General features: G+C 44.5%; 4 protein-coding genes and 1 pseudogene across 7 annotated transcripts; 3 read left to right on the top strand and 2 right to left on the bottom strand.

Moving 5' to 3' along the window:
• Nucleotides 1-19,831: 19,831 nt before the first annotated feature.
• CCDC177 (coiled-coil domain containing 177) lies at nucleotides 19,832-21,784 on the bottom strand. The gene has a single exon (XM_065402344.1). The coding sequence runs from the start codon at nucleotides 21,782-21,784 to the stop codon at nucleotides 19,832-19,834; it is 1,953 nt and encodes a 650-aa protein (XP_065258416.1).
• A 32,314-nt stretch (nucleotides 21,785-54,098) lies between these two features.
• On the top strand, nucleotides 54,099-172,595 carry SUSD6 (sushi domain containing 6). Its single transcript, XM_065402449.1, has 6 exons — nucleotides 54,099-54,135; nucleotides 99,392-99,566; nucleotides 160,284-160,481; nucleotides 163,015-163,153; nucleotides 164,978-165,399; nucleotides 166,912-172,595. Exons 2-6 carry the CDS (start codon nucleotides 99,446-99,448, stop codon nucleotides 166,935-166,937), a joined length of 906 nt encoding a protein of 301 aa, XP_065258521.1. The 5' UTR covers nucleotides 54,099-54,135; nucleotides 99,392-99,445; the 3' UTR covers nucleotides 166,938-172,595.
• LOC135878799 (U5 spliceosomal RNA) lies at nucleotides 88,472-88,539 on the top strand (annotated as a pseudogene).
• A 31,712-nt stretch (nucleotides 172,596-204,307) lies between the features above and the next one.
• On the top strand, nucleotides 204,308-209,404 carry SRSF5 (serine and arginine rich splicing factor 5). Of its 4 annotated transcripts, none has more exons than XM_065402602.1 (8): nucleotides 204,308-204,366; nucleotides 205,112-205,263; nucleotides 206,055-206,125; nucleotides 206,341-206,439; nucleotides 206,751-206,820; nucleotides 208,019-208,092; nucleotides 208,400-208,510; nucleotides 208,678-209,404. In XM_065402602.1, exons 2-8 carry the CDS (start codon nucleotides 205,138-205,140, stop codon nucleotides 208,925-208,927), a joined length of 801 nt encoding a protein of 266 aa, XP_065258674.1. In that variant the 5' UTR covers nucleotides 204,308-204,366; nucleotides 205,112-205,137; the 3' UTR covers nucleotides 208,928-209,404. The 4 variants fall into 4 exon arrangements, with proteins under 4 accessions (XP_065258674.1, XP_065258672.1, XP_065258675.1 ...); XM_065402600.1 differs by having other exon boundaries at nucleotides 204,308-204,421; XM_065402601.1 differs by lacking the exon at nucleotides 204,308-204,366 and adding an exon at nucleotides 204,985-205,028.
• A 4,577-nt stretch (nucleotides 209,405-213,981) lies between these two features.
• Nucleotides 213,982-223,196, bottom strand: SLC10A1 (solute carrier family 10 member 1). Its single transcript, XM_065403311.1, has 5 exons — nucleotides 222,796-223,196; nucleotides 219,073-219,283; nucleotides 218,254-218,432; nucleotides 215,903-216,099; nucleotides 213,982-214,049 (listed from the first exon to the last, which is right to left on the bottom strand). Exons 1-5 carry the CDS (start codon nucleotides 223,194-223,196, stop codon nucleotides 213,982-213,984), a joined length of 1,056 nt encoding a protein of 351 aa, XP_065259383.1.
• Nucleotides 223,197-288,358: the final 65,162 nt, after the last annotated feature.

Raw genomic sequence — 288,358 nt, 5'->3', positions numbered from 1 at the left:
AGCCTCATGGAAGAGCAGAGGGTGGGGCTGGGGGCGGGCTCCTCTTCTGGCTTTCCAGTACACCGTACTGGATAGAAATACCTTACTGGTACAGAGCAACAGAGGGTCCTGTGGCACCTTTAAGACTAACAGAAGTATTGGGAGCATAAGCTTTCGTGGGTAAGAACCTCACTTCTTCAGATGCAAGACTTGCATCTGAAGAAGTGAGGTTCTTACCCACGAAAGCTTATGCTCCCAATACTTCTGTTAGTCTTAAAGGTGCCACAGGACCCTCTGTTGCTTTTTACAGATTCAGACTAACACGGCTACCCCTCTGATACTTACTGGTACAGTGTACCGGACTATACCACCGTACTTGCACCATTGCTTTACTGTGATTAGGCCGTCCACAGCCTCAGGATGATGGGATGCTGTAGGAGTTGGGGCAAGAATGGTTCAGTAGCAGTTGTCATTTCAAAATATTGCCAGTCTACTAAAATAGACAGATACGTCTGCAAAATAAGAGAATGGTGCTCAGGATGGATCTGTCTTTCATAAAACTGATTCCCACTTAGCAGGTGTTACATAAAGGGGATCACTTGAAAGTTTGACCATCCCATAGGGTCTTTATCTTGGAAATGCAAAGTAGGCAATGCAGATCTATCAGTGGTGATGCTGTACCTTACTCCTGGGATGGTCATGGTTTTGGGTGACCTCCCCATCCTTCACTCTCTATCTTTGTTTAAAAGTAATTTCCCCCTTCTCTGCACTCTGGTGTTCCTTTCCTCTTCAGTTTCTTGGCATCCATGGAAAGCATGCCACCTGAAGGAGTCCAGCTAGCCCTGGCACCCCCTCAGGTTTTACACAGAGCAGCAGGACGCTTCTCACCATGGGCTTCTCTCCTTGCATCTTTGTATTCATGACCCCACATGTGATAAACTCAGACCTAGGCAAATAGTTTGCTCACTGAATCTGAATTACTGTATGTACCGTGTCTAGGGGCCATGCTAAACTAGAAATTGGCTTAATGGAGAGACACACTCTGCCCCCACTCCAAAACACAAATAAATTAATCCTGTATAGGCTCCAGTTCGCCACCCCTGGGTTACAGTTCAGTGTTAATAACAGCAGGGAAAACAGCAGTGACATGAATCCCCAAACTCACAATTTCCATAATTGTTTTATCAAAACTGACTTTTCTAAACAAATGTGTATAAGCTGGCCCTGCACGTACTGGTTAAAATTTCAACCCCACATTATATGCCTTATGCACAGCATTTGACACCCAGGAGACAGGCACCTTAGAAGTAAGATGGCTAAAGCACCAGAATCTGCAGTAGCCCCATAGGCCTCGTTGTTGTCACTCACGGAATGGGAGTTTGGCCCCTTGCTCCCTACTCTAGCAGAGGCTGGAAGTAGCGCAGAGACCTAACGTGCACAGCCCCTGTCAGGGCTAGGGAACACCTGGTGTCACTCTCTTTTGCCCCTGCTGGCTAATGCTGGAAGTCAGCTCTTGCTGGCAGAAGGAAGGGCGGGATGTTTGGGGGTGAGAGCGGCACCGTAGCAGAGGAGAGGTAGAGAGAAGAGTAAAGGAACAGGGGGGAGCCCCAAAGGACCTTCCAAGAAAGACACAGTGGAGTTAGTTTCCATTTGGAAAAGCTGAAGCCCTTTCCTGTGGTCCAGGTTTGATTTTGTGCCGTGGCCTTGCAAAAATATCCTGAGGTGAGGAGCAGTGCTGGTCGCGTCCACCTCATAAAGGAAAGCCATCAGTGTACAGACAGTGTCTGAGCAGTTCCCACCTGACCTACATCCCGCTCTTTTTGGAGGAGGCTGGATTAGAATTGAACCTTTGGTATCCGAAGGAGCGGGGCTCCTACGCTTGCCCACCTCAGCCAATATGAATTTCCTTGATATGTAAATATTTTCTTCTTCCTTTTTTCAGCCCCTGACAGGGCAGTTCTCAGCAACCCTGCTGGAAGAGTGGCCACATGGCTGCCCAAAGACTGTTGCCTGCCAAGTGGTATTTGATAAATACTAGAAAGAGATCTTGGCTGCCCCCCAAAACTGAGCCTAGAGCAAGCCTTGGAAGAAACATGCCTCCACATCCTCTTGCACTTGAGCTGGCCGCCTCACCCAAGGGCTCGTCCCACTGACCGTAGTGCTGACATTCGGAAATCAGGGTAGTGCTGACTTGCATTCAGACATGAAAAAAGAGAAACATTCGCTGTGTGTGCTGTCAGTTCTGCATTCATGGGCTGAAGCGAACCCTTTGTGTTCTCACTGTCCTGGAACCCTTACAGGCCTGCAAAATAACACCTGCAAGCTCATAATATGATACTACTCGGCACTTCTATAGCAACTTCCAACCAAGGGTCTTGGTGCGCTTACCACACACTTCAGCTTCACAACACTTCTGAGAGGTAGAGAAGTATTATCATCAACCCCACTTTATAGGTGGAGAAACTGGGTCACACCAATGTTAAATGATTTGCCCTAGATAACCTAGGAATCTTGTATCAGAGCTGTGAACAAAACCGAGAATGTCCCACTTTAACCACTAGGCCATCTTCCCTCCTGCAGGTGCTTTTTTTCATATTCACACCAAAGGCTCTGATGGAGGTAATTCAAATATAGCTGTTCATTGTCCAGCTACTCCGTGTTTCACACACATATCCAGGTATTTGAGAGCAACAAAACATAGAAATAGACAAAAATTATATGCTAATTTGTGCATGTGCAAAATTGCAAGTCCAAGATTAGTGGCCACTGAAATGCTGGCCCTAAAGGCCCCTTTCTGAATTCTTTTGCCATATCAATGTCCTGAAAATGGCCACTAAAAGAGATTATAAATCATTGTTCTTATCCAAGACTTCTAAGTAAAGATATGTATGCTGTAAGCCTTTGATTCATGATCCTTAACCTCCTTTCTGTAGTGCAGGGCTCTTACCCTGGTGGCTGATGACTAGAGATGGGCCCAACACAAAGCTCCAGCTCTGAGCCCTGCAAATTCAGATCCAAAGCTTGCAGCTGGCTCTTATCTCTGTAATGGGCCAGGATACCAACACCCCTGAACTTTGGGGAAATTGCAATCCAAACTTTTATGGGCTGGACCCACTCTCTTAACAGTTGTCTTAGGTTGCACATGACCCTTACCCTTCTCTCTTCAAATGCCAGAGGCTCCACATAAACCATAGGTTCAGTTCCCATGGAGTTCCCTATGAAACAGCACAAGCGCTGGTACAAAGAATTCTAGAGCACGTCATGAATATGGCACTGGGACTGCACTGTTTAGTGAGGTGAACAAAAAAAACTGGATGTGTGTGGGGGTGTACAATGGGAGAAGGAGGGAGTAATGAGGGAAGGGGAAGCAGATCAAAGGGAGGTTGGACTTTATTTTAAAAATAAAATCCTAAATCAGCTGAACAAGCAGAACTAACGAGGCAAGCCTAGCAACAGCAGGGTGTGCTGCACACGTGAGGGCTCGGCGGTGTGGTGGAAGTCCTCTGATCACAGAGCTGGGAGGTTCCAAAGAGAATTCTGTGAACTCTCACCTCTTCCAAACAAAGCCCCAAGGAAACAATCACGATCCTGTAATAATTAAATAGAATTCCAGTCTAATATTTGTCAAATGCGGAAAGGGCAGGGAGTTAACTGCAAGGTTCAACATTCTCCTTCTTTTATTCCAGCAACCCTATGCACCTTGCTTCCCTGTATTCCCCCTTCCCATTCCCATCACTCCCCTAGATTTTCTTCTTCGCAGGGTTAGTGTGAGAGCTGCCTTCTCTGCAGCTGTCTGGAATAGCTTTTCTGTATCTCTTCACTCCATTCCATCTAGTCACAAATCCCATCAGAAAACCTCTCTTCTCCATCACCCGCCGTGCTTCTTAATTTCTCCCTTAACTTCTTATTTATTAATTCTGTTAAGTGTTCTGGGATGGAAATTGTATCAAAGACACTGTGGGGAGAGCTCATTCTGACCCTGCTTACAACACCTCGGAGCTGCTGTGTATTGGATAGCTCTGGTATTTGGCTAAAACACGCAACTTCCATTCGCTGTAATTTCAAGCCTATTTAAATCTCCCACTTTATGGCTTCTCATTCTTCTCCCAGATGCTCAGCAATTCTTTTTCTTTTTCTGAGACTGCATTTCTTCACTTTGCACTTTCTGCCTCCGGCTCCCTAGTGGAAAAAAGGGTTGAGCTAAAACCATGCCCTGTATGTTCGACAGAGTGTTTTCCCAACAAAGCTTCCCTGCACACAGCATGCCACGAGGCATCCTACACCTGGGGCATCACAATGTGTTGCCATGGAGAGGAAGATTCAGAAACATAGTGATGGGTCACAGTGTATTTTACACAGCAGGGACTGAGCAGCTTTCCATGAACTCTTATCAAAATGATCTGAAAAGAAGCAGTGGGGTTTGCAGATACCATGAGACGCTGCAGGAATCCCTTGGTAGCTGTATTACAGGCCAATGTCCTTGCAGATGTGGATTTGTGATTCCTGCAGGATCTGACAGAATCTGCATTGCAATGCAATGTTCATACCGAGAGCGGTTTACAGATTTGATGAGATCCTGCAGGAACTATCTGCATTACAAATGGAGTGTCCCCAGCAGGGAGAGTTTTTTAATATCATGAGACTGTGGGCACTACAAGAAATCTGTGGTACAGTACATTGTCCCTTAAAGAGAGGAGCTTTCAAATTCCATCATATCTGTAGGAAAGTGTCTGCGTTACAGCGCAGTGTCCCTGCACACAGACAGCTGCAGATTCTAGGAGATTCTAGTGGAATCAGAGCAAATCAGTGTTACGATGCTGTACTGAGCAAAGAGGAATGCACAGATTCTGGGAGCTTCTGCAGGGGTCACAGAGAGTCCCTATTACAAGATGGTGTCTCTCCTGCACAGAAAGTGTCCCATACCTTGCAGCATCTAGCAGACACTGTGAATCACAGAGTGTCAGCCACTGTGCATTCTCATGTTGAATGCATCCTTTTATTTAACACAAAGGCAAGAAAATACCAGCAGCTCCCATTAGTATTGCATAAAATTCTGAATTAATTTCAGAACTTCATGTGCCCAGTCTCTTTATGGGTGGAAAGGTCGCCTCTATCTCACTTCCATGCAAGAATCGTCTCTGGCCTCAATCCCAGATGCCCATGTCTCATAGAAAAAAGATCCTTTCCCTAATGAAGCATTCAGACCTTGTTCCATTGGGTCAGCATACAATCCAATCCTCAGGAATCCTGCTACTCTGAAACCTGTCCCTGAACTGGAGCTCTTAGACAGGCCTCCCCACCCCCAAGGCATGACAGCCACAAAAAGGGAACGAGGAAGCTCCCACATCCATGCCAGAGGAGGTAGCCTTTACATATGGCTAAAAACACGGTTTTCTTTATAAATATGAAAGTGTGTGTGTGTGTGTGTGGAGAAAGTTGGATCTCTGAGGCTTCAAACATCGTGTGACTTCATGATCAGAAGACTTTCACTTCACAATGGTCATAACTGCACTGTGATCTGAACACCACTTATGCTGCAGAGAAGAGGGCCAGGTCCTTCCCTGTGGCTGGACCAGAAGAACCCCTGCTGTGGGAGCCCATTCTTGAGGCACACGGAAGAGGTGACATGTTGGGTACAAGTTTGCCTAGTGGTGTGAGCAGTATTTGAACCTGTGCTTCTTTGGTTACACCCTCCTGTTGTAGGTCTGATCTACACACAACAAAACTCACCATTTTGAGTTTATAAGAGCTGCTGCACACTCCAGGGATTTGTGCAGGGGCACTTGTGTATTTCTCCTGTGCTGGAGGCACCAGGACCACACTCTTAAGCATGTTTCAGAGTAGCAGCCGTGTTAGTCTGTATCCGCAAAAATAACAGGAGTACTTGTGGCACCTTAGAGACTAACAAATTTATTAGAGCATAAGCTTTTGTGGGTTGTAGCCCACGAAAGCTTATGCTCTAATAAATTTGTTAGTCTCTAAGGTGCCACAAGTACTCCTGTTACTCTTAAGCATGTGCACATGACCCACTCCACACACACCCTGGGTGAAATCCTGGCTCCACTGAGTCAATGGGGCCTGGGGTTTCACCTTGTGTTTTGTATTCTGCCTTACATCAACATTAAATCTTGGCCTAAATGCAGACCAGAGACGGTTCTGCACAGTGAACTTTAACGGGGCAGAGCATGAGCTCCCCCTGAACTAGCTCAATTCTGCTGGTTGCTGAGGACAGGCTGTTTACCCATGCTCACCCTACACTACTGGTAAGTCTAGTGCCACTGGTTGTGCTAGATCCCCAGTTCTTGTGCTCTGGGAGCACAAAAACTGTGACTGTGGCTGGCCCCTAACCAGACACACAGTAAGTGGAGCTCCTTTTGCACGCTCACCTCCCATCCTCTGGGCGCCTAGGGCCTAATCCACAGCCCTCTGAAGTCAGTGGAAAGGCTCCCATTGACGTCAGTGGTCTTTTGTCAGTCCCCTACTCAGGGCCAAGGTGTTGTAAAAAGTTCCAAATTGTGGGGCTCGCATTGTTTAGCACCACAAGGCAGATCTTTGTATTGGAATTCTTGAGGGGCAGTTTTTGGTGCTATAGAGTGGAAGACCTTCATTGTGCATTGGGAATTCAGTTAATGTGGGTAATAAAACTAACAGCTTGCTACTATTTAAAAGCAAACCCGAAGGACAGCATTGCTTTTCTACTCTATTCTGATTCTAACTAAGGTGCTGACTTGTGCATAGATCCCACCAGATCTTTCCCAGTAGGACTCCACTGTAACAGCAGGGGGTAGATGAGGACAAACTGGCCGTCACAGGGTGAGCTGGTTGGGGCTCAGCCCACCCTAGACTGGGCTTGGCCCCAATTCCTGGGGCCATATGATGGGATTTTGTGACTGAGAAGCAGGCCTGCAGGACATAAAGAGCAGCCTGAGCGCAGGGAGACATAAAGGAGCAGAGAGACTCTCCTTAGCTCCCAGGCAGTGCACCTGGATATGGGAAAGGATGTGGTTTATATGGTGCACTGTTCTAAGATGGAGAAACAAATCTCACCCTGAAGCAAGGGACTGGAATCCTGACACTGCTGGGAGTAGTTGGTTGATGCACAGGCCAGTCTGTTAGCCTACCAGTTCCCATTGACTTTCACATTGCCACGGCAAATGGCAGGCTCAGGTTGGGAATAATACGTTTTTAAGGGACTTTTTTCCACACAAAAATTGTTCCTTTTTTTTGTTTTGGGTGATCTTGCTCGTGCCTCATCCAGTTCACTTTTTGCCTCAAGCTGCAAGGAAATGTCTGGTTTTTGAATTGTGAACATGCGAGAATTCACATTTTGCAGCTGCTTGCTTTCAGAATGGGCATTTTTGAGCAGGAAACTTGCAAATCATAGTAAAGTTTTTCTGTTAAGTGGATAGCAAAATGCAATCATCCAACCCCCGCTACTCAAAATAACATGGTTGGGATTTCTTTTGAGGGGAAAGAGGAGAGTGTCTTCTGGCCAAAGCCAGGTGTCAAAAATTCAAGCCCCTGGCCTCCCCCCCCCCCAGAAATAAATCATAAAATAGAAATTTAAAAATCATGAGATTGACTTGATGTTGATTAAGGATGTGGAGAAACAAATCCCCCATCCTTCCCCCTCCAAAAACCCCAGAACATTCCCACCATTTCTACTAGCATCTGACAGAGTCTAAACTCTTATCCCCCAGTGTTTGTCTCTCTGCTGTATAAGCACCTGTATACTGGTCCATCCTCCCCAGCTCTGTGGTGCTGCAACTGTTCAGGCAAAAATGTCTGCCTTCCACAAACAGCTCAGAAAGCAGCGTGGAGCACATAGTATTGACAAACCCACCACTGTGCCTAAAAATAAAAAGGCAGATACGTGACTCTCCCATCCTACTCCGTGGATACAGCGCAGAGATTTGAGAATGATGCCCCCTGGGGCTCCTGGAAATTCTATCAAATGAGAACTGAATCAATGATTCATAGCAATAATCACAAACGCGTCAGAGGTTAGCCTGTGTGAGTCACATTCATCCGTGGTGGAACTCCACTGATGCCAGTGTGGTTACTTCTGGGATGAATTGGGTCCTGCACATTTAACAATTTAAACCCCACAAGGAGTGTTACTGTCTATGTTCATGAAAGTGGTGGCCTAGTCAGACTCAGACAGGTGTTGTGCAATTGTCCTCCCCTTCTCCCTCCAAGGACTGCCAATGGACCTCAGTCCTGATTTGCTGCACCATTTCAGTCCAAGCCCCCACCCCCCTGCTAATGCATCTCACTCCTGATGTGCAGTGGCCCTGCTCTTCTAGTCCAGGGCTCCCCACAGGGCTTTGCCCATGCAACTACATCTTATGGTCTTCCATATAAGTCTAGGGAAATCTTATACGCCCCACAGGTGTTGCTGGACTTTGGCACAATGCAGGAGAGCGAACGATGGGAGCTTGACTCTAAATCCTTGATTCTCCAAGACAGTGCCACCTGGAAAGCAGGGTTCAGAACTGCCGCTATCATGTGGAGCCGGGCCTCCCTTAACAATTAGGAAAGGCACCAGTTAGAGCACGGGTTGGGGGGTCAGGAACTTCACAGTGATAATCTCAGCTGTACCACTAACTTCTAATATGGCCTTAGGCAAGTGCAGTAATTTAACTCTCTCTGCTTCAGTTTCCCCATCTGTAAAATGGGGACAATAACCCTCCTGTGAGGTAGATAAGTATTATGAGATTTGCTCTAGGACAGTCCGTAAAGTGCTATAAGAATACTATGCATGGTATTAGTGGTATTATATCATACTACAGTGGTATTTCCCTTCCAGATCTGTGTTCAGTGGCAGACAGGAGATGTATGCAAAATTACATGGCAACTGGTATGGATTCTTTTGGGCCAGAAGCTGGCACAAACACAATCGTGTTGCACAGAAAAGCTGCTATCATCTAAAGGGATAACAGTTTACATGGGAATGGATTCAAGATGCAAAATTCAGATCCAGACCTGGCTTTTTAACACCTTTCAAGGTTTAGGGGAATTTGGCATTTTAGGCTATCCTATTATAAATGTTGAGACCCAGAGTCCTTACCTAGGCAAAAATCCCATTAATGTCAATGGGAGTTTTGCTGGAGCAAGATCTTAGTAGTTTGACCCAAAGAGGCTAACTGTGAATTTCACATCTGGATTTGTGTTTTGAACACACCCCTAGGTTAGGTGTATTTGGATCTGGGGTGTTGGTTGAGGCCTATTTTGACACTACACCTCTACCCCGATATAACGTGACCCGCTATAACACGAATTTGGGGATATAATGCGGTAAAGCAGTGCTATGGGGGGGCGGGGCTGCGCACTCTGGCGGATCAAAGCAAGTTCGATATAATGCAATTTCACCTATAACACAGTATGATTTTTGGGTTCCCGAGGATAGCGTTATATCGGGGTAGAGGTGTATTTTAAATAGGGCTGTGTGAACTGCTCTGGGTAAAATATGAACTGCATATGCACACACACTCTCACATACCCGCTTTGGACCTGATTCACCGCCCACTTACATCAGTTTGACATTGGTATCCCTTTGGCCCTGAACCTTAATCCAAACTCAAACCAAACCCTGAACCTTTTTGGAAGGGGAAACCAGTTCTGTTACCTTTTTATCTGGTATTCATTTCTCTTTCTGATGTGCCACCTTCACACTCGCAGGTTCTGGCCAGGTCCAGAAGGACTGGAGTAGCTCGATGGCTATTTTCTTGACACTTCCACTCTGAACAAAAGCAGGATGTGCTGGAAATGTCAAGAGCAAGCCTGTTCGGGTATGATTTGCTGCCCAGTTTTCCAGATTCCAGAGGTTGGGCTAAACAGCCAGCCCTTTGGGTATTACGTGAACTAGCCTTGCTGAGATTCCCCCTCAGTGATTGTATGGCACACTAAGCCACATCCTGCTTCCACTGAAATCGGTGGGCGTTTGGCCAGTTATTTCAGTGGGAGCAGGTTTAGGCCTTGGCTACACTGGCAATTCACAGCGCTGCACTTGCTGCGCTCAGGGGTGTGAAAAAACACCCCCCCTGAGCGCAGCGAGTGCAGCGCTGTAAAGCGCCAGTGTAATCAGCGCCTGCAGCGCTGCACGCTCCCTCGCAGCACTGCAAGCTATTCCCCTCGGAGAGGTGGAGTACTTGCAGCGCTGCGAGACAGCTCTCGCAGCGCTGGCGGCGCGACTACACTCGCGCTTCACAGCGCTGCCGCGGCAACGCTGCCGCGGCAGCGCTGTGAATCTGCGAGTGTAGCCAAGGCCTAAGACTCTGTTCTTCCTTTATCTGGTTGTCTAAAACATTTGAAAAATGGGTTGCAATAGATAAGCAGTAACTTTTTATTTCCTAAGTGTTTTGGGGACTATCCACTACCAAGGATCCTCCCTTTTCTTGCCTCCCCACTGTGTTTTCCCTTGGCCGCCCCTCCCCTTCAAAACCGCATGCCAGGGTAATCTGCTTTCAATCAAGGGAGGTGCACCGTTGCTGCAGGCCTCAGGAATTGCAGAATCCTTGGGTGAAAGTGATCATGAAATCATAGAATTTGCAATTCTAAGGAAGGGTAGAAGGGAGTACAGCAAAATAGAGACAATGGATTTCAGGAAGGCGGATTTTGGTAAGCTCAGAGAGCTGATAGGTAAGGTCCCATGGGAATCAAGACTGACGGGAAAAACAACTGAGGAGAGTTGGCATTTTTTTAAAGGGACACTATTAAGGGCCCAAAAGCAAGCTATTCCGCTGGGTAGGAAAGATTAAAAAACATGGCAAAAGACCACCTTGGCTTAACCACGAGATCTTGCATGATCTAAAAAATAAAAAGGAGTCATATAAAAAATGGAAACTAGGACAGATTACAAAGGATGAATATAGACAAACAACACAAGAATGCAGGGGCAAGATTAGAAAGGCAAAGGCACAAAATGAGCTCAAACTAGCTACAGGAATAAAGGGAAACAAGAAGACTTTTTATCAATACATTAGAAGCAAGAGGAAGACCAAGGACAGGGTAGGCCCACTGCTCAGTGAGGAGGGAGAAACAGTAACAGGAAACTTGGAAATGGCAGAGATGCTTAATGACTTCTTTGTTTCGGTCTTCACCGAGAAGTCTGAAGGAATGCCTAACATAGTGAATGCTAATGGGAAGGGGGTAGGTTTAGAAGATAAAATAAAAAAAGAACAAGTTAAAAATCGCTTAGAAAAGTTAGATGCCTGCAAGTCACTAGGGCCTGATGAAATGCATCCTAGAATACTCAAGGAGCTAATAGAGGAGGTATCTGAGCCTCTAGCTATTATCTTTGGAAAATCATGGGAGACGGAAGAGATTCCAGAAGGCTGGAAAAGGGCAAATATAGTACCCATCTATAAAAAGGGAAATAAAAACAACCCAGGAAACTACAGACCAGTTAGTTTAACTTCTGTGCCAGGGAAAATAATGGAGCAAGTAATTAAGGAAATCATCTGCAAACACTTGGAAGGTGGTAAGGTGATAGGGAATAGCCAGCATGGATTTGTAAAGAACAAATCGTGTCAAACCAATCTGATAGCTTTCTTTGATAGGATAGGTTTCAGAGTAGCAGCCGTGTTAGTCTGTATCCGCAAAAATAACAGGAGTACTTGTGGCACCTTAGAGACTAACAAATTTATTAGAGCATAAGCTTTCGTGGGCTACAACCCACTTCTTCGGATGCATATAGAGTGAAACATATATTGAGGAGATATATATACACACATACAGAGAGCATGAACAGGTGTAAAGCAAATACTCACCAGCAACCACACATCACTGAACAAAAACACTGACCCAGGAACCTATCCTTGTAACAAAGCCCGATGCCAACTCTGTCCACATATCTATTCAAGTGACACCATCATAGGGCCTAATCACATCAGCCATACCATCAGGGGCTCGTTCACCTGCACATCTACCAATGTGATATATGCCATCATGTGCCAGCAATGCCCCTCTGCCATGTACATTGGCCAAACCGGACAGTCTCTACGCAAAAGAATTAATGGACACAAATCTGACATCAGGAATCATAATACTCAAAAACCAGTGGGAGAACACTTTAACCTGTCTGGCCATTCTTTGACAGACCTGCGGGTGGCTATCTTAAAACAGAAAAACTTCAAAAACAGACTCCAAGGAGAGACTGCTGAGCTGGAATTGATATGCAAACTAGACACAATCAACTCAGGGCTAAATAGGGATTGGGAATGGCTGAGCCATTACAAACATTGAATCTATCTCCCCTTGTAAGTATTCTCACACTTGCTTCTTATCAAACTGTCTGTACTGGGCTATCTTGATTATCACTTCAAAAGTTTTTTTTCTCTTACTTAATTGGCCTCTCAGACTTGGTAAGACAACTCCCACCTGTTCATGCTCTCTGTATGTGTGTATATATATCTCCTCAATATATGTTTCACTCTATATGCATCCGAAGAAGTGGGTTGTAGCCCACGAAAGCTTATGCTCTAATAAATTTGTTAGTCTCTAAGGTGCCACAAGTACTCCTGTTATTTTTGATAGGATAACGAGTCTTGTGGATAAGGGAGAAGCGGTGGATGTGGTATACCCAGACTTTAGTAAGGCATTTGATACGGTCTCGCATGATATTCTTATCGATGAACTAGGCAAATACAATTTAGATGGGGCTACTATAAGGTGGGTGCATAACTGGCTGGATAACCATACTCAGAGAGTAGTTATTAATGGTTCCCAATCCTGCTGGAAAGGCATAACAAGTGGGGTTCCGCAGGGGTCTGTTTTGGGACCGGCTCTGTTCAATATCTTCATCAACGACTTAGATATTGGCATAGAAAGTACTCTTATTAAATTTGCAGATGATACCAAACTGGGAGGGATTGCAACTGCTTTGGAGGACAGGGTCATAATTCAAAATGATTTGGACAAATTGGAGAAATGGTCTGAGGTAAACAGGATGAAGTTTAACAAAGACAAATGCAAAGTGCTCCACTTAGGAAGGAAAAATCAGTTTCATACATACAGAATGGGAAGAGACTGTCTAGGAAGGAGTACGGCAGAAAGGGATCTAGGGGTTATAGTGGACCACAAGCTAAATATGAGTCAACAGTGTGATGCTGTTGCAAAAAAAGCAAACGTGATTCTGGAATGCATTAACAGGTGTGTTGTGAGCAAGACACGAGAAGTCATTCTTCCGCTCTACTCTGCGCTCGTTATGCCTCAACTGGAGTATTGTGTCCAGTTCTGGGCACCGCATTTCAAGAAAGATGTGGAGAAATTGGAGAGGGTCCAGAGAAGAGCAACAAGAATGATTAAAGGTCTTGAGAACATGACCTATGAAGGAAGGCTGAAAGAATTGGGTTTGTTTAGTTTGGAAAAGAGAAGACTGAGAGGGGACATGATAGCAGTTTTCAGGTATCTAAAAGGGTGTCATAAGGAGGAGGGAGAAAACTTGTTCACCTTAGCCTCTAAGGATAGTACAAGAAGCAATGGGCTTAAACTGCAGCAAGGAAGGTTTAGGTTGGACATTAGGAAAAAGTTCCTAACTGTCAGGGTGGTTAAACACTGGAATAAATTGCCTAGGGAGGTTGTGGAATCTCCATCTCTGGAGATATTTAAGAGTAGGTTAGATAAATGTCTATCAGGGATGGTCTAGACAGTATTTGGTCCTGCCATGAGGGCAGGGGACTGGACTCGATGACCTCTTGAGGTCCCTTCCAGTCCTAGAATCTATGAATCATTCTAATTTTTTCATGATGACTCAACATGTGGCGTGTCTACTTGTAAGGGGTTCGAGCGTCCTGCAGTGACTTTCATAGTCTATAAATGCAGCAGGCCGTGAGGCTGCATTGCAACACAATGACATTTGCATGAAAGGTAATGATGTTGCACTAAAACATCATCAGGTAACATGCCCATGCAATGTAAATATCACGGGGCAATTTTCAAAGGAACCACACGGGAGCTGGACACCTATCTGCCCTTTGTGCTTATGAAAATCTTCCCCCACAAAACTGTGACAGCTGAATTTCTTTCCCGTAGACTAGCTCCCAAAGGCCTTGATTCAGCAAGTCACTTAAACATATGCTTAAAGTTACATACTTTGTTGAGTTGGGGCCAAAGCTCGCAACAGTTTGCAGTCCCCTTCAGAGCTCATCTATATGTCTCCTAGGTGGGGAAGCTCTGCCAGCCATGTGACATGCTGCTAGTGCCCCACCAGGGGAGCACTGCCTGCTGCCTCCCTCCACAGCATTTCCAGCCTGCGCAAACTCCTGAAACCAGTGACTGAAGGCGTGCAGGAGAGTCTGCCATACTAGAGAGAAGAGAACTAGCCACAGGGCTGCAAAGCTGTATTCTGTATGAAAACTGGCATGGTTATTGGCTCTATAGCTTATCACTCCCAGGTAGTTACAGCTCTCCGCACCGCAAAGATGGATATTTTATTGCAGTGGTTCTCAAACTTTTGTACTGGTGACCCATTTCATATAGCAAGCTTCTGAGTGCGACCCCCCTTATAAATTAAAAACACATTTTTATATATTTAACACCATTATAAAATGCTGGAGGAAAAGCGAGGTTTGGGCTGGAGGTTGACAGCTCGCGATCTCCCATGTAATAACCTCATGACCCCCTGAGGGGTCCCGACCCCCAGTTTGAGAACCCCTGTTTTATTGTTTTACTTTATTGTTTCCCCCTTCTCTCCTGCTTTTTTTTAAGGCTATTAAACACAGCATCACAAAATAATGTTATAACACTTACTTTCTGACAACCAACACAAGCAAGAAAATTCACAGACAAGTGGAAACTACCAAAATCAAATCTCCTGGCTGAGGGTGCAATCACTGACAGCAGGGGTCAGGGAAGATGGTCTTTCCCTATGTTCAACACTGCACAATCAGCTAGGGTTAGGGGGAGAGGAAATGTTATTTCTCTTAAGCAGTAAGTAGTGACTCTAGTAGAGGCGCAGACTGAACTTGATGGGCCAATGGTCTGTTCCAGGATAGCAAATCTATGTCTCCAAAATTTCCCAATCCAGTCTAGGTCTTGTAGCACATAAAGGGAAAATTTCTCCTCTTGGATCTACCATATTCTGCCTTCATTGTGTGTCTGGAATGTCCAACTTAGGTCAATAGGAATTTTACCATGTAATGAGTGCAGATATGCATTGTGGACAACAGAGCCACACCATAGATTCAAGAAGAGAATTCTGGCCATCGTGTATCTTTTTCATATCCATGCAGTAAAAAAGCACACAAGAATGAGAACCTTCATATTATTAAAAGGTCTTTTTCTATCATGTTGTTAGGTATACAGTGATGTGGGAGTATCTCTTCTTGCAGCAATACTGGCTTGATCATGTTGTCTTAATCAGGCAACAGTCCAGTTTATGTCAATGGGAGAGTTTCTCCAGATAGCATTTGTATCTAAAGTCCAGAACACTCTGTGTATATTCACAGTCTGCAAATTCTAGCCAGATCAAGAATGATCACTAATAATCAGTCCAGCGGTCATCAACTGGACGTTAGAGAGGGGTCCAAGTCTCAGAGTTTGATTCTGGATTTGAACCTAGGGGTATTTAGGTCTGGGTTTTGGTTTGACACAGTAGAGATAGGGGTCAGTTGTGAAATTTGGCTCTGGCTTGAGATGCGGATCTGGATCTGAGTTTTCCTAATGTTTGGAAATTCAGAGGTGAGATTTGGTTCCAGCATATCTGTAAGGAAGATAACCACCCAGTACTTCTGGCCACAGAGACCTCCTGACAATGGTAATTGTTTTTTATTTTTTTTAAATTCAGATATTTAAATTGTGCAGGGATCATTAGAATATGCAAGAAAACATAGTCTAATGGCAAAATTTTAGGATTATAATAAAAGAATAGCTCATGATATGGTTGCGTTTTATAGTCCTAGTGAAGGACTAGCAAAGGTCATCCTCCTTTTTTTGGCTTGGCCATTAGGGGCACAAAAACCATTTTCCACCATGGGCGGCAGAAGGGCTAGGGCCACTTCTGACTTTGAACATCTCAATACTGAAGATAGAATTGGCTTCATTTTACCTGTATTTGGAGACCTAATTCTGCTCCCACTGAACTCAACAAGAAGCAGGAGCAGGCTCTAGGAGCCTCTCTCAGGCCTCTGCCCAGCTTGCTGACATGCCCTTCGATGCCACAAGTTCGAGCACTTCTGAATTTGAGCTACTTGGGGCCTTGATTAAAGCCCATTGAAATCAATGGAAAGACTCCCACTGACTCCAATGGGCTTTGGATCAGGGCCACTACATTTAGAAAGTATATACATTCAGAACAGAATGACACCTTTATGGACTGATTACACTTTCAGCTACTACAGACGCTCCCCAACTTACGCAAGCGTTCCGTTCCGGAACGCCTTGCGTAACTCGAATTTTGCGTAAGTCAGAAAAGTATACCCAACAATTATGCAAAAAAACCCACCCCTCCTATTTCTAGCTTACTGATCTTTTTCCGTAAGTGCGGATTTGCGTAAGTCGGGTATGTGTAACCTGGGAGGCGTCTTGTATTATGTATTGATTTTACTGTCACATTCAGCATTGCTTACTTCCCCCATTATATCTGCTAAAATGATCAGCAACAGACTTTAAAAGTGACCCTCCAGTGAGCTGAATAGGGGTACCTACCTCTCTGTCATTGTTTCAGGCCTTCTGTAGTCCCAGAAAAAAACAACACTGCATTCGATAACCTTCCAAATGTGATGTGAGTCTTTCTCCTCAGCCAAAAGGGCTAGAAACAAGGTTGAAATCCTGGCCCCATTGAAATCAATGGGCATTTTGTCATTGACTTCAACGGGGCCAGGATTTCACCATGACTCTTTTTTGTAATGAAAGCTTAGATTGTGCCCAATTTGTATATGTCACTATGTTCATATCAGCACATCATGTGGGCTGCATCTGGCTCATATGTTTGAAACCCCTGCTTTAGACCTTTGCAGCTACTAGGGCATTAGTGGTGAACTTAAGGACAAAAAATAGGGTGCCTCGCTTGGCTTTATACTCTCGCACAGGAGAAATTTGGCCTATTTTAATGTTCAAATTGACAAATGTACCAAGCAGTGGGGGTGGGGGGGGAGGGGAGAGAATCCTTTCTGGGCATAGCAATCCAGCAGTGTCCTCCCTACGTTTTTGAATATTCTTGCCATTTGGTATAAACTGGTGTTTTCCAAAGGCAAAAGTAATTCCTGGCAAGTATATTTTTACTTTACTTACTAACTAAAACAAAGACATTAAATAAATACATATAATTATAAATAAACATTAGTAATACTTTGCACTTCTTTAGCACCTTTCATCTAAACATCTCAAAGTGATTTACAAAGTTTGCTGTTATCCCCATTTTACAGATGGATAAACTAAGGTATAGCAAGGCTATGAGCCTGATTCTGCTTCCTTTTAAATCAGTGCCATTCATTTCCATGGGAGCGGGATCAGGCTCTAAGGATACATCTACACAGCAAAAAAAACCAACAAAAAAACAAAACCAAAAAACCCACATCAGTGAGTCTCAGAGCCCAGGCCAACTGACTTGGGGTCACGCTGCAGGGCTACAAATAGCAGTGTAGACTTAGGGCTTGGGATCTGAAACCCAATGGGGGAGGGAGGGACTTGGACCCTGGGCTTCAGTGCAAACCTGAATGTCTACACTTGTATTTTTAGCCCCGCACCATGAGCCCTGCAAGCCCAAGTCAGCTGATCCAGGCCAGCCTCGGGGTTTTTACTGAAATGTAGATGTACCATAAGCAACTTGCCCAGTGTTACACAGCAAGTCAGTGGCAGAGCTGGGAATAAAATCCACGTCTCCTGACTCCTAATCCCCTTCTGTTTATACTAGACAATACTGTCTTTCTTCCCAGTGATCCAGAGGGAGCAAATACCATAAGACTCGGTACAAACCACCCACCCTCTTCACTTCCAACACTGTTTTTTATACTATTTCCATGGTTCGTACCCTGGTAACATTGGTCTAACATTATCGTTGCCATTAACATAACATCCTCTTTAAAATCTTTTCAGATCTGCTGCCATCTCAAGAAAAACTTTGAAGAGCATTCTATTTAGAAATGAATCTGTGAAATGTAACACATATTTTGTCTTTCTGTTCCCCTGTATTTTGTATTATTAGAGCCATTTGTATGAACACAGGAGCTTTGCCATTCCTGCTGCTTCTCTCCCATCTGAAGTGATCATGTTCTGTTTGTGACATCATCACCATTTCCACAGCAACCTGATATGATGTCACAGTCGAGGATACCTCCCATTTGTGAACAAACTACTGGTGCACCATGAACTTGTAAGAAACATGGCAAAGCTTTCTGTATTCGAGCAGCTATGTTTTCACAACAATAACTAAGGAGAAAATAAATGCAGAAAATCTGAGCAGAATGATCTCTCTATATAGAATGTTTTCCATGAGGTGTGAGCAGGCTTTTCACAGTCCCAGTTCCTTAACAGCAGGGCTCATTCCACTGTACATGATATCTAGTTAGAGTTGTGAAAATGTCACATTCCTCTGCTGAGTGAATCCACAACAAAACATAATTTGTCCCCGAATGTGCATTTTTTTGTTTTACATGCCATAAAGAACAGAACGTAATCATTAGCACCAATGGACAACTAAATGTTGTAATGTTTAGTAAGTCATGATTAGAGCTGGATGAACTATTCACTTCAAATAATTTACTTGACAAATTTAATCCCCTTTTCTTTTGACAAATGATTGTAAACAGGCAGGTTTTCAGAAGTTTGTTCATTTTCTGACCTTATTCAATGAATGGTTTGTGCAAACATATTTCAATCTATGGATTGCTCATGAACCTTTCACCATAACTATCATATCAAGTAATAGTTATTCATAATTTGCTATTAAAGCTGTGTGATTGGTCACCTAAGTCACATGGTATTATTTCTGCTCCCTGATTGGATAACTCCATAACACATACAGAGCTTTCAAGAAGGCCACACAATCACTTCCTGTGCAAATACCCCAGGAATGCATATTTGCAATAGTATTTGTGATAATTTCCCTTTCTGCAAACATTCTTGCAAACAAAAATTCCTTTGTGCGATCATCTGCGGAAAGTGAATAAAAGGGGTTGTGAATACCATCATCAAAGGGAACTCTGGGGGGTTATTTGAGTAAATGTTGATTTGCGGCATCTGCCCAGCTATGGTTATGATATCATCTTGCATGGTGTTAAAAAATCTTGTAATAGGCACCTCTCTTTCCACATTTTACATCAGTAGTGGATAAAGTGCAAACCATGGGCCAAATGCACCTCAGGGAGTTCTATAATGGGGCCATCCTCATCTTTAGTATGTAAGCATGACACAACGAGAAGACAGTTCCCAGCCTCTTGATCCAAGCTGAAAGTCACTCAAATTGAAATGAAATGTTACATGATGAGATATGTACTCTCTACTGTCTGCCCTTGTCATAATAAAGATGAGGGTGACTGCAATTTGCTCCATTTTAGGCAAATTTGAGGTGGCCCACAGGTTTCTGGGAAGTTGCCTTTGCAATCCTCAGTTGAGTAAATTTGTGTGCTTCTGCTTTAATCCTTGAACATATCTTTGTGTAGAGTGCAGATGGGGGAACTTCTCTTCTGGAAGGGATAACAAAGGTCAGTCTCGTAAAATAACCCCCAAAACAAAAGCATTTTTAAAAAGGTATGTGAAATAGCTGCCACAGGGTTTGTGCTGAACCCTACTCCCCAAAAATAATAAATCAGGGTTAAAAACTGAAATTTTCTAATATGAAAGAGCTTTCTAATGTGTTCTGATGGGCACCAACTGATGTATTCCCCATTTATCCACAGAAAGAAAAGACCTTTCATTTTTTATCCAGGCTGGCGTGCAATTCTGCCTCAGAGACCATCTTGTCAAAGGTGCGCATGTTTGTTTCCTCACGCACCTTTTCCCGGACGTGGAAGGATGCCCGGGCGACCAACCTGGCATTTTCCAGGACAGTCTTCTTCTCCTTGAAGATCTGCTCACTCCTCTCCAGCTTCCTCTCAATGGACAGGAGGATCTCCCTGCGTCGGAAGTCCTCGTACTGCTCCACCTTCTGCTTGTTTACCTTCTGCATCTTCTCCTTCTCCAGGCGGCTGAGGACCACCTTGCGCGCTTTCTGTTGGACCACCTCCTCAGCCACCTGGGCAGCATGGTGGAGTTTCCTCTCTGTCGCTTTGGCCAGGGCCTCCAAGTGCTCCTTCTGCTCCCTCTCCTTCTTCTCGGCTGCCAGCTTGGCTCTCTGGATTTGCATCTCCTCCCGCTTAGCTTTCTCCCTTAGCTCTTGGGTCCTCTTCTCAATTAGGTGCTCATAGTTCTCCTGGGCCTTGTGCAGGTTAACCTCCAGGGAGGCCTTTAGCATCTCTTTCTCCTCTGCCTCTTGCCTGACCAGTTCCTTGAACAGGGCCTCATGCTTCAGCTTCTCAGCTTGGTTGAGCAACTTCTTTTCCTTCTGCAGCTGCAGCTCCTTCTTCAGCTTCTTCTGTGAAGCAGTGGACAGCTTCTCCTGCAAAAGCTGTTCTTCTCGTTCCAGGAATTCTTTCTTGTCTTCTTCCTTTACCTTCAGGTTGTGCTCTTGATGGAGCTTCTTCTGCTTGTCTTCCAGAATGGTCCTCTCTAGCTTATCCCTTTTCATTCTGTCTTGCTTCTCCGCCTGCTCCCTCCACCTCTCTTCGTACATCAGGCACTGCCTCTGCTTCATCATGGTAGCCTCCTTCTGTCCTTGGGTCAGCTTCCCACGGCGCTTCTCGACCTGGGACTCCCACATCTTTTGGCACTGCAGTAGAGCCCTCTGTTTCTCTTTCTCTTCCTGCTCCTTCTGCTGCTCGGCCCGTCGCCGCTGGCTGTCCCACTGGAGGTGGGCGGCATACCTCTGCTCATTCAGGATGTTCTCCTCCTGGTGCTTGGCTATCATCAGGGCGGCTATCTTCCTGTCCCTCTTGGGCACCTCCTTGAGACCTTTCTTCTTCTTCACCTCCTTGACGATCTTCTCCACTTTTTTTGTGGTCTGTGGGGAGTGGCTCAGATCCCCCAGGCTGAAGCTTCTGCCCACCAGAGAGTTCATGGCAGCCACTGTCCTAGTCTGAGGGGTCCCTTTGGGCCACCTGTCCCTAAAGCTTTCTCCGCTGTAGGACGAGGATGCCCCTGATTCAGAGGAGGTTTTGGTGGAGAACCCCTCCCTCCGTTTCTGCAGCGAGTCCAGGGAGTGGCTCTTGGTCTTGGTCCCAGTAGGAGCCCCTGCCCTTGGGGCTAGGGCGCAGCTCCCATTGGGGGTGGTTTTGAAGGAGATCCTGGCAGCTGGGGAGGAAGGGAGGCTGCTTAGCATGAGGGGAGTGAAAATCCTTCTCTTCTCCTCTCGGATAATCCTTTCTCTTTCCTCCCGGCACTGCTGCAGCTTCCTCTGCCGGTCCATCTCGTAGACCTCGTACAGGCCGGCCGCCACCCGCATGGACCTGCCCGGGGCCTCCTTCACCAGCTCACTCAGGGCCCTGGGCAGCAGCTCCACCGGCTTGACCGCACACCGAGCGCACGCTTCCAGGGAGCGGGGGCTGGTGAGCACGTAGCGGCTGCCCTCGGCCTCCGGACAGTCGAAGTTGAAGAGGTCCAAGTGCAGCAGCGGGGACTGCTCGCGGCGTCTCCCCGGCTCCCCCGCGGGCGTTGGCGGCGGCGGACGCGGGGCCCCTTCGCCAGCTGCTGCCGGGGACGCCCCATCTCCAGCTGCGCCGCCTGGGTCTGTGCATTTCTCCTCGCCCGGCTCCGCCGCCGGATCCACCATGCCTGACCCGCCGGAGACTCTGCAATGAAAAACAAAAACCCCACCAGGGGGATAAATCATACAATACCCCGGCCAGCCGATTTAATCCACGCGAGGATTAACCGGGCGCTGCTCTCACGCACACAAAACTGATGCAACCCTGAGCAAAGAGGCAAAGCGGGGAGGAAAACAGCCCGCGGTCACTGGAGGCACAGTACAGCCTGTGTGTGTGTTAATTTCATGCAGTAACATTTCTGCTGGAAGTTGCAAAGTCATAACTAGACGCACATGAAAGGACCAGCTGCCCAGGCAGCATTTGGGATGCAGGCTTCTCAGACTGGGCGGGTTTATTTGTGCAGGGACCAAAGGCACTGGCTTTTAAGTGTCATGTCCCCTCTCAGACATTAACCTTGGGCAGAGGGGCAGTGAGAAGGAGGGTGACAAGCCAAGCTGCAGTTCGATTCTTATTCCTAAAGGAGGGGACGGCTGGCAAAGGCATTGTTGCACACCGGATCAAACAAACAGCGATAGCCAAGCAAACACCCTTTCGCTTTCTCAATGCAACATTTCCGCTCTCCTTATTCTGTGGCTGGAATGCAGCGCGAGGATACTGACCATGCAGAGCCTCTGCTAACAGACTGCCTGGCAAAAAGTCCCTGCTCTTTCTCCGCCGAGCACAGAAGCATCATCCTGCGACACGGAGAACATCCCTCCCCATGCATGTGAGCCTGTGACTCCAGGCTAATGCCCCTGGCTCCCCCCGCCCTAAAAAAAACCCCAAACAAACGTGCATCAGCCTACGTCTGCAGACAACATGCTAAGGCTTAAACGTCTTTCCTGGATCATTCAGGATAGAGCGGAATTGTGGATGTCATTCACTTACTGCACTTTGCTTTGGCTCTTTCAGCGGCAGGCGGAACCGTGGGCTTTTGTCCCCTTGCCTCCTCCTCCTCTTCAGTAGATGTAACAAGCTGTTTAGTGCTGGATCAGGTTACTGGTGGTAACAGCGGCAGCTGCCCCTCCATGGCTCCCAGCAAACCCTGCGCAGACACTTCACCTAAACACAGGAGGAGGGTGCAATCTCAGGCATTCTATTAAGGAGACAGATAGATATAGTTACACCTCTGACCTCTCTTCTCTGCAGCCTCCAAAATCTTGCAATTTACCTCGGTCTCCTTCCCCAGCTATCCTTGGTAGAGGCTGGGATTTGATGAGAGCAAGGGTTGGCTGAAGAAGGGGAGGGAGGAACAAACCACCCACAACCCCAAACTGCTTCTCTTTTCATGGCGGGGGACAAAAAGAAGGGACTATGAATAAATGATGAGCAGTTCTCCAAGTAGCACTAGGATCATCCTGTCTGGCAGTTGTAGTATGGGGTGGTTTAGGTGAAGGAGGTGACTAATTTCACGAGCAAATTTATTAGCTTCCCAGGGTTTCCCCTCCCTCTTTTTTTTTTAACTCTTTAGAATGCTCTGAAATAAAAGGGCCAGGTGAATTCTTACTGGAGAGAGTCATTGTGGTGTAAAGCAACAGCTGCTATCCTGCCAGTTCCATAAAGTGTATGTGTGTATGTTTACCTATGAATGTTATTTTTTTAATCATATTACTGTAGTGCATACAGGCCCTAGTGGAGGTCTGGGCCCCATTATGCCAAGCTCTGTATATATACTTAAAAAGAGACAGTCCCCACCCCCAAGATTTTATAGACTATATAGAAAAGACAGAAGAAAGTGTGGAGGAAAGGCAGGACTATTAACCTCATTTTACAGATGGGGAACTGAGACACATGGAGATTAAGTGACTTGCCCAAGGTCCCAAAGGGAATATGTGGCAAAGCTGGAAATTAAACCAACATCTTCTGAGTCCCAGTCCAGTGCCTTGACCACAAGACCTTACTTCCCCTACTAAGAATGTTATCTACTGTTACTTTTATTCCATTTTTGCTTACTGGGGAGAGAATTGAGGGGAAATAGCTCACTATGTAAATATATTGTAATAAATCTGAAGCCTCCTTGGACTTAATGGTTATCACTATTCAACTTGTCTTGGCTTCACTGTCACCTCTGAGATAAAGAGCTTCCTGCTATAAAAGCACAGTTGAATGTATGGGGAATCTCTGCTAGCTGTCAGCAGTATACTGTCTGACACAGCTAAGCAGTTCTGATTCTATCCAATAGAGGGCAGTAGTAAACATACTAGCCAGTTCATTACAACCATTAATGCTGTTAATCAACTTGCCATTTAATTGATACATTTACAGTTTAGGGTTACTTGAAGAACATGTGACCAGTCAAATGACCTCTAGGACAGCCCCAATTTAAGGATAAAGTGTAGCTTAAGGGTCAAATATGGCCCACAAAGGCCTAAAATGCAGTCTGGGACTGCCCTCTCCTTGTAACAGCAAGGTAAGGACTAGTGACCAACTGCAGGTTGTTATTGCTGGTGCACTCAGATAACAAACACTTTTGACCTGTCTGCTTAGGGATTTCTAGCACACCCACACCAGTATACCAAGTAGGTAGGTGGCAAACTCTACCAACAAACAATACTGATTTATCAAATCTAATGGATTTATCATCATAGTATCTAGGTGACAATTGTAAAGATCAGCAACCAGTTTCACACGTAAATTGTGAATTCTTCAGGACACGACAGTGTGCTCAATGCCTCGCACAGTGAGGGTTGGGCCTGTAGGTGCTACCATAATGCAAATAACTAGTAAAACTAATAATAATAGATGCATTGTTACTGCCTAACTAGGACTATATTCTCTGCCTCATGAAAAATATTAGAGTCGCATGTGTTTGTGTTTTGATATAAATCTTATGTACATTGATATGCAAATTTATACGTGGCTCTTTGAAAGTTGCTATTGCAGCCTTCACTGTTGCCTAATTTGGGCCTGGTTTACTTATGGACCTGCTTTACACAAGAAATACTAAAAGCAGCCTTCTGTGTCTTCATGAGGTATTAGTATGCACAGTCTGCTCACAGGGCCATATTAATATCTCTCTAGAGGACTAATGGAGACCAGAGGCTGAATGTCCAAGGGCACTCTGGAGGGATTGAAGAGACACATTTCTGTCACTGATCCGTTTTATTTACAGTATTTATTTATGTATTTACAGAATCATGGGGCCTATTTCTCTTTTGCCCTGCACCTTTTGTAGTCATTTATACACTAATCCAAAGTGGAGATAAAATGCTACTAATCTGCTTTGGTAGCATTTTACAGCACTTTTGCACTGGGGTAAATCACAGCTCAAGGTGCTGGGAAATGCAGAATCAGGCCCATAGAAACTAGCGCTGGAAAAAGATGTATTAACACAGCTAGTCCATCTTCCTGCCAGTGTACAGCTGGTCTGCATTGCACATTTATTAGCATTTTGTCCAGTCTAATTTTACATTTGCCAGTGCATGGGGCTTCAACCATTTCCCTTAGGAAACCATTCCACAGAGATCTCATTGGCAGGAGGTTTTCCATTATATTCAGCTTAAATTTTCCCTTTCTTAATTTGTGGTCACTCGTCTTAAATAAGTGCCCCTGTCCCTTTTTATTATGCTCAAATCAGTCCTCCCTTCTTTTGTGTTTACACCTTTCCAATGTTTGTAAATTGTTTTCATGTTCCCTTTTAGTTGGCCCTTAGCCAAGCTAACCATGTTATCCTCATAAATCAATCCCTAAAGCCTAGGATGACCAGACAGCAAGTGTGAAAAATCGGGACAGGGGGTAATGGGGGGGGGGGGGGGTAATAGGAGCCTATATAAGAAAAAGACCCAAAAATTGGGACTGTCCCTATAAAATTGGGACATCTGGTCACCTTACCCCAGCCCCACAATCGTTTATCAGCTTTTTCTCTGAACTCTCTCTAATTTGTCAATATCTTTCTGATAATTAGATGCCCAGAACTGAACATGGTATCCCATGTGCTGTCACACCACAGCTACCTGGAGAAGGACTGTTACCTCCCTGCTTTGTGGCATGGTGCCTCTGAATGTACAACCCGCGGTTGCATTGGCCTTTTTCTCTCCAACATCACCCTGCAACTCAGATCTCATTTGCTATGACTCCTACATTTTCTTTCAACGTTACTGCCTCTCAGGTTTCTCCCTTCCAGTGAATATTTGGTTTATGGTTATTTCCCCATCAATGTAATTCCTTACATTTTCCAAGCTGAATCACGTCTCAGTATTGTCTGGATTTTCTACTCTCCCTGGGTCTCTCTGGGTACTGACTGGGGTTCACAAATCCTCCCATCTTATGCCCAGACTATTCCTGTCCCTTTCATGGGTATGTGGGGAAGGTAGAAGGAGCCCCCTTGCCTCCTTATGCAGGGTGTAATATGATTGCACTCCCTGCAGTCTTCTTATACCCCCACAGGGACCAGCCACCACAATGGGGGAAGGCAGTACACAGAGTCATTCCCCCATCCCTGCCTAGGCCAGGAGAACATCCTGCATCTTCCTAAGGGGTAGTAGAATGTGCACAATCCAGCATAATCCTTCCTAGAGCTTCCCACGGGGTGATACAGCTGCACCCCACTCCAAGATGGCCTATCAAACACAATCAAGCGCTGTGTATCATAGGCAAGTTTGATTAAAATGGTGCTTGCTCCCTTTTCTAGATCTTTAATGAAGATATTAAATAAGACAGGACCTCAGGCCTATCCCTGTGATACCCCTGCGCACACACAGGGTATGTCTACACTACGGGATTAATCCGAATTTATATAATTCGAATTTTGGAAACAGATTGTATAAAGTCGAATGTATGCGGCCACACTAAGCACATTAATTCGGTAGTGTGCGTCCATGTACCGGGGCTAGCGTCAATTTCTGGAGCATTGCACTGTGGGTAGCTATCCCATAGCTATCCCATAATTCCCGCAGTCTCCTCCGCCCATTGGAATTCTGGGTTGAGATCCCAATGCCTGATGGGGCCAAAAACATTGTCGCGGGTGGTTCTGGGTATATCCTCCCCCCTCTCCAGGGAAGCAACGGCAGACAACCGTTTCACGCCTTTTTCCTTGGTGAACAGTGCAGACGCCATACCACGGCAAGCATGGAACCCGCTCAGCTCAAGACAGCAGTCATGAACATTGTAAACACCTCGCGCGTTATCGTGCAGTTTATGCTGAACCAGAACCTGCAAAACCAGGCGGCGAGGAGTAGGCTACGGCAGCGCAGCGGCGAGAGTGATGAGGATATGGACATGGAATTCAATCAAACCGCGGGACCCGGTGCTTTGGAGATCATGCTGTTAATGGGGCAGGTTATAGCCGTGGAACGCCGATTCTGGGCCCGGGAAACAAGCACAGACTGGTGGGACCGCATAGTGTTGCAGGTGTGGGACGATTCCCAGTGGCTGCAAAACTTTCGCATGAGTAAGGGCACTTTCTTGGAACTTTGTGACTTGCTTTCCCCTGCCCTGAAGCGCCAGAATACCAAGATGAGAGCAGCCCTCACAGTTGAGAAGCGAGTGGCGATAGCCCTGTGGAAGCTTGCAATGCCAGACAGCTACCGGTCAGTCGGGAATCAATTTGGAGTGGGCAAATCTACTGTGGGGGCTGCTGTGATGCAAGTAGCCAAAGCAATCACTGAGCTGCTGCTACGAAAGGTAGTGACTCTGGGAAATGTGCAGGTCATAGTGGATGGCTTTGCTGCAATGGGATTCCCTAACTGTGGTGGGGCGATAGATGGAACCCATATCCCTATCTTGGCACCGGAGCACCAGGGTACCCAGTACATAAACCGTAAGGGGTACTTTTCAATGGTGCTTCAAGCACTTGTGGATCACAAGGGACGTTTCACAAACATCAACGTGGGCTGGCCGGGAAGGGTTCATGACGCTCGCGTCTTCAGGAACACTAATCTGTTTAAACGGCTGCAGCAAGGGACTTACTTCCCGGACCAGAAAATAACCGTTGGGGATGTTGAAATGCCTATAGTTATCCTTGGGAACCCAGCCTACCCCTTAATGCCATGGCTCATGAAGCCATACACAGGCAGCCTGGACAGGAGTCAGGAGCTGTTCAACTACAGGCTGAGCAAGTGCAGAATGGTGGTAGAATGTGCATTTGGCCGTTTAAAAGGTCGCTGGCGCTCGTTACTGACTCGCTCAGACCTCAGCCAAACCAATATCCCCATTGTTATTGCTGCTTGCTGTGTGCTCCACAATCTCTGTGAGAGTAAGGGGGAGACCTTTATGGCGGGGTGGGAGGCTGAGGCAAATCGCCTGGCTGCTGATTATGCGCAGCCAGACCCCAGGGCGATTGGAAGATCACACCAGGAAGCGCTGCGCATCAGAGAAGCTTTGAAAACCAGTTTCATGACTGGCCAGGCTACGGTGTGAAAGTTCTGTTTGTTGAAAACCCGCCCCCTTGATTGACTCATTCCCTGTAAGCAAACCACCCTCCCCCCTTAAATCACAGCTTGCTTTTAAAGGAAATAAAGTCACTATTGTTTAAAAATCATGTATTCTTTATTAATTGATTATAAACATAGGGAGAGAACCGACAAGGTAATCTGGGTGAGGTTTGGGAGGAGGATAGGAGGGAAGTAAAAGGCCACTGAAAAAATTCAATATAATGACAGCCTTTTGGTTGGGCTGTCCACTGGGGTGGAGTGGGAGGGTGCACGGAGCCTCCCCCACCGGCGTTCTTACATGTCTGGGTGAGGAGGATATGGAACATGGTGAGGGGGGAGGGAGGTTATACAGCAGCTGCAGCGGCACTCTGTGATCCTGCTGCTGTTCCTGAAGCTCCACCAGACGCCGGAGCATGTCCGTTTGATCACGCAGCAGCCCCAGCGTTGCAGCCTGCCACCTCTCATCTCGAGCGTCCCTCATGACCTCACGTTCACTGGCATCTTTCCTATATTTAGATACCGTGTCCTTCCACTCATTCAAATGAGCTCTTTCATTGCGGGTGCATTCCATTATTTCCGAGAACATCTCGTCTCGCGTCCTCTTTCTCCGCCGCCTTATCTGAGATAGCCTTCGGGATGGAGGAGGGAGGCTTGAAAAATTTGCAGCTGCTGGAGGGAGGGTTGAAAAAAAGAAGAGAAGTTTTTAAAATGATACATTTTACAGAACATTGCTTATACTCTTTCATGGTGAACAACACTATTCACATTACATAGCACATGTGATTTCAGTACAAGGTCGCATTTTCCATCTTAATATTGAGTGCCTGTGGCTTTGGTGTTAGAGATCACAGACGCAGGTCCGGGCAACAGAATTCAGCTTGCATGCGGCCATGGTAAGCCATTGTCTTTCGGCTTCTGCGCCCTCCTTTCCCACATACCAAGCAAAGCCTGTTGACTGCTGCGGTTTTCCTGTTAACCTTCAGCAGCAGAAAACAAACTAACCCCCCCCCCCCCCATCCAATTCTCTGGGATGATCGCTTTATCCCTCCCCCCACTGCGTGGCTGGTATCAGGGAAGATCCCTGCAGAAACCAAACTAACCCCCCGCTCCCCCCCCCGCCATGAATTATCTGGGATGATCGCTGTACCCCTCCCTCCACCGCATGGCTGGTAACAGGGAAGATCCCTGCTAGTCAAACGCGAAAAGCTCAGGGCCAATTCCCCCCCCCCCCCCCTTGCGCTTGGCTAATTGCAGGGAAGGATTTCTTTTCAGCCACAGGCAAACAGCCCAGTAGGAACGGCCACCTCTGTCCCCTTAATTAAATTCCCGTATTTCAATCAGGTTATCATGAGCGATATCACTCTCCTGAGGATTACACAGCGAGATAAAGAACGGATGTTGCTTGAATGCCAGCAAACACCGGGACCATACGCTGCCAGGCTTTGTCATGCAATGATACCAGATTACTTGCTACTAGCATGGCGTGGTCAAGTGTCCTACCATGGAGGACGGAATAAGGCTGCACTGCCCAGAAACCTTGTGGCAAGGCTTTTGGAGTACCTCCAGGAGAGCTTCATGGAGATGTCCCTGGAGGGTTTCTGCTCCATCCCCAGACACGTTAACAGACTTTTCCAGTAGCTGTACTGGCCGCGATTGCATCCCAAGTCCTCAGGGCAACGTAATCATTAAAAAACGCTTGCTTTTAAAACAAGTTTTATATTTTAAAAGGTAAACTCACCTGAGGTCCCTTCCATTGGGTCATGGTCTTGGATACTGGCTTGGGAGGGTTGGGAGGGTACTTCAGTCAGGCTGAGAAAAAGATCCTGGCTGTTGGGGAGAACGCAAGCTCCTCCTCCTCCTCCTCCTCCTCCTCTTCCCCGTCCGCAGAATCCTCAGGTGTAGCTGATGAGATTACCCCCTCCTCAGAATCCACAGTCAGAGGTGGGGTAGTGGTGGCGGCCCCCCGCTAGAACTGCATGCAGCTCGGCGTAGAAGCGGTATGTCCGCGGCTCTGACCCAGAGCGACCGTTTGCCTCCTTTGTTTTTTGATAGGCTTGTCTGAGCTCCTTGACTTTCACGCGGCACTGATCTGAGTCCCTATTGTGGCCTCTCTCCATCATGCCCTTGGAGATTTTTTCAAAAGTTTTGGCATTTTGTCTTTTCGAACGAAGTTCTGCTAGCACTGAATCCTCTCCCCATATAGCGATCAGATCCAGTACCTCCCGTACGGTCCATGCTGGTGCTCTTTTTCGATTATCGGCCTGCATGGTTACCTGTGCTGATGAGCTATCTGTGGTCACCTGTGCTCTCCACGCTGGGCAAACAGGAAATGAAATTCAAATGTTCGCGGAGCTTTTCCTGTCTACCTGGCCAGTGCATCCGAGTTCAGATTGCTGTCCAGAGCGGTCACAATGGTGCACTGTGGGATAGCTCCCGGAGGCCAATACCATCGAATTGCGGCCACACTAACCCTAATTCGAAATGACAATATCGATTTTGGCGCTACTCCGCTCGTCGGGGTGGAGTACAGAAATCGATTTTAAGAGCCCTTTATTTCTAAATAAATGGCTTCGTTGTGTGGACGGGTGCAGGGTTAATTCGATTTAACGCTGCTAAATCCGAATTAAAGTCATAGTGTAGACCAGGCCACAGACACACACACACCTTCTTCCAGTTCAATCAGTTACTGCATCTCATAACCCTTTGTTTACTGTTGTGCTGTCAGTTTTCAGTCCACGTAATGGTGATCGTAGCCAAGCTGCTTTGAGCTAAGGTTGAGAGTGAGATTCAGTCAGACACCGTATATAATGCTTTTTCAGTCACAGAGGAGGGAAACTCCGCACACGAGAACATTGGTGTAGCCAGACTTCACAAAGGACAGGGATGAGCTGCCAGGTTCCAGTTGGAGAGAATTTGGCTATTGTGTCTCCTTTTATTTACTCCTTTGGTTTGCCCTTTGTTTTTCTCTCTTACCACTTTACATTCTGTCTCCAGTCCTGGCCATCTTTTGCGTCCTCAGTCAATGCTGGCAGTCTTGTGGCTGCTCACTACCAGTATACACTTCTCCCTCAGAAAGACATGCACCGAGCTGGTTGGTCCCTTTTCCCTCCTCCCCCATGTTCCTTCCCTTTTGTCTGTTTCTCAATCCCCGGGGCCTATTTTCCCTATTCAGAAAGAGTCCATGTTATTGTGTCTGCAGGCCATGCCTGACTTCAAAGGGAAATTGACCAGCTGTGGTAACTGCTCTGTTCCCCTGTACTCACAGCAGAGCGACTCCACATAGCAAGCATAAGCTGCGTGTGACTAGGGCTCGAGGGGGCTGACATCATAGGTGCTGGAACTAGGGGTGCTGCTGCATCCCCTGGCTTGAAGTGGTTTCCATTATATACAGAGGTTACAGTTTGCTTCAATGGCTCTCAGCCCCCCATTATAAAAATACGTCCAGCACCCCGGCTGACGTGTTACTGGAAAATGTTGTTTTAAACAAATGACCGCTCCTCCACAGTGCTTGCAGCTGTAACACTGCAGTATTGTATTACTGCTTGAGAACCTGAATGTGAAATGAATAAGATACAGTGAAAATGACCAGTCTGGTTGTACTGCCCAAAGTGAGTGAAATGCAAAATGTAACCAAGCAGAATAAATAGTGCGATGGAGATTAGAGTTGAAGATAATTTTAGTTGTCAGTAATCTAAAGTGTTATTTATAAAACAAGAGAAGAGAATTTTTTTTCTATATGATTTTAACTTGATTGTTCCATTGATTTTTCCCATTAAAGGGACACCAAGAACCTATGGAGCTTTTGAAATTTTGAGAGGCCACAACCTCCCTGCCTTCCTCCTCTGCATCATAGTTGTGAGGAACAGTACTAAAACTGCATTTTGAGGAGGAGTCCCCAGATAACAAGCCAGAATCCTTAGCCAGCGTCTTCGAATATTAACCTGCTCCTGAACAAGCAATGTATGATGTAGTATGTTAACATGTAGTGTAACTTTGCCTTATTAAAAATAAATCATCCCCCCCACCACACACATTTTCCAGGAATGTAATCTACGGTTTCAGCCTAACTCAGAGTTCTTTCATTTATGGATTCTAATTGCTCTGTCCTAGAAATCCCCACCCCATTCGGCTGCGTGCAGTTCCTCAGGTGTGCGGGGAAGAGGGCAGATACACACCTCTGTTCTCATGTTGGAGTGAGGTGTAGCAGTGGGAGAGGGGGCTGATGACAATATAGGGCCTGCTATATTTGTGTGCGGTGAGTATAAAATGCATGTAAACATGACCGTATCACACGGGTAGCATTTTGCATAGCTGTAGATTACTGCATAATGTGAAAGGCACTGAAGAATCAGGACCATGGTGCTTGCCTCAGGGATTCATGGGAATTTGAAGAAAAAAATGTAAAACCACACTCCCATGGGAGGAGTGATCCCCAGCAGGTATACTCACATCACACATGTTCACCTCGCACCGACACAAAAGGCCCATCTGCACTGCTTAATCAACTTGCTGCTGGAGACGGGGGTGTCACTTTTTCCAGTCCTGTCTAGCATGCATATTGATTGGAGAAGAATTGTGATGATTGGTTGAGTTACCCCTGCTGTCACAATGACACTGTTTAACAATGACCTGACCTACTGACTTGGCCCTGACTACAGGCATAATAACCAGGGCCGGCTCCAGGCACCAGCTGAGCAAGCTGGTGCTTGGGGTGGCAGATTGTTGGAGGCGGCATTCTGCCCAATCCTAGGGCGGCACGGCCGCTTTTTTTTTTTTTTTTGTGTTCTTGTTCCGCTCTGGCCGCCCTGTAGGGGGCGGCAGCGCGGAGAACCAGAGCGCCCTGCATGGCAGTCCTCTTCCTTCCCTCCCCGCCGACCGGAGCGGAGCCCTCGCGGTAGGCGGCAGGAGGCGGCGCAGCGGGAGGGGCCGCGCCCCTGCTGTAGCCCTGGCCGCCCCCTTCTCTCTCTCTCCCGCCCGCTCCCTCTCCCTCCCCCCCCCAGCCGGTTCCCCTGCACCCACGCCGCAGTTTTTTTTGTTTTTGTTTTTGTTTTTGTTTTGCTTTGCGTTCTGGCCGCCCCGTTTTGTTTGGTTGGTTGGTTGGTTGGTTGGTTGGTTTTTTTGCTTGGGGCGGCCAAAAAGCCAGAGCCGGCCCTGATAATACATTCTTAATAACTTTGCTTAAGCACAATATGTGTCTTCAAATGTAACCTGTGAGTAGTAATGATAGTAGTAAATATTTTCATTATGATAGCACCCAGAGAACTGAATTGGGATTGGAGCTCCAGTCCACTCGTGCTGTACAAACACAGAAAATGACTGAGTTTCAAATGAGTTTTAACTATATGTAAAGTTTGAAGGGCGAGCACCAAATCCATCTACTAGCTAGAAGAAAAGAAAAAAGAGATGAGACTCTCAGAAAAAAATGTTAAATGGATCATTTTACATTAATTTTAACTATAATTAGTGGATTTACTTGTTAATTCCCAGAAAATTCATTCTGTCTCCAAGTGCCCTGAGCTTGTCAAGAATACGCTATGTTATTCATGCAAAACTAAGAGGTAGAATTCCTGTTTTAATTATAAGTCAGTGAATCCTAAACTATGGAGGTGCTACAAGAATAAATTCCGCTTTCATGCCACCATTTCCCCCCAACCTTTGAAGAACAGTGGAGCAATTCTACTTGAGCAATGGAAGACTATGGCTGGAGGAGATGCCAAATAGATGTTACTTCTCCTTTAAACTGACATCTGGGAATACTGCCAAACTGAAGATTGTCGGAGGGAAATCTTCCTAACTCTGATAATATTTGGAATAAAACTCTATGCCAGATGTTGCCTCAGAAAACATGAAAGCCACTGGACAGGGGTTTTAATATGCTGCCCTTGCAATTAGCTTGTGTTCTTATTGCAAAACTGACAATTTACTAATTCCTTGAGGCTCATGGAGTCATTGCATGTAGCAGCTCAGTGCCAAAGAATCCAGCATCACATATATAGAACAGACTAGGTACCAAAGGGTTAACTGATGTAACCTAAAGAAAAACTGCTGTGTAATATAAAAGATTCTAATAGCTACATTTAATTACAAAGCAGAGTAAATCTATACATAAATGTCTTTCTTAAATATAATTTTAAAACATAACCATCAAATAGGAAGCTGAAAGTTTGTCAATTTATTGATGTAATGTAGGACAGAGGGAATACAACTCATGTGTGAGAGGAAGGATAGTTCAATGGGGCTTGAGAGACTCAGGTATAATTCCTAGCTTTCTGGCAGCCTTGCTGTGCAACCCTGGATGAGTCACTTATGCCCAGATGGCAAAAGGTATTTAGGTACCTAGTTCCCATTACCTTCAACAGGAGCTTGGTCCCTAAATACTTTGAGGGTTGGACCATGGGCCTTGGTTGCTCTGTGCCTCAGGTCCCCATCTCTAAAATGGGGACTATAGCACTTCCCTGTAATGAGGAGTACCTTAAAGATTGTGAGATGCTCAGATACAATGGTGATGGGACCTATATAAGTATAGTAGATAAATTTGAATGCAGGAGACTCTCAAAGTGGTTGGAATTTCTGTTATTTATAGGTATTTAAAGAGAACTAGAACTTGCCTTCCAACCACTTTGAGAGCTCACCTCGTAGAAGCAGGAGCCGCATAATGTGTACACCTCCATTCTAAAGTACATGCTGTGAAATATCAGTAAAATAGCAGCTTCCATTGCAGAATACCCCAGCACTATTCATAGTTATGTAGAGCAGGGAAGAGTGACAGGGATTTCTAAAAACAGTTTTGTAGAATTCCATTTTAATATATATGCTTATATATGACACAGTTCAGCAACCCTGACTTGCTTACACAAGTAGTCTCATTGGACTCAGTGGCCCTGCCTCTGTGTTCTGTTGCAGCCCTTTTCTACCAGCTCTACTGTCTGTTGAGACACCTATGGGTCTTAAAATGGCCAACTGAAAACTGGAGCACTAAAATTAGGGGATGCTTTTGAAAATGTAGGTCCAAGTGACTTGCTCAGAGTAACACTATCCGACTGAAGCAGAGCTGAGGCTACACCCCAGATCTCCTGACTCAAAGGTCCAAGTTTTCACCACTAGAATACACTGTCTTAGACTGACAAATGAACCAGACAGGACCATAGATAAAATGTTGCCATTATTTACACCTGTGAAACCCATCTGGAGCAAGTTCTTTTTTTCAGAACTTCTTAACTCCATTGACTGTTCAGATCAGTGTGGCTGAGATCAGAGTGTGGCTACTGTGTGTAACTGGGTAGGTGGCTGTTTTATTGTTAGAAATCAAGTTACTAGAAATTTCTCTTTTGCAATTCCAGGATTCAGGCCTGGATCCTGCATGGTGACGATGAGCATTCCAGGAGTTGCTCAACACCTTGCATAATCAAGCTATTATTGTGCATGTGACAGGTGAACAAACCCTTTGGGACCCAAAAAGGGGGGCCTCAGGGTCCCGGTTCCCCCATGTCCTGGTTTTCCTTATAAAATCAGGCAATGACTCTTTGTGTGGGTGGAACCTAGGACCCAGAGGAATAGTTCCCAGTAGGAATGAAAGCCATAGGAAGCTGGAGCACCAGACCCAATTACTAGGTGGCAAAGGGGCCAGGTGTGGAGGCAGTGATTGCTACTCTAGAGGGAAATAACTCTCTGCAGCTTGGGTGGGTTTCTCACTGTGGGTATTTTATCTGGCGAGTTTGTTTTCTGTTGTGAGTCTTATCTTTTGAGTAAGCTGCCCAAGAGGCTAAGGATCTTTTTTGTAAAGTGTTTCCTGGCTATTGGCTTTCTGAGGTTAAACTGGCCTTTTTGCAGAAGAGGGCTTTTCCCCAAGTACGGTGTTTCTTGCTGGGGTTCTGGAATTCGGCCCTACTGTAGAACAAGGGTGCCTGTTTGATGTTTAAGTGGGTGCCCTATAGCTAAGGGCTATGTTTTCTTCCTTTCCCATGGAGGAACCTGTGGATGGGGCTAGACAGGCAGGAGGGTCCTTGTGGCTAGCCTTGGAATTTCCAAGTAATTATCTCCTCATGTGGGGGTTGAGGGTGGAGTGGGGATAGCAGAACCTAGTTTTCTAGAGGCAAAAATATCTTTGAAAGGTGGGTTCCCCTCCACATTTTCCTTCCCTCCGCTTGAAGCAACATTAATTCCTGCTTAGCCTTCTGACTGGAATACGGTGCGCTCAGCATGGAACTATTCCACAGAGAGTAGCTGGTACCTTGGGGTGCCCCTCCTGCCATCTGTTTTGCCCCCAGACCCTCATGGAACCCTGATCCTGTAGAGTTCCACTGGAGAGGGGGCTTCTGTGGGGCCCCATTGTGGGAGAGAAGAGGGATGGAGGAGCCACCCCTTCCTGCTCCCTAAGAGAGGCTCATTCTCTTCTGCTTACAGAAACAGATGGAAGGAGCTAGCCCTAAATTAGTCTCATTATTATTACATACTGAGTCAAATTCTCCTGGTTTCTATTCAGGTGCTCAGACAGCTCTCATCACCATAGTACCTGGGTGCCGGGATGACAATGGAGTTGCACCCGTGTCACTGAACGGGGAATTTGGCCCTTGGAGTAAGTTATGCAGTTTCACATGTGATATCTTTAATTCCTGTTTGTTTGCTGTATATAGCACTTGCTGAGATGCTGCCTATAAGTTGGGGCCCCATTTGGCTGTATTAACCTTGTGATGTGCAGCACCATTTAGTATTATAGACTTACACAGTACTTTATAAATACAGGCTGTGAAGAAACTTGCTCCCATTAGAGCCAATGGTAGTTTTGTCATTGATTTAAATAGGAGGAAGGCCTGTGGGTAAGTTCATATTTTCTGCCCTGAACAGCTTAGTAGGGGTAGTCAACTATTTTTTGTCTAGGTCCAGATTTCTTGGTCAAGGTATAGTTAAGGTCCAGATTGTGATGATAATAAGTAAATACAAATATTTTGGGGTCCATTCAAAAGCATGTGGCAGTCCAGATTTTGCCCACGGTCTGCCTATTGACTACCCTGGCTTACAGTCTAGGTGAAGGTGTAAGGTGAAGCATAATTCATGCTGTTGTAGTATGGGGCTCGAATCCTGGCTTACTGGGGTAAAAATCAAATTGCTTTAATTATGGAAAAAATAATTAAGGCCTACATTGCTCCCAGGTAGGAGTGACTCATGTAGCTGATAGGAGACTGCAAGATTTTTCTGAGCTCCTTTGGATTATTCCTGCAGGGAATTTTGCCTACTTGTTCAGAGCAAATGGCGTTTGGTCCCCCACCTGTAAATCTGTGAGTTTCAGTGCTGTCAGCAGGGTCCCTTGGTTCCCTTGGTATTTGTGGTAGCACAGTTCCTGCAGTGGCTGCTCTAGAGCACAGCAGGGGACTTCGTATCATGGAAGAGGAAATTGACTATTCATTTAGGTAATGTGTCAGTATTAATCTAGGAAGCAAATGTTCATGGACGTGGTGATCCACACAGCCTTATGCTTCTTCCCACCTGACGATAGGTGCTGGGGGTCCTGCCACATCCCCTGGCTTGAAGTAGTAGCAATAACCCAAATACATAGTTTTTTGCCTTCAGCACCCCCACTATAAAAACTGTTCCAGCACCCCTGCACCTCACCTCCATCAGCAGATCCCCAGCTCTGTAGAGAGAGGGGAGGGAAGAGGAGGAGGATGCAGAGGAAAGGCTCTCCCCTTTGGTGTTCCCTGGTTAGGACTCCATGGGAGGTTCATCCTCTCTGCCTGTGGAGCTATCCAGATAATCTAGGCCTCACAAATTACAATTCAGAAGGTGGTGCCAATTTTTCCCGAGTTACTTTATTTTGGGGCCCTTTGGGGGATGAGTCTTCATATTTACATCTTCCCTGAATAATCGTTAATTAATTATTTATCCTGCCCTAGTAAACACGTAACAACTCCCCATGTGTAAATTAATAACTCAGGAAGCACAACAGCAAGTACTCAGGCTGAAAAGGATGTGTTGGGAGAACAGTTTGTGCACAGAAGAGAACTGGAAAGATTAGAGTGGAGTGAAGAGAGCCTAAGTGTAGAAAGGGAGATGGCACAAGAAGCTAACAGGAACAAGAAGACTTTGTTCAAGCATGAAAGGAACAGGAAGGAAGTCATGAACTGAAGCCCCAGGGCCTATAAAAGATGGCTGGGATACAAAAATATTGGCAAAAAGATTGTAATCATTTGACTACTTCTCAGTGTTCTGTGTACATGCAGGTAGTATTTACTTGATGCATTGTTAGGCATAGTTAGGCCTCAGTCCTGCTGTAATTCAAACACAAGTCCAATGGACTTCCATGGGCAAGGACTGCAGGATCAGGCCATTGCTGTGCTACTAAATCTACAAAGTATTGGCCTTGTACTACGACATGGTGAATGACTTCGACCCCTATTAGAAATGAATGGCAGCTGCAGTGTCCGGTGTAACTGAGGTTGAAAACAACTGGCCATAAAGCACACCACACAAAAAGACCCAGAACATGTGGGAGAACTAAACCCGGGAATGTCCTAGTGATAAGCCCTAGTGACAGGGATCCAAGTGCTGTACAAACAATGTCCTGCAACACCCGGGGCAGATAGGCAAGTACTGTGCTGTGGGTAAAGAATGTCAGTCGCTAGGGCTGCTGTCCCGAATAGCCTGAGTGGTCTCTTGCTGCGTTTGGTTCAAGGTCAACGGGCCACTTTGGCTCTCTTGAGCCTCTCAAGAGCTTTTGATAACACTGGCCATGGATTGGTGCTGCAGTGACGGCCATGTCTACAAATAAACCAGTGCTGACAACAGGGGCAACCAAACTGCTATGTGAATGAGGCTGCTGTGGTCGTGGGCTCAGAGGTTGGGAGACCTGGATCCTTCTCTCAGTTCTGTCACTGACTGTGTGACCATGGGGAAGTTGTTAACTTCTGTCTCAGTTTCCCCATCTAGGATAATGTTTGCCGTACTTCATAAAAGATTTGGAGAACCTCCAGTGAAAGGTGCTAAGTAAGATAAGGCTATGGGGACTCCAGGGTCTGTGCCACTTGTGGTAGGTTAGTTAAGCCAGGCCCTTATTTCTAGTTTAGAAAAATTCAAGTGGGGACCTTTGGAATTTTGAGGGTCCTTAAAAAGCTGTCTTGCAGGAGCATGTTCTGGGCCTGAGCTGCAGCTCATGAAGTGTCATGAATCTCACTTCAAAAAGGCTGAGGACTGATGCTTCACATAAGTACTATCTGCAAGAGGACAGTGGAGAGAGATGGGGCACAGGTGTCATGTACACACAAGATAAGAGATGCTGGTGCCCAGATAAACTACAGTCCCAAGAATGAGTAGCAGAAAGCATCTCCGGTGCTGCCCTGTGTATGTCCCCACTGAAGTGCTGGCTAGAACGATCCATTGGGGAGCCAAAGGGAACTGATGGGGGGCCAGCATACGGGGGGGCTTCAGGCTGTATGAGCGAGGCGCTTAGTTGTGAGAGGGAGCCCTGTGAGGTTGTAGGTTCCTCATTGTCAGCTCAGTGCTGAAGGATTTCTGTGTACGCTTGTGACTAGAGTAAAGTTGTTTCCCTCTTTTGCCTTAAACACCTTGTCAGGCTGACTGTTTTGTGGGGGAGGGAGTGTAGCAGGGTGGTCACCCTGTTCCTGCCCTGAAGGGCTTAAAGCAGCCCTGGGAGAGGGCTGCGGCCGGGACCGGCTCCAGGCACCAGAGAAGGAAGCAGGTGCTTGGGGTGGCATGTCCGAGTCTTCGGCGGCAATTCAGCGGCGGGTCCCTCAGTTCCTCTCGGAGCAAAGGACCCGCTGCCAAATTGCCGCCAAAGAATGAAGCGGCACGGTTGAGCTGCCGCCTAAGTGCCGCCGATTGTGGCTTTATTTTTATTTTTATTTTTTTTCCCTTCGCCGCTTGGGGCAGCAAAAAAGCTGGAGCCGGCCCTGGCTGCGGCAGGGGAAAAGCTGGGCTGTTTGGGAAAGCAGCCACAGCTGTGGCCAGCTCAATCAGGGCCCAGTTGGCCCTTATAAGAGGACTGTGGGCCAGAAGCTAGGAGACTCTCTCTCGCCCGCCTTTGAGAGAGAAGGACCTGGCTGCCTGGGAGCTGAGCAGGGTACCTGAGGTGGAGCAGTGCTGGGGAAGGGCAGAGGGAGCTGAGGAGCTCCAGCCTAGCAAAACCCCAGGCTGCAGGCCTAGTTAAGGGCCCACAAAGGGTACTGGGGCTGCAGAGAGGCAGCCCAGAGGTAGGCAAAGGCAACTGGTCCAACCCCCCTTGCTGCTGATGAGTGGTTTATAGACTGCAGTCTGCCCCAGGGAGCGGGGGCTAGATGGTGACTGGCAGTAGCCACTGAGACAAGGTGGGGATAGAGGGTTGGGGGTTCCCCTTGGTGGGGAGACCCAGATTGTGGGTTGCTGCTGGGGGCAGAACCCTGATGTAGAGGGGCACCAGAGTCCGGGGGATACACGGGGGCCAGTGGCAGGCAAGACACCAGCCTGCAGAGCGTGCTCTGCACTGAAAGAGCTGATTCCCTAGACAACCAGCAGGAGGTTCCACACCGGTGAGTCGCCCCACCACAGGGAGTAAATGTAATAATGGCATATAAAGAACTCCATCCCCACTCATAGGAGCACACACTACACTAGCTACCAGAACCTAGAGACTAAAATCAGTGGGTTGGGAGGGGGAAGATGATGGGTCACAGACCAGTGACGTTGCAGACTCCAAGGGCAGGAATACATTTCCATCTGCAGAGTGAGGTAACATTACTTCTGATGTTGTTTTTGCTCTCTGCCAGCGGTTAGACTGCTGTGAGAAACCCTCCCTGCTGAGCTCTCCATCCAGTGTTGTCTATTTGTTCCTCCTCGGGAAGGAGATTACCCTGAAATTGGTGTCATGTTAGGCATGTGGGGTGAGGGCTGACAGCTCTAACCTGCACAACACATCTTATGGTGGAAGGGTTTGACGTGTGTGTGCTTGTGTAGCTCAAAAGCTTGTCTCTCTCACCAACAGAAGTTGGACCAAGAAAAGATATTTCCTCATCCACCTCGTGTCGCTAAGAATTTACCTAACAGGCAGGGAGCAGGGAGGACAAAATCCCAAAGGCTGTTGTTTGTAGTAGATATGTTTCTTTTCAAATGTCTTATTAAATGGAAGCTTTTCCTGTAACATCAGTGGTTAGTAACATCTGTCATGTGATAAGGCATTCATTTTTGTAACCTGGGCCCAGCTCAAGTGACTGAAGTCAGGAAATAAAGCTGAGTAGTGGGAAGAGACTCCTGTGTCTCACCCTTTCTTTGCTCTCCCAGCACATAGAGAGTTCTCAGACCTTCTTTGATGGAAACTTATTTTTTCTAGGAGAGAGGCCCAAAGCAAAAAGCTTTGATCTGAACTCATACATGTTAGCATAGGTGCAGGAACCAGGGTGCGGAGGGGAGCTGCAGCACCTCCAGGTTTTACACGAGGCTCCGCTCCCAGCCCCACACGCTGGGTCCCAGCTCCCAGCCCTGTGCCCAGGGTCCCCGTGGCACCCCTGTCCCCAGCTGTGGCCCCAGCCAGGACCCCCTCTACACCAGTCTGGATCCCCCTCTCCCAGAGACATGGCCCTGCTCCCAGCCACAGCTCAGGGGGGCATGGACTGGGGTAAAGGGGCTGGTTTTCAGCACCCCCACTATTAAGTGTTCCAGTACCACTGCACATTAGTAATATATGGATCCTGATAGGCCTAAATCACAAAGCTCCAATGCCCCTCTGCCATGTACATTGGCCAAATCGGACAGTCTCTACACAAAAGAATAAATGGACCCAAATCTGACATCAGGAATCATAACATTCAAAAACCAGTGGGAGAACACTTCAATTTCTCTGGTCACTCAATAACAGACTTAAAAGTGGCAATTCTTCAACAAAAAAACTTCAAAAACAGATTCCAGTGTGAAACTGCAGAACTGGAATTAATTTGCAAACTAGATACCATCAGATTAGGCCTGAATAAAGACTTGGAGTGGTTGGGTCATTACAAACCCTAAACTTAATTTCCCCATTACTAATTTCTCCCTACTGTTACTCACACCTTCTTGTCAACTGTCTGTAATGGGCCACTCTTTTACCACTTCAAAAGTTATTTTTCCTCCCTTGGTATCCTGCTGTTAATTGATTTGTCTCGTTAGACTGACCTCACACTTGGTAAAGCAACCCCCATCCTTTCATGTATTTATACCTGCTCCTGTATTTTTCACTTCATGCATCTGATGAAGTGGGCTGTAGCCCATGAAAGCTTATTCTCAAATAAATTTGTTAGTCTCTAAGGTGCCACAAGGACTCCTTGTTGTTTTTACCCTTAACATAGAAGGGCAAGAATCAGAGCTTGCATCTATAGGCTACCTTTTTATCTTGTGCACATTGAGAACACACACATGGGTTTTACACACACAGGTAGGTCCAGATACCAATTCTGCTTGCATATAAAGGGAAGGGCTTTGAAAATGTATCCCATTGGTGTGCCCATGTACAGACTAGAATGAAAAGATTTTTTGTTTTTTTTTTACATTTTGCCACCAGAGGGCACTCACTGATCAGCTAATATTGTTCAAATGGTGCCATTGGTTTTACTGCATTTGCCAGCACTGATCTCTGTCTCAGTCCTGGGGTTCTGGAAGTGGGGGAGCAGGGCTCAGTGTCATGTTGCCCATCTAAAACAGAGATGGAGATGCTACGGCTGTGCTAAGTAAAGTAGCCATTCAGCCTCTGCCTCTCACAGCTGGAGCAGAGACTCTTGTTCACTGATTTCCATCCTGGCCTAACTAGTTCTGATGCTGCAGTCCTTGCTCAGGTAAAACTCCCACTGACTTCAGTGCCCATTGACCATGTGGAGGAGAGGAGGAGCCAAAGGTTTGCCACTCAGGTTGAGGGGGTGGTAGGACCTGGAGCTGGATTTGATGCCTTTGCCTCGCTCCAGGGAATGAATACAGTGTAGGCCCGAGCGAAAGTAAGTTTGGGCAGATGCTAGCTCCTAATGGGCATTTGTTTCAATAACACCCAACATAACCAAGTCAGTCCAACTGGCAGACTCTTCTCAGGAGAGGCTCAGGACTGATGTGACTGTATGTGCTTCAGGCCAAGCTTGAGGTGCATTAGCAGAGCTGTGTAGGGTCTGAGTCTGAAATAGTGGGGATAGGGAGACTGCCTATCAGGAGTGAGGTGGCTCCTCAGTAATGCTGGCTGAATCATAAGGGTGAAATTTGCAAAGCACCTGGCTGCACCATGTTTAGCCCTAGCATGAGATCCTCACACCCAGAAGTTGACAGCGTGAAAGAAAGAGCACGTTTATGGAAAGTATCGCTGCTCTTGGTATTGACTTTAATATGGCAGCTGTCACTGAGCACATCAGGCTCTCAGCCCTCTCTTGGTGGCTTGACTTCCCTTTGAATAAGAGGATCCCAAGCTCATAAATTCCCTGCATAGCACCAAATGACAGACTTCACCACATGAGAGATCACTCCATTGCCCCTGTACTTGAGGCTCTTAGGGCACACACCAGATTGCAACAAAGCAGTATTTCCATCCATACCGGGCCTTAAGACAACTGGTAGAGCATGATCAGATGCTTATAAAAATCTTTGCCAAGATAAGAGGTTGTATATTGACAAAGTGGGACTGGTGTGGTATGGTATGGTATCACTCCTGTTGGGTAAAAACAAAATCTATAACCACTGGATTATCAATTAATTTCTGAATCAGGTTAAGATGAAAAAATAAATGTTCTTTGACCATTGTATAACATGCAACTGGTATCACCCTGAAATATTTCAGTCATTTAACAGCATACACTTGAATCTTGCTAGAACTGATGGGGGAACAACAATTTCATTTCACAGCAACTTTCCAGGCTTTGACATTTGTTTTCGTTCTGCACTGGAAAGAAACCAAAAGCTCTTGAATGTTTTTGCAAAAATTGAATTCTGTCTGTTTTTGTTGGACTGAAACCTGAGGTTTTCAGCTTTTTGATTTGAGAAGAGGTGTGTAGGTGGTTAGATTTCTTGCTTTCTTTTTTCATTCCCTATCACTCTGAATCAGGCAAAGAAGAGAAGTGACTGCAAGTCTCCTGCATTGCAGACCAGTTCCTTAACAACCAGACTATAGCGCAGGGGTCGGCAACCTTTCAGAAGTGGTGTGCCGAGTCTTCATTTATTCACTCTAGTTTAAGGTTTCACGTGCCAGTAATACAGTTTAATGTTTTTAGAAGGTCTCTTTCTATAAGTCTATAATATATAACTAAACTATTGTTGTATGTAAAGTAAATAAAGTTTTAAAAATGTTTAAGAAGCTTCATTTAAAATTAAATTAAAATGCAGAGCCCCCCGGACCGCTGGCCAGGACCCGGGCAGTGTGAGTGCCATTGAAAATCAGCTCGCGTGCCGCAGGTTGCCTACCCCTGCTATAGCGTGTAAGAGAATCTCTGCTTCCTGGCTACTTCCTTTTTAAGTTCAGAACTGGGGTATGGAGAAGGAAGTGAAAGCAGTGAGGTCTACAACACTGTAATGTAGAGATATAGGGAGTATCCCTTTAAATAGTTTAGTGATGCTCACTGTGTTCCATGTTTCAGAAGCCCACAGAAAGTGGTCAGAGCAGTAGTGTGTATGTAGCTAGGCCTTGTATGTTTGTCTCTATTTAATGAACGTGGTCATTTGGGGCCCAGCTGTGCCTGTGTGGCTTCTCCATATTGTTCTTCTTGTGTAAAGACCAAAAGAAACAACAGACACAAAGAGAGAATCTGGAACAGCTAAGATCCTGGTTTTGTTTCCCAAGGCCCAAAAGTGAGAGCTTGACTAAATCCTGCAGCCCCTGCCTTAATCTGCCATTGACCTCACCTGTCTAGAAACCACCAGGAATCTCACTGAAACTGGATGGTGTCACCCTAAAATGACCTTTATTGGGAAGAAAAGCTAACTAGTGAACAAATCAGCCAGTTAATGATATAGATGTGCTGAAAAATAGCTGGATCCATCTTGCATTGTTAATTAGGGCTATCTTAGAGAGAGTCTGGATAGCTTTATATAATCAGTTGGCCATGCTAGCTAAAATGAGAATATGGGCAATCAGATATCATGCTTCAGAGTGTAAACTGATTGCCACAGTGGTCAGGAAGGTATTTCCAATCCCAGGCAACACATGCGATGTACAATTGGTCAATAGCATTAGGAGGCAGTCTTTTTTTTATATTGAAGGATAAGCTACTGGTCAGTGCTGGAGGCAGGGTATTGTGCTAGACAGATCAGTGGTCTGATGTGGTATGGAAAATCCTAGTAAAAATATTAGTTAATGTCTGCACAGTGCTTTGAACATGTAAAGTTATATACATGCCAAGTGTTGTTGTTCCACAATAAACAAAACATAGGTGCAGTTAAATGTTAATGTCCAAGGTCTGGGCCCTCAAAGAAAAACAGCAGTGGTTTTTTTTACTGCTGCCTTAGATAACTACAGTGAAATTCCCTTAATTAGAATACATGTAAGTACAAAATACTAAATTAAAATACCTGAAAATATTTCAGAATCTCAATTGATTAAAATTGTGCACCTTTCCTGCAGGGGGCTGCTGTTTTAATGAGAATTACAACAGGAAATGCAGCTGTAAGGTCAGGAAGATCAAAGCTGTAGCCAGAGACACAGGAAACAGATTTTCACTGCTCTTTTTCAGGTTACTGGGTGTTTTCTCTGATTTTTTTTGCTCTTTGATTCAGTGGAGATGTCCTCATTAAAGAAAGAAAAGGTGGTAGTGGAAGGAGAGGGAAGTCAGGGTCAAAATAAAATACAGAATTTGCCACAGAGCAGCTCTAGAAATCACCTTGTAGCTTTCTGTGTCTCACGCTCCAGCTTCTACCTTCCTGTCTTGGTGCATGTTTTCCATGTAGACAATGTGACTGTTTCCTGCTGCTTCTTTATTTTAAAGTGTCAATAATGCTGTCTGTATAAAGAAATTATTTGTCACGCGCAGTAGTCATGTCTTGCATTGGATCAAGTGATTGGAAACTATTTTTATAGCCCATTACAGTTTGTCTTTATGTTGTGATCCCTGTACTACTGCAGTCAGGAGCAAAGGTACAGCTAGATGATAATGATGTTTTGTTTGGCAATAATCTGAACTGTCCCTACCCTCCCATACAGGATATATCTGGTGATATTTTATTTTTCATATGTGGGGAAAGGACTTTATAGGTTCATATTCGATAGCAAAATATGAACTAGCAGCCCGGCAGGTTTGAATTGGTGACTGGCTGCAACCAGTAATCAAATCTTAATCTGAGGAAGAAGAGAGAGGAAAAGAAAGGATGAAATCCTTCTTGACTCAATGTGGCATTGATGGATAAGGCAGATGACCGCATACTGCTGTCTTTGGAGAGGCAAGAGGCCGTAAATATAGAGAGAAAGCAGAGAGATGTAGCTTAACCTCTGGAACCTTGCCCCCTGCCACACTCCCTTGTGTATGCTCCCTACCACCTCAAATGTTGACTTGTCTTTGCAACTGTGCAGCTGGTGATATGGATGTGTGTGTGTGTGTGTGCAGGGGGTCTGGTAGGGGAGAGTGCAGTTCTGGCTGGAGATCCCCAGCTGGACCTGTAGAGTTGAGGGGCCTGCATTTCCCGATGAAGGTAGTGTTGAGAGAGGTGGCTGGGGATAGTGCAGAGGGACCTATTAGCTGGTGAACTGAGGAAGCTGAAGAGATGCTGAGTGGTCCGATGGAGTTGCCAAAGATGACAGCTGTCAGAGCTGAGTGCACCAATCGTGCCTACGTGTTATGTCCACACTGGCATGCAGTCCACTGAGCCTGCACCTGTTTGGGCTACCGTGGTTGTTGCCCGTATAAAATGCTGCCTCCCCAACAATCTGTTAAGGCCACATCTACATTGTGGGCGCTATAGCGGCACAGCTATGCCGCTATAACACTGTAGTGTACACGCTTCCTACAGCAATAGAAGGGGTTTTGCTGCTGCTGCTGTAGGAACTCCAGCTCCCTAAGCGGTGTGGTCTCTAGGGCGGCAGAAGCATTCTTCCATTGACCTACTGCATCTATACCAGGGGTTAGGTTGGCATAGCTGCGGCACTCCAGGGTATGGATTTTTCACAACCCTGAGGGGTGTAGCTATGAAGAACTAAATTTTAAGCGTAGACCAGACTAACTGTGTGGACGCAAGGGTATGTCTACACAGCGTTTTGGAGTAAGTGGGAGCAAGCCTCCCAGCCTGGGTTTATAGACTTGGGATAGTGGGACTCACATTAGCTGTCTATAAGTGTGTGCTGTGAAGCTGCTGCTCGGTCTGGAGCTTGGGCTCTGGGGGTTGACATGGGTTGGGAGGCGCCCTCTAGCTCCCTCCAAAATGCTGTGTAGACAGACTCAAGGTGCTTTTCAATTGATTGAGGGGGGGGCAATTGATATAACTTCCTCTACTATAAATATTAGATAAGGCCTAAAATCCCAGAAAAGCTGCATGCTTCTCACAGGATCTGAAGTGAAATGATTAATAACATTGACATTTAAATTGTCATCTTAAAGCTTCAGTAAACACTATATTGAGATTAAAGGGGACAGTTCACACCTGCCTTCAAGCTGTTGTTACAGGCTTTTCTTTTACAGACTCTGATCACAAAAGCTTTTTGTCCCAACCAGGAGCACTAGAAACTTATGGGCAGATCCTCAGCTGCCAACAGAGACCACATGTAACTCTTGATAGTGGGGGTGGGGGCACAATTTAAAAGTTATGGGGGGCACATGTCCACCCCACGCGTCGCCTTTGCCTCCTTTCCCACTTCCCCCACGCCTCCCACACCTGCTCCAAGCCAGCACTACCTTTCTCCCACTCCCCTCAAAGCTCCTTCCCCACTTCTCCCATCACCTTCCTGCTGTGGGTGCGGAGCGGGCTCCAGACACCTACTGCCAAGCATCGGTAACTGCGGCTGCAGGCGAGGAAGGGACAGGACTCGGTGGGCTTCCCTGCGCCCCCTCTGGCAGAGCTGTGCTGCCAGCCCCTTCTCTTTTTCCTGCTCTTGGTGCCTCCTAGCAGGTCTTAGCGGGAGTACTAGGTGCTGGTGCCTTTCCCAGGCATGTCCCTGCCTCAGCCACATTCAGCCCAACTCCCCCCACCCCCGGCAGAAACGTGTGTGTGGGGGGGGGGGGGGGCACATGATCTCACGCGTTGCCTTTGGCTGTGAATGTAAATTGGCATAACTCTATTGAAGTTGGTGGAGCTAGGCCAATTTATATCAGTTGAGCCTCTGGACCTTTATTTATTTATTTTTTAAAAAGAAGGCTGAAATTCTGCAGTAATGGATGGGGGCACCAATGAAGTGCTGTCATGACATAGCACAAATCACCAGATTGACTTGCTCCTGTCTAAGGTGCTGTTTGTAACAAATAGGTGAAAACACTGATGTGTGTGTGGGTGGGGGAGGGCGGGTGTTCTCTGATTTTGAATGAATTTAATGCTGCCTGATGCTTAATTGGATATTTGCTCTGTCTAGCAACAGAAAGCCATGGGAAGACTGCCTACTTGCCTTGTTTTTTCATCCACATGATATAAACAGCTGGCAGCTTTGCTCATGAAAATCTTACACATTTAAAAAATAAATTGGGGATGGCTAGAGACAGCACACTGCAGTGAGGTGCTCATGTCCCAGGCTGTCTTCTATATGTCCTCTCTTAAAAAGCTGTTTATTTGTGGATGTATACAGGAAAAGTTACCTACATGAGTGCAAATTGTTCTATTCATATTTGTATCACCATAGTGCCTAGGAGCCCTCGTCATAGACCAGAACTCTATTTTGCTAGGCCCTGTACAAACAGAACACAAAGATGGTCCCTGCTCTAAAGCGGTTATAATCTAAGACTTGGTCTACACCTAAAACTTAGGTTGATCTAGCTATGTCACTCAGGGGTGTGAAATATAGTTAGCCCAGGTATAGACCTTGCTAGGTTGAAAGAAGAATTCTTATAGTTAATTATCTCAATACATGGGTGTCAACACTCTGAAGGCAGAAAACACTGGTAGGTGTCTAAGTGGGGATGAAAAAACCATGAGGCAGCTGCTATTTCCTGCCTTGGTCTGCCATGGAAGTGATTTTTAAAAAATATTATTATTATGTAATGAAGATCCCCTCAACTCTGGAAATGTACCTTTTGAGTTGGTGTTCTATAAGCTACTTCCTCCCCATGTAGGAAAAGGATGAAAGAGACCAAATGGATGAAAGAGATGGGTCCCTGAACCAAGGAGAGGGAGGATTTCTTGTGATATGTGATGTTTTCCTTAAAGCCTTAGGCCTGGGAATCAAGTGACTGTTTGGGTTTTTTTACATTTAAAAGTATGTTTCTAGCTCTCCTGGTTGCAGAGAAAAACTTAAGTACATGAACTGAGTGTACTGTAATGATTCAACCCAAAAACATCCAAAATTATTTTTTTAAAAATCTCATGACTTTTAAGCCACTCATGAGATTTTTTTTAAAGAAGCTTAACTTGTGATTTTTGAATGCGTGGGGTTGGCAATGCTGTGGGACATATACCCATTTCCCCTAAGCCTAACCCTCTTTAGAATTGTCTAGATTTAAAGCATGGTTCAGGGAGATCTCATGGTCAAAGCACAGGTGTCAGAGTGAGGAAATTTGGGTTCTTTTACCAGTTCTTCCATTGACTTGCTGTGTGATCTTGAATCTGTGCTTCAATTTCTCTAAGATGGAGGTGCCTCAGAGGGCGTTGTGAGCTTTCATTCATTAGTATTTGTACAGTGTGTTGGCAGCCTTAGGGTGCTGTACATGTGCAAAATGTGACTATTAAAAATCTTCTGTGGGTTTACTCTGAAATGGAACCCTTTGCTTCAGTTAGGTGGAATCCAGTGAAACAGAAAGCTAGCACAGTGAAGTTCATAAGTTACTGGCAACCTGGTCTTCCTCTGATGCCAGAAACGCCCCATAAATATTTGCCCCAATTCCCACGGGACTTTTTTTAAGTACTGCTGATCCTAGCATAAATAATTCTGAGTTCCAATGAAAGACTCATTGTGAGTGGTTGAATGTGGGTTGTCATATCCAGAAAAATATTTTAACCCCTACTTAACATCACAGTCCCTTTAGCCAGTCCTTTCCTCATTACGTTGTGGCAAGGCTTAAATTAGGTGAGTGGATATAAGTTTTTATTTTGAACCCAAATATTATTGAGACATTTCATGCCCAGTAGAGACTGATCCATCAGAGGTTAACAATGGCTTGTTTATGACCAACTTGGAGATCCTTTGTTTTTACTCTGCTTTACCCTAAAGTGTTAACTCAAACTCCTTTTTGAAGTGAGATTGATAATTGCCTCCAGACCCTAGTACAGAACTCAAATCCCATTCATGGTGGCTCTTGAGTGTAAATAGGCCATAACTGGTAAGCCCTCTGCAGTGTCATATCTGTCAACCTGGGCCCGGGGGCCCTGGAAAAATGAGTGCCCCCGCATCCCAACCCTGCTCCCTGGCAGGAGCACTGGATATGTGGAGCGGGGCAAGCCCCCGTGCCCTGACCCCGCTCCCTGGCAGGAGTGCCGGGAGGAGGGGGGGGGGGCGGACTGCAGGTGGAAGGGGTGGGGAGGGACCCCCGTTTGCTCTGGCCCAGGGCCCCACAAAACTGTAATCCGCCTCTGGACCAAACACCTGAATTGACAGATGACTGTATGAGATCTTTAACTGAATGATGTCTACAGGTGATACTTGAATTAGATATAAAAATCATAAGGCAACCTAAATGTTGCTGAGTGGAATGTTGTAGAAATGAAACACATTGAGATTAATACTACAAATAACATGAAGATGGAAACACACTCTTCAGCTGCAGACAAGAAGGCCAGTAAGGTCCTATACTTCATGAACAGGGGAATTGTAAACAAAACCAGGGGAAACTATTATACCACTAGCTGAGTGTCCATCATGTGATTGGATTTGAACAACTAACCATAGGCTACACAAGGATATTCAGCATATCATGTCATATTTTTACATTTCAGTGCCAAGTTTTTTGTACTTTTTGTACTTTTCCATCTCTTTAGCATTTATGTAAGTGCTGTTAGAATAACTGAGGAAAAAATAAAATTCTACCTACTTCCACCAAATGAAGACTATGGAATAAGGGAATGAAGAGAGAACATAATTTGCTCCATCTACGACTTTACCTACAACAAAACAAAACAAACCAACCGCCCCAAATAAAATCATAACCCCAAAACTTCATTCAATTGATGGGAATGTCTCAAGTTCTACAGTAGAACCTCAGCGTTATGAACACCTCGGGAATGGAGGTTGTTGTTAACTGAGCAAAACATTATGATTGTTCTTTCAAAAGTTTACAAATGAACATTGACTTAATAGGGCTTTGAAACTTTACTATGAAGAAAAATGCTGCTTTCCCTTTATATTTTTAGTAGTTTATGTTTAACAGAGTATTGTGCTGCATTTGCTTTATTTAATTAATTTATTTATTTATTTTGGGTTTCTGCTGCTGCCTGATTACGTACTTCCAGTTCCAAATGAGGTGTGTGGTTTACTGGTCAGTTCGTAACTTTGAGGTTCTACTGTATTTTGAGGGCTTAAGTAGCATTAAAGTAATATGTTGGCTTGTGCTGATCCTCAATATAGGGGTGAATTTCATCCCAGATGTATTGTATGAAGTAGATAAATTGCCTTCGCAGTTTAAAAACAAAGAAAAACCCTGAATGAACGGTTTATCACACAAATTGATCACAAATTGGCTGATCATGAACTTTCAATGGACACATGACATGTCCTGATTGATTCAGTAGGGAAAAGCTCCTTCATTGGACTGACGGATAAGTATTTCTTTATAAGGCATGTACAAGGCTATGGAGAAATCCCACCTGGAATAGTGTGTCCAGTTTTGGGTACCAGTCCTTTAAGGGGGTGTAAATTGTGAAGAAGTTTTGGAAAAGAGCTACTAAATTGATCAGTTATGTAGGTCATATACCAAGTGAGGCTGAGGAAGTCTAGCTCATACATTACAGAGAAGGTACAGTTTACAAGGGTGGCTAACGCAGTGTGACCAAACCTATACAGGGATTACAAAGACGAGGGTCAGGATCTATTTGAACTAAGCAGCAACAGGGAAATAACCTAAATTTTGTAAGTACATAGACATGTTCTTATTTACAAAGGTGATCACTGTTTGAATTTCTCTGTTCCCAGAATCCACATAACTAGAATTCATGAATAAAAACAGATAGTTACTCTGACAAGACAAGAATCTTGGTTTAAATTCGCTTGGATTTTTGAAGGGGTAGTAAAAAGAACAGGAGTACTTGTGTCACCTTAGAGACTAACAAATTTATTTGAGCATAAGCTTTCATGGGCTACAGCCCACTTCATCGAATGCATAGACTGGAACATACAGCAAGAAGATATTTATACATACAGAGAACATGAAAAGGTGGAAGTAGCCATACCAACTGTAAGAGGCCAATCAATTGAGATGAAGTGGGCTGTAGCCCACGAAAGCTTATGCTCAAATAAATTTGTTAGTCTCTAAGGTGACACAAGTACTCCTGTTCTTTTTGCGGATACAGACTAACACGGCTACTGCTCTGAAACCTGAAGGGGTAGTATTATTTCTTTTGATGTAGTGTAGGTCCAGATATAACCTTTTGATTAAAATATTTTTTACCAAATCTTATAAGTATAAATGTTTTTGTATAATTTAGGAAGTAAAAAGTCAAGAAAAAATATTTGTCTTGGTTAGCATTTTAAAATAATATTCTGAAGTGTTTTGAAACTGAAATCCTTCAAGGCTGGGTTACAGCAGGAAGAAGTGAAACTGACTAGAACCAGAAAGTAACTGACCAGTTGTAGTTAGGCTTAAACTAAATGCAACCCCCCCCTCCCCCAGCATCCTCCATTTCCACATGTTTAAAATAGGGTTGATGATGCTTTACAGTAGTGGTGTAAGGCTGAATTCATAGGGTATGTCTATTCTGCATGCTATGCCTGGGCTCTAACTCAAGTTTGAGCCCACACCCCACTTCCGTTCACAAACAAATTAGTCTGACTGGGCTCAGCAAGCACTCAGCACCAGGGTCTTGGTGCTTGCTAGGGGGATGGGTAACCAGGATAACAACTTAAGTCCCTCTGTGACTTGGGTCCAAGCTTTGTCATTTTGCAGCATGGATGCAGCTCAAGCCGTGGACCTGTCAAAGGGACTGTGTAGCGCAGCATGGATATGTTTTCACGGCTGTGAAAGTAAACCCAGGTGCAGCCATTGTAAACCTGGCTTTACGATGCAGTGTGGAGTCTCAAGTGCAGGCTTGGAAACATCCAGTCCACAAGCCCGAGTCCCACAGAGCTGGGTTTGCAATGCAGTGTGGCCATACCCGGCCACTGGGGACAGTAGTAGCCTGTTCCTACACTTGGGTAACCCCTGTGCCGCTCCTGTATGAAGGCGCTGTGCTAAGTGGAGGTTGGGCAATGGCTGTTGAGCGGGTATCACCTCTCTGAAGCTGGGGTGCGGAACTGCTGCGCCGGGGGGGGGGCGGATTCCCACGTGTCCGCCCGCCCACAGGCGCTGCTGGCCCGGCCCACGCAGTTCCCTGCTCAGCCTTGGCCCTGCCTCTCCGCCGTGTGCCGCTGGGGGTGGGGACGGGCCAGGCTCTGCCCCGCCCCGCCCCCTTTCTCTCTTCTCCCTGGCCGGCGCTCGCGGTGAGCTAGCGCGAGAGCGCAGGCGGAGACACGCGGGCGGCTGCTGCCGGTGGAGAGAGGGCGGGGGCAGTAGGAGCCTCACGCTCTCGGCGGCTCGCGAGACGCTGGTGCAGACGGGACGTTCCTCTGCTACTTTGTATCCGTTTGCGGCCGCGAATGTTCCATTTCCCGAGCGCTGCGACAGGCTCTGCTCCCCGCCTCCCTCCCAGAGCGAGACAGCCAAGGGCACGCGGGCCTTGCCGCAGCCCAGCCTGCCAGCGCCTCGGAGGCGGGGGGGAACGAGGGGAGCCGGCTGCCTTCGCCCGGTGACCTGCCACGGAGCTGCTGGGTGAGTTGCCTCCGAGAGGCGTGTGTGTGGGGGGGGGATGTTCGGTGCCAACCCCGGACAGGCACGTGCGTGGAGCTGGGGTGAGCTCTGCAATCTCGGGGGCGGGCTAGCTGGCTCCCCCTTGCCCGCACGCCCCTCGGCCTTCTGAGCTCGCAGCACGAAAGCACTTTGTTAGGGATCGGGGTCCTTCTTTGGTGCCGGGACCTGTCACTAGCCACTCGGGACCACCCCGCTTCCACGCAGTCCCTGCTCTGATGTGCCAGCCTCAGCTGTCATTGAAGAGGGAGTGCTGCTGGCTGGAAGGGCGCCCGGGGAACTGCGGCTTAAATGTGCCAGATCTGCTCCCATGGGTACCAAGGGGTGTAATTAGGAGTTGGGCCAGGTGTGGGGAGTACGTGATAGCAGGATCTCTTCCTGAGTTCATTGCGGTTGCATGACTATAACTGACGATCACATTTGCCCCGTTGGCTGTGAGGTAGGCTCTCGGGGAAAATCCCATTGCTTGAGTCTTTTAAAACTAGCCTGCACAAAGCGTCTGACAGACCAATCCTACAATGTCCCCTAGGAATGGACTAGATGACCTCATAAATCTTTTCTGTCTCTGACGTCTGTGAAAGAAAAGCTATTTCTTTTATTTTTTACAGTGGAAACTGGTAGAGAGAGATAGAAAAAGCTCTCTGGCAAAACAAACTTTGTAGGTCTTGGTAGTGTTTAGTTCCTTTGTGTCTCCAGCAGTAGACTGCTTGGGTGATATTTCAGAAATGGTGTATTTCCTGCGAAAAGTTGAAACTCTATCTCATTGCTGTTTCCTTCTTGAAAATTGTCACTTCTTTTAAAAATTGTTTGCCTTTTGCCCTATTTGAATTTAATATTCTTGCTAACTAGCCACTTCCTCAAAACAAATGCTTGTTTGTATTGGTACTAAATATTAACTTTAGTTCTGTTCTGCCAGTTTCTCTATGTGAGGCTAGATTTAAAATAATTTGTTAAATAGAAAAGGGTGGGAGCAATGAAAAGAACAAGTGAGATCAAAAGTTCATTGCTAGAATAAAAGTGCTTGAGTCTCTCTGCTGCAACAAAACCCCTCTTCCATGAAACTTGACATCAGAATTGTTTGTTAATCATGGAATGCAGACAGCATGTTGATCTTGATTCCTAACAAGTCAGCCTGCTAGTTGCTAGTTAATACAGTCTGTAATTAATTTACCACATACAACAGAAACAACTATTGCACTTTCCTTCCCTGCTAAGGGAAACTTAACTGCTGCCTTTGGTTTATCTTCCCTAAAATTTTTGTAGACAGACTTTGGAATGGAGGTCTGCAACTAGTGAGTAATAGAAGAAAATGATTAATGCATTTGTTGACTTTTGATTAGTTCCATTATGTAATGTTTTAAAAATTAGCACAGCTGTGTAGGTTAAGCAATCTTTAAACTTAAAATTATTGTTAATTATTTATATAGTATAGTAAATATAATTTTCTTACAAGTCAACATCTCTAAAGTTATCCTGTTCAGCCTTTCAGAATCCTTTCTAGTGTGGGGGAGACCTCTTGAATACCTTATCTTGGGCAATAAGATATCGGTACATGTATATAGCAATTTTAAGTCTCATTTCTGTAAATGGTATTCTGCCTTTTGTAGAGATTATTGATGTGCATTGAGATCTACTGATGGAAAGTGCTATATAGGAGCTGAGTTATTTATTAATTTAAATGATTTATCTGGTCCACCAGATCTGACAACTTCCACCTCCTTATGTGAAATTTAAGTTCAGTTAGGGTGGGCGCCCAATGGCTTTCTCTAGTATTTATCTGTATTACAGTAGTACCTAGAGGCCAGGGCATCATCGTTCTAGGCACTATACAAACATATAAAGCAGTGTCAGAGTTGAGGCTTAACATTTTAGGTGGTGGTTATAACGAATAGGTCACAAGTTTTTAGTTGGTTATAAATATCCCCTAAAGAATTTGTAACAACTATTGCAAGATTGTGTTTGTATATAAGAACCAGTAGGTGGAAAGAAGCTGCAACAAAAGTGAAACTGACTCGTATTCAGTATCCAGAGTAAGAGAAATGGAGAAAAGTAAATAACATAAGTAAACAAATGATTGTTATAATATCTCATTATTAGTGACTCCTGGGTTTAAAAAAATTTTTTTTTGAATGATAGTGTTCCTTTAAATAGGACTCAACAGATATACATAGTTTTGAATGGGTTTATTCTTATGGGAGGCTTAATTATTGTGACTGGGTGGCTTTTATTTATAGTGTAGCTTTTATTTGGTGGTGGCATGGGGTGGGAGGTTTCAGAACACTTTCATTCTACATTTCTGACGTGTTTAGAATTGCAAAGAATGGAGAAACTGAGAGGACTTAGCACTTGTCTCATTGTACTTCCTGGTGGCTTTTTGTGTGTGTTCCCATAAATGCTATTGTGTAATAGTGCGTCTCTTGGCAGGAGTCTTTTGTCACAGTAATTCCTACGTGTGTGTGTGTGGTGTGTGTTTGTTTGTTTGGTTTTTTTTGGACAGATGCAGTTTGTTCAGGAGAGTTACAGTAAGAACAATAGGGAAAAGCTCTTTATTACCACTTAAGATTTTTTTTTAACTTTTTATTTTTTATTTTTCATGCAGTGAGAATAAGCTCAAAATTTCTGGTTCAGTTCCAAGGCATCTTTACTCTCAGTTGTTCAGCCCTTTTCTCAGGCTGTGCTAAAGACATCAGACACCAGCTTACTGCTTGCATCCTGCGTCAGAACTGGGAGGATGATTAGTCTCCTCTTTAGTAATAAAACCTTTAATACTTGCTTCCTTTCTCCATTGCTAAAGCAGACGTGAAATGGTTATTCTCAGCCAACTGAGGAATTGCCCAGGCAGTGTACAGAAAGGGGAGGGTTTCTCTCTTCAATCCACATCTGTAGCTGGGGCTTGTAGTGTGTCTGTGTGCATCAAGAGGTGACAAAACCACTAAGCAGAAGATGATTTACATATTCAACTTCAATTCTCTAAGGTTAAGGGGCATGTAATACAAGCATAAATGTGGTTTTGTGTTAGCGGTTGATGGCTGATCCTTCAGATGACTAGTTTAGAAACAGATTTACAAACAGATTTTTGCCTTTTTTTTTTTCTTTCTTTCCCTTGCCCGCTGTTTCTTCCACTCACATCTATGCAGAGATAAAAATTCTTTGTGGCATCATAATTTATGGCTATACATGAGATTAAAGGGACACTGGTAACTTAAAAATCACACTTCTGTTTTTTTTTTTTTTTTTAAACCTGATATTGTTACAATTCACGTCAAAGATTACTGTAACTGAAAGTTTGAGTAAAAAATAACTCTGCACTTGACAGCCAGTTTGTTTCCTGTTGTTGCATTAGCCTCTTACACATCAGTAAGGGAGAGAACAACACTTTTTTTAAAAATTGGAAAATGCAATTTCTAAATCTCCAGAAAATTGTCAGGGGGATTTTTGGGGAAGGAGGTATACCTGAACGCACTTTAAAAATGAGCTACAATTGACTACAATTATATAATACTTCCAACTGAAGAAAACCTGGTTTATGACCAGGAAAATGAGACCTTTATTTAAAAGGCCACTGCCAAAATGAACCTACCCTAGAAATATTTTTTTATACAAATTTTTTTTTAAGTGAATTCAGTGTTGTTGAAAGGTACTGAGCCAGAAGTTTTCTGACCACAGAACAGTTGCAGCACAAAGTTCCACTGTGACCCCCACCTCCCTTGCGTGTTCATCAGTGCGACTCAGCCCTGGCCTGCGGGGTCACTTCTAGGGAGAGTCTCCATGAGCCATTCAGTTCTTTGTCTCCCTGCTGAGACTGACACAGATGTTGTTTAATGTCAGTTGTGGCATGTGATGGTGGCTCAGAACTGGACTAAGACTGATGCCTTATTTCATGTAGGCCATTGAACAGCCAGATAATAGTAACTATTTTGATCACTAGCAGCTTGTCTTGGATTCAGCATGGTGATCTAGAAGTGAAAGGCTCTGTCTCCCATGAGCAATCCAGTCCCAACGTTTAACTGTTTCCCCTAACACTGAGAATCTTTTCAGCTCTCCAAAAAGTAAGATACTATGCTATTAATAACCTGTTTCTCAGCTGTGTGATCCACCAACAAACCCAGGGTTCTGTGTGTGTTTGTAGTTGTTCATGTTGCACCATTCCTCCTTAAATCTCTGTCTAGTTATTTATACTATAGCCATCACTGTGGCCTCTGTGGTTCTTGTGAGAAGGCAGGTGTAGGTTTCTGGCCTGTTCCCTAAACCCAGAAAGGACTGACGCCATTGCCACCAGGGCCGGCACCAGCTTGGCGAGCAGGTGCTTGGGGCAGCTGCTCGGGAGGGGGCGGCTCGTCCAGCTATTCGGCGGCAATTCGGCAGACGGTCCCTCACTCCCACTGGGAGCGAAGGACCTTCTGCCGAATTGCCGCCACAGATCGCGATCGTGGCTTTTTTTTTTTTTTTTTTTTGGCTGCTTGGGGCGGCCAAAACCCTGGAGCCGGCCCTGATTGCCACAGTTTGCTTCAGGTCTTTTTCTCAGGGCTTTAGCTTTGTTTCTTCCATATACAATTAGAACAGCACATCAGTGGTCCCTTCCCTATAACCCAGGGTCTGCTTCAGGGGCCTATCTATTCCTTGCAGGTATCTACTCTATGGGCCACTTTCCTGAGAGCAATGGCCTGCCACGGGAGCCAACTTGTTTCCTGTAGCTCTTTCCCACTACCCAAGAGTCTACTGCAGGAACTGTCCTACCCCCTCCAGCTTTCTCCCGACTGGCCTACCTGCTGGCTTTTAAATATGTTTCTAGCTGATCAGGCTCAGCTGGGGAAGTAATGACTGCTCACAGGTGAGGTTGGGTCCAACTCCCCTTAAATGACCAGCCAGCCTGTGACAGCAGGGCATTGACATTTTTTTGTTACTTTTTTTAAAGCCTATATTTAAAGAAAAGCACACGTGTCTCAGTACAGAGAGAAGGGGAAAAAAACAATACGAGCATAATAAAGTGAAGGAAAAAGCTCTATACGGATTCCCATATCTAGCCAAATAAATGCAGTCTGGGTGCTTCCGGTAAGTCATTTAGGAGATCTTTCACACACTGCAGATCCATTTAAAAACTCATGGGTATTGTCAAGGCTGGCCGAATAAATGTTTGTTGTTAATGTCAAGTTCCACTTTTTAAACATAAAGGGTTAAATTCTAGTCTCAATCGTATTCAAATCTTGAAGTAATTCTGGATATAGATGGAATTACTTTGGATTTATACTAATATAACTGGCAGCTGTACTAGAACTTGTGGTGGGTGAGTAACTCTTAAATATCCCATGTGTTTTTGTTCATTTTTCATTGTGTCTGTTTACAAGGCCTGTAGTATTCGTTCTGATTCTATAGCAACTTCACAGGTAGAATTCCCTTTGACTTCAGTAGGAGACTTGTGCGCAGAGCAGCTGAGGAATCCTTCTTAAGCAGGGAACAGCTTTGTGACGTTTACTTCTACAGGAAGTAGACTCGCCTGTGCAGCAAGAAGTGGAACCTGCTAACTTGGTCGCTGTTGATTGCATAAAAGTGAGTAAAAACAGGAAGCCGTTAGTAGTGCTGTTCATCTGCCTTTGTGCTGCACTCCTCAAACAGGATATTTTCACAAACACAAATAGTGCTGTAGTTTCAGAATTAAGCTAGCATTGCTAGTAACAAAAATTGGTTGGCAATAATACTTTAAACATGCTTTGAGTTTTACCTCTTTGCTCTATACCAGACCATGTGTCTTGATGCCCCATGTTGTCTAAGAAGTGTGAGTTCCAAGGAGGGCCAGATGGTAGCGGAAGCCTAGCCTGCTTAGCTGTAATTAATGGGATTTGTTGTGGCAATGCAGCAGTATTAACGAAGGGGCTCTCTCTGAAAACACATAGACTCAGAAGTTAGATGTGAAATGGCTCATGTCTCTTTGTCCTCCCCGTTTCCTCCTTGCCTGCATCTTTCACTTCACAAGTGTGAAAGATGGGCAGGCTCTGGAAGCAGAGCCCGGCATAAGAACCGTATTCACTACAGAAAGGATCAATGTGTCTCATGCCACTTCAGTCATTCCCCAAGGGGGATTTCTATCCTGGAAACCAGCCCATCCAGCAGTAAATCCTCTTCCCTAATGCAAATGTGCATAAGTGGAATGTAGGGGTATTACTTGGCCATCACCTCTCTGACCATAACCTTGTACGCAAGACAAAGCTGATGGGGCACAGTGAAGTGAAATTTGCTTCTGGAAGCACTTTTACATCAGAGGACATCCACTGCAGTCTCCTCTGTTCAGTCTGAGTTCCTTGTGAAGCTCGTAGTTTACATTATCCTTGGCTGCAAACTTGGTAGAAAAAGTCCACTTTTTAAAGAGGCAGTTGGACTTGCAGTGCACCACTTTAATGTAATCCCTAATAAAGGAAGTAGAGACTAACTAGTTTGAGCTCCCCATCTTCAGTTTTATAAAATCCTAATGTGTTTGAGCATCTAAACACTTGCACTGAATCACTTTTTTCTTTCTTGCTTTTGTGTTTTTTAGTTTACAAAACCGCATTTAAACCACTGCAGGAGGACGAGGAAGTGAAATTGAATATAAATAGGAAGCGAGAGTGACCAGATTAGTTTTTGTTTTTGTGTCTCACATATTTTGGGGCTAAGGTAAATAGATGGTGAAAATTTGAACTAGAATATTCTTTCTTTTGCAATAAGTAACATAGATGTAGGGGATGGCTGCATTGCAGCTGGAAGGTGCGATGCCCCTCATGGGTGGATGGACTTGCGCTAGTTCAGCTGGAGCTAGCATGCTAAAAATAGTCTTGTGGATGTTGCGACACTGATGGTGGCTTGGGTGGGCCACCCGAGATTGGACCCAGCGGGTCAGGCAGGCATGGATTTGGGTGAGTAGCCTGAGCCAATGCTGTGACAGCCACAGTGTGATTTTTAGTGCACTAGCTTGAACTGAACCAATGTGAGTATATTTGTTGGGAACCCCACCTCCCAGCTACAGTGTAGACATACACAGGACAACAACATAAAAAAAATTAAGGCTATCAGGGATGCACATTGAGGTTCCTACTCTAAGTAAGGGCTATGTCTCTTTCAACAAGATAATTTGTGCTTTGTGATGTGACTTTGGGTATGTCTACACTACGGGATTAATCCGAATTTATCTAATTCGAATTTAGGAAACCGATTTTATAAATTCGAATGTATTCGGCCACACTAGACACCATTAATTCGGTGGTGTGCGTCCAAGCTACCGTAGTAGCATCGATTTCCAGAGCATTGCATTGTGGGTAGCCAATAACATTGAATTGCCAATAACATCGAATTGCGGCCACACTAACCTTAATTCGGATTAACAATACCGATTTTGACGCTACTCCTCTCGTCGAGGAGGAGTACAGAAATCGAATTAAAGGGCTCTTTAATTCGAATTAAATGGCTTCGTTGTGTGGACGGGTCAAGCGTTAATTCGAATTAAGGCAGCTAAATCCGAATTAAAGTCGTAGTGTAGACCAGGCCTTTGAAGGGTTTTAAACTGTTTCACGCTGGCTTGCCATGAAAGCTGTTACAGTTTGTATGCAGTATTTTAAATGTGCAGATAAATGAAGCGTCGGAGCTTTGATTTTTTTCCCCCAAAGTATAGTTTCTGAATTTTTTTCTTTGATTGGTAACTTGCATCTTTGAAAGTCTTTGAAAAATAGGTATTAAATTAAAGCATGCACTAATGTAGTTATAGTGAGAGAGCTGTCAGAATTTCCATTACTGTGGAACCCACTTCAACAAAATACCTCTTTAAAAAAAAGTGATTGTTGTATGTCAGATTAGACAAGCACACCAGTACCCTGAAGCTTGCTTAAATGGAAAAACTGGATAAAGAAATGTGTTAGATGTGGCTGTCCAGTAATCCAAAAGGTAAAAAGCAAAAGAAAATTGACGTGCTATGAAAGATACTTAAACTGGCTAGTTAACAATCCGTGCTGCTTCAGGGTATATTGTTTTTTTCCAAAGAAGAGAATCTGCCTCAAAATTTAACACACAGTCTTTCCACACTGTTGCATCACTTCAGGGGCAACTCTTTTGTAGACAAAAATACTATTCTTTCTGCAAAGTAGATTGGGATTTTTTTCTTTAAAAGCAGAGAACACAAAGAAATGCCCAAGCACTGCTCTGACATTGGATAAATTCCACACTGATCATAGAGGGTCTATACACTGGCAGATAGAACAATCTGCCACATATAGGACCTTTTCACAAAAGGTATACAACCAAATGAACCTCAAAGCAGCTGTTCTCTTGTGAGAGGTTGGAAAAAGTGCATAGCGCAAGAAATAAAGGAGAAGGCAAGAGCATTCGGGAAACTCTAGGACTGCTGCTTCACGATATTGCTGGAACAGCACTGTGGAAGATCTGCGTTGCCAAAAGTTAATGCCTGTGTAATGAGTACAAGGCTACAATGGAGATTACCTCATGGGCTGTGCGCTAGTTTCACTTCAGTAGAGCCTATTAAAAATTGCACAAGCCTCTTAAGTGACCCGCAAAGGCTTTTTAACAGATTAGGGGAAGGGGCTACTTCCTTTGTGCTTGCTCTTGATGAATAAAGGAGACCCTGGTGGCCATAATCTCAGTCACATCAAGTCTGGTGTTCCCCAAATCAGTCCTCAAGCAAAACCAAGCGTCTTGTGTGCTTGAATGTTCCAAAGGCATTGGGGTTAAATATGTAGTACCAAAAATAAGTTTTTAAACCGCCTGAGTAAAAATTCTTCTTCTCCATAGCTCATCTTTCACTTTTGTCTCTTATGATATATCTGTTTCAATAGTTCCCTGTTTGCCATCAGATCTTTCAAGGTAGAGAAGACTTATATTTTGAATGCAAGGTGGTTGTTTTTTGGTTTTGTGTGTTGTGCTCTTTGGGCCTCCTTTATCCATCCTAAAGAAATGAAAAAGGCACAAGCCTATTTTTTTTTTTCCTTTTGCAAGTCACTGTTAAACAAATGTCTGTTCCTCTTACTCCTTGTTTTGAAAGAGTATAGATGTTTGGTGCTGCATGATTAAAAGGTTTCTAAGGTATTTGGATATCTTTTTTCCCCCTCTTCTTTTTAAAGCAATTGAAATTCATGGAAGTATAGTCCAGCAGTTTTGGTTCAAATTTTCAAGAGCACTTAAGTCCCATTGACTTTTTGGTGGGCCCTAAGTGCTCTTGAAAATTTTACCTTTCAATGTCTATTTTGGAGGGAGATTGCAACAGTTTTTGTATCTCAATGATATTTTACAAATCATTAGCCCATAATCTTCCATTTTAATATTTGCTATTTAAATATCTCCATGTACCTCTGGATTTACTCTTCACCCCTCCAGAAAACTTGCTGAGGGAATTTGAAATCGAGGGCTGAATTCTGTGGCACAGGCCTGCATCTAAAATGTACTTCCATAGTTCATGTCCCCCAGTTACTTTATGTAACAATTTCTGCTACTCATTCAGCAATAGGTTCCATTTTATGAAATGTACACTCTTAACCCTTATAAAAACAACAAGGAGTCCGGTGGCACCTTAAAGGCTAACAGATTTATTTGGGCATAAGCTTTCGCGGGTAAAAACCCCCACTTCTGCAGATGCATGGAGTGAAAGTTACAGATGCAGGCATAAATATATTGACACATGAAGAGAAGCATTGGCCTGCTAAACCCAGGGTTGTGAGTTCAGTCCTTGAGGGGGCCACTTAGGGATCTGGGGCAAAATCAGTACTTGGTCCTGCTAGTGAAGGCAGGGGGCTGGACTCGATGACCTTTCAAGGTCCCTTCCAGTTCTAGGAGATAGGATATCTCCATTTAGTTATTTATTTATTTATTTAAGTGAAGAACCAGTGTGACAGGGCCAATTCAATCAGAGTGGATGTGGTCTTTTGAGGGTTTGTTATTTTGCAGGATGTTTAACCCTTTCTGGCCATGAGTCAATGTCACAGCACATTGCTGAAAATATTGCTTATGTTCTCATTTTTACAATATAATAAAATAACTGGAATATAAATATTGTACTTCAGTTTCAGTGTATAGTATATTGAGCAGTATAAAAAAGTCATTGTCTGTTTGAAATTTTAGTTTGTACTGACTTCACTAGTGCTTTTTATGTAGCCCGTTGTAAAACGAGGAAAATACATCCACTCATCTAGATATCTCCTGGAAGACCTTTGCATACCCCCCAGGTATGTACCCCTGGTTGAGAACCACTGCTCTAACTTGAGCTTTTAGATCGCTTGTTGGATTCTCCATTGTCTTCTGGTGAGATTTTCAAAAGCACCTGTGTGATTTAGGAACACAGATCCCATGGACTGTCAGTGTGACTTGTGCTTCTAGGTCATGCTGATACTTCTCAATTTTTTTAATATAATTTTAAAAAATATTTTGGAGACAGCTATAACTAGAAGTGGTTCTCAGGTAAGAGACATGTTAAGTTTAGAATTCAGTATAGTGGTATCTCCTGCTATGTGTTGGAACATGTAACTGAAAAATGCAGGTATGTGAGTAGATGAAACTCAAACAAAAGTAACTTCCCTCCCTTGTCATCTCCCTCCGCCTGCTGCGGCCAGAGTGAACAACAGAAGGTGAGAGTTCTGAACTTTTAATACCCTTTAAAAGACCACACCAACATAACTAGACCTATGTGCTATGGAAGTTTTATTGTAATTCTTGGCTTTACAGAATGGATGTGCACAAATGTGATCAGACACACTGATATTTTAACTTGCTGCAATTATTGGGGGTTTTTCCTCCCCGCCCCCAAGAGAAAATGCATAGCAGTCAACAGTGGAACCTGAAGCCTAGATATACAATGAGGAACACTTTGAATGTAATTTAACATTTAAAATTAGTCAACTAAACCATCCCTTACCTGTAAGTAAGCCCCTTTGTTTTCAGTTTAAACCAATTTTTTTACTGAAAAATTCCAGGGTTTTACAAAAAGTATTCTTCAGTTTTTTCTGATTTTTTTCAACCTACTTTTGTCATTCAAATATATAAAAAATAACTTGTTTTATTAGAAGAATACAATACATTTCATGAAATATATATATATATTACAATAATACATTAGTCTGTGTGTAGATGCACAGCTGCCTGTTGAAGTAAGGCTATGTATTAGTCTAAAAGATACACACAATAAACAAACAGGCATGTACGCAAGCTCTGAAGTGCGTGCGCATCTGAACGTAGTGATGAATCTCTCACCCACCGCGTACACATTTCAAGCTATTAGCAGATACCGGTTTAAAGATTTGACACACTAAAATGGGAAGAAAACGAAAATCTGTATCAGAGTATGTTTCAGAACACAAGGAAGTAGTCACAAGTTTAAAAAAAACAGGAGAAAAGGATGAAGTTGAGTGTATGAGCTGCAGATACTGTGTCTCAGTTATTAAATGTAAATATTTGTAGGCTAATAGTTCTAAGTCTACAGCAGTAAACTGTTTATTCAAATGAAAGTTTTATTTGGGGATTAGAGATGTATTGTTTTCTTAAACTCAGAGGGGGCATTGTGTTTTTAGTTCTGCAGCAAACCACATTGATGAATGGAATTCAAAGCATTAATCTACTGAATACTTTCCCCCCGTCTTTCCATCCACCAAAATAAACCCTGATATTTACCCAGAAAAATTATTACAGTAAAAGCTTTTTTAACTGACATGCTGGGGGTAGAGGGGTGCTAGTAAATTAAAAATGCCGGTTAACTCGGAGGGGTTTGGAGTGCGGGGTGGTGGTGCGAGATTAGACCTGTGGGGTATGGGCTCTGGGAGGGAGTTTGGGTCTGGGAGGGGGCTTGGGGCAGGGGGTTAGGGTGTGGGAGGGAGCTTTGGGTGCCATATGGGGGAGGGCACTTGCCTCCAGCTGCTCCCCGCAAGCGGCTCCCTGTCCCTGCTGCTCCTGGCGGAGGCGTGGCCAGGCAGCTCTGCAAGCGGGCACGCTGCCTTTGTCTGCAGGCATCGCCCCCGCAGCTCCCATTGGCCGCGGTTCCCGGCCATTGGGCTGGGAGCCGGTACAGAGGCAACGTGCCTGCAGAGAGCTGCCCGGCCGTGCCTCCGACTGCAGCGGGAGGGACGGGGAGCTGCTGGAGGTGAGCGGCCCCCCACATCCGGCACCCCAAGCCCCCTCCCAGAGTGCACCCCGCAGCCCCTCCCACACCCCAGCTCCCTGCTGGCCCCACACCAACCGCACTATAAACTGGACTTTCAGTGCAGATCAGAAATGCCGGTTTATAGAGCTTGCTGGTTGGTGAAGTGCCGGATAAAAGAGCTTTTACTGTAATCGTTTTTTGCACTGATTTTTCACCTGTTTTGTTATAAAACTAGGCAAATATCTAGATGAGAAAAATCTAGGGAAAAATTAAATAAAATTAAAACTGAGAACAAAGGGCCCTGTAAGCTACATTCCTGGCTGGGAAGGAAGGGAGAAGACTGAAGACGTGCTTAATACAAGGCATTCCAATATAGACTGAAGTGATCCGATTATTTTCCTCTCCATCTTATCTTTTAATAGCTTTGCCTTGTTTTTATCTGTTTATCATTTCTGCAGATGAACTTGTTGAGGAAGAGGTGTAGGTTGTGCAATCAACCCCTTTCTGCCTCTTCCCCCCACCCCTCATATGTTCCAAGGCCAGAAGGGACCATTGGGATCATCTAGTCTGACGTCCTGTGTGATACATGCCAGAGAACTTCCCCACAATAATACCTAGAGCAGACCTTTTTTAGGAAAACATCTAGTCTTGATTTCATCACTACAACCCTTGGCAAATTGTTCCAATGGTTAATTACTCTGTGTTTAAAAATTAATGCCTTATTTCCAGTCTGAATATATCTAGCTTCAACTTCCAGCCATTGTATCATGTTATACCTTTCTCTGCTAGATTGAAGAGCCCATTATTAAATATTTGTCCCCCATGTAGATACTTAGACTGTAATCAAGTCACCCTTTAACTTTCACTTTAAGCCAAATAGATTGCGCTCTTTGAGTCTATCACTATAAGGCTGGTTTTCTAATTCTTTGATCAGTCTCATGGCTCTTCCCTGAACCTTCTCCAATTGTGGTCACTAGAACTGGACAGTGTTCAGCAGCAGTTGCACCAGTGCCATATATAGAGGTAAAATCTTTCTACTCCTACTCAAGATTCCCCTGTTTATGCATTCCAAGATAGCATTAGCTCTGTTGGCCACAGCGTCACACTGGGAACTCATGTTCAGCTATTATCCACCACTTCCTCCAAGTTTTTATCCTGGGAAGCAGTGACTCAGAAAGTGTCCCCCATCCCATAAGTATAACCGTTGTTCCTAAAATATACATTTACTTTTAGCCTTATTAAAAAGTGAATTGTTTGCTTTCGCGCAGTTTACTAAATGACTCATATCTCTGAATCTGTCCTCTTCGTTATTTACCATTCCCCCAATCTTTGTGTCATCTGCAATCTTTATTGGTGGTGATTGTATATTTTTTCCCCAAGGTCATTAATAATTTTAAATAGCATAAAGCCGAGAATCTGTGGTACCCGACTAGAAACGCACCTAGTGACATGCTCAATGACAGTTACATGTTTACAGTTACATTTGAGACCTATCAGTTAGCCTGCCTTTAATCCATTTAATATGTGCCATGTTAATTTTATATTCTAGTTTTTTAATCAAAACATTGTGTGGTACCGAGTCAAATGTCTTATGGAAATCCAAGTATATTATGTCAACTCTGTTACCTTTATCAACCAAACTTGTAATCTCATCAAAAAAGATATGAAGTTAGTTTGACAGGATCTATTCTCCTTTAAACCCATGTTGGTTTGCATTACTTTCATTACCCTCATTTAATTCTTTATTAATTGAGTCCTGTATCAGCCGCTCCAGTATCTTGGCCGTGATCGATACCAGGCTGACAGGCCTCTAGTTATCCAGGTCATCCCATTTACCCTGTTGTTTTTTTGTTTTTGTTTTTAAATTGGTACGACACTAGCTTTCTTCCAGTCTTCTGGAACTTCCCCAGAATTCCAAGACTTATTGATGATCAATATTAACATCCGATGATGTGGCTGCCACTGCATAGGTGGTAGGGGTGAGTGGGGAATTCAAGGGCAGTGCTAAACAGGATGGGTAGCTTCCCTCTCACCCCTTAGAAACCTTTGAAAAACACTGGTAATAATGAATTGAGGAGTACTGCATTTAGTGTGGGTTAAATGATTGGCTAGCTTAATGGCCTAGGTGAAGGCAGTTATCCCCAGCCTATCCTTAAACCCCAGAAAATTCCCAGCCCCAGGGTAACCTGAAAATAAAAACTAGTAGATGGATGTGCGTGTGTGGATTCTTTTTTATTCTCAACTGGTATGTGCATGGCACTTGTAGAGAAGGCATATCTTGTACTTCAGCTATTTATATTGAGTAATTTTTAGCATTCCATTTATCTTTTTTTGTAATTAGAAGCAATTATTCTAAAATGTTACCGCCTTTATAGCTATTTCTCTTCCTCTGGGTGTGTTAATTATGAAGGACAATGGTGTTGAAAACTGGATTTTTCATGTGTGAAAGAGTACATCTCCAGCTCTCCCACCTAAAGTTTTAATCTTTGATCGAAGAGATTCTGAACAATTCCACAACAACTAATTATCTTTCAAATGGAGGATCATGATTTCTAGTAATGGGGAGCAGTTGAACTCTTCAGAAACAAAAAATCCTGTGGGTAATAAGTAAAGAGAAGAGAATACAGGGAAATATGGTACATAAGCAGAAGCATCTCTGAGACTATTCTGTTTGAAGTTTCCTGTAAGGCTCTTTAACCTATGTCTTCAGTAAGTGTTTTATGTCCCAGTAATCTGCTTTAACTATCAGTTTAAAGCAGGAAAATTTACATTATTTTTAGATCTCTGTTTTGTGATGTGAAGAAATTGGAGAACCCTATTCTAAATCTGTATAGATGTTTATTTTCATGGCTGTATTCTCTTTTCAAAATGAAGTACTGAGCCATGCAGCACATGAGAGGGAATACCAGTGACTATTTTGGGAAGACTTTTAAAACTAATATAAATTAGTCAAAAGAAATTGCCTGTTTGATGCCCAGGTGAGATTTCACCTGCCTGTTTCCATATGCAAAGACTGACTGGCTGGTTAGGTTCTTGGTGTGAGCCCAAAAACCCATAAAAATTCACGTAAATCCCAAGCCAGTCCCTGGTTTGAGGGGGAGGATGTGTGCATATGTAAAGCTGTTTGTTTACTGTATCATGGCCATTGCAGATGTATATACCCAGTGTAATGGAACCAGTGTAATTTTTACTGATTTTAAGCTATTAGATAAATTATTCAATGGTTCTGAACAACTTTTATTGTAAAAGGATGTTTTCCCATCGCAAGCAACTTTATGTGAATGAAAGTATTGTGTGCCAGGACTTCTCCTTTCATTAACTGAAACTGTGAGCCTGACACTTCTTTGTGTGCTGCAACTTTCCCTTTTTTGCTGTAACAACCAACTAGATTTACCTATAACATGTGCATGCATGCGTGTGCGCTCTCTCTCTCTTACAACATACACTTGCTGTTCTGGGGAGTGGATGGGTCTAGGCAACTAGTAATGGGATATAGTGTTGTAGGTTAGAATCCAGCACACATTGATAGTGGCAAAGGTATTGCTCTTCGTGACCTTTTACAAAATGTGTTTGTGAGAAGGTGGGAAGTTGGACTGTAGTGGCAACTAGACACTTGTCCACTTGACTGATCTGTCAAAACTGGTATGTATTTGTCTATCTTGGAGTGTGAGTAAGAAGGTCAAGGGTTGAAGGAGTTATGCAGACTGACCTGTTTCTTCGGGTGAAGTTTGAGGCAAGTGTGTGGGGAAGCCTGCATTGCCTGCTGTACCTGTTCTGTGACGCTTACATTAGCACTAAATTCACTGAACCTCCCATGTGCCTGTGGCCCCCTTCCCCACCCTGCATTCTGTAGGAAGACCCATTGATTTCAATGGAGTTACTCTAGATTTACACCTGTGACTGAGATCAGAATTTGACCCTTAGTTTCCAGTTCATGGAGAGCTGGTGCTGTGATAGATACGTCCTAAATAGAAGATATGCTGATATCCAGTCTTTCAGATGTGTTGGAAATTTGCAACTGTCCCAACTTCCAGAGGAATCTGATACTGATAAAATTATTTTGAATGTTAATTTTATAGTGTTAGTGAAAGATGAGATTGACAGCTTTGGAGAGTGAGGTCATCTGTTGGTCTTCAAAAAGTGTGTGGGCACCACAAAGGTAAGCATCATTCTGTGCTGCGCTTATTTCATCATTGCTTTCTGTGGCATTCCTTGCACTTTCCTATGGCGCATCTAGTGATGGTTGGAGAATACTGGACTAGATGGACTTCTGGCTTGATCCAGTATTGTAATTCATCTTCACTCACGCATGTATACACACGCTCCACCAATGTGCTTCACCCTGATTTGGAAAGATAGTCTTCAGGGTTGAGAGGGTACTTCAGTTTCCATGGCGCTTTGTTGTTGGTTGTTATGGGAGCACCCACAGTGTGATAAATACTGTCCACAGGAAACATAAAGTTTCCAATGATAGGCCGGTAATATGAAAGCTAAGAGTGGGGAAAGAGAGAGAACGTATATTTTTTTAAAATCTTTGTGTACTTACGAACTATCCACACTCCCGTCCTCCTGAGATCATTGTTAGTAAGTAGATGTCACGGCAGGAGTGGATTTTGAGGTGGTATTTGAGGGATGGGGGAGGTAGGGAGTTGCTTTACAGATCAGTTTAGGGAGGGCGTTCCATGTATGTGGGTGGCTGTGGAGGAAGGGGCAAAAATTGTTGAGGGAGAAGTAGTTAGAGTGCTGGCTAATGCCAGCATCCTTGGTAGAATGGGTAAGAGGAGCAGATAAGTAAAGGGCTGTGAGAGTTGATAAACTTCAATTTGATGCAGTGGCAAGGGGGTCACTGGTGTAGGGATTTGAAGAGGGGGTGACAGAACAGAAAAAAAGCTGATCTTAGAAGCTGCATTTTGTTGGGCTGAGGCAGAAGGTGCGAGGAAGGCCAGAGAAAAGGAGCTTGCAATAATTGAAGCAGGAGATGACAAAGGCCTGCGCAAGAACTTCAGCAGTGTGTGCAGAAAGTAAAGTTTTTATATTTTAGAAACGTGTGAAGAAAGAAAATTACAAGTAGAGCTGGTCCGAAAATGGCAACTTTTCCTGCACTGGGGCAGCGGGGGTGTGAGATTCACTTGTGCAAAAGCTTTTAATGGAAACTTTTCAGATTTTTGAAAACATCAGCCATTTCTATTAGCAAGATCTAGACACCACCTGGATGTGTGGGGTTGGGCAGAGGGTGGGAACAAAAGTGACCCACAGTTTGTATGGACCTGCATGACACAGAATGGTGCAGCTAGCAGTAATGGAAAGCTGGACTGAGATCACCTGATCTGGAAATCTTTTCCTTTGGGCAGGTCTGCACTACAAACTTGCACCGATGCAGCTGTGCCACGGTAGCGTTTCTGGTGAAGATGCTCTAAACCGACAGGAGAGAGCTCTCCCATCAACTTAATACCTCCACCTCCGGGAGAGGCGGTAGCTATGTTGGTGGGAGAAGCTCTCCTGCCGACATAGTGCTGGATACTGGGGGAGGTTAACATCGGTATAACTGTCACTCGGGGTGTGGATTTTTCACACCCCTGAGTGAAGTAGTTATGCTGAAGTAAGTGCGTAGTGTAGGACCTAGCCCTTGAAACTTAGATCAGGGCCTGTGTCTTGCTGTGTTCAGTGTGTGTCAGGGCAGCTTATTTACTGTGGCATCTTTTGTAGAAGAGATTTATCAGCAAGTTGAGGGACTAGAGATTTTGGGAGGCTTAGTTAACTGGTGAGATTTGTTTAATTTGCCTAATGGTAATTTGTTTAAATTTTGTGAGGTGGTGGACGCCATACAAAATTAACTCTATAAAGGCATGGCCTGTGTGAAACATACATCAGATGGTAACAATTTTCAGTTTACTAAAAATCTTGAGTAAGATTTGAACTGGTGAACTATAGATTAAAGGTAAATTGCAAGGAAATGGATTTGTCCCCCCCCCCCCCCTATTTTTATTTTGTGGCTGTGACTTTTCAAGAGTCTGAATAGTGATGAGATTTTTAATGTTTGAATTTTTAGCATAAAGAAACCTTATTGTAAATTCTGCTAGTTTTGTATTTGTTCATGGCCTTGTTAGGTGTAGACATAAACAAACAGCTGAACAACTGAGAAGCAAAAGCGTTTTTAGTTGTGGAATGTGGCCAGAAGTTGGGCAGAGGTCTAGACTGGCTCTCCAGTGAAATGGCATTGGCAATCTTGTGGATAATCCTATAATAAACCATTTTGTAGCTATAAAATTCATGCTTTGAAAGGTAGGGCTAATTGGGAACTTACTTTCAAGCACCCAAGAGTAATCAGCCAGTCAGGAATTAAGTTTACCAAGTGATTTTATTTGCTTTCGATTCTGTTGGAAGGGAATGTAAGCCTCGAAGTGGTAATAAAAGTTTATGTAATATATGTGGGTGTTTTTTGCATAGACTAGCTGAGCTATAACTAGACATAGAACTTCTCAGTTGTTTAAATATCAATCCAAAACAAATGCCACAACAGGAATGCAGTGCTGCTTCTCGGCTTTAAAAATCGTAATTCAGTGCTGCTTGTGAAGGAGACTCTAGGAATACGTTAGGAAGAGGAGAGAGACCACTCCCTACCTTTTCATTAATTACAAATTCTGTTCACCCAGTGAAGACCTCTGGAATGAACCATTTAACTGTAAAGGGTGTTCCAGGCTGTACAGGTATAGAATTTGCTATACCAGATGAAATACAGTCTGTCTGCTTTACCTAAAATACAAGTGTGCAATGATGATTTCCTTGAAACAGAAATTATAGGATAAAAGGATATCTTGTTAGGTGTGGATTCTCTGGTATTCAAGTCAAAGAACAAAGATGTGAAATAACTTCAAATCCAGGGATGAATCTCTTTGCTTTCATGAAAGCCCAGTGTGGGAATTCATTGTTCAAAAATCAGAGAACCAGCCACATCCTCTCAAACACTTGACTGTGCAGAACAGAATGGTTTCCTCTCATATGGAACATAATTGGACATTAGCAGGAGTGTGTAAATACTTGTATAGTACCTGCCATCTAAGGATTTCAGATCACTTTACAGGTACTCACTACTTAAAACAATAAGGCTCAGACCCTGAGTCCCAACTTGACTCAAGTTTGGATCCTCCGGCCCTGCGGGGTCCTGGGACCGATCCCTGACTTAGCGCAATTGCAATGTAGACAGAATGCGGGTTAGGCAGGTTCAAGCATGGGCTTATGTGGCAGTGTAGACATACTGATAAAGGTCTCCCATCTAAGTACAGACCTGCTGTGACCTTATTTTGGGTTGAGGCCTGACAAGAATTCAGTGCGTGACTGTCTGGATGTGAGGGGGGAAATGTAAACTGTGGCCCAAAGGATGTGTGAAGGGTATTTGTGAATTCAGGCAAGTTTAAGTGGATTAGTTGCCCCAGATCCCATACTGTGAAGTGCAGGCTTCCCATTTATTTCCTTAACAGCACTCTGCTCCCCAGAGGGGATTCGTGAGGCTCTGTGTCAGTGTGAGCCATGTGCAGGTTAAAATATGCTTACAAGCGGAAAAGTGACTGTAGGAATTTATATTGTGGAGTTCCATGTTTAGGCTTACTCAGTGTCTTCCAGCTCAAATGTTCTCTGTTAAAGTCGAGCTGTGACCTTTCTAACTGTGTCAGTACCACAAACTCATCTCCTTAGGATCTGAAAACACAGCTAAATTCTACCTTTGATGCCTTCACCAGTAATAAAGAATCTGCTTGTATGTGAGAGATCTGAATTTCGTGTAAGATTTACTTTCCAGAGCACTGGTGATTTCCCTTTGTCATGGAAGCTCCTGTTTAAAGCTCACATGCAGCTGTGCATGTGAACCCAGAGTGGGAGACGGCAAAAAGACTTCAAGTGGGGACCTCTGGACCAATTTTCAGTTTCCATTGGGCTACTGCCACCTCGATTGTATTTCTGTGAAGGGTGGCCAATTTCTCTCTCTTCCCCTCCCCCCCCCCCCTTCTGTCTGGGTCAGCATACGTCTTCTCTAACCGAGCTTGCATTGGTGTGAAACAGAGCTCCCCCCAAAAAAATCTGGAAAAAAAACACCCCCAACTTGTTTTTCATAAATGTGGTTTGTCATCAAAAGCTTGTTTCTTTAAAGGGTAAAGATGAAGGCCCTGTAATTTCAACATGAGAATATTGACACCCCCTTCCTCAATAAATACTTTTGTGATGAAGTTCTGATGTCAAATTTTTGTTTGCACGTTTGTTTGGGCCCCCCACCCCAAACGGTGTTTGGCTGTGATGCCCCTAATCCTACACAATTGCTGTCTTTCTTCCGTGGGGCAACCCTTCTCACTTCTTGCTGTGCACGCAAGCAGGAACAACCTTGGCAGCGTCACAAAACCAAATATCTGGGCAGCACAGAGGAAGGTGGTCCAGATTAAAGCTGCACTCAGTACCCAAGAGTCCTTGTTGATTGTACTCTTCTATAAGCAAATGCCTGGCATTGCTAAAATAGTTCATTGGTTACTCTTGGTATGGGAACAACAGGAGGGTTGATCCTTGGACTTTGAAGCATGTGGGCTTCTTGCCCGATCTCTCTTCTGCAAGTATGAAATTAATACAGGGCTAGAAGTTTGTCCTATGTACAAATCTGTCTTGAACGAATACCAGATATGCTAACTAGTGTAAACTTTAATGGGAAGAGAGAGTGTTTTGATTTTTAACTGCAGCTGCTTAAACGGGCTCTTATATTGGGGTATGTGAGAGGCATTGGGGAGGGGGTTGCTAACAGAGGTTCACTTGGCCAGTCCTCTTCTGTTTTACTTTGTCACTTCAGACACCATAGTTGTTCGGAATAGGAATTCCCTCTCTCAGCTTGTGCTGCTGTGAAATCCTACTAATCCTTTTCACCATCACCCTCCTGTCTTGGAAAACCAAATTCACGACTTGAGCACTTCAGTTTCACAGAGCAAGTAGGAATTTAAGCTGGGAAGAAATAAATTGACAAATATGGCAAGAAATGCAGGGGGGATTGTTATGAAAAGTGAATGGATTTGCATGTTAACCTTGATAGTTTTTAGAAGCCTTCATAAGTATGAGGAGACCATCACTAACTGTTGGAGTCTCTTCCCTGAGCAAACTGGATTCACTGACATGCACTCACATAAAAATAAATATTTAAGACCAGAAGGGATCGTCCAGGAACTTTTATGCCTGCTTCAAGCCCGTATCAAATTCAAGTTCTCTCTCAAGGATGTATCAGTGTTTTGGAATTGGATAGATTCTGCGCTGTTGGCTTCCTTTTAATTTGTATCAAGTTTGTATCTGAACTCTCATTTCTAGACTTGCTGCACTGGTTTGATTCTGTGCCTTGCTGTTTTAGGAATTGCAGACTGACTGGAGAGCGGATACGTTTAGGACTTAGCGTTGCAACCATCCAGCTTGTGCCAAACTTTTATTTATTTATTTTTGTGCTGAACAGTTCCACTGTAATTGGCTAGTAGCAAAACTAGTTGTTCAGTGCAGCAGCATTAAGAGCGCTGTGGGTAAAACAAACCTCGTGTTAGAGCTAATAAAAATTTCTAAATAAGTATTCTGATCCCCCTTACTCTGGCATCATCTCATGAAAAGGGCTCTTAGCTTTACTGCCTTGGCTAGAGGGCTGGCAATATCAGTTCTTCATCAAGCCAGATACTAATTTTGAGGTGGTAGTGCTGGGGTCAGAGAAAAGGGGATTGACATTTCCTTTCATCTTTAGAGAAGTGACCTATTTTGCTTTTAAATTTGAATTAAGTCATCCTCAGAATGTACCATATGGCATTCCTGGTGAAACTAGCAGATGTTTCTCTAACTGTGTGTATTTTATTTATTTATTTTGCTTTGTTGAATGGCTCTTCTTTGTTTCTTTCCACATGTCCTGTCTGCAGAGGGCTGTCAGCAACAACAGCTCTGGTATTGTAGGTTATTGGCGTGAATTTCTAAATGTGTATATTAAAATTCATGTCAAACTGGATGAAGGAGCTGCTTGGGATGTGGATCTGAAGCATCCTTTTGAGAGAGTGCAGTAACTGGATCGTAGATTCTGGGTCCAGGCTCCCAATCAAAGATGTTCTCCTTTGTGTGATTGTCTCTGTTGGCCTCTGCAAACTTGGTTTCTTAATATATATCTGAGTCTTCCACCCTCCCCCTGCTTTTTGTGTGTGGTGAATTTAATCTCTTTTCATAGCTCTGCATCACTTTATATTTTGGAAAAATGTTGTTCTGAGGGAGTGGGGATGTTTTTGCACGTAAGCAATTGCTTCTTTTTGTATTCACCCTGCCAGTCTAATTGTTTGTTCATTCTGGTATGAACCCATGAGCTGCTGTTCCAGTTTAGTAAGGTAGAGCAGACATATGATGATGATAGACTGCTTTAGATAGGCATTCACATAAGAGCCCAAGTACATGCTCCAGCATCATTTAGCAGTCTGCTGTGCAGGAAATAAATGACTGCAACCATAAATTATTTTGTTTTGTGTGTTTTTTAAATGATGCAATATGTAGAGAAAGTGAGGGCAGTGCCCTCTATTAGGAAGGACTCAGCCCTTCATCTTTCTGAGGTACATAAACTGAATTTCATACAGGTTTGAGGAAACCCAGTGGTCCAGGATGTTTTGTTGTTTTTTTAAGCATGTGCTAGAGCTGTACATGTACAGCCCTAACGTGTGTAAATCGGGGATTATTTTTGAGCATGCACCACACCAATGACTTGTGCACAGTGCATATTGTATATGCAGCTTGGGTATACACACCTATAATCAACATATGTCAAGGTGCTTGGTGGCTATGTACAGACACTGGGGAACCCATGGCACTTCCTGCAAATGTAGGGCTTTGGATGGTACCCTTGGCCAAATCTTCCTCTCTCTGCTACAGCTGTGCTAGTTGATTGCTGCCTCCCCCTCTCTCAAGTGGTTGCATTTCAGTGGTAATGTTTGTACATGGAGGGCGGGGGGGGGGGAAGTGTTGCTATTGTACCACTTCATATCTATTAACTTCAGTGGAACCACTCTGCTTTAACAGGCGCTTTTTAAGGTAAACTATTCATGTGCAATAAAGACTGGTTTGATTATTGACTTTAATTATGTCAAAAACCACAGATATTGCTCATTATACAAATATGTACTAGAGCAATGCAGGAGTTGCACTGAGACCCAGCAGGAACAGGACAAGCATAACGTGTTTAAAAAAGAAGAAAAGGAATGTTTACTCATAACTTACCTGATACATACCATTGTGAGGAGGTGCTTCCAAACCAGATCGGTAACTAGACTGGTGGAAAACTTTTATTTCATTTTATTTGATTGACAGTTCATGGCAGAAGCTTCTTATTTTTAATCCAGCATTCACTGTTGGTGTATTTGGAAGCTGCAAATTTCATTCTTTTTGCTACATTTAGATTGTTTGGAAGAAAAGTTATTTTCAAAATACCAGCTAGTGGGATCATAGAACAATGTGAGACTGGTGGCCTGCAGCCATAATGGAGAAGCACAGCCTGCAGAGTGAGTGTGTGTGCGCTTTGTGTTTTTTAAATCTAAATGATTTGAGTGCCAGTCCTGGTTAGAGCCAACCAAAGTTTAATCCAAAAGTATTAATGTGATTTGGGTAGTATGTCCTCTTCCATAGCGTAATCTTCTCTAAGGAAAAAGTCTAGCCATGTTCAGTGGGAGGAGTGTGTAGAGGAGGTGAAAGAAACACTGGCAGTACTGAGATAATAACATTTATACCATTTTAGATAATAGCACTGGAATGGGTTACCTAGGGAGGTGGTGGAATCTCCTTCCTTGGAAGTTTTTAAGGTCAGGCTTGACAAAGCCCTGGCTGGGATGATTTAGTTGGGGATTGGTCCTGCTTTGAGCAGGGGTTTGGACTAGATGACCTCCTGAGGTCCCTTCCAACCCTGATATTCTATGATTCTATGAATAGGAATCCCATCCAAAACTGGTATTCAGAGTTCAGTCCTGAAACGCTCCACTGTGTTCTTACCTGCCCCCAAACGCCTTATCCTTCTTTTATTGTGTTAATATTGGGTCTAGAAAAGGTAGCTACTGGGTCTGAATTTGTTTAATGTGACACTCTGGAATGGGGTGAATGTGTCTGAGGTTCTAGCTGAGGCCATCTAGGTAGGCCAGGCTTCAAGTGTTGTTGCAGCATTCGGGAAGGTGTACACCACTGAATGAGTGGTGTACACACAGGAGAGATGATGATGGAGTGCTGAAAGAGGGTCTGTTTCCATCTTCCCTGCAGTGAAGAGATGTTGTGGGAGGTCACAGCTGATCACACAGGGCTCCGAGAGAGTAGTAGTTTTTCTCAAATCATGTTACAGAAGAAAGTTGTAGTATGTTCTTGCCTTACCATCCTTAGTGAACACCCCCCCCCCCCATCCCTACGCTAGTTCTGCATGTAAAACTAACTTCCAGGGCTAATCAACTCAATACTTATTCATTTTATCTGCTGTCTGTCTTGTCTGTTTAGTTTGTGAATTCGTTGGGACAGAGACTCTCTTTCTTTCTAGGTGTTTGTACAGTGCCTAGCCCTTTGAGGCTTCTAGGTGCAATCATAGTACAAAGAAGAATAATCTTGTATGCAGTTTCTTGTACCTAATTCTTGATCAAACTACTGTAGTTTGTAGCTGGTCCCTAACCCTTACACTAGGCACTTTCCTTGCCTGCCTAATCTACTAATCTATGCCATTTTAAATGGCGATTGTGAGAGACTGAAAACACACCGGACTCTGGAAGAGAGGTGGGCTTGGATGTCTGAATTAATATCCAAGACTTGACTTTGTTTCAGACAGAGCTAAAATTAAATGCTGTCCTCTGTAGAAGAGGGGAAAGCCACACAACTGAAACATTCAAATAACAGTGTTTAAGGGCATATTCTCATAGCTGTCAGGGGCCCACAGGGGTATGCTACAAACACAGGAGGAAGTGACAGTCTAATCCTTGTGTTGCCCTTCACAACAAGGGAAAAGCTGTACTGGGAATGTTTTGGGTGCAGGGAGTGCCCGGACAACTTTTTATAGACCAAGAACTTGCATCATTTCCTGTTACAGTACTTATATTGCGGAAGTTCCCATAGCGAGCTTGGTGCTTTCAAAAGACATGAACAGAAAGCCCCTTCCCTAGAGAGCTTAAATCTAATTGGATAGAACACACAAGCAGAACTTTTGAAGTCATTCAGATACACGGTAAATCTTTTAAATAAGACCAGACTTGCTTCTCATCCCTACATCCTTCACTTCCTCTGTCAAGATGCCCCAGCCAACCTGGTTAGCTGTTGGTGTGTTCAAATGTGCCTTTCTCCTACCCTGCTCACTGAAAGAGCATGTAAAGCTTGAAAATCATGTCCAGTAGAGTGTAAAGGCAGCTCCAGCCAAGATCCCACCTGTGCAAGAGGTGGTTTGTGTTGATGATCCTATCTCTGGAATTCTGTGTATATATGGTGGGATGGGGGGGCGGCAAAACAGTGGTCAATCAAAACCCCCTCAGATGAGTGACTTTTTTTTTTTAAGTCAATCAATAATCTTTGAAGGTACTTTTAATGTTGGAGGTGCAGGCACATAGCCATCCTGCCCCTGCTGGGTACTAATGTTGCCTACTGTTTCTTTCCCCTGCTGGGGCAGGGACTTCCCATGTGACCAGGTGTGTTTGCTTTGGAAAGCTCCAGAAGATACCATATAACAGAGATTGCAGGCTCCATGCAGAGGAACCAAATACACCCCTACCTCGATATAACGCCGTCCTCGGGAGCCAAAAAATCGTACCACGTTATAGGTGAAACCGCGTTACATTGAACTTGCTTTGATCCACCGGAGTGCGCAGCCCCGCAGCACTGCTTTACCGCGTTATATCCGAATTCGTGTTATATCGGGTCGCGTTATATTGAGGTAGCGGTGTAAGTCCAAATTAAGTCTCCTTAAATTGTTAGCATAAAATAAGAAGTGGATTGTGTGTGTTCTAAACTAGTAGATATAATTTTCTGGTGCTGTAATTGTGCACAGGATCTTGCAAATTACAGAAAGCCCCATACCCTGCAAACCTTACCAAGTCCTGTATGATCCATGGAGCAGTTATTCAGTCCTGGGAAGGCTTGGGCCTGGTCCACACTACCCCCCCCACTTCGGACTAAGGTACGCAAATTCAGCTACGTTAATAACGTAGCTGAATTCGAAGTACCTTAGTCCGAACTTACCGCGGGTCCAGACACTGCAGGCAGGCTCCCCCGTCGATGCCGCGTACTCCTCTCGCCGAGTGGAGTACCGGCGTCGACGGCGAGCACTTCCGGGATTGATTTATCGCGTCTAGACAAGACGCGATAAATTGATCCCAGAACATCGATTGCCTGCCGTCAGACCCGGAGGTAAGTGTAGACGTACCCTTGGAAACCTTGTGGATGAGCTCAGCTTAGGAAGTGTCATGAAAAATGGATTTTGCAGAAGGATTTGGGGGAGATGAAGGGCTCTTCCTCACATGCAAAGAGTGAAGCAGTATGTGCAGAGATGGGTATTTAAGATAAGGAGGTGAATGGGGTGGGGAAATGTAAGAGGAAGTGAAAGTAAAAATGTAGGCAGAGGTGGAACGTCTGCAAAATATTGAAGGTGAGGACAAAGTGCTGAAAATTGAAGGAGAAGAAAAGCAAGTGAAGGGATTTAGAGGAAAGCAGTTGGGGGCAGGGTTGGTCTCTCTCTCTCAATCAATCTGTATAAAAAGAATTGAATTAAAATGGGGGGAGGGATAGTTCAGTGGTTTGAGCATTGGCCTGTTAAACCCAGGGTTGTGAGTTCAATACTTGAGGGGGCCACTTAGGGATCTGGGGTAAAATCAGTACTTGGTCCTGCTAGTGAAGGCAGGGGGCTGGACTTGATGACCTTTCAGGGTCCCTTCTAGTTCTATGAGATAGGTATATCTCCATATATTTATTTATTTTATCAGTGATTCTCATTTCACCAATGAAAAGCTGAGTCAAATATTTACTGAACATTAACCTCAAACTCTGCTTTCTTTAACCTTTTCCTAAGCAGTCTCATGCTATAACTTTTGCCTTTGTGCCAAATACTTTACGTGCTTTGGGGCAGAAAGGGCATACATGTCCAGAGTTGCCTTTCACATTATTTTTTCAGTTCTCTGAATCCATATATTTAAAGTGAAATCTCAATATATCTATCCTTTTTTTTTTTTTTTTTTTTTTTTTTTTTAGTACTTACACATTGTATTGCATGTTAGGAACTATTTGACGTTTTTGAAAACTAACCTTGTCTTGAACTGGAAGAACCTGCTGAGGTGGGATTAGAGGAAATGGTTACAAATCAGATTATACTTCTGAAATCAGGATCGTTTGCTTGGGTTTTATTTAACTAAGCGCACACTAGTCTTCAGCAAGAGTTCATCCTCTGGCACAAATCCAAGGCTTCCCACATGCATCTCTCCCGTTGTACAGACTTGCATAGCGAATCAGAAAAATTAGTCATAGAAGTATTGACAAGAATATTATGATACGTGTACCATGGATGGAAAATGTGATAAGAAATGTCATTTCTCCTGAGACGCTTTCATTGGGATGGGGAGGAGGGGAATGGCAGCGGGGGAGACTTGTAGGGTTTTTCTTACACAGCCTGAAAAAGATTCTGTAGCTAAAATGGCATCTGACCTTTATTTCTCTATGTAATAGCCAGCTTGTTCAGTGTAATGCAGACAAAGAAATCCTGCTGAAAGGAGTGGGGCCTTGGTTCCTCCAAGTTAATATACTTCAGTGGCCACATGTAAGCTAATAGGGCTAACCAACCAGTGATGGTGTACACCTACCTTTTTTATTGCCAATATTATACTTCTGGTGAACCCTCTAAAACTCAACACGTGTGAAATTGCAGATTTGCATAAAAGCCTATTCGCTGCTTGTGGGGGAGGATGGAAAATCTGGGCACTGCTGCACACAGAATTAGGATTTTTCCAAGCTGTGATGTTACCAGTTTAAAGACAGACATGAAACAACTTCAGAAATGACTTCCCTAGAAGTCTGCAGTGACCTCTGTGGCTAGATTATTACCTAGAAATAGGGACTATGGTAATTTATCAACATGTAGTTGCTATGCACTTTTGAAACCACATCTTAACTATATTAACAGCTCTTTTGTTGTACTAGGTGATACCATTCTTACATAGATATCTGCATCAGACTAAATAGTTAGCATTAAGCTTATCAAACTTTAGAAAAGGGGCTCTTTCCAAAATATTCCTTTACATAGATCTAGTGTTAATCATCTGCCTCTTCTGAGACTTTGCGGTGGCTTGTCCAGCAGGTTTGGGGTAGAATTGTCATTCCCTAATGGCTATATTTTACCATTTATACTTGAATATTTCTGAGTAGAAGATTACAGGCTCTTAATCTTTGAGAAGGCTTTCTTGATTCCTGTGCTGCCTTTTTCCCCAATTCTGGGTTGCTGGCGTGAGTCTGAAAGCGGGATTATTTAGAAGGTGGGTTTTTTTTGTATTGCCACAGTCATCAGGCTATTCCTTTATAGAATCATAAAAATGTAGGACTGGAAGGGACTTTGAGAGGTCATCAAATCCAGCCCTCTGCATGGAAGCAGAACCAAGTAAACCTTGAGCATCCCTTCCATGTGTTTGTCCAATCTATTCTTAAAAATCTCCAATGATGGGGTTCCACAACCTCCCTTGAAAGCCTGTTCCAGAGTTTAGCTACCCTTATAGTTAAAAAGCTTTCCTAATATCTAACCTAAATCTCCCTTGCTGCAGATTAAACCCATTATTACTTGCCCTTACCTTCAGTAGACCGAGAACAAATTGATCACAGACCTCTTTATAACAGCCCTTAACATATTTAAAGACTGTTATCTGATCCCCCTCAGTCGTCTTTTCTCAAGAGTAACATGGCCAGTTTTTTAAGCTCTCCTCAAACCTTTTATCATTTTTGTTGCTCTCCTCTGGCCTTTCTCCAATTTGTCCATATCTTTCCTAAAGTGTGGCGCTTAGAACTGGATGCAGTATTCCAGCTGAGGCCTCACCAGTGCTGAGTAGAGCGGGACAGTTACCTCTTGTCTTACATCCAACACTCCTGTTAATACACACCAGAACGTTAGCCTTTTTTGCAACAGCATCACATTGTTGACTCCTGTTCAGTTTGTGATCCACTGTAGCCCCTAGATCCCTTTCAGCAGTATTATCACCTAGTCAATTATTCCCTATTTTGTAGTTGTGCATTTGCTTTTTTCCTTCCAAAGTGGTGGTGTACTTTACATTTGTCTGTATTGAATTTCATCTTGTTGAATTCAGGCCAGTTCTCCAATTTGTCACGGTCACTTTGAATTCTAATCCTGTCTTCCGAAGTGCTTGCAACTCCTCCTGGCTTGGTGTCATCTGTAAATTTTATAATCATACTCTCTACTCCATTATCCAAGTCATTAATGAAAATATTGACTCATACCAGACCCAGGACTGACCCCTCCAGGATCCCACCAGATACACTTGCCCAGTTTGACAACAAACCATTAATAACTATTCTTTGAGTATTCTTTCAACTAGTTGTGCACCCACCTTATAGTAATTTCATCTAGACCACATTTCCCTAGTTTTCTTATGAGACTGTCATATGGGACTGTCAAAAACCTTACAAACAATAAGTTCTATCACATCTACAGCTTCCTCCTATTCACTAGGGCAGTAACCTTGTCACTGTCATGAAAATTTTCTGGTTCAACAGAAGCTTCCTGGGTCAAGTTTTGCCCCCCATTCCAGTATATAGTTAAATCAAATTAAAGGGCACAGCAGTGGCCCGACATACTGGTGTGGAACAGAGCAGCTCCGACCTACTGACACCTCCAGGGAACATCTGAAAGTCTTTTTGGATAGTAGCTGTCCTTGGGTATTTACTACAGTATTCCCCCTACTATGGTAATCTGCTAGCACCAGTGTTTAGTGACTAGTGAATTCTGTCTTTCCCGCTACTTTGTATGTCTGCATAAAGGCAGGCTCTGTGTTTTAAGAATTTGTTTGCTGCTGTAAGTCAAATCTTTCTGCTTCCAGACTAATTGTGAAGTTTGACATAAGATTGCAAGGGCAGGTGGGAACACATGCAAGAACAGATTAGCTCATCCCCAAGAACCTCAGCTCACTCTTTCCAAGAGGGAAGAGAAACAGAAGCCATATTCTCCCACCCCCCCACTGTCATTATGAAGGCGCTGTGGGTCTTCCTTTAGCCTTTCTTTAACCCCATTCTGTTAACACTGGCTCTCTTTGTAGGTTAGACTCTCCCCCATCCCACTACCCCCAAAAAGGAAAAAAACCCTATCATGTTATTGTGATAATGCCCTAAATTCCACCCTCCATTCCAGCTGCAAGCTCCAGCACTGGAATATTGTTAGCATGCCCTGATTCTTAGCCATCTTAGTCCTTTGCTGTGTCCAGTAGTTTGTTGCATATTCTCTAGATACATTCTCGTTCCCCTCAGAAAATATCTCTTGTTTCGGTAGCCTCAAACCTTTTGTTCAACTCTATTCATTCTTTAATCCAATCTGTTAATTTTAGGTGGAGTCCTGAATTAATGTTTTCTGAGCTGAGACTACCCTGCATTTTGTCAGCTGTAGTATTTGGGCTGTTTGCGCTCCCATGTAAATTGACTGTAACCTGCTATGGTTAGGAGCGATGTGTTGGGGGTTTATTTACTGTATTTATTGTGCTCCAGATTGACTGGTCCCACAAAGCTGAGAAGTCACTGATTCTTTCTTCTTCCCCCTCACTCTTTTTCCCACTCCCCCTGTCCCCCCATAATTGGGTTTTTATTATGGTATTCCCACGTTTGGGTTTTTTGTGATGGTATCCCATAGTGCATTTATAGAGCTCCATACATCTGGCAAGTTGATTATATGAATGGTAAAGTGCATAGAAAGCTTCCAGATTTGGAGAATTTGTGCAGCTTGCAGCTGATTGTGCTGGCATTGGGGACCTCCAGCCTCTTTTCTTTCCTCATTGCAGATTGGAATGTCTGCACTTCAGCAAAGAGGTACAACTAAACACGCTCTTGTTGCTGAAATTAAAAAGGTACCTTTAATTTTAAAGGGCCTGCATCCCAAAGGCCTTTTAAACCAGAAATCAGATTCCTTTGGAATAATACATATTGCATTATTAATTTATTTTTAAGATTGACTGAATTTTGCTATTCATTAAGCAACAGTAGCCAAGCTTCTTCCAGCTCTGCTAGTGTATATTTCTTCTGACCTATAATGCCCTGTTTCACTGCAGCAGGATGTGTGGGAGTGCTCTTTGTTGAGTTGCTGCTAAACTGTTGGGCCATCTGCAGCTATAATATTGACAGTGTTTAAACAGTTCTTTACTGAATATGTTAAAAAGACCATGGCTACAGCATGTCTAATTGTTCTCATCAACACAGGCATGACAAGACCATGGTTTAACAGGGTTAGCTGGTTCTCAACACCGTTTAAACATCAATTTCTTGGAGCCTGTCTATGCTGAAATACAATTGCAAGAGTCCCAGTAAGAACACTGTTGTCCCTTGACAAAGTTAAGCATTGTCCTGTTTTGTAGTGTATACAGGACTGGGACTAGGCTAAATCCTTGGACAGCCCTAATTATGCTGCATGGCAAGATGGAACCATGCTTTTATTGGGTCAAACAATAACCATATTCTAACGGGCTTCCTTGACATACATAGTTGCTTGTGAGGTAGTTTTATGAAATGAGCAGCTATACCCTAGAGAGTAGGCTGAGGCCACCAAAGTAGTCTTAATTTCATATCCAAGTGTATGCACTGTAGTTTGCAAATGTGCAGAGCTAGCATGTTAGCTGACTGGCATGTAGAGAATTGTGAATAGAATGCATTAGGTTTTTTTAAATACTCTCCATACTTCCAGCTTGCCCTTCAAAATTAGGTGTATGATTCAAAAGCAATAGAAAATACCAACTGTCCTTCAGTGCCATTTCTCTTGAATTTGTCTCAATGGAGGGGTAAGTGATTGGGGGAGGTATCAGGGCAGAGGCTGCAGAAGTGTATTATCAAAGGCCATGGTATTGCTATGAAAGAAATGGTTGTTAATCAGAGGTGGAGATCCTGTTAAGTGTGTGTGTGAGAACTATCCCTAGCACAGCTAAATATGCTTTTCTTCATCCCCTTTAGTTTACCTAGTGGGGCTGTTTGTTGTGCAATATTGCCCTAGCTGGGGGGAACCCAAACCTCTTGCATTGCTGAAAGTAAAATATAGAATAAATGACTACTTTTTCTCTTGAACAATGGGCCTTAAAGTGGGAGGGTCACAAGGAAGATATGTTGCTATCTGGAGGCCACTTCGGCTCAGGTATGAAAGTTAAACAGTAATATCTGTCTGCCAAGAATAAGCACTCTTATCAGGTAGGCGGGGGAAGTGAATCAAGGTGGTTTGGCTGTATGGTAAACAAAACTTTCCAAAATCCTGTCCACCTTGAAAGGAACTGTCATTTGAAGACTAGGTGGCGTGGGTGGCGTGTTGGGTGGCGTGTTTTGAATAAGAGCTTTCCAATTGCTGCCTAAACTGCTTTAGAGCTACAGATGGTAGCGGTTCTTCCATATTTGCATCTTTGTGTGTTTTTAGTTGACTCTTAGACGGATGAGGGTAACTTAAGCCAGTAATACTTTGAATAAAGACTCATGTGGTGTGGCTTTCTGGAGGCTCTGTGTAAGGTTGCCTTCAAATGGTAGCGATAAGAGGCTGAACTTTCTTTTTGTGTAAAAGAAGCCTATGTGCAGCCATTCCTCTCTCCAACAAAAGATAGTTTTTGCTTTGCAATTGTTCCGTTTCTCTTGAGCACCTGACCAAATAGCACTTTAGTGTCACCGCTCTGCAGTTACACAAGTCAGTCTGCTGCTGCTTTCTCTTCCTCCCCACCTCAAATATCCATTATGCTGGGTGTATTTTAGGACTTGAGACTGAGGGGCTAGCCATGCAAATGTGTTTGACTGATTAATTCCAGGCCAGTGGCTTTTTCAGTACATATACGAACTAGAAAACCGCCTGTCCATTATGATTCACTTTTAATTGCCTGAACTTGGAAGAAATGCCTATTGGGAACGTTGGAGGATTGAGGAGATTTTAGCAAATGGATTTAATCTGTTGTCTTCCAGTAAATCACCTAGTCTAAAGATGCAATAAGTTAGCTGTTTTGGTAAAAGAGGAGGATTTTTGTCTTTAAAAATAAAGCCCTGAGTTGCATATCAAATTCACAAATTGAAGAAAGTAATAATGGAATTGGGTAAGTGCCTTTGAAGAATGGATTCTGTGTTTAAAAACTGGTTTTCATGATGATTGATAACTCTAAGTCATGTAGCATTTCAGCAAACATTAACTTCCCATATGGAGTGGAACCTGTTTGTCATAGTGAATTTTACAGTGCCTTATGACAAACAAAACCAACAAAAAAGCCCACAATCCACTCGCAGGTTCCACAAGAAAATAGAGTGGGCCATTAGACTTATAATCCTGGTCAAAATTTGGTAAATGATGCTGGTTCATATTTTTCAGTAGAACTTGTTTGGGTGTTCAGATATTCATAGCTCATCAGTGTAACATAGGTGGGACAAAACCTACCTCTAGCCTGCCTTTAATACTCCACTCTTGCAATAGTGACCATAGTAATTTATAACTCCATACTCAGTCTCTCCTAAACATGCTGCTGTTTGGAGTACAGTGTGACCAGCCAGAGATGGGAATGGAAGACCTATTAAAAACAAAATAAATTAGCCTGCTGTATACAAGTAGTGATCCTCTAATTTCAGTAGCCTTTATACAATTAATCATTGCACTGTGAGGAAGGAACCTAGTCTCTAAGGGCATGTTTACATTGCAGCTGGGAGCAAGCCTCCCAGTCCAGACTCTAACTAGCATGCTAATAATAGCTGTGTAGACACTGCGGCTCTGGCAAGCCAGCCAAGGCCAAGCCGCTCGATCCCCTACACTTGAACTTGGGTGTCCAGCCTGTCTCCACCAGAGCTGCAGCATCCACACTATTATTTTTTTTTAGCACTTTAGCTCAAGCCCCACTAGCATGAGTCTGTCTGCCCAGCTGGGAAGCTTGCTTCAGCTGCGGTGTAGACATACCCTAGAAGGTAAGGGACTGCTTTAGGATACCTGCCTAAGAAGGGAGCAAGGCATGTGCAGATGCCTGGCTCTGGTTTCTCTTCAGATCATATAAATCTTTCGCCTTTTACTAAAGATTTCCGTGGAGAGGAACATTTATACATTTCTACCCACGCGCCCCCCCCCCCCCCCCCAGTTCTTTTTGCCTCTTTAACAGGGATTGCAGGCTTTGTTCACTTCCTATTGAGCTAAGACGTGTCAGCTCTACCTGGTGAAAGTTTTCTTGCTCTTCTGCTTCCTGGTTTCCTCTAATGTGAGCGGGGGAGTGCTGAGGAGGGGGAGAAGAGATTCTTGATATATAATAGACACAAACACACATTCTGCTAACACTGAGTATGAGAGCTATTGTGGTGCCCCATACAGTTTGCAATGGGTTTTTGCAGGTCCTGGAAAGCACACAAACAACTTTCCCCTTTTTGCCAGTATTTCAGGTACTGTATACCTGGAAAGTAACCTGGATGCTTGACAGCCAGCTTCCAGTGAATTGGAGAGTTGGTGTTGCTGAAGAAATGTGTATTACCATACTACATTACAACTTACAGGAATGCTACCACATTCTGTTGCTGTAGAACATAGCACTATAGAAACGGGGGGAGTACCAGATGTATTGGGATGGACATGGGACAAGTTTTGCCCAAGTATGGTATGTTGGGCAGCTCTGAAACAGTTAAATGGCCTGCATACATGAGCAGTACGTTCCACTGAAAAACATGCCTTGCCATTGAACCAGCTTTTTAGTGTGTGGTGACAGGAAAGCCCCACCTTTAGCTAGCTGCTCTTAGCAGTATTCAGGAAGTTTGGCCTATGCTATTCTCATATCTATTGTCTTTTGTGGTTTTGCATTAAAAGGGAAATCCAATCTTGTGTAATATTCTGTGGAGAATCAGGACAGTCTGAGTCAACCTGGCTGTGTGCTCTTAAGCAATCTTGTGAGAAAGCAAAACAGAAATAGGAGCTTCAATAGTCCCTGCTTTCTGAACTCTCATGTCTCTCCCTGATCTTCTGAAAGATCTCTGGGACTGAATAATTCAGAGTTCTTGAGCTGCATGCAGAGTAGCCTCTTGTGGCTACGAAAAGGTGAGAGACGTACTCCAGGAATAAGCGGCGCACACTTGATGAGGGCAGTTGGAAATGTTGCTGTTTCCTGTAATGGTGTTACTACTTGTCGTCCTTTGATGTGACCTTCTACTAAAATCCTTGCTATGCAATAATATAGTGGGGCACAGAGGAACAAACAAAAAAGCGATTGTGTCCATCTCTTCTCTGGTGTGGCCTGTTTCCTCTCATTCTGTTCTGGGTTTTCCGTCTCCATTTCCTCTCCTGTTTGGAAGGTAGGGCAGTGAGAATTTGACCCAACTTAAAGGCTATACCTGGCTTGTAGTGTAGGGGTGAGAGTCCCAGCTCACGTAGATCTACTCATACTAGCTCTCATCTGAGTTTGCATGCTAAAAATAGTCGTGTAGCCAGGATAGCCTGGGCAGCGGCAGCATGGGCTGGTTGTCTGAGTTACATACCCACAGGGTTTGCGTCGATTTGTACTCGGGGCAGCTATCCTGTGCCACCGCTTGGTGCTGCCCATGCTGCTGCAGCTACAGTACTATTTGTAATGTGCTAGTGCGAGTATGTCTCCAAAAGTTCGGACTTGCACTTCTAACTCCTAGTATAGAGGTAGCCACACTTGCGGGTCTATTTAGAAGAGAGTTTCAGGTAATTGTTTGCAACTTCACAGTGGGTCCTCCCTGATTAGTCACTGACTTTTCATCTTTCTGGAGGAGCTGTACCAGTTTAACAAATTGAGACCTGTGGTGGTTCATCCAGGGCCTCCCGGTCTCCTGTTCAGATCTCTTCTCCAACCTGCAGCGGTGACTGGCCTGCTCTAAAGCACAGCCTCCTCTCTGCAAGATCTGTGTTGGGAGCATCTCAGGCCTCAGTCAGTCATGCATGCGCTAATCACCGTGGATTTGGGGCACAACAGGGCCCAGCACAGGGTCTTATCATTAAGGAAGGAAGGGACAGTCCCAGTCACCAAAGCCTGAAGTACCAGTACAGGTTTGCAAAACAACAGGTAGGAACCACTGGATTAACAAATATTACCAGCCAGTGCACTTCTGGTGCCCGGAGCTCCTTTTAAAATGCTTGCCTAGCTGTTCAGTGTGTGGTTTTTCTTTTTTTAAATTGCAGTATGTAGTTTACATAGAAGCCCAACAGTTGGGCATCTTTGTCTGGCTTCAAGAGAGTTGAGGAATAATTTTCCTCCTATGACTCAGACTGCTCTGCAGCTGTGGTGCACACATGGGTTTTTTTCTTCCTCTTTTAGGTTCATACCTTCTTTTTATGTCTTGTGTTCATTCTGAAGCTCTTCTTCCCACTAGCTTGACAATTACATTTCATAGTGTCTGTGAAGGGATTTTCCTTTTAAACTTCTACATGGCACAATTCTTTAAGCAAGTGAAAGGCGAGATTGAGCATAAAACTGCTGAGAGCTCTTTTCAGATGCAAAATGAAGTTATTGATTAAGGGCTTTTACCTTTTGAACTCCCGGGATGCTCTTGTTCCTCTTTCTGACATGTCTTTTTGGATGTTGGATGGGCAAGGAGAAAGTGAGGGAGTTCCAAGCCTGATCAAAATTAAGCTGATTGTTTGACCTGAGACTAAATGGTGTCTTCTATCCTATCAGCTGAGATCTGCTGAGACCCCTGAGCTGACTGTTCTTCATTTTTGTGTGCCTAGTGCTGGAGGTTCTCTGTGGAAGGCACTTACCTTTGGAGCTTACTCCCTGCATATCTAACAGATGCACACCTGCCTCAGCAGAATGTTATTGATTGCAGGTACAAGGGTGTTAAGAGGTTATGGTTTTTTATAGTCTTAGTCACAAATGCCCTGAATGACAATGCAAAGTTCAGTTTTCCCTTTTAAATTGCTACACTGACAAAACAGCAAATTGACTATGTCCAACAAAGCCAAATGTACCAGATACTGCTATCATCACTCTTTATCACTATGTAGCTTTTATAGAGATTTGTGCATGCTAATAAACTGAAATACTCTGAGTCATGAGACATGTACATGTTCTAGCAGCAGCAAAGGGAGGACAGTGCCAGGCAGCTTGTTGCAAAATACAAGCCTTCATGAAATACTGTTGTGTTTTTAGGGTTTTGTATTTTTTTTTTTTTTTTTAATTTCAATGGAAGTTTTTGTTAAAACATTTCCATGCAGTGTTAGAATCCTAAACCAAGCTACATGGTCTCGTGTTTGAGAACCAGAAAGTGAAACTCATTTTCTCTTTTGCAAGTCATTTAACTTGGTCAATAAAACTAGATGGTGAAAAACTGGATGTTTGAAAATTGCTTTTTCTGACCATTGAAGGTGATGGAATTTGAAAGAACTGATTCCTGTGCTAAGAATTTCCCTTTTTAAATTGGGTTTGAAATAATATTTGATTTTTGAACATACTGTGTGAGCCTTCCCTAAAAACTGTCTCTCCTCATATTAACTTAACTACTCTTTGAAACATTTTCTCTCACCCTTCAAAAAGTGAAGGTGTGGATGTTTTCATGTCTGGAAATCAGAACAGCAGTCCTTAAACTCACTTTGTACTTAAAACTGTTGCTTTCAGTTGTACCTTTACTATATCTATAAAGGAATGCCATCCTCTTTTCTGGGTATGACTGATAACTAGTCAGATGGCAAACTAGTTGTATGGGAAGCTTTGATAACAAAAGGATTTCCCAGTTGGGCACCCTCTTCTAGCTATAATACTGCAGTACTGTGAAAAGATATTCCAGCCAGATGCATAGCATGTGGATGCTTTTAGCCATCTAAGTTGAAACACAAGTACAAAGTTTAAAGAGTGGGGAAGAGCATATTTAAAAGTTCATCTCATAAAGCCAGCCTTCATTGCACGTAGACTTTGTGGTTTCGTTTCCTGAAACTGAAATCAGCACAGCTGTATAAACTGGAAGAGCAGTCTGGGTAGGTGTATGCAAATCAGCAAGCCAATCCAAAATTGCTTCAGAATCCGTTTCCTATTAGTAAGTACCTTCTCATGCTTGTATAGGCTTTCAAGAGGTTCTCTAGCTTTTCTCATTGGCTTTTCTTCATTTTCCTTCCCTGAAACCCTCTCAGTTAGATTGTGATTTTTGTTGTTGTTTTTAGGTCTTATTATTTTTGGAAAGTGCTCTGGAACATTTTGTGCATATGGCCCTCTGCAAATGTACTGTTGGATTGATTAAGCTGAAAATATGAAACCTAGCCTCTCTGATGCAGTGTGTGTGTGTGTGGGGGGGGGGATGCTGAAACAATAGTTTCCAAAGGGAATTTTCTTCAAAATCATGTTTTAAAAGAAATCAACTGGAGAGGACTGCAACAATATTCTGTATTGCTCCTTCTATCTCTAAATTAAGCCCCCACATGATTTCATACTTTTACTTACATTGCTGCTCAATATATTAAATAAGATGATTCTAGGAAACCTTTCTTAATTCTCCAAAAGTTGGCGGCTGTTCATTGGTGGGTATAATGATCACTTAGTGTAGTGTTCTTGTAATTGTTTTTGTAATTCTGCAGTGATTAAAGGTTTCTTTTTATGAATACAATCATCTATATCTCCGTATCTATTGCCCATAACTTTTTTTCCTTCCTCTCATCACTAATACTTGTAAGACCACTTGCAACAGGACTCTGTTGGCTGTAACTTGGCACTCAAATCCTGTGAAATTACTCTTGAAGATTAGCTGCTTGTAGTACCAGACAAAGCTTTTCCTTTCTAGTGCAATGCTTTACAAATACCTGTCACTATTTTAGTAACTCCATTCAGTGATTAGGGAGGCTGTAGGTATGTCTACAGCCACTGTGCGCTGTAGCACTGTAGTGTAGATGCTTCCAACATGGACAGAAGTGGGTTTTCCTTCGATGTAGGTAATCCACCTCTGAGAGGCGATCGCTAGGTCAATGGAAAAATCCTTCTGTTGACCCAGCCATGACTACTCTGGGAGTTAGGTCAACGTACTGTGGTGCTCGGGGTGTGACATTTTTCACAGCCCTGAGCAACAATGCCAGGTTGACCTAAGTTTTAGATATAGACCAGGCTTGTGTCTCAATGGGGACTGCCATCTGAATTGAATTAACATTGTAGTTGGTGGTAGGGTAGGAAGGAGGTTGTGCCTCATGAAGCAGTTTAGGATTGAGAAAATCCGTGTTCTGTTACAAACTAGTGAAAAATCAAGCTATTTTAAAGCTGTTTTAAGGTAACTATTGGTTTAATTCTTACTGTGGTTAATTGAACAGTTTTAAAGCAACTGTTGAATTATCTGAAGAACTTTTAAAAATAGAATTATTTTAAAAGCTTTCAGTTACATTAAATTTGCTTAAGCTATTAATTTAACCACAAAAAGTAAACAGATAAAATTATCTTAAGCAGCTTTGAAGCAGGTTTCCTTCCTCTCCCCCCCCCCCCCCCAAAATCCCCAACACACTCCTAATGGGAGTTGAATTTTTTTTTCAGTCACCATCTGCCTCATGAGGATGCTGAGATGACTTGTGTTTTGCTGTTAAATTCTTATTTTGGGTACTTATTTTTAAAATAGCTCGGTTCATGTTCTTTTTAACCACCACATCTCGTTACAACCTTCTGTACCACATTTCAGTTTGCTCTAGGTGTCACCTGCAATGTGGCCATAAGGCAAAAAGGGTCTTTCGGGTTGTTTTTTCCCCATAAGGACTGCTGTGCACACCCAGAATTCATACATCAGAAACACTCTCCACTATGTGCCTTCAAGATATGATTGTTATAAGTATTCCTTTGAAGGAGGCTAACTGGTTAAATTAGAGAATTCTGATGTGTGAGACGATGTTGTTCGTTTTATCCATGTGAGTCTCACATGTGGTATTGAAAAGTGGGCATTCCAGACACACCAAGTGCTTCTCCAATCAAACATTAAGATGGAATTAAGGTTTAAGACTCAGTCCATTTCCAGTGTTCCAAAAACAGTGATGTAGAATATATCCCTATTAGACAGCCCAAGCAACCAGGAAGTCTCAAACTCCTCCTTTCCTCAGAGCATCAGAACTACTTGCATCTGCTTGAGTCCTTTTATCATGACCTATGATCACATGGCAATTCAAAGAGCACTTCCCAAGAGACCCAGGAGTACTGCCTTTGTGAAGTGGTGAGACTAGCAAATGATTCAGAGAGCTGGGAAACCATGTAAAGGGAGATGACAGTTTAGGGGGTGAGGGAGAAGAGTTGGTATCTTCCAAAGCTTTGGAGGAGAAAAGGCATAAGCCCTGAATGAACCAGCAATTATCTCAGAAAAGCTTTTGCCACATGTGGAGTGTATACGCCAATGGAAATAGCTTAATAAATTTTTAAGAGCAGGAACTATGTTCTCCCCAGTTTCAGTGGAATTAAGTGCCTACACTAGGGGCTCATTGTAGCAACCACTACTACACTATCCGAGCAGGTGACTCATTTCGATTTCAGTTCATTTAGAAGTGTGTGCATGTATGTGCAGGTGAGATTTTAGTGCTGGCCAATGGGATGCTGCTTGAGACTCCAGCATATTGAGTCATGCACTGCTAAAGATCATATGATGGCTGGTATGGAACTATAACCAGGAAATGGCAGAGTGTTTTTCCCCCCCCCCCCCCCTTCTGGATGCATAGCATTCCTTGCAAGGGTGTGTAGATGTTGATTTCATAACTGTGGAAGACAGATTCCTATTTTATGGTCCATTTTCTGTAACTGTTTCTCTTTCAAGAGGCATATTAAGAAGCCTATATAAAGAGTTACTGTATTGTACATTTCAAATTTAAATGGTCTGATTAAAGAGGCACAGCCCACAGCTGTACACATTACAGATTTACCATTTGTTTGGTTTTTTTAAAGACCTGGCTAATTGTGAGCAACAATAGCATTTAGAGTTATGTATTTGCTCAACAACCCTGAAATGTTTACTGGGTGTTCAGGGTGTGAGGCTTATTTAGAGCCATTTTTTCACTTCCTGCTTATTTTTTTCTTACAACTCTTCCTCCACCCCGCAATTAAATTTAACTAACATATTCTTACAGTAAACATCATCCCAATAACCAGATTAGCATACAGTATTCATAAATCAGAGCAGCACCAGATTGTGATGCTTCCTGGAAGTACCCAGGGTTGAGACACACCTCACTACCACCTGCCCTTAGTGTGAGGAAGCCTTGTCTGTACCTTACAGGACTGGAAGTTGGCTCCCTGACTCCACTAGCCATATGCAACACAAGGACTCCCCTCTCAGCCTACACAGGCTCCTTCTGCAGGCAGCAAGAGGCACACCCCAAGCCTTCCCTGCATCTATAGCGTGTCCAGCCCCGGTCCACTAGACGCTTCCAGAATTCCCAGTTTCTCTGCTCCCAGTGAAACATACCTGATCACCATATTCCCCTCAGATCACCACTTTGCACAACACTTAAGATTTGTTTGTAGTAAAAACAAGTAGTTTATTTAACAAAGCACCAAGATTCAAGTGATAGCAATAGAAATATTTGAAAACAACTAATTATATGCAAAATAAAATCATAACTAGGACCTAGACTTAGTTAACTTCTTTAGACAGAAAATGTTTTGTTTTGCTCACCCAAAGTTTTTCTTCCAGTCCTTAACAATCAGGTTGGCTGCGATACTCCGTTCATAAGACAAGAATGCCAGCAGCTTGTCCCCTAGATCAGGGGTTCTCAAACTTCATTGCACCGCAACCCCCGTCTGAAAATTACTACTCAGCCCCAGGAAGTAGGGACTGAAACCGGAGCCCTGTTGCCCAGGGCTGAAGCCCTCAGGCTTCGGCCCCAGTCTCCAGCAAGTCTAAGCCAGCCCTGGCGACCCCAATAAAATGAGGTCGTGACCCACTTTGGGGTCCTGACCCACAGTTTCAGAACTGCTGCCCTAGATGAAGGATGCAGGGTGTTTCTCTGCCTCTAGTTACAGTTCCAACATTCCACTGTCTTTATTCCGAAACAGCACACCTCCTGCTGCTTGTTTTTTCATGTGGAAAATCTCCCCTGTAGCTTTCGCAATCTTTTGATTAGCATTTTGCTCCGTTTGTAAATAAGCAGCCATTGTGAAGCACACAATACTCAATTTACATATAGCCAGACAGATAAGCATTTTCTTCCTAAAAGCAATTTATTTATCCTCTTTTGGAGACCAGCCCCAATTCATAGGCCATAAGAACGTAGTTTTCAGTGTGTGTATATATACATATCCATACATACATTTCACATTGATTATGATCACCGCTGTGACATAGGCTTTCAGCAGAGACCTTACATCCCGCCCTTTGGGGAACTAGTATATAGATACCAGATCCAGGAGATCCCAGTACAGGTCTGTCTCATCTTACGCGGGGGTTCCGTTCCACGGTTAGTGTGTAAAGCGAAAACCGCGTATAGCCAAAACCCCATTGAGTTCAATGGTGGGCGAAATCGCCCGCACTACAGGTATAGTATTAAAACTGTTGTTTTTCCTTTTTTGTTTTGTTTTTGCCGACCGCGTAAAGTTGAAATCGCGCATGTTAAATGCGCGTAAGATGCGACAGACCTGTAACCCTTATGCACCACTGCGCCCCCTGCCAGTTGGCACCAAGATGTCCCAGGGTCACACAGATGATACTTCAAATTTTCAGCACTCGTATGAGACTTCTCATCAAAAAGTGACGACGATAAACTGTAGTGCCTGACGGTGGGAGAAAGGAGAAATGCAGCATTGTGCTATGTAGCAGCCTGTCACCAGATCAGCAATAGGCAGTAACAAACACATATCCAGGAGTTTTTTTTCTTTTTTCTTTTTTACCATTTTGGAAACACTTGTATAGCTCATCATGCCAGTATAATCTCATTGAGTTGCGGAAAATTGTAATGCCTCATCTTGATGTAAGCAGAAAGGATACTTGGCTCAAGATGAAGCATTGCATGCTGGGGTCTGTAGTTTAGCCCAGAACAATGGCTCATGGAAGAATGAAACTGACTATAGGCCATATGGTAGAGAGTAGCGTATATTTAGGCCTCCTTCTTTAATATAACTCTAAAATCCTGTGCAGTAGATCTGGCTGTGTTGGGGACGAACACATTTGTTGTCTGGTTTCTGTTCTTCTTTGTTTAGTGTGTCTCAGCTTTCTGCCTCAGTAAAGATTTTCACTCTAAATGTGGTCTAATCTTCACTTTAAAAATTTTTACCGGTAACTGGCAGCAACTATCTTCTTAATCCTTTTTTTGCACTATGGAAAGAATGAGTTGAGTGAACAAAGCGTCATAAACCCATTCTTATGCTGCAAGTGTGACATAGTGGTTACACCCCCACAGGTTTATTCTCATGGTTCTTATGGCACAGACAAATATTCTCACGCTAGCAGCCTTCCCTCCAGAGATGCTCCAAGCCTCTTTTTAATGTGGTGGTTTAAATGCTGTCTTAAGCCCATGCTTGAGTTATGTGACTGAAAGCTCAACTAATGTCCCTCCAGATTTCTCAAGTGATCCCCAAGTTTATCACTTCCCTTCATTTAACAACTTCTTTGTTGTATTTTGTCTGTGGCAGAATAAAAAACTGAAGACAGGATAAAACAAACTTCAGTTTCTGGCAGTGTTTATTTCCTGTGTTACTAACTTAGTATCATAGATCTTGGAGACAGCCAAATTTATTACCACATGCCTAATGCCAAGTTTTAAAAATCTTATACTTTTCTTTTGTTTTCTTTTCTTTCCTCAACCTCAAAACGTAAAAAGGATTTTTCCTTTAATGAAGACTAGTCAACCTGAAAAATCCAAATTCTGAAGCTGAGCTGTTTTGCATAAGCAAAAAAACTCCTACAATGAGAACATCCACTGAACTGAAAAATCATAGCAGAAGAGGTTTCCCCCCCCCCCCCCAATTTTAAAATTCCTCTGAGTTGAGACCAGGCAAGAATTTATCCCCAAAAGAGAATCTCTCTCTGAAAGTCTTAAGTACGTGGAAGAATAGAGGGGCTATAGTGAGTGTCCGCATAACCTTGACTATAGCATTAGCTACCTGGCAAAAAATGTAAAATATATATTATAATAGTTAAGCAGTAACTGGGATTATAATTCTGACTTCCCTTAAGGGGATTTTTTTAGAGACGCAATCTGAGTGGTGTATTAACTCTAAATTTACATAAACTGTGATCTCTGCAGTCATGCCTATACAGCCTTTCCTTTCACATAAATGGGGCTTTGACTTGTGCTTCCTCGGTTCCCTACTGATTTTTGCCATCAGGGCAGTTCTTGTTAATCTGGTTTATGTTTTGAGTGTGGAAAAAGGTGACAAACTGTTGGCTGAATTCACAGGTATGATGATATCACATTCTTGAGTTTAATTGGCTGCACTCTGTAATCCACAGGTGTGATGTTTTGACCTCAGTGTCTATTTGACAATCCTCCTTAAGGTAGTCTTTAAGTGTGTGCATGTGTGTGTGCTGTTGCTTGTCAGGCTAGTTGTGTGTCTCCAAGTAGCTAAGGAAGCATTTGATTTATTTATCCTAGCTGTCTAGTAGTCAGACTGCTGTTTCTTTGAGACATTCTTAAAATCAGCGGCTGTCTAGCAAAACTGGTTTATCTGAAATCTGTTTTAAGCAACATCTCCAGATGCTGCAATCAGTCTGGTTATCTTAAAAGAAAGAGAGAAAACGTAAGCACTGTTTTTGTTGCCTCATCTAAAGTATGAGTGGATTAGAGCCAAAAAAAGCTCTGGCTTAGATACTCTAGCCTTTTGACACTTCCCATGGAAATCTCTCTGCGATCTCCACCACTACCCCCACTAAAATGTGGATTAATTCACATGATTGGATTCCTAAACATTAAAACAAGCAGCAACTTTTGCTTGTTTCTCTTTGATTCCCTTCCCCTCTAATTGTATAGAGATCCGTCTTCCTCACTTACATTTTTCTTCTGTTCTTCTGTTGTAGATTGGATCACTCCCAGACGACCAGAACTCTTTTAAAATATTTTGGGTGGATAAGATGTGCCATGGAATGGTAGCACCAAAGAGCAACACAGCATCACCACTTGCCTTGACTGGTCATGGATTATTTCTTCCGTTAATTATCTTCAGTTCTTTCATCTTGGAGGGACAGACCTCAGGTAAGTAAAACCTTTATAGTACCTACTTACTGTGTGTGAAGGTAGATGCATTTTAAAATACACAAGTGGCAAATTTTCACCTACATAGTGTTATGCAAAACACAAGAGACCACTTCTCTTAGTATATAGAGATCTTCTTATAGGCTCCATTCCCCTTCTGTTTGTGATTGTGCTTTTTTCGCTATCATAGATGATCATATAACACCTGTGTGGCAGCTACAGCAACTGCTTGCATGGAAAAATACTACTGGGAGGAGCCTTAATTTATTTTTAGTGCAGTAAATGTGATTTTAAAATCTGGAAACAAAATAGAGAGCCAGCACTAAATGACCAGGAAATGCTCTACAGACCGTAGTTTGGGATCTCATGTTTGGTAACTTCTGACATGTCACTTGACCTGCTGTTAACCACTTTCCAGCTTTCTCCCATTCATCTCCTCTCTCTTCTTGTGTCTTGTTACTTCTTGATGCTCTTCTGACAGAAGAGTGTGGTGAAAGGTGCAAACGTGGACAAAACTGGTTGATGGAGAAAGTGCCAAATAATGCATCACTTCCTACACTTGAGGGTAGAATTTGTATAGGAAATGCACAAATAAAACACACACACAGACCCTTCTATATAAATAATATACACATACATACATACACACACCAGCGCTCACTGATCAATTACCATTGTATTGCATTTACATATATATTTATAAAGTGCATGTTGAAAGCTAATAACCTCTCTCTATTACTAACCTTCTTGAGATGCTTTTTGATATGCACCACAGTGTACATCTGCAGTGGTGACCACTAGAATGAGAAATATTGGGAAGGGGGGAGAGGAGGGCGTTCTTCTTCCTGCACAGTGATCTTAAATAAGACTTTTATTACAAAAAAGAAAATGTGTTGACTTCTAGTAATTGCTGCTGTGTATGGCAGTAACTTACTGCTGGAAATGAAGTATAAATTCCAAATAAGTCTTAAGCCTAATTATTATCCTTTATATTCTAGTAGCACCCAGTATGTACTAGAAGCCATACATCCCTGCACTGAAAAGGTTACAGTTTTAAAAACTAAAAACCTGGGTTGGGATGTGGGGGAAGGGATGCAACATACAAGCAAAGTAGTGTAGGTAGTGGCTGGTGCTAGTCTCGTTAGTGGTTCCTGTTTTTAAAAAGAGCGACTATTTAGTTTCTCTAGATTTGGGGAAAGGACATTGTGGAGTAGCAGTCGGCACAAGGAGGGGTTGAAAGTCAAAAGGAGTGGAGAAGGAAGGGAACAAGGAGGGTGAATGAGGTCTTGAGTTCAGTAGCTGGAGACAGGAGGATATAAGAATTGCAAATAAAAGTTAAAATCAGCAAAATGTGAAGGTTGGAAGCTCAATTCTGGGGCAGGGACTGTCATTTCCTCTGTCTGTACAGTGCCTAGCACAATGGGAAGCTTCTAGGTACTAGAAATGCTAATTATAAGGGATGCCCAATTGCTTCTGGAGGTGGATTTGGATAGAAAAGCTCATTGATGCTGGGAGCTACTGACAAATGAGGAGCCCCTCTTGTTGGTGCATCTGGCCCTTTCTGGTGGGGAGGGAGCTGCTGGGATCGAGAGAGAGAAACAGGAGTGGTTGACCACTATCTAAGTTAAAATCTGCAGTTGGAGATGGAAAAGACCTTTTAAAATCATAATCCAGGGGTAGGCAACATATGGCACACGTGCCAAAGGCGGCACGCGAGCTGATTTTCAGTGGCACTCACACTGCCCAGGTCCTAGCCACCGGTCCGGGGGCTCTGCATTTTAATTTAATTTTAAATGACGCTTCTTAAACATTTTAAAAACCTTATTTACTCTACATACAACAATAGTTTAGTTATATATTATAGACCTATAAAAAGAGACCTTCTAAAAACATTACAATGTATTACTGGCACGCGAAACCTTCAATTAGAGTGAATAAATGAAGACTCGGCACACCACTTCTGAAAGGCTGCTGCCCCTTGTCATAATCCATCTCTCTTTCCAGCCCCTCTACTCCCAGTAATAACCCAGCATAGACCCTGTAGCCACCAGCCTGTGATCTGGGACCGAAACTCCACCATCCCTGAAACTCCAATTACATATTGAAACATCTGTAATCGAGACTGTAATCTGTATGTAAATACCACTGCTGTACAGGGCTGTTGAAAGGGAAAAGTCATCCATGACACTGTTCAGCTTTTACAGTGTTATTTTTCAGAGATATCTAGTTGTGTGTTACACACACACACACACACAACAGCACTAGAGAGCATTCAACTGCCATGTCAGAAAAGCCTAGAGTTGTGCTGGATTGTTTCCCTTCTTCCACGCAGTACTCTGGATTAGTCTACAACAATTACCTTCAGTCCCAGATGGATTCATTTTTGCCCAGGTATGAAATGGGGAGAAAACAAACTGTGAAGAGGTTTTTTTTGGTCAAGATAGGTTTGTATTTCCTATGGGAGGAAAAGAATCTCGTGTTTGGGGAGTGAGTGTTTCCAAGTACAGATGCTTTGTTGCAGTAGTTCTTGGTTGAGATCTTGGTGTCAGATTTAAAAGATAGTTGCTAGGTGGAGAAGGCAATGTGGCACATAACCAAGGGGGTGCACCTGCAGCAGCTTGTCAGTTGAGAGGCATGCTAGTGAGTGAGTCAGCCAAGGAGCTGAGATCCAGAGGTATAAACCGTGAACACAGGCAAATTGGTTGGAAAATCATCTCTTCCTCCCCTGCCCCTTTTTCAAACTCCTTCTAGTTCACGTAAATGCTCTGGAGGGACATGGGTGTGTGTCATGGCATAAGCTCTTGCTTTGTAAAGACTCCTGTGTTAAGACTGTCTTGAATGCAGAGCTACAGCCACATGTGTCGCAGCTGCCACAAACAGTACAAGAATTGCCTTGGTTGTCTTGTTAGAAATGTAAAAACAATAGGCTTCTTTCTGGTCCGAGAGATAGAAGGTAAAGGCTGTGGCTAGTGCAGTATTAAATGTAATAAATTTATATAGGACTGTGTAATGTGTATAATAATGTAGAGATTTGCTTTGTATAAGTTATAACCTATATTACTTCAGCAGCCTGTAGGTTAGATATTCATATCTAGACAAGCACTCATTTTCCTTGCCGTGTAGGTAGATGCAGAGGACAAACCCATTTCCAGTCAGCTGGTGTCTGGTCTCTGCTTTGTGTGTTAAATGGATTTTATTCATGTATGGATTTTAAGAAAAATCCTCAGTACTCTGTCTCAAGCAATCTCTCCTAATATCCTTGATGTGCTTCAAGGTGAAGGTGCTAAGTTGCTTAGTGACTGAGGATGTTGCAGTGTTTGGGGAAAGCAGCTTTGAACTTGCAGGGCTTTCAGTCAAGTGAAATTCAACTCCAGCAATACCCTTAATGTATAAAACAGTACAACTTGGTGCTGGCTGATTGAGCATGTTTCTCCAAATTCACTGGCTTCCAATCTATCAGAAGAGGAGGATTAAGTGGGTCTTCTGATCTTCAGAAATATCTATCGTACTTCACAGCTCCATGTCTTTGGCTTTGAGGGAAGAAGAGTGGACTCCTAAGGATACTCTTTGGAGTTATAACAGAGAGAGTCTCTCCTTTTCTGCTCTTTTTGTATCTGCTCTCATACTAGCAAGTTCTCAAAGTTTCAGTGAGAGAAGGTGGTGGAGGTTGGAGACAGAAATAGCATTCTGAAAATAGGGGCCAGAAATGTTGCAGTTGAATTCCTGTCCTACCTGATTCCATTTCCTTGTAGGATGCATCTGGAGTGTGGCCAAGATATTCTGTGTGTGTGTCATTGACTAGTCACTAGTGAAATACGCACTGTATAACAAGCTACTTGTTTTTAAGATTACCACTTACGATGGTACGTTCAGGCTCAGACGCCTAAGAACTGAGGAGATCCCATTCCTGTACATCGCTTCTGATGCAAACATGGCAAATGTCATGTTTGCTGTGCTAAGGCCCATTCAATGCTAAGGTTACTCCATGCAGAGGCTCTTGGATACTGCTGAGTGATGTTTGCATCCCATGAAACAGCTAGCCCACTATTCCTGCTCTGTCTTGTGAGAACACATCCAAGGCACTGAGGGATTCTGCCTGCTTTATATACACTCCAGAGGAATAGCAAGCAGAGGATTGCTTTGCTTCTATAATTATGCTAGATTAAAACATGACGTTCATGCAGGTGTGGGTGAATTATTTAGTGATCGTGATAGCACTGGCTAGACAGACAAGTGATTGGGCTGATTTTGTAGTTACCTAAAATCCAAAGAAGAGAGGATACAGCACCTTGGAAAGAGAAGGAAAATTGGCAATGGGAAAAGAAGCAGAGGAAGAGAGGGGGGTGGGTGGTCCATGGGGTGTCTAATGAGGGAGAGCACACACCTTGGAAATATAATGCAGAGGATTAGAATGTATAACAATGGATCCACTGATCACGCGCATGATGGTAACAGTGCCAGTGTTTATAGTGGCTTGGTTTATGTGGAAACTGGTCCATGTGGAACCAGAACTAGACCACTCAAACATACTTTTGGTGATGAATCAAGCAAGACTTTGATTTTATTAAAATGCTGTTAAACTGAACCAGCCACAAAATTTGCTGGGTCTTGCAAATTCAAATTGGAAGACTTAATAAAACCATGATAGCAGTCCTTTATTAAACCTCCCTGGGTCCTTTATGGGCTTCACGTATGTGAACTGATTTGTAATTCTTGCCCCATTCTAATGAGAAATTAGGAGTGCCTAAGTGCCAAGGTTCCTAACTCTGCCATTGACTTGCTGTACAACCTTGGGCAATCACGAACACTCTGTGTCTCAGTTCTAAAATCTGTAAAATGGTGAAAGACCCTCCTTTGCCTAATTTGGGGAGTGAGACCAATTTAGTTTGTTTGTGAAGCACTTTAAGATCTTCAGATGAAAAGTGCTGTAGTAGTACAAATGTTAACTTGTGAGTGACTTAGAATAAATAGTGTATCAGAACATAAAGAAATTAGTGGTCTCTAGGGTGGCATGATCCTTTTTACTCTTTTTTGTACCCAGCATGCTCAGGCTGCTGCAACAGACCTCTGGTGGGAGACCCCTGAAATTGGACTGGCAGCAGCCTGAATTCCTTCCTTAACATCAGTAAAGAAGGTTGTCCCTTGCTCCTCACTTTGCCTGTTCAGGGAAGAGGAGGCAAATGATGATGTCTCTGAGACGGTCTGTACTTCCCAAGAGTATGTGTATGTGTATGTATGTATGTATATGTATATATATATAATAAAATAAATAAATAAAAATAAAACCCAAAACCCTTCAGCAGGAAAACCAGAATTTCTAAAAGTTGTGAAACTTGAACTGTATATACACAATCTGTGGCAAGGCTATGCCAATTAGGAAACCTAATTTAGATCAGTAAAGAGAACTGAAGGATAATAAGAAAATAGATGATAAACCGTAACTATAAATTAGCCTTTAGAATTAAGTGTCGAATTCTGACTCACTCCTGAGGAACCTGCCACTGTCTTCTCAATTGGAGTCTTCCTTTTCTGGTCTCTTGAGGCTTTGGCTTTTGCTATATGACCACTATTGCCCTGTTCCAAAATAAAAAATTCTAAATTCAGATGAAACTATTAGGAACGTTAGTGACAGTATGTCTTGTGTTGTGAACCAGTCCCCTCTGGGGTATGAGGGGTGACCTTCACAATGAAGGCTTCACTGATTTGTAGCTGATCTTTAAGGACTGTCAGTATGCAGCTGCTTTTGGCAGAAGAAGGGAAAACAATGCCGTGAGGCTGCACAGAAGATGGGGGTATGTGAGTGCTAAGGACAAGGTGAGGCAAAAAAACCTTTATTTCCTTTAATCTAAGCAAGAAGGGCAAATTGCCAGAGGTGCCAGGTTATGTAGATTAACTGTGGGTTGTTAGTGGTTGTTGCATTTCTTTACTGGGGACCAGAACTGGTCTTTCTGGGTTGAACCTTTCCCTCATGCAAATTACAGAAGGTTTATTATTATGGCAAGTAGAAGACAGATTTTTGACATAATCCCTTTCCCCACCAAACTCTCATTAAAACTTGAGCCACTCTGCCTGAAATTTCTCCTGATTCTTCATATCTAGGGTCCAAAAAGGTGGTCTTATTGCCCATCCTGCTGTAGTCTTCAGGGAGAAGGAGTGGGAAGGAGGGGAACATGGAATGGGTACCTCAAATTCTTAAGTTTGACTTAATAAGATATTTAAATTCTTGCCCCCAAGGTACTTGAGTCATCAATGTGCTTAGAATTGGCTCCGCTCTAACAGCTGGCAATACCTGTGCTGGCTGAGGATCCTGCCTTTCTACGCTCATTAGCTCAATGATCGATCAGGACCAACTGAGCCAGCCTGTTAGGGCTCATGAAATCTAGAAACTGGTACTTTAGAGGGAGGCATGAAGACTTGCATGTCCATTTTTTGTCCAGGTTTTCTTGTGCGAAGATGGCAAATCAGAATTGCATTTTCCTTGATGTTCTTTGCAGACTAGGTTGAAGACACACACTCGTCTCCCTTGTAAACTTTTTATGCAGAGTAATCCTGGCGCTTGGCCCCGACACTCTGTTAATTATTGAGCATTGCAGTTTGAAAACATTCTCAAGTTTGGATTTGTTTCTGGAACTTGTGGGACCATATTCTGCCAATGAAACTCGAAACAGGGTAATCCAAGTTGGACAACTTTTTACATGTAATTTGGTCACTCCCCTGTCACGTCTCTCCCTTCTGATGCCTGAATTGCCTCTTCTGGCAGCTGAAGCGCTCGGTTTATGATAAAGCTGCTTGCAACAGCAGGGGACTGGACTCCATGACCCAGGAGATTCTTTCCAGTCTTATGTCCTACGTTCCTATTGTGACGTTGTGCAGTCTATATGGTTTTATAAAAACATAATAAGTGAATATAATGTAACTGGAATATGCTTCATGCAAAAGGTCTCTTGTAAGGTATCATTATAAAGCTTATAATCTACTGAGTGTGATCATCCTATTTGTATAAATGTACCACTCTTGTATCTAAAACTAGAAATATGAAATATAACTCTGAGGGCCTATTGTAATTATGTAAAGTGTGGGCCATTAATGATGGTTTGGAATCTTGATGACTCCCATTAACAAGGACCATTGTCTGCAGATGGCTGTGTTTACCTGTTAGTCTTCCTGTATATGTGTGTGCTGGCAAGTGGGCAATGAAGTCTTGCAGTGACATGTGATCATGTCACCTGAACTGGAATCCATCTTTAACCTGGTGCTTTTCCAGTGGGTGGGGGGGTGGAAACCGAGAGGGACAAAGGGTTCCCGCCTTATGCAAAAGATATATAAAGGGGTGGAAGAGAACAGAGGGAGAGAGGAGCCATCATGAAGAATCCCCTAGCTACCACCTGAGCTGGAACAAGAGCTGTACCAGGGGAAAGAATTGTGCCCAGGCCTGGAAGGTGTCCAGTCTGAGAAAAACTTACTGAAGCATCTCTGAGGGTGAGATTATCTGTATTTAGTTTGATTAGACATAGATTTGCGCATTTTATTTTATTTTGCTTGGTGACTTACTTTGTTCTGTCTGTTACTATTTAAATCCTACTGTCTGTATTTAATCACTTTTTATTTAGTAATTTACTCAGAGTATGTATTAATACCTGGGGGAGCAAACAACTGTGCATCTCTCTCTATCAGTGTTATAGAGGGCGAACAATTTGAGTTTGCCCTGCATAAGCTTTATGCAGGGTAAAAAGGATTTATTTGGGTTTAGACCCCATTGGGAGTTGGGCATCTGAGTGCTAAAGACAAGCACACTTCTGGGAGCTGTTTTCAGGTAAACTTGCAGCTTTGGGACAAGTGATTCAGACCCTGGGTCTGTGTTGGAGAGGACGGGAGTGTCTAATTCAGCAAGACAGGGTGCTGGAGTCCTGAGCTGGCAGGGAAAACAGAAGCAGGGGTAGTCTTTGCACATCAGGTGGCAGCTCCCAAGGGGGTTTCTGTGATCCAACCCGTCACACCTATGTTTCAAGTAGGATAGATTTTCCAAAATTTTGGCCTTTCTTCCCAGTTACCTGACCTATTCTTCCTCTTCCCCACTCCTCCTCCCTCCCCTGATCTCTTCAAGCCCTCTTAGGGTGGGTTAAGCACTAGCAGCACTTCTAGTTGCTAGTGATCCCCAACTGTACAGTGTGACTGTCTCAGTTGGGGAGAAACATTTGGGTCACCAGATCAAGACTTAGCCTGTGTCTGCACTAGGAAAATTGAAACCTAATGCTAAAGGCTGTAGTGTAATCAAGGTTCAAGTATTTTTACCATAAGTATCAATCTCAATCTCTCTCTCTCTCTCTCTCTCTCTCTCTCTCTCTCTCTCTCTCTCTCTCTCAAAAAAACAAGAAAAACCTGGGCGAGCTTTCAGACTTCCTTTACGATCAGCATTTCCCCTCAGGCAACTGAGCCTCTGGTTCCACAGGGGGCTGGGTTGTATCTGGAGAATGAACGAATTGCAACTTCAAGCACTGAAGGAGAAGTGAGTCACACCTGTAGGTACAGCAGCATGTTAGAGCGCTGGATAGAGTAACTGTAGGGTACACTCCTTGGATCACACTGAAATCTGTTGTATCTAAGCAGAAAGAGAATACCTGGGCTGTGCAATCTCTGTTTGTTGGAACAGTTAGGTACTGTTAGAATGTTAGGAACCATTAGGGGAGGGATAGATAATAAGATGAAAAAAATATCAGGGTATGTCTACACTACGAAATTAGGTCGAATTTATAGAAGCTGGTTTTATAGAAATCGGTTGTATACAGCCGATTGTGTGTCCCCCCCACATAAAATGCTCTAAGTGCTCTAGTCGGCGGACCGCGTCCACAAGACCGAGGCTAGCGTCGACTTCCGGAGCATTGCACTATGGGTAGCTATCCCACAGTTCCCGCAGTCTCCGCCGCCCATTGGAATTCTGGGTTGAGATCCCAATGCCTGAATGATGCAAAACAGTGTCGCGGGGGGTTCTGGGTACATGTCGTCAGGCCCCTCCCCCTCCATCAGAGCAACGGCAGACAATAGATTCGCACCTTTTTACCTGGGTTACCTGTGCAGACAACATACCACGGCAAGCATGGAGCCCGCTCAGCTCAGCTCACCGTCACCATATGTCATCTGGGTGCCGGCAGACGTGGTACTGCATTGCTACACAGCAGCAGCAGCTAACCGCCTTTTGGCGGTAGACGGTGCAGCATGACTGGTAGCCTTCATCGGCGATCTGGGTGCTGGCAGCCGTAGGGCTGTATTGCACCAGCCCCTTGCCTTTTGGTAGAAGATGGTATATTATGACTGGTATCGGTCGTCATCGTACTGCAGTGGCTGTCAATCATGGGCACCTGGGCAGACATGCTCAGTCCTATCGAACTGTCTTGACGATGATGGCTATCAATCTTAGTACACTAACTGCCAAGCGCCCAGTATTTTCTGCCAAGCACCCAGAAGATGCCGAGGGCTATCAGTCATGCTGCACTGTCGTCTGCCAGCTTAAGATGTAAAAAATAGATTTGTTCTGTATTCATTTGCTTCCCCCTCCCTCCGTGAAATCAACGGCCTGCTAAACCCAGGGTTTTGAGTTCAATCTTTGGGGGGGCCATTCTGTGTGACAGTTGTTTGTGTTTCTCCCTGATGCACAGCCACCTTTGTTGATTTTAATTCCCTGTACCTGTACGCCATGTCGTCACTCGCCCCTCCCTCCCTCCTTCCCCTGGTCCGTCAGATACTAGTTTCACGCCTTTTTTCAGACCAGACGCCATATCTAGCACTGGGATCATGGAGCCTGCTCAGATCACCGCGGCAATTATGAGCACTATGAACACCACGCGCATTGTCCTGGAGTATATGCAGAGCCAGGACATGCCAAAGCAAAACCAGGACCAGCCGAGGAGGCGATTGCAGCGCGGCGACGAGAGTGATGAGGAAATTGACATGGACATAGACCTCTCACAAGGCACAGGCCCCAGCAATGTGGAAATCATGGTGTTACTGGGGCAGGTTCATGCCGTGGAACGCCGATTCTGGGCCCGGGAAACAAGCACAGACTGGTGGGACCGCATCGTGCTGCAGGTGTGGGACGATTCCCAGTGGCTGCGAAACTTTCGCATGCGTAAGGGCACTTTCTTGGAACTTTGTGACTTGCTTTCCCCTGCCCTGAAGCGCCAGAATACCAGGATGAGAGCAGCCCTCACAGTTGAGAAGCGAGTGGCGATAGCCCTGTGGAAGCTTGTAACGCCAGACAGCTACCGGTCAGTCGGGAATCAATTTGGAGTGGGCAAATCTACTGTGGGGGCTGCTGTGATCCAAGTTGCCAGGGCAATGAAAGACCGGGTGATATCAAGGGTAGTGACTCTGGGAAACGTGCAGGCCATAGTGGATGGCTTTGCTGCAATGGGATTCCCAAACTGTGGTGGGGCCATAGACGGAACCCATATCCCTATCTTGTCACCGGAGCACCAAGCCACCGAGTACATAAACCGCGAGGGGTACTTTTCAATGCTGCTGCAAGCCCTGGTGGATCACAAGGGACGTTTCACCAACATCAGCGTGGGATGGCCGGGAAAGGTACATGAGGCTCGCGTCTTCAGGCACTCTGCTCTGTTTCGAAAGCTGGAGGAAGGGACTTTCTTCCCGGACCAGAAAATAACCGTTGGGGATGTTGAAATGCCTATCGTGATCCTTGGGGACCCAGCCTACCCCTTAATGCCATGGCTCATGAAGCTATACACAGGCAGCCTGGACAGGAGTCAGGACCTGTTCAACTACAGGCTGAGCAAGTGCCGAATGGTGGTAGAATGTGCATTTGGACGTTTAAAAGCGCGCTGGCGCAGCTTACTGACTCACTCAGACCTCAGTGAAAAGAATATCCCCATTGTTATTGCTCCTTGCTGTGCGCTCCACAATATCTGTGAGAGTAAGGGGGAGACATTTATGGCAGGGTGGGAGGTTGAGGCAAATCGCCTGGCCGCTGATTACTCGCAGCCAGACACCAGGGTGGTTAGAAGAGTACAGCAGGGCGCGGTGCGCATCAGAGAAGCTTTGAAAACGAGTTTTGTGACTGGCCAGGCTACGGTGTGAAACTTCGGTTTGTTTCTCCTTGATGAACCCTCCACCCCCCCCCCCCCCCCAAACCCGGTTCAGTCTACTTCCCTGTAAACCAACCACCTCACCCTCCCCTCCCCCCTTCGAGCACCGCTTGCAGAGGCAATAAAGTCATTGTTACTTCACATTCATGCATTCTTTATTAATTCATCACACAACTAGGGGGATAATTGCCAAGGTAGCCCGGGATGGGTGGGGGAGGAGGGAAGGAAAAGGACACACTGCAGTTTAAAACTTTAACTCTTATTGAAGGCCAGCCTTCTGATGCTCGGGCAATCATCTGGGGTGGACTGACTGGGTGGCCGGAGGCCCCCCCATCGTGTTCTTGGGCGTCTGGGTGAGGAGGCTATGGAACTTGGAGAGGAGGGCTGTTGGTTACACAGGGGCTGTAGTGGCGGTCTCTGCTCCTGCTGCCTTTCCTGCAGCTCAACCATACGCTGGAGCATATCAGTTTGATGCTCCAGCAGCCGGAGCATTGACTCTTGCCTTCTGTCTGCAAGCTGACGCCACCTATCATCTTCAGCCCGCCACTTGCTCTGTTCATCCCGCGATTCAGCCCGCCACCTCTCCTCTCGTTCATATTGTGCTTTTCTGTAGTCTGACATTGACTGCCTCCACGCATTCTGCTGTGCTCTGTCAGCGTGGGAGGACATCTGGAGCTCCGTGAACATATCGTCCCGCGTCCTCCGTTTTCTCCTTCTAATCTTCACTCTCCTCTGTGAAGGAGAAACATTTGCAGCTGGTGGAGGAGAAGGGAGAGGTGGTTAAAAAAGACACATTTTAGAGAACAATGGGTACACTCTTTCACGTTAAATTTTGCTGTTCACATTACACAGCACATGTGCTTTCGTTACAAGGTCGCATTTTTCCTCTTATATTGAGGGCCTGCCGGTTTGGTGTGAGAGATCACTCACGCAGTGCCAGGCAACAGATTTCGGCTTGCAGACAGCCATGGTAAGCCACAGTCTTTTGGCTTTTTTAACCTTCTTAACATGTAGCGCTCTCATTTCCCATACCAAGCACCCGTTGGGTTGGCCATTTAAAATGGGTTTGCAATGTAAAAGGAGGGGCTGCGGTTTCCGGGTTAAAATGCAGCACAAACCCAACTAACTCCCCCCTGCACACACACACCCAATTCTCTGGGATGAACATTTCACCCCTCCCCCCCCACCGCGTGGCTAACAGCGGGGAATATTTCTGTTCAGCAGAGCAGGAAGGGGCACCTCTGAATGTCCCCTTAATAAAATCGCCCCATTTCAACCAGGTGACCGTGAATGATATCACTCTCCTGAGGATAACAAAGAGCGATAAGGAATGGATGTTGTCTTCATGCCAGCAAACACCAGGACCATACGCTGCCATGCTTTGTTATGCAATGATTCCAGACTACGTGCTACTGGCCTGGCGTGGTAAAGTGTCCTACCATGGCGGACGGGATAAGGCAGCCCTCCCCAGAAACCTTTTGCAAAGGCTTTGGGAGTACATGAAGGAGAGTTTTCTGGAGATGTCCCTGGAGGATTTCCGCTCCATCCCCATACACGTTAACAGACTTTTCCAGTAGCTGTACTGGCCGCGATTGCCAGGGCAAATTAATCATTAATCATTAAACACGCTTGCTTTTAAACCATGTGTAATATTTACAAAGGTACACTCACCAGAGGTCCCCTGTGTGCCCTCAGGGTCTGGGAGCACGCCTTGGGTGAGTTCGGGGGTTACTGGTTCCAGGTCCAGGGTGATAAACATATCCTGGCTGTTGGGGAAACCGGTTTCTCCGCTTCCTTGCTGCTGTGAGCTATCTACATTATCTCCATCCTCATCTTCCTTGTACCCCGAACCCGCTTCCCTGTGTGTTTCTCCAGCGAGGGAGTCATAGCACACGGTTGGGGTAGTGGTGGCTGCACCCCCTAGAATGGCATGCAGTTCCGCGTAGAAGCGGCATGTTTGCGGCTCTGCCCCGGACCTTCCGTTTGCTTCTCTGGCTTTGTGGTAGGCTTGCCGTAGCTCCTTAATTTTCACGCGGGACTGCTGTGCGTCCCTGTTATGGCCTCTGTCCTTCATGGCCTTGGAGACCTTTTCTAATATTTTGCCATTTCGTTTACTGCTTCGGAGTTCAGCCATCTCCCCATATGGCGAGCAGATCCCGTACCTCCCGTTCTGTCCATGCTGGAGCTCTTTTGCGATCCTGGGAGTCCATCACGGTTACCTGTGCTGATGAGCTCTGCGTGGTCACTTGTGCTCTCCACGCTGAGCAAACAGGAAATGAAATTCAAACGTTCGCGGGCCTTTTCCTGTCTACCTGGTCAGTGCATCTGAGTTGAGAGTGCTGTCCAGAGCAGTCACAATGAAGCACTGTGGGATAGCTCCCGGAGGCCAATAACGTCGAATTCCGTCCACACTACCCCAATTCCGACCCGCTAAGGCCGATTTTATCGCTAATCCCCTCGTTGGAGGTGGAGTAAAGAAACCGGTTTAAAGGGCCCTTTAAGTCGAAAGAAAGGGCTTCGTCGTGTGAACGTGTCCAGGCTTAATTCGATTTAACGCTGCTAAAGTCGACCTAAACTCGTAGTGTAGGCCAGGCCACAGAATGCCGTTATACAGTACGCCCTCACCTTGAACACTGTGTGCATTTCTGGTCACCCTATCTCAAAAAAAGCTATATTAGATTTGGAAAAAGTACAGAGAATGGCAACAAAAATGATTAGAGGTATGGAACACCTTCCATATGAGGTGAGATTAAAAAGACTGGTACTATTTAGCTTGGAAAAGAGACTACTAAGGAGGGATGTGATAGAGGTCTATAAAATCATGGGTGGTGTGGAGAAAGTGAATAAGGAAGTGTTGTTTACTTCTCCTCATAACACAAGAACCAGGGGTCACCCAATGAAATTAATAGGCAGCAGGTTTAAAACAAACAAAAGGAAGTGTTTCTTCACACCACACAGTCAGTCTGTGAAACTTGATACCAGGGGATGTTGTGAAGACCAAAACTATAACAGGGTTCAGAAAAGAATTAAAATCAGTTCTTAGAGGACAGGTCCTTTACCATCTTGGCTATTAGCCATTGAGGGAAACGACCTAGTGCTCCAGGTGTCCCTAAGCCTCTGATTTCCAGAAGCTGGGACTGGATGACGGGATGGATCATTCGATTAAATTGCCTTGTTCTGTTTGCTCCTTCTGAAGCATCTTGCACTGTCAGAAGACAGGATACAGGGCTAGATGGACCATTGGTCTGACTTAGTATGGCCGTTCTTATGTTCTTTGTGTGAGGGAAGGAGGGGGGTGAGTGTGTTGGAGGCACAGAGCTGAAGAAAGAGCGAGATAATGCTTTGTCACAGAGCTAACTGTGCTGCCAGCATTTGAGGAAGTTTTCACTTGTGCCCCAGTGTTTTTTCTATATATGGGAGCTGCCAACAGGAAGTGCTTCAATGCTATGTACTTGCATGACTCCCTTCTTTGCAGTCGAGATGTTCATGGAAGCAAAGGAATGCTGCATTTGTTTGTTTGTGTGGACTGTAGGACAAGGTCTGGAGGGAGTAGAAGCTGGGGAATGAAGCAGTACAGTAACCAAGGAGCCTTCTTTAATCTTTCATGCTTTGTTTCCTATACTTATCCAGGCTTCTTATTTCAGTGGGGCAAATCTTTACTCCCTACTTGAGAGCAGAATCGAGGACTGATCTCTGCAGCGTTGCTGCTGCTTGTTGATGCTTGTCTTTGTATCTGATCCTGTTTTTGTTTCACCTTTCAAGGAAAAAGGGATCACCACCCTGTTTAGGCCCCAAAATGCCTTTTTATTTTATTTTTTAAAAGGAAGATAAATGCCATTGCTGGAGGATGCCTTTGTGTCATCACAACCCAAAGATAGGGCTGGGAATGTGGTGCTGCTGGCACATATATATGAGGCCAGACACTGGAAAACCAGGGGCTGCTGCTGTTTCAGTGTGAAGCTGCATTGGCAGGATCCTGTGGAAAAGGTTTGCATGGTGTCTTGCACAGTTCTCATGAAGGCTGTTGTTTTTCATTGGCACCAGTTTCTCTCCTCTGTCTTCGTCATGTCCCCTTTACCACCTGTGCTAAAGAAACAAATTAAGATTATAATACGTAGCCACAGTATTGAATCCATTACTTGGACAATTTTTGCATTTTTTCCATCAACTTCCACTGGCAAAGGTGTCGCATTGCTTTAGCCATGGGTAAAATTTTTCTGGGTTACATGAAAGCAGATTATTTAAAAGAGGGTCAAAAATAGGACCAAGAATAGATAGTCTTCTGCAGCATTAGCTATAGAGATTCACCGCTATAATATGGCCGTAAAATAAGACTGACAACAGATTTGGAGTTGTAGGGAGAGGAGAGAATGGAAAGAAGTTGCAGGAGGGAAACTGGAAAGATAAGATGCTAGGATGGGCAGAAGAAGGGAGGGGGAGAGGAGTATGTGGAGGCAGAACGTAAAAGAAGGTTTAGATTTAGAGTTGCAAAAAGGACCCAATAGTTTGACAAACTAACTAATGGCTCAAAGGGTGAGTAGTGAGATAAAGGGGGTGTTTAAGTATCCAAGCAGAGGGGTAGAATGGGAGGGATAAGAATAACATGATGCTCTTGGAAGAACTTTAACACTTGGTTCTTTAATGGTTAGGTAGGAATGCATTAATACGGGGGAAGAGGGGGAGGATTACTTTGTTACAGCATCATACTTAGGAGAGCTCACTGTCTCTGCTACAGCTGCAGTTACCAACACCTCTGTTGTTAAGAGTATCGTAGGGATTGTAAAAGTCGATTTGAGGCCTGATTGTTCATAGCACGTTGTGGAATTAAGGGAGACTCCTGAGGGATGGAAGCTTTTTATCAGTAAGCAGCAGGGTATGGTGGGAATACTGAAGACTGGAGCATCTGCTGTCAGCTGCCTTTGTAAGTGCCCTGAAATCATTGGTGTAGATCAGATAGGGGGAGGGTTTGAAATGCATGGCCATGAAATGAAGGGGGTGGAGAGGAATTGTGAGTAGAAGTTATTGCTACATTTGGAGGGATGCTCTCTACTTTTCCGAGAGGTTTCTAATTTTTTTTCTTGCTCGTATTAAAAATTTTGAAAATAGCTTGCTGACCTGCTTTTTTGGGTCTCTTTTCCATTTGACCTCCGTTGTGGCTTTGTCTGCGTTGGGGAGTTTTTCAAAATAAATAAGGAAAGAATATAAAATTCCCACTGGTCCAGTGGGAACCTTTAGTGTAGACAAGTTAAAACTGTCAATGTAATGGTCTGAAAACTCCACCAGCCACTGTAACCTTGTCAAAACTAAGGCTTCTGCTAATGCTAAATTTCCCCAGCAGAGACAAGATCTGTATGGGTTTGCAGTGGAGAAGGTTCTTTCCTAATACTTTTCCCCTCACCTTATTGCAGCACAAACTGTAGCTGACTACTTTCCTGGGCGCCAGCGCCACCAAAGATGTGAGCCAGGAGAATTGTGTTATCTGCTGCAGAGGGAGTTTGGTGTGTTATGCCACAAAGATGGCTGTTGCTTACTCTCTTAGCTGCTCCTAAGAGGAGACTTAACTATAGCTCCGGGAAAACTGTCCACCAGATTGTAAACTTTAAATAGTTCGTATTTTAGGCCCAGTGTACATCAAGAAGAAAACTGCTTCTGAAAACTGCTAGTGCTGTTCAGAGGCGGTTTTTGCTGAGCCATGTGCTGACGTATTTCAGATACTTCTTCCTTCTCTATTTGGGATGGATGTGGAGAGCTTAGACCTGACATTTGACAGTCCCAATGACTAGTGCAATATTTCTTCCTCTTTCTGTTGACACTCTGGCTTCCCGACGGAAAGTAACTCGGCACTTTTTACAAAGCTGTGGAATGTATTTTTCTGTTGGCTGGTTTGGTTTCAGAGTAGCAGCCTTGGGGCACGAGACAGCAATACTGAAATCTGAAGCATATTCCAAGCATTCAAAAGTTGGCTTAATGATGAGATTTTTAAAATGTTGGGTTTTTTATTTGCCTGGTGGTTTTGGAGTCTAACATCCGTGTTTTCAAGTTTTTGTCTGCAATCATGAGGGCTAGAAACTTCATTTAAAAAAAAAAAAAAAGCTGATATGATTCCAGGAGCTTGGGCTTTAAGAAAAACACTAAATAGTGCAAGACTCTCAATGAAATTGTGAGAGTTGGCAACACTGATCTCCTATCATTGTCCATGCTTCTGCTGGAGGCTGGTCCTTGCCAATACAGCTCCTTCATACTCTGGGCTAATGGCATTCTTACTGTGCTGTAGATATACTGACATGATAGCAAAATCCAACACTTCCCTAAGGCTTCAGCCAAGGCTTTGTGCTGGATCCCCTTTTTCTTATTTACAGATGCATCTCTAGTGCTTGCTCCTACTGTCATCTTGGGATGTTTTGAGTTTTGGAGCTGTACCAGAGGGATGGACTATCCACCTTCAAAAAGTTGGTCTCCATTCCCCACCTCTTCCAAAAGTGAAAAATGCTTAGAGTGCTGTGTATGCAAGGCTCTCTTGGCACTGGGCCGGTAATAAATAGAATTCTAATAGATGGAGCACAAGAAGAGATAGTAGTTGGTGTCTGATTTCAGAGTAGCAGCCGTGTTAGTCTGTATCCGCAAAAAGAACAGGAGTACTTGTGGCACCTTAGAGACTAACAAATTTATTTGAGTTTAAGCTTTCGTGGGCTAAAACCCACTTTATCGGATGCATGCAGTGGAAAATACACTAGGAAGAGCTATCACACACACACACACACACACACACACACACACACACACACACACACACACACACACACACACACACACACCAAACAATGGGTGTTACCATACACACTATAATGAGTGATCAGTTAAGGTGAGCTATTACCAGCAGAGGAGAGAAACAACTTTTTGTAGTGGTAATCAAAATGGCCCATTTCTAGCAATTGACAAGAAGGTGTGAGGAACCGTAGGAGGGGAAAATGAACATGGGGAAATAGTTTTACTTTGTGTAATGACCTATCCACTCCCAGTCTTTAATCGAGCATAATTTAATGGTGTCCAGTTTGCAAATTAATTCCAATTCAGCAGTCTCTCGTTGGAGTCTTTTTGAAGTTTTTTTGTTGTAATATTGCGACTTTTAGGTCTGTAATCGAGTGGCCAGGGAGATTGAAGTGTTCTCCAACTGGTTTTTGAATGTTATAATTCTTGACGTCTGATTTGTGTCCATTTATTCTTTTACGTAGAGACTGTCCAGTTTGGCCAATGTACCTGGCAGAGGGGCATTGCTGGTACATGATGGCATATATCACATTGGTAGATGTGCAGGTGAACGAGCTTCTGATAATGTGGCTGATGTGATTAGGTCCTATGATGTTATCCCTTGAATAGATATGTGGACAGAGTTGGCAAGAATTATAACATTCAAAAACCAGGTAAACAGCGGGTCCTCCAAGCTTCTGTGCTGGGACATGTGCTGTTCACAGTTCACTCCCCCTTCCAGATAAGTATTGAACATTTTGAAGTGGCAAAGTCTGCAGATTTTACAGAATAATTCAAGATAGTGAAGTCCAAAGCTGACTGCAAAGAGTTAAGGGGGAAATCTCACAAAACTGAATGCTGGGGCAACAAAATGGCAGATGAAATTCTACATTCATAAATGCAAAGTCATGCGCACTGGAAAAAATAATCTGTTACAGATATATAATGATGGGTTCTAAATTAGTTGTTACCAATCAAGAAGGAGATCTGGAAGACCCTGTGGATAGTTCTCTGAAAACTTCACCTCGCTGTGCAGCAGTAGTCAAAAAGGCTGAGAATGTTAGGAACTATTTGGAAAGGGGTAGAAAAGACAGAAAATTTAATGCCACTATATAAATCCATGATGCATCCAGACCTTGGAACTGTGTCCAGTTCTGCTCACCCCATCTCTAAAAAGACATAATGAAACTGGAAACGCTTCGTTGCCCTTTTCTGAAAATGAACAGCAAGCGAAGGGAACAGCATCCATATGAGGAGAGATTAAAAAGATTAGGGCTGGATCCTCTTAGAAAAGAAACAACGGAGAGGGCAGTATGATGTCAATAAAATCCATGGTCTGGAAAGCGGAATAGAGAAGTGTTTACCTTTTCCACAATACAAAAAGTCAAGGGTCACCCTGTTAAATTAATAGGCAGCAGGTTTACTAAAACACAAGGAAGTATTTTTTTCACACCACACCTGTGGAACTCATTGCCCTACGAGGTTGTGGTGGCCAAAAGTATAACTTTTGCTTAAAAAAAGAACTAGATGAGTTCATGGCAGAGGGTTCATCAGTGGCGGCTGTTCTGTACACTTCCCCTGAAGTTCTGGCATTGGCCACTGTCAGAGACAGGATACTGGGCTAGATGGGCCACTGATCTGGCCCATTATGGCAGTTATGCTCTTCATTATGAGCCAGATCAGCTGGGAGGAAGAACTGAGTCAGAAAAATGTGAATGATAAATGAGTTCCAATTAAGAAAACCTGATTAGATGCCCAAAAAGCATCTTTTTGATTGAGGAAGAAGGCTGTGCCAGTTAAGAAACCAACCCGGTTTAGAGGGGAAGTGAAAGCAGCCATAATATACATATACATTTTTTTTTTTATTGTAAGAAAGGGGAAGTTGCTAGTAATGAATATAAATCCAGAAGGTAGGAATTTTAGAAAACTGATAGGGGAAGCAAAAGGGAGAAGGGAGAAATCTGTGCTCAGCAGAGTTAAGGACAATGAGAAGGCATTTTAAAAATACATTAGGTACAAAAAGCAATCCCGACAATGGTATTGGTCTGTTACTAGATGGAAATGGTAGAATTATCAATAATAATGCAGAAAAAGCAGAAGTGTTCAATAAATATTTGTATTCTGTATTTGGGGGGAGGGAGAGCAAACATGACATTGTCTCATCGTATGGTGATAACACTCTTTCCATTCCACTATCCTCTCTGGAGGATGTTAAACAGAAGCTACTCAAATTAGATATTTTTAAATCAGCAGGTCCAGATAACTTGCATCCAGAGTTTTGAAGGAGCTGACTGAGGAGTTTGCTGACTCATTAATGGTGACTTTCAGTAAGTGTTGGAACACTGGGGAAGACTGGAAGAAAGAAAAGAGTAAATGGGATGACGGGTAATTATAGCTCTGTCACCCTGAGATCAATCACAGGCAAGATAATGGAACAGCTGATACACGATCCTTTAATGAAGAATTAAAGGAGGGTAATATAATTAATGCAAATCAACATAGTTTTATGGAAAATAGATCCTGTCAAGCTAACTTGACATCTTTTTGTGATGAGATTATAAGTGTGGTTGATAAAGGTAATAGTGTTGATGTAATATACTTGGACTTCTGTAAAGCATTTGACTTGATACCACACAACATTTTGATTAAAAAACAAAAAAAACCCTAGAACAAGATAAAATTAGTATTGCACACATTAAATGAATTAAAGGCTGGCTAACTGATAGGTCTCAGAATGTAATTGTAAACAGGGAATCATTATCAAGTTTCCAGTGAGGTCCCGCAGGAATCTCTGCTTGGCCCTATGCTATTTAACACTTTTATCTGTGATCTGGAAGAAAACCTAAAATCATCACTGATAAAGTTTGCAGATGACCCAAAAATTTGGGGAGTAGTAAATAATGAAGAGGACAGGGAACTGATTCGGAGGGAACTGGGTGCAAGCAAACATGCATTTTAATGCAGCTAAATGTAAATGTGTACACCTAGGAACAAAGAAGGCAGGCCATACTTACAGGATGAGGGACTCCATCCTGGAAAGCAGTGACTCTGAAAGAGATGTGGGGTTGTGGTGGATAATCAGCTCAACATGAGCTCCCAATGTGGTGGTGTGGCCAAAAGAGCTAACGCGATCCTGGGATGCATTAATGGGAATCTCAAATAGGGGTAGAGAGGTTATTTTATCTCTCTATTTGGCATTGGCATGACTGCTGCTGGAATATTGTGTCCAGTTCTGGGGCCCACAATTCAAGAAGGATGTTGATTAATTGGAGAGGGTTCAGAGAAGAGCCATGAGAATAATTAAAGGATTGGAAAACACGCCTTATAGTGACAGATTCAAAGAGCTCAATCTGTTTAGTTTAACAAAAAGAAGGGTAAGGGGTGACTTGATTAGTCTATGTACATGGGGAACAAATATTTAATAATGGGCTTATTTAATAATGATCCTCTGGTATGTGAGGACCAGATCAGAGGCCCAAAGTGGATAAGAGTGATCTTCAAAAGGATGGGTGTGCATCAGCTGTTATGAACTTTTGACCATGATGTGGCTTTACACCTCATATTCTTCATAGTAATATTATCATGATATGATTATGGCATAACTGATGTATTTTGTGTAAGATAGGTCATCAAAAAGGTTATGATTCAATGAATATGATTATCCTATTTATATGCTCATATCATTTTGGTATCTGAAGTTCGAAATATTGTCTATGCATCTATTACAAATGTGTTTACACCTGGGGAAAGCCCACTAGGCAGAATGCAATCAGTCATGATGGCTGTCTGGGAAGGGCCATTAGGGAGGACAGTGGGTCTTAGAAAATGCTAATCTCCCACCAGGGAGTCTTCCTGAGGACGATACAAACAGCCTTATGGCTTCTGTGTCCCTACAGGGGCATGTGACCAAGTCACCTGATACTGGACTCCATCTTGGAGTACCGGTGTTTTTTCCACTGACTGGGCATGGAAACCAAGAGGAGAGACAGAGTTCCCACCATATGCAAAAGCTATTTAAGACATGGGAGTGGCCTCATCATGGTTCTTCAAGAAGATTGCTGGAAAACACCTGAGGAATAAAGACTGGACTAAAGGAGAAGGGCTGAACCCAGGCTAGAGGGATTTCTAGCCTGTGAAAAGAATACCTGGGGTTTTAAGCTGCAAGCAAGTACAGCTTGCCCTCAAGAATCTCTGCAAACTGCTTAAAACAATTAGGGTGAGAATTTGCTACTCCTATCCAATCTCTTTAGTATATTAAACTTAGATTGTTTTGTTTATTTGCTAGGTAATCTGCTTTGATCTGTTTGCTATCCCTTATCACTTAAAAGCTATCTTTTGAAGTTAATAAACGTGTTTTTGTTTGGTCTAAAACCAGTGTGTGGAAAATAACTGGGGGCAGAAATAACTGTTGTATATCTCTCTCCACATTGAGGGAGCGGTGAATTTTATGAGCTTATGCTGTACAGTTCCCTGTGCAGCGCAAGAGGGTATAATTTTGGGTTTACACTCCAGAGGGAGGTGCGTGCCTTAGGAACTGGGAGGCGCCTTAGCTGAGCCTTCCCGTGCAGAGCTGCTCTCTGCCTCTGTGTGTAGCTGCAGCTGGATGTGTCCCTACCTGTTTGTGTGCTGGAAGGGGCTTGAGGGCCTGTCACAGCAGTATAGTGTAAAGGGAGCCCAGGCTGGTGAGTCAGGCGGGCTCAGTGGTACCCCAGTTTCAGGTGGCACCCAGCAAGGAACCAGTCACACATGGAATAAATCCCTTGGTGAGGTTTGAAGGACTGTTCACTGGCCAAAGCCCTTGTTGGAGTTGGGATGATCTCTGGTAAATTTATTAGCATATACATAGGTTCTCTTATTGTTTGTAATGTTTTCTGCAATGCTTTTACCTTAATCTATGTCCTGTGTTTAGAAGGAGCTTTGTGGCAGCCTATAACTGTGGCAATTGCACAGTTTGTAGCCTTTGAAGGGTAAGCAAAAGCAGAGCAGGCCGCCTTCGGCAGTCTGTCTTTGCTGGGGAATTCACCTGGAGGTAGGCAAGAGAGATGATGGCTGGGGAGCAGAAAGCTTGAGAGCGAGTGCCCTGGCTGGACCAGGAGCGGGAAAGCGGTGCAATTCCCCTGAACTGTGATACATCTTCAACCAAAGGAGACTACACTGTGGCTGGACATTCTTCCAGATGCTTTCTTCTGCCCAACAGCATCATCTCTGTCTTGCTCGGATTCAGCTTCATCTAGCTGTTCTTCATCCACAAGCTGATTTCCGTACATTGGGTCATCTTGGTGGTGGTGGTACCATCGTATGTGGTGAAGGATAGGCAGAGCTGTCATCTGCATATTGATGGCACTTGAATCCATGCCATCTTGCCAGTTCACCTAGGCTGCACATAGATGTAGAATAAGATCAGAGAGAGAATTGATCTTTATGGACTCTACTAATTCAGGGTCTAGTGGAGGAGGTGCAGTTTCCAATCACAACTTGTTGGGTGCATCCTTCCAGGAAAGACTTAAACCATTTTAGCATTTACCTCAGGACACCTGCCATCTCTTTCAGGTGAGACAGCAGTATCTCAAGATTGGCAGCACTGAATGCTACAGAGAGATCCAGGAGGAGGAGTGTAGCTGTCTGCCTTCCATCTGCTGACAGCAGGAGAGTGTCCATCAGTGCCACTAAAGTGGTTTTCATCCACTGAAGTTTTTAATTAGCTGCTCTCAAATGTAGAAGTTGCATTTCCTGACTCTCCTTAGTGAGTGTAGTTCTGATGGCAGGTCCTTGGAGAGTGAAGCTCTGTTTCTTCACAAAATAAGTAGCCGCAGTTCAGAGCTTCCTGCTAATATCCCATTTTACATGAATTGCATCTAATGCAGCCTCCTTTTTGTAGGGGCCAGGAGCCTCCCTCTGTACCAATGGTAATACAGAATGGCCTCCTCTCTGGCCTTGGCTACACCGGCGCTGTACAGCGCTGCAACTTGCTGCGCTCAGGGGTGTGAAAACGCCGCCGCGCCCCGCCCCCCCCCCGGAGCGCAGCGAGTGCAGCGCTGTAAAGCGCCAGTATAATCAGTGCCTGCAGCGCTGCACACTCGCTCGCAGCGCTGCAAGCTACTCCCCTCGGAGAGGTGGAGTACATACAGCGCTGCGAGAGAGCTCTCGCAGCGCTGGCGGCGCGACTACACTTGCGCTTTACAGCGCTGCCGCGGCAGCGCTGTGAATTCCCAAGTGTAGCCAAGGCCCCTCACTGTATGCTGACACACTGCCTTGCTGAAAGAGTAGGAGTTGAAGGACTCCTCAAGCAGCAAACAATGCTGCAGTGATCAAACTTACATCTAACGTTAAATGGCCCCTTTGTGTGAATCCTCTGTTTACGGCTGCTGCTCCGGCAAAAGGATCTTTTCTTTATCCGTTAGTTACAGCCAGTCTGCGACAGTGAAGTGGAAAACACTATGAACGCAGCAGTATTCCTGAACTGGATACAGTAGCTTGGACTGTAGCGTACTCTTCCAGTTAATGTGTGCGTTCACTTGTTTAAATGTGTAAAACCTTAACCTGTTTACACTTGAGTGAAGACTGAACTGAGCCATCGTGTGTGCGGTCTCACTTGTTCTGTGAAAAATTTAATTAGATTTTGAGAAATAACTAAATGGTAAGCAGCTGGAAACATGTTACAGAAAATCTTTAACTGTATTTGGTGCAGTGATCACCATTACAAAGTCAGTATTTGCCATCAGTTGCCTCACAGTGGTATCAGAGGGGGGGAAAACCTAGAACAACTACATCCAAATTCTTGTTTTTTAATCCTTACTCTTCTGTATCTGATTCTCTTATGTTGACTTTTCAAACGACTTGCCACAGTTCTGTAACTGTATTCTGCTTCCATGTTAGCAAGAGAGGGGAAGCTTTTTTGCTTTGTCTTCACAAGCATTGCCCAAACCACACTCTCTCATTCTGAGTCTATTTGAAAGAACAATACCCATGCCCACCGCTGCCTTTTCCCTAGCTGCTCACCACACATGTATTCATCACCTTGGAAAAAGCCTCTTTCCACCCACATTTATCAGAAGTTGGATAGCAGCTGTCGATCCTGTTGAGTGTGACTTGACGCCAGCGAGATGGCTTTGGGGGAGGAGAGGTACAAAAAGCCCTGCTTAAATCATACGTGTTAGGGCACAGCTGGAGCTTCTGTCTCCCAGCTCCTTGCCATTTGTCCTCTGGTGCTGTGGCTGAAATGACATTAGCATTTCAAAAGGGGATTACCACAGCCCCCAAGTTCTAAGAGGGAGGTGTTTTGGCTGTTAGCCATAAAGCAGGTTTTCTATTATCAATATTATTGCTGATTTACATAGGTAGCAGATGTAGAGAGTTGGTGGAGGAGGCCACATCATGTTGAAAACACTCTCTTTTGTTGAAGAAAGTTTTATTTATAGGACTAAAAATTTAAGCACTTAAACATGAAGTTGTTGTCTATTTTATTGTACTGATTTAGAATGGGTGACAATTACCTACTGGAGAAGTTCAATTAAAGGGGCCAAATCCTATTCAAGGGAGGCATCCTTAAATCATGCCAATGTGAATAATTTTGGAGAATTTCAGGTTAATCATTTTATATTTCTTTGTTTTTACACCTCAAACAATTAAAGTAGAATGGTTTGGTGTTTTCTGTTTATAGTCTACCGTCCTGTTTATCATGCACTAGCAAAATGGTGTTTGCATCCAAATGCATTGTTTCTCCTGACACACTTCAGAATTTCAGGAAAATATTTCTGTTCAGCTTGGGTCTTGTAACAACCCTTCTTTTAAAAAAAATCACCTGACTCTTGGGGTCTAAAACTACCTGAGCACATCTTACTCTGAATTTTTAATCAGAACTCATTAAGGTCCTTGGTAGGGCACTAGACAGTTTTTCCTCTTTTATGACTTAGGACCCCAAAATGTTTTCTTAATTTCAGCTTTGTATTAGGGACTTGTGCACACTGGGCTCTCTGTCCAGAATTTCTCACAGTTGTTACTAACATTTTGACCCCATCAGAGGTAGCAATAGCCAGAAGCTCTAGTGCATACATAGCTCTAGGGAGCTTCTGATATTCTAACCACTGTGTCGTCTAGCTCCGCTTTGATTGAGCATAGTCGGATGTCATAGTGCCTAAGATACTGTTGGCTGCCACAAGCTGTCTGCACTAGTACTGCTACCACTGATGGGTTTGAACGGGTGGTGGCAATGAGGGGAAATTTTAGCAAAATATCCTGATGTCCATACATCTAAAAGAACTGTCTGCAGATCTTTCTCCTCTTATGCGCCCATAATGCTTTTTTCCTGCTGTGCATATGACCTTGTCCTCTTGTGCAGGCACTAAAGAGGAACTTGCAAGAATCATGGTGAGGTAAAAATGGAGCTGATTTGTAATAAGGGTTTGATACAGCAGGAGCTGCTATGGAAGCATCTTAGAACATTGATATATAACCTAGTTACTGAGAGAGACTGTGTAACTTTTATTGCAATCTATACTATACACCATAATGCTTGAATTCAGCGTGGGCTCTGGGAAGAACACACAGGGAAGTACTGTAATACAATGGCTTTCCAGATAAGAACATATAGGCACATACCAGAAAGACAGTGGGCAAGCTGTTGGCTTTGAGAATGCTGTCTCCAAAAGATTGCAAAACTTGTGTTGCCGTAGTGAAGAGCCTGGAAATCAAAAGGAAACTATAGAATAAAAAAGTCTTTTGGGGGTGCAGGAGAAGGGGGGTCTTACTGGTCAGCAGCTCTCTAGGGTGACCGACTGAAGCAGACAGGTTCTGTGGAGGAGTCTGAAGTTAATTGAGACTTCCCAAATCCAGGGAACGGTAAGCCCTAGGAAAGAATGAGATACATGTAAGTCTGTGTTTGTTGCTGTTTTCTCTTAAATGATTTTGTTCTAAGTAACTAATACTCTGCTTTAAGGAGGCTGTTTGATCACTGTATTAAACACGGTCACCACCCAAGAGGGAACAGAATTGCAGGGTCCAGACCTAAGTCAGACCTGCTGAGGTGATCACAGGAGGTACACAGAGGACTGCAACCCAGGGCCCAGTTTGAGAGTGGGAGAACTGTGGGATTCCATCCCAAGGGAAGTGATGGCCTGAAATTTAGAGGGTCAAAGGTGCATTTTGCCTGGTTACTGAGACACCCTGGTGCCTTAAGTGCTAAGTCAGAAATGTTCTCTCAAACATCTCTACTACCTCTATCCAAGAATTAAGCAGAAAGCAGAGTTGCAGGAAGGGTGGCGGTATTGGCTAAAAAGGGGTAGAGTAGAACCTCAGATTATGGACACCTCAGGAATGGAGATTGTCCATAACTCTGAACAAGACATTATGGACTTCAGCCACTTGGGGGAGGGTCAGGGCTTCAAGCGGGGAGGCGGGATAGGGAGGTTAGGGCTTCTGACCACAGGGAGCACCAGGGCTCAGGGCTTTAGATCTGGCGGGAGTGCTGGGGCTCAGGGCTTGAGCCCGGCGACTCCGCTTCCAGTTTCAGGCTTGCGGGGGGGCTCGGGGCTTCAGTCCCATTGTTCCATTCCTGGCTTCTGCCTCGTGGAGGTTGCCAGGGCTCCCCATGGCTCCCCTCCTGGTTTCAACCGGGGGGGGAGAGCACCAGGGCTGAAACCAGCACTCCCCTCCTAGCTAGAGCCCCTGTGACCCGCACAGGGCTGGAGCCCCAAGTCCCTGTGCTCCCGAGGGTCAGAAGCCCAACAACCGCCCCGCCCAGAGCCCTGACCCCCCCCCACCCCCCCCTGTGGCTACAGCCCTAACCCTACAGGCTGAAGCCCTGAGCCCCAGGGCTAAAGCCCCCAGGCAGTAAAGTTTGTGTTCGCGTGCAGGGGATTACTTCCAGTCCAGAGGGTGTCTGGTTGACTGGTAAGTTTGTAACTCTGGTGTTCAGAGTTCAGACCATGTCACCTCTCTTGTTGCATCTCTGCATGGGCTACTCCTTCTCTGTTGTATCAAACATAAGCTACTTGTCTTCACAGTCAGAGGTTCTACTGTACATGCTTACCCAGCAGATATTATTGGACTATTTCTACCAATCTTGTGTAAGTGTTCTCATTTGTTTTCTACGAGTCTAATACTGTGACCAGTCACATTTATGTGACTGTAAAAATATTGTGACAGGACAGGGATGGCGCCAGCTTCACACCCACAAATTGAACTGGACTGAAGACTGGATTTTCCATGCTATAGATGGGGAAAACCCAGCTGCCTTGGCTTTGGTTCTTGCACACTCAGCTTTCTACAGAGCTGTGATGGATGGAGAGCTCTGGATGCAAAATCGGCATGTCACTAGGCTCACATTGTTTGTCCTTTTGTTGGTTTGGTTTTGTCTCTTATGCAGCAAGTGTGCCAGCTGAGACTTCTATGGAAATTTGGCTGCTGTCTCACCAAGAAGCTAAGGCTGAAATAGTTTGTTTACCATTGCGCCTGAATAAGGCTTCTGGAAAACAAACAAAATTCACTGGCATTCTTTTTCCTACCTGTCTTTGGTGACAAAGATGGAATGAGAGGAAATATTAAACTACACTAGTGAGGAGGAGTGTTGGGGAGATGCTAAAACCATAAACAAGGTGCAACGGATTTGCTTTCTTTGCTTCCCAGAATTGAAGAAACAAGAAGCAGCCATTGTGGCTTCTGAGAGATTGCCCAAAGTTGAGTTTTAAAAAATTAATTCATCTTGTTTGGTTGCCTCCTTTTCTACTTTCAGGAAATTGATATACACTTAACGTTGGCAGGGGGAGGATAAAGGCAGCAAAAAGTAGAATGAGTTTCCTATCTCCCCACACAGCTAAAACTCTCATTCAGGCCATCGTCCTCTCACACCTCAGTTACTGCGGCATTCTTTCCTCTGGCCTAGACAAATGCAGTCTTGCCCCCCTCCTATCTATTCAGAATGCTGCTGCGAAGATAGTTTGTCTAGCCTGTCGCTTTGACCATGTCACTTCTCTTGTTGCATCTCTGCATGGGCTACTCCTTCTCTGTTGCATCAAACATAAGCTACTTGTCTTCACAGTCAATTCCCCCTTCTACATAATATTTCTCATTCGTTATCAGTGTCTGCCCTTGCTTCTGATCAGCCCATGATTCCAGCCGCCAGGGCTCACTTGTTAAATTTTCAAATAAGCGCCATCATGCTTTCTCCCCTTTGCTACCTCTCACACTTGGGAGAAACTCCCTGTAAACAGCTGCAAAACTAATTCATAGTCCTATTTCAAATCCCTCCTTAAAATTCTCCTTTATATGCCTACGAAAAGCTTGACAACAGTTGGGCTGCTGGTGTGTTGAGACCACTACTTACCATGCTAATTGTTTCTTTGTGCTACCCCGTATCCATCTGTCGTCTCTTGTTGTACTCTTAGATTGTAAACTGCTTGGGGCAGGGACCGTTTTTATTCTGTTTGTACTTCACCTAGCACAGTCGGGTACTGGAGCTCCTAGGTGCTACAACAATACAGATAATTAAAAATAATTTAAAAAAAAACAACTAGGAGTACGTGTGACACCTTAGAGACTAACAAATTTGTTTGGGCATAAGCTTTCATGGGCTAAAACCCACTTCATCAGATGGGTTTTAGCCCACGAAAGCTTATGCCCAAATAAGTTTCTTATTCTCTAAGATGCCACAAGTACTCCTTGTTGTTTTTGCTGATACAGACTAACACAGCTACCCCTCTGAAACCTGTTAAAAATAATAGTTAACACTGGCCAAAAGAGTCAGGGGAATTGAAGGCGTCTATAAAATTGCTGGGGTGAGGGGAAAGGAAAACCACTAGAGAGAAATTTAATTTTCTTCCTCCCTGCTCTTGTAAATTTAATTAAATTACTCAAATATCTGGTACCAAACTCCTTTTAAAAAAAAAAAAAAATTTTGAACAAGACAAATCAGTTTGAACAGCTATAAAGTAAGGAAGACCCTGAAAAAATAATGTAAAAAATGGGTAAGAGAAAACTTAAACTAATGCACCCAATTTAGCTGGTGCAAACTAATTATAAGATATGAAGGGAATTTAATTGTTATGCTACTAATAATACATTTGAAAAATCATCGGCTAGTAGGTACTGCCTCAAACTGCAGGAAAGAAATTGTGGTTTTGACTTTCAAACGAGACTTTATACTAGGATCATCCTTCTAGCTTCTGTCGGTATAAAATAGGAAGACCTATTGAGAGAATTGCTAACTGTTTAGAGGGTAGTGAAACCGTTAGTACTAAGCAGCAGGAGTTTATTAGAAGAAAATTGTCAGAACTAAACATATATGATAAAACTTGACAGAGTGCTTGTTTTGATAGAACCACAAAATGTAATAGCATTGGATTCCGATAAATCATTTGATATGTCTCAATTTTACGATACTTCAATTAATTTAAATTGACTTAACACGGCCACATAGATTGAAAGTTGTCTGATTAATCACACTGCCATTTACCATTATCCTTTATCTACTTCAATTTAGGAAAGGTGTCTAGTGGAATAGCTGTGATGTCTGGATTTAATTAACATCAAGTAAAATTTGCAAAAGCATCTTGTCTCATTGGAACTAAATGGGGTTTAGGCTCCTAAGTCACTCTGGCACTTTTGAAAATGTTGCCCGATGCTATAAACCTGTGACTTTCTTGAGTAGCCACTGGTGTTATGGATGGCAAAAAGGAGAGGCTAAGGCCTGTGTGATCCATGAGAACTTCTCTTTATTGAAGTGCCTGGGAACTGAAGGCTTTTGATACCTCTGAAAATCAGGTCCTTTATGTTTGGGAGGGGTAGAAGGAATGGAAAAGAAGCGTAATTTCCAGAGCATTGATCATGGAGGAATGAGCATGGTGTATTCAGGAGACTGATTTTATTTTACAGTTACAGGGAGTAAAATAGAGAATAAAGAAAAATAACATCCAAATAAAGTGGCTGCAGCAGTACCTCATGCTGCTTTCTGAAGAGGTCTAGGATCTCCGCTCTTCCTGTGTTTGGAAGCATGTCATAGAAGTGATCCATCTGAGGGACGGAGTAAAGGAGGCAAAGAACCAAAATGGCAGTGGCAGCTTTGGTGTACAATAACTTGTTGGAGTGATTAGCCCTTGAGAATTTGCTTAAGCTCTGATGCTGTTTTTTGTGGGTAGTAGGAAGGTAGCTCATCTACTTTATATAAAACAATCCACACACACATCTGTGTTTATTTAAAAAAAAAAAAAAAAAGAGCCAACCGATGTACTGACCTCTTTAATAATAATAATAATAATAATAATTAATAATTAATTTTTAAAAATCCAGTATCATAATCCCAGTGGCCTTTTCTGGTTCTCTGAAGGTCTTTGTCCTCTGCTCTCAAACAGAGTGCCAACAAAAGGGCAAGGAGGAGGGTGATACAGAAGCGTGGGTCCAGCACTTCTCATAAAGAACAGAGGGCTTTGTTGTCTGAAGACTCACTTGTTAATTGCTTAAATGTGGACTGTTTCTCCATTCTCAGTGTGAGTGGCCTTTTTATTTGGTAGGGAGTGGGGAGAGATTATTCAATTAAACTGTTTGCTGCTCTCATTAACCCTTGTACACAAAGATTGGAGCTCTTCTTCAGTCACCCCAACCCTCTCTTGTGGCCCTAGTGGCTCTCCATTAATGGGCAATTTGATAGTTTGCAACAGATGTCTGCAGTCAAACCAGATCGGTGACAGTAGAACAGTGGAGGACCCTCACAATAGCTCCCCATTTCAAGTTTTAGTAGCCTAGTCACGGGATGGGGTTCATGGGGATAAACCACCCGTGTTAACTTGACTACATGCCAACTTTGTTCTTTACCCGTCCTTACAGAAATACAACAGTTTGTTTGGATTTCCCTCTTTGGCTAATGATTTGAATTCAATAATAATAATAATTAATAAATAATCCCTTTCTAATATCTGGTAGGTTATTTCAAAGGAAAAAATAATTTTAAATATAAGCAATCTCTTCTTGGATGTCCAGCTTTCTTTCAAGGGAGAGGGGTTTGCATGTTACAATGAGGTGTGTAAAGGGGGGAAGGGTGTTGGTCAGGTGGCTAAAACTTGGGTTTTGGATTCAGGAAACCTGTTCTGAGGTCTGCCACTAGGGTGACCAGACAGCAAATGTGAAAAATCGGGACGGGGGTTGGGGGTAATAGGAGCCTATATAAGAAAAAAAACCCAAAAATCAGGACTGTCCCTATAAAATCGGGACATCTGGTCACCCTATCTGCCACTGACTTTGACCACAGGCAACTCCCCTTCAGTAAAATGGGGATAATCTACCTCACTGAGGTGCTAAGACTTTAAAATGTGAATTTGCTGAAATACCTCAAAATCCCTGGGTAGGAAGTACAAAGATTTTCAGTTGAGGTTTTGAGTAGGAGTCTTGTATTTTTGATCTCTGAGGAGAGGAGGACCAGATTATAAGAGCCTTAGATCTTTTGTAACCTTTGAAGGCTACTGAAGGTACATGTAGGGAATGTCGTCCCAGCTTGAGGGTGTAGGATTGAACTTTACTTGGTAGTGACCTAATCAGTGGGCAGTGCCTAGGACAAACTGATTGGTTTTAAATTAGGTCCTTGGTATTCTGCTAATACTTTTCATTTCTGTGTTTTTTATCAGAGGGTCTCAAGTTGCTTTGGAAGTAGATTCACAGCCCCCCTCATTTATTCACTTTACAGATGGGGGAACTGGAAACCGGTTAAATGATGCGCCTAAGGTTGTGGTGCCAAGAGGAGAACCCAGAAACCCTGATTAGAGCTGAGCTCATAACTTACTTGGTTTGAACCGAGGGTGGGGTGGGGAGGATGGAGCTGTTTTTTTTCCCCTCAGTTTTTCTTGTCGAAATGAAAAACCAAAAATGCTTCATTTGGGTTGAACAAAATGTTTTGAAATGACATTTTGAAACAAAACCACTTTCTTTTTAAACACGTCAAAATTGTTCGTTTTGACTTCTTTGGGGGAAAAAAACAAAAAAAAAAACCTTCACTTTTTATTTGGCCGAAACTATTCGCCAAATTGGACCCAAATACATAAATAGTTTGTCACCCTGAAACTGCGTTTTTCTTCAAACTTACTATTCAATCAAAAAAATTACTGTAATCCCAACACCTAATTCTGTGTGTCCTTAAAACTTGAGATGGGATTTTTGCTGAATCCAACCACTGTTTTTTTTTTTTTAAATAGTCTTTGCTACTACAGAGTATGGATGACGTGGCCCCTTCAAAGAGATTATTTCTGGTTATGTCTGGGAACAGGAGGAGAGAAGCAGAATAAAAGATGGCCAGCAGCTATCTGATATGATCTCCACTGTAAAACTGACAGTAATGTTTTGTGAATTCTGACATCAGCTGTAAGAGTTAGTAGTCAGGTACCTGTGACAAAGATGCCAGGAGAAAATTCTAGAAGACTCAGTACTGTAGAGGACATATCTAATGAAGGAGATTGACTGTCTCTTATGAGCAAGTACACTATTGCTGAAATATAGGAAGCTGTTGCCAGAAACAGGAATGAGAGGTTGTGGTATAATTCCTGCTTTTTCTGTTGGTAATCCTGTGTTGTCCCTCCCAAAGAAGACTCCACAGTCTCCTGCTATTGCCTCTTGGAAAGCCTAGTAAGCATCTATTACTACTGCTTCCCGTAAGGGCCTCCAGGTGAGACTCTCATTGTACAGGAACTGAGATTTAAAAAAAAAAAAAAAAAGTCCGTAAGAATGAGTAAGAAATCCCCTTTCCTAGAGAGAAGATGCTGCCCATGTCCCTTTTAGGTCATGGTGATTTTGGTACCAGATGAATGAACTGTCTGTTGACCTGCATATTTTCTGGTTTCTTATACTGGTCAGTTCATGTTTGAGACACCACATATTCCCAATGAACTTGACCCATCTCTACAGGTTTAACTAGTAACCTTTGGGCATTGGACTTTGTACCTCTATCTGCATAGCTGCCCCAATAAAACATAAGAACGGCCGTTCTGGGTCAGACCAAAGGTCCATCTAGCCCAGTATCCTGCCTACCGACAGTGGCCAATGCCAGGTGCCCCAGGGGGAGTGAACCTAACAGGTAATAATCAAGTGATCTTTCTCCTGCCATCCATCTCCACCCTCTGACAGACAGAGGCTAGGGACACCATTCCTTACCCATCCTGGCTAATAGCCATTAATGACTTAATCTCCATGAATTTATCCAGTTCTCTTTTAAACGCTGTTATAGTCCTAGTCTTCACAACCTCCTCAGGCAAGGAGTTCCACAAGTTGACTGTGCTCTGTGTGAAGAAGAACTTGCTTTTATTTGTTAACCTGTTAATCTTTCAGATTGTATGTACCTATTCTCTGAGATCAGGTTTATAGGAGTGGTAAAAGGGATTAGTTACAAAGGTTGGTATGATAAATGTTCTCATGGGTTTTTTCTGGGACAGTGGCTTAACGTCAGGAGGTTAACCTCATCGGTGACAATGCATAGTGCTAACCCTCTTTCAGAAATAGTCTCTGGTCTCATTAGATGTGAGATACCTATCTATCATGCTATTTAAATGCTGTTCTCAAAGAAATTGTATAAGTATTCTATAATGTTTCCATGTGCATTTCCCTGGAGAGCAGTCACTCCACTATTTATAACCTGGTTCCTTTGTGTCTTGCACTTTCATAGCATGAGAAGTTGCAGTAATTGGAATGAGAATCTAAAATGTGTTGAGCAGGGCAAATTGGTCTGGAAAGCACTAGAGAAACCTTCATCCTTCTCTCAGGAAACTGATATGAGGTATGTCAGGGCATTGCTATTGAACCCATCTGATGGATGTTGCTGCCAGGAGCAAAATAGGGACTGCAGTAAGAACATAAGAATGGCCATACTGCGTCAGACCAAAGGTCCATCTAGCCCAGTAGCCTGTCTTCTGACAGTGGCCAATGCCAGGTGCTCCAGAGGGAATGAACAGAACAGGTAACCATCAAGTGATCCATTCCCTGTCGCCCATTCCCAGCTTCTGGCAAACAGAGGCTTGGGACACTATCCCTGTCCCAGCCCTGGCTTATAACCATTGATGGACCTATCCTCCATGAACTTACCTAGTTCTGGACAAGCAGGGAGATGGAGATGAACCTGAAGAAATAATCTAGTGGGTCTAGACCCAAGCTTAGTAGTTCTAGGCAACATACATCACTAGCTCTACCATGGCCCAGGGTGCATTGCTGTGGCATGTGGCTGGTGGTGGCTAGGAAACGACAAGGGAACATAGTATACAGTCTCCCTTTTTTAAAAGCCTTCTCTAATGGAGACCATTTTACTGGGTGTGGTGGGGGAAGCTCTGCAGTTTCAATGCCAGTTTAGTGGATCTTGTGGTAATAAGTGAGAGTACTAGCATACACAAGCCAGGCTCCAGCAATTGGACCCATTTTTATCACTGTCAATTGGACTTGCTTTCAGAAGACTTAACTGACATGGTGGTCAAATAGGTCCAGCTGCTGGAGCTAGTCCACATGAAGGCTCCCACTGGTGTTATCAGCAGTTCTGCTGAACTGGCATTAAAGCTGGTGGGAACTGGGGACTTCCCTTATACACATCAGGGAAATTTACACACACAATGTTTGGGGAGTATTTCCTTTGAAATTCAGGCATACTGATGCTGACTGTTTCTTCCCCAGAGAACATCTGAAATGTTCTGTGCATGAGCAGTTTTTATAGATTGCTTTTTTCCCCCCCCTTTACACATTTTTGGAAGCTAGCTGTAATTTCATTTGCATAAACAGAACTTGTAATTTCTCTCAAACTCCTGGCTGCTGTTGCTAAATGTTTCCCTTAAAAGTTTGTCAGAAGGAGATTATGAAATCTATTGTCTGCTTGAGTGAAAGTCAGAGTGGCTGCAGTATGGAGATGTGTTCATGTGTGTGCTGACTGGGGAGTGGGTGGGAATTACCATGTTCTAGGAAATGGCCAAGCTGGAAAAACAATCCTTTCCTTTTTTAAAATAACAACATTGTCTCTTAAAATTCTCCATTCGTCCGTCTCTCTCTCTTTTTTCCTCCACCCTGGTTCTCAGAATACCATAGAATCAGATTTTTATGAAGGCATCTTTCATGCTCAGATGTCCTTGAAAATAATCACATGACCCTGATAGTACTGGCTACCTGCAACTCCCATTTGAAGCTGATCACAGCTGAGAGGGTTCAGCATCTCTCAAGATCAGGCTCTCAGTATTAGTTGTACATTGCCCAGAATGATGTTCTTGCTCTGTTATTTAAAACTGTACTTATATGAACGATGCAGGTCAACGGATGCACAAATAAAGACATAAACAAGGGACACCCAAGGGACCCTGGCAGAGAAAGATATGATGTTAAGCATTAAACAAAATTTAGTGAAATATTACAGCTAGTGTATAAAACCAACTCTTGACCTTGTACAATGGATGCCCTGTATCATGTTAAAACTAGGTCATAGCATTGACAGGTGGTAATCCAGCCACGCTCACCTCTTCTTCTGATGAAGTTCTGATTATGCAAATGAAAGCTTTAGGTGAGTCCCAGAACTGGAAAAACCAACATAAACAGGAATAACAAAATAGAGGAATCATTTAACAGTTATGCTTCCCATTTTGGGGGGGTGGCACACAACACTTAGGTGGCCAAATTAATATCAGGTGTTAAATCCATTGATGCCAGTAAAATTATTAATGTTGTGATTTCAGTCTCTCAGGAATAGGACTAATGCACTGAAACACCAACCGACAGATTGTCAGAGCTTCATAGCAATTTACACTAGCTTAGGTTCTGTCCAGCGCAGGATTCATCGTGCCAGCCACACTCCAAAAGCCACAGGAAAAGAGCAGAAGCAGGCAAACAGTGGCAACTTTCACAAATTGTTAATGTATTTCGGTATCTAATTTGATTTAAAACAAATGTATGCATTTCCAAAGGTGCTAAAGAATATAAATATTTGACATGCAACACATGCTTGTATTTCTTCCTGTGTAAAAACATTAAGGTAGGGTAGATGAAAACTGAAGCTTAGGATTCTTGCGGGGTTCTGGTTCTTTTCTATGGATTTTGTTTTGAAAATAGTATACCATGGTGTGTGTTTTTGTTTCTGTTTGTTTTAATAAAATCCCTCTTCCTGATGAACAAAAGGAATGACAATCCATCTCTTGTCACTGTTTCTTGAGATTCAGATGTGATTACAGACAAGTTTATCTCTTCCTGCAGGTCACGTCACCTCCAACCTTTTTATTATGTACTTTGCAACTAGGTATTTTGACTTTCTTATCTCTGGCTCAAACCAATACTTACAGTAAACATGTCCAAGAGCAAGTGGAGTTTTAAAGAACAATAAAATATTTTTTCACCATATACTTCGAGGTTACTTTTACTGCCAGCCAGGGTCTTGAAACTGGTGGTATAGTTTGGGGTTAACTACCAACAATGTGCAAAGGTTTTGCAAAATTTGACCTTTTCACTTGTACGTTTACTTACCTCAAAAACAACTTAATGTAGAATGAGTCACTTTTTAAAATAAGAAGCAAGAAAAACAATCATGGTAATTGTCCCAGTCTTCCCACTATCCGGTAGGAATGCACACCCAAAATGTCCATATCCGTACATGTAATAGACAGATCTATAGAGCTTTTTTTATTTGAACAAGGCAAAACATATAAAATAAGCTTCTGTGCCAGCAAGCTAATAAATTCACAGCTCATTAGTGAGTTCATGACCCAGCACGATGAACACCTTATAGGTATCCTTTTGGATCCCAAAGTGACCTCATATCCTTCTTTTATATGGCAAGGGAGGTTATTAGCAATGTTTAGATAACGAAGTCCAGATGAGTGAGCCAGTGAACAGGTTCAGAAGTGGCTTGGTAAAAGTCTGAGATGCCACCAGGAAACGATAGAAGTGGGCACAATTTGCAAGGTGGTCCATCGTTTGCGACTGGTGTCCACAGTCACATTGTGCATTCTTTCATCTTCAAAGTTATAAAACATGGCAGCATCTGCAGTGTGATGTTCTGAAACAGTTCAACGTGGACCATTGTTTCTGGGGTAGGTTGAAGCCTGCAAGTTCTTTAGTGGGTCAGCAATCAGGTGTTTATGTGGGATGTGAGCATTGTCATTTCTGTTGTGCCTCAGGATTGAATGATGATGCTTTAAGAGCTTTAGCCTGATCCCAGAAAGGCTTACAAGATTTCAGGCATGTCTTCATAAAATTCTGGAGGTCCTCATGAATTGGTATGTTCAAGGTGGCCATGATTTGATTGAACTCATGAGGGTGGCGGAGGATGTCTCTCCCTCCCTCCCTGGATTTTGGGTGGAGGGGTGTGTGCACCGGAGTGGACAACTATTGAATGGGTGTTGATTTTAATGTTCCAGTTAGTGTTCTCATTGTGGAATTAAGCTCCATGTCCAGAGATTTGGTACGTGATCTATCCACCAGACTGATACCCAGTATTCAGTCGTCAAGTATACCAGTGCTAGAGTCGCTGATCTCACATGAAGAGCTGAAATATTCCATGTTGACAACCTCTGTTCCTCCCCATCCAGATTTGAGCCCTTCAGTGCTTCTGCATATAGCCACACTGTTACATTTGAAAAAACAAATTTCAGCAGAAAGATTAGGATTTGAATGATGCAGGTTGAATTTTGAGCAGAAATAGTGGAAGATTATTTACATTTTATTTTTGTTTCAGAAATGGTCTTATTTTTCATGTTAAAAATACATTAGTCATGAACCTTAAATTCTTAGAGTAGTTTAGAGGCTTGGGCCATTATGCAATATTTTGTCCTCTGGGAGAACTGTGGCACAAGACACTGGAGCACAATATCAATTGTATGTCACATTCCTTTTGTATTGCCCGGGACAGCTTGGCATACTGTAGTTGTTCCTGTGAGGATTGCCCTCAACACTAGTAGAGATGAAGTACTTACTGGTTACTGCTAGAAGACATAACTCCGGTAATAATAATAATGACAAGATGCCAAGTAGAACGAGTGACCAAGCATTTGTGAGATTAACTGCTTAAGGATCATTTTGGACAAGACTGAGGTAATGTTGGTAGGATGGGAGATGTCACTAAAAGTCTGCCATATTATTGCCACCCTTGAGGTGAGGGAAAGAAACTATGGCTTGCCCCCACAGGTTTGCAATTTGAGGTGGTTGTTAGATCCAGGACTGCTCAGGCAGTAGCTGATTGCCTAACTGTTTCTTTCAGGTGTGAACCTTAGTTTCTTTTGTCAGTTCAAGATTAGATTAGATGTAATCGGATCTACCTGGAGCTCTATATTGAATTTCCAAATGATCTCAAGCTAGCACAAAATGTGGTTGCCCGCTTAATGAGCAGAGTGCCGCACACAAAACTAGTGCTGTATAATCTCCCACTGTTACCCCATAATTTGGACCTAAGGCACTCCAATACTAGCTTGCCTGTAACTGTAAATGAACCTCAATTTACTCTGCTCTTTTTTTTTCTCCAGTTTTTCTCTGCAAGTCTCTATCAAGGTATTTTATGGTTTTTCAAAACAGCTAAAAGCAAAATCTCCCATTACACCACTGGCTGGCTTCCAGCTTCCAGGTGGAATCCAAGGGATTGGTTATAACCTAAAGTGCTTAAATGGTTTGGGATCTGGTTACCAGGGTGACTTCTGTCTCCCACTGTGATGATAGCATAATTTTGGTCAGCTGAGAGGTGCCCCACTGAAATGGAGGAGGATGCTGACCTGACTCACCCTGAGAGGTACTTGATTTTGGAACACTCACCTACCTTGGTCTGCCACAGTAAGGATTTGTTAACCACCTGGGCACTTACTTGGAGGAGCTGTGGGGCCGGAAGCTCACCAGGGGTTTCATGTTCATGACGACAGGCGTGTTTTAAGTGATGGTTGCAGGTGTTACGTCTTGTCTGAAATATTGTTTGTTCTTAGTTATTTGAACTGCTTAGAGTCATGAGTAGGCACTTGAAAAACAGAAATAAAACAATGTAAAGGAAAATGTAGAATAATGGGGAGCGAATTGTATGTATATAGTTATAGTTTTTACAAGAAATCCCTAGAAATAGGGCTCCTTTTATGTACCACATATTTAGGGATTATAAAAAGTTGCTATGTGTCCAGTATCCTTGCAGTACTGACACAGTTTGGTCCAACAGCAGACCCGCCTACATCACTGGTGAGGTAGAGAATCTATTGTGGTTTATAAGACAAAGCAGTAGCAGCATACTTTCCCTTGATTTCTTAACCCTTGTCAGTCACTTCTCAGCCTCTGGCTCCACCAATTGATTACCTTAGTGGGATGTTCTTCGGGTATGTCTACACTGAGATTAAAAAATCCACAGCACCGAGTCTGAGCCTGGCTCAATTGACTCGGGCTTGCAGGGGTAAAAATAGCAGTGTAGGCATTCAGGCCCAGATAGAACCTGGGTTCCGAGACCCTCGCTGGGCCTCAGCACCCAGGCCCAAACACCTACCCTGCAGTTTTATAGCTCTGCAAGCTCAAGTGAGCTGACCCGGGCTAGACGCAGCCATCCCACGGAGCTTTCATTGCAGTGCAGACGTACCCTTTATGGCTGACCTCACTTTTCCCAGCAAAACTCTTCCACCCATTCTAGACCCTAAGTGACTGAAGGAATTCAACTTTTTTCATTGAGTTCCTGTTGAATTCTCTATTGGGTTCAAAGTAAACTATATCAGCATTGATTCTATCACCCATAAATTTAGCCAATTGTTGTTAAAGGGCAAGAGTAAACTATTGTTACACATGCTTCTAAATCACCCAGCACTGTAATTAGACTTTCTCATGTGTAAGGGCATGTCTACACTTGCCATTTAAAGCGCAAAAACCACGGGAACATCTACACTTGCCAATGGCTTTTTGCAGTGAAACTCCGAAGTTTCACTGCAAACAGAAAACCGCCTCCACGAGAGACATACAGTTCTTACCACTGATCCTTTTGCGGTTATGTGCAAGTGGAGACACGTTCTTCCTGTGTAAACAGCTTTTAGCCTCCTGACGATATCCCACATTGCCTAGGGTGACCTCTCTGGCCAGTGGCTCTGCTGCTCTGACACCAGGTAAACAGACGTCCACCCCTTCCCCTGTAAAGCCCCAGGAACTTTGAAACTCCCTTTCCTGTTTTGTTTGCAAGTGCTCATCTGGCCAAGTGACCATGGCTGCTCCACGGAGCAAACAATCCAGTGTTTGTACCCTGCAGTCAACCCCCTTCCCTTCCCACAAGACATATCACCAAAATGGAGAGAACTGCACTGTGGGATAGCTGCCCTCAGTGCACTGCCAGCGATAGGTTTACATTTGCTGCACTTCCATCTGACTCCTGTGGAAGTAAGTGAGTACACAAACCAGAGCTTTTCTTTCACTGGTTCCCTATCACCGGTGAAACTGACAGCGCAAAAACTCTGCAAGTGTAGACATAGCCTAAGAAACATCCCTGCTGGGAAGAGCATAATTCTCCAACCACTCGTCCTTAACAGCCTCTGACTTGAGAGGCGGACTTCAAGTGGATTCAGCATCACCTTTCCCTTTTGTTAGGAAAATGCCTTTCCAAAAAGCCACATCTTGCAACATAACCTCAAAAGAGTAAGAGTGAGTCACTCTCAGCCTGATCTCTTGTGGGAGCAGATTCACAGGCTCATGCCCGTTACTGAGAATACTTCAGTCTCTAGACTGGGCAGTGTCCCCTGAACTCTTTCTGATGAAGTGACCAGACTGAATGCAGATTCTGTGCCAGACTTCGTAAAGAGGTGGTTTGAATGGTGGGGGTACTCTGAAACCCTTTGGGAAGAGGGCACAGGAGTGAATGGCTATACAGGTCTGTCACATCTTACGCACATTTAACATGCGCAAATTCAGCTTTACGTGGTCAGCAAAAAAAAAGGGAGAAAAATAACAATTTAAATACTGTTCCTGTAGTGCGGGTGATTCCGCCCGCCATTACACTCAATGTAATTTTGACTATATGTGGTTTTCACTTTACGCGCTGACCGCGGAACGTAACCCCCAGCGTAAGATGAGACAGACCTGTACCAAACTTTGGTTCCAAAAGGTCTGAATTTGTTCGTTAAAAGCAAATGTTCCAGTGGGTTTTAAGGAGTTACTAGTCCTGGTGGTAAATGGTTGAACATTTGAATGGACAAGTCCCCTTACAAGTTTTATTTAAATAAATGAAAGAAATCTACCTAGCTGTTAAGCTGTCAGTCTTGCAATTACTACGAGCTAAGACAAAGATCAGGATATAAGTAGACGGTCTGAATGAATACGGTTTCCCCACTGCTGGTAAGTATTGCTGGGCTTACTCTGTTCGACTCCTCCCATGGAAGCTGTCATTAAACCAGCTGCAGAAAGAAATGTCTATAATCGGGGCTTTGACTTCTCAGGGTGGCATTTCAGGGTAGATGGAAAATAAAGACACTTGAGCAGTTTGCGAACTAACTCCATATTGTAAATGCCATTGCTACAACTGGCCCAGACCATTTCCAAATTAGTACTTTTCATGTAGGCTGAGTCAGCATAGCCAACAGCTGCTGTTGCAGAAGGGATGAAAAATGAATTGGCTCAAACTCTCTGCAAAAGGCCATTAGTAAATGAGAAAATTCTATGATCGGTCTTAAGAGTCTTCTCGTGCACAAGTATGAAGGGTTCATTTGGTTTCTCTCTGAACTCCGGTGCCCTAAAATACTTATGTTAATTAAACCACACAACCTCTCTGTGAGATAGGTATCACCTTCCTTGTATAGGTGCAGCAACAGAGACCTAGAGATGTTAAGTAACTTGTACAGGGTCACATAGCAAATCAGAGGTAGAGCTGGGATTAGAACCGACGAGTGAGGTGGACTCTCGTATAGCAAGGACTAAGGTCATTTGCTTTATGGTTCAATGGCAACGGCTTGAACTACACTCGGCAGTGAATCATAGAATATCAGGGTTGGAAGGGACCTCAGGAGGTCATCTAGTCCAACCCCCTGCTCAAAGCAGGACCAATTCCCAACTAAATCATCCCAGCCAGGGCTTTGTCAAGCCGGGCCTTAAAAACCTCCAAGGAAGGAGATTCCACCACTTCCCTAGGTAAAGCATTCCAGTGCTTCACCACCCTCCTAGTGAAATAGTGTTTCCTGATATCCAACCTAGAAGATGAGAGAGAGATGTTGTAAGTGTCCAACTAGTATAATATTCATACTGCTCTTAATGTTACCAGGCAGGCATTCTGCACCAGCCAAAGCTTGAGTGAGCTTCATAGGTAGCACCATGGTAGAGCTCTGGAGTTCACAAACCCCAGAACAATTGTGGTGAGGTCTGCACTAGAGAGCAATGGTCATTACCACCATACTAAACATAAATGGTGTGTAGGGGGGTCCCTTTTGGACCTCTGACAATCATGAGGAGCCAGGCATCCAAATTGCACATGTCCTTCAGTCAGCCCCACCATCCTCTGAAGATGCTTTCCTTAAGCTGGCCAACCTTACAACTTTTACTGGTACTGAGTCTTGGCCACCTACTGCTCGTCCAAATCCTATCCATTGGACTCTGGGAAAGTAGATTGGGGTGTCGGTTACAGCAGAAAAGAACCTGGATGACAAGCAGCCATATGGCCTCCAAATGCGCAGGAGTGGTTACAGATCAGAACCCCATGGAACACCGTATCCTGCAGAAGTGCGGTTGCCCCCACACCAGTTTCTGGAGCTTCCTTAAGCAGAGAGACCAGAGCCAGTGGAACAATAGCACTTATTCCAGTTGGGATTTAGACTAGTCAACTCAACCTAATGGTCAGCAGTATCAAAATCTGCTGACAGATATAAAAGAATCAGTATGGACACCTGATCTTTCTCCATTGCTAGACTTTCAGCATTCATTATTGTTTCTGCATATTTGTCTTGAACAAGCATCTAGCTTCCTCCGATCAGGGCCCCCTTGTCCATGATGTTAGGCCTGAGGATACTTGGAGTTAAAAAAGGGAATACTGTGTTGTTACTATACTCAGACCGAACATCAGGCTGGAAAAGGATTAAGGGAATGATGTGGCTAACATGCAAGTAATCTCTGAGTTTTGTGGGGGATTCTTCACAGGAGGGGAGGGGGGGAAGCCCCTAGGAAGATATGGAGTTGAAGTTCAAAATCAGTATTCGGGGGGGGGGGGAGGAAACAGGACTTTGTTGAAGGGCAAGTGCCCTGCTCAGGAATTCCCCACAGAATTGTCCCCACAATTTAGGCCCTGTGAGTTCCCAGTTCATCTGTGCTCAAAAAATTACCTGCTGTTCATGATGATGGCAAGTTGTTCCCCCTTATTGCTGCTCAGCTGGTGCTGAAAACAGTGACATTACTAATGCAAAGAGCACAAAACAGTTCAGCACACCTCTTGTAATGGCAATTCAGAGGCAAAGTTACCCCAGGCCTTAGTCATGCCTTTTGTGACTGTGTGGTCCGCTCTAGCAGCTAAACTATTTACAATACCTACTGGGCAAGGAGTTGGGTGACTTGCTGCCTACAGGTCATTTTCTAGTGTAGCAGATTCTTGGTGTCCAAAGCACCAGCTTGCTTTCAGTAGTGTCTTCTAGACTAGAGTGAGTAGCAATAGCTGTGAGCTTCCTTTGCTATATGTAAGGGCTGGGTGTCTAGTAAAGGAAACTGTGAAAACTTGCCCATGAAGCCAAACTCACCTTCTTCCTAGGGGTTGGGGAGACACGCTGAGCTTGTGTGCTCTTTGAGGACTGTGTAGGGACTACCCATTCATAGTGGCTGGCTATGCACACTTGACAAAGGCAGGTTCTTGTGATAAAGTGAAATTGGCAGTTTTGTAGCAGTGGTGCCCACCACATCTCTTACGCTGTCCTGGTGCTGGAGACTCGGGGGCCAGTCAGCCTGCCTTGGTCACAGAGCCAGAGCATGTCACATGGTTAGGCCACTGGCTTTCATATCTTTGCACATGATAGTACCTTTCCTCTGAAGATCTCTAAGCCCTTTGCCAGACATTAATGTGACTGAAAAGTCCCTGTGAAACAGCCAGGATTATCAGCTCATCTCTGTTGAAAGGCCTCCCGTTTTTTGTTTTATTATTTATATTACTATGGTACCCAGAGGCCCCAATCAGGGTTGGGGCCCTAGGAACTATACAAACACATAGAGGCACAGTCTCTGCCCCACAAATCTTAGTCTAACAATCATGGCAGTTGCTTGACTTAGGGCCTGTCAACCCAAGCAAGTTGTAACTTTATGGCGGGAATCATGTTAGCATTATAGTATCCTGACCACGTAGGAACCATGGTCCGGTCATGCCTTTGCATGGCTGTAACAGAGTTTGGAAACCTGATTATAAAACTGTTTGCCCTCCTTTACAGAGGCAAGACCAAACAGTACTATGTTACTGCTTGGGTCACTGCTGTTTTATAACATAATCCCTCATCATACAGACCTTCCTTTGCAGGCTGGCTCTTATGTCAGGCCTGGAACTCCTGAGTATTCTTTTGTGTGAGATTTTTTTCTTTTAATAAAAAGGAGTGGTTTGGGAGCTGTTTGTTTTTACAATATATTATTCCTTCCCATTCCACACGATGGAGTGGGAGGGGGAATTCCCAAAGGCACGCGTAACTCCCATTGACAGTCCAGTGAGCGAGGTGTCCAACTGCCATTTGTCTCTCTCAAAATCTCCCCCATAGTCTGTAAAACTTCATTTTTAAATGAATAAAGTTGTTGTAGCAATCCAGAAGCACAACTAGCCACCTGCCTGTGATTGTTACGCATTTTGACTTCTTAGGAATGGAAATAAAATTCAGCTTTAGAAACAGGAACCTGGGGCCCTACGGCTGGCTGAAGCCGATGGGTTTTGTTTTTCTTTCAGCAGAGTAATACACCACTGGAAAAAATAATTCAAATGGGAAAGAAACAATATCCATAATTATAGTGGCAATAGCAGGCTTCCTCCATGGTTGACTAATCATGGCAGAGTGTTAATAAGCATAGTGGTTTTTTTCTTTTTTTTTTTTCTTCTAGTGTTGCAGCATGTTAATTAAGTTAATTTAGCTCTGTGCTTCTACTGAGTCACCAGCTGGTGACTGCATTGGTGGAAAACTGCAATTAGTCTTTATTTTTTCCCTTTTTTTCTTGCTCTTTAAAAATTCTTTGACATGTATGGAATGTCTGAGAGTGGGTCCATTACTGTACACAGCGTAAGTCCTTGTGTCTAATTATATAAATGCACAGCTATATGATTATATATGCAAATCTCCTTTCTTCGGTTTCATCTCATTTGCCCACATTAATGCATGAAAAATTAAGCCTCCTCTTCAAAATGTTTTCTTGGTAGGGAAACTGTAATTTCCCAATAAAGTTTCCAGTCCTGCTCCTGTTGATTTTAAGTTGTCATTGACTTCACTAGGAGCAGGACTTGGCTCAAATAAGGACAGAGAGCTGGTTTCCATTGGACTTTGTCTTCCATGTAATACATTGTAGTCCAAAGGAGGTTACATTTTGGGATTTATTTATTTTTTAAAGGCCCCTCTGTTTTATGGGTAGAGTATGTTGGAACTCTGCGTGTTCACATTTGAATCCTTTTTGTTTTTGTCATTTGCCTCTTGCAAATAAAATATAAAGAGGTTCTTTAACCCCCGTTGTGGGGACTGGCACTGGTGGTAGCAGCTGTCTTCTTTGACTTGCCCTTCTGGGAGATGAGCCATCTGCTCGTGTACTAGAGAAACCTGAACTGCTGAAGAGAAGATGGCCAGGTGGCTCTTCCCACCCCCCAAAACAATCTTATTGTAATAAATGTGAGGAAGGTTTGGACTTCAGATGATTTCACTGCTACCCTTTGAACTCTGGCTTCAACTAAAAGCATTGACATAGCATGCTCAAGCAGCTTGCTGTTGTTGGAAACAAAATGGTCAGTCATCAGGAGCAGGTACCTGATGCAGTTTAAATAACTTCTTAGACATTTCAGATGCTGCTGCCGACTTTCTATTTATTTATTTTAAATAACCTAGGTTAGCAAAGTTGGAGGCAACATGTATCGTAAGGGGGGAATGAAAGAGAATATACAGTATATTTTATTCTTTCTAGCCAGAGACTGCATTTCATTGGAGACAGATGTGTGTGTTGAGGGTTGCAGGACAGTACAATTTACCACCACCTTGTGGAATTGCATGTGTCAGAGCCAACCCTTCTGGGAAAAGAGGATAAACCTGTGTTCTGATGTCACTACTGGAGGAGAACCCTTTGCATGGTGGGCTGTAATCACATCAGCCAAAAATGTGTTTAAAATGTTGGGTGCCAACATGTACACCACTCAAAAGTCAGGTAGTTGGTGTCTAACTCTTACCCCTGACAACTTGAGAGATTCGTGAGTCTAAAGTAGGTGAGCCTTTGTTAGTATAGGACTGCTACATGAGCAATCGTAGTTCTCTTTTGAATACTTAATGAGCCATTTCCTAATCTAATATTGGACACTAATCTAGGTATTTGTAATAGTAAGAACGATAGAGCTGACTTGCACCCCCACCTACCCCCAAAAAGGGGGCTGTAGTAGGAGGCCACCACACTTAAAAGCTAGAAGGGCACAGCTGGGCAAATGCCTATTGCTGGGAGTTTCAAGCTATTAGGACCCTAAAAAACAGGCACGGGACTATATGTGACCTGCTGTGGTGGCCATTTCTATGCCTAACAATTCATGCATCCCCAGCCCTATCCCTTGTCATTGCTTTGAGTCAGGTGGGTGGGAAGGTGATGGGGGCCCATCTGGGTGCCATTTCCCTGCAAGCCAGAAGCATGGGGAATAGTTTCCCATGAGGCAATGGGGAGTGTATTAGTTTGGTACAGCTGGCATAAAGAGGGCTGTTGATTTCAGACACAACTCCCCACTCAGTCAAACAGCTTCCTGAGGGAGGAATTCCTGAGACTGCAGCTTTGCTTTGCTTTGCTTTTTGTGGGTTGATGGTGTGTTGCAGGTGTGGAGTGAGACATGCAATTGTTTATCACTGAGGACAGATGATGTCTGGTCCTCTTCACTCATAATCTCCCTCTCGGCAAAAGAATTTTGTAACCAAACACAAGTGTTGCCTGAGGAAGGAAGGAAGGAAATGTGTGGGTTATGGAAGGCCCTGTATTGTTTAAGCAGAGTCCTGACTACAAGATCTTTGGAATTTTTGTTGTGTAATCACTGTTTCAGATGGCTTAATTGGTGATAGCTGCAATGCTGGCCTTCCCACAGACATGTTTCCAGTCAGTGGTATAGCAGAAGGCTTTGACTGTAGGAGCCCTTTAAAGGCTTAGTGATACAGTAATTGGAGTGTATATCTTTACCAAGACAGTAACAGCTGACTAGCCAAACCCTCTGGGCATGTGATGTTCTCATGAGAAAAGGAGCTAGGCTAGACAATGGATTTCCTGGCGACCAGCTGGGAAGGGTTATATAATAAAAGCTTTCAGTGCTGAAAGTGGCATTTGGATTCATTCATTCTGTACCAGTCCTTTAGGTTCCCTTGTTGTGAGACAGAGCATATTTTAGTGCTGAGTGGGGAGCTTTCTCTTGTGAATGTGTGGTCTAGGCGATCAATTTCTGCAGAATTTAAAATTAAAAAAAAAAATCTAGCCCTTATGAGAACTTTTCAAATGTCGTATCAAATGTAAACTAATACAGTGTTGTCAGACTGCAGACTCAGGGAGCCATCTCTGGTGTTTTTGCTGCTGCTCATAGCTTTGCCAAGCAGCACAGAGTGAAATCAATGTTCTGGTCCGTTTTCCTGCTGCTATTCAGAACCCTAAAGGCAGTAGTGACACTGTTAAATGATCATGTGAAGTTTATGCTGCTCTGCTTTGGAAATCTCTGGGTACCAGAGGCAGCCACTGGGATATGTTCAGTAAGGAGTAGGGACCCTAAAAGGAAGCTGAGGTAGGGGTAAACTAGCAAAGTCCTCTTGTTCTCTTACCTGCTCCCAACTACACTCTGAAAACAACCAGGAGGCGAGGGAAGGGGTGTAAGAGTAGAGACCTGCCCCCCTCTTGGACAGAACTGTGGAGGAGAGAGAAAAGACGCATGCTCCTTCTTCCAGCAGCTGAACCGGGGGCAGGATCTCTAAACATATCAGTCACTTGCTAACCATCTGGCTGGTACCTTTTGGGAAATCTTCCAGAGCCTAGAATTTCTATTTTTTGAAAAAGCTCCTACGTAAAATACATAGGCACAGAATTCTGATTTTTTTTTTTTTTTTTTTTTTTTTGCCACTCAGCTTGTGTGAGCCATGTCGGGGTCCCTGCCGGCTGCAGACACCATTTTCAGCACCATGTCAATTGGCATGGCAGCCTTTCTGCTTGGGCTCTGAACATGACTAACGGTTTAGCTCGGTGGTTCTCAACCTGTTTACCTGTGTTATGTGGGCTGTAGGTTGAGAACCACAGCGTTCCCCCTACCCCCCCACCCAGAGACCCCTCCATAGAGGGGGCAAAGAGTGGAGCCAGGCAACCAAACCAGGGACCCTGTAGCGCAGGGCTGGACCCTGCCAGCCAGACCCCGTCGCGCAGGGCCAGGCAGCCAGACCTAGACCCAGACCCTGAGCGTGCAGGGTCTGGCCAAGAGCGGAGCCCCACCTAAAATTTGGGGGTGCTGCAGCACCCTGGCAAACCCCTAGTTCCCAGTGCTCCCCACCTCCTCACTGCCCAGAGCGCGCCCCCTCCCAAGCTGCCCAGAGACCCACTCTCCCACCTCCTGTCCCCCTGCAGCGTTCACCAGCCCCATGCTGGCAGGAGTGCTCCTGCAGGCTGCCTTACTCTGTCTCCCCCTCAGCCAGCCCCGCCCCCTGCCAGACCAGAGTGGCAAATTTTGAATTTTTTTAAACACACCTGGGCCTCAGCTGTGTGCTAATTGGTCCGCATGCGGGCCGCGGGTTGAGAAGTGCTGGTCTAGCTGAACCAGTGTTAACAATGGTGTGAAACTTCTCTCAAATGTGTTTAGCTTAGAGGAGAGGTGAAATTTTCAAAAATGCTAGGGTACTTGGGGACTTTCAAAAACGTTACTGAAGACCACTGTAGGCTTCCACAGCGTCCTGCTTCATTCAGGTGACCCTGATATGGACAGACTCATTGTCCTGCTTCCTTTTGTTATGAAGGTCAAAAAGCCCCAGGGGCTGAGGACAGGCCTCTGAAAGATGTCCCTAGTTGCTATATTTATCTTGTATAAGTCTTTAGATGTTTTACATTTCTCAGCCAGGGCTGTGGCCAGTAACATAAGCATAAGTGGCCATGTTGCTGGAAAGCAGAGATCCAAGCTGAGCTGCTCCTGGCTACATCAAAATATGCTGGAGGAAAACTCAGGAGAGCAGATGGGCAAAAACAGTGGCTAAGACCTGGGCGGGGGACCCCAACTAAACCCTACCATGTGCCAGGAGGTGTAAAAGGGAATAGTGACTATATTGCAAGGGTAAACATCCCTCTAGAGACTATTCCACAAGCACTTACAGTAAAAGAGAGCCAGTACAGAAGAAGAAAATAAAATGGATCAAGGAGAAATTTCTCCAGAGGTGATGTTTCCAAGAGATCTGTTCGCATCACAAAACAGACATGACCCCTAGTACAGCTGGGTGGTAGACTGTCCTCCTTTGTAAAGAAATGGTTGCCCACCAGATTGAGCAAATGGGTTAGCATGAGACACGTACTCAGCAGACTTTACCAGAATAATAATAGAGGTCTAGATAATACTTGGTCCTGCCATGAGTGCAGAGGACAGGACTAGATGACCTCTCGAAGTCCCTTCCAGTCCTGTGATTCTGTGAATACACAGAACTAGCTATTTCTTGTAAAGCAGCACTACTGTATTTTTCATGCTGATAAAGGCAGTTCTTGGGGGCAAATTCAGGGTTTGTCTCAAGTCAGTTGCAGATCCTCTAAATCAGGAGAGGAGGTAACACAGTTCTTGGGGGCAGAGGGCCACGGTTCCCCATTCCTGGCCAATGGGAGCTGCGAGGGGGAGGTGCCTGGAGGCGAGGGCAGCGCACGGAGTCCTCTGTCGTCCCCCCCCCCGTCCCCTCCCCCGACACACACACACACACACACACACTCTCCAGGGGCCGCAGGGACGTGGTGCCGGCTGCTTCTGGGAGCAGCATGGGGCATGCGACGCCATGGGGGTGGCAATCCCGCAGGCCGGATCCAAAGCCCTGAGGGGCCAGATCCAGCCCGTGGGCCATAGTTTGCCCACCCCTGGGCTAAACTGTTTTCCCTCCCAGTCTACAAACTGCTGATAATCACCTGTGAGTCTTGCTGTGCTGAAGCATAGGAAAATGTAACTGTGCTTAGCCCAAAATTTCCTTTCTCGTAAGCTGTACACAAGCCAACCTAGGTGAGAGAAGGCTTGTGGTTTGGTAGGTAAGAGAATAACACATTGCATATGCTCTTCAGGAGGCATAATTAGTCGTTCATGTTATGCTCATAAGAATGTATTTGGTTAGAAGGGGACACAGTTTTCACCATAGCTGTGTAAATGCTAAACTGGCAGCAGAATTGTATCTCTGAGTCAGTGACTGATGGAATTGAGTTCTACACCCACTGCTGCAACAAGCAGGCTATAGGATCTATGGACCTGGCCAGCTGAGGAAAGGAAACTTTAGGTTAAGCAAGTATAAATTTTCCTAATACACATTGTGAAAGGAACATAAGACTTTGACCTTGGTGCCTTTCTAGCATCACTTATGGCGTCACTATTGGGCAATAAGATAAATCTCTATTGGTTTTATAATCCTATGACAAGCTGCTAATATTAGCCTTCATCTAGTTATGTGGATTTAAGTGTTTAGTTTGTTCTTTCATCCTGCGTGTAAGTGGATTGTGCTACACTCCTTCATTGCCACAGCAGATTCCTTATCTGTTTGTATTGTGACTGAGTGGCTAATTGTGGAGGTTTATTTCTGTCAGGTTCAAGTACTCTATTAGTTTTTGGTTATGATCCTAAAACCTATACTTTATGTAAATCCACATTGTGGTAGAGACTCTGCTTGTCTCTATTTGTTCTTTGGTATCTAAGGGCATTGGAGAATCCAATCTTTTGGGAGTCATTCTTCTGTTGTGGAAGTCTGTCTGTTTTGCTATCCAGTGTGCTTGTGTGGGTTTCTTGGATTGTTTCTAATGGTCTGTGTTGTAATGTGACTTTGCCACTTCGTGGGATGATCTACATTTCATAGCAAAATAAAGAGAAACTGTGTGCTTCATACTCCTATAAGGAGTGACTGGGTTTTTAATGCTTTATTCCTTCACTAAGTGGCAACTCCGAGGTCCACTAACCAGATTGAATACTCAGTTGGGGAAAAAGTTATGAAATTCTCTAATTGCCAGTCATAGCTATAATCTCTCTTCTATTACATATAAATCATGCTTCATGATGACGGGGCTCCTAAAATAAGGAAGAATTACCTCACCCACTGCTGAGAGGTCACTGTGGGGTGGAACAGGGCAGCTGTAGTAGGTATCCCCCCGTAACAGAAAGTGCCATGGGATCTTTAATGACCACACATGATCTGGGCTTATGTTTTACAACTCATCACAAACTCTTTACAGCACCATCTTTGATCAGAGTTCAGAACTTGAGCATATTCCCAGGCTAGCAAAGGCCAAGGAACACCTATATAGCACTTAGGTAACCACACTACCTGACTTTACACATCTTTGATCAGCTCCAGAGGAAGCCACATCTAGCCCCTCTTAGCTGGAAGGATGTCTGGCTATGAGTTTGGTGGAAAGAAGTAAATGGAGAAGACAACAGCAGTCTTGCTGGGGGTAGGGGTCTAGGAGGCTCATTTTGTGGTAGCTTTTCTTGTCCACATGATAGAAGATTTCCTACTCTTTTGTCCTGTTTACAACTATTTAAAGGACCATTACAAATTTATTCAAAGAACATTACAACTTGGACATGAAAGTGGTTAGTTCCCTTCTAAGGAGAGCAGAGTTCTCTTGAGAACATCTACTGATAACATGGGGTTAGCAGCAGTTTTCTGTGTGCCATTGGTTATTGAGAAGGGGAAATGTGATATAAAGCAAGGAAAGACTTTTGTCACTTTTTATTTTACAAAGTGAAACCAAACATCCTACTTGTCTTGCATTTAGAATGACAATGAATAAAAATGTCTGACACCTTTAGAACTACCCTAGTAGAAATCCTGATACATAGGGCTGGTCTACACTAGGGGGGAGATATGCAACTTCAGCTGTCGACATATCTTAGATCAACTTATCTCCCATCCTCACGGCGCGGGATCGATGGCCGCGGCTCCCCCGTCGACTCCGCTTCGGCCTCTTGCCCTGGTGGAGTTCCGGAGTCGACGGGAAGCGCGTTCGGGGATCGATTTTATCACGTCTAGACGAGATGCGATAAATTGATCCCCAATAGATCGATCGCTAACCGGCGGGTAGTGTGGACGTACCCATAGATTAAACCTGCCCGTCAATCTGGAGATGGCAATTCTCTCCTGCTGGGCTGATTTCAATGATACTCAAATGCTTGGCTTTCTTACCTTGTGATTCTTCCCTCCCTCCCTCCCCGGCTGAGAACAACCTCTCAGAAGAACCGTGTAAACCTAAATATCTGACCTTGGCCCCTCGCACCAGTAGGCTGTGTTCAAAATTCTTACCCTAATAAGAGAATCTTAAAAGCAAGCTGTGCAAAGGGGATAGGCATAGCTTTCCAAATAGCTTTTACTCACCCAGGGCTGTAATATCCCCTTGGGAAGCTTGAAATTGCGATTACCTAGATTTATTTTATTTCCCTCCATTGCTTGGCACAATGCTGTAAGTGTCTCATCAACACGGAGCTCTGTGCGCTGTTCACACTTCTAGGAACAAGAGTTAAACCATTTTGGAGGGGGATGAGGCAAGAAATACGTAGGAATTCTGTTAAGGTTTCAGATGCATAAAAAAGCCAGTGAAAAGGTGAGTGTGCCATTTATCTTGTAGAGATGGCTACCAGCTCCCCCTGGTTTTAGGTTGCTTAACACTTTCCATTATAAAGAATTCCTGTGACATTTTTGAGACGGTGTGCAGCAAGCCTTTGAAATTTGGCAGGAAGTAAGCCTGAGGGCCAGAGAAGGGCCTTTTCTTTGGCTGATGAAATTCTGTTCAGGTTTGACGGAGAGAAATAACTTTGGAAAATCACCATTTCCCTTCTGTAGTTTGTGTGCATGGGGAACATGTTGGCAACATGCCGCATTGAAGGTGAGCATTCTAATGTAAGGCTGGGCCCCCAAACTGCACTAAGCCCAGCAGCGGAGAATGTCTCTCTGGAAAGAGAATTAGGCCAAACTCCTCCTGACCACTGTATTCCAGACACCGCACATGGTCTCAGTGGCCCGTTCCCCTCTCTGGGGCACTACATGGAGAAGGAATTTCACACACACACCCATACACTCTCACATCTACATACCTCCCAGGGAAAGGGGAAGAGAGTCAAGCTGGGCTCTCCCCTGACCAAGTCTTCCTTCTGGATTCAGCACATAGCCCCAGTGGCCCACCTGGAAACCCACCCCTCTGGTGACACCACATAGGGAAGAAGGTCCCCTAGATATTCAAGGGAGGAGTGGGGAGAAACTGGGATGGGTTCCCTCAGTCCTGTAGCTCAAGGAGTGCTATGGTGCTGAATGGTCGGGGTTCAGACCTTGCTTCTGATGCACGATGAGGATGGTATTAGTTGCACAAAATCTATTTTTTTTTTTCCTTTTTAAGACCTAATGAGTTGCATACAAAAAACTCAAAAACATTATTTAGGGTGCAAAATCAAGCACTCAAAAGCTAGGAAATTCCAGAATTTAGTTAAGTCATTAAATTGAAAGCTTGGCTTATAGCCACATGTTCTTCATTTTCTGGGTACCATCTTGAGACACCCAGTGCCTGGTTTGCCGAGGTACTGAGCACTCAGCTGCCATTAAAGTCATTGGGAGCTGTGCATGCTTGACCCCTGTAGCATTAAGGCTGTGTGGGCTGGAAGAAGGAGCACAGGGTTGGGAGGTGCTTAGCTCTAATTCTGCCTCTGCTGCTGAGTCACCATTTGACCTTAGGCATGTCTCTCTGTGTCTGTTTCCTGGGGTATAAAATGCTCTTTTTAAATGATGGAAATACTCTTACCTCACAATGGAGATGAATTATTAATATTTGTGAGGCACTCAGATCCCATAGCAATAAGCGCCCTAGAAAAGTCAATGAGGAAATGACTAATTCTGTAATCATTGCATTGTATGCAATAAACAAGGCAGGGATCGCTGAATGATGAGGATAACCATATTCAATTGCTTCATTCCGTGAGCATCATCCATCTTTTGCACTGAATGAGGCCACGGGTTTCTGGAGGGAAAACAACATGTGATCATGTAATTGAAGACTGTTCATTCTGATTCATACACACAAGGAGGCTGAATTAAGGTTGCTTAGGTAACCTAAATTCTGGTATTTGCAAGCTTTCAACTGCTTGAGTGTAACCTAACATTTTTAAAGTAAAGCTTTTTGTATGTAATTTATATAGCATCACTGGTGTACATAGCCCTTTACAATAGAGAGCACACCAAACAAAGAAATGCAACCCTACTCAGTAGGGCTTCTGATATAAAAGGCATGCATGAATACAGTGCAAAAGAATGGAGACTAGAAGAAACTCATAGATGCTTGTATAGCGAGGGTACCTCTACATTGGAATAAAAGACCCATGGAACGGCTGCGGCCGGCTGGGTCAACTGACTTAGGCACACGGAGCTCAGGCTCCGAGGCTAAAAATTGCACTGTAGACGCTCGGGCTTGGAGCCCGGACTTTGGGACTTCTCCCCCCCCCCCCCCCCCCTGGGTTCCCGGAGCTTGGGTTCCAGCCTGAGCCCAAATGTCTACAAAGCAATTTTACAGCCCCTCAACCCAAGCTGGCTGACCAAGGGTTTTTAGTTCCCATGGAGATGTACACATAGTGCAGGGGTGGACAAACTTCTTGGCCTGAGGGCCACATCTGGGAATAGAAATTGTATGGCGGACCATGAATGCTCACAAATTTGGGGTTGGTGTGCAAGAGGCGGTGAGGGCTCTGGGCTGGGATCGAGGGGTTTGGAGAGCAGGAGGGGGATCGGGGCTGGGGCAGGGGTGTAGGAATGGGTGCAGGCTCCGGCTGGAGGTGTGGGGCTGGGGATAAGGGGTTTGGGGTGCAGGAGGGTGCTCTGGGCTGGGATTGAGGGGTTCAGAGGGCAGGAGGGGGATTAGGGTTGGGGCGTGGGGAGAGGCTCAGGGGTGCAGGCTCTGAGCGGCGCTTACCTGAAGTGGCTCCCGGAAGCAGTGGCATGTCCCTTCTCCGGCTCCTACCCGGAGGCGCAGCCAGGCAGCTCTGCACACTACCCCATCCACAGACACCGCCCCTGCAGCTCCCATTGGAGCACCGGAGGGGGCCATTGGAGCACGTAGGAGCTGGAGCGGGGCCATGCGGCTGCTTCTGGGAGCCACATGGTGTGCCCCCCCAACCCTGCGCCCCGGCTGGAGCGCCGGAGCAGGGCAAGCCCCAGACCCCGCTCCCCAGCGGGAGCTCGTGGGCCGGCTTAAAACAGTTCCCGGGCCAAATCCGGCCCGTGAGCTGTAGTTTGCCCACCCCTGCCTTAGTGGTTAGAGTCCACATGAAAACTGCTTAACCATTACTTGCGTCTGATGAAGTGGGCATTCGCCCACGAAAGCTTATGATCCAATACTTCTGTTAGTCTTAAAGGTGCCACAGGACCCTCTGTTGCTTTTTACAGATTCAGACTAACACGGCTACCCCCTGATACTTAACCAGGGGTAGGCAACCTATGGCACGCATGCCAAAGGCAGCACACGAGCTGATTTTCAGTGGCACTCACACTGCACAGGTCCTGGCCACAGGTCTTGGGGGCTCTGCATTTTAATTTAATTTTAAATGAAGCTTCTTAAACATTTTAAAAATCTTATTTACTTTACATACAACAATAGTTTAGTTATATATTATAGACTTCTAGAAAGAGACCACCTAAAAACGTTAAAATGTATTACTGGCACGCGAAACCTTAAATTAGAGTGAATAAATGAAGACTTGGCACACCACTTCTGAAAGGCTGCTGACCCCTGGCTTAACGATACCTTACTTCTGTCACCCTGGGTTGTATTGAGCTGGTTGCTTCTCAGCAGTATGTTCCAATAGCAGGTTTCTGGACCTATCAGTTTAAACTTTCATTTAAGGGGGGGGGGAATCTTTGTTGGGACACTACTTAGAATGTGACCCACTGCAGTCCCGAGTATGCAGACAGACATGATGAAATAGCTCGTTGGGCTAGATGCTTAAATTGCCTCCCCCTGTAAATGAAGCAGGCCCTAAACTCAGCAGAACCACTGTGATGGTGCTGTGCAGGGGAGGGGTCAGGCCGCTTGAGGGGACTCCACATAGAAGAGTCTGGTGCGGCTAGGGCAGTGCAGAGCAGTGGCTGTTTAGCTTGCTATTAAGTGACTCTATACATCCCCTGTGTAGTGGGTGTACAAGTGTTGTGCCGTCTGCTCCCAAATTTCAGGGTTATAGCTATAGCACACCGTACTACTGGACTGGAGGGAGGATTCCTTCTTCCCATACTCCCCCTCTCCTCCTTAGGTCCTCTGTACAAAGCATCTGGTCCTAAGAGATATGACCTGCCCTCCCTCATCTCACTGTGGAGTGTAAACTATCACTTTCCAAGTTAAGTCAGGATTAACTATTTCATTGGTGATCATTTTAAGTAATACCATCCAGTTACCCTGGGATCATGGGTGAAACTATAGCACCATCACTCCTCTGCATGTGTCAGAAGATGTGTACATCAGAGATTACAAGAGAGGGTGTGGGTAACCCACTGTGGTAAAAAGTAAAAGACTTGAATTTATTCAGGCCCCAAAGTGTTTTATTAAATATGAACAAGCTTCCTCACTAGGATTGAGATGTTGATCTGGATTTAAAGGGAGAAGTGATGGACTCTTCTCTCCTGCATTCGGTGTTTGAATAATGTAAGAATATTCGCTTCAGTTTGATATGTTTTTCACTGTCCAGGTTACTGGAGGAGGAACACCTTCAGAATAGGACAGGTTCCTCAGTTGATAAGTGGTGGTAGTGGAGAGCCTATCGGAGACTGCATGCTGCCAGCAATAACAGCAAGCTGCCAGAGGAGATGAAATCATAAGCAGCAAAGATCCTGTTTTCATGCCAATTTCCGCATTTTCTATTTTTTCCCCCTTCTGTGGCTATTGATTATACTGGCAGAAATGTAGCAGAACTGTCTTCGGTTTTCCACGAGGCCTTGATATGCATTTGCCCCTTCTAAATAGACAAGTTACCGTGTTGTCAGTACGCTGCCCACTATGCACCTCCTTGTGAGGAACAGTGCTTCAACTGCTCGGCCTCAGTTTTCGCCAGCAAGGTTTTCAGGGAGCTCTGATGGCTTCCTGCAGAGCCTTCTGGCCAGGTTACTACAAAAAAACACACTCTCTCTCTCACTCACTCACTCACTCACTCTCTTTTAGCAGGGTCCAAAGTCAGTACAAAAACAAACACAAAATAAGAATCTTTCTGCCAGCTGGGCTTAGCTCTGAGGCTATTTCATCTGTCTGCCCTCCTTTCTCTTAGCTGGGCTCAGGTATTAGACCCTGCTTTTCCCCTCAAATGGGGCAACTGTTTTATCTGAGGCAAAGGTCCCCCAACCTGGGCATTGCTCATGTCAAATAAGATGTCTTCAAGTCACCAGGGCCTGATGAAATACATCCTAGAATACTCAAGTAGCTGACTGAGGAGATATCTGAGCTATTAGCGACTATTTTCGAAAACGAATGGAAGACGGGAGAGATTCCAGAGGACTGGAAAAGGGCAAATATAGTGCCCATCTATAAAAAGGGAAATAAGGACAACCCGGGGAATTACAGACCAGTCAGCGTAACTTCAGTACCCTGAAAGATAATAGAGCAAATAATTAAGCAATCAGTTTGCAAACACCAAGAAGATAAAGTGATAAGTAACAGCATGGATTTGTCAAAAACAAATCTTGTCAAACCAATCTAATAGCTTTCTTTGATAGGGTAACAAACCTGGTGGAGGGGGAAGTGGTAGATATTGATTTTAGTAAGGCTTTTGATACGGTCTTGCATGCCATTCTCATAAACTAGGGAAATCCAACCTAGATGGAGCTACTATAGGGTGGATGAATAACTGGTGGGAAAACTGTTCCCAGAGAGTAGTTGTCAGTGGTTCACAGTCATGCTGGAAGGGCATAAAGAGTGGGGTTCTGCAGGGATCAGTTATGGGTCTGGTTCTGTTCAATATCTTCCTCCATGATTTAGATAATGGCATAGAGAGTACACTTATAGAGTTTGCAGAGGGGTTGCAAGTGCTTTGGAGGATCGGATTAATATTCAAAATGATCTGGACAAACTGGAGAAATGGTCTGAAGTAAATAGGATGAAACTCAATAAGGACAAATGCAAAGTACTCCACTTAGGAAGGAACAATCAGTTGCACACATACAAAATTGGAAATGACTGCCTAGGAAGGAGTACGGCAGAAAGGGATCTCGGGGTCATAGTGCATTACAAGCTAAATGAATCAACAGTGTTAACACTGTTGCGAAAAAAGCAAACATCATTCTGGAATGTATTAGCAAGAGTATTGTAAGCAAGATAGAAGTAATTCTTCCGCTCTACCCTGCACAGATTAGGCCTCAACTGGAGTATTGTGTCCAGTTCTGGGCGCCACATTTCAGGAAAGATGTGGACAAATTGGAGAAAGTCCAGAGAAGAGCAACAAAAATGAATAAAGGTCTAGAAAACATGACTTATGAGGGACGATTGAAAAAATTGGGTTTGTTTAGTCTGGAGAAGAGAAGACGAGAGAGGACTTAAAAGGTTGTTATAAAAAGGAGGGAGAAAAATTGTTCTAGTTAACCTTTGAGGATAGGACAAGCAGCTATGGGCTTAAATTGCAGCAAGGGTTGGACATTAGGAAAAACTTCCGAACTGTCACGGTGGTTAAGCACTGGAATTAATTGCCTAGGGAGGTTGTGGAATCTCCTAAGAGTAGGTTAGACAAACACTTGTCAGGGATGGTCTAATACTTAGTCCTGCCATGAGTGTGGGGGCTGGACTAGATGACCTTTCGAGGTCTCTTCCAGTCCTATGATTCTATAATTCATTTGAGTGGGAGGAAACCATGTTCCCTCTCCATATCAAGTTGTGCAGGCTGACTAAGCCGCCTAGACCTTAGAGAAGAAATTCAATAATGAAGTGACCGCGTGGGGAGACATAGGATAAGGACTTTATGGGCCTGTCTAGAGAGGTGTCCACACTTGAAGCAATTTACAAGTGGCACTGCTATGGATGTCTCTTAGGGTATGTCTACACTGAAGAGCGAGGAAAAAACCCCACGGCAGCGTGTCTGCACCCATCTTTCAGTGTAAATGTTCCTGCTTGGACTGGAGCCGAGGCTTTGAAACCCAGCAACGAGGGAGTGGGTCTCAGAGACCAGGCTCCAGCCTGAATGGGAACATCTACATTTATTTTGCCCTGTAACATGAGCCCTCAGAGCCCAAGTTAGTTGACCCATGGGTTTTTGGTTTTTTGCTGTGTAGACATGCTCTACTTACCTTGTTTTTTAAGTCTTTCTTTGACCCTTCCTCGACTTGGTGACTAACTTATAGTATTGGAATAAAACCTAGCATTCAGCAACTGCACTAGATTTGGTAGGGGTGAAACCCAGGTAGTGGATTGTCATTGTTGTATTTTGGTGTTTCTTCCCATTTCTAGTAACAAAATACTTCTCAGAAGCCAGCAGGAGGAACTACAAGCATGCGCCACATTTTCAATTGATTTTTGCAGTACTTGCACAATTGGAGTCTTCCTCTATGCAACATCTTCATGATGGGTTCTCTCCTTTCCCCTTTTCCTCCAGTTTGCCCCCGTCCACCGGAGCCTGAGAATGGAGGCTACAAATGCCACCCAACTCCTTGCAGTGACCCTCTGACATCCGACAGCGTCATTGAGTATGTATGTGATGAGGGCTACATGCTAAAGGGAGATTACAAATACTTGACGTGCAAGAATGGAGAATGGAATCCAGCCATGGAAATTAGCTGTAGGCTAAGCCAAGGTGAGTAATGCATTACAGCAAGTAAGGAAGGTAGCTTGCATTTTAGACTGTCTTCTCTATTACTTATTATGTATTTTAATATTTGATATCTATATTGCGGTAGTGCCTAAAGAATACAACAAGGTTGGGCCCCTTATGCTAGGTGCTGTACAAACAAAATCAATGGTAATCCCAGCTCACAGTGTAAAAGACACACACCATCTCTCCTACGTTCTTCCTGTCAAAGTCCAGCCCATGTCCTTTGAAGATGTGCTTCTGGATGCAGATCTCCATCACGGTTTGAGTGGAGGCTCCCGTATTAGCCTGCTGAGATAACCGATTCCATCTTGCCGTATTAGAGATAAGGGGGCAGTAAGCTGCTCTAGCGTGTGCACTTTCAGCGCTGCCCCTCTGGCTCCTGGCAAGCTGACAATACATCACCCACCTTGTATCTCTAATATCCTGTGGACCAACAGGGCTACAACAACACTGCAGGCAATACCTTCCTCATCTGAGCAAACTTTGTGCACCTTGATCTGTGTGTGTGTGTGTGTGTGTGTGTGTTTTCACCAGTGCTTTCTAACACTCATTTTTGGAGGGGCTGATTTATTTGCTTTTGGAGCTTGCAGTCTGCTGCAGAGCTCCACCCTGCTGTTTGTTTGGCCTGGCCTGATGGATGTTTTCTGTTTTCTTTCTTTCCAAATGGAAATTGACAGCTTTTGTTATATGGGGCTCTCCCAAGCTGGACAGGAATTCCTCTCCCATGACAGGAAAGTAAAGCAGTCTGCAGAAAAATGTTTGTTCTACAGCTGTAATTTTATTTTCCATGGGATTTCTGGTTTTAAAAAACATGCATGCCCAATAAAAGCTGGTTGGGGGAGGAGTCCTTGTGAGCCCATATACTGGTGGAATGACTCAGCAGCAACAGTTGGAGTCAAATCTTTTCCTCAGGGATTAGTGTTTATAACATTTTGCTTTCTGGTTTAACTTAATCAGAAAGCAAACAGAAAAGCACCCCTTCTTGGAGTTCACCCAAGCTCTATGGCCACTAGAACCTACAATACTATTCCCAAAGATGCCCTTTTCCCTCCTGGCCACTTTGCAGCCCTTAGTCTGAGTCTCTGTGCCAGGGGAGGGGAAAGTGGAATTCACCTGTGACCAGATAGAGCGCTTTCAGGTTCTGAGTTCAGCGTGGGATTGTAAAAATTCCTCTGTTCTTTCCTATCCCACTTCCTCCCCCAGTCCCAGTCCATGAAAGAAAACCCTTCACCGTGGCAACTAGCCATGCTTGGACAGCATTCCTGCGTGATGGCATTTTACCCTCTCCAGGACTGCAAGTAGCAATGCGAATGGCAGTGACTATGTGGCTTTTCTCTAGCATCACTAGGGATGGGTTAATACCACACATGGCCTGGGTTGACCAGAAACGAAGGGCCTCAAGACACTGGTGGAAGGTAGTGAAAAAACCAGTGAGAAATTAGGAAACTGTGTTCAGACTATGGGCTTCAAAGCAAATGATCACATCTTAATCCATCTCCGGGTTTCATACCGCTTCACAGAAAATGCAGCCATATAGGAACGTGGTGTGAAGGTCTTGTCTACACTAAGTACCTATTGCTGGGTGTGACCCTTGAGGGCATAGTGAATTGCAGCAAAATGGAAGTTTAGCTTAACTGGGGTTCAGTTAAATGGGGATGTCCTGTATATGAAGCATGTAAGAGCATTGGCCAGTGGACCTACGAGCATTGCGGGGAGGGTTAGTATAAAAGACTTTAGTCATCACTTAGATGGGTTAGGGCAGTGTTTCCCAATGGGAGCTGCAGGAAGCGGCGCAGGCCTGGAGCAGCGAACCGCGGCCAGTGGGAGCCGCGATCGGCCGGACCTGCGGATGCGGCAGGTAAACAAACCGGCCCGGCCCGCCAGGGGCTTTCCCTACACAAGCGGCGTCCCAAGTTTGGGAAACACTGGGCTAGGGGATAGAAGCAACAGACAGGCAATTACACCATGTAGAGGGGGAGAAGACCTCTTAGGCTGTCTTAGTTCATCTCCCTGCCAGTACAGGATTATTCCCTACTACATGTTTGTTAGGTTATGTCGACACTAGCGCTTACTGTGGGACCGACTTAAGCGCCAGTGTAGAGAGCGCTATGTTGGCTTCTCCCATCAGCATAGCTACCGCTGCCCAGCTCCCTTGTCACGTTTTACCTGTGCCAAGCCATGGGGGTTCCACTACTTTCCTTGGGGCAGACTCTTCCATTGGCTAAGAATGCCTATTAACATGGAGCTTTTCCTGCTGTTCAGCCTAAAACACCCTTCTGTTACGCGAAACAATTCTTTTCCTTCCTTATTGTCATCAAGCCTCTTTGTAGTTGTCAGTCAAACTAAATGTATGCGTTTAACTCATTCTCTCCTAAATCCGCCTCCCTCCCCCCCCTTCTATTGCTCTTCCCTGAGACTCCCTCCATTTTTCAGAGGCCCCTTGTATGTACCTTGTTCTCATGATGCCTGTTCTGAGGCATGAACCATTTAATTTCTGTTTCTTTTGGTTTTGTAGATAAAGATTCGCCCCCGACAATCGGGGTGCCCACCCTCTCCATAGTGGCCTCCACAGCAAGTTCAGTAGCTCTGATCCTTCTCTTAGTTGTACTGTTCGTTTTGCTGCAGCCAAAGCTGAAGTCTTTTCATCACAGCAGGTGAGCTCAGTGGGAGGAAAGTTTCAACAGAGGGCAGGGGCTGGGGGATGTAATATGTATTTACATGTGCAGTCCACAAGGGTGTTGGGTTTGTCTCCCCTTTCTGTCATCTCAACCCCATCACTCTTCTTTCCTTTCTCTGTCCTGTTCTTAGGTTTTTCTCTTATTTCCTTTTTTCATCCTTTTCTGCTTTTCTTCATCACTCTTTCTTCAAGTCTGTTGCTTTGTTGGTCTGCTGGGTTTCGGTCTAATTTCCTCATGTTGTGATGAGCAGGGTCTGGTTCTAATGGCCATAACTTCTCATCCCTTTCCTTTAAATAAATTTACTGCTGGCAAAAGAAGCCATCGGGTTGATGACCCAAGAAAAGACATTCTATTCTCATCTACAGAATAGATTTGCTACTGGCAGTCTTATCACAAGCTTCCACTGCCCTGCCAATGTACCTCAGCCCTTATCTGAAGAGAGTTTAGTCTCCAGATCTTGTCAGTCTGTGGTCTGTCCACTAAGACTGCCAACAACGGGAGGAATCAGTCAGCACTAATGTGTGCTGCTATTTTTTTTGTGATGTGAACGTAGTTTATTGGAAGCTGGGCCTAACCTCCGAAAATTCACTTCCCGTAGGACAGCACACTGAATGGAGTTGAGGAAAGGGCTATCCCCTGCTCTATTTAAACCGTGGGCCTCACAAACTCAGGACATAGTGGAACTGTGATTTCACACACACCCCACCCCCATGCACTCATTACTTTTAGATGCCCCACTTACATGTCTCCAGTGATGAGGCACAGGCAGTATTATGGATGGGAAGAGTTCTGTGGATGCACAGTGTGTCCATGGGCTTCAGGGAATACAGCATCTGTGCACTGTGAAGCACTGTGCCCAGCACTTGTGAACCACTCCTCTTGGAGATCCCCTGAACTCGGGTACAGCAACGGTATCGGGCGGTGCTCTGCTTCTCATTTTCTGTGGCTACTGTTCTCCCATTCCACCTGATGAGCTATTTGCTATTCTATTTCTGTGCTTCTAAATTTTAAATGTAAGATGTTATCCAAACCCCATTGGACTGTCCTCTACTTCAGCCTCCTTCCTTTTCCAGTGTTGGATGATTACCAAGGTAAGAGCCTGTGTATTTACGTCTGCCCCTTCCCCTGCCAGTCCCCAGCTCATTCAAGAGATCCCTCAGCTGCTTCTGTGGCTGTGAATTGTGCTGATATCGCTAAATAAAGGTACTGACCAGCCAGAGTAAATTGGTTATTCAGGAGCCTCTGACGTATGTGCACATCTCTGATTATCCCTGCGGGGCGGGCGGGGGGGAAATAAAAAAAAGTACAGGACGTTTGCCCTTCTGACCTGGGAAAAGACAGCTGTACATGGAGGTGGGGAGGGTCCCACATTTCAACTTCTCTGTTGCCAGAGGTGTGTACTATGCTGTGCTGCCCTTCTTCCAGGTGGGTACAGATTTGTCTTCTGAACCAGTCACTGCTGCTCTTTAAACAGCTGGTGGGGTGGCTGTTGAGCAGTAGGGCATTGTCTCATTTGGGGGCAGAGTTCTGGAGCATGCCCATCTCTTCTGCGGTGCCAGCCACTGTAACAGGAGGAGAACTAGTGTGTGGTCACCTGCATGGCAGTACAAGGAGGTAATTGCTTTTAATGGGATGTTGGTAAAATTCAATACTACTCCTCCTAAACAGGTCACTGTTGAGTGGTGAGACTGGGGATAAGGAAAGGTTACTTCATGGCTCATTGACTCGGTGCGGGGCTCACAGACACACAGAGCCATCAGTCTGTGTATATGCTCTAAATTAGCTTTTTCCTCTTTCAAGACGTGATCAAGGTGTATCTGGGGATCAGGTCTCCATGATGGTGGATGGTGTCCAGGTGGCCTTGCCGTCCTATGAAGAAGCAGTCTATGGCAGCGCAGGGAACTGCATTCCGCCCTCAGATTCACGGGTACAGATTGTGCTGTCAGAGGGAGCTGGGCAGAGTGGAACAAGTGAGATGCAGCAGCAGGACCAAGGGGCTCGGGACTGCTTTGTTGGAGAGGACGAGGCCCCAGGACGCTCTGGACTGTGTGAAGCCAGTGGCTCTCAACGCTCTGAAACTGTTCTCGTACACCAGGCCACCACCTCTTCCTGGGTAGCTGGCATGGCAAGCAGTAGACCTGTGCACAAAGATGCTCAAGACTCAGAAAGCAGTGATATACAAAGCCTTTTATCACTTACTTCCTCGGAGGAATACACAGACGGTACGTGATATGAACAGGGAAAACTGAATGAGACACTAATGTGAATAAGAATAGTCGCTGCCGTGCAGCTAGCTAGGATGAGAATTACAAAGGCCATTGATTCTTGTGCTTCAGGGCACAAGTTGGTCACCAGCTGAGTGTCAAAGAAATTTCCCTGCCTCCACTGTACAGCGTTACATAATTAGGTGCATTCCGGGGGCTCTACGTCTTCCTCCAAAGCATCCAGCATTGGCCAGCATCAAAGGCAAGATGCCAGACTAGAAGGTCTGTTCTGCTCTGGTGCTTCTGGTCTTTATCAAGTCATTTGCAAAGAACTTTCTCCCCACCCCCAGCAGTGCCATGAAACCGCAGGGCAGTCCTATTTAGGGACAACCACTTGTTGGAGGGGGGCACTCTTTTGAAAATGAGCACTTTGCACTTCTGAGGCTCCTCCATTTGGGACACGGTAACTGACAAGGCAAGGGACTGGCTAGCATAGTGCTTAAAGCACTACAGACCCAGAGCACAAGTCTAGTTTGAAGTCCTAAGAGGAATGAGTTGTGGTGGTCTTGTGCTTCAGTCTCGTAGTGGACAAGAGTCCACATAACACGGACCAGCCCTCTGAGTTCTCTGGACTCTGTGGAAGGAAAGGCCTTACAAGAACAGAGCTGATGTGGAGACTCAACAAAGCTTTGCTTCTGTAGAGGTTAGACCCGCTAGGTCAAGAATCGTAGATGGTTTGTAGAACTTTATTTTCCATTGCTGCAAGCCCTATAACCGTCAGTAACATGACTTGGAACCCTACTCAACAATAAAACCCCAAAGGTTATTTCCCCTACAGGGAGAGAGATACCAAAATTCCCAAATATGGGAGGAAAACCTCAAATGTGGATAGCAGAGTTATGGGATAGTGTTGCCAAAAGCTGATCCAGTGGGCCTTTCAGACTCTGCAGAAATAGGTGGACGGTCCGTGTGTTCTGCAGTGTCTAGCGCTGCTTTTAAATCACTGTTTAAGGCACCTCTTAGCAGGGCAGATTGCTATAAGCCAGAAGCTGGGAATGGGCGACGGGATGGATCACTTGATGATTGCCTGTTCTCTTCATTCCCTCTGAAGCACCTGGCATTGGCCACTGTCGGAAGACAGGATACTGGGCTAGATGGACCTTTGGTCTGACCCAGTATGACTGTTCTTATGTTCTAAGGAAGACTAGCCAAAAGGTTAGCTTACTGTGTCAAGATCATGCTGGAGCTACCTAACTCCCACCTACATGGGAGCTTGCACTGGCTGTAGTTAAAGGTTAACTTGCCACAGGCCTATTTGCAGTCATCTGCTGCTGCTAGAAGGCATGGGGAGAAGTGATGCCTGGTGTCAGAGGGGGAAAGCTGCACTACTGTTGTAAGAGGTTGTGTCTGTCTGTATTGGGATGTGGGAGGGGCTGTAACATAACTCGTCTGTGGACTTTGCTGCCACCTGTTAGAAGCTCTGTGGAATGACCCATGTCAAGTCTGACCTTTTTTTCTTTTCCCTCCCAGATATTCCATTGTTGAAGGAAGCATGAGGCCTGCTGCACTTGTTTAGCCTTCTCCCTCTTGGTTTCCCCTCTTCTTCCTTGGGATACAAGCATTCTGTGCAGCCTTCCCCACCTTCACGAGCTGGGCCCTGGATACCTCCAAGCAGAGACCCTTCAGCTGAAGATCCAAAGGCTTTTGCCAGGTTGTCTCCTCGATGCGCCATTCGGGTTGGTCCGGTGTCGGCCTTCCCATTCCATCTGCATTAGGGGCTTGAGTAATGTAATGGATTTGAGCTCCTCCCTCTTCTTCCCTCCCCGTGCCAGATGTTTGACTGCAGCCTCTGGAGAGCTGCTATTTACTTGTGCCTTTCTCCTTCTCACACCGGCTTGTCGCAGCTTCTCACAGGCCTCGCTAGCTCTTCAGCAGCCCAGAGAGCAGGGACCAAGAACTGCTTGCTCATTGGGTGCAGATATAGTTTATATAAAGATCTTTCTTCCAGTATCCTCTTGGTGACTAGGACAGGACAGAACTCTCCAAGAGGGCTGAACCTGAGCTTGGGAAAAGTTCCAATATGGGTAATTTACACTATCCAGCAGTGCTCATAGTTTTTAAAAATAAAGTGGTATGTTCTGTAACTTAAATGCATATTAACAATTAGGCATCACTGACTATTGTAAAGGCAGAGAAGTCTGAGGTCTTTTACAAGATTTTTGGAAACGCCTGATGATTTTTTCTTCCTCCCCTTCATGCCTTCTTTGTTATCCCCGTATCTTCCCCACAAAATATACATACACCCTTGATGTAGCAGAGTAACAGTCTCTCTGCAAGATTCCATTCCAAAAAATTCCACTGCCTCGTTCTTTCATCGACCTCACAATCCACTCAGTTTTTGTGTTTCCTGAAGTCTAGGGCTGTCTCTACTCTGAGAAATTTTACCAGTTCCTTCCAGTGCTGGTCTATCACAGGGGCAGCTCCTGGTGCTAAACTCTAGGAGAATTTCTGCAAAAGGCTAGTTGTAGACAAGGCCGAGAAGCAAAAAAACGTACAGTACAACCCTGATTATCTGATGTCCAGTTAACCAAGCCTATGTTAACTGCAGGTTAGTCACGTTCTGCTGACACGGTGTGCCATGATTGTGGTCCAGTTTATCCAAAGGCCTGTTCTTTTGCAGGTGTCTGACACTTTTTTAAAATATCAGTTTTCCTGCATAACTGCTTGGGTTTGCCTGCCACCAACAACTTTTAACTTGACATGACAGTAAAAATGGAAAAGTCATTTAGAAACATTGTCCCTTACTCCCTCAATTTTCCAGGAAACGTAAGGGCTTTTTAATGTGTTATCTGGATTCATTGGCCCTTTTTTATGTTTACAATTTTGTCCGCAGAAATATTAACATTGTCAGCTAATGCTGGGGTTTTTGGTTAGCATCACCAATTAGCTGGCAAGAGATACCATAACACATGGTACTCAAATACAGCATTCCACTTTCTAAATAGTTGCAGCATGTCTTCATAATCTTAAATGGAAAGAGTTGTGCTGCTGTTTTATCCTAATGGGACTGCTTGGTGCATTTGGAGCTGCTCCCACATGTGGGCCTCTTCTTCACGGGGAGGGGGAACAATGTGTTTGCTAAAACCCCTTCTGAAGAGTGGAGTTGACACAGTTTGGTTGTGTGGCCATTATGGAGACAGCAGAGCAGTTTTTAAACAGTTACCTGGAGCAGGACCCTCCCCAGTCCAGAGCATGAGTTTTAATGACTCTCTTGACAGAGCTGTTTTAAAATAAGCCTAGGAATACATTCCTTGTCCCTTGTGTATGTAGGGCCTGGTGTGACATACTGGAGGTTGTTACATATGTCGTTTCCTGCATGAATGATCCTGCACAAGGGACAGCTGTGTCCCATGGCCAAATGCATGTTTGGGGCTGCTTGGTGGATTTAAAGGAGTTAAGCAGGGAGGACAAGGGAACAGTTTCCCTGGAGTTGGTTCCAGCAGCAGTGCTTGGCCCATCAAAAAAGGTCTATGCAGCTCATTAGTTGGACTAAGGCAAAAGGGGCTGGGGATGGAGGTGTGCATGCTCACCCCAGTACCCTAGTCAGGTGGTCAACCAGCAGTTGCCCCAAAGGGAAGCCGGTAAATTTGTATTTGAAATGGAGGGAACAATGAGATGTGGCTTTACTCAGCAAGCTGTGACTTCTGGGTGAATACCTCAGCCCCCCTTTCTCTCCCCTTTATAATTGTACTCCCTACCCAGAGCAGTGATTATATTAGAATACTTTAAAATGGATTATTGCTGCAGTAACTGAGGTTAGGCTCCAGCTGCAGTGGGCAGGGATTGGCTGCAATGTATAGCCAGCAACCTGCCTCCCCTGCTCATTAAATTCCCTAATGCATTTGCCTGTTAATTCCCAGGACAGCTGTAACAGTGGGTGTGTATATGGGGAACAGCTCTCTTTCCCCCATCCCGTGTATCTCGTAAATTAAGTTGCAAGAATTGTTTTAAAGAGACACTGTCAAGTTAAAAATAGTATATTTTAAACAAACTTCTTTACCTATTACAACACCCTAGGTTACTGCAAGAATTTGACAAATCCAACTTTCACTATCCTTGGTGGTTTTGTTTCTGTCTCAGTTTGGACAATAAAAAACAAACTTGTTTCATTTCCAGCTCAATGGTGCTGCAGTATTTGGCTTTCAGACAGTGCAGGCATAAGTGTATTAGTTTGTAAACTGTTTCCATTGGAATTTAAAAAAACATCAGCATGGAAATATTTCTACTGTTAGTTTTAAAATTGTTCTACAAAATCCCATGTTTGAAGTAAGTGTCCCTATAACCTGGTCTCTCACTTCTTATCAAAGTGCAAACACTGACCTTGTTTTCTTCTCTTCAGACAAATACAAAATAGAATGAATTGCTCTCTAATTAGCTTAAGGTTCCCTGGTAACCAAAGCTGACACCCAGCAGCCTGGGTGCAAAGGCCAGGTGCCACACTTTTCAGCTGACAGAAGAGCATTCTCTTAATGGAGCTGGAATTTGATCCCAGGGCCTGACCTTGCTTTGAATGCTGAAACTGACAGTCCTGCACCTAACAAAGCGCATAGTGGCTGTGTCCACTAACCCCCACTCACAATAGTGTGGTTAGCCACCAGTCTGAGAGAAATAATCAATTGGAGAAAAACAACAGAAGAAGGGGACCTCAATTTTTTTTTATAGAGTCCTTCAGAGTTTCTTTCCTGGGAGGGAGGGGTGTGGGGAGAGGGAAAAGATGTGGCTGTAATCAGCAGAAATAGACAATCATTGTCTCTTAGATTTTAAGAGGATAAAACAGCAGCTACTGATACTGGAGCATGGCTTCTCGTGGGAGGATCTAATTGTACCCTGCTGGCTGGTAATCTCTGATGCCCCTAGATGCCTTGGTGGTTGCAGAAAACCAACGTGCCACTTTCTTCTGTGGAAACATCCATGCAGACTAGAGACATTAGATCCGATGCAAGCCGGAACAAGCAGAAACAGCTTTTGGGTTCTCGTTTCACCTTCCCAAGCATTCCGTTTACTTTCATATAAAATGAGATCGAATGAGGAGGGAAAAAACCTGTTTGAAAACTTATCTGCTGGACTTCTAAAAGAAAAAAACAACCCTTTTTCTTTCTCTTTACTGAGCAACATGTGGACCATTACCTTCATACCTTTAAAGTCTTAGGGAGACTTGAAGGGGCAGGAATCAATTTCTGGGAAGGGAAGAGAGCTAGAAAGATAAGTGAGATGCTGCACACTCAGAACTCCCATTTTAGTCAATGGAAGCAAGAACTGCAGAATTCAGCCTTAAAGAACCCTTGCTTATGAGCTCTCCCATAACTTGATAGCATTAAGTTGGAGTGAAGAATACAACGTTTCTTGCTGGAATCATAGACCAGAGTAGTCAAAAGGAGACAGTCCCCCTATAGCATTCCCAACATGATGCAGTTTTGTGTTGTCTTACACATGCTGTACCCTCAAATGCTTAACAAGAACATTCAAATGATTTCATTATACATGAAAATTAAAAATAACTAGCACTTATAAGGAGGTACAAAACGTAAAGGGACGCTGTCGGGAGAAATTTACAAAACACTGCGTGCAAAAGAAATTCTTCCATGATTTCCTTTCTATTCCAATTGAAAAGTGTTTTTTCAAACAAGGATATTCCTCTGCTGTGTTTGCAATCCAACTATTACAGTACCAGGCTAGTGAAACTGACTACAAATGAAAGTGAACTGGATTGGTCTCTTCTCAGTGCCCAAATTATAGAGTGCAGCGTGAATTAAAAGCAAATTTTAATCATGTCAGTGTTGGGATAATATAAAGGGATTAGTAACAGGTAAGGGAACTTTGGTGGTTTGTGTTTGTTTTTTGTTTTTTAAAAATAAATAAGGGCCTCACTCCACTGCGGGTTGACGGAGCAGGGTTCTGCAGCGTTCTTCTCCTTTGTAGGACTGCTGCACAATTAGAGCTCTGTGGCTCTGGGATGGAGCAGAGCCAGAGGATTCCCATCCTTTTAAACCAACAGCAAACTTGCAACATAAAATTACACTCTGTGAGCATCATCTTACGTACTTCCCCTTGGAAGTGAACTCTCTCAGGATTTCCCCATTTAACAATTTGACAACTTAGCAGGATTTTTATGCCTCTGGAGGTCTGACTTGCCCTGACAGCACATGGAGTAATTTGGGAGAGTGAGAAATATTGACATTATTCCAGAAGGAAGTACAAGAGTGGAGAATTTGGGTTGATTTGAATTGGGACTCAGTGAGCGCAGCAAGTTCTGCTGTAGGACATAAGCTGGGCTGGGAGATCATTGCTGTGAGTACAGAAGACAGAGCACCTAGGGGTGAGTGAGTGAGTAGGAGCTGTTATTAAAAGCTCCGGCAAGCCCTGTAGGTGGCTCAAACTATTGGGTGCAAATGCGTATAATGGTGAGCCCATAAGGAAGGGTTCACTGTGCCTAGATGATCAGATACTAAAAACCAACGATTCCGCCATGTAAAAATGTGGAGACGCAGCAAGATAGAAATGTTCAGATTTCCTTGCTGATCTGTTTACAACATGTCATGTTAAACTAATTTTTCAAATTAGCTTTTATTTTTGGACAGCAATTGTTTTATTAATATTCTTCACTTCACACAGCCTGGACAGCAGAACTAGTATAATCTGTTTCACTTCCTGGTTCTCAGACACTAGCACAGTAAATTTCATCCTGCAAAGAAGGAACTGCCAATTAAATTTGATGAAAACATTTGTTCACAGAAACTTGTAGTTAAGAAGCTTCAGTTCTCTCTGTAAAAGGCCTTGGAAGCATAGAGAGGCTGCCTAAGCCTGGCTTCATTTGAGGGAGTGTTTTTATATTGGAAATGAATCTTCTGCCAACATTTCAGAACCTTGTGAAAAAAACAAAACAAACCCCAAGAATGATTATCCTGCTCTCACCCCTCCCAGGACAAAGCATGCAAGTCTCCCAGACCTCTCTTCAGAGAGCTCTGTCCTACATACTGCTTCTAACTTGGCCTTCTGGATAACTTTAAGAGGTTACATGTGGTTGCACCAGAGTGGATGTGTCTGAATTAAATTGATGCACTTCTATTTTAACATATGCTTTTTGCTTCTATCCAAGGGTGAGCCAAGGAGAGGGGCAGGGCCGGGCCGGCCCCAGCATTTCTGTTGCCCCAAGCAAAAAAAAAAAAAAAAAAAGCCGTGATTGGCGGCGGCAATTGGAGAAAAAAAAAAAAAGCCGCAATCGGCAGTGGCAGGTCCTTCGCTCCTAGAGGGAGTGAGGGACCTGCCGCCCCTGAATTGCCGCAGGTGCCGCCCCTCTCCCTTGGCCGCCCCAAGCACCTGCTTGTTAAGCTGGTGCCTGGAGCCGGCCCTGGAGAGGGGCAATCTAATTCTGCTGAAAAGTAATGCTTTATTTTTGATTCTCAACTTTACATAAGAGTTCAAACCAAACACAAAGCTGAACTGTCTGTGGAGCAGACACTGTGTGATGTGTTGGGCACACTGCAGGTAGTTACAGATAGGGAAGCTTGGTTGCCTTCAATGCGTTAATTTGTTTTCTGGTTTTTATGTGAGTTACACCACTATGGAATTGTTTGCGGAATGGTACTCCTAGATGTGGAATTTTAAAACAAATGAAATGTAATTGTGCAGGATGTCACTCAATCAGTTTTATTTTTGCTTTATTTTATATATATTTTCTGGTCTCCTGTACATTGCAGTGGGTGTGAAGATAGTGTTTTAATATTTGTACAAAGTTTAATTTAATTTTAATTGTTCTATGTATATAACTGCATTTCTAAATTAAAAAAGTTCTTTTGAAGTGAATGTCTAACCTCTTGCGTGTGCTTTTTCTAAAAAAAAAAATGCTATCCTTTGGCCTCATGCTGTTGGGCTGGAGTGGAGAGACCAACCAGCAGGTTATTTGATGATACTCTACACTTCTTTAGCACTTTCCATCGGGGATGTCAAAGCTTGTTGCAGACAACGAATGAAGCCTTATCGCACCTGGGAGCTAAGGGGGTTCTGTCTCCATATTACATATGAGCAGACTGCACAGTCATCTTTTCCATGCATACAATTAGTAGGGCTCAGTCTTTCCCCTACGTAATACATAAGGGGTGGAAGGTGAATGGGCAAAGTGACTCTGGAAAGATGGTGGGTGAAGGAGTAGGAGGAAGGAAAATTCCAAGATGGGTGAGGTGTTCATTGAATGGTTGGGCGGACCTGCCAGTGAAACAACTGTTGGTATTGAGTGGACTTGGTTTGGGAGAGAGAGAATAAAGACTACTGAGCTTGCCTGGTATAAATTAGCCTTAGCCTAAGAACAAGTTGAGAGATCTTGATCCCAGTACCGGATTCTCTTAATCTCCTGACAAATTGGATGGGGCCTAGATTTCCTGAGACAAACTCCGGGGCCATTTTCTGGCGCAGTTCTTATATACCCATCCCTATTTGCTTTCCACATATGCCATGTGGTGTAGAGCTCTGACCCTGCATGAGGATGCCCCGCTCTAGTCCCAGCTGATTTACTAACTTGCTGCATGATCTTGAACAGTGGGTGTCCAACTTTTTTACTGGCAACCCCTTTCACACAGCAAGCCATTGAGTGCGACCCCCTCCCCAATAAATTAAACACACTTTTTAATATATTTAACACCATTATAAATGTTGGAGGCAAAGCGGGGTTTGGGGTGGAGGCTGACAGCTCGCGACCCCCCCATGTAATAACCTCCCGACCCCTTGAGGGGTCCCGACCCCCAGCTCAAGAACCCCGATCTTGAACAAGGCACTTTGCTTCCCTCTACTATTAATTGCTGTAGCATCATACGTGTTCATGCCTAGTGGAACTAGGAGCCTAGTGAGCTTCTATGTCCTAAATTAGCAGATCAGAACCCATTAAAAACTGTGGTACAAGAGCAGGCAGCAGTGACAAACCAGCAATGAAGGGAAGATGCTTGGTGTGATTGGCTGCCTTTTCCAAGATACAGAGGGCAACACGAAAGGCCCTAATCCACGAATGGGGAAAAGAGAAACGGGGAGATGGGCAGAGTGCTGTTCGTGAAGTAGGACTGGAAGAAAGCCAGGTGAGATGTAAGCAGGTTGGAGCGGGTCAGAGTTTGGGGGATGAGGTGCTTGCACATGGCATAAGGGGACAAGAAGTATTTGAGGGTGGTGGGGTGTTTCGAGTGGCAGCAGAGTGGTTTATTTTAAAGTTGTTTCTCTAGTGCCTAGCATGGGAGCTAGACCCTCTAGGCACTACTGGAGTGCAAAGAGCAGTAATTGCTGCAAGGTTTCGATAGACTGGAGTGGGGAGAGTTGAGAGGAGGGGGTTACAATAAACAAGAAGAGAGATGAAGGGTTAGCAGTTGGGATGAAGGAAAGAGAGGATGTTAGCACCAATGTAGGAAGAGAGGATTTGGAGGGGAAGGATAAAGAAGAGCAGAAGGAACGACAAGGTTGCGAATCTCAGGGTCAGGGAAAGTCTAAGGGTCATGGACAATGGTGGGTTTGGTAGTGAGAAGCAGGAGGGACGAGAGAATTTCTGGAGGAAAGGTAAACTCATCTGCTGAGATCCTGAATTGGAGATAGCAGTGGGACAACAGGAGGAGGTATTGGAGAGGCATTCTGAAACACAGGCAGAATACTAGGGGATATGCAGATCTGAGTCCCAGAGTAAGGACTGGGGGTGTGACACCCTGTTTTAGGGCATGTTGCCCCTTTAAGACAGGTTGCAGGACCAGCTCTGCCCTGTTCTGGGTAGAAACTAAGAACAGACGGATTCTGGGACTTGTGGCCCAGAAGGGCCATGAGAGTTGGAGACTGTCCAGGAATGCTGGGAAGGAAGCCAGCTGTATATAAGCTCTCTGCCTGCAGTCCAGGCATTTGGGGAAGGAAATCTTGACCTGCACTGAGAGACAGCTAGAGAATGGAAGGCTGGAAAGGGAGTCATTTTGAAACTGTTGGCGTGGGGAGCCCCTGAACAGGGTGACTTGAACAACTGGTGCAGGCAATTGCTTGCTTCCTTCAGGGCCACAACTTCAGCACAGGGGGGAGAGAAGCTCTTCTCCACTCCCCTGGACTGAGAAACCAAAAGCCTATGGACCCTCCAGAGACTGGGGTTTTGTGGGCTCCTCTTCCACATGTTTGTCCTTGAAATTTTGTTACCCAAGAGAGGGAGGAGTTTCTGGTTTAGCTGAAGGGGCTACCAGCAAGGGGAAATTGAGGCAGTGAGCACAGTCTCATGGTAATCCAGGTAAGACTCCCTCACAGGTGCTTGGCTGAACTTCCCTGAAATCTCCAAAATGATTCAACCATCCCAAACCAAAAAATGAGACTTGAAACCATACCGGATACATACCCAAGCTGAACTTTGCTGGGCAGCTGTCTGTCTGGCCAGTGGAGTCTCTGTTGGCCAGAGTAAGGTTTGGGATTTCTCAATCCTGCAAATATTAATCATGTTTCCAGGAATCGCGATCCTTGCCTCAGTAACCTATATTATGGGAGTCTGAGGTCTTGCATCCTTTGATCTATGCTAAAATACAAGACAGACGTGAGGAGGGGGAAAACATTCAGAAACCACAAAGAAATGGAGACCATCAAAGGTTTTGGCTTTGTGACATTCCCCAGGGTACAATCTGGACTGTTGAACAGCTGTATCTCCTTAAGTCTGTGGCCTGGGGGGGTGCCTTTTATGCTGCTTTGCTGTCAGAACAGCCACTCTTGGCCTGCTCACGCAGCCTTCAGCATGCAGATTCACTCCCAGATAAATTCATGAGCACTCTGACCAGCCACTCACGAATTACATACAGGGTGACACCCGCAAAGTCCTAGTCCCAGTCTTGTCCCCCCAAAATATGCATCTTGTACTGCTCAGTTCTGAACAGTACAAGCTCATACAGTCCATCATTTCATCAAAGGAAAATGATAATGCACTGACTTTGTTATCCCAAATGGAGTTTCCCACACACTCTAATCCAAACACACTGGTTAAAATAAAATAATAATGTAAGTTTATTCACTACAGAGAGAGAGGTTTTTAAGTGATGATGCATAAAACTCAGGATTGGTTACAAAAGAAAATAAGAGTAAAACGCAAGCTAATACTTACTTTAACAAGCTACGTGAACGTAAAAGCAAAAGGTTTGGTCTCCGCACATGCTGTTGTAAATTTCACAAGCTGGGTCTCCTGTCAGCCCGAGACCCCTCCCCCTTAGCTGAGCCATTCAGGTATTCATTGATGTCATGAGCAGGAGATGGGAGGAGGAAAGAGGAGTGAAGTCAAGTGTTTTCCTCCCCTCTTTATAATTAAATTTCTTGTGCTAGAAACATACTTAGTGAGTCATGGTGAGACACAGTCCATTGTGGATGTGAGGTTTGAACTATCCCTGTGATGAAATGTAAATATTTTTGTTTACAGCTTCCCGTTGCTGGAGAATGGCCGCTTAAGTGGTGATAGCTCTTTAATACCTGGCTGTGGTGCTACTGTGTCTTTGTCTTTGAAAAACTGGTTTGGGCCTGTTTGTCTTAACCTTGGAGCATGTTCTAATGAGACACAGTGTATAATCTTATAACTTCACATGCAATGTTGATACACACATTTTACCAGGGCAATAATGTTCAGCAGATTATGATATTTCAATGATCCCTCACAAGACATACTTTGTACAAAATTTATCATAGTCTTGTAAAAGTGGTGAACAAAATGGTATAGCTTATCACAGGTTTCAGTTCCCAAACTTATCTAGCCTGTTGTGGTGGTGCCTTAGGAAAGCTCTATAACCTGCTTATCTTCTCTCCTGTCAATGGGCTCCTATTTTCAGAGGGCAATTGGGGTAATTTGTTGCTTTGTACTGACATGGTGGGATGTGGTAATTTTTCTGCTGGGTCTTTGAGTGTGAGGAATTTCTGAGTATGGGGGATTGTTGGCTATATTAGCAGTTATTGTGGGAGGGTTTCACGTGGGCCAATATGTCAGACTCATGGTGCATACTTAAATGCATACTCCAGGGTGCCTTTTTTTTTTTTTTTAAAGAAAGCTGATCAGTAGCACAACATTCAGGGGAAGAAGATAGGGATTATTTTAGCCAGACCATCTTGTTCAATCCAGACACTAAGACTTTTTCATAATTTTCTATAGAGTGATAACTTTTGTCATGGATTTTTCTGCATCCCAAATTCCAGCATAGGAAGAAGGGTTAAGTGGGAAGAAGAGGTGACATCTCTGCTTATTTACCACAATGCATTTTCCATTCATCCTCAAACATAACTTCCGGACACCACATTGATGCTGTAACACTTGATGTTCTGACATGGAGGATCCTTCCCCTAGTCCCACGGCATCTGTGGACATTCCTGTGTCAGACAGGTGGGTGGGGTTGATGCCTTCTGGGAACAGATTTTTATAGCCCTGTGTTTTGCACTGGGCTATGGCTGCTTGCTGCTGGCAGCAGCTCTTGCAGCCAGAAATATGTATCATTATTCTGCAGCTTTTATCTGCTAAATGTATCGGAAACAATTTGTCATTTTGGGTTTGTGCCTGTAGCAAGTGAGAGCCATGTGCAGAAAAGCTTGACTAAGCTGGGCTGCAGCGGGGGGGGGGGGAGGAGAAGTCTGCAGTACTAGGCACCTCAAGAGCCAATGCTCAAAGGAGGAGTTCAGTTTGCAGAAGCAGCCAGACAAAAATGCCCCTGCCATGCAACTGGTTTGAGGAAACCTGCTCAAAAGAGGGAACAGACATACGCAAACAAGACACCCTCCTATGTTCACCCAGCATTAAGCCAGGCATTTCAGTGTACTGCCCAAACCCTGGGGAGGACGTTCTGGTGTGTGTGGATTATCCATGAATACAAAACCACCAGTACATCAACTCCATCGTAACAGTGCGTGAATCCTGTAACAAGTCCACATCAGCACCAGCTTTGCTGAGCGCAGCAACCCCATTGTGCCTTCCAATGGGATTTCAGCTCCCTCCCACCAGTTTGCCCTCCAATAGGTCACAGTTTTCCCACTCCTTGGCATCTCTTGTGAATCCTCAATTCCCTTGCAGCCTCTGACCCACCTTTGGGGCTTCCCCAGGATATGAAAACAACCCCCACCCCCATACTGGTATGTTAATTGGGGCTAATGGTTTTGTGTTAGAGGGCATTGAGCACAGGGCTTGCTTTATGTTAGGAAGAGTGTCTGTTAATGGAAACCTTCCAGGGCAATGCCCTGGGGAGCAGCAGAAGGGATTATCACTAGAGCATGGTGGTGGCTCTGTCACTGGAAGGCATCATCACCGACCATTGTTAGCTGGCAATTGTATGCAGCAAAATGTGCTGTCGCACATTAATGCGGTCTCTCTCTGCCCTGAGCCCCGGGGCACCATGCAGGACTCTTCAACTCTGTCCCATTTCATTCTGGAATAACAGTGACTAGCTCAAGCCATGTTCCTAAGGTTTCAAAAGCCCAAGCCTGACAACACGCCATGAGCCCAAAGAGAGGACAGTGGAGCTGAAGAGCCCAAACAACATCACAGTCTACACAGGAGCCCAGCACAGGGCCCCAGGGCATGAAAGACCAGGCCTTCAGCCACTCTGACAAGCCACCGGAGCCTGGGCCATGAAGAGCCCAGGCTGTCCGTCATCACAAAGCACAGGATCCTCGGAGTTGCAGGTCTGAAGCTGCATTCACAACAAAACCCAGGATCTAAGGGCACGAAGGGCCCAGGTTCCCTCCACCATGGCAATGTGGCACAAAGACTCATGGTTTCCTAGTTCTCCCCTGTCTGTACCAATCTGTTGCCACTTGTCTTCTACGTAGATCATAAGCGCTTTGGGGCAGGGACTGTCTTGTTCTATGTTCGTACAGCGCGGTTCCCAGGGCTGGCATTCCATCCAGTGTGAAAAGCCTTAACCCCCCTCAAGTTCTCTCCCGCCCTCCCCTGCTGACCCTGTTACGCCGCCTGGTAATCTCTCATGCACGCTCCCTGGTGGTGGGATGAGGGCTGCTGCTGGCGCAGTGCAGAGTGGCCAGGCCAAGCAGGATGGTGAAGGGGAAGCTCACCAGCCTGCTCTGTTCTTCTCAGCCCTGCTTGGCAAGCTGTGTTTCCATGGCAACTGGGAGGACAAGGTTCCCAGCTCATAAATTTGAAGTGACTGTGGGTGACCTGCCTGGTGTGAGAGACATGCTCTTCCTGTCCCTGAGCTGGCCGATGGGAGCCGGGGTGACCATGCAAAGGGAGGGCGCCACGCTGCATAGGCCGTAAATCCAGAGGCCCTGAACGAGGGCAGGTCATTTTGGGCAACAATTCAAGCAGCTGCCTGAGAGCCAGGCAGAGCTTGTGCTGGACGAGAGACTCGCCAGCCAGCTGGAAGTGACATGCGAAGGGCAATGGGGCAGTCTCAGAGCACCAGCAGGTGAGCAGCCTTGGGAGCAGGTTATGGCTGTGAGGAGGACATGGTGCAAATTGGCGCAGAGCAGTCACTTCATGGGTCACTGGGAGAGGAAGCTCTGCAGCAAAGGAGCTCTCGGCAGCGTTTCACCCGCTGCTGTCACTAACTCTATATGCTGTAATTGGGGTTATATACCTATATCACTTCCATTGGAGTCAGTTACCTGTAAATGCACCTTTAGTGTCAGTGTGGGACAGCAAAGGGCTCCAAAGGAAGGATGTGGGGCAGAGGTAAAGGACTGGGCGTAATGGGCTGGCTTTCAATGCTTGACTTGCTTTCATGTGTAAATTGCAGTCTGTGAAACTGACTGCATAGCAGGAGCTGGGCTGAGGAGAAGCCGCGGGTTCCAGCAGAGGCGCTCAGTCATGCACAGCCAGCTTTTCCAGTTCCCCTCTGTATGCTTCTTAATCAGGCCGCACACATGGGCTGGGCCTGAAAGGCAGCTCTTCCCTTAAAGGAGATCAGCTCCCTGCCTATTTTTAGAGCCGTTTGTTTGTGTAAAGTCTTAACAAAATAATACAGGTAAACCCTGATCATCTAAATCACTCAGAGGTCAGACATGAATGCTCCATGCTCAGGGAAACAAACCTCTGATTTCACAGCCTCAGACAATGGGAGTTTGGTTACTCAGGGTTTGCCTGCCCTAACTAACAACTTGACATGGACCAAAACCAGGACACTTGAATTTGGGAGATGAGAATAAAAGGGGTTAGGGGTGGGGGTGGTTTTCAGTTCTAATTCCTAGAGCTCCTCCTGTCCCTGTGGTTTGGGTTTTGTTTTGGTTCTCAAACTGGAGGAATGCGCATCTCAGCTGTGGTTCTGGTGTGACAGCAGTCTTGCAAAAAAAAAAAAAAAAAAAAAAAGTTCAGGGAAGGTCAATGGAGCCTCAGGAAGAGCTGGAGCCTCTAGAGAGCCATCCAGGAGAGCTGAACCAAACAGCCTGGATCTTCCCACTTGCAGCATTTTGGTAGCAAAATTAAGAGTTTCCCAAAATGGTATAAAATGTAGCAATTGCTGAATGTGGGCATCTGGGCAGTGCCAACACTTGGTGCTAGGACACCAGTATGAATTTCCCCCTCTCCCACTTCAATAAGGATCAAAAGTTCTCATCACTTGTTGACTAGTTGGGGTGTGAGTTTATCATCACAGTCCTGGTTCCGATGGCCTGGGGTTTACTATACAAAACCCACCACCACAGTTGTCCCCCTTGCTGGCAGTCTTGGCAGAGAGGCCAAGGACTGAATGGGCCACAGTAACTGAACCAATTTCTCCCTTCCTCACGTAGACCTTGTCTTCCCATCCCCCCCCCCTCCGGTTTACCACCTCTTTTGTGCATTGAGAGTCATTTTATGGTGGGGATCTTCATTTGCTTTTGAAGAGGCAAATCAGTCACATCTCACCAATCATAGTTGAAAAATTATGTTCAGATTATGATGCATTACCCCCAGCCATGGTGCACTGTGAGGGGAATGCCAGTATCTGTCGGGATGTTATCCCACTGGATAATATTGAAGGCCAGGGTTACCTCACCTCTAGTGCTAATAATTTATCTTTGTTTTGCATTTCTAGTGATAATTAAAAACCATTACAATAAAAATTTTGATGATTGCAGACAGATCAACTTCCCCAACACTGTCCTGTGCCTTGGCCACGTCTGCTGTGCTCAACCATGCCCTGGCAAGGGCACCAGGAGGACAAGCAGATTGTAGTAAAGTGCTCATGATAGGGTTAACTGGGCTACCCAGCATAATACGGGATTGATCCATGCTCCACTTCTCCCTTACTACATGTTTAATCAGTGGAAGTTTTCCTGTTGTGATGCAGTTAAATCAAGTAGTGAGTTATCAGCCTGCAGTCCAGTGCATAGACTTATTTTTGTTGCACTGAGCAGTCCTCTTACAAAAACGATAGTTCAATTTCCAGATCTGTTTGGTCTTTGGCCTCTTTGCTGAGACACACCCACACCCTCCTCCCCAGCTTATTCATTTCCAGGTGTTAACTATTGACCTGGGGTGTGTTAACTGTTGGACTGGTGACCGAGAGGTAAATGGTTCTAGCTCATTACCACTCACTTAAATCACCTACTTCTCCTTATCATGCATAATAAATCCAGACCTGAAGGTATATTATCTATTACTACTGTACCGTGAGATGATTACTGAAAATATCTGATCATTGAATGCCGAATTATATTAGCCAAAATGTCTTGTGAAACATGACTCATTAGCCCAGAGGCTTAGGCATCACCATCCATGCTATACAAGGGAAGGTGGAAGGGCTAGCAAATGTGAAAAAGCAGGGGGTGGAGGCAGCCTAGAGAAGGGTAGATTATTAACTAGAATGTACTTCCTTGGAAATCAGTGCAAGAAAGTTAAAAGCAGGCTGCATAGGACACACTATTACTGAAGAGCACTGTTACTGGAAGGACTTTCACTTCACTGCCATTCTGAATTAAAGTCACTAAGCCATTCTAATCAGGACCAGGAGTTACCAGCAGATGTTTCTGAGGTCTCCCCAACTTTAATGATGCTAGTAGTCCCCCATTTAGTGATTCTGTTTATACTGTGTTGGTTAAGAATAGAAAATCCTCTGACAGAGAAGCCACTGTGATTGAATAGCACCATCTCGTGTTCAAAAGGAATGTTGTCTACAAAAAGTGAAAAATGGGAGGGATTTGTTTACAATTTTGATTGGCAAGTCAGGTGACCAATGATAAGTTCATTTCACAGCTCAGCAGAACAGGAGTTTGGGAGGCCAAAGTGTAGCTTAGGCAAAAGCATAGCCCACAGAGTAATACAGAACACAACAGTCATGTCCCAGTCTCATTTTAAGTGTGGAGCTGGGGGTCAATGGAGCTACCAGAACCAGTTTCAGCCTGAAATCCTTAATGTTCACCTAAACTGAAGCAGTGCAAGCTGGCACCAGCAGCCTTGTAGGTCTTGTCTCAGTATTATTAAAGATGAGGGTGGCTGCAAACTGCTCCGTAGGTGAATTTTAGGTAAATTAAGTGCAGCTCCTCTTGGTAAATGGCTGTGGTGGTTTTATGGGGGCAGTGTTTGGGCATCCCTGCTTTTAAGGTTCTGAGATGACCTTGCCCCAAATGGGCTGCACAGGATTATCAATGGCTGGCTGTAAAACAAAACAAAACAAAAAAATCTGCTTTGTATGAGAGAACAGATGCAGGAGAGGGACCTAGATTGCAGCACAGAGCTGTCATCCGCGCACACAGCAGATCTGGTGGCTTTATCATAGAGATTTGTGTCAGACATTACAGGAAATGGGGAACAGTGTGACAAAACCATGACTTCAGATGACTAGATTATTAGATAAACCATACCCAAGTGGAGAGCTGAGGCAAGAACCCTGTGTCTGCAGGTCCATAGCCTCCGCCTCAACCACGTAATCTAATGAAAAACGTACCTAGTGTTCTTTCATCTGTACATCTCAAAGAGGAGTCCGCATTAGCCCCATTAAACTTGGTCTAATAAAGTATAAAGATTTGAAGTCATCTGTATCAAAGCACTATGCCCCAGTGGCTGAGATATGGGTTACACAGGTCAGAGCTCTGTTCCCAGTAGTGCCACAAATTTCACCTTTGCAAATTGCTTAAACACTGTGTTAATCGATTACAAATGAAACTATGCAAAATCTCCCCTAGACGAAGAAGGCTTTTTGGCAGGGACTGAAGGAGAAATTGTTTGAATACTAAACCAAAGTAACAGACAAATTAAAAAAAAAAAAAAGTTCTTCTATTCCTGACATTGAAAACTGCCTCTCACAAAACCTAATGACAAAAATTATCTAGTTTTATATGTTGTCATGTAATGTTTGGGGATTTTTTTTGGTTGGGCAGATCAAGGGCTACAACAAAATGTTAGACACTCCAAAAATCAGCCTTTCAATATCAAAAAGAATGTATTAAATATAATCAAAATTTCTGGAAAACAACTTTAACTCTGCTCCCATGGGAAGGGAAAAATGTGATAGAAGGAGGAAGTGATAGAAGTGTGGCATCTCTATGGGAGCAGAATTAAGATTCTAATGTTAATGAGCCGTACAAAGCAGGCACAAGGAGTGCTGAGCATCTGGCTGTGTGTTCCAAATACATTGTTGGCATAACACACTACACAAGTGTTGAAAAGGGGTAAAGGGAACCAAAGACCTTGTGTCTATCAAAAACAGATACTTCAAGCATTTGCCCAAAATAGGGCTTCACATGAGCTGTCTAGCCTAAACATTCTTAACATTAAAGGGCAAAACAATAGAAGACAGTTGGCAGTTTTTCAATGAGACATTATTAAGGGCACAAGAGCAAACTATCCCACTGCATAGGAAAGATAGGAAGTATGGCAAGAGGCCACCTTGGCTTAAAAATCAAAAAAGAGTCCTACAAAAAGTGGAAACTAGGTCAAATTACAAAGGATGAATATAAACAAATAACACAGGTATGTAGGGACAAAATTAGAAAGGCCAAGGCACAAAATGAGATCAAACTAACTGGAGACATAAAAGGGTAACAAGAAAACAGTCTACAAATATATTAGAAGCAAGAGGAAGACCAAGAACAGGGTAGAATGGGGGGGGGGGGGGGAGAAGGGGGAAATAATAACAGAAAATGTGGAAATGGCAGAGGTGCTTAATGACTTCTTTGTTTCAGTTTTCACCAAGAAGGTTGATGGTGATTGGACATCTAATGTAGTGAATGCCAGTGAAAATGAGGTACAATCAGAAGAGGCTAAAATAGGGAAAGAACAAGTTAAAAATTACTTGAACAAATTAGATGTCTTCAAGTCACCAGGGCCTGATGAAATGCATCCTAGAATACTTAAGGAGCTGACTGAGGAGATATCTGAGCCATTAGCGATTATCTTTGAGAAGTCATGGAAGATGGGAGAGATTCCAGAAGCCTGGAAAAGGGCAAATATAGTTCCCATCTATAAAAAGGGAAATAAGGACAACCCAGGGAATTACAGACCAGTCTGTATTCAGAAAGATAATGGAACAAATAATTAAAGAATCAATTTGCAAACATCCAGAAGATAATAAGGCGATAAGTAACAGTCAGCATGGATTTGTCAAAAACAAATCATGTCAAACCAACCTGATAGTTTTCTTTGACAGGGTAACAAGCCTTGTGGATAGGGGGAAGCGGTAGATGTGGTATGATTTTGATTTTAGTAAGGCTTTTGATACTGTCCCGCATGGCCTTACCATAAATAAAGTAGGGAAATGCAATCGAGCTGGAGCTACTATACGGTGGGGGCAAAACTAGTTGGAAAACCGTTCCTGGAGAGTATTTATCAGTGGTTCACAGTCAGGCTGGAAGGGCATAAGGAGTGGAGTCCTGCAGGGATCAGTTCTGGGTCCGGTTCTGTTCAATATCTTCATCAATGATTTAGATAATGGCATACAGAGTACACTTATAAAGTTTGTGGACAATACCAAGCTGGGAGGCATTGCAAGTGCTCTGCAGGATAGGATTAACATTCAAAATGATCTGGACAAACTGGAGAAATGGTCTGAAGCAAATAGGAAGAAATTCAATAAGAACAAATGCAAAGTACTCCATTTAGGAAGGAACAATCAGTTGCACACATACCAAATGGGAAATGACTGCCTAGGAAGGAGTACTGCGGAAAGGGATCTGGGGGTCATAGTGGACCACAAGCTAAATATGAGTCAACAGTGTAATGCTGTTGCAAAAAAAGCAAACATCCTTCTGGGATGTATTAGCAGGAGTGTTGTAAGCAAGACACGAGAAGTAATTCTTCCGCTCTACACCATGCTGATTAGGCCTCGACTGGAGTATTGTGTCCAGTTTTGGGTGCCACATTTCAGGAAGGATGTGGACAAATTGGAGAGAGTCCAGAGAAGAGCGACAAAAATGATTAAAGGTCTAGAAAACATGACCTATAAGGGAAGATTGAAAAAATTGGGTTTGTTTAGTCTGGAAAAGAGAAGACTGAGACAGGACATGATAACATTTTTCAAGTATGTAAAATGTTGTTACAAGGAGGAGGAAGAAACATTTTTTCCCCTTAACCTCTGAGAATAGGACAAGAAGCAATGGGCTTAAATTGCAGCAGGGGAGGTTTAGGTTGGACATCAGGAAAAACTTCCTAACTGTCAGGGTGGTTAAGCACTGGAATAAATTGCCTAGGGAGGTTGTAGAATCTCCATCATTGGAGATTTTTAAGAGGAGGTTAGACAAACACCTGTCAGGAATGGTCTAGATCAGTGGTTCTTAACCTGGGGTGCATGCACCCCCTGGGGATGTGAGATGCCCTTTCTGGGGGTGCAAGACATGCCAGATTTTTTTAGAAGGTAAATCATTGAAAACACAAATTAAGCACAGGCACGTAAGTACAATTACTTTGTTTCATCAAACCTATGTATTTATTAATATTATACATTTTTAACGATTACTGTAATATACAAACAAAAAATATATCTAGGGTTAAGGGGTGTGAGAACATATTTTTTAGGTTTAAGAGGTGTGAGAACGTATTTTGAGAACCAAAGGGGTGCAGGCTGCAGTAAAGGTTAAGAACCACTGGTCTAGATAATTAGTCCTGCCACGACTGCAGGGGACTGGACTAGATGACCTCACGAGGTCCCTTCCAGTTCTATGATTCTATGTCTACACCCATCCCACAGGGTCCTAGACCCTGAGCTCCATCCTGTGCCCAGAAGCCTACACAGCAATGAAACAATCCCGCAGCTGAGCCCCGCAAGCCCAAGTTGGCTAGCACAGACCAGCCGTGTGTGTCTAGTTCCTGTGTAGATGTACCCTCCATTGCTATTGTGGGGAGACTTTGCAGGTACTAGCAATGGTGGAAGTACAAGAGTAGAGTCATTAGCTGCTAGTATTTTAACCACTGTGACCTCTAACCCAGTTCAAAGAATTTCTAGAAGACACAACTGTTAAAATATCAGTAGCTATAGGGTAAACTAGATCTCCCATCTTGACCCCTGCTAAGCTCAGTGGAGCTGTAGTGATGATAGCAACAGTGGGAAATCCTAAGAAAAGAGTCCCATGGAAACAAGACTTGTGAAATCCCTTGGGGCATTTGAGCCAACTCATAAAACTTGTTCATCTGGGTTTGGGGAAGGAGATTCTCAGCAGAGAGCCCTCATCTCTGGAACTTGCTTCCTTGCTCAGTCTGACAAGGAGTTGTCTTAGTATTGTTGACTTTTGCAGTGTAGTTGTAGCTGTGTTGGTCTCAGGATATTAGAGAGACAAGATGGGTGAGGTAATATATATATTTTTTTATTGGATTAACTTCTGTTGGTGAAAGCCCTCTTTGAAGAAGAGCTCTGTGAAGCTCGAAAGCTTGTCTCTCTCACCAACAGAAATTGGTCCTATAAAAGATATTACCTCACCTACCTTGTTATTGACTTTGACAGTTCATCTAGTGCAGGGGCGGGCAAACTTTTTGGCCTGAGGGCCGCATCGGGTTTTGTAAATTGTATGGAGGGCCGGTTAGGAGAGGGGGTCATGGCCCGTCTCCCACCTCCTATCTGCCCCCCCCTGGGGACTCCTGCCCCATCCAACCCCCCCGTTCCCTGATGGCCCCTCTGGGACCCCTGCCCCATCCACACACCCCTGCTCCCTGTCCCCTGACCGTCCCCGGATCCCCGCCGCCCCATCCAACCCCTCCTCTCATTCCTGACGCCCCCCCCCCCAGAACCCCTGCCCCATCCAACCATCCCTTCTCCCTGTCCCCTGACTGCCCCCGGACCTCCTGCCACCCCATCCAACCTCCCCTCTTTCCTGACTGCCCCCCCCAGGACCCCTGCCCCCATTCAACCCCCGACTACCCCGACCCCTATCCACCACCCCGAACTCCCCTGCCCTCTATCCAACCCCCCCTGCTCCGTGCCCCCTTACCGCACTGCCTGGAGCATCGGTGGCTGGGTCTGGGTCACACCACCGCCACCACGCAGCACAGAGCACTGGGTCAGACCGGGCTCTGCAGCTGCACTGCCCCAGGAGCTCGCAGAGCATTGCGCCGGCGGCGGAGCGAGCGAGCTGAGGCAGCGGGGAAGGGGCCAGGGGCTAGCCTCCCGGGCCAGGAGCTCGGGGGCCGGGCAGGATGGTCCCGCAAGCCGGATGTGGCCCACGGGCTGAATTTTGCCCACCTCTGATCTAGTGTATAGTTTGTGTCGGTAAGTTACATATGACAATGTGCCCAGTGAATGCCAGAGCTGTGCAATATATAGTGCAAAAATAAATAAATTATTTTGCTGCTGTGAGCAATTACCTGTACTGCCCTGTATGGCAGAACCAGCCCTGCCCTATTTGTTTTGCCAGACAACTCTGAGCCATTCTTTACAAGAAGAAGATATAAATTCATCAGACAGGGACTAGCAAGTCTTTGGGGCAACTTTTGCTACTGCCTCTTAATTTTGAGCAGCCAAAATTCTAATTTTTTTATGTTTATTTTCAAAAAAACTATATATCAAGAAAATGTAGCTGTTAGGATCCATAACCCTAAATAACTCTTATGTGTGACCTGCAAAAGATTGTTAAAGAATTGAACTTGTCTTTTTGTTGTTTCGGTTTTTTTGCTGCTTTATTTTGAAGGCATGAAAACATTGTTTTTAAAAATGTTTTCTTTCTGCTTATCTTCTACCTTAGAAATATCAGGAATGTAAGGTCTGCCTTTGTTAGGGTAACCAGATGTCCCAATTTTATAGGGACAGTCCCGATTTTGGGGTCTTTTTCTTATATAGAACAGGAGTACTTGTGGCAATCTTAGAGACTAACAAATTTATTTGAGCATAAGCTTTCGTGGGCTACAGCCTACTTCATTGGATGCATGTAGTGGAAAATACAGTAGGAATATATATATATACACAGAGAACATGAAACAATGGGTGTTACTATACATCCTATAAGGAGAGTGATCAGTTAAGGTGAGCTTTTATCAGCAGGAGAGAAAAAAACTGTTTGTAGTGGTAATGAAAATGGCCCATTTCTTTCTTATATAGGTTCCTATTACCTCCCACCCTGTGTCCCGATTTTTCACATTTGCTGTCTGGTCACCCTAGCCCAGGGGTCGGCAACCTTTCAGAAGTGGTGTGCCGAGTCTTCATTTATTTACTCTAATTTAAGGTTTCACGTGCCGGTAATACATTTTAACCTTTTTAGAAGGTCTCTTTCTATAAGTCTATAATATATAACTGAACTACTGTTGTATGTAAAGTAAATAAGGTTTTTAAAATGTTTAAGAAGCTTCATTTAAAATTAAATTAAAATGCAGAGCCCTTCGGACCGGTGGCCAGGACCCGGGCAGTCTGAGTACCACTGAAAATCAGCTTGCGTGCCGCCTTCGGCACACGTGCCATAGGTTGCCTACCCCTGCCCTAGCCTTTGTGCCTCACAACATGTTAATTGTGAGCTCTTAAAAGAGTAACGTTGCTGAAGCTTTAACAAAAGGACCCTTTACGCATTAGCAATTTAATCTTAATTAGCCATTGAAGTTAAATACATTTAAACAAAACAGAGTCTTAAATAGCTGGATGAAATACATTCCCCTCTCATTAACACAGCTTCCACTCTCTTGGTCCTTATGATGGCCTCATTTCACTTATTCTCCAGTTAGTCTTGCAAAGTAGACCATAGTAAATTTCTTATCTCTCTCTATATCCTCCTGCATACTAGATACCATAGTATCTGAGTGCCTTGCAATCACTAATGGATTTTATCCTCACAACACCCAGGTCTCTTGAGTCCCAGTTCAATTATTTAACCACAGTACCGTCCTCCCTTCCCCGAATGTAAAAATAAACAGGAAAAATCACCCTCCCAACCCAAATCACTTCCCCCCCCTTTACAGGCCACCTTTTAAAGAAATGCAGTAATCCTCTAAAATGCTCCAGCTTACCCAAGTTTACTACTGTATGTTAAACGATTAATATGGATTCCCATAGTTTTTTACTAGGGGAAGCTATTCTTCCCCATGTTAAGTAGTGTCCCAGTGCCTAGTGACATAGTACATATTTTTATCTTGCAGATGACTGAGGGTAGGGTTCATGAATCTCTAACTAGAGAAGGAGCCCATTTTTATACCTACGTTAGCAGCACAGTACAGACTGGCAGTTTTGTCAGATCTGCCTGGTAACATGTATTCAAAGTTTTCCCTCAAGAAAAGCAGTCAAAGCTGGTAAGCAGTTTACCTGGAAACATAGATGGTGAGGGTGGGGGTGGGACTGAGGGGGACAATATCAATGTGTGATAAATGAAGGAGGGGTAGCTCCCTTTTATGGACAACCAGCCAGCCAGTTAACTATAAAATCCCTGTTAGTAGCTGTTCTCTACTTGCTTTACCTGTAAAGGGTTAAAAAGTCCATAGGTAAAAGGAAGGGAATGGGCACTTGACCAAAAGAGCCAATGGGAAGGCAGAACTTTTTAAAATTGGGAAAAAACTTCCCCTTTGTCCGTCTATGGTGTTCTCCCAGAGAGCAGAGACAGGGCTGGAACTATGCTGTAAAAAGCTTTGGGCCAAAATCATCAGATCATACCTAGAAACTACTCATTTGAAACCCCAGATATGTAAGTAGATCAGGAAATATATAGGAAGACATGATTGGGTTTATTTCTTTTATTTCTTTATGGCTCGTGGACTCCCCTGTGCTAACCCCAGATGCTTTTGTTTTGCTTGTAACCTTTAAGCTGGACCTCAAGAGAGCTATCTTGATGCTTAATCCTTGTAGTTGTATTTTTTTTTAAATCTAGCAAAAAGCCTAAGTTCCAAATGTATTTTCTTTCTTTTTGTTTTTAATAAAATTTACTTTTAAGAACAGGATTGGATTTTTGTGTCCTAAGAGGTTTGTGCACATGTTGTTTAATTAGCTGGTGGCAACAGCTGATTTCCTTTGTTTTCTTTCTCAGCTCTTCCCCGGAGGGTGGGGCAAAAGGGCTTGAGGATACCCCACAGGAAGGAATTCCCAAGTGCGCCTTCCTGGGTTTTCAAAGGGGTTTTGCACTTGGGTGGTGGCAGCATCTACCCATCCAAGGTCAGGAAAAAGCTGTAACCTTGGGAGTTTAATACAAGCCTGGAGTGGCCAGTTAATTTTTAGAATCCCTGCAGGCCCCCACCTTCTGCACTTGAAGTGCCAGAGTGGGAAATCAGCCTTGATACCATGTATTCAAAGCAAACTAGTATTTATTTTTGTATATAAATAGCGCTGTACTGTCCTTAAATCTAAAATCCAGACAGACTTGGGGGAGATCATAGAATAACATTATCAGAGGCTGGAGAGATAATGCCAAGCTGCTTCACAAATCCCTACACCAGTGGTTCTCAAACTGTTGGTCAGGACCCCAAAGTGGGTTGTGACTGTTTTATTGGGGTTCCCAGGGCTGATATTACACCCTAATGCATTAGATTTGCTGGTCTCAGGGCTGACGCCCGAGCCCTATTGCCCAAGGCCAAAGCCCGAGCCCCACCATCTGGGGCCAGGGCCGAAGCCCTCGTTGGCAAAGCTCAGGTTATAGGCCCCCTGCCTGGGGCTGAAGCCCTTGTTCTTTGGCTTTGGCCCCCCCTGCCTGGGGTTGTGTGACTTACGCTTTGCCCACACACACACCCCGACCCTGAGTCGTAAGGCTTGGGCAGGCTCAGGCATCTGTTCCCCCTCTTGGGATCATGTAGTAATTTTTACTGTCAGAAGGGGGTTGCAGTGCAATGAAGTTTGAGAACCCCTGACACCATTCAGTATAGCTACACCTAATACAGTGAATTCAGTTGGAATGCATGCAAATAATTCCCTGTGGCATTGCCAGCTTCAGGAGGGCAGATTTAGGGTTGCATGGGTATGTACCATAATTCTTCATTTCTTGGTTTTCAGAAGTTTGAGTTTTGCTGACCTCGACATTCTGGAAAGGCACAAGACACCACTGGGTAACCTTAGCTCTACATTAACAAAGTTTTTTTTATCAGTGAATAGCTTATCTCTATATATTTACAAAAATAAACATTTCTGATTCTAAACACTTTTCTACTGGTATTACTACATCCACATTAAAGGGCTGTATTGTTTTAAATATATCCATTCTAAACCAATGTAGTTATACCAGTCCAAAACTGTGTGTTAGACCAGCCCTAAGACACAATTCCATGCTGCTCAGACTGTGTAGGAAATTGCATCTTGAATTTTTTTGGAATACAAAACCTTGGGTGTTGGAGGTTACAGATAAGAATAGACACCACTCTCTCCCCCGATACGCAAATAATTCTGCTTTGCTAACATTTGTATGGTAACAGTGTTTTGTTAGTCCAACTGGTTTAAAAATGGTTCTTGAAATCATAACCACAGTTTAAACACAGTTTGTCTGGGCTGTGTAGCAGAAGCATAATCACTTTAGTACTGTGTTTAACGTTTCTCAAAATTAGCACACAAAACTGCCGACAGTTAAGGTTGTGGCAGGACGTACTCTATCCACCCAAAACCTTAAAAGCATGGAATTTAGGGCCTATCTACACTTGAAATGCTACAGTGGTGCAGCTGGAGCTACAGTGCTGTAGCACCTTAGTATAGACACTACCTACATCAATGAGAGGGGTTCTCCCATCAGTGTAGGTAATCCACCTCCCTGAGAGATGGTAGCTAGGTCAATGGAAAAATTGTTCCATCAACCTAGCGTTCACTGTCTACACTGGATCTTACGTTGGATTTATGATGTCACTCAGGGGTATGGATTTTTCACACCCCTGAAAGACAGTTAGGTGGATCTAATTTTCTAGTGTAGACTCTAAGGCCTGGTCTACACTAGGAGTTTATGTCGAATTTAGCACCGTTACATCGAATTAACTCTGCACCCGTCCACACAACGAAGCTATTTAGTTCGACATAGAGGTTTCTTAAATTCGACGTCTGTACTCCTCCCCAACGAGGGGAGTAGCGCTAAATTCGACATGGCCATGTCGAATTAGGCTAGGTGTGGATGGAGATCGACGGTAATAGCTCCGGGAGCTATCCCACAGTGCACCACTGTGTTGACGCTCTGGACAGCAGTCTGAGCTCGGATGCTCTGACCAGCCACACAGGAAAAGCCCCGGGAAAATTTGAATTCCTTTTCCTGTCTGGGCAGTTTGAATCTCATTTCCTGTTTGGACATCGTGGCGAGCTCAGCAGCACTGGCAACGATGCAGAGCTCTCCAGCAGAGATTGCCATGCAATCTCAGAATAGAAAGAGGGCCCCAGCATAGACTGATCGGGAAGTCTTGGATCTGATCGCTGTGTGGGGCGATGAGTCCGTGCTTTCCGAGCTGCGATCTAAAAAACGGAATGCAAAGATCTATGAGAAGATCTCAAAAGCCATGGCAGAGAGAGGATACAGCCGGGATGCAACGCAGTGCCGCGTGAAAATCAAGGAGCTGAGACAAGGCTACCAGAAGACCAAAGAGGCAAACGGACACTCCGGATCCCAGCCCCAGACATCCCGTTTCTACGAGGCACTGCATTCCATCCTAGGTGCGGCCGCCACCACTACCCCACCACTGACCGTGGACTCTGAGGATGGGATATTGTCGACGGCCGGTTCCTCGGACATGTTAGCGGACGGGGAAGATGAGGAAGGAGATGAGGAGGACGAGGCTGTCGACAGCGCTTACAATGCTGATTTCCCCAACAGCCAGGATCTCTTCATCACCCTTACAGAGATCCCCTACCAACCGTCCCCAGGCGTTAACCCGGACACAGAATCAGGGGAAGGATCAGTCGGTAAGTGTTTTAAACATGTAAACATTTATTTTTAACAGAACAGGAATATTAACAATATTAACAATGGGTTTGTCATGATTACTTTGCCCTAGGCGCTTAACGTTTCAGTCCTTGGCAGTGCAACTACTGAAAAATAATCTAGCAATGTCCGCTTTAGCATGATTTGTTTGCCCTAGGCGCTCTACTGTTTAGTCCCTGCCAGTGCAGCTACAGTAAAATCCGGTCAATATAGACTCATAGACTCATAGACTTTAAGGTCAGAAGGGACCAATATGGTCATCTAGTCTGACCTCCCGCATGATGCAGGCCACAAAAGCTGACTCACCCACAACAGAATCTTCCAGCCTGCGACCCCTGCCCTATGCTGCGGAGGAAGGCGAAAAACCTCCAGGGCCTCTGCCAATCTACCCTGGAGGAAAATTCCTTCCCGACCCCAAATATGGCGATCAGCAGAACCCCGAGCATACAGGCAAGATTCTACAGCCGGACCCTCATTTTACCCGCGATGGCCCGTTAATGCCTGTTTGACTAAAATCACATTATCCCATCAAACCATTCCCTCCATAAACTTATCAAGCCTAATCTTGAAGCCAGAGAGGTCCTTCGCCCCCACCGTTTCCCTCGGAAGGCTGTTCCAAAATTTTACCCCTCTGACGGTTAGAAACCTTCGTCTAATTTCAAGCCTAAACTTCCCCACGGCCAGTTTATATCCATTCGTTCTCGTATCCACATTACTACTAAGCTGAAATAATTCCTCTCCCTCCTTGGTATTAATCCCTTTGATATATTTAAAGAGAGCAATCATATCCCCCCTCAGCCTTCTTTTGGTTAGGCTAAACAAACCGAGCTCCTCGAGTCTCCTTTCATAGGAAAGGTTTTCCATTCCTCGGATCATCCTAGTGGCCCTTCTCTGTACCCGTTCTAGTTTGAGTTCATCCTTTTTAAACATAGGAGACCAGAACTGCACACAGTACTCCAAATGAGGTCTCACCAGCGCCTTGTATAACGGAAGCAGCACCTCCCTGTCCCTACTAGAAATACCTCGCCTAACGCATCCCAAGATCGCATTAGCTTTTTTCACAGCCACGTCACATTGCCGACTCATAGTCATCCTGCGATCAACCAGGACTCCGAGGTCCTTCTCCTCCTCCGTCAATTCCAACCTATGCGTCCCTAACTTATAACTAAAATTCTTATTAGACATCCCTAAATGCATCACCTTACACTTCCCACTATTAAATCTCATCCTATTATTGTTACTCCAATTTACAAGGTCATCCAAGTCTCCCTGCAAAATATCCCGATCCTTCTCCGAATTGGCAATACCTCCCAACTTTGTGTCATCCGCAAACTTTATCAGCCCACTCCTACATTCGGTTCCGAGGTCAGTAACGAATAGATTAAATAAAATCGGACCTAAAACCGAACCTTGAGGAACCCCACTGGTGACCTCCCTCCAACCCGACAGTTCCCCTTTCAGTACTACCCGCTGGAGTCTCCCCTTTAACCAGTTCTTTATCCACCTCTGGATTTTCATATCGATCCCCATCTTTTCTAATTTAACCAGTAATTCCTCGTGCGGCACAGTATCAAACGCTTTACTAAAATCTAGGTAAATTAGATCCACCGCATTTCCTTTATCTAGAAGGTCTGTTACTTTCTCAAAAAAGGAGATCAAGTTGGTTTGGCACGATCTTCCTTTCGTAAACCCATGTTGTAATTTGTCCCAATTGCCATTCACCTCAAGGTCCTTAACTACTTTTTCCTTCAAAATTTTTTCCAAGACCTTGCATACTACAGAAGTTAAACTAACAGGCCTGTAGTTACCCGGGTCACTTTTTATCCCCTTCTTGAAAATAGGAACCACATTAGCTATTTTCCAGTCCATCGGTACCTCCCCCGAGTTTACAGATTTATTAAAAATTATCGCCAAGGGGCTTGCAATTTCTCGCGCCAGCTCCTTCAATATTCTAGGATGAAGATCATCCGGTCCACCCGATTTAGTCCCATTTAGCTGGTCAAGTTTGGCTTCCACCTCTGATACTTTAATGTCAATTGCCCCTCCTTTATTCCCCTCTGTCCCGCTCTCTCTATTCCTAAGCCCTTCATTAGCCTTATTAAACACCGATGCAAAATATTCATTTAGATATTGTGCCATGCTTAGATTGTCCTTAATCTCCACTCCATCTGCAAGCTTCAGTGGCCCCACTTCCTCTTTCTTTGTTTTCTTCCTATTTATATGGCTATAAAACCTCTTAGTATTGGATTTAATTCCCCTCGCGAGGTCCAACTCTACACGGCTTTTGGCCTTTCTCACCGCATCCCTACATGCTCTGACCTCAATAAGGTAGCTTTCTTTGCCGATCTCTCCTCTCTTCCATTCTTTGTACGCTTTCTGTTTTTTCTTAATCGCCCCTTTGAGACGCCCGCTCATCCAGCTGGGTCTAATTCCCCTGCCTACTGACCGTTTCCCCTTTCTCGGGATACAGGCCTCGGACAGCTCGTGCAACTTCAGCTTGAAATAATCCCAGGCCTCATCTGCCTTTAGCTCTCTAAGTATGTTAGCCCAATCCACTTCCCTAAGTAGTTGCCTTAATTTATTAAAGTTGGCCTTTTTGAAATCGTAAACCTTAGTCACAGTCATAGTTTTATTTCTGTCAACCCTTCCATTTAGTTTAAACCAAATTAGCTCATGGTCACTCGAGCCAAGGTTGTCCCCTACAACCATTTCCTCAACGAGGTCCTCACTACTCACCAGCACCAAATCTAAAATGGCATCCCCCCTCGTCGGTTCAGCTACTACTTGATGAAGGAATTCATCTGCTAGCACGTCTAGAAACATCTGAGCCCTATTATTGTTACTAGCATTTGTTCCCCAATCTATGTCTGGGAAGTTAAAGTCCCCCATGATCACACAGCTCTTATTAGTTTTTACTTCCTTAAAAACATTAAATAGTTCTCTGTCCGCATCCAGGCTAGATCCCGGCGGTCTATAGCACACCCCAAGCAGTATCTCAGGGGAGGCTCTAGTAGTTCTTTTACCCAGTGTAATTGTTGCCCAGACAGACTCCGTCTTATCCATTCCATCACTTATTATTTCTTTACATTTTAGCTCATTATTGACATACAATGCCACACCCCCACCTTTACCTTTTTTCCGGTCATTCCTAAACAGCACATACCCTTCCATACCTGTACTCCAGTCATGACTACCATTCCACCACGTTTCGGTTATTCCTACGATATCAGGTTTCATTTCTTGGACCAGGAGCTCCAATTCCTCCATTTTGTTACCTAGGCTTCTCGCATTGGTGTATAAACATCTTACCGTATGCTGTCTATCCTTTCTCCCATTAGTTATGCACTTTGGTACGGACCCTGTAGTGTCCATCTGCCCCCTCCTTCTTATGTCCAATTCCCTACCCCTACCTATATCTGTGCTTTTCTCCTCGCCCTCTTTTTCAGTGTTGGAATCTGGCGTGGAGATCAACTGGACATCTCCCAACCGTCTCCCCCATATGTCTGGGGATAGAGCAGAAATCCTCCTGGGACATCTCCACGAAGCTCTCATGGAGGTAATTGGAAAGCCTTTGCATCAGGTTCCTGGGGAGAGCGGCCTTATTGGGTCCTCCGTGGTAGGAAACGTTTCCGCGCCAGGAGACAAGCAAGTACTCCGGGATCATCGCCTTGCAGAGCATGGCGGCATACGGCCCTGGTCTTTGCAGGCTTTCCCGAAGCATCCTTTCTTTATCCGTCTCTGAAATCCTCATGAGAGTGATGTCGCTCATGGTGACCTGCTTTGAATTAGGTAGGGGAATGTTAGTATTGGGACTGCTTGCCTGTTCCTTTACAGAACTGTAACCGGCGGTTTACAGCTACGCGGTGGAGGCGGGAGAGGGGCAGCATACAGGGATCTTTCCCTGGGACAGCCGCGAGGGGGTGGGACGGGGCAGAGTTCATGCTTGCCGGATTGCTGGCAGCAGGGACTGGCATTGCTTTGAACGTGAAAGGAGGCCAGTGCTATTATTAAAGTTTTAAGCAGCCACAAGTCTACAGCTTACCATGTCGGCCTGCTACCCAAATTCCGCTGTCCTGCCACGCTTGTCTGATCTGCACTGCAAGACCCCAGGCACTGAATGCGAAGGCCGAAAATTCGACCTTGTCCTGAGTGCGCATGTGATAGGTGCTGTGCATGGTCTTGTTCACAGAGAAAGACTATGTTCACCAAAAATTTATCTTTCTGAGGAATTCACTCCCTTTTTCCCATCCCACAGCTGGGACTGTCTCCCGACCTACCCTGGCATCACACTCCCAGAGGCTAGCGCAGATCAGGCGTAGGAAGAAGAGGACACGGGAGGACATGTTCTCGGAACTTATGGTCTGCTCCCGAGCCCAGGCAGCCCAGCAGACCCAGTGGAGGGAGAACTTGTCCCAAATCCACCCATCACACATTGAACGGGAGGAGAGGTGGCGGCAGGAAGACCAGCAGGCGACTCAAACGCTGCTTGGACTAATGAGGGAGCAAACGGACACGCTCCGGCGCCTTGTGGATGTTCTGCAGGACCGGAGGCAGGACAGAGCCCCGCTGCAGTCTATCTCTAACCGCCCTCACCCGCCACAAAGTCCCATACCCCCCTCACCCAAAGTCCCAAGAAGGAGGGGCAGCAGAGTCCGTGAAAACTCTCACTCCACCCCTGCAGACTGCTCAAGTACCAGAAGGCTCTCATTCCCCAAAATTTGATAAGTCCTTTCCTTCCCGCCTCACCCAAGCCCCCGTCCCAGTTTCATCCCCCAGTTTCATGTGTAGTTGCTAATAAAAAATAAGTTTCTGTTAATTACTGTTTCCATCATGTTCTTTTAGAGGAGAGTCTGTTTGAAGGGGGGGAAGGGGGTTGGTAATTGGACAGGACAGTTACCTTTACCAGGGTACAGACGCGAGGGCAGGTTCAGCAGCGGGGCACACACACATTGCAGTCACTAGTTACCCTGGTCAGTCTGGGAGGTGGTTTTCGTGTTCTGTGTGTGGGGGGGGGCTATGTGACTTTGTGGCGGGGGAGGGCGGTTAGAGATCTTATGCAGCGGTCCTTATCCTGGATCACAGAGCCACGCAGCAGGGGATCTGTAACCGTCCTCCCCCTGCCACAAAGTCACATAGCCCCCACACACAGAGTCCCGAACAGGAGGGGTGGCAGGCTCCGTTGAAACAACCAGTCCACCAGTGCGGAGCCTGTCATTCCTCGAGTTTAGAAGCGTCCTCTGCATCACTACACTACACCCGCTCCCCACCACAGTCTGCGTCCCAGTTTCAACACTTTCCCACGAAAACAGTAATAAAGAAAACGGTGTTCATTAACAAATTTCAAGTGATTTTATTTTTAAACATGTGTTGGATGGGGGGGAACGGGGTATGTAACTGGAGAGGATAGTGAACATTAACCGGGTAAAGAAAGGGGGGCAGGTTCAGCTTCTCTGTAAACAAACTTAATAGTCACAGGTTACCCTGCTCACTCAGGAACCTAGCTTTCAAAGCCTCCCGGATGCACAGCGCGTCCCGCTGGGCTCTTCTAATCGCACGGCTGTCTGGCTGGGCGTAATCAGCAGCCAGGCTATTTGCCTCAACCTCCCACCCCGCCATAAAGGTCTCCCCTTGCTCTCACAGAGATTGTGGAGCACACAGCAAGCTGCAATAACAATGGGGATATTGGTTTCGCTGAGATCAGAGCGAGTCAGTAAGGTTCTCCATCTCCCCTTGAGCCGTCCAAAAGCACACTCCACCACCATTCTGCATTTGCTCAGCCGGTAGTTGAAGAGTTCTTTTTCACTGTCCAGGGCGCCTGTATAGGGCTTCATGAGCCAGGGCATTAGCGGGTAGGCTGGGTCCCCGAGGATCACTATAGGCATCTCCACATCCCCAACAGTTATTTTGTGTTCCGGGAAGTAAATACCTTCCTGCAGCCGTCTAAACAGACCAGAGTTCCTGAAAACACGAGCGTCATGAACCTTGCCCGGCCATCCGACGTTGATGTTGGTAAAACGTCCCCTATGGTCCACCAGTGCTTGTAGCACCATTGAAAAGTAGCCCTTTCGGTTAATGTACTGGCTGGCCTGGTGGTCCGGTCCCAGGATAGGGATGTGAGTTCCATCTATAGCCCCACCGCAGTTTGGGAATCCCATCGCGGCGAAGCCATCTATGATGACCTCCACGTTTCCCAGGGTCACTACCTTTGAGAGCAGTAGCTCAACGATTGCGTTGGCTACTTGCATCACAACAACCCCCACGGTAGATTTGCCCACGCCAAAGTGGTTCGCGACTGACCGGTAGCTGTCTGGCGTTGCAAGCTTCCAGAGGGCTATGGCTACTCGCTTCTGGACAGTCAGGGCTGCTCGCATCCGGGTGTCCTTGCGCTTCAGGGCAGGGGACAGCAACTCACAAAGTTCCAGGAAAGTCCCCTTCCACATGCGAAAGTTTCGCAGCCACTGTGATTCATCCCAGACCTGCAGCACTATGCGGTCCCACCAGTCCGTGCTTGTTTCCCGGGCCCAGAATCGCCGTTCCACAACATCAACATGACCCATTGCCACCATGATGTCCTCGGCGCGGGGTCCCGTGCTTTGTGACAGGTCGGTGCCACTCTCACACTTCAGGTCCTCACCGCGCTGCCGTAGCCTCCTCGCCCGATTTCTCAGCATCTGCCTCTGGGAAAGGTGGATGATAAGGTGCGAGGTGTTGACAACGGCCATAACTGCAGCGATGGTCGCAGCGGGCTCCATGCTCGCAGTGCTGTGGCGTCCGCGCTGTCACTGACCAGAAAAGTGCGCGAACTGATTTCCCGCCGGCGCTTTCAGGGAGGGAGGGCGGGAGTGACGGTTGGATGACAACAGTTACCCAAAACCACCCTCGACACATTTTTTCCCCCAGAAGGCATTGGGGGCTCGACCCAGAATTCCAATGGGCAGCGGGGACTGCGGGAACTGTGGGATAGCTGCCCACAGTGCACCGCTTCCAATGTCGACGCTTGGCCCGTTAGTGTGGACTCACAAAGTCGAATTACTGTCCTTAGTGTGGATACACACGTTCGACTTTGTAATATCAATTCCACATATTCGATTTAAGTAAAATCGAACTACTCTCGTAGTGTAGACATACCCTAAGTTGTTAAAGGGAAAGATTTACGCATTCCTTTCCACCTTCACTGCTATTACACCTTTCAGAGTGGTAGCCGTGTTAGTTTGTATCAGCAAAAAGAACGAGGAGTACTTGTGGCACCTTAGAGACTAACAAATTTATTTGAGCATAAGCATCTGATGAAGTGGGTTTTAGCCCACAAAAGCTTATGCTCAAATAAATTTGTTAGTCTCTAAGGTGCCACAAGTACTCCTCGTTCTTTTTACTGTTACACTGTTGATAATGCTGTCCCAACAGTCCCTTTGCTTCCTTCTCCGATACCAAAAAGCATTATGTACCCCCAACTTCATCAAACTTGTAGTCCAACACAAAACCTTAACAGTGACCTCATATGCTTATCAACTGTCACACATTCCATGCCTTTGGGAAGTTATTCTCCATTAACGCTGCTGAGGTCACTATTATTATGGGTTGGGTTAAACCTAGTTATGCATTGGGTTAAACCTCATTGAAATTTGTGTGAATGAGCCTCCACTGAAGACAACTGTCAGAGACAAGTAAGGAACCAGGAGGTTGCCAAAGTAGCATGCACTAAGCAAGGTTGGCTTGTTTTTATGAAGTTGGGTGGTAGTTTTCATGCAGTTGCGCTCGCAGTTTTTTTTCCGCTTGTCTCTGGAGCTGCTCTCTTTTTTCTTAGACTATGCTCCCTATTAAGGTTTTGCCCTAGACAAGTTTGATTAAGCTCATGTTAGTTTCTCATTTGATCTCCACCTGGCAGCAAATTTCTCATCAAATTAAAATCTAGAAGTTTAGCTTGATGCACATTTTTTCTATGATGGCAAAAGAGTTATAAATGTTTTGTAGACAAACACTATCAATGTATATCTAACTTACCAGAAATCCACACAGGGAGTAGCAATGTGGATAAAGGACAAGTGCAGAGGGTTTTAGATTTCTTGCAGAATGAATAAAAAAATGGGAAATCCAGTAAAAAATTGCCAGGATTGATTCTTAAACATTTTTTGTATCAATTCGTTTTTCATCAAATATCATGAAAAATTCAAAGAGCGTGGAAAGGTTATATTCTGTGTTTTAATTTTTGCCATTTCAGTGAGACTTTTAAAACATGAACTTCATTATTGCTCTCACCAGTGGAGGTACACCAATGGTAACAACAGAGGAGTCTAGTACACAGAGGTTAGGGAAAAGAGACAAAATATGAATAGAGGAAAACAGGAATGCGGAAATAAAGGTATGGAGAAACAAAGAAAAAAGAGTAATGTGAAGAGACAGGAAAAAATGGAGTAACGAAGAAAAAAACACCACTCATTATTGAAGGGAATTCAAACACATTTCTGCTTCTGTTTCCAACACCATCAAAAAGCAGTGAGTTCTGCCTAACATGTCCATGGAGTCTTAGTTTTTACTCCTATCTTTCAAGGTTTATCCAAGAGTTAAAGGGCCCATCCCATCATGGCAGTCTCATATTTTAGCTTCTCACATCCCCTCAGCAAGAACCTGCTCCCCTCTCCCACAATTATTTCAGTCCAAATCAGAGGAAATGACTAAACTGCATTATTTTTCAGAGTAGCAGCGGTGTTAGTCTGTATCCGCAAAAATAACAGGAGTACTTGTGGCACCTTAGAGACTAACAAATTTATTAGAGCATAAGCTTTCGTGGGCTACAACCCACTTCTTCGGATGCATATAGAGTGAACCATATATTGAGGAGATATATATACACACCTATATATATATATATATATATATCTCCTCAATATATGGTTCACTCTATATGCATCCGAAGAAGTGGGTTGTAGCCCACGAAAGCTTATGCTCTAATAAATTTGTTAGTCTCTAAGGTGCCACAAGTACTCCTGTTATTTTTAGGTGTGTATATATATCTCCTCAATATATGGTTCACTCTATATGCATCCGAAGAAGTGGGTTGTAGCCCACGAAAGCTTATGCTCTAATAAATTTGTTAGTCTCTAAGGTGCCACAAGTACTCCTGTTATTTTTAGGTGTGTATATATATCTCCTCAATATATGGTTCACTCTATATGCATCCGAAGAAGTGGGTTGTAGCCCACGAAAGCTTATGCTCTAATAAATTTGTTAGTCTCTAAGGTGCCACAAGTACTCCTGTTATTTTTGCATTATTTTTGTAACTTCCAGATTTCTTCCACTTGTAGAAATCTTCCAGATTTCTTCTTGGACCCAGTAGGCCATTTGTTATCTTGACTGCAGTCTTCATCTGGAACCAAACTACAAAAAAATAACCCTAGGCCAAATTAATTTCTAAAATCAATGCAGCTAAACCAGGGCTGAAGTTGGCCTATGTCTTTACTTTGTCACTATTTGCTTGGTTCTGAATTAAGGTTAATTATTTAGATCTCTAGTCTATTTTTAATTTAGTGTTTTAATAGGCTGGTGGGCAAGAGCACACTGCTTTTCAGTTCCTGCAAGCCTTTGCTCACTCCTGTCGCTGTCCTGAACATGAGATGCTCAACAGAGGTGCAGTTCTTAATTTGTTATATCAGAAGATGAGATAGCAAAAAGGGTTAACAAAATATTGGGCTATTGGCGTAGCACCTTATTTCAGATTCAGTTACGCTGCTGTGCTAGGAAGCATGATGAAAACAGAGTTGTTTGTATTCCACCGCAGCCCCAAGATGGCTTCCCGGCTGATGCAATGTTTAACCCATTTTATTCCAGACTTTATTCTCTCAGGCCAGTTTTTTACAGCCTTTTCTCTCTCGCACAGACAGCTTCAAGTTACTGTTGATGTTTGTAAAGGATCTTGCGAAACAAACGCTCTTTTTAAAGAGCTGGCTGGTCCTGACTTTTGTATGCTAGAACAACGCTGGATTTGATGAGCTGGTCAGCGGCAGATTCAGGACCATGCTGCAATGAACAGACGTTGGTCCAATAAAAGATATGACCAGTCCCACCTCGCCCCCCTAATCTCTCTCCTCCGCCGGCAGCGGGGCCAGCCCGTAGGCAGGAAGTTTGGGAGCGGGGAAATGTCCCAAAGGGAGGGCGCACGGCAGCCTAAAGGTTTCCCCGCCCGCTAGGAAGCTGGAAAAGGGGGAGATTTTCGCCTGACTCGTGTGCCAAGCGTGCAGGGAAGCCCGGGCCCGCTTTACGGGGGTGCTACCGCGCTATGTATGCGGAGGCCGCGCTGGAATTGCTGGGCCCCCGCCAAGATCCAGGGGCCTCTCCCAGGCCAGCCCGCATGCTCCTCCAGACCCTGGAGTTAGTCGGTGTGACCCAGCAACTGCCGCGGGACCCGCGCAGGGCCGGCGGTGCAAATAAAGAAATGGGGGAACTGGATGTGCGCGGCCCGAGTTGCTCCCCACGGGCCTGGCGGCGCCCCACGGCTGTTCCGGGCCCAGCGCCTCAGCCCCCGGACTCACAGGCAGGGCCGCGCCGGGCCCGACTCGCGAGACTCAGGCCTGGACAAGCCCCGCCTACCCGGTGACCTAGATTCTCTCTGCCAAGAAGGACGCCACCCCCGCTCGCCTCTCCACCCATGGGGGAGCCGGAGATGGGTCACGTGGTGCCAACGTCACGTGCTAGCAGCCTCCATTTTGTGGCGCAGCTACGCAGTGGACTCACCAGTCGGGAGCTAGACGCCATAGAGGAAGGATCGAGCAAGTAGGTTACTGATTATCCTACTCGCGCACCCGTCTGGCCTCGGCACGCACCGCAGGTTGGTGAGGGGCTAGCGGGCCCCGCTACGGATAGGAGAGTGGGGAGTTGAGACTGGAAACTGCGTGGAACGGGGAAGCCCCAGGCGGGGAAGAGGCGCGCTACTGGGGAAGGCAGTCTCCGGTCTGGGGGAGTGAAGTGGGGGGGAGGGCATGGTGCTGTTGTCGCGTCCTCGCTGGTGCTTAAGTCCCACTGCTGGGAGGTGGGTGCCAATCTCAGGGCGGGGGTGCTGATCCTTGCTGTTCTTTTTGGGCGCGGCTCGGGCGGCCATTTTGTGGAATGGAAATGGCAGCGTCTACTGCTTTCTTCTCCAACTCCGGAGCTGTGCGCGCATGCGCGGGTCGCTGAGCTCCGCAGAAAAGTCACCAGGGGGTGGGGCGGGAGCGCGCATGGCTCGTTCCGATTGGTGTAGGGGAGGGGTGGTGTCTCACTTGGCTCTTTCCCATTGGGGCTGAGCGGGAGGGGCGGGGCTGGCTGGTCGGATGTTCTCGGACTTTCTAGACTGCGGCACAGGGCTGGCCTCTGCGGCTGCGCAGTGAGGGTGGGGTGGGCGTTGCGGCTCTTGAGGCGGGGCGCGGCGGGGGAGAGGTGGACAAAAGCTGACTGAGGTGGGGGTCATGGGGTGCCTGATCCCCGCACCCGCTGCAGTTCTGCCCTGGCGCGGCTAATGGTCTCCTTCTTTCTCTTACAGCTGATTTAATCGTGACTAACGACACCATGAGCGGCTGCCGCGTATTCATCGGGAGGCTGAACCCTGCAGCCAGGGAGAAGGACGTGGAGAGATTCTTCAAGGGATACGGACGCATCCGGGACATAGATCTGAAAAGGGGCTTCGGATTTGTGGTAAGAGCTGTTGCAGCAAAACTCCTCTCCCTGCAGAGGCTGCTCGTGCCTTCAGCAGCTTGTAATAATGTCTCTGAAATACACTGGATCTACCTGGTAGGTGAGAGTGAAATAGGCAGATTCATTGTTTGGATAAGGAGTGACCTAATTTAAGTCTCTGTTTGCTTTCCAGCAAGTAGTTGAAGCATATTTCTAGTCCAATAAAACGCATTTTTGCCGCCCCCCCTTTTTTTTTAATTGGGATGGCTGGAAGTTGGGGTATGGGTAACAGATTTTGCTTGTCTGATTAGAGTTTATGGTGCAATACAAATATGCTGGAATGCAGCCTGTAAGCTTCCACTTCCATTAATTTTTTTTGTCCAAAAAGTTAAGATTTTTACTAGTAATGCAATATGTGTAATAATTTTTGCTGTAGTTTGAATACATTTAAAGCACTACAGTGGTTCAGTGAAGATACCACCTATGCCAACTGCAGGGCTTCTGTCAGTGTAGGTAGTCCACCTCCCTAAAAGGTGGTAGGTCAGTCAGTCTCCTGTCAACCTAGCCCTGCCTACACTGTGTTTAAAGTTGGTTTGATTGCATGCTCAGAGATATGGATTTTTCACACCCCTCAGTGGTGTAGTTATACCAGCTTAATTTCCTAGTGTGGGCTAAGGCTTAGTTTCATAAACTGGAGACCTGCTTTTAATGCTTTCTTTTATAAGGCTGTAGTAGTCTCTTAACAACTAGGCAGATTACCGACATTTTTAGTTGAATGTCGGTATCAAAGATGGTGTTTTCTTATGAAATAGGAATTTGAGGATCCAAGGGATGCAGATGATGCAGTCTATGAACTGGATGGAAAGGAGCTCTGCAGTGAGAGGTAAATGTCTTGATGTTAGTAGCATCCAGTATGCTGCTTCATATGCAGCTTTAAAATAAAACTAGACAAGTAAATCAAACTGCTAAACTTCATAAATTCAGTTATACTCTTCATATAAAATATGAACATAAGTTCTCTTGTATTTCTCATTAATGAAAGCACACAAGCTTGTACCAAGGGGTACACAGGTGAAATGGAGTCGTGTTTTCTTTCAGGGTTACAATTGAACATGCACGGGCCCGTTCCAGAGGTGGCAGAGGCAGAGGGCGATACTCTGATCGCTTTAGTAGCCGCCGTCCACGTAATGACAGGAGGTATGTATAGTTGAATAGGCTTAATATATATGGTCCAGTTAAGTGTGTGTCATACCACCATCTGACTGATTTCTCCCTCACCCCACAGTCCCCCCAAATATTTGAATTGATATAGCAGTGCCAAAGGTAGTTATTACATGAAATAGGCATGTTGTGTCTTTTTATAGAAGGTTACTTTGCAGCGCTTATTTTAAATCAGAGTACCCGGTTTTAAACCTCAAGCTTTTTTCATTGGCCCTGCAAAACTTACTGAAATTCTAGTGTCCTTGACTTTAAATGCTGTAGATTAAACTAAATATTTTTCCACACAGAAATGCCCCACCTGTACGAACAGAAAACCGTCTGATAGTAGAGAATCTGTCTTCCCGAGTCAGCTGGCAGGTTTGTTAAAACATAATTGACTATTTTGATTTCATTTAATAGGTATGTAATGTAAAATATACTTTTTACTAAAAATATTTTAATATATTTAATTGGAAAATTATTATTAATGTAAGCTTAAATAACATAACTAAGGTATTTTCAGAACTAATGTAATATGTAAATATTCAATGTAAATATTTGAGGAAATTTATAAATATATATATATATATATTTTTTTCTTGTTCAAAATCAATTTTAACCACATATTAAACCCTTTATTTGCCAGCCTATCTGTGTCGTTGGCCTTATGACGAGGAGTGCCTGTGGGTTATCCTAATCGTTGTCTTGGTCACTCTTGGTTGGGCCTGGTTGACTTTTCCAGTCAGCTCCTACAATGTAGCAGTTGGCCACCTCTAGATCTGTGTTTGCTGGTCTAGACGTAATCGATGCACTTCCTTAAAGTGCCAGTTTGCAGCGATCCCAGAGAGTTAACGAGATCTGATCCTTAAATTGAGAGCTGTTCCTCCTGTAACGCTTCCGAATAAGAGGTCGTGGTCGAAAAGAGTTGAAAGATACGAAATTAGGTGGTCGGTCGTTGGAATCCTGATCGCAGTAAAGTGGTCCTTGGTAACTCCACAAGAGTAGAAAATGTCTGCATCCGTCAGTAGTCTGCTAATAGGGAGGGCTGTGCGATTAAAGGCTTCCATCGACTGGGTAGTGTTCTTCAAATGGGTGGCGAAGAGCCAGTCGGGCATATATCATGACGGTATCTTCGATCGCTTAATGCAGTTTGCTGCTTGGCTAGCCTAGGGAAATTTTAATGAAGGTAAAGTAAACTATATTTTTATGACATATGGGGCACAAAATAACTGGTGTATTGTAAACATTCTGTATAAACATAAGGCTTATTCTATTGCAGTCTCTTTTTACACTTCAAAAATATGTAGGTAATATGCACTCAGTTCCATATATAGACTAATACTTTCTTTAATGTTAAAATTATCAGCATTTTGCTTAAAGCAATGTGCTATTTTCATTTATTTCGTGCCCTGATGTAGATAATTCAATAATTCAATTTTGATAGAATACAAGTATGGCAAGTGCCATGTTTGTAATTTATCTAACATCTTCTCTTTCAGTAGTCATGTTCTTACCTTTTTTATATATGTAAACATTAGTTCTGTTTCTTTGAATAACAAATTTGGTCTTGTGTTAGGATCTCAAAGACTTCATGAGACAAGCTGGGGAAGTAACCTTTGCAGATGCACACAGGCCTAAGCTAAATGAAGGGTAAGTATCTGAAACTTCTCTCAAACTTGTTGAACATTCATTACTAGATTCAGATATTTCTAAATACTGAATCTAGTTTCAGCACTCTTAATGGGTGCCCACTGCTTGAGTTGAAACATAGCCCCATGGGATGTCAGTAAAAAGGCAAATGAATGCTATTTGAGGGAGAAAATATTAATTCACAGTTCAGTTACTGACATGAATGAGTCAACCAATCTTGTAGCAAAACTTTAAAATCTGTCACATGGGCTAGGTAATTCCTGGCACATAATGTGAATCATGTTGGTTTTTTCCCTTCTTTTTAAAGGGTGGTTGAGTTTGCCTCTTACAGTGACTTAAAGAATGCTATTGAAAAGCTCTCTGGCAAAGAAATCAATGGAAGGAAAATTAAACTAATTGAAGGCAGCAAAAGACACAGGTATGAGTTTTTAAACCTCCAAATGATGCTGAAGTACAGGCTAAAATAGAATTTGAAATTTCCTTGTGAACACTCATATCTGCTTGATAAAGCACTCAGAATTTTATATTGCTTATTGTACTATATCAGTACTTAATGGCTAACATCGGTTTGTATAACTTCATTAGTAGGTCCAGAAGCAGGTCTCGTTCCCGTAGCAGGAGCTCATCCAGGTCTCGCAGCCGTTCTCGTTCCCGAAGCCGCAAGTCTTACACCAGGTCCAGGAGTAGGAGCCGTAGCAAGTCTCGTTCAGTTAGTAGATCTCCAATGCCTGAGAAGAGCCAGAAACGAGGTTCTTCTAGTAGATCAAAATCTCCAGCATCTGTGGATCGGCAGAGGTCTCGGTCAAGGTCCAGATCTGTTGACAGTGGAAATTGAACTATAAAAGTAACTTGCCTGGGGGCCTTTTTTAAACCATACTTGCTATAACTTGTGGTAAGTATGTGATTTTTCTGTGGGGGAGGGACAACTTTGTAGATATGGACCACCGCGGGGTATGAATTAAATGTATTAAATGTCTTTTGATAATCTTTTTCTTGCTCATATTTTTGTGGATGTCAAGTGTATAGTTTGTGTATTTGGGCAGAGCTCTTTATAACTAAAGCTAATTTCAATTTTTTTGTACTCAAAAAAAGAAATCATCTGAACGTTTTAGTTCCCAGTGTATTCAAACATGTGAATGATAATTCAAGATTAGTTTAATGTCTTCAATTAAACTAATAGCTTTAGACATTTAAGAGCTCTACATATGTGCTGTACATAAAGCTTTATATCAGAGGGTTTTTTGTGCTTCCAACAATTGTTTCAGTTGAGTCAGCAAAATAGATTATGCTGCTCAAGATTGATAATAAAACCTTTAATTTTAAAAACTGTCTCGTTTTCATTTAAAATGACTCTTCACTCAACACTTGAACCCAAAACATCTATATGTTGCTCAGGTCTCCTAATGACACAGCTCATTTAACAAAAGGAATTCATTTTGTCTCATGGTTGGGAGCTTATGGTGGTGATATTGTGTAGCTCCCATGTCTTAGGGTAGAAGTAGAAACAAGGAGACTCATAATAAGGAAATGTTGTTTTTGTCCTTTGGCTAACTCTTGATAGTGCATATCTTCAAGGAACAGGTGGTCATGAGTAAGCACAATTAAATGGATATGAAGAAAGGAAGTCAAGTGTGACTATAACAATGTTGAGACTCATTAGAATAGGGATAGATTAGACCCAAAAAAAATATTGCCTCTATATAAATCCATGGTATGCCAACATCTAATAGTGCGACAAAATGATTAGGGAAGATGTCAGAGCTTTTCAATTTTGACAGATGACTTCAGGGGGAATGTGACAGGTCTATAAAATCGCGACTGGTGTGGAAGTTTGTGGTGTTCCTTATAACACAACCCTTAGGGCTCACCAAATGAGATTAATAGCAGGTTTAAAACAAAAGGAAGTATTTCTTCATAAACACACCGTGTGGAACTCTGCCAGAAGATGATGTGAAGGCCAAGACTAACGGGGCTCAAAAAAAAACTAGATCAGTTCCTCTTCAGATAGGTCCCTCAATAGCTATTAGCCAGGATGGGCAGGGATTGTAGCCTCTGCCAGAAGCTGGGAATGGGCAATTGGGTGGATCCACTTGATATGATAACCTCTTCTGCTCATTACCTCTGAGGCACCTGGCATTGGCCACTGTTGGAAGACAGGATACTGGGCTTGATGAGCCTTTAGTCTGACCCAGTATGGCTGTTCTTATAAGCCACCCTGCCTCTCTTTCATGTCATGCGTTGCCTACGTATACATGGAACCTTATCACTGAAAGCTGTCTGCCTTTTATGTTCAGAGAGGTAGGGGATTGAGAAACCAGTGATGATAAAAGTTGGGTGTAAAATGGACTCTTACTCTTTTCAAGCTGCAAAGGTAACAGGAAAAGGCCATTAAGAATGCAAGCTTGAACTTGATAAGAGGAAACAACACTTAAAAGGTGGGTACTTGTAGCTACATATAGTTTATTTCTCTGCATTATTTACATGCCCCAGTACTTAAAAAGCTAGTAGGAAACATGAGCAGTTCTTGGGGTAATGGGGCCATGTTTTAGGATAGGGAGGTGGAGCTCACTGAGGAATTGAGTGGTATTGATCAGAAAGTGGGAGCCTCTTTCAGAGCACTATAGATTTCATAAAACCAAAGATTGGTGTTAGCTGACATGAAATCGAGGCAATATTTCATTATTTTGGTTAGGGCCTCAGCAGTAGCAGAGCACTTCAGCATGCCCTAGAAAGCTATAGTAACTTAACAACTGTTTGCCAAGTAGGCTGAGGTCTGCTTTAAACTCAAGTGATTTGTGAATTTGTTTTCTAACAATTATCAGAGTGCCCAATACTAGAAATAATGATCCATAACTAGCTGCCATCTCTTGGGGTTCAGTCATAATATAGGACATTCTGGGGAAATATGTTCTGGTAAATGGTTGTATGCAACTTGTCCTAACTGCTCAATTGCATGTAATGGAGGCTCTATACTACTAACCAGCTCCAGTTGTAGGCTCTGGATCAGAGTTCTGTCATTGTTACCATTGCCATTTTGTGTCCACAGGTCAGCGACAGTTCTAGGTGGTCACAGATTTGTTGCAGATAAGATTCCGGTCTGTGAAAAAACAGGACTTGCCATATGCTTTAAAAGAAGTGATACCTTAAGTACACTTAGTTCTTGTTGCACGGAGTTGCATACTTGGCACTGAAAATGCTGTCCCTTTAAATTATCAATTAAAGTGAGGCAGACTTTTTCTACCTTGTTTTGTTTGTTTTTTTGGGGTATAAGTGTATCCATGTGCAGTTTCTTCCAAGGGTAGTATTACCAATTCAGTATTGTTGCAAGTCTTGCAACATATTGTTGGCTTTAGAGTCTCTTAGCAGGTGTCTAATTTAAAATCTTTATTAAGGCAAACACTCAGCAAGTAGCAGTCAGTTACAAATGGGAAGCTCAGTTGCATGACCTCATGTAGTGCTGGAAGCAACATACAATACAGGTTTAACCTACCTTTGTTACATAAACTTCTCATGCATCTGTATTAGTTTCTCATTTCCATGTTAACTTTCTTCCTCTCAGTACAAGTTTAGTGTTAGTTCAAACTGGCCTTCTAGCTTTTGTCATTTTTCTTGGTCTTGCAAACATGATTACACTGCAATTTCTTACACATACATAGTTTGACTTATGCTTACACTGTTATGTTAACAGACTCTTAAAATCTACAGCAGGCTTCTGCTCACAAAGTATATGTGGTGTTTTATAAGGGTTTTCCTGACTCCGATTCTGTTTTTTATGAAGCTTATTTCTTCACTAATATGGCTGCTGTTTAATGTGAGTGGAGTTAAAGACCCAGCTGGTTACAGTCAGGCTGCTCCCAGTGAAGACAGTAAATGCTGTTTCCAAGCAGGGCTGGCTCCAGGCACCAGCTTGTCAAGCAGGTGCTTGGGGCGGCCACTTCGGAGAGGGGTGGCACGTCCAGCTGTTCGGCGGCAATTCGGCGGACGGTCCCTCACTCCTGCTCGGAGCGAAGGACCTCCCGCCGAATTGCCGCCACAGATCGCGATTGCGGCTTTTTTTTTTTTTTTTTTTTTTTTTTGGGCTGCTTGGGGCGGCCAAAACCCTGAACCGGCCCTGTTTCCAAGGGGCTGAAATCAGTCTGCCCTCAAGGAAAGATGGTGGCCCACCATGAGTCGTCATGTAGGAGCCAAGTAGAGGACAGGAGAATGTGGAGGGAATTGTGGTGCTGAAAAACTGGTCTTTGAAAAAAAGACACCACATGATTTTAAGGCAATCCCATGTGCTTTTGGGGGGGGGGGGGGCGGCTCTGATGAGTTTTGAATGGTGGGGGTTGGCAGAGTTGCAGTGAAATCTTTAAACTCTGCATCCCAGGATATTTCAGCTATTAAAGGGACATTAACCATATGCAGTTGCTGCATTTCGGAAAGCTTTATCCAGTAGTGTGAGGGATAATGGTCTTTGGAATGCAAGTGAGACAGCCGTTGAATAAATGGTCAGTGGCTGAAGATAACTTGCTTCTAAAGAGCTTTATGACCATGATGGGTACCAGCATAATAGAAGTCAGTGGAAAGGCTCTGATTTACTTCAATGAGGACTGAACCAGGCACTGTGTGCAAAAAGAGTTCTCATCCTTTGCATCACCAAGGACTATTGGCCTCTTGCCAGGCACCTAAGACATCTAGTTTACATAATGTATCGAAACTACAGCAAGTGTAAGTCAAAAGTTTGTGGCTTTATTGAATGGTGGGTTCTTTTAATATGCTCAATATTCTTAAATTATTTTACTTTGAGGTACAGTGAACCACTGGTCTGAGCACAAAACTGGGAGCCTGGAGCTTCTGAGTTCTAATGCTGCCTTGTTACTGACTGTGTGGCCTTGTGGCTTAGTTAATGTTGATATGATGCTTTCAAAATGTTCAGTATTATGTCAGATGCTGGAGTGTTCCTACAAAGCTAGGCACTTTGGGACAGGTGGTCTTGTCCTTGGGCAGACCAGTCCAGCAGTTAGGGTACTAGCTTAGGATGAGGCAGACCCAGGTTCAGTTTCTTGCTCTGCCCCTGATGTGTGATTTTGGGAAAGTCACTTCGCCTCTGTGTGCATCAGTTCCCCGTTTATAAGATGTGGATAATAGCCCTTAAGTGTATGAGGCAGTCAGACACTAGGGTCAGCCTTAGAAGTATCTTAGAAACCTCCCCATGTTAAATTATAGAAACCATAAGGTTGGCTGCAGGTCACGTTTTGGGGCTCCAGTGCCTATGGTTTGGGGATCTTGCATGTACAAAACTGCTGGGGTGAAGAGGAGTGCCTGTGATTGATAGTAAAGGACTCCTAAACTGTACATTTGGTCACATTTCATTTGTCGATCCCGTGTTGAGAAAATTCCAGGCTAGCTTTTAGATGTCAATTAGAGAAATTAGCTTGAACTTCTGAAAGGCTTTTGCCTCTCTCACAAAACTATGTGCACAGAAAAACAACTCAAATGAATGGGTCTGGCTCCATTAATGGTAGCAACCACTAATAAGCTATGTCATGCTGTTGGTTCCAAGGTCTCTGGCACAGAGCTCATGGGAAACTCGGAGAGAGCTCACTGGGATGGACTGCACCATTTCTTCATCAGCCAAAATATGAATGTTTTGGAGATGACCAAAAATTGGTTAGTCCAATGAGTCTCAAACTATAGCCTGTGGCACTTGGTGCCCTTTCTGGAGAACATCCAATGGGGGGGAGGGGACAGTGGGCCTGTGGGAGGGTCTGCTCACCCCTTTCTTTTAAAATCAACGTTGGTGCACATTTCATGCAAAACTGCTGGAGTTCAGCAAACTGGGTGCAGAAGCTATAACCTGGAGCACTGGTGGGTGTATCTGAGGTGTGGTGCTTCTGTAGTATCCACCTATTTTGCTGGTGTTTCTGTTTCTTGTGCAATATCATCCACAGCTGTATAGATCATTTTTGCTGTATCTAAAGAAGAGGTGGGGGGGAAAAAAAGTCATAAGACCACATTGTCCAACCCCTATCACTGGAAGGTGATGCTGAAAGAAGCCCAAGGGACAGAGCTGTGCAAAATAAAGGTGGCAAGCCCCATTCCCCCCCCCCCCCCCAACCAAAAAAACCCTGCAGCTATTTTGTTTCAAGTCATTTCATGAATCAGACTGATTTGCAAGGAATTTTTAGAAGAGTCCATTTAACAGTAAGTGGAAAATGTCACTTTTGTATATGTTTCCAGTGCACACTGCTTTTCTATCAGCAAACTAACTCCATTTACAAAATATGACAAACCACCACTACTGCACTCCAAGGTGCAAATCAACCTCTGCTCTGCCTCCCAAAGTAGGTGGAGCCAGCTGGCTAGGGCAGGGGCAGGACTAAGATGGCTGCTAGATGTTCTGCTTGAGTGGCTCTCCCAAGTAGTCCCTCCTTGTAAGGCTCAATGGGTTTTGAAGCTGTTCCCCAGCTGAACCCCAGAGGGAGAGCTGCAGTGGTACTGTACTGGAACAGCTATCCTTATTGCCATGAAACTGGCCTACAGCATTTTTATTTTTTAAATCACAAAGGCATTTGCTGAATTTGCTTACACACTCCAACCAGTCTCCCCTCTCAGCTGCAATACTTTTCTGCAACCTCACCAAAACGCAATCCACTCATTTGGATTAAGCATTGTTCACTTCCTGTCCTAAACTTGTATATTGGTCCAGAAGAGCACCATCTGGCAGAGGTAAGTGAATTCATGTTCATTAAGAACTTCAATGGTGCAATCAACTTATTTTTGTAGGCCACTGTGATGGGGTAAGATGGTCCCATCCTGTGCTAGAAAGGGTTAAAGGCCAGACTTGGACTCAGGTAGCCACACTTGCTGCCTCTACAAAACTAAACTATTTGAGAGATGCAGAGCCAGCGTGCAATGGCTGGCAATTACAACACTGGTAGAGTCTGGCTGAACAGATGATTCCTTTGTTCTGTATCTTTTGAGACTTTGTTTTTGAAAGATTCCTTTTCCTGGAAGGGGCTGGATGCTTTGAGGGCACTTGGCTGGAGGGCTGGCTGATACTATGGCTGGAATAGGCATAGTATGTATGGGGGAAACTGAGACAGAGCAATCCTAGGACCATGTGCCACAAAGGGGTGCACTCAAGAGTTGCATGCTGTCACAGTGACCTGACAGTTGTCAGATGGTAATGAGTATGATGTTACTGGCCAGGGCTGGGTAACAAAATATGAAGGTGAAAAGCTGCTCATACTACAGAGCTTCGAGTCTTAGAGCCTCTAATTTCTATTCTCTGCAGAAATTTCACCTAGCATTTACCTTCTAATGACATGACTTATGTAACTTGCATAATGGGGTGACCCTTTCTCACCCCTCACTCAACAACGGGTAGTGATACCCAAGCTGCATCAGCTGCTGTCTACCTCATATTCCTCTGTTTCAAATGGACTTGATACTTGTCTCCTTTGAGTTGTGTCAATACAGATTCCCTGCTTTTGGGATGTGCCTGCGCACTGAAGCACAGGACTCTCTGGAAAGCTGTGACTATTGGTGGGTTGCACAGTCAGTACCTCACACTACTAAACTTTTGATATCAAAAGTTGTGGCCCCTAGTATCCTCAATTCCCTATGCAGTATCATCTGGAGAGGCTATTCTTCACTTCTAGCTGTTTAGTTTTTCTGTGTGCTGTTATACAGCAACTGAGTTCCACCCCAGAGAGAGCAGCATTTCTGTGATGGGGGGCAGTGATACCAGTGTATGGTTTATACACTACTTTGAGATGAAAAGCCTGTAGGAACAGGAGAGAGGTTTTAGTTATACTACACTTGCCGTTTGGTTTCTTTAGCTTTTCATGAACCCTGAAGGCCAGTATCAGGAGAAAGCCCTCTCCAAGCTGGAATACCATGTATAGGAAAGGGAAGAAGAAAAGGGGTCCAATGACATCAGGGGCAAAGGCCACTTTGAGGATGGTAGAGCAGAGCTGCACATTCTGGCAACCAGTCTCCATGCAGACTGTCCGCCTGCATCTGTACAGGAAAGAGTTAAACACAGGCGTGAATTGCAGAACTGCAGACAGGGTGCCCAGCTGTTTATGCGTTTGACCCTGGTAAAAAAACTGCAATAGGAGCAGTGCTGAGAATTCGAATGAGATGCTTTGTTCAGCACTCCTTTGGGAGTGTGCAACGATAGGTAGTGACAGAGGTGGGGTGCATGGGTGGAAATCCTGCCTAGTCATGATTGGCAGTCATGAATCTGGGGTTCTCCAGGAGCTGCTGCCACCACAAGGGGGAAAAAATCTGGTTCAAAAGTGAGGAGAGAGAGTTGCCAGGGAAAGGTAAGGGGAGGTTTGTGTGTGTTAGGAGGGTTATCTTGGCTGGGTTACCCATGGGCTCAAGGCATGATAAAGGATGATTCAGTTGTGTAGTGGAGTCCCAACTTTGAATCTGTGCTGGGGTCTTCAGCTGAATATTGTTATGCCCTTTGTGGTGTGAGGCAGTTATCAAAATAGGAAAAATTGTTTGAGTTTTGTCAGTCCTGTCAGCACGCACTAACCCTTTTCTCCATCACTTTCTACTTGGGAGTTCTCCTGACTTTTCTCTTTCATATTTCATTGTCAGTAACAGTAACAGAATTCTGAAATGAACAGGTCTGTAGTGACCAAAAGTCAAACCATTTATCAGCTTGTTCAGAGGCCTGTGTGAAACAACTTGGTGGGTCTTCAGATGTCCATTTGACAGTATTGCCTCTGCCATTGGTTCCACTTTTGTCAGACCCAAGACGGCCAAAGAATGATTTGGTCCATGAGACTCTACTCATCTCTCATCCCAGTAAGGATTGAGGTACGTGGGCTAGGGACAATACAGAGGCAATGTTCCCTCTAATTTTTTACATCCACGTGCGGAATTAATTTTGTTATGTGCAACAATAAGGCGGTGATGTGTGGTGAAGGTGGGGCCAAGGGGTTTGGAGTGTGGGAGGGGTCTCAGGGATGGGGCAGAGGGTTGGAGTGCAGGGGGGGTGAGGGCTCTGGCTGGGGGTGTGGGCTCTGGGGTGGGGCTGGGGATGAGGGGTTTGGGGTGCAGGCTGCCCCAGGGCTGCGGCGGGGAGAGAGGACTCCCCCCAGCCCTCTCTTGCTGCAGCAGCCCGGGGCTGGGGGGGAACGCCTCTCCCTGCCTGGGCAACTCCAGGGCCGGGGGAGAGGCATCTCTCCCCGCCTGCGTGGCCCTTGATAGCCTGCTGCGCTGCCGCGCAGCTTAGAGGGAACTTGGTACAGAGGTAGCTTGCACTGTCCCTGCCTGTATTCATATGTGTCCTGTAGTTAAACAACAACTGTCAATCTCCAGGGTTGCTGGAGGCTGACAGCTCACGACCCCCCATGGAATAACCTTGTGACCCCCTGAGGGGTCCCAACCCCCAGTTTGAGAACTCCTGTTCTAGGCTGATCGCCAGAAAGGAAGGACATATCTCGTAGGCTCCAGCCCGGGAGCAGCTGGAACCCCAGACCATGGAAGCCAGAGGCACTGAGATCTAGGCAGATGCCTGGATACCTGCGGATGCCCAAGGGAGGCCGGAGCTTCTGGAATCTGCACGCTGAGGAACCGGGAGACCTGAAAGATGTCTAGACCACAGCATCGGGGAATATGGTAGGAAGTAGCCCAGGGGAACTAGACAGTGGACTGGTTATCAAACTGGATCTTGAGCCAGTGTGTTTCGGTCAGATCCCCGCTGACTCTGAGGAAATCACACTTGCCACTGTCAGGGCCCTGGGCTGGGACCCAGTGGAGCCTGGAGGTCCCAGGTCCCCCTATCCCGGCTGCCACCCACCCTTAGGTGGCTGCCTATTCCCCCAACTGGCCACTAGACCACTCAGCCCTGCTGAGGAGGGCAGCCATATTGATTCTGGCCATTGGGCCACACAACCCCACTGAGGAGGGGGTTCTATTGACTCTGGCCATTAGGACATATTGCCCTGACATCAAGGACAACTATATTGACTCTGGCTACTAAGCCATACTGCCCTGCCGACAAGAGTGAGCATATTGACTCTGGCCCTTGGGCCATACAGCCCTGAGGCTAAGGGCAGGAAGGCAGACTTACTGCGGGGCCATGATGGCCTTGCCCCTCTCCCCAAAGGGGGACGGGGTGTAATTGCCCCGCTACAGAGATGTAGAGGGACCTACCTGTCATTGAGATTGAAAAATGAAGATAGCATGTAGCCAAGCAGGAAACCAATAAAAGGCATCAAGGCAGACGTTCCCAGTAGGGGTGGTGAGAAGGTGATCAAAATACTGTTTCCAACACTTGTCACAAACAGAGCGATTATTGGAACAGATGATACAAGCAACACAATCATCCCTGCCTGAAATAAAAGTGGATCAGGAGTTGGGAAAGACAAGACAAAAATCCCCATTAAAATTAGCCAAGATGTTTGTAAGTAGCTGTCCCATTGTCGGTTAGAATGATACCTTCCTACTTGTAATAATATAGCACCTTCATTTCAAAGCACTTAAGAGACTCTATTGGAACCCCTTTACTCACAGTTAGAACACAGGCACTGCTGAGACGGAATATGGTTGCTGTTTTTTCTAGGCATAAGTAGATGCTGGTGATCTGTCCCAGTCGCTTCTGGATGATTGCCACAAAGCCCTAGTTAGTGGCTTTGAAGCTTTCCTCTTGTCCTGTGTTGGCAGGCATCTGAGCTCTCCGCACAATAGGAGAACATTTTGTGCAAGGCTATGGATTGGTTAGAGAGTGTTATCCAGTGGTTAGAGCAGGGAACTGGGAGTAAGTACTCTTGGGTCCTGTCCTCAGCTCTTTCACTGGTTTGTGGCATGACCTAGAAGAAGCTACTTAACCCTTCTGTGCTTCAGTTTTCCCATCTGTAAATCAGGGGTACAGATACTAATTACCTCATAGGCAACTAGTGAGATGAAATGTTTGTAAATTGCTTCGAAGCCCTTAGGGAAAGGTGATTACCACAAAATAATGCCATTTCTTACCTTGATGATGAGGCGAGCATACTGTGGCTTCTTCTCATTCAGGAAGATCCCAATTGTGCAGGGAATGAGCATCATGGCCAAGGAGATGACTATTCCCTTGTAAGGTACTTTGCCCTCTAGGTTGCCCTGGTACAGCCCTCTTGAGTAAAGATACAGTAGAAGAGGCATCAGCCCAAGTGCCAGGAGCGTTGAGCATGTGGTCATCACAATGCTGAGATGAAGGGAGAAAGTAATAGCAGTGGAATAAAATTCTTTGTTGGAATATTCTTCTCTTTATCTAACTTGGATACATCCATCCATCTACAATTTCAGCTCACTTTTCCCATTTCTCCCCTTTCCCTCACAGAGGTTTCAGCATTACCAGCTGGTGAAAGGACCTACAGGAATGGAAGTAAGGGAAAACTGAGTAGTTAAAGGACAGTTCTATTTTAGGCTCAAAAAGTAGTCATAAGTATGCATCTTGGTTCATAGAAATTGCCATACTGCATCAGACCTATGGTCCAGCTAGTCTAGTATCCTATCTCCAGCAGTGGCTGGTACCAGTTGCTTTAAAGGAAAGTGCAAGAAACTGCACAACAGGCAATTATGGAATAACCTGCCCATAGGGAAAATTTCTTCTCAACTCCCATTAGTTAGAAGTTGGTTTTCCCCTGAAACATAAGGGTTTATATCTTCAAAGCTCTTGGGTTGGTTTGTTTCTAAATACTTCCTATTATAACTCTGGATGTTCTTGTTATCCGTGTACATAAAGTGCAAAAGTTCAGAAGCTATGCAGAGAAATCTAAGTTCAGCTGTCTTTCCCTTGCTGTTGTTTCCACTCTTTAATCTTGGACAAGGGCCATTGGACTGAGGCAATGCTAGTCTAATTTTTTGGGGAGCTTATCTTTTTCTATTTGGGGTAGACCCTTAAGACTTGCTTGATTTACATGGAACGGCAGGAGGTCTCTTAAGAGTACTAATAACTGGAATAGTGAAGGGGTGAGAAATGTAGGCATTGCCACGCTGGAACAAAACAATGGTCCATTTACGCCAGTATTCTGCCCTCAACAGTGGCTTATGTTGGTCACTTCCAAAAAAGGTATAAAACCCCATTATGCACCTGATGATGCAACAGCAGTGATGTAGTGCTAAACCGTACAGTGCAGGAGCCCTGCAGAAATTCCCTCAAGTTGGTAATTCTATCGCGTGTGTGAGAGTCTCCAAAATCCATTTTGCATGTGATGTCATCGTAAGATAAAGCAGCCATTTTTGAAACCTAAAATTTTACTGGTAAATTTTATCTAATTGAAAATCGGTGCAACGGTAATTGTGAGACTTCACACATTAGTAATAAATACACATTGTTCTAATATAAAACACGTGTAGCTCAGCTCCTCTGTCAAACTTTAAACTAAGTAGCAAGGCACAGGGAAAGCAATTAGTCAAAGAGCTCATCGGCAGAACATGTAAAATACTCTTTATAAAACATTCTCTGCAAAATTCAAATAAAGTATTTAAGATGCCAGAAGAATATTTTACATTGGTCTTGAATTTTACTCAGATTTCACATCCACTTATGAAATTTATCGCATAACTTTTTAGAAGAAAGGTAGATTGGATCTACTGCATATGATGGTAGCTGGGAAAGAAGTGTGACTCTCAACTTGAAAACTTGGTGTGTTTTAAGGGGATTCAGACTATAATGCTATCTTAAAAATAAACAAAAATGCTGAGGAGAGAAGTGCCATCTACTGCCTCTCCTTAATTTGTAGTATTTTTCTGCTTATTCTATGAAGCGTTTCACTGTTTTCAAAAGACCTTCACAGGATATATTCCCCATTGGTGACTTGCCTTCTGAATTTCCGACCCTCTCCTATTATTACTTTTCCTAAGGAGATGATTTAGAAGCATCATGAAATATTTGATCAGTATTTTGCCATTTGGTGGTCTTGCATGGTAGTCACATGGGAATATCTATGCTGAGTGGATTCTAAATCACGGTGCACAAAAAGGTCTGCTAGAAAGTCTTGTCATTTTGATGAGTTCATTGATAAAGATGCACTATGGGATACTTTGCTTAATAGCAGAGAGCTAATAGGGAGAAATGCCACTTTTCCTTAGTTAATTTCAGCAATTGCTCATAAGCCTCTGTGGCATGTGAATTTATGCTGAATTGGCTGAATTTTCAGAAGGGTCTCAGCCATGGCCAGGAGTCATCATTGTGTTACTCCAGATTAAAGTTGGTGTAACTCTACTTAAACTAAATGAATGGAGTTACACCACTATAAAAGGGGAGTTAATGCAATGGGGGATCAAGCCCCAAATCTTTATATCTGAACCTACAGTTTTGCCCATAGACAAACTTGCAACTTTTGAGCACATATAGCTTTTGCTTTTCTGCATTCACAAATTATGTGAGTGGGCACCAAATGTAAACAAGGTTGTCACAAATATGCAGCCCACTCTTGAAAATGTGGTCTCTGTGTCACAGGACCAAACACAAGGATCCATATTGCCATGCAATAAAAATAAAATGCACCACAACAAAAAGCACTATTAAAACAACCAACTAACTAATCAAAAGTCCCATGGTAGATCCTTATTTTATGTCAACCAGTTGAATTTGTTAATGAAAGGCTGAGAGAACAGGGACCACTCCTATTTGGCTTTAATTTATCATCATATTTTCATCATGCTTAGATAGACCTTTGTCTCCCTAATCTATTGATTTAATTACCCAGTCAATTTGTAAGTGGTCACAACATCTTCCATTGGGTTGAATTTTGGGTTGAAGAGATTTAACTCACATCAAGTTCTTTGAAATGTAGCTTGTAGTCCAATGCTGGGCTGAGTAACAAGACTGATGAGCATGCCACAGGGAAGGTATTGAAATCAATTCTTCTTATGGCACCAACAAAAGCACACAATTTGTCTTCCTCTGTTGAGTGTTTCTTTCCTCCTAAAGCTATAATCTGTGCAGGTTTCTAATTCCTGGGTCCTAACTGCAAGACCGGTGGAAACTCTCCCTAGTTCTCTGTCTACCCCCACATTGCTCCTTACCTTCCGTGCTGGCTTGAGCCTCACCCTGGTTTCCTGGGAGGGTGTTATGTCCTCTGCCCACTTCACTCCTCCCTGCGGGCTGGCTCTCCGCTTCCTGCTGGTTCCTAGAGTAGCAGCACCAAGAGTAGCTGCTGTGGGTTCTGGCAGGAGGGCTCAGCAGGCAGAACAGGACCCAGCTGCTGGCTGGGCTCCCTTCCACCCTACTCTGCTCCTTCTCTCCCTCCTTCCTGCTGGTTTGAGGCTTCCCCAGTGCCAAGAGTAGCTGCTGTGGGTTCTGGCAGGAGGGGAACGAGAGGGAACATGGGTGGCTGGGCTAAATTTGAGTGGTGTTTCAACTTGGCACCTCAGGTCACACCACCACTGAAATTTGGCTTGGCCACTGCTCTGGCTGGCATTATGGAGGGGTAGCCAGGTCAAATCTTAGTGGTGGTGTGACCCCAAGTTCTGGAGTGCAGCTCTATTCTAGATTTTAGGTGCCAGAGCGCTGCTCCGGACCAATAGTGACTAAGCAGCATTTAGCACCATGCTGATGAGTACTCTAACAATACTTTGGGTACAATACCACATTTCTTCCTGCCTGAAGCATTAGAATGGAGAGCGCTAATAAGTTAGACTGTAGACCAGTCTCCCAACTGAAATGGCCTGGCTAGTGACAATGGTGAGGTTGTACTGAGCTCTCCTTACCTCAGGTTCATATCTCCTTTTGATGCCAGACTAAAAATGTTTGAGAGGTTTCCACCTGGACAGCAGCCACAGATGAGCACAGCCAGAGACTCAATAGGTCCCAAATGGAAGAGCTTGCCCAGGGCAAACGCGGTCAGAGGCATTATGCCATACTGAGCCACCACAGCAATGGCCACCCCTTTAGGTTTCCAGAAGTGAGTCTTGATCTTGGAGAGCTGCATGGTGCACCCCAGTGACACCATGACAATGCTGAGGACAGCAATGAGGATTCCAGTCAGTGCTTGGTCAGTGGCCCGTTGGTGAAACGTGAAAGGCAGTGTAAAGTTGGGCAAGGAGGCATTCTCAGTATGCTCTGGGTTCCAGGATTCTGGGCTTCCATAGGCTCCTCTGGTGGTGTTCATTGTTGCTATGAGCTTAGCCATCCCTTCTTCCTGGTGTGGTTGGCAAAGTGAGGAAGGAAGCCAGTTCAAAAGCCTGAAACAATGCAAATCCAGTGCAAGTAAACATCACATCCAACACTCCCCCTTCCTGCAGTCAGTAACTTCTCTTCTTCAGGCCAGAGCTCTTATCATCTAGTACTGAGTGCAGCTGAAGGCTATTTTGTCAAGGATCATATGTTTAATAGTTTGCACCTTTCTGCCCAAGGAATTCAAAGCACTCTCCTTATTTTTAGGACTAAAATAACCCCTCTAATATCCACATTGATGGCTGGCTAATATTTCATGCACGACACAATTTCAGCCTCTGTCTCATGGCTATCAATGAATAGCCATGAAACAGAGCCAATTGATTTCAAGAATAAAAACCTTCCTCTATTTTCTAGCTTTCCAAGACTTCCAACTGGATGCCTTGACTCCTCTCTAGCTTCCTTAGCCTTTCCCACACTATGAGAACAAAGGCACAGTCAACGAAAATAAAAGGCAGCTAATTTAAAACTGATAAAATGAAATAGCTTGTAGAACTCATTGCCACAAGATGCTACTGAGGCCAAGAGCTTAGCAGGATTCAAAATAGTTCGGCGTTTATATACCCAGTGAGAACATCCCCAGTGATATTAGAAAGAATTCATTTTTTTCCCTCTAGGGCTACATCTACGCTATGAGCTAGATGTGTGATTCCTCTGCTCGCGTACACATGCTAGCTCTCATTGAACTAGCGTGAGTATAAATAGCTGCATAACTGTGGTAGCATAGGCACAGCTTAGCCATGCCATGTGCATATCCACAGGGGTCTGGCACATTTGTACTCGGCATAGCTAAGCTGTACCTCTGCTGCTACCCATACTACAGTGGCTACACTGTTATTTATACTCACACTAGCTCTCTTCAATCTAGCTTGAGTATGTGTACATGAGCAGGGGACTCGTACCCCCTACCGCACAGTATAGCCAAAGCCTAAGAAGGGTTATAAACCCTCATTCTTCAGGGCTAAGCCCACCTCTGACTCATGGGAGTTTGGAAGAAGCTTTTCCTGTGGACAGGTTATTCCAGTAGGTGCTGTCTTGTGCCTTACTCTGAAGCACCTGTTGCTGATCACAGTCAGAGCAGGATACTGGACTGGGTAGACTCTGATCTGGTAGGGCAATTCCTCTGTTACGTTTACAAGCACAAATTAATTGAGCTTCACAATGTTCCAAAATAGCATTCCCATCTTAGAGATGGGGAAACAGACACAGAGAGGCTACCTGATTCATCCAAGGAGGGAAAAACCCCAGGTTTCTTGGTCTTGTTAAAGCATGGGACAGACAGCCATGTTTCCTGTCATACCCGCAGCTGCTAGCAGCACACGTCAATGGGAGCTGCACAGGGGGACATAAGGAGGAAGTGGGGCGAGCGTGGTGTTCTTTAAAGAAACTATTTCACAAGTTAAAATGACTCTTCTGATCCCCCAGTAAGTCTTTGCCATTCTAACCATGTATCAGGAGGACACATTTCATTCCATATGCCAGACTTGGGAACCGGATTTACTGGTGCCCAACCTTCTTCTGGGCTCCCTATTCGCCACTCCCCTATACACACACACACAAATAAATATGGTGCAAGCTATCTGGAGACTCCCATTAGGATCAGACCTGGTGTCTGCAAAAACACACCATTCCTAGACACATTAAAGTACAGAGTGGAAATTAATTAATTTACCATTACCCCTTAGACTGCTGCTTCAGAAGGTGGATATTGTCTTTGCACTTTTCAAAGGGTTTGCATGCTACTTGATAATCCATTCCTGGCTGAGTTCTCCAAGCAATAAAACTCAGAAGGCCATTTAGCCATTATGATTCAAGAAAATCCTTTCCCCATCTGGCAAAGCCTGGTCCTGTTCTTGCAGAGTGTGGTAGTAGCTCCTAGAAGAGCAAGACTGGAATCTTCTGGATGGGGATGTGTTCCAGAGGCAGCCTGTGCAGGTTGGATCTTTTTCTCCTAGGTACAGGGTTGTGGAATGGATTTTCACCACACTGCTTTCTCTGTGAACCCTTCCCCCTTGCTGGAGAAACTCTACAGCTCTAATTTGTCAGCTGCAGTAATTTATTCATTGCTTCTATTCATAGAATAGCCCAATTGCTCTGGAAACGTGATTGAAAGCTGGAAGGAATGTAGGAGCCTTTCTTTCCTGTTTCTCTCTCTAGTGTTGATTTGAAAATGCCTCTAATAGGCAGGATGTCACAAGGGTAGGAAGGAGTAGCTGGAGCAGTGACAACTTTTGAGTGTTGCATAGGCATCCCCAATCAGGTTAGGAGAAGGAGCTATAGCTAAGGTAGTATTTAATGAGAATATTCACTAATGGTTGGCATAGGGATGCCTGGGTTCTTTCCCTGTCTTGTCCACTGACTTGCAATGTGGCCTCAAGAAAGTTAATTGACGTTTTTGTTGCAGCACTTCTCACACTCGTGGATAATCCCCACCCTGATAAAATGGAGATAATACTATCCGCCCTGCAGAGGGCATTGCGAAGCTTCATTTTTATGAAGTGCTTTGAGACCTGCAGGTGAATGGTGTGATCTAATATGAAGGTAGATCTTTGTCTCCAGAAAAAGGGGCTATGCAAAGTTGTGCATTTTGGATGTATTTTTATTTGGGGGGGGGAGGGAGGGCATGGTTTGAAGGGCTGTATGAGTAATAAATAAACACAATCAAGGTAGCACGTGTGCAAGGGCATTAGAAATCTATAGGGAATTTTGTGGTAAAATCCACAGCAATTTCTCTTCCCTTCCCCCATTTCCTTTTCTCCAAATATCCACAGAATTTCTGGGTAGTTGTTTGCTTTCTATTGTATTTGTCTCTGCTCTTCTATTTTAATACTGAAAACTGTCATAAGATGCAAGGAGGGTCAAATAAAAGCATTTGGTCACTTATTCAGTGTCACTGCATTTGCTGCCCAAAGAATATCCCAAGCGCAGCTGCAGGAGTTCAACATTTAAAAATTGACAACACTGTAAATATTTCTCTCCATCTCCATCTTTAGGAGTGTAGCAACTGTCTGAACTGTCCTAAATAGTAACAATTAAAAAATACTTATAGGGGCTTGTGCTTAAAAAATTTCTACTGGCTGGAAAGCAATTCTCTATAGTTAAAATGGGAAACACCGCTGGAACCAGTGATGTCTCTCAAACTGGAAGAACCATTCTAAATGCAGCCACTGTAATAAAATACAGCAGCCTTGTCTCTGTGGAACATCCTTTCTAGTGCATGGAACGTGGAAACATGCCAGGGATGTCCATCCCTCTTACATCAGCACAGGAGCTGGATGTTTGAGATCACTCATGAAAAGGATAATAAATATCATCCTTAGCCATTAAAATCAGCAGACCATTGACATGAACTGGGCAATATCAAGACATGCTGCAGGTGGAATATAAACAGGCTTGCATGCCCTTAAGGATGTCAGTGGAGCAGTAGTCCGAAAATTTAATCTTGGTCTGTGTCTATAAATTAGTGCTTGGACAGCGGCCAGTGAAGCTAACTGCTGTTAGCCAGTGACTTCCATGCTGTCTAACCCTGAGCAGGGCAGGCGCAGGTGGCATGTTGATTAAAGAATCAGTGGGACCTTGTCGTCATTCGGACTCCCAGTGGTGGAGCTGGACTCCTGTTAGCAATGGTGGAAAGCTTTAAAAGGAAAAAGGCTAGTGCAGGCCAGGCCTTGGGTGGAGCCCATCCACACTGGGGACTGAGCTATATTAGTTTGAACTGTTTTCAACCAAGTTCCCTCAACACAGTTTAACAATGGGTGGCCGCATTCTGCCCTCACCCTATGCAGAAGCCTACTGAGATATCAAAGCAGGTTGCATGGCTGTAAGTGAGGGCACAACTGAACCCACACTGCTAGGCCAGTGGGCGTAACCATTTAAAACCCATTCAGCTAAGACAGTTAAATTTCCAGTGCAGAGATTGCCCTGAGAACAGTAATTGATACAAATATTTTTTTTCTACTCTGGACAATTTTTGGACTAAGTTCTTAGCACAATGAACCCTTTGTTTTTTTCCCCATAGTAGAAATAAGTATATTGTCCCACAGTACAAAGGACCTTATTCTTATAATGTTTTATAAAGCTAAATAGCTTGGCAAGATATAATGCACACTAGCACCACTAGTGATCACTACTAGCACAACAATAGTCAGTCCTAAAACTTGAGGCAAGTGAGATCCTTTAATGGATGTTAAGGCCTCAGTTTTAAACAACGTGGCCTAAATTTAAGTGCCACAGTTTTGATCTTGGTGCCGCAAGTTGGGCAGCAAAAATTAATGGAAACTGTTTAGTTTCTTGCCCTAAATCTCTTTAGTAAAAAGTAACCAAATAAGTGGTGCTGCACACAGAATGCTTACCACCCTCTATGCATTAAAAATGCATTTTAAAAATACTAGAGATTATGGACCTTTCGATGAAAGGTGAAACGGTATGTTTTGTGTATGCTTTTTTTTTTTTTTAAGAGAAAATCCCCTCAAATTGTAGTTTGCTGGATATATAATGAGCGAGCACTTTACACCTTCAAAGAACCTCACAAATATTAACTGATTAACGCTCATGTCCCCCTGCAAGATAGGTAAATACTTTGCCATTTTACAGATGGGGAAAATGAGGCACACCTCTTGGGGGCAGGGACTGGCATTTATTTTATGCTTGTACAGTACCTAGTACAAGGGGGCCCAACTTGGTTGTGGCCTTTATGCGTTTCCGCAATAGAAATGTTAACACAGGTTAATTGATCAGCGCAAGGCTTTGCAGTAAGTCAGTATCTGACCCAGAATTAGAACGTAGTAGAACCCAGATCCCAGTTTTCTACTCGGATAAGGTTTCTCTTATTATCTATGTGTACTTTGGAATATGCAATTTGGCCTTTTTTGTGTACTTGAAATGATCAGAAAACCTGACTATTCTCAGATTTTATTTTAACTGGATGATGGCATGGGCAGGGGTTGGCATCTTCCAATGAAGGCAGAAATGGAAATTTCAGGAGAAAAAAAAATCCCAGATTTGTTGACTCTGAGTTGGAACAAAATTTAACAAAGTGAGGCTGTCTCGACAGAAGCATTTCTCTTCAAATCCCCCCCCCCCCCCCCCGTCACACCACCCTTACAGCTGCTTCAGTGCACTACAGTGCTAGTGTAGACTGTCTGCCAGCATTTTAACCACAGATCTAGAGGTGACTGTGATTAAAATGCTTCCAGTGGAAATGGTCACACAAAAGGAAATGAAGAATTAATCTCTCATCTGCTAGCAACTGCTCAGCTACTAATAGCTGCTCACTGGAAAATGAAAAATAGTCCAACTGTAGAGGAATGGTTCGAAAAATTAACACACCACTGATGTACCCAGCAAAATATACACAGAACAAACAGATACTGTCCAGTATTCTTCAATATTAACATTTGATAGACATGCCTGGTCTGTTAAATGCGTGTAATCAGAGATTTCTCTCCATTTAATAAAATCACTAGAAACGACATGTCTTGGGGGCTGTAATGATACCCACACTACAAGATGGGAACACCCTGTGAAACAGAGAGATCTGAAGACTATATTACTCTATAATGTCTCTTTAAACAAAAGCTTGCTATAGAATGATTATTGTTTTGCTTCTGAATCTTACATGTCATGGATTTGTAAACCTGTTAATACTTCCTACATAAATAAATAGCAATAAATAATAAAAATGCTTCCAGTGTTCTCACTCCAAGTAGTACAATGGTGGGAAATTTGACGAGAAATGAGAGTGAAATGGGGTACAAATGCAATAAAATATTAGGCATTCAAGAGTTTAAGAAATGGAGTGGGGGTGGGTGCCGAAGATGCTCCCCACCTGAGCCGCCTTTGGTCTTGGGCTGCCCTGGCCATAAGAAGTGCCTTTTCCCATTCGTTCATCATCTGCCAATGGGAACAGGTTATCTACACTCTGGCCCTTCCCACAGCTATCCAGGGCTTAGTGACCCTCACTCTGCAGAAGCACAGTATGATGCCATTGTCGAATGGCCGCGCTTGCAGAGCTGTGTTAGCCACACAGATCATACCACTCCATCATTCTAAGACTGCACTGGCTCCAGATTCACTTCTGGGTGTTGTTCAGGATATTGTTATTTTAAACATGTGGTTTGGAACCTGGTTACCTGTGGAAGCCACCTCTGTCCCATTGTAACAGCTGAGATAAGCTGATGTGCTTTTGCTAACAGTCCACAGCTTGGACTGTCTAGGGGTTGGTGGCAGAGTATATTGAATGGAGGCCATATCTACCCTCCATTCACTTTCCCCGGGCCATTTGTCCAACAAAATTATTCTGCTGTCCTTCAGGGCATGATGTAAAGCCCTTCTGTTTACTGAGGGTTTTGCCTGTAGGGGAGAGGTATATCTCTGCTTAGCTGATTGTGGGGTTATCTCTTTACATTTAGTTGGACAGACAACTAATTTTGTATAGTTTGTGATACGTGGGCCCAGAACCATTGTGATGGGTACATTTAAAAAATAAATGTAAGCCCTGTTCCCAGGGGCGGAGTAACGCATGGGCTCATGGAGCCCTGGCCAACTTGGGGAGTCCCAGAAAAATCTGATAATGCTGGAGCAGGATGATTTAGCTGCTGGCTGGGCTTGAGTGCTTGGGGCAAGGTTTCTTGGATGAGTTGGTGCGGGGATCAGCCAATGAATCCTTCCCCCCCATACACTCACTGTGGGAGCCCCTATTGCCTTTACCTTGCCTCACTTCTCTTCCCAAGGCGTGACCTATTCTCTCTCCTCCTCTTCCAGTTTTTTTCCTATGTCTTTTGGTGATTGCAAAATATATGGTGAGACAGAGGCTTTCTTTGGGTTTTTTATGCCTCCATCCACAGTTTCAGGGCCTTTGGATGCCCCCATCCCTGTATTTCACAATGCAGCTGTTACCCGAAATTGGGCCAGCTAGTAAGCTTAAGGAGGACTAATGACCCACCAGAGTTTGGCAGAAAGCAGCACATTTATTATATTGATAATAAAGCTCAAAAGAAGGTGGGGGCACACTCACACTTGCATATTCACGCTCCCAGGACAGGCACGGCACTGGAGATGTCAGGATCCTTCAAGGTAAGTGTCCCACAGCGCAGCGTTGGATGGTGCGATGAAGGTAAGTCTTCCCGAGGCACGATGGAATGCAACGCGGCAAACCACTGGCCAGGCGGTCCGGGCGAAGGGCCTTCACGGGAGGTACAAGCTTGTGAGTGCACTCCTGGGCACATGGCCCCGTCCCCTTTTAAGGACCTGCTCCTCATGGCCTGCGACTAGAGATGACTTGGCCGCGTCTGGTTGGTCACACTCCACCTTGGGCAGTGTCCATGCATTGGGTGTGTGAGTGCTGCCTAGTTAGAGTCCCAGACACCTTGTCTACCTGGGAGCTCTTCTGAACTTCCAGCTGCTCAAGCAGCCCATTCACCCCACAAGCATTCCAGGAGATCACTGCTGCTCCTACAACAGCAGCATTATTTACCCCATTGTAATATGTCATGATGTAGCCCTACATACCTCCACCTGCACCCCTGCGACCTTTGTGGATCCCGCCTCCCCATACATGTAGTTCAGAGCCTTGGGATCTTAGTGTGGATTCTTGCCATGTACATTGTGATATGACATTATTTACCTGCCTGCTCAGTTGACATGAGGCCTTCCATAGTATAGTTCTCCCTCCTTAGCATTGGATGAAAGGCTATAGTGCTATTTACTCCAGACCGTTCTTTTAAGATCTTTGTGTGCATTTCCCCCCTCACCCAGCATGGACTGATGTGGCACTACTTACACTGGTCCACTGCTTCCAGACCCAACTCACTGAACTATGAATTTCACAATGAATTGTGACCCACTCAAATTTACTTAACAAAGATGGTCAGTGGAATCACCTGTTGTCACGGGCTAATGGTCATCTATTGCTGTATGAATTCCAAAGCCAAGCCTGGTTGGGGGGATAAAACATAAAGGACAAGCCCAGATAGCTATAGAAGTGGGAGAGATTTATCTTGTGAGGACCTTCAGTTCCAGTGACTTTTTTCTCTCCATTACACTGATGATGAGGCATTGGTAGAATGGAGTGATGAATGGTCTATCTCTGCAGTTTTATTGGGAAAACTATATTCTCATTGGCTTAGTAATGAGTCATGACCAAACATCCCATTGTGTGCTCTGGCTAATCAGAACCTGGCCTATTCTTAAAAGTGTGATTTAATGTATATGTATAAGCTAGTTTCTGATTGGCTGAAACAGTTAGTCTTAAAACTTAATTGATAAAATGTCAACTTTCTCCTGGTTTGACATGAATTGCCTTTGGCAGAAAGCCAAAAGAGTCACTTTGGCACACACATCAGATCCGTTCAACATTTTTTCATAGCTTATGTGATCAGTTGCAAACTTTGTTTTAAACCGGTTCTCATCATTGGCTGAAATTTAGTTCTCAATAATAGAATAATTTTACCTCAGGGTCGGATTATTTCTTTTAATTAAATTGCTTTCTGGAATTGTGACTGTTGTCTTTCAGACATCTTTGCTTCCACAGTAGAAAAACTGTAACAGCATCAGGTGGAAAAAAATGTTTAAGAAAGCTGGGGGAGGTGAAAGAACCACTTGTTGACCTGTGAACGACAGATTCTTGTAAGCCCAGTTTTGTCCAGATTAGCATTACACTTTTGTGTAATGGTATGGATAATATCTAGCCATATTCAATTTCTATGTGGAAAAACTGAGCACTTAATTTAGGCATAATGAACTGGGATATGTTTTGCTTTATTATTAATGCAGTGTGTGAACACTCAATGGAGTCTTTGTATTAATGCATTTTGATACATTCATGTTTTTAATAGGATGTGTGGGGCCCAAATGTTCTTTGTGCCCAGGGCCCCAATAAATCTTAATCCGCCTCTGCCTGTTCTACTAGTTGGCATGAGCCAAAATGGTTGAGGGCACTGGGTCCTTAGGTTAGGGAGGTGTGACCAGTTTGTAGCTTCATCTATTCACTGGCAACTGGATCCAACATCATCCCTTGCTGGTGTTACTGTGTGGTACTGCTTGCTCTGGCTGCGTACACAGTCGGTGGCACCCTGACTCAGAGAACAATTCCGATCTACCGTAGAGCTTACACCATACTCTGCACCTGTGCTGCAAACACAGTGTGGGTGACACAGTGGAGCAGTTCTGATTTGATCAGACACAGGGCAACGATGCACTTACACTGTTAAGAAATCTGTTTTCCCCTCCACAGGCTTAGATTTCAGTCATTGCTTAGCCAGAGAGTAATCGGACCAAGCATTTTTTTCCCCAAATCCCCTTTGTGTAAGGGGGTAAAAAAGCTCATCTGTGCAGGAGACAGAGTTTTGTTGGGGGGCTGCTCCAAGTCTGTGGAACAAACTCCTTCAGAAATCTTCTGCTCCAAGTGCCAGGGGCACTTCTTGGTCAGCCTGTGATGGGACACATGCCCAGCCCACTGACAGCAAGCCTAACGAGCATCCCTGCACTCAGGCAGTGCTAATTAGGCACACCTACAGCGCATGCACTGCCTGAAGAAGAGGAGCTTAAAGAGGTGAGGCTGGCCACAAAGCAAGGGGGGAAAGTTTTCCTGAGAAAGAAGAGAGGCTTCTAGAGAGCCCGGTAGCCAGAAGTGCCCAGCCCCAGGCAGTAACCATCCTACCTTTTTCTCCTCTTTGGTTTAGGGCAGACAGACACGGCAGTCCTGAGAGGGGCTCTGGGTGTCTGCTCTCTGTCAGTGCGCTGTAGCTGGACCTGAGGACCAGCGTCAGGGACTGGAGATAATTAGACTCAGAAAGGACCCCATGAGTGACCTTAGCTCCTGTAGGGAACAGTGAGCTTGCCCAGGAGTGGGGGTTCCGGTGGGAATCTATGGGCAAGAGGCATAAAGAGATGATGGCCGAGCCCAGGCTGAGAGCTGGCCTACTACAAGTGGTAGAGAATGTGAGCATGATGCCCTGTGCCTAATACAAGGCCTTGAGACAGAAACAGGTTCTGCACCAGTCCTTGGAGAGGGGGCATGAGTTGAGATGGACTCGGAGCACTGGTGTAAATGAATGGCAACAGCAGCAAGCCAACCAGCAATAGCAATTCCAGCAGCAGATGTTGCAGCAGTGATGGCCCAGTCAGCTCAGCAACAGCAGCTGCTGGAGGAGATTGTGACCCACCAGAAAGAACTTCAGAGAGACTTTTTGCAGCAGTTAAAAACCCTGACCTCTGCTCAGGGCGGCCTGGCAGGGCCCAATATACCAGGGCAGCTATGCCACTTGTGCTAGTGAAGTTAACTAAGATGGGCCCCAACGATGATCTGGAGGCATTCCTCACCATCTTTGAGAGAGTAGCGTTGAAGCACTGGGAGTTAGTTTTAGCCCCTGTGATGGGGTGTCCACCCCATACAAGATTGGAAGGGGTTAAGATGGCCATGCAGGCCAATTAACTCCACAGGCTGCACCGGGAGGAGGAGCCAGCGAGCAGGGAAATAATTGAGAGCAGGCTCAGCCATGGAGGAACAGGTGGGGCCTATATAAAGCCAGGTAGCTAGCAACAGACATAGGGAAGGCTTCTGGAAGGCAGGTAGCAGTCTGTCTCTTGGAAGAGGGAGGAGGGTTTTGGAGCTACTACACCCAGAGGGAAAAGGGGAACCAGGTGTGGTAGGAAGTAGTCCAAGGAAAGAGCAGTGAGGGATGAGAGAGGAAGGCCCAGAACTGCTGAGCTGAGAGTCCCTGGACTGGAACCTGGAGTAGAGGGTGGGTCCAGGGTCCCCTACTGGCTACTAAGGGAGTGGCACCTTGGGGCAGTGAGAGGGAAGACTGCCTAGGACTGCTAGGGAGAAGGAACTTTGCTACCCTGGAAGGGGGGGAATACTGAGTGACCTGGCCGGAGGGCTGAGTCATGAAGAGGATGCTGCAGTTCATGGGATGAGAAGAGCTGCAGACCTGTCAGAGAGATAAACAATGGCATGTAAGTTGCGGACGGGGGTGTTGACCTCAATAGCTAATCCCCAGGGTGACCAGGAGGAGGTGCCAGACCATCAGTGAGTGCACCCTGTGACAGCCCCCTTTCTGAGGTACAGGCACAGCTGCTCTACCATAACCTTGACCCAGAGCAGGCTAGAGACTACCATCAATTGAAGACCGCTATCTTAGATTATTTGGATATTAGTGAAGAGACACATTGGCAGTATTTTAGGGTGAAGACCTACCCTAAGGGGGCATGCTCCCAGGCACAACATTTAAAAGAGTATTGCTGGCAGCGGCTTTGCCCTAAGGAGCGCTCCAGGGCTTGAGTTGGACTTCACAGAGCAGTTTGTGTCCATACGGAGGCACAACAGTAAATAGTGGGAACTGCCTGCAAGTTATTCATCAACAAGAGTAAATAGAGATTTTGCAAAAGGAAAAGGCAAGGGGGTGGAATGTTGTAGACTGGATTTTATTTAGGCTTGGAAGGATTCGATTTTTATTGGTAAATGTCAGTAAACATTGATTTCACTGTACACACACAAACCCATGAAAAAAATATTTCCATCACTACTAATAGAAATTTACAGATAGGCAAAGTAATAAAAAGTGTTGCTTGAGAACTTGAGGATATTGACTTTGTGTATTTTGACATGCGATGTTGAGAATTTGTGTTTTAACGGTTATCAAGTTTTAACTTTTTTGAATCTCAGATCTAATGTCTTTAAATAATTGGACCTCTGCTCCCCAGATTTCCCAAAACTATACAAATTTTAATCGATAAAAATTTAAAACTGCTTAAAATAAACATTGATATTATCCATCAAAATAATAAAAATCAAATTCTGCCAAGCCTAATTTTTATTCAAAGGTTAGACCTTAACTTTGCAAAGCACCAGTTGCATTCAAGGAGCGCTCCACCAGATGGCAGCAGTGAACTGCTGGCTGGAAGATTACCTACCTCCCGCTGCCCATAAAGAGAACAGCAGGGAAGGAGCTGGCAGCCATCCCTTGAGTTTCTTTTCATTTTGGAATTTACCGTCAATTTTCACCCCAACTCTAATACTTTTTTTTTTTTACTCTAATAAATAGAGTGGGAGCCACACTGAAGCTGGAGAGGAAGGATGGCCCAGCGGTTAGGATGTGAGCCAGTGACCTTGGTTCAGTTCCCTGCTTTGTAACCCACAGACACCCTGTGTGACCTTGGCAAGAGATTTAATCTCTCAGGGGCTCAGTTCCCATCTGTGACATGGGGGAGGGGGAATAGCCCCACCTCATAGGGTGTTGTGAGGAGAAATACAATGACGCTTGTGAGGTGCTCAGATAATAGAGTAAGGGGGGGCATATAAGTGCCTCAGACAAATGGGCAGTTTGGCTCTGGATCCAGAAAGTTCTGTCTAGGGACCCTCTAGCAATAGCATGCTGAGAGTGTATTGACACAATGGTTATGGGTTAGAAATGGGTCCTTTCAGCTGAGGGTGAGCCAGGGTCTTCTCTGTCTCACCGTGGTGGCCATCCATGAGCTGGATCACCTTGTTCCAGAGCTCTGGGGTGTCCTAGGAAGCCCTCTTGCCCAGCTGTATCCTACTTTAATTGAATTGTTGGTAGGTCAATCACCAATATGGGCAGCTCCATTCAGTGTGATGAGCCATGAAAAGTTCAGCGGTGCATCTGGTGAAGAGGCTCTATGCTGACAGGAGAGCGTTCTCCCGTTGGCCTAATAAAACCACCTCCGCGAGAAGCTCTCCCGCTGACATAGCGCTGTCCGCACTGGCACTTCTGTCGGTGTAACTTACATTGCTCAGGGAGGGGGGTGGCTTATTCACACCCCTGAGCAACATAACTTATTCCAACAGAACCTGTAGTGCAGAAAAGCCATGTCATGTTCCCAGGGCTTGACCAGAGTGCATAGTGTGCTTAAGAAACCTCTAAGTGTGTGAGACCGGGGTGCTTCCCCTGTCAGCTGTGTGAGGCATCTCTAGCAGGTGCCGAGACAGTCCTGTTCCATGTAATGCAGTGTTGGAGGCAATGGCATGACACAGAACTCAGTATGTTACACTTACCACTTTTACCTGCTGAAGAATTCAAAGGCAGCCAAGGCTCCAGTGAAGTCCGATCTTTATTTACCCATAAACAAATGGCAGAGCTCACTGTAGCAGCATGGGAATTGCCATACCAGATTAGATCAGTAGGGTGCATCTAGCCCACTATCCGGTCTTTGGCACTGGCCAGCACCAGACACTTTGGAGGAAGAAACAAAACCCCCCATAGCTGATGATTATTAAATAATCTGCCATAGAGGAAGTTTTTTCCTAATTCCTATTGGTTAGTTGTTGGCTTAAGTCCTGAAGCAAGAAATTTATAACTCTGGTTTAGGTCTAGTCTAATGTAATGTAATGTTCTCACTATCCATATACATTTCTAATCTTTAAAAATCATATTAAGCTCTTGGGCTCAATGGCACCTTGAAGCAAGGAGTTCCACAGATGAAATATGCTTGGGGATCTTTTTATTAGTTGTGTTCCAGTAGCAAGCCCACTGTGCTAACTATTGTCCAAGCACCCTCAAAACACAGTTCCAGCCCCAAAGAGCAGCAGTTTTTGTCTTGTTTTAATTACACAAGAAGGACACAGTTGTTGGGAATATGCTTTAGTTTCCATCTGCTCATTCTGACAGCAAACAAAAGACTGAGTAGCACAAAGGAAGTCATTATCTCCAATAGAGGGTGCTTCAGGAAGTTTTAATGTAAACCAACCTAACAAGATTAGTGCAAATGAGAGTGGTCCATACTGTTACAAGCAGTAATCAATAATAAGGATTGTAAACCTATTAGAGTCTTTGAATTGTAATGATAATGAGCTTACATTTATGGCGGCCTTTTAGTGGGGTGGATCACTATACGTTTTAAAACTGATATACTTCCTAGGCAGGAATCACTCCATCCAACACTGTGATGCAAATGCCTTTGGAGTGAAACATGGCAACTATTTCAACAGTTTAGGACAGGAAATGAAGAAGGTATTACCGGTGATGTCTAGCTGCTCTGTAATTACATTTGCATTAAATTTCTGTTCCACAAAGGCTGAAAGGATCAGGATGAAGACTGGTAGGCCAGGTCTGGTCCAGAGGGAGACTCTTTGGGGCAAATCTGAGGTCATTTGATCTAGGGGGTTTCCCTGTACTCCAAATAATGAGCTGTTTTCAAAGTTGCAAAAATCTTTTAATGCTTTTTTGCACACAGCAAGGGGAAAATGGTGGGTAAGAGACCCACAACATATATATCCCTGGACCTCTACAGAGATTGCCAGCTCTCATGATTTTGTCATGAGTCTAGTGATACTTGGTGTTTTTACTTAAATCTCCAGCTCCTGGAATCAAGAGATAAAGTGAGAATCTCAGCTTTCATTTAAAAAAAAAAAGTTTCAAGCCCACATGGCTGTGGAGAAAAGCTTGAAAATGTGACCTAAGTGCTCCCTAAAGGCTCAGAAACCGGAAGGTAAATAAGAAGAACCCTTAAAAAAAAATCTTGTATTTCTTAAGCCAATCTCATGATTTTGGGCGCCAGACTCGTGATTTTTGAATGCTTGGGATTGGCAGGATTGGAGAAGATGCTTTCTTCTGCCCAAGCCATGTATTTCAGCTGGGAATCATTCTTGCCTGTGAATTTTAACCATTTATTTGTCTGTGGATGGACCTTGCCACTAGATACTTTTTCTACACTTCATCTCTGCCCTGTGGAAACCAATAGCAGTGCTTTGAAAAATGGTATGATCCCATGGCATATATGAGCTGAAGTATGAGCTTGAGGTAACTTTGATGGGCTGCTAGGATTGCCAGAAGACTAGCTCAGGTGCAGCAATAGTTCCTCATTTCCAAGCTGGCTGAGAATGACAGCAGAAACGCCTTACACCAGCTTCCCTTGTTTATTCCCATCCCTGTGGCACCTGGCCTGAGGAATTCACCGGAAATGGTCCTCCATTTCTCTCTAGTGCACTGAAGACCCAGCACCATCAAGGGAACAGGGCAGCTCTGTGAGGTGAGAGTTACTCCTTTGTGGCGGGCCTCTCAGAACAGTCAAAGGGAGAAGAGACCTCAGCTGCCACAGAGTTCAAAAGCAAGAGCTACTGTGGTCTAGTGCCGGGCCCGTCCCGTCTTTCCTGGCTGATTTCTTCTGCAGCACTCTGCTGCTGAGGAATTCCACAGACCTGTGATTTGGAGGGGAGGCTGGAAGTGGAGGTGACCATGTTAGTTTGAAAGGCTGGTAAGTGCAAATGCACCTGGCTGTGCGCTCCAGACCTCCCAAGCTCTTGGGGCAGCAACAGAAACTTCCCAGGGACCTAAAGCCTACTTAAGAAAAATCCTGTGCAATTTAACTGGGATGAAATCAGTAGGGCTGTATTGAAATGTAAACAGGATTTATAGCAATCGCTCTAAAAACCCATTACGGTGTATAAAGAACGCTCTCCTTTCTCTAGATATTTTCACCATCTAGAATTCTGTTGCAATGAGAGAGTTCTCTAGGGCAGTGAGTCCCAAACTTGTTCTGCTGCTTGTATAGGGAAAGCCCCTGGCGGGCCGGGCCGGTTTGTGTACCTGCCACGGGCCGGTTTGTGTACCTGCCATGTCCTGCCACGTCCGCAGGTTTGGCCGATCGCGGCTCCCACTGGCCGCGGTTCGCTGCTCCAGGCCAATGGGAGCTGCTGGAAGCGGCGCGGGCCGAGGGACGTATAGTGATGTATTATGTGGTTGGCTGCAATCCCAGAAGTTGTGGGTTTGAGTCTTGCTTGATTTCACCCAGAAGAGCCACCGCCAGTCTACCCAGCTACAAATGGGTACCTGATCCATTGGGTTAGGGGAGTCAAAGGTGGTCAGACCCGGTGCTAGCCACCTCTCTCCCTTGTGTACCATTGGCTATGGAAATTGATGTGCCCGGGGTGGACTTTGACTTTTACTCATAGTTCCACATACTGTGTTTTGTCTTAGTTGGAGTGTGTCTATGTTGTGATTGTATAAATGACAATGGATTGTTACTGTGACTATTCATGAAAGGGCATAAGAATTGTGCAAGATATGCCCTGGACTGAGTGCGTCACCCTGAATTACAAGTGGTGGACTCTGGCTTGGGAACAGGCTTCAAGCTCAACACGAAAGTGCAGAAGACTCTGTTCTAAAGAGCAGGGGCTGTGTCCAAGGATTCTGGTTTGCTGTGGGTTCTCCCTTTCCCCAGGAGACTCTGAACCCTGTGGGGAGTGATTCTGGGGGACTGGACTGTCTTGGATCAAGCTGAACTCATGGTGGTGCTGCTGCTCCATAGCTGACTTTGCAGTGAGGCCTGACTGAACAAATGGCAGTGGCCTAGGGCCAACTTCACAGCACCCTGACAGGTGGTGGCAGCACAGAGCTGACTTTGCTGCAAGACTGACCAGACTGTGGTATGCAGTGTGGTTGTAGCCATGTCGGTCCCAGGATATTAGAGAGACAAGGTGGGTGAGGTAATATCTTTTATTGGACCATCTTCAGTTGGTGATAGAAACAAGCTCTCGAGCCACACAGAGCTCTTCTTCAGGTCAAGGAGTACCTTTCCCAGACCGGTGGTGGCAGAGAAGTTGTCACAGAACTGAACCAGATAGCTGCACATCAGAGCAGGACCTGGTGGTTTAGACTTTCCTCTGCCTGTTTGCCCCAGCTTAGAGAAGTCACATCTGATCCCTCCTGCTTTTCATTGAGTCTAACTGGACCTTTGAATGAGGTTTTAGGAAGGTGAGGATTGCTGTATGACTAAGGGTTCTGGACCAAGCCAGGCAATGAATATTTGCAGTTGTAGGGTTGGCCATGCCAATGATTTTGCTCATTGTATTGCATGTAAATTCATGTCGGGTTATCGTGTTTCTTTGTCTCTGCCCTTGTCTCCAAATAAAAAGTATTGTGATTCCATTTTCCTAAGGGCTCCAGAGTGCTTGCAAGAGGGGAAAAACCACCTACAAACGTGACCAGGGAGGTTATATTTTAATTCCCCATAGCCTGTACTCCTACTTCTGGCTAACATCAGCACCTGACAGAAGGGTTACACTGATAAAGCCTTGAATGGTATAGGAACAGGACCAGAAATAGTTTACAACAGGGACTATCTCCCCTGGCAGACTGTGGCTGGAACTGCTGACTGAGCCAAGGTATAATCTTCTCAAGAAGTGGAGGGGAGGGCAGGGCTATTTTTGCAGGGAGCACATGGTTCTAGAAATCTCTTCTCTTTTGTGTACACCAGGATACATTTGTGGGGTCCTTTCAGGATATATCTGTGTGTGCATGGTCTGGATATGTTGTGTATATTTATTATGTCCTGGGGAGGGTTGTTTGCTTTTTTCATTCCTCTGTGGGACCCATTGCCCTTCTGTATCATTACAGAAAAAGAAAAGAGTGACAGTACTAGGTCATTTGCTCCTCACCTGCTGGTCATTTAACAACTGTTCTCTATAGTATATACTACAGTCTGTGGTGCTCTGTCCTCCCTACTTTTAAATGTAAATGAAGTAGGAGCCCTGCCTCTTTTAGGCCCTGGTTCAGCAAGGTCCTTAAGCACTTGCCTGACTTCACTGACTGCAATGGACATAGAGCTACTCACAAGCTTAAGTGCTTTGCAGAATTGGGGCCACTGCGCACACTTTTGCAGATGGCCCCACTCACAGTGCAACCTCCTTCCTTCCTGTACAATGTCAACACATGCTGCAGAATCCCATAGAAACTACTGCACATATGGAAAGTGCAATTTCCAAACCCTTTTAACTCCGTCAAATAGAAATCAATTTTCACCAGGGCACTCGGGTGCTTCTCTTCAACTAAAGCAATTTCTCTGCCCAATTTCAGCTTTCAACCTCAATCTTCCAGTAAGCCTTTGACAAGGTCCCTCAACAGAGGCTCTTAAGCAAAGTAAGCTGTCATGGGATAAGAGGGAAGGTGCTCTCATGGATCAGTAACCGGTTCAAAGACAGGAAACAAAGGGTAGGAATAAATGGTCAGTTTTCACAATTGAGAGAGGTAAATAGCGGGGTCCCCCAAGGATCTGTACTGGTACCTCTGCTGTTCAATATATTCATAAATGATCTGAAAAATGTGCAGATGATACAAAATTACTCAAGATAGTTAAGTCTAAAGCTGACTGTGAAGAGTTACAAAGGGATCTCACAAAACTGGGTGACTGGGCAACAAAATGGCAGATGAAATTCAGTGTTGATAAGTGCAAAGTAATGCACCTGGGAAAACATAATCCCAACTATACATACAAAATGATGGGGTCTAAATGAGCAATTAGCACTCAAAAATGTGATCTTGGATTGTGGCTAATTCTCTGAAAACATCTGCTCAGTGTGCAGCAGCAGTCAAAAAAGCTAACAGAATGTTAGGACCCTTAAGAAAGGGATAGATAATAAAAGAGAAAATATCATAATGCCACTATATAAATCCAAGAGACTCCCACACCTTGAATATTGCATGCAGTTCTGGTTGCCCCATCTGAAAGAATATATATTAGAACTGGAAAAAGTATAGAGAGAGGCAACAAAAATGATTAGGGGGATGGAACCGCTTCCGTATGAGGAGAGATTAAAAAGACGGGGATTGTTCAGTTTAGTGAAATGGGGGGATATGCTAGAGGTCTATAAAATCATGAATGCTGTATGGTAGAGAAAGTGAATAGGGAATGTTATTTAGCCCTTCACATAACAAAAGAACCAGGGGTCACCCAATAAAATTAACAGGCAGCAGCTTTAAAACAAACAAAAGGAAGTACTTCTTCACACAACGCACAGTCAACTGGTAGAACTCGTTACCATATTGTGAGAGCCAAAAGTATAACTGGAATAAAAAACAAATTACATATGTTCATGGAGGATAGGTCCATCAGTGGTTATTAGCCAAGATGGTCAGTGACACAACCTCATGCTCTGAGTGCCCCTAAACCTCTGACTGCCAGAAGTTGGGACTGGACGACAGGGGATGGATCACTCAATACTTGTCCGGCTCTGTTCATTTTCTCCAAGCATCTGACACTGGTCACTGTCGGAAGACAGGATAGAGGGCTAGCACCACTGGTCTGACCCAGTATGGCCATTCTTATGTGCTTAATCCATTTCAGCGTTACAGCCGTTTATAAAAACCGAACTAAACCAAACTTCGCAATAATGCTTTTATAACAGGGAAAATGTGTTCTAACCTCTCCCTTCTCATGCACAAATACCTGAACCATTTTAGCTCAAACTTCCCAGAAAAATTCACCTTTAGGGCAGGGACCAGATTTGAGAAAAATTTCAGCACGGTGGGTGAAAATACTGGAAAGTTATGAATAACTGAAAACATGAGGTTGTTTTAATGGCGTGCTTCATGTGACCTTAACTATAGTGCTAGCTAGTGTACCAGCTATAATAATGTTTTGATTTACAGTGCCTTTATGTACACAGGGAATTGCCTGCCTGTTAACGTTCACCTAGTGCCCTCCCTCTCAAAATCTTCCAAAGGCTCCTTCTTCCATTGATGTGTCTAGCTAGAGTGACATGTTCTCTTTTGTGTTGTTCTCTATTCTATCTGCTCAGACCTTTTAGAAAGTAAGAGCTTTGAGCCAAGAATGCTGAGCCCAACAGTGCGCTTGGTGCTTTTAAAACAAAGACAACCCAGTTCTTAGGCGCTCCCAATCTATTTCAGATACAATTATAGTTTGTGCTTGGCACATCTGATCTATGGTACAGCGCTGTGGTACACCTGCAGTGGTATATAAATAACAATGATAGCGTTGTCCAGAAGGCTTCAGGCATCAAGAGCCAAGAAACAATTAAAATGTATTATTAGCTGTTGGCAGCAATTGTGAGGGGGTGTTAGTGCATAACTGACCTGGATTATTTACTAAATAAAACCCTCCAGGGTAATTCACATACCAAAGAGCTTTGAAGGAACACAGAGGTCGATGGAAAATGGCAAAGCAAGGGAAAATACCCTTTATATGTCAATGTACAAGATATGCCAGTGATTACCCTGTGGCTCCTACTGCGCCTCCTGGAACATCAGCAGAGCATGTGGTTATATAGAGCCCAGTCCTACCCATGGTGCACTCAATGGCAAAACTCCCACTGGGTTCAGTGGGAGCAGGATGGGGCCCGTATCCATAGGGTCCTTACAGGTGCTGCTATTCTGGTGTAGCAGACAAGTAGTTAAGGGTGAAATTTCCCAGGTGTCTTCCTGCACCTAGACCCAAAGAGGTACCAACTTAATGTTTTTTTAGTGGTTGTCCCTGCCAAAGTGTGTTTTAATGTCATGGCGACTGGGGCAAGTGTGGAAGATGCAGCAGATGAATTAAAGCCTCCTCACCACTCCCCTTGCGTGCTATCCTTTAGGTGCATACCACAGGAGATGAGGCTCTATACATATTGCTAGGTCCAGTGATCAGTGCCTGGCTCTCTTCAGCTGAAGGGCACAAGGCTGTGGTGTGGGTTAGGGGTGAGACATGGGGGTTGGTAGAAGAATGTAGGTGGACCTTTTTTCCAGTGCTTTCCCCAACTCCATTTAGGAGAACGAAGTTGCAGAAAGAAATGTAGAACTGTCAGTAAGTGGCAGATGTCCTGGGCTGAAAGGAAGCAGCAGCTTGTGTCTCAGAACTTTAGTGACACATGCATTCCCTCTTTCCCTTCCTCTCTCCCCAGGGAGCACTTCTGTCTCATCTGATCAGTGACTGTGACGAGAATGGTACACTTCAGCCAGAGGAGACCTCCTTACCATGCTGCATTTATTAGGGTGTCTGAGTAAAGTGTTCACTCCGAAGCCCAAATCCATCCCCACGCTGTGTGGGTTTATAGGGAGAGCGCATAGTAGACTGAAAGCATCAGCACAGGTTCATGAAAGTTTGCCTGACTTGGGCTGGCACAATTCTCTCAATGTCTCACCACCCCCACTTGTTATCCCTCAAAGGCATCCCTCCCCCACTGCCACTCCCTGAGCTATCCTCTTCCATCCCCGGCGACTGCCATAGTTTTCAAGAGTGGCTCAATGCCGCAGCCCCCATCGCTGTCTTCCCCAGGGTCTGCTGGGGGCACTGCCTGGTTGCCTGCAATCTTCTTTTTGGGATGGGGGACTGCCAGTGATGACCAGTGCAATCCATTATAGTCCTTTGTGTGCATGTGTCATGAAGCATCTTCACAATCCCAAGGCAGCAGGGTGGGAGAAACACTCCTGTCCCCTGCAGTGATCTCCTATCCACAGCATCATGAGCAACAGAGCTCCATAAGATATTACACTCTGCAATATACCATCATGATTTTCCATGCTGGGTGTCTGCCTCAGGCTGAATTATTTGGAAAATTTCTGCCAAAATGGTTAAATTGTTTCCAAAAATGAGGCTAGGGAAAAATGTCATTTTGCCCAGGTCAAAATTTTTTTGTGACCTTCTCTTTGAAAAGTTCTCGTGCCCCTATGCTTTGGAGCAGGGACTTGAAATTTGGCAGGAGTGATCTCTTGACAGGGATGTATTTTTTTTTTTTTTTTTTTTTTGCTAACCCCAGGAAAATCCTCCCAAATTTGGCCAAATTATAAGCCATTGGGAGAAAAAAATCAATTCTCACGTGCTCAGTAGAGACTACTTAGACTTAAATAGCTGAATTCCCCAAAGATTCCATCCACACTAGGCATGCTCCAGCCTGGGAATGAGCAGGACTTTTCTTGCAATTACTGCTGTGGGCTGCTGTGGTTCAGGCTGGATCCACTTCCAGATCCAGACATCTGAACTGAGAGACTGTCTCGTGCTCTGAGTTACTCTCCTGCTGGGACCAGGCTATAAGGAGGAGGAGGCTGCCCGATTTGAATGCAGAGGGGACAAGAGCTGGACCTTTTAGGGGGGCAGTCTCGGGGGAATAGATTGGGACAAGAAGTAGGGGGCAGGGACAGAAACTGGGACTGGAGCATTGCCTGGCCTCCATGTTGGTGAATGTCGGGTGAAATGGGCTTTGCTAGCATAGCACTGTATGAGTGCAAGGAGGAGGGACACTTTACAACTCTGCTCTGACTTTACTGAATTAGGCTCGTTATGAAGCCAAAAAGCACTAGAAGCTGAGATGGTAACTTCCCAAATTAAACAGAGATCTCTGTTTTTATATCCAGAGCTGGTACTGGGGCCATATGACCCCACTGTCTGCTATGGATGTCCCCAGGATTTGTTCCATGACTGGAGAAGAATCAGACAATGTCTCAAAGCTACTGCTGCAACCAGTGGTTAAAGAACACTAAAACAGGAGGGGCAGCTCACCATTGTGGGTGGTTGCATGCCACTGTCATAAACAAACTAGGGAAATACAACCTAGATGGAGCTACTATAAGGTGGGGGCATAACTGGTTGGAAAACTACTCCCAGAGAGTAGATATCAGTGGTTCACAGTCAAGCTGGAAGGGCAATCAAGGGAGGTCCCGCAGCGATCTGTTCTGGGTCTGGTTCTGTTCAATATCTTCATCAGTGATTTAGATAACGGCATAGAGAGTACACTTATAAAGTTTGCGCACGATACCAAGTTTGGAGGGGTTGCAAGTGCTTTGGAGGATAGGATTAAAATTCAAAATGATCTGGACAAACTGGGAGAAATGGTCTGAAGTAAATAGGATAAAGTTCAATAAGACAAATGCAAAGTACTCCACTTAGGAAGGAACAATCAATTACACACATACAAAATGGGAAATGACTGCCTAGGAAGGAGTACTGCTGAAAGGGGTCTGGGAGTCATAGTGGATCACAAGCTAAATATGAGTCAACAGTGTTACATAAAAAGCAAACATCATTCTGGAATGTATTAGCAGGAGTGTTGTGAGCAAGACATGAGAAATAATTATTCCGCTCTACTTTGCACTGATTAGGCTTCAGCAGGAGTATTGTGTCCAGTTCTGGGTGCCACATTTCAGGAAAGACGTGAATAAATTGGAGAACATCTAGAGAAGGGCAACAAAATGATTAAAGGTCTAGAAAACATGACCTATGAGGGAAGATTGAAAAAACTGGGTTTGTTTAGTCTGGAGAAGAAGACTGAGAGAGAGGACATGATCAGGGCCGGCTCTAACTTTTTTGCCGCCCCCAGCAAAAAAAAAAAAAGAGCGCTGCCCTGCCGTAACAACCCCCCACCCCCGAGCGCCGCCTCGCCGAAACAAAAACTCCTGAGCGCTGCCCCGCCGAACCAAAAAAACAAACACCCGAGCGCCTCCCTGCCGAAACAACAACAAAAAAAACCCTGAGTGCCACCCCGCCGAAACAACCCCCCCCCGAGCGCCGAAACAAAAACAAAACCCCCTGAGCGCCGCCCCGCCAAACCAAAAAAACCCAAAAACCCGAGCGCCGCCCCACCAAAACACTCCCCCCAAACGCCACCCCGCTGAAACAACAAAACAAAAAAAACAGCGCTGCCCCACCACCCCAAGATTGGCCGCCCCTTAGAAGGTGCCACCCCAAGCACGTGCTTGGTCAGCTGGTGCCTGGAGCCGGCCCTGGACACGATGAACAGTCTTTGAGGACTTAAAAGGTTGTTATAAAGAGGAGGGAGAAAAATTGTTCTTGTTAACCTCTGAGGATAGGACAAGAAGCAATGGGCTTAAACTGCAGCAAGGGAGGTTTAGCTTGGACACTAGGAAAAACTTCCTAACTGTCAGAGTTGGTAAGCACTGGAATAAATTGCCTAGGGAGGTTGTGGAATTTCCATCATTGGAGATTTTTAAGAGGAGCTTAGACAAACACCTGTCAGGGATGGTCTAGATAATACTTAGTCCTGCCATGAGTGCAGGGGACTGGAATAGATGACCTCTCGAGGTATCTTCCAGTCCTACACTTCTATGATTCTATGCGGCAAAGTGACATGTGGTGTGATGGGACATGACATGGGGAAGAGAATGGGAACAAAGGAATAAATGTGTCTGAAAACAGTCAGTGTAGGCCTATAGCCAGCCAAATAAAGTGTGCATGTGAATGCACATACCCAGAGTGTGGTACTGTGCAGGGGAACATCCCTTACCCTAGTGACCTAATACACCCATACATCTGCTGTTTTCCCTCCTACCATTCCTTAGAATCATGAACACTATCATTTCATGATCCCTTTCACCCAAGCTGCCTTCCACCTTCAGATTCTCAACTAGTTCCTTCCTGTTTGTCAGGATCAAATCCAGAATAGCCTGTCCTAGTTGCTTTCTCCACCATCTGCAATAAAAAGTTGTCTCCAGTGCAACTTGTTGGATAATCTGTGCCCTGCCGTATTCTTTTCCCAACAGATGTCTGAATATTTGAAGTCCCCCATCACCACCAAGTCCTGTGTTTTCGATGATTTTGTTAGTTGTTTAAAAAAAAGCCTCTTCCATCTTTTCTTCCTGGTTAGGTGGTCTAACATGACATCACCCTTTAATTCTTACCCAGAGACTTTCAACAGATCTGACTTCCCCTTCTATCTCAACCCCAGTGCAAGTGCAACACCTCTTCCCATTTTTCCTTGCCTGTCCTTTCTGAACAAGCTGTACCCTTCTATACCAATGTTCCAGTCATGTGAATATCCCTCTAAATTATCTGTGATGCCAATTATCTCTCAATTGTGATTATTCACTAGTATTTCTCATTCTTCATGTTTATTCCCCATACTTCTTGCATTAGGATTCAGACGTCTAAGCTATTTGTTAGATTTCCCCTCTATATTCCCTCTTTTCTCTCTTTTGTGCCTGCTGTGATTGCCCATGTTCCCCCCAGATTTCAACCCTTCACCCAGGTTTCCATGTTTTGGACTTACCTATGGTTTTTGTCTCCTGCCCCTGTTGATCCTAGTTTAAAGCCTGCTTCACTAGGCTAGCCAGTCTGTATCTGAAGATACTCTTCTCCTTCCTTGATAGGTGGACCCCATCTCTGCTCAGCAGTCCTTCTTCTCGGAACTGTATCCTATGATGGAGGAATCTAAAGCCCTCCTGCCAACACCATCCACGCAGCCATGTATTTACCTCCAGGATGTCTCTGTCTCTGCCTGGGCCCCTACTCTTGACTGGAAGGATCAATTAGAACATCACTTGCATCCCAACTCATTCGCGCTCACTTCCAGACCCCTGTAGTCACTTCTGATCTGCTGAAGCTCATACCTTGCAGTATCATTAGTGCCCACATGGATGAGCAGCATGGGGCAGTAATCAGAGGGCCGGATGATCCTGAGAAATCCTTCTGTAATGTCTCTGAAGTGGGCCCCGGGCAGGCAGCACACCTCCTGGGATGCCAGGTGAGGCCGGCAGATGGATGCCTCTGTCCCTCTTAGAAGAAAGTCACTGGCCACCACCACCCTTCGTTTCTTCTTGGGAGTGGTGGCTGTGATCCTCCCAGCCTTAGGGGTACATGGCTTCTCCTCTTCCACCTGTGTGGGAGATGTCTTATCCCTTGTTGCCAGAGCAGCATAATGTTTTTTTTCTGTGGATGGTGGGTTGGATCTGCGGTGGAGCACTGCCTGCTGCCAGAAGTAACCAGTAGCCCGGTACCTCCCTGTGAAGGAGCAGTTTTCTCCTCTGCTGCTGGTGCTACTGCATTCCTCTCCAGCTGGATTTCTTCCTCAAACTTGGAGGTCTCCCTATGCATGTTTTCAATGAATTCCTCCTGTGCACAGATGCTCCTCAGCATACCCATCTCCTCCTGTAGCTCTCCCCAGCCTGGTTTTCTGTGATGGGGAAATGCAGGCCACAGTCTCTGCAAATCCACACTGGGGCCTGGATAGAGGCATCTATGGTTAGGCTCTCTGTCTGGACACAGGCGCCAGTGGAGGAGCCAGGAGCAGTGCTGCCATTGGTGATAAGGCCTTTCCGAACCATGGTAATTTTATTCTTTCTCCTTCCTAAAAACTCCCTCTCATCCTCTCCTGTTCGCTAGCTCCCCTTGGTCGCTTAGTGTCTGGCTTTTAAACCCTTCTCTCCTAGGTCAGCCATCACAGAAAACCAGGCTGGGGAGACCATCAGTGTGAGAGGTGCCTACTGCTAGAATCTCTAAGGCGGCAGGTGGGAGAGCTGCAGGAGGAGGTGGGTGTGCTGAGGAGCATCTGTGCACAGGAGGAATTCATTGAAAACATGCATATGGTTATCACAAGGGTGATCAAGAATCAAAGGATAGGCAGCTTGTGCCTTGACAGCACCCACTCAACTAGCAGTTAGTAGGACTCTAGCCACAGTCCCCAAACACACAATCCCCAACAGACCACCCTGTAAACTTGCCCTGTAAATGTAAGCAACATATTTAAGTGTAGTGAGTTTGTCAAGTCTGAGATGAGAGTTGTTTGCACAAACCACTTTATATGGAGACTTGTTTTAGTAGCCAACATCAAGATTTTATTTCTCTGGGACAATTCTTCAGAGAAGAGGCTGCTATGCCTGCAGCCACTGAAAGGTTGTATATGTACCTGGTGAACTTTTTTTTTTTTAATATAAATATCTTAATGATGAGGACTTAAACATGGGAACAGTTTTCAGGCTGTCTTGTGTATCATGGACTGATACTGCAAGCTGCGGCTGCAGATTCTCCTTTAGCTCAAGTGGATGGGCCTGTGCTTTTGGAGCAGGAGCGTCTGAGTTCTGTTGTTGTTGCCACTGTGAAATTCTGAATGTGACGTGTAATGTTTTGACAATATGAAGTCCAAGATGGCCATAGACATTGTGGTACAAAGTCCTGTGAATAGCAGAGTTCACGGCTTGAAGCCCAGAACTCCTGTGATCAATCCACTAACCTGCTCTCACTCAGAAATGTGCAAGTAAGGTCAGGCTTGACAAAGCCCTGGCTGGGATGATTTAGTTGGGGATTGGTCCTGCTTTGAGCAGGGGGGTGGACTAGATGACCTCCTGAGGTCTCTTCCAAACCTGATATTCTATGATTCTATGATAAGTGTCAGTTTTTGAGCAAAAGTGACTTTTTTGATTTCACAAACGTCTAAATAATCAGAAATATTTGTCAATCTTGTGCATATGCAAAGCACTTTGCAAAAATTCTGCAACTTCCTGGACAGTCTGTAAACTTGAAACTGACACATTTTGTCAGATTCTCCTCCTCTTCCTCCTAGCTGCTCCCCTCTCGCCACCCCAACAAAATAAAAAACCAACTCAGAAAACCCCTTTAATTACAAAATTTCACCCAACAGTGTGGTGACACAACAACTCTATAGCTCTTTGGATCGGGGCAGTCTCTTACTATGCTTGCACAATGCCTACACAATGGGTGCCTGATCCTACTTGGTATCCCGTGGCACTGTAAAGCAGTAACATTGTCTGTTGAAGAAAATTCACATTCATGTTTAATGCAGCACTCTGATTCAAATTTCCATCTCGATGTCTCACCCAGCCCTATTGGGAAGTTTCCTTCATTGCCTGCCACATGCATGGCACTGTTGCTCCCTCCGTACATTCATGCCAACTTTAGCCATCTGGAAAAAGATTTCCCCTTGCCATCCTGGTTCACACTTCCAAATATAAACCTTTCTTCCCCCCACATTTAGCGCCTATAATTACCTCTTTACTCCAGTGCCAGCAGTCCTCAATCAGGCAGTGTTATTAACAGAGAGAAAAGAGAAGGGGAGGGAGAGGTGGGAGAGAGAGCCACAAAACTTAATTTAATCACAGCACCCCATGCTCAATTTAACAGACACAACGGCTCAGAATGGGGTCCCTGTGCAACGGGAGGGCAATCAGTGGAGCGTCCCTGGAAAGAATTAATTGTGGATGACAATGTGTAAACAGTGCAGATGAATAGGGCGTGCAGGTGTGAGCCACCGGGGCCATCCCAGGGACTTTTTCACACGAATTTCAGCTCCTGCACTGCTGACCTGCTCCCTAAAACATGATTAGTATCGGCGTTGAGAAACCATTCAGGGTGTCAGGACTTGGCACATATTAACTAGCTCTGGGGCGAGGGGAGGGAGAACTTTGGGGGCTATGAAAGGAGGAAGTCTGGCGGACAAGAGGAGATTGTTAAAGGGCCAAAGCATCCTTGTCGCTCTGAGATGCACTCTAAAGAAAATCCAAGAGAGCTGAAGTTGAGAAGCATTTAATGTTCCCCAAGCTGTGCCGAAAACAAGACATTGCATCGCAGAACACTTGCTGTGCGTGTCTGTGATAAATATTCATTATATTTATGTTACTGACTTTCTTCTTTGCTGTGGCTGCGTAGCTCTAGATTCTTCATCTTGAGAGATAAGCAGTCAAAACAAGCCAGGAAATTAATAACACAGCTGCACTGAAAACAGGGAAATTCTCCTCAGTAACGTGGCCACTATTCAATATATAAAAATCCCCCTTTGCCAACACACTGGTATACATAAGGAGATACATACAGGTGGGAGATTTGGATAATGGGCCTGATTTACAGAAGACAGGCTGGAGAAATCTAAATTGTACACCCTGGCCTCTTGCAGCCAAATGGGGAATTCATGTGGAGAGGACAGGCAGTGTTGCTTGTGGTTTTTCCACTAGTGTCAACAGCGCTGAGTGCTGGTGGAGACTCTTGAGGGGACGGGCTGGATCAATGCATCTCCTGAACCCTACAGCACTCCATCCCCCTGAAAGGAGCCTTTCACAACCCCCCAACCACTTCAGTGACTAGGGTTGTCACTGGTGGAATCTGACCTTGCAGTGCACTGAGAAGTGGCTCTGTAACAATGCATTGTGAAGTTCCAGAGCTAGGCCCAGTTCCTCAAAAGTATTTAGGCTCCTAACGTCCATTGAAATCAATGAAAGATGGGAGCCTAAATATCTTTGTGGATCTGGATCTTTGTGTCTGTCATGATTCCATGTCGGATGTGCTCAGTTTACAAGTAACAAGATGATTCTTCTAACTGCCAGCAACACAAACTCACCCTAGAATCTGACAGTTATGCTGAGTTCTTTGCTACCCTTTATGATCTTTGCAATGTTGTTGTAACTGTGTTGGTCCCAGGATATTAGAGACACAAGGTGGGTGAGGTAGCAGCTTCTGTTGGTGAGAGACTTTATAGCTTTGCTAGACACTAAAAATCGTGGATTTATGGCTCGTTACAACAGTCTGTAACCCAGTGATCCTCCTTTGTCCTATGACTTGCAAAGGTCTGAACTGCCCACTTCACCTTGAATGGTTTCTTGCAACATGGTTAATTCCTTTGTTTAACAATCTGTTCCATCTTGTATGTAGCTGTGACACTCTGAGGCCTGGTCTACACTACAGGGTTAGGTCGATGTAAGCTTGCATTGATCTAACTGTGGAAGTGTCTTCACTTAAATTTGGCTCCTGCCGACTTAAGTGCCTCTCTATGCCAATTTAGTAACACCACCTCCGAAGTGACGTAGTGTCACAGACAATGTAATTAGGTTGACGCAGTGTCAGTGTAGACAGTGTGTTGCTTACATTGACTGTTACTGGCTTTCAGGAGCCCTCCTACAATGCCCCACAGTGACAATACAATCAATACAAGTGGTCCTGAGGATGTGCACTGCCAACACAAGGAACCACGTGTGCACCCACACAACTGATGTAATAACTGCATTGGCTGTATGCTGATGAAAGTTAGGTCAACATAACTCTGTAGTGTAGACATGGCCCAAGTACCTTTCCCAGACCTGAGGAAGAGCTCTGTGTAGCTTGAAAGCTTGTCTCTCTCACCAACAGAAGTGGGTCCAATAAAAGATATTACCTCACTCCCCCTTGTCCCTTTATAATCTGTAAGCCAGAAAGATCTTGCAACTGGCACTTGATTAACAATTCAGATGGTGATGCATTAGGCAGAATAGACTCTGTCTTAGTCACCCATGGCTGTGTTAGTAATGGAGGGTTAACAGAAGTTAAGTGTCAGTACTAAAAATATATATGTCAGTCAAATCACCAGAACTGCTGGCCAAAATGCAAAGTGAACTTTGCTGAACACTTCTGAAATTCAGGCTTCTTATTTTATTTAGATGCCTAACTATAGACTTGGGAGCCTAATTTTAAGCACCCGTTTGTGAATCTTGGCTGGGGATAATACTGATTACATTTGAGTACTTTTGTGAGGCTTAAGTCACAGCGCATTATCCTGCTCATACTGCAGTCAATGGGAGTCTTGCCACTGACTTCAATGGCAGCAATGCCAGGTTGTGATGTTTGTATAGTAAATCACATTGACCTTCATGCATGAAAGGTGCTGTATAGGTGCCAAAACTCATCCCTGATATAACTCCGTTGAACTGTAGATATGAGATGAAGGGCTGTTATAGTTTTTGCTTATTATTTGTTAAGCAATAACAATGTGCTAGGTGCTGTACAAGATAGAAATAAAATCACATACATGCCTCATGGAGCTTACAGCCCAGGGATCTGATCTTGCAACTTTTACTCTCTAGACTATCAATTCTAGGTATTTCTAGAGTGTTCATCACCATAGTACCAAATGGCTAAATGCAATAATTTAGATTTGAATAGTATTGTTCCAGATGCCATAGTAGATCATAGAACATTTTCCAGGTTCTATGCTTGTGTTGTTGTTGAGCATTAATACTTCTTCACCTCTGCTTATGATGAAAAGACTATAGCCAACAGATTTTTGTGGCATCTTCTAAGCACAGGTGGGCTTTGACTCAATCGTCTCTCTTCTGATAGTTTGTTCCACATTCAGGCTCCATGACTCATAGGGGGTATCCCTTAGTTGCAGAAGTAGCCCAATTTAGTCCAACTGAAGTCAATGAAGCTGCTCCTGTAAGAGCTGAGAGAGGGTTTTGTGGGATTGGACCCTAAAAGATGGACAAAGATCAGACAAATACACAGTGGGAGACCTGGTAGTGGAGATGGCTTGGAAGATAACTGGGATTGGTGGTAGCATAATGTTGGCTTGGTTTATCTTTTTCAATCGACCTTGCCATAAGAGCTGATGTGTGTAGTAATGTTCACCAAGGTCTGCAGATTTCCCTTGGATTCCCTTACACCTCTGATGAGTTGAGTAAACATGAGGCTAAAGGTGCCTTCAGCCTCCCAGGAAGTGTGGATATTATGTCTTTCAAATGACATGTAAAATTAAAGTGGTTTTTTAATGATTTGTGGTCATCATGGAGTAGATGGCATGTTTCTCAAGAGTAAGCTTGTTAACCTTGGTGTCCTGGACAAATTTCAACTATATTCTCCTTACAGTTTCAACTGGATTAGAACAAGAAATTAAAAATAACACTTTTTGTTGTATTTGCTGCCATATGCTGTTTATATAGCTGCTGGATTCCACCCCAGAGGTAGGTGCATTTCAGTTGTGAGTGGAATGATCATCACAACTTGTAAAGCTCTTTTAGATCCCTTGGGATGAAGGTGTTATAGTCATCATTATTCCTATAGAATCACCTTTTTGAAAAGTGTTCATGTTTATGCATTTTAGTTTTACTTTAAATTGTTAAAGGAAGGTTAATGTGCTAGAAATTTCTTTGGCTAGTCAGATTTCTCCCTTTTTATAAATCTAGCTCCTCGATAGCTTCATTTCAGGTAAAAAAGTGTGCATTATTCAATTCTGATGTCAAAATGTCCCATTATACTAAAATAAGAGTGATAAATGCAATATTTAAAAACTTTTTGGAGTCACATTTCAGAAAACAGGTGCCTGAATTCTGCTTGAAAAGTATTCATGCATGAGCGCCAACTAATAATTCTGCATGCAAAAAAAGTAAATGCCGAAAGCCAAGTTCTCTTCAAGAGCTCTTAAGTGATGCTCTGAGGGCTAGTCTGACACACACTTGCATTGCAAGAATTAAATCTGTTTTAATTTACACCTTTGATTATTTCAGTGCAAGTTCTGTGGGTAGACACTATTATTATTTTAGTTTAGTTTAAGTTTGTGGGGTAAAAATTCCAACAACTTGGGTTAAGTTGATAAGAAACTGTGATAATAACATCTCAAGTTTGTACACTGTAAAGTAGGGATCCAGAACATCTTTTTATTTATTTATTTTGCTCAAGTGTTTGCTCTCTGCTCTATAATAATAACCTGGATGATTCTAACAAACAGTAAATTGGATGACTTGGTAGAATAGCATCAAATATTGATGGTCACAAAAAATCAGTAGGTCAGTAGCCTTAGGATGCTCAGATAACAAATTTCAAATGTGAACAGGATGAAATGGTGACATTAAATGAAATTAGAAAAATAAATGAAATGTAATTAAAAGAGAGAGGAAAACTATTTGCCAGAATTCAGTCTGGGGAATCGAGATTTGGATAATCGAATTCGGTGAGAGGTGAGGGAACCGGAAGATGAGTTGGAAATGCTGTGCTGGGATTATTTCCTGAGGCTTAGTCTACACTGCACACATCAGTGTAATTATGTCATTCAAGGGTGTGAACAATCCACACCCTGAGCAATGTAGTTATACTGACCTTAATGCCGTGTGTAGACAACGCTGTCGGTGGGAGAGCTTCTCCCACCAACATAGCTACTGCCTCTCGTGGAGGTGGAGTTATTAAACTGATGGGAGAGCTCTCTCCTGTCGGCATAGAGTGTCTTCACCAGATGCATTACAGTGGCACAGCTGCATTGGTGCAACTGCGCTGATGTACATTTGTAGTGTAGACCTGCCTTAACTCCCACATGGGGTGTGCTGCTGATTTTTATATGATATCCTCCCACACTCACCCCTCAATCTGACATAAAAAATTCCCCCAACCTAGCAGGTTGCTCAAGTTTCCCTGTGGACCAGGCCAAATATCTGTAATTTACAAGGAAAACCAGTAGACTTGGCAGGTCACTTTTTGCCAGCATCATCACAGGCTCACCAGCCAGCCCTCATTGCTGGCTGCCTCATAAGGAGCCAGACGCAGTGGGTGGAGAAAGTTGCAGATGAGGCAGGCAGCAGGGGGCTTGAGGCAATGAGAGATGCTCTGCTCAAAGCACAGCAGTTCTCTAGCTTCTTGCAGCCACAGTACACTGACCCCCACCTCACTATGCCCACAGATACCCCATCCACACACATACAAGCCCACCGGCTCCTCACTGTTTGTTCCCCTCCTTTCCAGTAAAGCAACCAGCAGCTCTAACCCAAGTGTCTTAGGATGGAAGGGTGCAGCCAAGTCCACCTCCTCAATGGTTCCTTCATTGCTCCTTACCCTAGCTCCTTCCTTGCTGGTTCAAGCAACTCTGCTCCTGCCCCGCTGGGCCTGAGCTGCGAATTCTTTTCTTGGCTGGGCAGGGGCTGCAGTGAGCAAGGAACGTCCTTGCCGACAGTCCCTCAGCACTGGCTGGGACACCAGCTCCCTAGGATGGATGGCCCAATTCCAGGACCATTTCAGCTAAACCAGGACTCTTGCCAGGTATATCTTTACCACCTTTAATTTTTACCACCTTTCATTTTTTGGAAACTATATTTGGTGTGCTATATTTGGAAGACCTAAGTCTTGAAAAAGCTATAAAATCTGATCAAAGGGATAGCTCATACTTAACCACCAGACACTTTATCAGTGCCTACAACTGTATTTCTGGGTCTTTGCCCAGGTAATGCCTGATGTTCCCCTTTCTCTCCCCTACACTTGCCTGCCACAACTTATTCCCTGAAGAAAAGTTTCTGTGGAACAACACCTCTGTCAAATTGCAGAGACCCTAGAAAACTGAATGAATACGTGCTTTGTAACAGCGAACAACTCTTGTGTATGGTCACCTGAGCTAGGCCCTCAGCTGGTGTAAATGGGCAGAGCTCCACTAGAGCACAGCTAATTGACACCAGCCCATAAATGTCATTCTGCACTGATGGGGCATCTTTCCTGTGAGGATTACTTTACAGACACTGACTATCGCAGCATCGTGGTGAGCTGGGTGAGTATTGGCTCAGTTTAAGAGATGAGGAAACGGGTACAGAAGAGGTAAGTGCCATATCCAAGGCTCCACAGAGAATCAATGGAAGGGCTAAGAAAAGGGAGGATAATGATCCCCAGCTCCTGTTAAACACAAGACCACAATCCTATCCCTCATTTTTACAGAATCCACATTTCAACCCTATCAAAAAGACCTCTGTGAACAGAATACTTACATGGGAGCAAACTCTGCTTCCTTGCAGCCTCCTCAGTAAGCCTGGAGGTTCCCAGACACCATGGAGCCAGTACAGTTCTGCTGCATGGGGAGGGAGAGTGGAGAGTGCAGGATATGGGGAACCTACCCAGGGATGCACACCCCTTCTTCACTGCAGGATGCAGATCCACTGTTGCACACGGGGCTTTGAAAGGAAGAGGTAATAGCAGAGCCTGGTGAATCCTCCAGCCTCTGTCCCTGTGGAGTGATTTCATAGGAGGCAGCGTGGCTTTAGTGGTGGTGGTGACTACGGAGTGGTGGGAGTGGGAAGGATTCCTTTGCCTCGCCCCCTCTAGAACCTCTTGTATTTGGGCTGTGGATTTGGGGAAGGATTGACCCCAAAATCTGAACATTTACACAAGAAGGAACAAGTAGCTTTTCTAAATTACCTTCCCATTTGTACTGACCCTCTTCCTGCTGATTTATAGTAACCATCAATATTTGCTGTTCTTCTACCAAGTCAGCCAATTAACTGGAACCAGACACACATACAACACGTGTTCCTCACTCAGGGATGTTTCTCTAGGACCCAACTGGCTGACCATATCAAGAGGTCTGGTCTGAAAGTCCAAGACACCAGTAGACATGCACAGTCCTGATTTCAAATGATTTTGCCAATGCACTGACATTCCCCAACTCACCTTTTGGGTGCGTATGTGATTGTGAGAAGGGGAGAGACTTAGAGGAGGACATTAGAAGTTCTCCATAACAACCAGAAAAACATTATGGTCACTATTACTGAGTGGTTCCGTTACATTTGCCTCTTGGAACAGATCCTGTACTCCACTAAGAACTAAATCAAGAATTGCCTCTCCTCTTGTGAGTTTCAGGACTAGCTGCTCCAAAAAGCAGTCATTAGTGGTGTCTAGAAACTTTATCTCTGCATCCTCTCCTGAAGTAACATGTTCCCAATCAGTATGGGGATAGCTGAAATCCCCCATTATTGTTGGGTTTTCTGTTTTTGTAGCCTCTCTAATCTCGCTGAGCATTTCACACTCACAGTCACCATCCCAGCCAGGTGGTCAGTAGTGTATCCCTACGGCTATATTTTTATTAGTCAAGCATAGAATTTCTATCCATAGCGATTCTATGGTACAGTGTGGTTCATTTAAGATTTTTAAAATATTCAACTCTATGCTTTATTTCACATATAGTGCCACTCCTCCACCAGAGCAACCTACTCCGTCATTCCTATTCATACCCTGGTATTACTGTGTCACCTTGATTATCATTGTTCCGCCAAGTTTCTGTGATGCCTATTATATCAATATCCTCATTTAATGCCAGGCACTCAAGTTCACACATCTTAGTATTTAGACCTCTAGCATGTGTAAACAGGCACTTATAAAATTTGTCAATATTTAATCGTCTGCCTTCATGTGATGTAATTGAATGGGTCTTTCTTTTGTTTGACTGTTTATCTCCAGTTCCTATCTGTGCTTTATCAACTTCTCTTCTTTACTAGGATATAGAGTTTCCCCTTTAATAAATCCTTCCCTATGGGATGTCTCTGTGTGCTCCTCAGCACTTGTTGGCTTCCCCCCGGCCCTCAATTAAAGATGCTACAGTTGGCCACCTTTCTCTGTTTCCTCATAAACACCTTTGACATTTGTAATTAGATGCACTTGACAAACTCAGGTTCTGACATCAAAACCATTTCTATTCTGCAAGAGAGGGTTCAACCAGGTAGCTTGCTTCTCCCTGCCTCCTGGCCAGCATCTCTGTGAGACTAGAGCTTTTGCAGTGCACTTGACCCTGAATTGGAGTTTCTGATTTCTCTTGTACTAGGGCAGGAAAACAGGCTACGCCCAGAAGACTACACCAGTAGGTTGGGGGAACTGGAACTTTGGAATCATTTGGAGGGACAATCTTTCGCCAAAGAGGAGAATTAATACTAGAGGAGACTGTAAGCCATTTAGCTTCCCTATCCAAGATACGAGGTAGGAGGAATTCAGGACCTGCTTGAGGAAGTTGCTGTGGGCTCTAGGAATATGGAGGAAGGGTTGTGAGGAAAATGTCATAAGGTATGGACCAACATCCAGACTTCTGGGTGCTATACCAGAATTGACACTCCAATAGTTCACCTATCCCTCTGGCTTAGTTTGTGAGATCTGAAGCTGAGGTGGTTTGGCTCCAGCATGGAGCCTTAATGATGAGGCCATATCGGTAACCACTAACACTCTCCAGCTTGGGTGTTAAAATATAGTATGAATGATTGAGGCACTTGGAATGCGAGAGTCTCTGCTGCTTTATACTGAATCTGAGGCGCAGCCAGTGAGGCTTGTGGGGCTCAAAGTGAGAATATTTCCTTTCGTTGACTAGAGATGGATCAACTAGCGCTAATAAAGTAAAACCTGACCAAACCAAACCTTCCCCCAAAACTCAGGCTGAGTACTATTTCTCTGGGTGGGGTCAGAGAAGTTTGAGTGACTTGTTTTTTCTGCCATGTTTTTAGGCATCTGCAATTCTCATTCCAGCTGGGAGTCCACAACAGAGGCAGGTTCCTTAGTTATTAATTCACTATTATTAAATCTTATCTTGCATTTCTCTGAGTTCCACTAATTAGGGTAGATTCAGAAAATGGTGCAAGGAGGTGTAAATGATGGCAGAAACTGACAATGTATTGATTCAGTACATCTCTCCCCATCCCACACCAACCATTCTAACCATGCTGCCTTCCCACTCGGTGCTTGGCTTGTGATGGACAGGAGGTTACAGCAACTTTCCACCACTGTGACATCCTTTCTAGGAGACACCTGCCACCTCAGAGATCCTTTGCTTGGCTCTATGCCAGCTTCTGCTGGTGTATACAATTTAGCTCACTGAGTTTATCCCAATTAATAAATAAAAGTGAAGCAAAACTAAAAAAAACTGCATCTATTTTCTTGTATAATATCTATATGAAGATCATTAATAACGTGCATTAACAATGCGAGTAAAATCTGAAACTCTATTGAAAATCTATAGGAAATTTGCCTTTCTAATGACATATGGTGTAAAAGTCAACTACTAACAGAGCAGGAGGAGCCCATATCTGCTGATCAGATTACTAGTTTAATAACGGAGAAAGTGGTGATGAAATGATAGTGGATGCTCTTACATGTTTCTTGGTGGGGGGAGAATGTCCCCTCCAATGTCATAAGGGTGGCAAAGATACTCATGTTGGTGGTTTCTTTCACACCTTAAAGAATGTGTGAGGTGTCATCTTGGGTTTGCCAAAAGATAGTGGATTTTTGTCCAAATTGAAGTATTGGCTTGACCTGATGACAGATCAAATTCTAATGAAAGAGATTCTGGGGAGAAGGAAGGGGGTGGAAATGTGGGTAGGTGAAAGACCAATTGCAGAAGGGTAAATGAAGGCACGTTTTGAGAATGCTTGCGAGATGCTTTGCTGTTTTTTCCTCTCTCTCTTCCACAAACACTTTGCTTCTCATCTGTGCTAGTTTTCTTACCACTTGGGCTCAGAGTGGTAGGTTGCATTTGCCAGGCTCAGATGATGCCCGCTACAGTCCTGGTGCTAGCTAGGCTAGAGTACAGAGTACTGCTGGCTGGAGATGGGGGTTCCAGTTTTGGTAAAACTTTGCCACAGTCCGTTTCCATCATTCAAAACACATGCAGCTCAGTTCCTTTCACTTCTAGATCACTCGCTGAAATCCACTCCAGGTAGGCAGGGACCCCGAAAGTTATCTGACAAGCTGCTTGGTGCTTTGAGTAAGGGGTCTCAGTCCATTACCTAGTGGAAACACATTCTGAAGTGATCACTTGTTGGTCATCTCAGCCGAGGTTAAGGACTGAACAAACTGTGCTGTCTGATCTCCTCTCTTTGCCCTGGAAGTAGTCCTTCCAGGTCAGGACTGAGGCACATTCATGTGGGGAAGCTGGCAACGCAGCTGCCCCTGCTGTACCCTGTTTTATTGCTAGAGGACTTAAGATCAGAACACTACACTGACATGACTTTAAAACAAAACAAAAAAAGCTAAACTGGGTCCCAGTGAAGCTTTTTGAAGGAACATACTTAGAGAAGCAAGATGGTAGATTGCTGGGACATTCATCTACTTTGCTCCAATTCCTCCTCTGGTCCTGCGCCTTTGCTGAAACTTTCGGCTCACCTTGTGCTATGGAAAGCAGTAAAGAAAAAGCTTCCTCACTCACCCCATTTGATTCCTCACTGTCACCTTCTGTCAGGAACAAGGCCCTACAGCTGTGCCTGCTCAGTCTCCTTGACAGCATAATGAGCACAGCTGGGCTGCATCAGCTAGACTGCCTGATGGAATGCCCTGCCTGATTGGCTGAGGAAGCTAGCAGGTTTGCTATTAAGCCCAGCAGCAGTAGGAGTGGTTTGCCAGCTGCTCCAAGCATTTATCTATGGCTGTGATAGTTCTTGTACCTCCTTGTTCCTAGCCTCACTCCAGGTAACCTGGTTCTGACTCTTGGATCAAATTTCATCTCTGGCCTCTGACCCTGGGCTCCAACTCCTGGTTCCTAACTCTGTCTGTGATTCTTGGTTCTGGTAGCTGGCTACTGAACTGTCTTTGGCCACTGCACCCTGGTTCCTATCACCTGCACAGGAGCAATCCCCAAGTTCTTGTGAATGTTCTTCTTATAGAAACCTCTTCAGTTTCTTGGCTCTTTTTACACCAACTATCTATGGGCTTGTCAGAGAGGGCCGTCAGAGAGGGTTTTATTATTAAAAATCATTTATTTCTATCTGAATTATTTGCATAATGAGTCCAGTGTAATTAAAGGCTCTGGCATGCACCATATAGAGTCCTATCCCTGTCATTACCTTGGAAATAACTTGTGTTAGCAATGCAGCAGGACTCCTCCCAAAGGACCATCCTATGATGAAACTACTATGCTTTATTGTAGCAGTGCTGAGCTTCCATCATGGAACCTGAACTCATGCACCTAGTTTTGCATTCAACTCAGCCCAAGTTTGCCTGTAGGAAAGTGACCCAAGGCTTAGTTTCCAGCAAGCCTCAGCCAATTTATGGATTGACACTGAAAACATCTGACACTCGGTTTTATAGGACTTCAGGTTGAAAGTATGGGAATACGGATGGTTTTGATTGATATTTACTTTGTGTTTTGAGTTGCTTGAACCCACAACTCAGGAGGGGAGCTCATGCAAATCAAAACCAGTAACAGCAGAGTGCATGCCTATGTCAGCAAACCACTTTCTAGGGAATATGCAGCCTTGTGTAACATGGCAGCCACCTTGTAATGTAATGTGCATGTATTTTGACTGTCATCTACAGGTAATCCTGAGTATAGTTGTTATTTGTACAGGAAATGACTATTGGACTCCACTACCTAAAATCCTTAACACAAAGTTGGATGTATTGCTGTTAATTACTGTAATTTTCTCTACAACACCAATGTTAAGGTCTGATTTCTCTTGTAAAGAAAATCATATCTGTGAATAATAAGCCAGACAGCTAACTAGAGAAAATTTAAGGTGAGTGGGCAAGAGATGTCAGTATAGAAGATGTAGGGTGTGTACATACATACACAGAAGACTGAAGATCAGTGGTAGAAACTTGCAACTTAACTATAGCTATCACATTACATTACGAATGACCTACTATAACCTGTTACAACTAATATACAGGGCAGGTATAGTCTCAATACTACTTTTTACACTGGAATGTATTATGCTATACATATCTTACCCCTCTGAGATTGGTCTTGTTCAAACAGGAAGCCTCACTTTTGTTGCCCAGACTATTAAAATTCACTAAGGTACCTTGTTTTAGGTATGCCCCAAATCAAACAGTGATAGGAAAGAGGGCATAAAATAGTTTGACATCAGAAAGATTCTGATAGCATATCCAAAGCTATGCTTATGACTAATTTTTCAGAAGAAAGGATTTTAGAATGCGGAGGCAAACTTGTTCTAATTGCCAGACAATGGATATCTTCCCAATTCAGAGTTGGATCAACCCCCTACAACACAGTAGTGTCTTGCACAACTATTGAGCAGGAAGGGTACAGTGCCTAGGACAAGACACATCCTTCCTCAACTGGATGTACCTGAAAAATCAATATTAGCTGTCAGCAGTAGTAGGGCTTTTATCCTCTTTAGGCTGCAGCTGGCCACTAGGGGGCAACAGTATCAATAATTTTTTACATTACAGATTTAAATTTCAATTGCTACACTATGTGTGTAATAAATTGTTGTATAGATGAGTTATGCAAGCAAGAATGTCTTAAAAATAATGTGTATCTTTTACAACAGACTCTGAAATACTTACCTACAAACATTTATTTACAGAAATACATGGTAAACCTGTCCTTTAACCACTCTAATGATCTCTTTTCCTTCTGTCCGGTAAGTGTTTTTTGTGTTCCTGCCCTTGTCGCCTTTTGTATATAATAGAGGTGAAATACTTGACTTATTCCCAACTGACAGTATACCTTGTCATTGAACCCCCAAGATTTTACCTACTTCCTGAGTCAGATTTTGCAAGTGAATTTACCCAATTTGCAAAAAGATGTGCTGTTGCTGTGTGCAACTCTTGAATTTCTGGTTGTGCAAAAGGGAGTCCTTGAAAGCACAGGGTGTGCCATTCTGGATGGGCATACTGAGAGACTGCTTTGGAAAATTTGGCCCGTAATGTTTTAGAAAACAAATCTATTTGAGGAACAGTCTCCTTGTAGAGTGCATGTGTATTCTTAAAAATTGGTGCTGCTAGTTTTGCTTTAATATACCTGCTTCTTGGGATCGGGACCATCTTTTCACTATATGTGTGTATGATACCCAGCACAGTAGTACCCTGATCCTTGACTGGGGCCTCATTGTGTTACTACAAACCAACAATGAATGATACATTCACACTCATACAAGGGTATGTTCCAAAATTTACAGGCAACTTCTTGTTGGATGGGAGCGGGGTTGACTTGCCATTCAAGGGGAGGAAGAGAGGAGCCACCAGATCAGGGAATGGGGCCCTGAGCAGCCTGCACTCCCCATCTCAATGGTAAAGAGAGGTCTGTGGTCCTAATGTAGTGTCTGATCTAAAGCCCCTTGTAATTAGTGGATTGACTTCATTGAGCTTTTCATCTGACCTGTAAAGAGGCGCCCTCCCTAAGAGGCAAATCCTGCCCCATCCTCTGTGGGCTTGGGAAGGACCTGCCTGCCCCAGAACTGCTGTGGTCCCACTGCCTGGAGGATGCTCAGGATCTATGCATTTAGTTTCACCAGGATTTCCTGGATACTGCCACAGAATGAGGAGATGGGGATGGGCCGGTGAACCTGCTGCTGCACAAACCTGCCTGCTCTTCTCCCAGTGAGTTGCAGAAAGGGCAAGTAGAAGGGAAGTTACCCCAGCCCTGAAACTAGAGTAATGGCTGTGGTCTGGGGAAAAATTCCTCTTAACCTCTGAGGAGATTCCCCACTGCACACCTCATCTGCCCTGGGGAGGGCTGACCAGGGCCACCCTTAGGGATGAGCAAGTGGGGTGGTTGCCCTGGATGGCTTCCCCTAGGGAGCGCTGGACTGCTGTTGTGCTGCTTGGCAGTCTGCTGGGTTTTTTCTTCATTCTGATTGGCTGGCCATTTTTTGCTTCATTGATTGGCGGGCTCCTTTTTTGCTTGGCCAAAAGGGGCACCAAACATTTTCTGCCTTGGCCAGCAAAATGGCTCAGCTGGGGCCACTCATGGGGCTGAATACAGATGTTACAGGCTCTGCATGTGAAGATCACATGAGATCTGCCAGGGCAGAGCTTCGAAAGCATTCCTTAAGAAGACCTGTTCTGTACATTAAAGATACAGGTGCTGTGATGGTTCTTGTCTTCTCACTGTCTTTTTGGGACTGAGACAGCTCACAGTACCTCCCATGGGGACTGTACTCCTGTATAAATCTTCTGTAAAAGATAGGCAAGTCTATTCACTTGAAGGAGTTTTCACATGTAAATTGAGAGTGCAGGGGGGTATGGTGTGGCTTGTACACAAATATATATACATCTCTACCCCGATATAACGCGACCTGATATAACACGAATTCGGATATAATACGGTAAAGCAGCGCTCCGGGGGGGCGGGGCTGCGCACTCCGGTGGATCAAAGCAAGTTCGATATAACGCGGTACGATTTTTTGGCTCCTGAGGACAGCGTTATATCGAGGTAGAGGTGTATATAGTACGTGGGTCAGATCCTACAAACCCTTACTCGGAGTATTCCAGTAATCCCATGGAAGGCACCAGTTGTGTGAGTAAGGTTTACTCATATGAGTAAGGGTTCACATGACCAGGCCTCTTATTTTCAAACTTGTTTCTGTTCCCAACAGAGTGGAGCTCTTTCCCTGGCATCTTCTGCCTTTCTTTTATTTATCTATATATAAAAGTACATATAAAGTATGCCAAGTACATGCAATATTTGTAATACATACATATATGTGTGTGTCTTACAAATATTGCATGTACTTGGCAGAGGAAGGCTTTTCTCTGCCAGCCATTGTCTCCCTGTCAAGGTGCTGTACTCCGTAAGGAGGTAAATGGGAGCTGAAAGTGCTCAGCACCTCTTGGGAGGTACTCAGGATCTGGCCCACAAGAAGCATTTTTTCACTTCTCTTTGCTTCATCCTCAGTATGTGTTACACTTTCCCCTGCTTTGCAGAGATCATTTGTACTCTCCTGGTTCATTAGCTGCTACCCCCTCCTGTCGTTGGACAAAAAAAAGGGCCTTACTGTTCAAAAGAACACATGCAGCAATCATTAATGCTGACCCTAATTGTGCCAATTCGAACCATTCAATAGCTCTAATTAAAACCTCTCTTGTGCAGGGCATTGAACAGTAACAAAACTGTCACCCTGAACAATCAAATCATGGAATTAAGAATTTTTTTTAGTGGGGTGTGCACATTTTGTTGCTGCTGTCAAAAGGGTCATCAGAAGAGGATTAAGTGGGGGCTATTGTGGGCTGCAAAGGAGGTTATCTAAAAACAACCCATATCTTTTGGTCACAGTTTGAAACCAGAAGACCCTTAACTCTTTTCTACTCCCACCATCCACTCTCGTACCCACCCCCATGCAGCAAATAACACCTGCAAGCAGAGTAGACAAGCTCTTGGTTACTAGACACATGGATACCACAAGTCAACTTAAACATCCACAAATGGGGATGGGGGGGGAGACCCTTTCCTATCCCTACAGCTTTGTTTCTCAAGGTCCCTGACTACACTTTCCTGTGCACCATAAATAACTCTGCAATTGCATTAATTGGTTGCATATTTGTTGACACTGGGGTGGATGGGGAGGTAGGTTGGTTGGGAGGATTTTTGCTTTTAGTGCTATTTTATACTGCTTTCCTCAGATCTCCCTTAATCCCCAAACTCTCCTCCCCCCATCATTTTGGATTCACATGTCTTTTAGAATAGCTTTATAAGTGTGTGTGTGTGTGTGGGGGGGGAACAGCATTAAAATTCCTTTGATGGCACCCATGCGCACACATCTGTTCTGTTAAGTTTCCCCAGCAATGTCTATCAATCAAAAGAAAAAGGGTTATATGTACCTCAGTGGGATATTCCAAAAAGATGGTTGCAGGCAATTATGTACTGAATGGCTTCTCTCTGTATGAAGTTTCTGGCAGGAGTCAGGGAGAGGATAATTTACATGTATATAAAAATATAAACACTTAAAGGTGCAGAAGTAGCAAAATTAAGGGAATGATTGGATTGGCTAGCACAAATTCCTGTCTGTGTGTCTTTTATTTAAGAGATGAGCTTGTTCTCTGAACTCCAGATCTTGATCCAGATGCAAAAGTCCCCAAACACTTTGAGTGTTCAGATTTATGGCTTTGGTTCAGTCCATTATTGAGAGAGGTGCCAGTCACAACATTTGGCTCTGGGTCCAAACTACCCCAATGTTTAGCTCTGGGGTTTTGATTTGGGGTACTTTGAGCTAGCATTTGCTTCCAGCATATTCTTAGTTTGATTACGGATGCTAGCTGGGACTTGCTGGTGGAGCAGGAAGGTTCATGATCTAGTATATGGAGCACCTCCCTTTTAATCTATTCTGAACCAATCCCCCAACATGGTGTTATGGGGAGTTATTGCTAGAACTGACCTCTTCCAGGTGAGGCCACAACTGCCTATGCTGACTGAAGATTCCGTGGCAATTCTCATAGGAGTAGGGAGGTAGCTTTGATGTCTGGGTCAAATTCAAACTCTAGAAACTGCATTTGGCCTCCCTGAATTCCCTCTGCAACCTCATTTGGAAACTGCCTCATCACGTCTTGTTCTAAAGTGGTGGGTAGTGTTATTGCGTGCTGTTGGAGAGCTGCAGCATTCTGCTCTAAAGGCAACTTCATTTCAGTGATGGGTAAAATAATCCACATTTACCATAACATTCAACTCAGCCATGACTAGCAGCTCCATACAATATACACACATCCATTCTGTATCACATAGCAGTGGATTGTGGCATGTTTTTAAAGCACTTTAAGATCTTGTAGATACAGTGTTGGATTAGTGCAGAATATTAACACGGCCACCTGAACTGAAATCCACAGGATAGTTCTGATTTTCAGTGGTCTGTCCAAAGCCCTGCAAATCTGGCTCATAAAACAATGGAAAGGATCCCTAATTTTTCCCCCCCAGAAAGAGAGCTGTTGTGTTGTGACATGATAAATCTGGGTCGGTATGTGATTGACACAACTTCATGCTATTTATGTCTTGGCATCATCATGAAGCAGTGTCAGAATGCAATTATTTGGTCTTGCTGCAAGATTAACAGGAATAAGTGGTAATCCTGCCTAGCAGCCCAGTTACCTTTCCTCAGATCAATATGCCCAGTGGGGATGGGGGAAAGAAATGTCTTTCATTGTGACTGGTTTTGTAAATTGGAGAATCATGTTGAATGTCTTTGATAATACATTGCATTGACATAGGGGAGCATTTCATGGGAGGATCTCAAAGCACTTTACAAATCTTATCAACTGAGACTTGGACCATATGGGGAAATGAGGCACAGAGAGGCTATATGACTTGCTCAAGGTCACCCAGCAAGTCAGTGGCTGAGTTGGGAACAAATCCCAGGAGTCCTGACTAGCTGTCACTTGCTCTAACCACTAGATAACATTACCTCCTTTTCTGAGCTCCACCTTCTATCCATTTAGCCTATGAAACCCAGAAAGCTGCAGCAATATGAGGCATGGGAAGGAAATTTCCGTAAAACCTGCTCCAACCTAAATTCCCATGTGCTGTTTGGAAGATGGGGAGATCCAGGCTGAAAGCAATCAGCCTCTCTGTCCTCATCTCCCGCTCCCATTTCCTTTGCAGCAACGTTGGAACCTAGTCGTTTTACTGAGTCCCTTCACTTTAATCTTCAACAGGCCTCTTCTGCTATTGCACCTTGTGTGTGGTCTTTGAACATGTGGCTCAGCAGCTGGAATACCGAATGGGTGGGAAATTATATATATATTTTAAAACAAACTCTGTATCAGTTTAGTACAGAAGTTTGAGCTTTGCTCAACTTCAGATACATGGAGCTGGTTCTCAGGGCTGCAATTTAGATGCAGGATTGGATGGTGTCACTGTGAAGAATAACAGTCTTAAGACACTGGTGTCTTTCCCCTCATTCAAGAAGGAAAAGACAAGTCCCTACCACATTAGCCACTGTAGAAAAGGTGCCACTTTTTAGACTCTGATCCAAAACTGTTGGACTAGGGCATCTTAAATTTGCATCTTGCTATTGTCACCTTTCTCTCCACCAGCCCTGAAGATAAGAGAAGCCCAAGCCAAAACCAAGGGTCCTCTGTATGGAATATATTTCTGAGTGTTTTAATGTCTCAAAAGATGGGACAATCCAGTCAGAATCAGAACTGTCCCTGGAAGAAGACCAATGTGTGACATTAAATCTTTCAATGCATTTATTTATGTATGTCTATATTTAGGCTTCTTAAACAGATTCAAGTGAAGAAAATAATCCGAATAGAGACATTTAAATAAAAGAGAACCCATGTGCTCCCTGGGCCCAGTTCTCCACAGCCTTGGTCCTTCCTTTGTATTCAGTTACACCTTTGTAAAGCAGGTGGGGTAATGTGCCTAATTGAGCACTCCAATTTGGTAATGTTTTACACACACTTTGCACCAGGTGCCAGGCAGTGGAGAATTAGGATCATTGACTCTGGTGTGGTTGGCTGACTTGTGCAGCTCATATCATTGTAGTCTGAGAGGGAAATTTCCCAAGGGCAGGTCGTTGCATTGTATCCTTAAAGGGCTGGTATGGTGAGAAAATTGACTCAGGGGGGAGAAGGGAGAATCAGACACTCTTACTCCACAGATCTGCTCGCTGTGTGTATTTAGTCACATCTGCTTAGCGTAGTGACAAAAATGAGTTTAAAACTTTATTCTGGTTAGCCTTTCAGCTCTTATTATGCCTGTGGAAAATCAGACCTAGTGGAGGTCTGCTCATCACACCCTGCCAGTAGAATGCCCCTGACACAACCCCTCCCTTCCCTTGCACAGGAGGTGTCAGGGTGGCTTTCTGCTAGCAGGGAGGTCCCCTACGCAAGGGGGATTCTCCACCGGCTCTCTCTGGCCTTGGCAGCCCAGAGAATCTGACTCTCAACATTTGTCTCTATTCATTCTCTTTCCAGGTAGGTAGGATAGGCAGAAGGAAGCCCTGCATTAACAAGCCAGATAAAATCAGTTAGAACCAAGCTCCTCTCTTCTGGGATTCATTTGGAGTCCAACCCAACTTAAACTGTGTAGCTCATTCAAAAAACTGGGAAATTCCCAAACAACTTTTTGTTAAAGGTTTTTAAGGTTGAAAATGCATTTCACTGGAGTCCCCATTAGAACCTAAAGCAATACTACACATCCTTTGGGAAAATGCTACTTAACACTCCCTCTCTTCCCCCCCCCCCCAACTTTAGAAAGCCTGGAAAGAAACCATTAGGGAATCTACTCCGTTTCCCAATGCCATATAATCCCTTGGCATTCACTGCCATCTACCTGACTGATCACTGCCTACCAAATCTTAACTTTACCCCCTAACAATAAAATCCTCCCCCTTTTTTATTCAAGGGATTGTACTTACATATGTTCAAACATTCCTCACTGCAAAAAAAAAAAAAGTTGCTATACACCTCTACCTCGATATAATGCTGTCCTCGGGAGCCAAAAAATCTTACTGCGTTATAGGTGAAACTGTGTTATATTGAACTTGCTTTGATCCACTGGAGTGCGCAGCCTCCCCCCCCCCCCCCCCCCGAGCACTGCTTTACCGCGTTATATCCAACTTTGTGTTATATCGGGTCACGTTATATCGAGGTAGAGGTGTACTAAATATTCTTCTGTATTGTAATAACTTCATACACTTTCATAAACCCTCAGCCATCTGATCAACATATTTCATAACATCAGCCAGATCAATCATTTCAATTCTATCCATAAAAATATTCTTGTGCTCCAACACCACATTACACTAAAAAGAAAGTGTGCAGAAGTTTGATGTAACTTATTGCACCCTATGGCTGTCTTCCTTTCAAAAATCTTTACTGCACATTTAATAAGTGATATCAATGTCAGTGTAAATGCAACAGCATATTACCATTACTGAATAAAATAAGAGGGTGAAGTTAAGATTGGGTGGTGATGAAAGTAGGTTTGTGGTAGTGGGAAATTGTCCGGAACCCCTAGCTATCCATTGTCAGACTTTTAACCGTTCAGGTTTTTAAAGAGGTGTAGCATTGAAGTGTAATACAGCGTTAGTGTGTTTCAATGGGGGTCTAACACCCACCCATTCAATCTAAACTCTTTTTAATAAAGCCTTTTCTTTGGGACTAAGGCCAGGACTACATTTAAACATTAAACTGACCTAGCTACATTGGGCAGGCCTGTGAAAATGTTTGCACCTTGATCACTGTAGTTAGGTTGACCTAATCCCCTGTGTAGATGTAGCTAGGTTGACAGAAGAATTCTTCTGTTAACCTAGTTACCACCTCTTGGAGAGGTAGATTAACTATATTGATGAAAAAACCCTTCTATTGATGTAGGAAGCATCTCCACTATAGCAGCACAATTGCAACACCATAGCTGTGCTGCTGTAGTGTAGACATACCCCGAGTTAACATTTTGTACAGCATCTTAAAGATGAAAATCCCTATGAAGGTGCTGAGTACTATTATTATTATTAAGGTTGGCTAGATGTATACGAGGCTTGATGTTTACAAGTTTCCTGCTTTATTCAGGCATATAATTTTTTTCTAAAAAGTAATCTACACCCCTTCTGTACTGATATATTCCCCTATAGAAACACCATGACTGTTACTAACAATACCATATCTATAGGGATTCCAACAATCATCACCATTCTCCTAGTGCAAATTCCCCTAGTACTGCACACAGCAGCAACCATGCCTGCAGAGACATAGCAATGTTACGTTGTCACACACTATGATTTCAGTCCTTTCAGATACCAGTGATTTTTATGCTTTAGGCTTAATAAGGGTAAAATTCACTTCACCCCCATAAAGCCCAAGTATTCAGGCTCTGTACATGGAAGCTGGGAAGGTGACATTCATCCCCAGCTTAAGATGGCTGCATAACCTCCTCCACTCCACAGCTGCCACTTCAGCCTGTGTGGGGGCTACTCGGGCCAGTGGACCTGTGAAAAAGTGGATCTGCAGCCTTTCCCTGGCCCACCCTCAAATTGCTCTCTTGCATCACTCCTGCATATTCTGGCATGGATTGCTGTGTGTGACTGATGAGCTGGCAAGCCCCTCTTCCCCTCCTGCAGCCCTTAGACAGTGGAGGGCATTGTGCTTGTTCTCCTCACCAGAGACGGGTTTCACTCTAAACCCAGACTTCCACTACCAGGGCAATCTGTTATGAGAGTGGAAAGGCTTGACCATCTTTCTATAAGATATAAGGCCAGATAATTTTCTTTTCCCAATACTACTTTGTTTGGGGTAGATGGATGTGCTACTGAAGAGATAATTATCCAGAGCATTCAAGAATCTCAGACTTCAAAAGATTTCCCCAAATTTGCATTTCTTCTTTCTATTATATTTCCTGCTTCCTTCTTGAAACCAAAATCTTCTCTTTTCTTATGCAAAGTGGGCCAAATTTAGCTGTGCCAGGAATGGTTGCAACACCCACTGACTTCAAAGGCAGCTGTACACATTAATCCAGGAGTCAATTTTCCCTTTTATTAAAGTAATAATACTTCCTAGAAGTCAGCAAATTATTGTTGATCATAAGTCAGAACAATCACTTCCATTAAACACAAGCAAATGTGGCTTTGGCTTTTACTAGACATAGGTCAATAAACAAGTCCTGTGAAGGTTCTGCAGTCTATTCCAATGCAATTCAAAGCATAATAGTAATTTTTGTGTCATGTAACACAGACATATGTCCAATTAAACATTTTCCCCAAACAACTGTCATCAAGACAGCTAATAACTATCTTGTACTGTACAACAATTTTAAAACACTGTACAGATTGTATGCAGACTGTTACCATAATAATAATCCTCAACACAAATATGCACATTTTGAGATTATTTAATAATGTAAGGTGCATATTGGGTGTAATGTGCCAAATAGCCCAGATTGTACTGATTTAGAATCCCACCTCCAACAACACTGTGTAGTTGGGATGGGGTTTATGAATTCTTTGTGAAGCATCAGGATACTGGGCTTGCTAGAACTTGTTATACAGGATCCAACCATTTATCTATCTTCCTTTATTATTTCAGACCTCTCTTTCTTAGAAGTTTTCAGTTAACTACCTGGGCTAAGCTCTCTGCTGGTGTAACACCATTGACTGAAGTGGAGCTGTGTCAGCAGAGAATTTGGCCCCACAGCCTTAAAAGTGATGGCTGGGATTTTCAAAAGATCCTATGGGAAGGAGGTAGGCACTCAACTCCCCTAGGCTCATTAGTGCATATGGAACTCCCTGATTTCCCAAGGCCTCTTCCCATTTGCCAGGCATCCTTGGGGAACTAGTGGACAATTAAACGGCAAGAATCATTCCATTAGTCTAACTTGTTTCCTTGGGGATTTTTTTCAGCTGACACAGCAGTATAATATATGCACATCAAATTCTGTTACACAAATTCAAATTAGACACAAATGTTTAACAGTGAGAGTGATTAACCATTTGAACAAACCACTAAGGGAAGTGATAGATTCTCTCTCTTGATGTCTTCAAATCAAGACTGGGTGCCTTTCTGGAAGACATGCTTTAGACAAGTAAGTCATTGGGCTCAGTACAGGGATGTGTGTGTGAAATTTAATGGCCTGTGATAGACAAGAGTTCAGACTAGATGATTTAGTGGTCCCTTCTAGCCTTAAGCTCTATGAATATACTAAAACCTGCTGTACACAGCCTTCTCCAATATCTGCAAAGGTGTATATCATCAGGGAGAAACAGCAGATGATCATCAGTAATAGGGAATATTGACTTTGGAAGGAGTTGTACATAACATGCCACTATGATCAGAAAAAAATTTAAACACAAAAGAATTTGACCCTTTTGAGATTATGGTGGAGAGTTTTACCAGGGTATCACCACCCTCAGGGTATGTCTACACCCAGCCGCTAGTTCGGCGGCTGGGAATCGAAGTTCTGGGTTCGACTTATCGCATCTTGTGTGGACGCGATAAGTCGAACCAGGAAGTGATCGCCGTCGACTGCGGTACTCCAGCTAGACGAGAGGAGTACCGCAGCGTCGACGGGGGAGCCTGCCTGCCGCGTGTGGACCGAGGTAAGTTCGAACTAAGGTACTTCGAATTTCAGCTACGTTATTCACGTAGCTGAAGTTGCGTACCTTAGTTCGAATTGGGGGGTAAGTGTAGACCAAGCCTCAGTGCCACCAGGGTTGTTATAATTCTTTATGGGGGATTAACAAAGTTACCATCTCTCCACAGTGGTGTTATTGAATATAATATAAATAATTATATTTATCTAGCAGGAGAATCCCATCGTGCTTTGCCAGTGGGATATATAGGAAGCACTTTACCGCCTAGTGAGATGCAGCCATTTCTAAGGTGGAACAAAACAAGTGTTTAAGAGTTCCCAAGAAACTACACAACAGTTTAGCTCAGAAGCAAAGAATACCACCCCGTATTCAACTGAAATTGCAGGAGGAATGTCAGGCAGGCAGAATGTAGCTATCCACACTGGAATTTAGCCATGATTTTTAATGCTGCTACTCTAGTGTCATGGGATCTAAATGGATACCAGTATAGAGAAGGAATACATTATTGTATTCCCCTGCTCAATGAAACAATAATAGGTCCCGTCTCCCTTTGCTTATACCATATTTCCACTGGTGTAACTTCACTGGCTTCAATGGAATCACTCTTGATTTACACAAGTGTAAAGTGAGAGGAGTGTTAAACTCAAACCTTGCCCCTGTTAGGTCTTTGTTCACAGCACACAACTACTGCATGGAATGGCATAAATTGTGCTCTAGACAGGAAAGGCTCTGGACTGGTATAGCAGGGGATGCTGTAGGTCAGGATTAACCAGAACTGGCAGAGCTGTGCCAAAGCCTAGTAATGGAATAGGAGAGAGTGGTGCAGGTTAGGATAATGGTATATTGGCAGAGCTGGGTGGGGTCCCTGGGCTGGAACAAAAATGAGTATGGGCAAAGTTCTGTGTGAATGCCATACTGCTTACCCAGTCTAGGCTAAAGTAATATTTCTCTGTATTAGGGTTTTTTAAAATAATGCTTCTTTAAAAAAAATTGAAGTAACCACTCAGCTAATTACCCTAGTCTGCGTAGCTTCCAGTGAGATGCCACACTTACAGGATCTCAACCAGATAGCAGGGTTTTCTCATGCGGGTGGTACCTGCATCTTTCCATGTCAAACTAGTGAACCTTTTGGGTGGTTCTTATAAGATCACTGAATAAGCTAAAACAGTCTACTGAAATGATCATACATGTCTTGTGCATTTCCATCCAATCCCAGGAACCTGCTTGGTGCAAAGGGCTTTCTGATTATAATTTCAAGAACAGCGGTAATTATTATATATTGGTATAGCACCAGCAGTGTGTGGGGTATCATGAATGTACATCAGACTTGGATAGACCATTTAAAACTGAGTTTTAAAACTCACAAAGATTAGAGGAAGAAACCAACACAGGAAAGCCTAATTCATGGGATGTCCCAGGCAAGCTCCCAACAAGAGAGCAGATATTGCCCTACACTTCCATTGGTTGATCTTTTCTGACTGCAGCTCCCCTGTACTGACTGATACCCTTGCCCCCCTACAATCACCTCTCCCTTTGGCTAGGTGGTGAAGTGCACAGAATCTGGCATTCATTTTGTGCGGTTAATAGGCCTGTAGGGAGTAGTGGAAAGTGATGCAGTTGGTACACTACCCCCCTCAGAGTCACCAAGCACATCACTTCTTTGATGTCTCTGAGCATTACCAGCCCCTGCAGAGCTGGAGGCTCCTACCCTTTCCCTGATATGGCACTGGGATGAATGGCTGCCTTTGCAGGTCAGAAGAAGGACTTTGACCTTTACCTGTTCCTGTAATTAGAATTAGATTGTGAGCTCCTTGAGGGCAGGGACCCTGTCTTATGTTTATACAGCACTCAGTGCACCACTAATGCTTGGCAATTGAATAATACGCTGGCTTTGAGCATAACTTTGTAAACCAGATTTGCCTATCTGCTTACAGGTGTATCCAACCTCTACTGAACAGAATAGGTTGGTGATGAGAGACTATCCATTCTGAAACTGCTGGAGTGGCTTCTGCTTTCTGTTCCCCCAGAAGGAGGACATACGAGTGACCCTGACTAGCACTGAGAGTAAGAGAAGATGTTAGGTCTAATATGACACAAAATATGAGCTTTGTAAAGCCCAACTTTTACTAAACAGTGCCCAGGGAGTAGATGTCTCATGGTTTCTAGCAGTAGGGATTTAACTCCCAGCTCAGACCTCCCCCAGGTGTAAGGGGGAAGAAGCAGGGCTGAGGACTGAAGGTGGAATCAGATTTTCAGATAGAAGAAAGGACACATTATAAGACCAGGCAGATGGAGAAACTGCTTTGGGGAAGGCATGGCTGGTTTCCCATAGGTTGTTAGCTCCTGTAAGAATTTGTTTTAAGTTTTCTTCCTGCAAAGACTGGACTTTATAAAGATTTAGGATTTGAGGAAGCTATGGGGGGAGGGGGAAAATATATCTCTCTGTGTGTGTGAGGGGGGCAATTGCACTTTTGATTGCTAAACCACATGACACTTCCACTAGCTCCTAAACCCCATATGGAGGTTTCTAGGCCATCACAAGTAAGTGAAATGGAAATGTAAGCATCTCGCTCCTCCATCACCCTTCATAGAATATCACGGTTGGAAGAGACCTAAGGAGGTCGTCTAGTCCAATCCCCTGCTCAAAGCAGGACCAACACCAACTAAATCATCCCAGCCAGGGCTTTGTCAAGCCGGGCCTTAAAAACCTCTAAGGATGGAGATTCTACCACCTCCCTAGGTAACGCATTCCAGTGCTTCACCACCCTCCTGTAAGCCTTGCAGCATTGTGTCAGCACAGGACAGCTAGAAAGTGAAACTGATTGTAAACCAAAGAAACGGTCTGGCCTCTCCCTCTTTCTTGCGGGAGCTGGGAGAGGGGTGAACAAACAGCACTGCGGGTACACAGAGCTCTTTAGGGCGCTGCTAGTTTAGCTAATCCCAGGTGTTGCTAGTGCCAGAGGTGAAGCGATTGAAGTGCACGGTGCTTTGAACCCGCCTGTGTCTCCCGTCCCTCCGCGTGATTCCTGCTGCTCCTCACGCTGGACCTCTGCAGCTGGAACCCAAACGTGCAGCCTCCGGGGGCAACCTGAAAAGCCCGCTGTCCCCTCCCGCCCGGGAGGAGCCGTAGTGAAGGGGAGGGGCACACCCCTCGCTCCCTGTCATTGGCTCTTGCCCAGCAGCAGCTCCGCTGTTATGGGTGCCTCACTCAGTCAGTCCTGCCTGGCCCCGCCCAGGCAAGGTCTTTATAACGGGTATCCCAATGGCTAGGGCTTAGGCATTTAACCTGGTGCCGCTGAAGGGGGCAGCGCTGGGCTGCTCAAGTGCCCCGCACGCCCCGGCTAGGGCAAGAAACTGCCTCTGGCTTTTCAGGGCGGCTGTTGTCCCGCAGGCTAAGGGCAGGGCTCCAGCAGCAAGTTGCGCTCCGGCCAGTAGAGAAGGGAAGGAAGGGGGGTTGTCTCGTGCCTGTAGCCCCCAGCCCCCAAGTGACGATGCTCTCCAGACGCTGGTGCAGCGTGGTGACTCCCCAGCTGCTCCTGGTGCTGCTGCTGCCGCCGCATCTTCCTCAGGTTCAGAGCCACAGGGCCACTGGGCCGCGGGTAAGTGCGAGCTTCTGACTTTTCCCCGGGATCTCTCTCGCGCCCCCTTCCTCCAGCGCGCGCGCTCGGTCGCTCAGCACAAGGGAGTCATTGTCAGGTCTCAGCCAGGTGCGTCTCTCATTCCTGCTTGGAAAATCCCCCCCCTGCCCCGCACTGACCCTGTCATACTTGTCAGGTACACTACGGGCTTTTGTGTGCTCGGGTGCCTGCCTGGGAACTTCAGCTGCGGTCCTGCATCGCTCCTTGTTTCTAGGATGCACTGCGGATCCGCCCCCCCCCCCGCGTTCAAACGTGCCCCGTGAGCTGTGGTCTGCCTCGCACCCCAGAGTGGCTCCCCACTCTGCTCAAACCGGCGCTGGAGCGTCTCTCGGGGGCTTGCTCTGACCCCGGGGGCTTCTAGCACTGGCCCTGCTGGGCTTGACCCATCGCTACCTCTGGAGTTCTGCTACACACGCGGGGAGAGTCGCCTGCTGTGTGGTCAGTGATAACTGTTCAGAAGATCCCTAAAATCAAGAGCCCAGGTACAAGCTGAGTACCCAAAACACTGGGGCATGCATTTGTCGGGGCTCAGTGCAAAAGAGAGGAGCAAGTTAATATGCTGTATTTTTATATTGCCAGTCTTGCGTTTAATAGGACCCCTTGGCTCCCAGAATATAGCTTTAGGACTCTTCTTATTATGTTTCCAAGTAGGGATTAAATGAATCCCTGCAATAAAGCTAGATGCCTTCAGCCCAAATTTCTCCCTCTAGGAGTCTAGTTTTGCCTTTTAATCTATGGTTGGCTCTTATTGGGATTGATAATTTCACTTACAAAAGTATTAAACTGTTCTGGGGGAGAACACCTCTCTTCTAAGTATGGTCCTCCAGCTGACATGTTACCACTGCAGCCCCTAGATTGGGGTAATGACTCTGAATTCTAAGGCCCTAAAACAGTAGCTGTTCTCAAGTCAATACTGCAATAAAAACACAATTCTGGGAAAGTGGAAAAACTTAACCTGTATGTAAGCATGTTGGGTGCACTGTCCACATGCACTTTTTGCTGATTGGTCTGAAATGTATTTAATTTAATACTTAATCTAACTACCATCCTAAATGGGGGTAAGATCTAGAAACCTTTATGTAGGAATCTCCACTCTGAGTACAGCAATAAGACTTCATTTTTTTAAATGAAGTGTTGTACTAAACCAGATTACTGTCTGAATAATATACACCCACTTAAGAAAAAAAACCTCTCAGTACTGTGGAAAAACTGTAGCTGCCATGTTAAGAAAAGTGTGTCCTTGTGTTCAGCTGCACCTTGTAGCCCTTTTATGACCAGATGTGTAACAGCAGCAGTTAGAATGTGGCAGATTAGATCCAGTGCATATCATAAATCCTTGGAGACAGGAATTTTGAAGGTTGGAGGAAACACAAGGTTTTGAGATATGCATAAGTGTTCTTCTAAATGAAGTTGTATTGTTTGATAGTAAAGCACTTGCTTTCAAAATCCCAAAGGTCTGGGCAGTTAATTTTTTTTCTTTGAAAGAAGCATTGGGCTGTTGAAAAGAATCTATCTAGGTACTTGTGGCCCCTCATCAGTGAAGTAGCTGAGAGCCTTAATTAGGAACAGTTGAGATGAAGAATAAAACAAACAAATCCTGATGCCAGCCTGCATAATTGCACAACAAGCCTGTCTGTCAAACAGATTCCTTGTAGACTTTTTTATATACTGTATTTTACAAGCCAGTTTAACTGCTCCCTAGACTGTATCTTTTTTTGAAATACAAGTTACTTCAAGAGAATCTAAAACCCAAACACAAACAGCTGTTGAGTCTGTGTTCTCACTCCATGAATTCAATGAACTAACTTTTTTTTTTTTTTTCCTCCAAAGAATGTTCCACAGTCAGTGGGAAAAGTCAGCTAATCTGACATCATAGCTTTTTGTTTATTGGAAAGACCTGTGCCTTTAAAAGTTTAGCTTATGGGCTCTTCAATATAAAATTGTGACTTTTATGTGTATTTAACTAGTAAATCCTCTCCACCCTCTTCAAGTGGCTTGTTGAAAAGAGTGGAGTTGTGTAGTGGTGTGCTCTCCTCCCCACAACTTGTTCCACTAGCATGTTGAAATTCAGATCCTATCTATTACACTCACCTGATGATTAGGCACTCCCAATAAAGCTGTCACTGGTCTAAAGGTGCCATGTTTTAGATTCCCATCTACATTACAAAAGTTCTTTGAATTATTCATTGTGTTTTTTATGATGGCCACTAAGCTACACCACTCACTGTTTCTCTGATCCTGAGACTAGATCTGTGATAAGAGTGAAGAGAAACATCTGGCTTGTTAAACCCTATCCCCTTCAGAACCCCTACCTCTTTGGAAGTGGGCAGGATTGCAATTTTAGGGTTTGATTCTGCAGACACTTGGTTTTGGGTGCAATGCTTATCACAATGAAGTCAGGGTACTCGGCACTATATCTTGTAGTGTTTGTAGGCTTTAACATTTAAAGCTTCACTACTGACTTACTCAATTTGCAGTATTGTTGTAGTTGTGTTGGTCCTAGGATAGGAGAGACCCAAAGTAGGTGACGTAATACCTTTTATTGGACCAACTTCTGTTGGTGGAAGGTTCAAGCTTACACAGAGCTCTTCTTCAAGTCTGGGGAAGGAAGCAGAGTGTCTGAGCTAAATAAAAGTTGGGACAGATAGTTAAGTAGAAGGGGTGACACATGTTGGAGGTGGTCATTGTATTGCCTCTTCTATTTTAATAAACTGTTTCAACTTTTATTTAGCTGAGACACTCTCTGCTTCATAGGTGCTGGAACTGGAGGTGCCACCACACCCTCTGGCTTGAATACAGGATTTCTGCCTTCAGCACCCCCACTATAAAAATTGTTCCAGCACCACTGCTCTGCTTCCTTCCCCAGACCTGAAGAAGAACTCTGTGTGAGTTCAAAAGCTTGTACCTTCCACCAACAGAAGTTGGTCCAGTAAAAGATATTCCCTCACCTACCTTGTCTAACTTAGTCTAGTCATTTTCAAATGACTAGAGTAGTTCCAAGTATTACTCCTGTGCCTGAGTCCTCCATACAACGTCTGATTTTTTTTTTTTTTTTTTTTTTTTTTTTTTTTTACAATCCCATTTTCCTACTCTAGAAAGTCCCCCCCCCCCCCCATTGCTGAGTGAAAGACCTGGTAAATGGTGTGAATATATAAGGGTAAGAAGGGTACCCTTAAGTATTGTTGAATAGACAAAGTAAAATTAAAAACAATAGATCAAATATTTTTCAGAAGTATTTTTTTTTTTTTTTGTACAAATTGACTACCACTAAAAGTCACAGTATGCTGTGGGTGGCTGCCTGTACCTACTGGAGTTTTGATATATGGGTCTGTTGCTTCACTATGGCTTGATGTGGCCCTCAAAAGGGGCTTACCAATACTCGTACCTGCTATCTTTGTCGCCTGGTATAATAAAATTATGGCAGCAGCTTGAATCTATTTGAGGCTATTCTAGGTTTCCCAGTGACTTGCTATACAGAAAACCTCATTTAGTATGTACAATCTGACCAGCTTTCAGACTCCTAATTAAACATACTCACTGAGATTGTCTATAGGAACCTTTAGTACCTAGGGTTCCCTAGAAATAACTTGGAATTCCTGATCTAATATTTCATAACGTGGCCAATGTCTTAACAGAGACTCTTCTCTTGAACCACTTCTGCTCTCTTTTGTGATCACATTACCACCCTCTTCCTGTGCAGTCTAACATCCCTATGCAACTGCAGCAATTGATCATATGGAAAAGTAATAAGAATGTCTTTTAGCTGCCTTTAGAGTGTTGTCTCATTAAAAAGTTAATCGGTGTCTTCCCCCTCTCCCCCCCCCCCCCACCTCTTGGCTCTGGCTCTTCCATTCCATGTCATTCTGGCACCAGTTCTGCTCACCCTGTCAGCAATTGGTCTTCAGAGCACCAGTAGTCCACAAACCAGGTTCAGGAGTCTGTACCTCAAGCCTGAGGAGAACACTTGGCTGGCTCTCTAAAAATTGCAGACTGTTGTGTGCCATTTAGCAGCATTTGTTCATCCAATAACAGACCAGATGGGTTGTGTCCCCAAGCCCTGCTTTTCTCACTTGGTGCTGGAGAGGAGTGGTGGCAGGAACCTCCATCCCCCCCCAGCACAAGACAAGCTAGCATGGTCTTCTGCAGATCCATTTCCTCCTCTTTGAGACCAATAGCTGAGTGGGGAGCACTAGGACAGCCTCCAATTCTGTATGTCACAACAGAGGGTAGTGGCACTATTGTGGTGCCCCAGGGCTGTGAAAGCAGTTGGTTTATGTAAGAGGGATAAAATGTGGGTTGCAGTGCTCCAGAAATCCCCATAAGCAAGAAGAGACTGAGATAGTGGCCCAGTCTTGAAAAGTCCTCCTCCCTTTCCCTGAAAAGCATAGGATTGATGAGACTTTGGGAGCTGAACCCCCAACATCCCTGTAGAACTGGTCATGAGCTTGGGACAGGTTGTGAGGATCTTTCCCTCCCCTGTAGAGCAAATAAAAACAACCATCATAGAATCCTTTCCTAAAAGGTTTATATGCTTCCTAGGGTGGGGAGCAGAACATAGCCAGGTTTACAGGGGTCCTCCTGACCCCTAGTTACCTGGACATTGATTCTGAAAGAGGGTGCATGATGGTAATACCTACCTGGAGACAACACAACAGCTGGGGGAGGTGCTACTAGTAAAGTCATGGAACAGAACAATGGGTGCCAAAGCCATAAACCAGTGTAATACAGGGATCAGAGAAATCCGTCATGAGATTGCGCTCACCATGGTGGTGGCTTACTATGTGGACTAATGGTAACTCTTCCCCTACAGCTGTCCACAAGTAAGGACCCCAAATCACAACCTCAGATAATGAGGAACTGAAATGGACTACAGCAATCCCCACCCCCTAAATAAGGGGCATGGACCACACCTGAAGGAATTTGAAATAAAACCTGTATGAGGAAGCCTGTGTTGTAGTAATGTCCGTGAATTCTGTAACCTCCTGCAAGGGAGATGGCCCTACTTGTTCCAAAAAGCAGATTCCCTCTGTGTTCTCTCCATTGCACCACCATAAGAGAGTGCAGTCTGTGTGAGCCTGAAGCTCTGCTTAATATCTTACACAGAGAAGATCTGGGCCTGCACTGCATAATTCAGATCTGGATTAAAACTGCCCTGATGTTTGGGCTCATCCATGAGCTTTCCTTTCAGTCTTATTAAATTTAATTCTCTTAGCTTTCATTGATAGAAAATGACTGACTAAAAAGTTGTAATGGCGCAGGGTTTACGTATTTTGGAGAGACTACAGTAGTGGAAAATTGTAAGTACATAACAAAAGGGAACACTCTGGGTCAGAGTCCTCCGAGCATAGTACTACCCAGGGCCGGATACCTACATATGGAAGGCTTCTGGCAAGTCCTTTTTTGCCGGGGGGAGGGCGCCGGGGGGGGAGGGCGGCGAGCCCAGCCGTGGCCCCGCTCTCCCCGGCGGCCGGAGCGCCGCGCCGCCCCACTCCAGGGGCCGCCCCAAGCACAAGCTTGGTGGGCTGGTGCCTGGAGCCGGCCCTGGTACTACCTCTAGCACAGCAGAATTGCTATGGTATTATGCATCTGGTCTCAAATGTTTAAATTATGACTGGATAAGATCTTCATTTAAGTGAATCTAGTTCTACTTAGAACAGTTCCAGCTCTTTTTTCTTTTTGCCCTTTGGGTATGTGTGTCTATTTTATGTTGGAGAGAGGAGGGGGGGAATCTTAGCAGGTTGACTGCTCTGGGGCCCCTGTAATATTTGGATTATGTAGAGGTTAATGTTAAACAGCCAGTAGGTGTTTTTGTTATGCACCCAAGAGGCTCAATGTGCTGATCTGACTTGCATTGTTGGTTATACGCTTGTGTGGTAGGATAAGAGTTGACTTTACTTCTGAGATCTGTTTAGCATGGCACCCAAGGACTAACACTTTGCTAGTATTGTACAATATTTGGTTAGCTTTCCTCATTCTGTGTGACTTGAAAAATAATCCATTATACAAATGTTTGTTTGATTAGCCAACTACTGTGGCTTTTTCAGCAACTTTACTACTGGTCTGCATTTCAGGACCTCCCTTATAACCCTGTCATTTTTGGGAATAGAGGGGTTTTGGCTGAGTTTCTACTCTTAAATAGCTGTCTCTTGCAAAGGATGAATTTGGCGTTTTGCTTCCATGAAGGCTGGTAACATAGAGAAGTGGGTAGGTAAAACACATGAAGACCCTCAGCTAACTGTACTGACACTGTACTGAGGATACAATCCCTTACTCTATTCATGACCCCATGTATTATGTAGCTACAGAATTTGCTATGGTGGTAGGTTTTTTTCCCCGCCCCCCCCCAACCTTTTTCATTTGCAGATCCCTGTTAAAAATTTTTGAATGGTGGAGCAGACCCCTTTGAAAAAAATCTTCCATAGTCTGCAGCCCCCCAGGGGTCTGCCAAACCACAGGTTGAAAACCACTGTGCCATGGAAGTCATCCCTTGCTCCAGCTGTTATTTAAACAAAGCGTTTTAGCACGTGTGGTTGTGAAGATAAAGTGAATCTAGTGTAAAACTGATGCTGTGACTTCCTGAATTTATAGGCAGTCTGAATCAGGGCCGGCTCCAGGCACCAGCTTAACAAGCAGGTGCTTGGGGCGGCCAGGGGAGAGGGGTGGCACCTGCGGCAATTCAGGGGCGGCAGGTCCCTCGGCCCTAGTCTGAATCAATAGCTGAGAGGGCTGCAAACTCCCCATTTAAACGAATGGGAATAGTAGCTCTTGCCCCCGCACAAACCTAGTATATTAGTTTTTATTTGGACTATACATTTACAATAAAAACTAAGGCTATGGAATTCTACATCACTTACAGCTTGCTGCCCTTTATCTTGCATCCCTCAATCTGGGGATTTTGGCAAGTGGCGTGGCAGAGGCTGCCATCACTATTGGCAATGGTGTCACTTCAGAACTAGGTTTAAAAATTACTCTGTGCTATTGGGCAATGTGAGGCTACAGACATGATCCAAACATTCTGCTATAGATGGGGAAATTAGGGAAAGCTGATGAGTGCATTGTGTGGTCATGTCTCCATCTAGTGGCTGGCTCACATAGCAAAAAAGCCCCACTACTGCCAATGAAGTCTCCTTAGCTCAGTCATAGAAATTCTGTGGATTGGTCTGTTTGCTCATTTTATTTACTTTTTGGATGGCAAGGTCCTGGTTCTATCCCTGATGCTACATGTACTGTCTAGCTGAACACCAGTGCTTGTCTCTGGGGCACATGGAATATCACCAGGACTATGACTTGTGAGCCTCTCAGGCCAGACTGAAATCCAAAGTTGCTACTGCTTAAAATATAAAGGAGGCAGAAGTAGCTTATGCTTCTTGGTGGAGGCAGTGAAGGTGACAACGTGCTCATGGATTGCTGTGCTCGCAGTCAGCATTCTCTAGAACTAAGCAGTGTGACAACTGTATCTGCTTTGGCTGTGATGTACTATTGCAGGCTTCCTAGGTCTGTAGTATGTGGCACTCGTTCACAAAAAATGTCAGCTCATACCCATCAGATGAACTGTGCATTGGAACCCAGCTAGTAACAGCCATGTTCAAACACTGCTGTGCTGCAGTTGCAAGGTTCTGTTTCCCTTTTGGTCAGGGCCTATCTATTTAGTAGAAAGTCAGGTTGTATTGAAACTGGTAGTGAGATGCATGCATGTGTGTAAAGGTCTTTCATTAAGAGACTTGCAGATCCTTGCATGCAATGTGAAGGAGTCTGTTGGCCTCTTCCATGTAAAAATACATTGATGTGTTTAAGCTAGGGAACAAAATGGAGGTGGGAAGAACTTAGGGCACTTGTTCACGACTCCGTCTGGGCCATTTCAGAGTGGAGACTTGTCTCTCTCAAAAGCAGTTGATTTGAGCTACTTGGCAACTGCACTGTTACAGTATGCAACATTCTTAATTGCTCAGTAAGATCAATGAATTTCAGCCTAATGTTGAGGTTTGCAATGCCTGAGAGGGTATTGATTTGGGTGCATATTTGACTGGATTGTAAGCTGTTCAGGGCAGGTACCTTGTGTCTCCCCTCTTGTATGCTGCTGACCACAGCATCATTCTGACCCTGATTGAGAGCCTGGCATGTGGCTGCAATAAAATAATAGCCAGTAGTACCTTCTTGACTTTATGCACTCATGCAACATCCTCTTCTCTCAAAGACTTTGTCATCCTTTCCCTGACTTCCCCCCTTTTGGTTTAGGGAAAGTTCCTCTCTTTAAACAAGTTGGTAGCGTCCTTTTAAAGGTTTATGGCTGGCATGAGATCAGAACAGTCCAATACTCCTTATCTGCCTCCCCTGCATTTTCATATTACCTGTGGACTAGTCATGTAGGAGGACAATTCCCTCCAAGTTTTTGACACACAAGTTTGCTTTATCCCTTGCAGTCCTTCAGTTTTGCTTCCCAGCGTTATGTTCTAGATGGCTTCACTCTGTCCTAGCTGGTGCCATTAGGGCAGTACTATGAATAGCACAGGTGTTATGCTGATGCGGCAAAGGATGTAGGGACAGTGGTGACATCCAAAAGGGGATGGAGCCCTAGCGGACTAGTGGCACCAAAATATAGCTCGGTTCAGGGTTTCCCAACTAGTGGACAGTGTTTTTCCCCCAGCCTGGGGGAGAGGGGCCACTAGAGAAGCTTTGTGGTGGGTGGGCGTGTGTGTGATCCTGTATCTTGCTCCTATGGCAAGTCTGCTTTGGGAGATGCTCTTGTGTATAGGGTTCAAGCTACTTTTCTATACTTTGAAGACTAGAACCAACACCCTGAATTGGATTGAGAAAGGAATGAGGAGCCCATGGAGCGTTCAGAGCATTGGTGGGATGTGCTCTTGACATGGTATGTTGCTTAAGATGAGGACTGCTGCATATTATAGACACTGGAACTTTCATGAGGTGGTCTCCTTCAGCCCAAGGTATTGACTTGCAGTAGTCTCATCTAGAAGTGTCAATCATGTGGATTAGAAGAATAGGTGAAGTCTCTTAGCAAGCTAGTGGTGAAAGAAGGAATTTCTTGCTATCTGAATAACTTAAGGCAATGATGAGATTTCTCATTGTCTTGCATCAGCCCTCTGAGTAGCCCTCTAGGTGGTGAGGATGTGGCCAATGTCACAACTAACAGTGATGGGTTTTCTTCCTATCGGCATCTTTTCTACCTTTCCTGAAAGGACCTTGAACTAGTTATCTCTCATCCAGATGGCGTGGTGATGACTGCTAAAAAGGCAGCATACAATAGCATGGCACTGGCATGTTGCAGGTATTGATGCCTGTGGTGACTGAATTGCTCCAGGAGGGCTCATGTGTGGGTTTACAAGGAGAGAAGACAAGTAATTTTGGTTTCTGACACCTCTCTCCTGCTAATCACCTCAGTGTCACCCAGGTTAAACTTGAGGTGGCTGCTTTTCATCCTAGATCCAGTTTCTACTGACACTGAGGTGGTAGCGTATCCTCTTCTAGAGGAGCAAGCAATGTAACTGGTGGTGGTGGCGGTATATTCATGTCATCTGAGCCCATAGGCCAAAAGTCTCAAGAGTGACTAGTGATCTTGTGTGCTTCAATTGTTGAATACCCTACTTGTTTCCTTAAAGGGGCCTGACTTTTCAAAGAGCTGCACACTAGAGTAAGATGGAGAAAGGTAATTCCATTTCACAGTGGATAGAGGTATTTCAAAATTTTGTCTTTGTTCTGATTTGCAGACACTTGGAGCTGTGCACTCCCAGCAGCTGCCTCTAGTACATCACTGCTGGCATCAAAACAAACACAATGGGATGAAACTACTGTGGGGTTTTCATACTCCCCAGGGATATTTTTTTTTCTCAAAATAGGGCTGGGAAAAATTGAGTAGGCAAATGCTACATGGCTTGTAAAGCAGGATTTGGTTCTGATCAAAACTTTAAAAAACAAACACACAAAAAAAAAAAAAAAAAACCCTTTTGCTGTGGAGTGAGTGACATTCCCAAATGGGAAGTCTGATGTGAGCTGGCAAATGTGTGTGGTTTAGGAAGCGATTCTTTATTCAACTGGGGATACTGTTGTAGTCCATTTCTGGGGGGAGGGGCAGATACTTTGCCTACCTTGAAGTAGTTTGCCATATTTTTCTATTTACAGTGACCATTTCTCTAGCAAAACGTAACGTGTTCTTAGTTGTTCCACAATACTTATCCCAATACAAGCAGAAACGGCCTCGTCTTAAAGAGGGAAAGGAGTGCCTGGGTCACCCATCCAATGGCACTGCCTTTGTGGGATACCTACATATGGAAGGCTTCTGGCAAGTCCTTTATGCTCTAACTGATCAGTGTTCTAGATCAGAAGGCTCTTGCAGCAGCAAGAACCGAACAAAACATAAAGGATAGAACTTTGCTAATCTTACTCCAACTTGAAGAAATGATTATTGTAAAGACAGCATTTATTAACAGGAATTGAAGACCACCTTTTCAGTGAGTCACTTGCCATCCCCCCCATAAATCTGAAACAAAACCCAACAAGGGGAGAGGAGTACTCCTTAGAATGTCTGGCACTTTCTGCATGTGGTTGATGGCATGCACATAACACATGGACTGTTCACTTTAGTCCTGTTTATGGTAAATCTATACTTGCCCCAAATTATTTGGGAAAGGTTTGAGGAAGCCAAAGCTGATAACTAGGAAAAACAGACCATGAATCTTTGATAGCTGGATGGTGAAGACTAACCTTCAGATCCCCTCTTCCAGTCAGTCCTCATTCACCTTCTG

This window comes from Emys orbicularis, chromosome 4 (genome assembly GCF_028017835.1).
Source record: "Emys orbicularis isolate rEmyOrb1 chromosome 4, rEmyOrb1.hap1, whole genome shotgun sequence".
Classification (NCBI taxonomy): domain Eukaryota; kingdom Metazoa; phylum Chordata; order Testudines; family Emydidae; genus Emys; species Emys orbicularis.
This window is presented reverse-complemented; position numbering and strand designations above follow the sequence as displayed.

Bases quoted from the DNA above. Each gene is read 5' to 3' on its own strand.
- CCDC177 (XM_065402344.1), bottom strand. From the start codon at position 21,784: ATGGTGGATCCGGCGGCGGAGCCGGGCGAGGAGAAATGCACAGACCCA.
- SUSD6 (XM_065402449.1), top strand. From the start codon at position 99,446: ATGTGCCATGGAATGGTAGCACCAAAGAGCAACACAGCATCACCACTT. The intron at 99,567-160,283 runs GTAAGTAAAACC...CTTTTCCTCCAG, and splicing joins CTTGGAGGGACAGACCTCAG to TTTGCCCCCGTCCACCGGAG. The intron at 163,154-164,977 runs GTGAGCTCAGTG...TCCTCTTTCAAG, and splicing joins AAGTCTTTTCATCACAGCAG to ACGTGATCAAGGTGTATCTG.
- SRSF5 (XM_065402602.1), top strand. From the start codon at position 205,138: ATGAGCGGCTGCCGCGTATTCATCGGGAGGCTGAACCCTGCAGCCAGG. The intron at 206,821-208,018 runs GTTTGTTAAAAC...GTCTTGTGTTAG, and splicing joins CTTCCCGAGTCAGCTGGCAG to GATCTCAAAGACTTCATGAG. The intron at 208,093-208,399 runs GTAAGTATCTGA...TTCTTTTTAAAG, and splicing joins AGGCCTAAGCTAAATGAAGG to GGTGGTTGAGTTTGCCTCTT.
- SLC10A1 (XM_065403311.1), bottom strand. From the start codon at position 223,196: ATGAACACCACCAGAGGAGCCTATGGAAGCCCAGAATCCTGGAACCCA. The intron at 218,433-219,072 runs GTAAGAAATGGC...CTTTTATTTCAG, and splicing joins ATGCTCGCCTCATCATCAAG to GCAGGGATGATTGTGTTGCT. The intron at 214,050-215,902 runs GCAAGTGTAGTA...CCTCTTCTTTAG, and splicing joins AAAGCTAAAGAAACCAAACG to ATACAGCAAAAATGATCTAT.